Source organism: Rhineura floridana, chromosome 6, assembly GCF_030035675.1.
Source record: "Rhineura floridana isolate rRhiFlo1 chromosome 6, rRhiFlo1.hap2, whole genome shotgun sequence".
NCBI classification, from domain to species: Eukaryota; Metazoa; Chordata; class Lepidosauria; order Squamata; family Rhineuridae; genus Rhineura; species Rhineura floridana.
Window position 1 is genome coordinate 77,911,756 of NC_084485.1, and position 259,155 is coordinate 78,170,910.

At 43.2% G+C, this 259,155-nt stretch overlaps 3 protein-coding genes and 1 pseudogene across 14 annotated transcripts; 3 read left to right on the plus strand and 1 right to left on the minus strand.

Moving 5' to 3' along the window:
* Positions 1-1,929: 1,929 nt before the first annotated feature.
* On the plus strand, positions 1,930-93,885 carry GPR61 (G protein-coupled receptor 61). 10 transcript variants are annotated; one of them, XM_061632575.1, is made up of 4 exons: positions 1,930-2,119; positions 4,269-4,310; positions 16,286-16,470; positions 92,008-93,885. In XM_061632575.1, exon 4 carries the CDS (start codon positions 92,407-92,409, stop codon positions 93,769-93,771), a length of 1,365 nt encoding a protein of 454 aa, XP_061488559.1. In that variant the 5' UTR covers positions 1,930-2,119; positions 4,269-4,310; positions 16,286-16,470; positions 92,008-92,406; the 3' UTR covers positions 93,772-93,885. The 10 variants fall into 10 exon arrangements, with proteins under 10 accessions (XP_061488559.1, XP_061488557.1, XP_061488553.1 ...); XM_061632573.1 differs by lacking the exon at positions 16,286-16,470 and adding an exon at positions 84,023-84,069; XM_061632574.1 differs by lacking the exons at positions 1,930-2,119; positions 4,269-4,310; positions 16,286-16,470 and adding exons at positions 75,524-75,628; positions 81,058-81,107; positions 84,023-84,069.
* Positions 93,886-111,076: 17,191 nt separating this feature from the next.
* GNAI3 (G protein subunit alpha i3) lies at positions 111,077-146,410 on the plus strand. Its single transcript, XM_061632579.1, has 9 exons — positions 111,077-111,343; positions 122,676-122,718; positions 122,937-123,078; positions 124,830-124,987; positions 129,312-129,440; positions 135,427-135,556; positions 136,075-136,228; positions 144,956-145,166; positions 145,273-146,410. The coding sequence occupies exons 1-8, from the start codon at positions 111,226-111,228 to the stop codon at positions 145,144-145,146; spliced, it is 1,065 nt and encodes a 354-aa protein (XP_061488563.1). The 5' UTR covers positions 111,077-111,225; the 3' UTR covers positions 145,147-145,166; positions 145,273-146,410.
* Positions 146,411-154,242: 7,832 nt separating this feature from the next.
* On the minus strand, positions 154,243-195,593 carry LOC133387558 (guanine nucleotide-binding protein G(t) subunit alpha-2-like; annotated as a pseudogene).
* Positions 195,594-201,211: 5,618 nt separating this feature from the next.
* Positions 201,212-256,786, plus strand: AMPD2 (adenosine monophosphate deaminase 2). Of its 3 annotated transcripts, none has more exons than XM_061632582.1 (18): positions 201,212-201,591; positions 226,123-226,253; positions 229,636-229,766; positions 230,850-230,918; positions 232,472-232,583; positions 239,669-239,855; positions 241,057-241,198; positions 242,889-242,978; positions 243,616-243,745; positions 244,467-244,661; positions 245,203-245,334; positions 246,161-246,324; positions 248,643-248,769; positions 249,188-249,351; positions 249,992-250,112; positions 250,867-251,040; positions 252,510-252,620; positions 253,452-256,786. In XM_061632582.1, the coding sequence occupies exons 1-18, from the start codon at positions 201,582-201,584 to the stop codon at positions 253,665-253,667; spliced, it is 2,406 nt and encodes an 801-aa protein (XP_061488566.1). In that variant the 5' UTR covers positions 201,212-201,581; the 3' UTR covers positions 253,668-256,786. The 3 variants fall into 3 exon arrangements, with proteins under 3 accessions (XP_061488566.1, XP_061488564.1, XP_061488565.1); XM_061632580.1 differs by lacking the exon at positions 201,212-201,591 and adding an exon at positions 203,804-204,079; XM_061632581.1 differs by lacking the exons at positions 201,212-201,591; positions 230,850-230,918.
* Positions 256,787-259,155: the final 2,369 nt, after the last annotated feature.

Sequence of the window (259,155 nt, forward strand, 5' to 3'; positions counted from 1 at the left end):
CAACTCTTACCAGGTCTGCTCCATACTCTCCTTAAATGGTTTTTCCTGGCTGGAATGTGACCATGAACTATGATAATGCCTCTTGCTTGCCTGCAGGGCCGGCTCCAGGAATGCCGGGGCCCTTGGGCATCAGCTTGCCCTGGGCCCCGGCCTGTGTGTGTGCACACACGTGCGCATGCACACACGCAGGCCCCCCACACCCCCACCTATCTGTCTGCTGTCTTTTACCATTGCCCTTAACGAAGATGATGGCCGCGGTTTCCCTAAGGGGATGATGCCTCTGCCATCATCTTTGTTGATGGCACACATGCGTGCTACGTGTGCACATCTCTGCCATCAACTAAGATGGTGGCAGGGGCTTCAGTACTTTAGGGAAACCGCGGCCGCCATCTTCGTTAAGGGCAATGGTAAAAGACAGCAAACAGGTAGGTGGGGGTGTGGGCCCGCGGATCGCGGAAGGGGAGTGGAGGGGCGGCTGAGGGCCCCCCTGTAGCTCCAGGGGCCATCGGGCCAGTGCCCCACCTGGCCGCCCTTTAGAACCAGCCCTGCTTGCCTGGACTGAGAATAGAAATAAGTGCATGATTTTAACGTAGCTGGAATTAGGAACCAACAGGGCCAACTTTAGGGTTGGGTGAGCTGGGCGGTTGTCTGGGAAGCCGAACTGAGGGGGCTTTAATCTGAGCTGGGTATGTTTTTTTAATGTACTGTCTGCAGTGAGCTAGGGTGGCAAAAAGCAAAAACAGTATCCTTGATTTCACTTGGCCCATTGGAAACCACTATATCTACAAATGCCAGATGCATTACTATTGGTAGGCATAGTAAGTTGGGGTTCCAACCTCTCTTTCACTATTTCAGCAGGCCTCTCATTGAGCTCTCACCATCTTCTATATTAATGGAAACTGGATCATCTACATTGTCCTTGTTGAGCACCCTCACATTCACACTATCATTGCATGAAGAACCCACTGCTTCAGAAGGCAAAATGAACTGTTTCATATTACCTGCATCTTTCTGCAACTGACTCTGTTGCTGTGCTTTGTGTTTCTGTTCTGAGCCCCAGATAGCTTTTTAGAAGACATTTTCACAAATACCCCAGTCAAAACGCTTGTCAAGACACCACGGCAGGTTGTAACAGCCTCACTTGTGCTACAAAACTGGTTGGCATACAAGGCAGTTGCTACTGTTGTGCGCCTCCCCCAATCTCAGAGCGGTGAGATTTTGGGGGTCCCTGCGCCCATCCAGGGTTTGGTTTCCTTTGTGGAAGAAGGTCAGCTGAGACTGCGGTGTCTTTATGAAATATGGTTTGTTTATTTACACACATTCCAACCTGAGCTCAAGAATGGAGGGGTTCAACGCATCAGCAGTAATATCTAGCTTTTCCATCTGGGTTGCAGGAGGCACCTCAAAAGCCATGGTGCAGAGAGCCTGCCTCTCCCTGCCTGCCTGCTACCCCAGCCATTCTCTAGACACACTAAAAACTACAAGCACACTTCTGCTAGCTTCCAGCAGCGGGAGAGAGGCTCTCCTCTAGAGTTTTAATGACAAAAGGGGTCTTCCTAGCCCATTCTCCATTGCTAGGCCCATTATCTTACCTGGCCAATCTATTTGGTTAACAAAAGACTCATTTGACCAGCAGAGACTTCCTCATTCCAAGGCACAGGATTCCAAATCAGAGGCTGGAAAGGTGACCCACAAGAATCATCCATTCCAACCCCCCATGCTCATAACACTATGTTTGGTTACATGGTTACTGCAGCTCTGTATTTTGGGGCAATGGTAGTTTTCAAACTTAAAAACAAAGTACTGTAGTAAGGGAAGAGACTGAACAAGAAGCTACAGCCTGAGAGACTGTACTACATGGGGAAACTGTCCCTTTAAGATTAGTTATACCATTCCAACAGAGGGCCTACTTCTTGTAGCTGATGAGGACGTGTTGGGCTCAGGGGCTAGAGTTTGCAGCAGGAGCCATTTTGTGTGTGTGTTGAACATAATAAAGAATATAGGCCTACAACTCCACGAAAGTCATCCTTTGAGAACCACCCATGCAACGTGACAGAAACTTCATTGGGATCCTAGAACAGGAGCAGCAGTGTATGGAAAGTCAAGCAGCGAATAAGAGGTAACTTGCTCTGGATCCTTTTCATAGACATTGCTGAGGAAAAGCCTGGCAGTAGCAGGGCCTGTTACCTTGCTATGTTTTGCAATCCTGCACAAGCCAAACAACTTGGTAACACTGCAAACCTGCAGGGCTGCCTGGGTTCGGGGTGGGGAACTGGGGCAAGTTGCCCTAGGCTTCCACAAAGCAACCCCCCCCTCAGTTCCTGTGTGTGCCATTGATCCCTGCCCTGACCCTGCCACAGTACTCACCAGAATTCTTGGTATTTTGTTTAAAGGTTTCATAAAAAGAAATGGTATTAGAGTGTAAGATTATGCTGAATCTCAACATGTAATTGTGACAAAATACGTCCTCTCCCCAGCCATTATGAAGTAAATATTTTACATAGGTATATATGAAACAGAATGGATTAAGCTGGCTGTAAAATGTGTCCATGGAGGGCTGGAAGGGAGGGGCCTGATTACTAGCTAGGCCTGTAGTCCAGCTGTAAGGGAGTCTAAGCCAAGCACAGAAAGGTAAAATCTTTTTTTATGTCTGGACAGCAATAGAAATAAGGCAGACTCATGACTGGCCAAGGCCACGTAGCCCTGGTTACAGTTTGTTGTAAGATGAGAAGGGACAAGAAAGGCTTTAAAGAGGGATTCTGTGGCAGAGCAGGTTGTCTGTTCTTGTCACAGAAGGAACTCCAAGCCTGCTGGGGAAAGAGTTCAAGTAGTGAATGCCATCTAAGATTTCAAGGCAAGATGCCCCTGGAGAGTAATCTTCTGTGACAGTTAGCACAGGGAAAGGCAAAGGAATGGTGTGAGGCCAGGCCTTAAGGGAGGAATCCTTCCTGTGCGAGTAGTGGAGAAGGTCAACAGCAGGCCACAAATACAAGACATGCGAGACAGCCCCAGGAAGCAGAAAAAAGCTCTTCCAGAAGTGGGTTGGAATTTGGAGGAGGTACTCAGAAGAAGCACAGCCTGATCCCTATTTCCTTATCCTCATGTAAAAAAAACACACACATCCCTCATTCTGCTTGATTCCAGGGCAAGAAGAATTGCCCTGCAGGCAAGAATTCTCACGTGTAGTCCGTGCATGCAATAATTCTCACATGTGGCCTCTAGCTTTGTACACACGTGCATGGGGCCTTGTAGGGGGCAGCAACAGGGCCCCAACATCATACCTGCACCGGGCCCCATAAACCCTGAAAAACTGAGCACAGATGTGCATGGGGGGGGAGTGGAGAAGAAAACCCAGGGCACTATTTATGCTAGAGATGGCTGTGGGCACCAGGATGTTCACAAATGTACATTTCATACTCAAAAGGTAGTAGCAAAAAGAACAGTTCATGCTCTTTCTAAGGGCCCTTCCATACCATCTTTTTGATTGGGCCTTCATATATTGGTGCTTATGATGGTATTGAGACAGTTGTACGCAATCCTGCTTTCAATATTGTTTGCATGTGCAAATGTTTTGGGGCGCCATGCTGCTTTGGTTCCAATCAGTGCATGTCCCATAACTTCCTGCTGAAATCCTGTAATTTTTTATACTACAAATGTTCCAGTTTATTTTTTGTCCTGCTTTTGTTGCACTATAGTGCAGGAGTGCTCCTCCAGGTATCAATAATGCAATAACAACTAGTGAAGCATCACAGAACAACTAATAAAGCAGAATGATGTGTGGGTGGTCCAGTATAAATCCACCTCTAACACACTTTTTGTGTCAATGACACAATGCTACACTCACGCATTGCTGCCATCAACCAATATGGCGGCAGAGGCTTCAGCCTCTTAAGGAAACCTCGGCCGCCATCTTGATTGATGGCAAACTTGTGCGTGCTGCAAAAAACAACTGAAAGGTAGGTGAAGCGGGGGGATAGCGGGGGGATGGCAGGTGGCATGGAAGCTCCTGTCTTGCGGTCCGCGGATGCTTAAGTTCCGCGGATTGCAGAAGGGGAGCGGAGGGGCCCAGGGCAGGCTGGTACCCAAGGGCCCTGGCATGCCTGGCGCCGGCCCTGCTCAGTGATGATCTACAGCCTAAATGCTACTTAACAGAGGGAACCACATTGGCCACCCCTGGACTATAGACCGCACAGCTGTCTTTTTCATGCTCAAGGATTTCAACGTGGAGAAAGCCTCTTAAGGGTCTTGCTTTCATTCTATCGTGCTAGGTGACCCTCTTGCTTTTCTTGCAGCAGTGGAGTTCACACAAGGTATATTTTACTTCCTACAGGGAAAACAGGCCAACTCTATTGTCTGCTCTCAGGGCTGGGCCTAGCTCATCACCACTTACCTGCTTTACCTCTGATATTGCCTCTGGGGTTCACAAATGAGGAATTCCTGTTATGCCATAATTCTGCACTTAATTGAGTGGTGCTTTTCTTTTACCACTGAATATTTAAGATGCTTTGTGTTCCTTTTTAAATAGTCACTGTCTGTAACACTTTTTTTTAACGGCCTCCAGTCCCATCTTAAGCAAGGATTCTGTTGCACCCCTCCTGTGTGGAGTTGGTTGCCATGGTAGTGCTGCATCGTTACTAGGTTGCTGTCATTTGCTTCAAGATCCTGCTGGGTAAAACAGTGTTGATAAAAAGGTACTGGCTCATTTGATTTTTATAAAAGGAAGGGCTTGTGTAGCCTTCCTCTTTTAGTAAAGAAGTGAAGATGTAGAAGTGGGGAGGGTTTAGACAAAATGAAGAAGGCCTAAAAGAGATAACATGTGGGAAAGCAGATGAGATTCTCTATCAAATTGCTTTTAGAAGGCATTTAGTGTTAATGGCTGCTTGCTGCCTGGCTGAGAGAGCGGGAAAATACCACAGCCTCAAGTTCTCTCTCTCTCTCTCTCTCTCTCTCTTTCTCTCTCACACACACACACTCACACACATGCTCACACACACACGCACGCACACACATCTATATTGTGAGCTTTAGAATTTTAAAATGACAATAATGCTGGGAAAAACAGAAGGGAGTAGGAAAAGAGGAAGGCCAAACAAGAGATGGATTGATTCCATAAAGGAAGCTACAGACCTGAACATACAAGATCTGAGCAGGGTGGTTCATGACAGATGCTCTTGGAGGTCGCTGATTCATAGGGTCGCCATAGGTCGTGGTCGACTTGAAGGCACATAACAACAACAAAACTGCTAGAGTTTCCATTCAGAGAATGGTAAGGATTGGTAACTAGGTGTTTTAAGAGCCACCACTCGCAATTCTGCTGCTGCTGCTGCTGCGGGTGGATGTGATGAAATGCAAGCCCACAGATCTCCTTTTCTGAACTATTTTCTGTATACATAGCAGGTGCCTACATTTTCTATGTCTACGTACAAACATTTTCATGTGGCTAACAGCCACAACCCTGGCCACTGGACTTAGTCGTATCTGGGTGGAATGAAGCATTTTCTGTTGCAGTTGTTATCTAGCTTCCTGACTGGTGTATCATCTAAGCCTTCTCTGTAACAGTCCTCTTTCCAGTCTTTGGCAGCCGTGTGATGCATCCATAAGTCTGCATGAGGAAGGTAAAGTCCACTGGACTTACTTGTATGTGGGGGCCAGGAACACAGGCCTACTCATTCATTCATTGGCGATCACTCGTGGCCGAGTAAGATTGTCTTCCAGGGTAAGGTCTTTAACAGTGGGTCCGTAAGTGACTGTGGAGGCTAATTCTGGATCCACACAGCCTCCCACAGTGAGGACATAGGTTTCCAGATGGAAGATGGTCACGATGAGGATTTGCTTGACGTGCCTTCTGCTTAGCTCATTTGTCCCTTTCTCCCTGTACGCATGCTTCTTCAAAGTCCATAGCACCTTTGATAATGGCCGACCTCCAATTGGGACGCTCATGGGCCAAAGCTTCCCAGTTCTCGATGCTCATGTTACATTTTTTTAGTTTAGCTTTAAGAACATCTTTAAACCTCTTTTGCTGTCCACCGATATTCCGTTTTCCATCCTTAAGTTGGGAATAAAGTAGCTGCTTTGGAAGACGGTGATCAGGCATTCGAACAACATGGCCGGTCCAGCAAAGTTGATGTTAAAGGATCATTGTTTCAACACTGGTAGTCTTTGCTTCTTCCAATACGCTAACATTAGTCCGCCTATCTTCCCAAGTAATTTGCAGAATTTTCCAGAGGCAGCATTGGTGGTATCTTTCAAGAAGTTGGGAATGGCGTTTATAGATGGTCCATGTTTCACAGGCATACAGTAAGGTCGGTAGTACAATGGCTTTGTAAATAAGCATTTTGGTCTCCCTGCGAATATCCCGATCCTCGAACACTCTACGTTTTATTTAGGAGAATGCGGCACTCGCAGAGCTCAGACAATGCTGAATTTCAGCGTTGATGTCAGCTTTTACAGAGAGATGGCTGCGAAGATAAGAAAAGTGATCAACATTTTCCAGCGTTGCACCATTAAGCTGGATTGATGGTGCTACAGAGGGATTGGTTCATACCTGCTGATGAAGCACTTTGGTTTTTTTGATGTTAAGCAAGAAGCCAAGCTTTTCATATGCTTCTGCAAAGACATTTAGGATAGTTTGAAGATCTTCCTCTGAATGTGTGGAGACATTTACAGTATCAAAGGCCTTAGTCAGATCAATAAACGCCATATACAGAGGTCGGTTTTGCTCCCTGCATTTTTCTTGAAGCTGTCGTGCAGTGAAGATCATGTCCACTGTCCCCCTGGAAGGGTGGAAACCATTTTGGGATTCAGGGAGGATGTCTTCTGAGATAGGTAGGAGGCGATTTGTGAGGATCCTTGCAAGGATTTTATCTGCGGTAGCTAGAAGGGAGATGCCTCAGTAGTTCCCACAATCTGTTGTATCACCCTTCTTGAAAAGAGTGATAATTATGGCATCCCTAAAGTCTTCCGGGATCTCCTCCCTCATCCAGATTTTTTCAATGAGCTTATGAAGTTGTTGTGTAAGTTTAGGCCCACCGTCTTTAAAGACTTCAGCAGGAATCCCATCAGGTCCGCTATCTTTGTTGTTCTTCATTTGATTGATGGCTTTACTGACTTCATCCAAATTAGGGGATACTGCAAGCTCATCTCTAATTTGTTGTTGTGGAATTTGCAAGAAGATCTCACCAGCCACATAAGAGTTACGATTAAGGAGGTTGTTGTAATGCTCTTTCCAACGCAGTGCAATAGATTCTTTATCCTTTAGAAGTTTGGTACCATAATTTGTTGGCCCGTAGATGGCCTTTGTGGCATTAAGAAAGCCCCGTGCATCATGAGCATCTGCAAAATGCTGGATTTCTTGAGCTTTCTTTATCCACCAGGTGTTCTTAAGTTCTCTAGTTCTTCTTTGGACCTCAGCCTTTGCACTGGCATAGATGTTTTTCTTAGCAGCACAGTTAATGTATTTTTGCCATATCTGGAAGGCTTTCCTTTTCTTGTCAATGATATGTTCAATCTCACTATCATTCTCATCAAACCAGTCCTGATGTTTCTTAGTTTGGTATCCGATAGTTTGTTCACATGCTGCAATAATGGAAGTCTTCAGTTTAATCCAGTGTTCCTTGACGTTTCCAGGGAGTTCCGTAGGTAGATGTTTCTTGAGAGTTGTTTGAAAGCAAGCTCGCTTAATAGGATCTTGAAGGACGTGGATGTTCATTTTACGCCTTGGTTTTCTTCCTTAGAGCCTACGTTGAGGAACAATATTAATGGCCATAGTGGATCAAATTAATTGCTGATCTGTCCAGCACTCGTCATGGCCCTAGTGAGGAGTACATCATGACGATCTCTGGCATGGATAATTATGTAGTCCAGGGGATGCCAGTGTTTCGACCGAGGGTGCTTCCATGATGTTTTAAATTTCTCTTTCTGGCGAAAGAGTGTGTTTGTAATAACAAGATTATGCTCTGCACATTTAGTCAGAAGTAGAATTCCATTCAGGTTGATATTGCCAACTCCTTCTTTCCCAAACATTTCTGGCCATACATCAAAATCATGCCCAACTCTTGCATTGAAATCACCCAGGAGGATAATTTTCTTGGAGTGCTGCTATGTCAATCTTAAAACGTCTCAACTCCCTCAAAATGATGGCAGTCCTGCATTCAGGATGTTCACTATCTGTATTGTCCAGCAATGTCCGTATATTCCATGTTCCAAAATTCAATTGTCTTTTGCGACTGCTAAGTGGTGACCCCACTGGATGCGGTGAGAGATGAGGCAGACTATGTTTAGGGCACATTTTCTAGCCCCCTCCCCATATGGGGTGAGCAGAGTGGATCCTGTATAGGACTGCTCAGTCGTGGATATAGCTGCTGAACTACTCAACTGCCTCGGTCCTTGAGTCAGGATGACTGAGTCTGTATCCACCGCCCATGTGCTGGTCCATGACTAGGGGCTTCCGGATTTCATAGTCCTGCCCCCGTCGCCATTCGCTAATCGCCATGGGGCTTTTGTTTTGTTTCAGTTGGAAGACGCCAGTGCGTGAATTTGTTTTATGTGGGGAGATCGGTGCACGACGATCAACACACAATCTTGACAGAAAAAGGCTTTGATCCAATGGCATGGATACCATGATGATTGGAAGTCTTTTATCTGCTGCAGCCTTTATCCACCTTCACAGCCGTTGTAACACATACATTGTTTGAGAGTCTAAGATTCCTTCTACAAAAACATACCTCCCCTTCGCATCTATAACTTTTCTACTGGGCATAAAGTCCAGTGATTCACGAATAAGCAATGCTACCCCTCTTGCTTTACCAGATCCCTTAGCCAAGAATTTATATTTCCATTGTTTATTGTTTAGAAACCCATCTGTTAATTTAGCTTTGTGAGTCTCCTGTAACATTAATACTTTTGGTTGTATGTCCCTTATCATTTTTTGCAACCTAGTACACTTAATCGAGGTCCCCAGCCATTTTATGTTCAGTGAAGTCACTCTCAACAAATTATTTGTGTTCATTTGTTCCATTCCTCCTCCTGTTCTATTATTCCTTTCAAATTCTATATACCTTACTGTTCTTCTCTTCCCCCCCCTTTCCTTCCCCAATTCCCCTTACAAACCCAATACTAAGTATACCTATTACCTAAAACTTCGCCTTACCCCTTAACCGGAGGTGTGGCTACATTTGCGGTTACGTAACTGCGTTGAACTGCCTGTTTAATTCCTTAACAAAGAAATGAAGTATTATTTACTCCAGAGGCACTACTTATTAACTTACAACTAAATTTCAAATACCTTGAACTGAAAAGAAAGAGTTAAAACTAAAAAAGGACAATCTGATCTATTAATGCATAGATCAGCCATGCAAAACAGGAGACTCTCCCAGCCTCTCTCTATAAAGTTATTTATAAAACTCAAGGGCCTTCCTTTCCTCTTTTACTGCCCCCTTTTTTTCTTTTTTCCCCTTTATTTTTTTCTTTTCTTTTTGTGCTTTCCTATTAACTCTTGGAACATCATGTTTTCACACTTTACTAATTACATGCTTGATGGATGTACTTCTATATTGCTGGTTCTTCCTTAACGCTTCCTGGTAGGCAGATCTCTGAGGTTGCATTGTGCAGTGGAGTTATTGTTGCAAAAAGGAGCTCCTCCCCATTGTCTGTCCTGCCGTTCTCTATGTGGTTTCTTCCTCCTTACCACTTCCCATTCATCTTCTTCACCAGCTCTCTCTACTCTCTCATTAACTTCTTCTTCCCCTGTTTCCGATCTTTCTGGCAGGTCCAGGTGTAGGATTTTTAGAAGTTTGGTGACTTCTGTTGCTGTTGTAGCTGTATATGTGGTCCCCTTGTATGGGACAATCAACTTAAATGGGAAGCCCCAATAGTATTTTAAACCAGCTTTTTGCAGCACCAATGTATACGGCCTCAATTTCCTCTGTCTCTGCAGAGTTTCTGGTGCTAAATCCTGTAGTGCCAGTATCACTGTATCTTTAAACTTTAGTTCACCTAGGTCTCTCAGACGACAAAGCAGCTCTTCCTTTCTGGAGTATTTAGAAAAACAAACTATTATGTCCTTATTTCCTTTTAGCACCCAATGCTCTATGTGCTCTTTCCAAATCTTCCTTCAGTTGGAAGTCTGGGAGCAGAGAGGTCAGCCATTTTACTAAGAACCTCTTTATGTCTCCTTGTTCCACCTCTTCCAGATAACGAAAATGCAGATTGGGGCTTCTATTTCTGTTCTCCAGTTCTTCCAGCTTGAGTCTTGCTTCTAACTGTGCTTTTTTAAGTGTCTCAACTTTGACCTCCTCCTCTGCCATTTTTTCTTCAATCGCTGTTGTTTTGTTTTCTACCATATCTAATCTGGTTCGCATCTCTCCCAGCTTATTTTCTAGTATTTCCGTCCAGCTAGTCATTAATTCCTGTTTAAAGGAGCGGAGCTGACTAGCAAGTTATCCTGTAACTATTTCAGCTATTGTGTTTGTGGTCTCTGTCTCTCCCTCGGTTTGCAGGCTTGCAGAGATCTTTTGTAATGCAAACACCATAATTGTTTCCCCTGAGGGCATTCTATTTGCTGTAAGTGTCAAAGCTACTTTCCTTCCTGTCTTGAAAATAAAGTTTAAGACCCACCTCGTTCCTTTTTCTGTCTTTCTTAGGCATAGATTTTAAAAGAGGCCGAGGAGCTCCCACTCTACCCCCTAACATATACATTGTTCTCCTTCTCCTGTTCTGCCATTGAGGACATTCTCGGATCATTCTTTTCTGGTTCCTCTCCCTTGATCTTACCGCCATGGGTGACCCTGCCAGGAGTACATGACTCCCAACAGCATCGCTCATAGGATTCATTGGCACACGCAAGCCCACTCACCACTACAAGGTGACGATCCAGCGAGGGGACAGGCCCACTACACAGCAAGGATCCTTGGGCCGTCACCTCTCCACCAGCCTTTTTTGCAGATTCAAGTTTCTCTTCCTCCCTCCTCCCCAGAAACCAAAAAATAAAATAAAAAATGCTCCCCTGGTGCATTCACTATAGCTGCCCAATTTTCCTGCTTTTAAAAGTTTGATAGAAATATGTGTTGGCTATAGGTACATTCTTAAACCACAATGTTTTTTGCCTATTATTGAATTAATTAAAAAGCAGCCAGGCATTTTTTAAACTTTTACAAATGTTTTGTAAGGTTTTGTTTTGAAATGAACTTATGGGAAGCATCAGAATGGCATGAGGGTATTTTCCATTAACGTTGTGGAATGTGAAAAATCCATGCTGACTAAAGTATTCAGTGACTATTTGAGACTTTGGTGAATCTTTTGAAAAACATTCTGCATTAGCATTTGCAGAGGAGAGGCTGGGGGGGCAGAGGGCATTCGTTCCAGCTCTATATTCCAACCACTGCAGCCACCTCCTGTTGGCTGTAGCTTCAAATTGTCCCCCAAGTCCTTGCTAATGTTTCCTTTCCTCTGCACTTCCACATTCTTTCACCACTCATTTGCACTCCTTACTTGCTTTATCTTGCCTTTAGTTGGCTGCATATTCTGTTGGCTGAGAGACCTGATAACCACTGTTTCAGATCCCTAAAATTATGTTCAGCCAAACCTTCCTTCTCAAATGCTCAGTACTTTCACAAGCAGAAGCCCAATCCATCAAACTCCCCTCTCTACTTCCAGTAATAGTTCTCCTGGTCACTACAATAACTTGCAGGGACTAGGAATATTTAGGAGATATAATAATCAGTGCTAACGACCCTGGGACAAGAGGAACAGGCAGCTTCTTCTACTTCAGGAATAATTGTCTCTCAATTTTATTGACTGGGTGGCAGTTTTAGCAGTGAAAAACAATAGCTACAGGAAACCAGAATGACCTTCCACAGCAGCCCTGCAGCAGCCCAAGAATAAACAGGAAGTGCTAATGAGAAGGTTTGCATGGTACTGTGCCTGCTCCTAGATTCTTGATAATTTGTATTATGTATAGTTTGAAGGCAACCTACTGATCACTCTCAACTGGGTCTTAACGCTTACTGGAGTTTATATAGGTAGTGGAAATCTAGTCAGAAGCGATTACCTCTGCATTTAAAAACATAGTTGGTAGTTATGAAAATCTGCAAATTCCAAGATTGAGCAATCTGGATACCAAGATGGTTCCATGTATGGCATTGGGAGAATATGCATAACAATTAGGTCAAAGTTTAATAAATCAGTTGGTTAGATTGAAAAATGTTTTTTCCCAAAAAAGTACCCTGATTAATTGGCAACAGATTTAAATTGTTTTAAAAAAGTTCCTATCAAAACTGCAGGTGGCAGATATCATAAAAGGCACACTTTTTACTTACATGGGAAGGGATGCCTCTTTTAAGATCGTAGAATCATAGAATAGTAGAGTTGGAAGGGGCCTATAAGGCCATCGAGTCCAACCCCCTGCTCAATGCAGGAATCCAAATCAAAGCATTCCTGACAGGTGGTTGTCCAGCTGCCTCTTGAATGCCTCCAGTGTTGGAGAGCCCACTAGGAAATTGGTTCCATTGTCGTATGGCTCTAACAGTTAGGAAGTTTTTCCTGATGTCCAGTCAAAACCTGGTTTCGTGTAACTTGAGCCCATTATTCCGTGTCCTGTACTCTGGGACGATCAAGGAGAGATCCCGTCCCTCCTCTATGTGACAACCTTTCATGTACTTGAAGAGTGCTATCATATCTCCCCTCAGTCTTCTCTTCTCCAGGCTAAACATGCCCAGTTCTTTTAGTCTCTCCTCATAGGGCTTTGTTTCCAGTCCCCTGATCATCTTTGTTGCCCTTCTCTGAACCCGTTCCAGTTTGTCTGCATCCTTCTTGAAGTGCGGAGACCAGAACTGGATGCAGTATTCAAGATGAGGCCTAACCAGTGCTGAATAGAGGGGAACAAGTACTTCACGCGATTTGGAAACTATACTTCTGTTAATGCAGCCTAATATAGAAGTATCCTTTTTTGCAGCCACATCACACTGTTGGCTCATATTCAGCTTGTGATCAGCAACAATTCCAAGATCCTTCTCACATAACTGTGCATTTGGTTTCTTTTTCGTAAGTGTGGAACTTTGCATTTATCCCTGTTGAATTTCATTCTGTTGTTTTCAGCCCGATGCTCCAGCCTATCAAGGTCCCTTGGAATTTTGTTTCTGTCTTCCACGGTATTAGCTATGCCCCCCAACTTTGTATCATCTGCAGATTTGATAAGCGTGCTTTGTACCTCCTCATCCAAGTCGTTAATAAAAATGTTGAAGAGCCCTGGGCCCAGGACCGAGCCCTGTGGTACCCCACTCATTACTTCCACCCAGTTTGAGAATGAACCATTGATAAGCACTCTTTGAGTATGATTCTGGAGCCAACTGTGGATTCATCTGATAGTTGCTTCATCCAGCCCACATTTAGCTAGCTTGCTAATCAGAATATCATGGGCACTTTGTCAAAAGCTTTGCTGAAGTTGAGATACCGTATATTCCGGCGTATAAGACGACTGGGCGTATAAGACGACCCCCCCAACTTTTGACCCTGATCCCCGTTTAAAAAGCCAGCATCCCTCTCCCCTTTCTTCCCTGCGTGGCCAGCGCCCCCTCGCCCCATAGCCCGCACCGACCTGTGGGCAGGGATGCGCTGCGCCCCGGCGCGGCCTTTGCCCACCAAGAAGTGGACGTCGCTGAGCACCTCGTTGTTGAAGAGGAAGGCGAAGCACTCCTTCACCGTCGGCTTCGTCGCCTGCCAGTTGTAGGCCGGCTCCCGTGGCGCCAGCGGGCCGGAGGCAGAGGCGGCGGCGGAGGGCGCCGAGGAGGAGGCCGCAGGGGCAGCTGTCGGCAGCGGGTTCCTGCCTCTGCCGCCTCCCGCTGCTGCTGCCGCCGCCCGGTGGTTGTGCGTCAGTGGAGGCGCTGGCGCGGCCTTTGGCGACGAGAGCAGCGAAAGCGGCCCGCCGTTGGCCGCCCGAGGAGGAGCAGCCGCCGCCACCGCGGCCCCGTCGCTCGCCTGAGCAGCCGCGGGCGGAGGAGCAGCGGTGGGAGGCGGCGCAGGCGAGGCCGCCACGGAAGAGAAGGACGCGGGGAGGCTGCTGCTGCTGCTGCTCCCCACCCCGGCCGCCATTTTGCGACGGAGGAGGAGGCGGAGGAGGCCACGCAGGGCGCTGCCTTCGCCGCAGTGGAGGAGGCGGAGATGGCGGGGATGGAGGAGCAATGGGGATTCCCCTCAGGGGAGGGGACGCCAGGCCAGGCTGCGAGCAGGAGAAATACCGTATATTCTGGCGTATAAGACGACTGGGCATATAAGACGACCCCCAACTTTTGAGAAGATTTTCCTGGGTTAAAAAGTCATCTTATATGCCGGAATATACGGTATATTATGTCCACAGCATTCCCACAGTCTACAAGGGAGGTTACCCGATCAAAAAATGAGATGAGATTAGTTTGGCAGGATTTGTTCTTCATAAAACCATGCTGGCTGCTAGTAATCACTGCATTGCTTTCAAGGTGCTTACAGATTGACTGCTTTATAATCTGCTCCAGAGTTTTTCCAGGGGTTGATGTTAGGCTGACTGGTCTGTAGTTCCCTGGTTCCTCCTTTTTGCCCTTTTTGAAGATAGGGACAACATTAGCTCTCCTCCAGTCATCCGGCACTTCACCAGTCCTCCATGATCTCGCAAAGATAATAGACAGCGGTTCTGAGAGTTCTTCAGCCAGTTCCTTCAATAATCTAGGATGCAGTTTATCGGGCCCTGGAGATTTGAACTCGTTCAAAGTGATTAGGTATTCCTTGACCATTTGTCTATCAATCTCAAGTTCCAATCCTGCCCCTTCATGTTTCCCGGGAGGGTCATAGACCCTTTTTTGGGAGAAGACTGAGCCAAAGTAGGAATTGAGCACTTCTGCCTTTTCTTTGTCATCTGTTGTCACAGCCTTTCCCAACCAGTGTGCCTCCAGATGTTGTTGGACTACAACTCCCATCAGCCTCAGCCAGCATTGCCAATGACTGAGGCTGATGGGAGTTGTGGTCCAACAACATCTGGAGGCACACCGGTTGGGAAAGGCTGTGTTATCATTTTGCCATCCCCATTGAGTAGCTGTGCCACCATTTCTTTTCTCTGTCTTTTACAATGGACATACCTGAAGAAAGCCTTTTTGTTGCTTTTAGCATCCCTCATTCTCAGCTTTAGCCTTCCTGACACCATCCCTGCAATTCCGTGATACCTGCCTGTACTCTTCCTTTGTGGCCTGGCCTTCTTTCCACTTCCTGTATGTGCCCTTTTTTGTTTTCAGGTCATCTCTAAGGTTTTTGTGAAGCCACATTGACTTCTTCTGTTGTTTCCCCTCTTTTTTCCTTATTGGAATTGCTTGCCATTGCGCTTTTAGAATTTCCTTTTTTAGAAACTCCCACCCATCTTGGACTCCTTTTGTCATTAGGGTGGCTTGCCATGGAACCGTACTTACAATTGTTCTAAGTTTATTAAAATCAGCTTTCCTGAAGTCCAGGGTGCGCATATGGCTACTCTCAGCTTTCGCTTCTGTTAAAATCAAGAATTCAAGTATGGTGTGGTCCCTTTCCCCCAGAGTTCCCATAACTGCCACTTCATCCACCAAATCATCTCTATTGGTTGGAATCAAGTCCAGGATAGCTGATCCTCTGGAAGTATACTTCTTGCTTCATAAATATTTTCATTAATATGCACATTCAATAGATAACCAGCTTATCCACTAAAACTCAGTTAATCAGTTAAGATGTTTTTAAAATCAAGTTGCAGCTCTAATAATAATGTGTTTACAGTGCTGCTGCACTCTTCCCAAAATAGCATGGCTCTTGGTCAGCTACACTGAAAACAACAATAGGTGCCCAGTGCTGTCAGTATCAAACTTCTCCAAGGTTTGCTAGGCCTGTTCTGGAAAACAGCAACAACAACCTGAGAATAGCCTCAGCCAAATACTTCAGAGAAACAGGACTCTCACAGAGTGGTTTAACAGCCCCTCTTTGCTTCCTTCAGGAACTGAGCATGCCCAGTCTCACTTTATCCTCTCTAGGGAGTTCAGTCTGTGCTGATGGTTACTGGCTTCCCACACCACTGATAGAACCAGAACAGGCTGTGCACTCCTCCACACAGTCAGCTTCTTACATTCAGCATGGGGTGCTCCATGTGAAAATGCATCTCTGTGTTTTTCAGGAGCACTATTTGTGCTATCACACCCAGCCATTGATGCAAACAGCTGCCATGCAGGTATTCCCAGGAGTTGCACAATGCCAGAAATTGAGTATAAATAAGGTCTGATTTTGCTGTATCTCTCTTTTCCTGCTCCAGCCACATCCTCACAAGGCTATAATAAATCCCTCCAACGACATCAGAAGAGAATGACTTTGGCTAAGGCCTGGCCATCCATATCCACATTGATGTCAGAGAGAAAAAGAATTATTAATGTACTAGTTCGAACTCGCAATGCAATCCCATCTGCAAATAACCCATCTGCAAATAACAGGGAGGACCATGTAGGTAAGAACTTTGAATTGGGCGACATACCTTGGCTCACATGCATGCAATATCCAGGCTGGCATACTCACAAATGCATAGTGTTCTAATATCTAGATTTTAGATATTGCAGAAAACTAATTATATGCATGTACACCTCTATCTGTGGAAGTCAATGAAGGGTCAGCATTTTAGATGCGGGGGTGGAAGTTCTTACGGCAATGTGATCCAGCTAGATATCACCAAGCTGTGACATAATGAATTTAAGGGAATAATCACTGCTGATTACAGGCTTGTAATTAAATGGAGTGTCCAACTTGGGTGTTGATAATTCCCATTATGTAAAAAAGACTCTCTCCTGCTTGCCTTGGTTCCCTCTTCAGCCTCTGCTGTCAGGCGGAGTTGCTTTCCAGCACCAGGAGTGTTATTTTCCGCCCTGGGTTCCTACTGGGAGGAAGGGCAGGATATAAACTAATAATAATAATAATAGTAATAATAATTTTTCAGCAGAGAAGGTCAGGATTTACTTTCCAGTATAAGGACCAGGCACCAATAACCACAACAGATCAAACAGTGAAGTAGCATACAAGCCATTTACAAGCCGTCATTGGAGGGACAGGACACAGCTGACTGGAAATGGGCCCTTTGTTTCCAGCACCTCTGGGGTCACATACTCTGCAGTTAAGGCCTGTTCATATGATTGAAAAGGAAATGGGCTACCTTCAGTTCGATTCCGACTTATGGGTGACCCTATGAATACGGTTTTCATGGTAAGCAGTATTCAGAGGTGGTTTACCATTGCCTTCCTCTGAGGCTGAAAGGCAGTGACTGTGTGGGGATTCGAACCCTGGTCTCCCAGGTCGTAGTCCAACACCTTAACCACTACACCACACTGGCTCTCGTTCATATGATTAATGGGAGAATAATCCTTGGATTTCCTTCATTTGTTTTTTTATTCAGGATAAATTATCCCCCCACAAAAGCAGAAAATGCTCTCCCAGACAACCTTCAGACAACCAAAAAACTAAAACCTCTCATTTTCAAATAAAAATTGGGAGGTGCCAGGAAGCCTTGGCAAGGGCCTCAGAGGTGCCATGTTGGGGGATTCCAGGCACAGAGAAACAAAATGACCTGTGAACCACTCAAAATAGTTAGCAAGGGAACTAACCTGCTGAAACACAGTGGGTTTCCTCATTCATGTAGAGAGGGCTATTGTCTCAGGATTGTTGTCTTCACTGTATAAATTAGCATTTATCTATACAGGGACACACGAAACGGTCTTATGCCAGGTCAGACTATTTGTCCATCTGGGCCAGTATTGTCTGCTCTGACTGGCAGTGACTGTCTTGGGCCTCAGGCAAAGATTCCCATCACCAGCTATCTTATCCTTTAACTCAGTGGTTCTCAACCTTTTTTGCTCCATTTCCCCCTTTCACCATTGTTCAGAATATAATTCCCCCCTTCCCAAGATAGTCATAGTGTGTTGACGTTTCGCGAGTGACGGTGGTGTTTCTCGTGAGAGAAAAATTTCTTAGTTTATATTGTAACAGAATTTCTTGGAGCACTTTCTGGTCTTTAAATAATAATTTAATTTTGCAATTGAAAATAATGCTGCATGTTCAAGAATCGATTTTAATCTGTGAATTCAATAAACTTTATTGAATGTTGCAGATTAAATTAAAAACAAACTACAATTTTACAGATTGTACATAATCTACAGGACATCACACTTTGCTGAATAGTGGTCCCAATTCCCCCCCTGGAACCCTAAAATTCCCCCCCAGGGGGGAATTCCCCCCTTGTTGAGAACCCATGCTTTAACTGGAGAAGCCAGAGATCAAACTTGGGACCTTCTGCGTGCAAAGCATATGCTCTGTCACTGACCTATGGTCCCTTCCCCCTCCCCAGGCTGTTTATGTATTTTATAAAAGTGACTGGGAAATGCAAAGAGCTGCTTAGCAAAAGGAAATGGTTACAACTATTAACAGAAATATCTTCCATTATATAATAATAATAAAGATAATGTGTTAGTATTATGACCAGCAGCATTGCCTCTTCACCTTAATTGACTCCTGTGGGCACTGACAAACAGGCAAAGAGCTCTTACTACTACTCCCTAGTAGCTGATAGCCAAACTAGATGTTTTTTTAAAGTGTTAATAGCAGGTGTTTGTGTGTGTGTAACAATTTGGATTAGGACCACAGATAGGACTGGGGGAATAAAGGCTTAACCCCATTCCCCACATATTGTTTCCCCAATTTTACACCCTGGTGTAGACATACACTGAAGCTGCTATTTGCCCTGCCGAGCAAAACATACAGATATTTAACAGCTTGGGGGAACTTTAATTGGTAAAGTAACTAAGTGTGGGTGGGTGTAATGGGTAAGCCTCCATCCATACTATGGCTCCAATCCAAACGGAGGCCCTTGCAGCTACTATTGATACTGCTAAAAAATAGGTTTTTTTAATGGTGAGAAATCCTGTTCATAGATCTCATTTGAACCAGAGTTTTCTCCTGATTGTACAGTGTGGTTATACTGAGTCTTAGAGAGTGGCCAAGGTGCAGAATAAAAGGAGGGCTCTGACAAAGCCTAACTGCTGTTCACCTGGGTAGAGGGAGGCACACAATTTGTGTCCACAGAAAATGGCTAAACAAGGAATTCTAAGGTGAGGGGACCACCACTTCTTAAGTTCTGTTGTCTTGCTCCAGTCACAGCACAAGGTGTGTGGTAGGTGCAGCTTTCCCCTTCTTTCCTCCCCCCCCCCAAAAAAAATCCGTCCCATTGACATTTTTCCATTCCCTTCACTGGTGCTATCTCTATGTTTGCAGAGCCAGTGTACTGGCAAAACTCTTCTCCACCCCAGAATTCATCCTAAGACCCTTCAGCCAGCCTTTGGTCAGCTTTAGGATTGTGGCCTAAATTGCATAAGAGACTCTTTAGCTATCCTTATCATAGAGCCAGCAAATGAATTAGCTAGGAGTGTGTGTTATTAGCGTTTTTAAAATTTCATTTAAGGCTGCATCTTTATCTCCCCCTTTCTCCCTCTCCCCTCTAAGGAATTAGGCTTATGAGGAAGGTCCCATTTATGTGAATCGGACCTCCACCCTATACCTTTTGATTATCTTAAAAGGTACCTTGATAATTTAAACAGCATTTTTTTAGAAAATAATTTCTGATGCAAGTGCTTGAGAACAGGGCAATGATCAGCCCAGTTTGCAAAGACTTGTTCAATGGTGGCATCCAAACTCCAACATTTAAGAACTGAATGAAACTCAGCAATCCTACCCCCCTTAATTCTTGCCTGACTATGAATGGCATCCTCCAGATGTTTTGCACTACAACTCCCATCATCACTCACTATTGGCTATGCTGGCTGGAGCTAATGGGAGTTGCCATCCCAAACAGCTTGGCGAAGGCTGGTGCATGGTATCTTGTTTAACACGGACATGTTGCAGAGAGTAGAAAAAGGACTCCTTTAGATTAGCCTGCTTCTATGCCAGCTGTTATTGTAAGTATACCCTGAGGTGAAAAGTCTGAGGTAAGGAAAGAGTCTTGCCTTATCCTGGGGTTTCTTTCCTAACTTTCAGCTTGATCTCTAAATCTCTGCTTAATTCCAGAGGTGGAAGTGAACTAAAAGACCATTCTGCCATAGGGAAAGTAAAATGCCAGGGTAAACCAGCCTCGAGGGAAAATCTGCTGCCTTTTCATGCTCAGCAGGGCTTTGTTGCTCTTCAGTCTATTGACCTCAAAGTTATCTCCTTCCACTTCCCTTTCCAAGAACTGTGACTCCTCACGGTCAGGGGTGAGAGGAGGGAAGAGAGCAGCTTTCCTCCTTTCCCTCTGGGCTGCTCTGTGCAATCACAGCTGCTGGGAAATCCATGTGGAAAGAGATTATGCAGTCCTTCCCACAGTGGGGAGGCACCCACAGAGCTGTGAGGAAAGCTGTCAGGAGAGCGCAAAGAGGCAGCTGAGGGGTGGGGGTGGGGAAGCACAGCAGCAAGTGATTACAAGAGGGAGGACTCCGTTCATGGCAGACGCCTGCAGCTGCGGAGCTGCCAACCAGTAATTACAAACCACCACTCAGTTCAGGGAGCAGTGGAAAGAGAATATACTGTGGCTAAATAGGGGGAGAAGCACTGGAGGAGGAAGGCGTTCAGTTTCCAGGGATAAGGCTGAGGGGATGGCTAAGAATGGGGAGGGGAACAGGCTGACAATTCCTACTGTCTTTGTTTCACAGAGATGCAAGCTGAAGAGAGTGGCAATTATAGCAGAGACAGATAGCAAGGAAAGGGAGTATTTTGAGGCAATATGGCTTGCTGCGTGTTATGCCCAGGCAGGCTATGGCTGCTGTTCTGGCAGAGAATGCAGCTATCCAGGTTCTTCTTATTTATTTACTGTTGTATGGGATGAGGGCAGGGGAGTTGTACATCATGAGGTAAATTATTGTAAACTCAAGAAACGCTGTCCATATGACTGGTCAGTGGAGGGAGGAGGAAAGCATGGAATGGCAGCAGCAGGGGCAAAGTCTGTAGTGGCACAGATGTCTCCCCTGGCAGCAATTGATCTGGCAGGGACAAGTATGCCATGCCTCCCCCAAATAATGTCCCATATTTGAGTCCATTTTATCCTGTTGAACCCAATGGGAGCCACTGAAACACAAACCCACCACATCTATGCATTTATTTTGGAGAGAGAAAAAGGCAAACCTAAGAATCACTTCTAGGTTGTTTTCCTAAAGTGTCTTCTACCAGAGATAAATATGTACTGTATAGTTTTGATATATTTTCAAGGACACAAAAAGGCATCTTCTTCCAAAATAGTATGAGGTTATCAGCCAATATGCTGCTTGCTCATTGTGGTTAAAAACTGTATGCTATCACTTTTCTTTTCCCCATCCTTGCTCTTCTTTATAAGGTGGCATTCCAGTTACACTTTCTTTCATACCTTTCTGATGCTCTTGCCAACCACCTTTTGTTGGATTCATTTCACTTTTCCCAGCCTGACTGTATAGCCAGGAGCAGCAGTAGTCCTAGAGAAGGCATCTAGGCTGCATACACATCATACATTGAAAGCACATTCCCCACCACCACCACACGAATCTTGGAAACAGTAGTTTAAGGGTGCTGAGAACTGTAGTTCTGTGAGGGGTAAACTACAGTTTCCAGGATTCTTTGGGGGAGTGCTTTAAGTATATGGTATGTATGCAGCCTTTGTTACCTAGCATTTCCTCATTTGCCCTTTCCTGGCTGCAGAGGTGCATATATAATATGATCTCTATATGGGGCAGATCACCCTGTTTCAAAGCTGCAAAGGTGAACATAAGCTATAATATCCTGCTGTTACTAAACTTCACGGGCTTCATCGCATATATTCAGGACAGAGAGCAAAGCCCACCCCTACGCTGGAGTAGCTGGGAGCAACTGCCTCCTCTTCCGACATGGTCCCCTCAGTGGCTATTGCAGGTGGTCACTATGAGATCAAGTATAAGTTAAGATCAGTTTTATGAAATGTTGATATCTGAATTTGCTTGTTTTGTTCTCCCTTGTCTATTCCTTTTTGCTTTTGTATCGTTTTATATTATATTGTGAAGATATAGGCAGGGACTATCTTGTTTGTTAATCTCTGTATAATGCATAAAACGTTTTAGGCACTTTATATGAGGATGAGGATAACTTAATAATCAATAATAAATCCCAATTCCACTCTTCTTCCCATCGTGTGTACCAAATTATTGTTTATTATTATTTATTAAACATTTAGACTGCCCTTTATCCCACTGGCATACAAATGGCAAGATACAACAACAATAGAGCAAATTAAAACAAAATTTCAAAAGCAAAAAGCAGAACATCCCATCATTAAATAGTTCAGCAATGGATACCTAAGATTACCCACCTATCCCCAAAGCCTGTATGAACAGATATGAAATTCTGCTGGAGCCTGTGGAATTGCCTTGGCATGGAAGTCAAATCAGATTCCAGGAAAGATCTGATTGTGCATTCAGTGTAAAGATTTGCTAGTTGGGCTTTGCTGTCTTATTGTAACACTTTCTCTGTCTCCCCCTTGTTAACTTGCTAATTGAATTTACAGCTGGCAAAAAAGGAGAGGAGGAAGAAGATGCCAGTGGAGAGTACTTTAAAGCAGCAGTACCTTTCCTCTACTCATGGACAACTGTAGTGTAATTGTTTACTGTTTTGCTTTTCAAATATAATTTTTACACCCAAATGGGCACTCAGTGCTTCTTTACAAACACTACACACAACAAGCCACAGCCATGCACAAGCCACAGTGTAGCCACAAATGGTAATATTTATACACTGGGATATTTCCGGTTGACCTCCTTCTTGCTGGGTAGCCCAATTTCAAAGTAGTCATCAAGGTCAATTATGTTAACAAATTCTTCCAAACTCCACAGGAAGTGAACTGGACTGTGAAAGACCAACCCAAATTGTGTTTGCATTTTTACAGATTTGTAGTGTCTCAGAGAGGAGGTCAGGTCTCCCACTCCCCTGGTGCATTCACTATAGCTTCCCATTTTCCTGTTTATTAAAGTCTGATAGAAATATCTGTGGCTATAAGTACGTTCATAAACTGGAAAGGTTTTTGCCTCTAAGTGAATATACACAATAACATAGGCATAATTCTTATACAGATTTAATAGAATCAAAGCTACAATGCTTTCCATTTTAGCCACAGCTCTCCACTTCCTCACTCAAACTTCTTTTAATTTACCCCCAAATGTTTGTAATTATACAACCATAAGAGTGGCTGTATACTATAGTCAGCATGGATTTTTTGCATTCCACAATATTAAATTGAAAATACCCCCCTTGCCATTCTGATGCTTCCTATACGTTCATTTCAAAACAAAACCTTACAAAACTTATACTCCTGGACTCAGAAACGCTTGCTTAACAACCCTATATGTTTTCATGGCAATACACAAAACAGTCAGAGAGAATTGAGAGTTCTAAGTCTAAAAAGAGAGAGAAAAAACCCCAGATCCCTTTTGGACGTTTTTGTGTCAGAGTTCTCATAATTTGTTGAAATTAATTAAAAATCAGCCGTGTCCACTGAGTATGTGTAATCCTGTTACTGACCTTTCCCCATACTGTGACCTTCATCTTCTGCAGTTTAAACGTTTAAAAAATGCCTGGCTGATTTTTAATTAATTTAAGAATTTTTACATAGAACTCAATGATAATGTTGGGCATGCTCAGTAAGAACCAACTGTCAGTGTTCTAAAAGCCAGACTCACAGCTGCTTGGTTTGGCTAATCGGGGCCACACCCATGCCAGATTTTTATTTCACTTTAGACCAGCTTTTCCCAACCAGTGTGCCTCCAGATGTTGTTGGACCACAACTCCCATCAGCCTCAGCCAGTATTGTAGAGTGGCCGTTAATTCGGCCATATAGGCGGCCTAGAAATAAAATTATTATTATTATTATTATTATTATTATTATTATTATTATTATTATTATTATTGCCAATAGTCAGGAAAGATGGGAATTTTGGTCCAACAACATCTGGAGGCACACTGGTTGGGAAAGGCTGCTTTAGACAGTGATGGTCTCCCCCAAAGAATCCTGGGAAGTGTAGTGTGTGTAGGGTGCTGAAAGGAGACTCCTATTCCCCTGACAGAGCTCCAGTGGCCAGAATGGTTTAACAGCCATTCTGATTGAAGCTCTGTGAGGGGAACAGGGCATCTCCTAGCAACTCTCAGCACCCTTTACTAACTACACTTCCCAGGATTCTTTGGGGGAAGCCATGACTGTCTAAAGTGAAATAAAGGTCTGGTGTGGATATGGCCAGGGACAGCTTTGGTTTAAATTTGGGTAGGAGGCTACATGTGCCTGCTGTAGAATAAAAAGGTGGGGGAAACACTGAAAAGCAATGATACTGTTCACAATGTTTTCCTTTTGGAAAGGAAAGGGGCTTCCCCTCTGTCCAGTGCCCACCCACCCAATTCCCTCCCCTCCCTGCTCCTCCCCTAGGTCAGTTTCACCTATCTTAAACATGATTGCACAGAAATAAATCCCATTGAACTCTCAAAAAGTATGCAAATGATCAAACCCAGCCTCCCTTCTCTTCCCTCCTATCCCCTCCCTCTTGCCCTTTCCCTCCCCCTTCCTTTGCCCCTCCCTCCCCCTCTCCCCCCCCATGGTCAGTTTTACCTTTTGTTATGGATTTGGAGTTGAGATTTGGAATCCTGTGCCTGGGGGTGAGAAACTCCTCTGCTGGTCAGATGAGTTTCTTTTGTTAATCTAATAGAGTGGCCAGGTGGGTTAATGGGTCTATCAGGTGCCCATCAACTGGTGAATGGGCCAGGGAGACCCTTTTGTCATTGAAACTTTTCAGGAGAGCCTCCCCCCCTCCTGGGGCCGGAGGAGAGGTTTGTGTTTTAAGTTGTGTCTGAGAAAGGCTGGGGACTGGAGGCAGGCAGAGAGACTGGCTCTCTGCACCATGGCTTTGGGGTATCTCCTGTAACCATGATGGAACTGCTGATGCCTTGAACCCCTCCATCCTAAGCTCAGGTTGGAATGTGTGTAAATAAACAAACCATATTTCATAAAGACACCACAGTCTCTGCTGACCTTCTTTCCAAGGAAACCAAACCCTGGGCGAGCGCAGGAAATCTCACTGCTTGGAGATTGGGGTGGTGCACAACACTATCTTAAGCATGATTGCATGGGAGTAAATACAGTAGGGCCCCGCTTACCGGCGCTCCACTAATGCGGTGGCTTTCCTCCCCTCTTTAAAAGCTGGTTTTGCTGCTTTTGCGGCATTTTTGTGCAACGCGCCCCATTAAAGTCAATGGGGTTCCGCCTTACAGCGATTTCCGCTTTATGGCGGGGGTCTGGAACGGAACCCGCCGTATAAGCGGGGCCCTACTGTACTATTGAACTCAATAAGCATGCAAATGATCAAACCTGCCCTCCCCTCCCTTTGCCTCTCCCCCTCCAGTCCCCATTCTTCCCCCTCCTTCTGCTCCCCTCTCCCCTCCCTTTCTCCTTCTCTTTCCCTTCCCCTTCCTCCTCCTCCTCCCCCATGGTCAGTTTTACTTATCCTAACCATGATTGCATGAGTAAATCCCATTGAACTCAATAAGCATGCAAATAATCAGACTTGCCTTCCCTCCTGTCTCCTCTCTTTTCCTCCTCTCCTCCCCTCTTCCTTCTCCCCTGCCCACTCCCCCCCCCGGTCAGTTTTACCTATCGTAAGCATGATTGAATGGGAGTAAATCCCACTGAACTCAATAAACATGCAAACAATCAAACCTTCCCTTTCTCCCCTCCCCCTCCTGCCTGGTCCCATCCCCCTCCTCCCCTCTGCCCTTCCTCCCCTCCCTCCTCCCCATCCCCTGTGGTCAGTTTCACCTATCCTAAGCATGATTGCAGGGGATTAAATTCCACTGAACTCAATAAGCATGCAAATGATCAATCCATTCTAAGCAAACTTACACAGGATCCCATTTCTTACCTCCCGGATTAAAAAGCAGAGAAATTCACAAATAGGCAAAAAACGTTGTGGTTTAAGAATGTACCTATAGCCCACAGATATTTCTATCACACTTTAAAAAGCAGGGAAATTGGGCAGCTGTAGTGAATGCACCAGGGGAGCAAGAGACCTGACCACCTCTCTGAGATATTGGACTGCCCTACAAATTTTTCAAAATGCAAACACAATTTGGGTTGGTTTTTCACAGTCCAATCCACTTCCTGTGTAGCTTGGAAGAATTTGGTAACATGTGCCTCTGAGCATATGGTGAGTGGTGGCAACACCTGTAATCTGCCCAAATAATAGAAAGAAGTCATGTGCTGTGCTGATCTTGTTTTTACAGGGAAGCAACATTATTAAGACAGTTGATATGGTTCAAATGGTTCAAATGGTCACTTCAAATATGTCTGATTTACTTTGCAATTTTAATGAAGTTTCCTATAGTAAATCATTTTCTTTTGCTTCTGTTTCTGTGAATATGTGAAGTACAGCAACACTTTGCAGCGTTTACACTAAAAAAACTCCAAACATAATTGTGGAATAATGGCACTGACTATTCTGCAGAATAGTCTCCAGTAGACATCAGGAATGTCTCAGTTTGCACAAGATAAAACAGCGGGAGGTGAAATATATTCTAGCAAAATTCTAGGTGTGCTCTATGTTTTTAATTGACCGTGCCCACCTTGCCTTAAATGAAGTAGCTTAAACATGGAAATGGAAATGGACTGCCTTCAAGTCAATCCTGTCCTATAGCAGGCTGAAAACATGCATCTTGGGCAGGCCAAGTTTGTTTTTTCCAATAGCTGAGGCATTGCTTTAGTAGCAACATATCATAATCCGTCTGATTTTACATCAAACTGCAGTTTCTGATTCAACTGTTAATGCACCCAGAATAGAAATAGAACATAACCTCCAATTTGAAACACAAAAGGCTGTCTTCACCATCATATGACATTGACCAATAAAAGGTTTGAAATTAATAAAAATAGAATTGAAACAGGTTTCTAGAATGAATAATGAAGGAAGTTTTCTAGGTTAGATTCTCTGTAGAAACAGTTGTAACATAGGAATGAGGCAATGTAAGAACACCAACAAACATGAAAAAAATGGAAATGGCCTTCAAGTGGATTCTGACTTATGGCAACCCTATGAATAGGGATTTCATGGTAAGCGGTATTCAGAGGGGGTTACCATTGCCTCCTTCTGATGCTTGTCCTCCCCAGCTGTCGTGTCCAGGTTCAGGCTCAGGAACCAGACCAGTTGATGAAAGCAAATCAGTTTTTATTAAAGTAATATCCAGACAAAGACTACGCCGTCTCATGAACTTTAACTACTAAACATAACCTGCGACATAGAAGAGAGTTGACAGAACAAGAAACCACTACTCCCCCTGTCCCTTAAGAAGGGGGCAAACGGGCGTGAATTCTCTCACTCCGCCTCAAAGTGCCCTCATCCACACCCCGCCTCTCCCCCTTCTTTTGCCGCCTCTTTTGCTGTCTCCTTGTACATGGTGAAGGGGGTGCCACCACCCCCTCCCCTTCTGAGAAATCTGACTCAGGTATGGGGGAAAGCGGGGGGGCAATGCTTAAACCATCTGGCTGTTTCTCCTTGCTTTTTCCTGGATCAGGAGGGGGTTGGATTTCTCCTTGCCCTCCCTCCTTCTCCAACTCCTCCAAGCTCGGAGGGGGAGGAGGCGTGGGAAGCTCACGGTAAGAATCTGTGTCTGTTGGACATTCAAGGTCCTCGCTCCCAGACAGTTCTATCTCTGAGATTCCCTCCCTCTCTTCTGCTTCTCCTTCACACGACTCTGTCCAAATGACCCCCTCCCTCCTCATCGTCTGAAATTTCAGGGCCCCAATCCTGCATCCTGACACCAGCTGGCTAGGATCTGCTCAGCTGGCTAGGACCTGCTCAGCTTGCCAGAGCTGGACAAACCAACTGCCAGCTGGGGGGCAACTGGACTCCTTCGGACTATGCAGCTTGCCCATGGCTGCACAGGTGACAGGGCACGTAACCCCCGAGCCACTCACTGTGGGGGTTGATCTTTAGCTGGCCCTTGACACCCAGGAGACATGAGTGCGGATTTGAACTCACAGACTCTGGACTTGCAGCCAGGTTCTCCTCCCCACTGTGCTATACAAAATGTACAAAAATGTAATTCTCCATCTTTGGAGGTGGCAGGTGTTGCCACCTCTCACCATATGTTCAGAGGTACATGTTACCAAATTCTTCCTAGCTACACAGGAAGTGGAGCGGACTGTGAAAGACCAACCGAAATTGTGTTTGCATTTTGACAAATTTGTAGGGCAGTCCAATATCTCAGAGGGGAGGTCAGGTCTCTTGCTCCCCTGGTGCATTCACTATAGCTGCCCAATTTCCCTGCTTTTAAAGTTTGATAGAAATATCTGTTGGCTATAGGTTTTTTGCCTATTAGTGAATTATGCCTATAATCAAGATCATTGGCGATCACTCGTGGCCGAGTAAGAAATAAGGTCTTTAACAGTGGGTCCGTAAGTGCCTGTGGAGGCCAATTCTGGATCCACATAGCCTCCCACAGTGAGGACCTAGGTTTCCAGATGGAAGATGGTCGCAATGAGGATTGTTTGACATGCCTTCCGCTTAGCTCGTTTGTCCCGTCCGCCCTGTATTCATGCTTCTTTAAAGTCCACAGCACCTTTGATTATAGCCGACCTCCATTTGGGACGTTCATGGGCCAAGACTACCCAGTTGTCGATGTTCATGTTACATTTTTTTAGATTTGCTTTAAGAACATCTTTAAACCTCTTTTGCTGTCCACCAATGTTCCGTTTTCCATCCTTAAGTTGGGAGTAAAGAAGCTGCTTTGGAAGATGGTGATTAGGCATTCGAACAACATGGCTGGTCCAGCGAAGTTGATGTTGAAGGATCATTGTTTCAACACTGGTAGTCTTTGCTTCTTCCAAAATGCTAACATTAGTCCTTCTGTCTTCCCCAGTACAGTAGGGCCCTGCTTATATGGTGGGTTAGGGACCAGGCCCCCGACGTAAACCGGAAATTGCCGTAAAGCGGAACCCATTGACTATAATGGGCTGCGTCGCACGAAAATGACGCGAAAATGTCGCAAAATGCCGTAAAATTGCAAAATCGTCTTTAAAACTGAGGATTTCCCCTAATTGAGAGCTGCCGCATCAGTGGAACGCCGCAAAACGGAATGCCGGTAAGCGGAGCCCTACTGTAATTTGCAGAATTTTCTGGAGGCATTGTTGGTGGAATATTTCAAGAAGTTGGGAGAAGCGTTTCACAGGCATTAATGTCGGTAGTAAAATGGCTTTGTAAATAAGCATTTTGGTCTCCCTGCGAATATCCCGATCCTTGAACACTCTGTGCTTCATTTGGGAGAATGTGGCACTCACAGAGCTCAGAAGATGTTGAATTTCTGCATCGATGTCAGCTTTTACAGAGAGATGGCTGCCGAGATAGGGGAAGTGATCAACATTCTTCAACATCATACCATTAAGCTGGATTGATGGTGCTACAGAGGGACTAGTTCGCACCTGTTGATGAAGTACTTTAGTTTTTTTTAATATTAAGTGAGAGGCCAAGCTTTCTATATGCTTTTGCGAAGACATTTAGGATAGTTTGAAGATCTTTCTCTGAATGTGCAGAGACTACATTATCATTGGCATATTGATGTTCTATGACAGAGGTTGACATTACCTTACTTTTTGCTTTCAGCCTACTGAGATTAAAAAGCTTTCCATCTGTTCGATTCACACCAGTAGGAAGTTTTCCCTCAATAAGGTGTAGAATCATAGCAATGAAGATAGCAAATAAGGTAGGAGCAATGACGCATCCCGGTTTTACGCCATATCCAACTCTGAATGGATCGCTCTGAAAGCCATTGTTGTCCAAAATGGTTGGTTGTCATGTTGTCATGAAGGAGTCGCAAAATATTCACAAATTTATCAGGGCATCCAGTTTTCAGAAGGATGGTCCAGAGTGCAATTCGATTCACAGTGTCAAAGGCCTTAGTCAGATCAATAAATGCCATATGTAAAGGTTGATTCTGCTCCCGGCAGTTTTCTTGAAGCTGTTGTGCAGTGAAGATGGTGTCCACTGTCCCCCTGGGAGGGCGGAAACCATTTTGAGATTCGGGGAGGACATCCTCTGAGATCAGCAGGAAGTGATTTGCGAGGATCCTTGCAAGGATTTTATCTGCGGTAGCAAGAAGAAAGATATCTCTATAGTTCCCGCAACCTGTTCTATCACCCTTCTTAAAAAGGGTGATAATTATGGCATCCCTAAAGTCTTCCGGGATCTCCTCCCTCATCCATATTTTTTCAATGAGCTTATGAAGTTGTTGTGTAAGTTCAGGCCCACCTTCTTTAAAGACTTCAGCAGGAATCCCATCAGGTCCACTAGCTTTGTTGTTCTTCATTTGATTGATGGCTTTACTGACTTCATCCAAATTAGGGGATACTGCAAGCTCTTCTCTAATTTGTTGTTGTGGAGTTTGCGAGAAGATCTCATCAGCCAAGATAGAGTTACGATTAAGGAGGTCGTGGTAATGCTCTTTCCAGCGCAGTGCTATAGACTCTTTATCCTTAAGAAGTTTGGTACCATCCATTGAACGTAAGGGATTTGTACCATAATTTGTTGGGCCATAGTTGGCCTTTGTGGCATTAAAAAAGCCCCGTGCATCGTGAGCATCTGCAAAGTGCTGGATTTCTTGAGCTTTCTTTATCCACCAGGTGTTCTTAAGTTCTCTAGTTCTTCTTTGGACCTCAGCCTTTGCACTGGCATGGATGTTTTTCTTAGCAGCACAGTTAATGTCTTTCTGCCATATTTGGAAGGCTTTCATTCTCATCAAACCAGTCCTGATGTTTCTTAGTTTGGTATCCAATAGTTTGTTCACATGCTGCAATAATGGATGTCTTCAGTTTAATCCAGTGTTCTCGACATTTTCAGGGAGTTCCATAGGTAGATGTTTCTTGAGAGTTGTTTGAAAGCAGGCTCGTTTAATAGGATCTTAAAGGGCATGGATGTTCATTTTACGCCTTGGTTTTCTTCCTTAGAGCCTATGTTGAGGAACAATATTAATGGCCATAGTGGATCGAATTAATCTGTGATCTGTCCAGCAGTCATCGACACTTGTCATGGCCCTAGTGAGGAGTACATCATGACGATCTTTGGCACGGACAATTATGTAATCTAGGGGATGCCAGTGTTTCGACCAAGGGTGCTTCCATGATATTTTAAATTTATTTTTCTGACGAAAGAGTGTGTTTGTAATAACAAGATTATGCTCTGCACATTTAGTCAGAAGTAGTACGCCATTCAGGTTGCTATTGCCAACTCCTTCTTTCCCAATGGTTTGTGGCCATAAATCGAAATCACGCCCAACTCTTGCATTGAAATCACCCAGGAGGATAATTTTATCCTCCTTAGGTATCTCTGATAAGATGGTGTCCAGCTGGTTATAAAAATTTTCCTTGATGTCTTCATCAGCATCTAATGTTGGTGCATAAGCACTTAGAATAGTTGCCGGCTGGTTTTTGGCAAGTTTTAACCAGAGAGTTGAGAGTCGTTCATTAATGCCAATAGGAACTTCTGACAAGAGGTTCACAAGATTATTTTTAATAGCAAAGCCTACTCCATGTATTTGTCGTTATTGTTCAGGTAGTCCTTTCCAGAAGAAGGTATAGCCTCCTTTTTCTTCCTTCAATTGTCATTCTCCTGCTGTTCGAGTTTCTTGGAGTGCTGCAATGTCATTATAAAAACGTCTCAACTCCCTTGCCATGATTGCAGTCCTGCATTCAGGACGTTCACTATCTGTATTGTCCAGCAATGTCCGTATATTCCATGTTCCAGAATTCAATTGCCTTTTGCGACTGCTGAGTGGTGACCCCACTGGACACGGTAATCCAGTCAGGAAGAGAGATTTTAATTGTCTGTTTGTTTTGTCTGTTGTGTGTATGAATGAGATTGTGAGGACGTGTTTGTGTATATTTATGTGTATTTTTATGCGTTGTTGTGTGAATGTGTTTGTTTGTATTTAAATATTTTTAAAATGTGCCTTGGAGAGCATGCTTTGTATTTAACGGGGGGGCTTCCGGGGGCCCCAATTAGCATAGTGACGGGTAATGGGAGGTATGGCGTTAGGAGGAGAACATGCCAGGTAAGGGGAACTCGCCCCAGACAAGTTGTGTCTGTGCCTTGTTCCGGTTCTCCTCAAGACCACAGAACTGCTGGTTGTTTTATCAGCCAGCCCTTAGATCTCCAGGTGCTGCTTTTGAATGCCAGGTTGGTATATAATAAAACCTCCCTTGTCCATGATTTAATTGTGGATGAGGGTGCCGACCTGGCGTGTATAACCGAGACCTGGGTGGGTGAGCAGGGAGGAGTTGCCCTCTCTCAGCTTTGCCCACCTGGGTATACGGTGCAGCACTATGGCAGATCTGAGGGCCGGGGAGGCGGGGTCGCTGTGGTCTATAGGAGTATTTTCTCTCTCACCAGGCATCCTGTCCAGATGACGACTGGTCTAGAGTGCCTGCACCTTGTACTAGGCCAAGGAGACAGACTGGGAATCTTGTTGGTGTACTGCCCACCTTGCTGCCCAACAGCTTCCCTAGCTGAGCTGACAGAGATAGTCTCGGAGGTGTTGTTGAGGTCCCCCAAACTTGTGGTGTTGGGGGATATCAACGTTCATGCCGAGACTGTCTTATCTGGAGCGGCTCAGGACTTCATGGCCTCCATGACAACCATGGGGCTGTCTCAATTTGTTACTGGCCCAACGCATGTGTCGGGTCACACTCTTGATTTGATCTTCGCCACTGGTCATGGAGATGGTGATCTGGAGGTGGGGTATTTTTCATCTACTCCATTGTCATGGACAGATCACCGCCTGCTGAGTTTTAGACTTATGACTACTCTTTCCCTCTGCAAGGGTGGGGGGACCTATTAAGTTCGTCCACTCCCGGAGGCTTATGGATCCTATGGGTTTTCAGAGGGTTCTGGGAGTTTTTCCAGCTGATAGTACTGGGGCTCCTGTCGAGGCCTTGGTCGAACTGTGGAATACAGAGATGGCCCAGGCTATCGACACGATCGCTCCCGCGCGCCCTCTTCGATGCAGAGCTCATACAGCTCCGTGGTATACCCCGGAGCTGAGAGTGATGAAGCAAGAGAGAAGGAGGCTGGAGTGCAGATGGAGACAAACTCCAGACGGATGCAATTATGCTTTGGTAAGTGCCTCTACTAAGTCGTACATAAAAGCGGTAAGGGCGGCGAAGAAGTCCTACTTCGCTGCCTCTATCAAGACATCTCTCTGCCGCCCAGCAGAGCTTTTTAGGGTTGTACGAGGACTCTTACATTCTGGTCCTCAAGATACCATTGAAACATCTGAAGCTCGCTGTAACGACATTGCAGGGCACTTCCAAAATAAAATCGCATGCATCCGTAGGGACCTAGACTCTGATGTTACGACAGATGAATCCATTGAAGTGTCCAGAACACGGTCTTGTCTTTCATTATTGGATGAGTTTCAGTTGGTGCTGCTTGAGGAAGTGGACAAGGTGCTTGGAATGGTGCGGGCGACCACGTCTGCTCTAGATCCTTGTCCATCTTGGCTGGTCAAGGCTAGCAGGACTGGTAGCACCAGCTGGGCCAAGGAAGTGATAAATGCCTCCTTGAGTGAGGGAGTAGTCCCTAGTAGCCTCAAGGAGGCAGTAGTGAGACCTCTTTTGAAGAAACCTTCCTTAGACCCAGATAACTTGAACAATTATAGACCGGTGGCAAATATCCCCTTTTTGGGCAAGGTTCTGGAGCGGGTGGTTGCCAATCAGCTCCAGGTGCTCTTGGATGAGACCGATTATCTGGATCCGTTTCAATCCGGTTTTAGGCCTGGTTTTGGCACTGAAACAGCCTTGGTCGCCCTGTACGATGACCTCTGTCGGGAGAGGGACAGAGGGAGTGTGACTCTGTTGATTCTCCTTGATATCTCAGCGGCGTTTGATAACATCGACCATGGTATCCTTCTGGGGAGACTCGCGGAGTTGGGAGTTGGAGGCACTGCTTGGCAGTGGTTCCGCTCCTACTTGGCGGATCGTCGCCAGAAGGTAGTACTTGGGGAACATTGCTCGACACCTTGGACTCTCCATTGTGGAGTCCCTCAGGGGTCGATTTTGTCCCCCATGCTTTTTAACATCTACATGCAGCCTCTGGGTGCCGTCATCAGGAGTTTTGGAGTGCGTTGCCACCAGTACGCTGATGACACGCAGCTCTATTTCTCCTTTTCATCTTCTACAGGTGAGTCTGTGGATGTGCTGAATCATTGCCTGACCGCGATAATGGACTGGATGAGAGCTAATAAACTGAGACTCAATCCAGTCAAGACTGAGACACTGTTGGTGAGTGCCTCCCCTGCCCAGATGGTGGATGTTCACCCTGTTCTAGATGGGGTCACACTCCCCTTGAAGGAACAGGTTCGTAGTCTGGGAGTTCTTTTCGATCCTTCCTTGTCTCTTGAGGCGCAAGTGGCCTCGGTGGCAAGGAATGCGTTCTACCACCTTCAGTTGGTAGCCCAGCTACGCCCCTATCTGGACAGGGATGACCTCGCCTCAGTTGTTCATGCTCTGGTAACTTCTAGGCTGGATTACTGTAATGCGCTCTACGTAGGGCTGCCCTTGAAGACAGTTCGGAAGCTTCAGCTAGTGCAAAACGCAGCAGCCAGACTGCTGACGAGGACCAGCCGGTCAGCACATATAACACCTGTTCTGGCCCGTTTGCACTGGCTACCTATTTGTTTCCGAGCCAGATTCAAGGTGCTGGTTTTGACCTATAAAGCCTTACACGGCGTGGGACCGCAATATCTTGTGGAACGCCTCTCCCGCTATGAACCTACCCGGTCACTTCGCTCAGCATCTAAGGCCCTCCTCCGGGTACCAACCCATCGAGAAGCCCGGAGGACAGTTACTCGATCTAGGGCCTTTTCTGTAGTGGCCCCCGAACTGTGGAACAGCCTCCCCGAAGAAGTACGCCTGGCGCCTACGCTTCTATCTTTTTGGCGCCAGGTTAAGACCTGGCTATGCTCCCAGGCATTTTAAGCGTTTATGTTATAATTTAAATTTTTTATTTTTTCTTTTTTTCTTTAGTTGCTGCTTGTGTTTATTGTTTGTTGTCTGATTTTATTGTTGATATTTTGTATTTTAACCTTTTTGTACACTGCCCAGAGAGCCACTCGCTATGGGCGGTCTATAAATGAAACAAATAAATAAATAAAATAAATAAATGAGGCAGACTATATTTAGGGCACCTTTTCTAGCCCCCTCCTCATACAGGGGTGAGCAGAGTGGATCCTGAATAGGACTGCTCAGTCGTGGATATAGCTGCCGAACTACTCAACTGCCTTGGTCCTTGAGCCAGGATGACCGAGTCTGTATCCACCACCCATGTGCCGGTCCACGGCTTCCAGATTTCACAGTGCTGCCCCCGTTGCCATTTGCCAATCACCATGGGGTTTTTGTTTTGTTTTGTTTTGGTTGGAAGGCACCTGTGCGTGAATTTGTTTTATGTGGGGAGATCGGTGCACGATGATCAACACACAATCTTGACAGAAAAAGGCTTTGATCCAATGGCATGGATACCACGACGATTGGAAGTCTTTTATCTATTGCAGCCTTTATCCACCTTCACAGCCATTGTAACGTACACATTGTTGTCCTCCGCCTGTTCTGCTGTTGAGGACTTTCTTGGATCGTTCTTTGTCTGGTTCCTCTCCCCTGACCTTACCACCATGGGTGACCCTGCTGGGAGTACATGACTCCCGATGGCATCGCTCACAGGGTTCATTGGAACACGTAAGCCCACTCACCACTACACTGTGACACTTCTTTTTGTGTATCCAGAAAAGCTAATGATTCCTTAAGCACATTTTATCCATATCAAAATTTTGAGTTTAGATTATAGGGCAATCCTGGGAATGGAGCAGTCCTTGGAACAAGTAAACTGAAAGCCATCCAATTCTGAGATTGCTAAAGGAACTGAGTTGCGTATACTGACCTCTGCTGGCTATATGGCCGAAAGAAATACAGATTTGGCGCTCAGCACCAGGCAGATAGTTCAAGGAGAGACCTTCATGTTGGGAGCTGGAACTGTGCTTTACTTGCTGTTTGATTTGTGCATGAAAAGGACTTTGAAGATAATTGCCTAGAGATGTCTGACGCTCTTGACTTCTGCCATAATACAGTCTCCCCTGCCAGTGAAGTGGGGGAATAGCTGTGTGCTTGTAACAATAATAATCACACATCATGATAGCTGTGAAGTGAAGATGCTACCTAGAACAGGATTTCTCATTCCACAGTAGACACAAACTGAGCATGCCAATTTGTGAGCTTCGTATTCTCTGCTAGTTCACTTGCCTCTTCAGATGTTGGTTCTAGACAGGATGATAAAGAAAATGGGGTGTGTGTAGGAGAGATGGATTCGATACATGGGGACATATCCTCTCTTTAAAAATGGAAGATTCTAGGAATTATGCACAAAGGGTTTTATGGAAGGCCACATAGTTTTGTCTTGAAGATCAAGCGTACAGCACTGGTCACTCCCCATGTGCCATTCAGACCACGGAGATTCTGTAGCAATAAAGCAATTTAGCCAATGAATAGTTTTAGCTCTTCCCTCTTGTAGCTTTCACCAGTCATGAACTTGCTCAGTTGCCTTGTATCATAATCCAGGCAGTAGCCTTGCTTGTCAGTGCACATCCCTTACGCAGGCTCTGAGAGCCAGTCAATGCATTCAGCAGAACTAAGTGGTAAAGCTTTTGCTGGACTATATCACGTCAAGCTGCACTTCACTTCAAACTACTCTCCTATCATTAGCAATAGATCACTTCTGGCAGTACAATAATTAAAAGGTCCAGCTCCACACCCACATTACTAGCTGGCAGCTTCTGCAAGTACTTTGCAGTTGCTATAGCAAAGCCACAGGCTCTTAGCAACAGAAGGATGTGCCTTGATGTGCTGTTTGGATATGTCTTCTTGTTGGGTCCTGTGGAGTGTAGATCTAGGTTTATGTTCCTTTGCCATATATCCATATCATATTTCATTTTAAACTCCTGGGATTTTCTGACTTGGCTGACCCAAGACTGACCTAAAGAAGCCAGAAGTTTCTAGTTTCATTTTCTGCAAGGTTGAAAGCATGCTGGAAGTTGAAGGCTGCTGCCTATTACAAAGTTTGCTTTATGTTAGAGCTTGTAGTTTCTGATGACTTCCATGCATAGAGCTATTCTAGCTAAAGTTAGAGAAACTACTGGTTCAGACACTGAGGCATTTCCTAGAAAGCCATGAATTTAGAGGCTGCTGTTGGTAGTATTGGGAAAGCGTCATGTGAACTTTTGAACAGTGTTTTCATTTAGAGATGTTAACAGAAGACTCTCCAGTGGAAGTTTAATAGGTAACAATGATTGGTCAATACAAGATTTATATGCTTTTTACTCAGGAACCTGCTATTCAACCCAAACGATGTGCTAATCTATGTGCTCTGAGGTCCAAACTACATGAGATGATGATCAGATCTTCTGTTTTAAATATTTTTTTAAAAAAATAACCTCAGGCCTTCATTAACCAGGAAGAAAAGAGTGGTAGCCGCTTTAGCATCAGGGGTAATGAGCTAGCATCAAGCTGCTGCCTGCAGCAGCCACAGGAAAAACAGCTACTGGAGCTAGTACAGAACAAGGAATTCAGAGATCTGTATGGAGAGTTATCAGAGCTGTGCACTGGAGTGTTCCCCGAACTGTTTCTAGGCTGTGGAGACTTCCCCTGGCCTGGGAGGGCTATAAAGCTTTTGAAGTGAGCCTGGGACTTTTGCCTAGGGAGCAACAGTATGTGATTCCTAGTTCTGGCTCCACTGCTGCTTCCAAGCAGCACTGACACACACTGTGAAAGTGCTCCATCTGGTAAACAGGGCCAAGATGTTGCTGATCCTAGGGAATGGGTCTTCCTGTCACTCACCTAAGCAACTGGAAAAAATATCCATTATCTTTATCCCCAGGATCAAATCTCAGGTCCAGGGTCTGAATGCAGTTCTCCAGGCATTTGGACGCCGCCCTCAGTACTCTCCCCAGGCCACACCCCTCACTGGCCCTCCTCTGAGCCCTATTTCAGTGGTTTTGTCTGGCTGGAATGTGTCCTTAAACAGTGATAACACCTCCTGATTGTCTGGTATGTGCAGAAGCCACTGACTTATGCATGGGAGAAATGTATCCCACTGTACAAAGTTTAGAGCTATATCCATTGGCTTGCTTACGTTTGCCTCTGTCTATGCCCACCACTAGTATTTGGCCCCTGGAAGGTTGCCTAAGAGGAAATTTGGCCCGCAGGTGAAAAAGGCTCTTCACCCTTACTTTAGATTTTACTGCTCCTGCTCTTTAAAGGTTTCATGGCAGATACTAGAAATTAGAAGTTTTTCTCTGATTTCCATCTCTAAATACCTGGATCTTGGGAAGTACATGTCCATGCTAATCATTTAATTTGCACAATTTACTCTGCACAATTTATCCTGAGTGCAGAATTTCTGTCTCCTGTAGTATAATTTTTGCATTTTGCATGATTTGCATCTACTGGGCAGGCTTTAGTCTGGCCTGTATAGGTTACAAATGTCACTCTATGTCCCAAAATCCAAAAATCTCCATATTGCTACAGTCAGGAGTCCAACTCATGGGAAAGAACTGCAGACAAATGTTCAAAACGTACATTCCCAGAGAGACTGCCAGTTGGAGATGCCTGAGAAGGATGACTTTTTGATTTTTTCCCCTTTGCCCCTCGCTCTTTGGCTTTAACTCTCTATCTCTTGGTTTTCCTAGATGTTGGTGGCAAATTATTATACTAATTGATTCTTGTGCTTTGAGGAGCAAAAGTGGTATTATTCCTGCCCTAGAAAAAGAGGGAGAACATTCCTGTCCAGTAGGCAGAAGATAGGTTCTGACCCACAAAGCAGAACATCACTGAACTACAAGGCTATGGCTGATATCTGATGGATTTAAGTGGTCTTGAAAAAAAATCCTTGCACTTTAACTTGGGATTAAAAACATACACACATAAATTATACATACCAGTGGCATTTTCAAATGAAAAACCAAACTAGATTTTACCATAAATCTATATGAGTGGACTCCTCTCCCAGGCCTCTGCACTGCATTGGGGGATGTGGAGCTCCCCATCAGGGTTGAGGGATGTGGGCTGTAGCTCACTGGCCAGATGAGGACCTCAGCAGCCTGATGGCCCTGGAGCAAATGATGATCTCCTTTTGCTGCTCCTTCTGTTGCTCCTTTATGGGGCCATCTCGGTGATGATGTAATAGGATGTGCCTGTGATAGAATACATGCTCATGCCCCTCTGGCCATCCTGAAGACATGGACTCCATGGGGCGGGCTTTTGAGTAGACTTGTAAGACTGTACTGTTAATCTTACTGTTTGGTATCCAACTAAAAGTACAATCCTAAGCATGGCTATTCAGAAATAAGCGCTTGAATTCAGTGCAGCTTACACCCAAATTCGTGGGGTTAGGACTGCAGCCTGACCTGTCATATTTACACTAATCTTAAATCCATTGATTTCAATAGGGGAACTAAGAGTATGACTTAGATACCAGCAGTGATTTTTGTCTGGGTCCTGCTGCTTTACATTCATTTTAGATGCTGTCTAGACTCTAAATTTAAAGCTGCCCCAGATTTAAGCACTGCTTAAATTAGCGTTAATGTTGTCTTTATTATTTTGTCCTTTGTTGTAAAGCCACCTTGGCAGAAAGATACTGTATATAAATTTAAAAACATATTTTGTGAGGTACTAATTTTTTTATAAGCCACCCTTTCTCCCAGTAGAGTTACACTATTAGCCTCAGGGTGCCAAAATACAATGGACCAAATCCAAATCCATTCTTTCATTTGAACCAATCAAAATGTCAGAAAACAGGGAGCAAGCTTCTGAGCTCCATAGAACTCCTCACTAGAGGGCAGGGAAAGAAAAATGGAAATACTTTTGATAGATGGAAATACTCTTAAAATGGATTCTAGGAGCTGTTGTGTAGACTTAATTAGATTAACCTCTGGTAGAAGCCAAACAGATCTAGCCAAGGGCTACTGGGACAATGAGAAAGAGGTGGCTGAAGCCCCATTTTCATAAGGCTGTGCAGACACACTTACATGTGTGTGCTGACTTCATTGCTTTACCACCTGTTTTTTGAATCCAGGTACACATGATGTTTACCATGCCCTGCCCCTTTCTGCTCCAAACTGTCAGATTTTTGAGATCAAGATGCATTTTCCCTTTGCGCCAGCTTCCCACTGACTTGAAAACAGTTTGATCTATCAACCTGTTGTGATTCCAAGGTGTGTCCAATGGAAACACTTTGCATTGGATGGTCCTGAAAGCTCTGACATGAGGCTGGGTGTATTTCATCAAACAATAATGTTGGGTATAGCCCGGTGCAGATTCGTTTCAAACCACACCCAGATGAAACGATATTGCTGATTTTTAAGCAACTAGTGTGCACGTAGCCTAAGGTTATGGGTTGGGGGTGAGGGCCGATAGGGAATTTCCGAGGCTAGGAGCCTGGCCTTGGGAAGAGGCCCCTTTGGCCGCTGCCAGGGAGGTGTTTAGCTGAGCCTGAGAGCCAGAATGGCCCCAGGGCTTATGTATGCTGTCTGAGGAGTGACAGCAGCATGCAGCAGAGAACATCTGGCACAGGAAGGGGGCGAGCAACACTCCCACTAGCGCTGCCTATCCAGCTTCCCTGGCTCAGCTGAGTGTTAATCAAAAACCAGCTGCTCCTGTAAACTACAGCCCTGGCAAGCAGCAAGGCAGCTTGTAACACTGACTGGTGCTGGCCAGGCTGCTGAGGATCATCCAGTAGTTGTGGATCAAAGGAATTGATGCACAGAGAAAAGAGAGAGAAAATGACAGGGAAGGTGGAGCTCCCTGACCCATTCCTGCCTGGGCCTTCTGTCATTTCACTGAGAAAAGAAGACAAAAAGGAGCATCTTAAAGGGTAGCCAGATTGGCCTGCTGCAGAAGAAACATGCTCTTTGGAGCAGGAATGCTCATGCCTTAACAAATCCGTTAGTCTTCAAAGTGCCACAGGCCTCAGGCGATACTGAATCGGAGGGTGGTCCCACCCATTGGCTTTCCATTGCTCTTTCCATTTCTGCAAAGCTTGGACAAAGAGCATAAGAGCAGAAGGAGCATAAAAAGGTGCCTTACACTGAGTCAGATCATTAGTCCATTTAGCTCAGTACTGTCTACACTGACTGGCAGCGGCTCTCCAAGGTTTCAGACAAGGATTTGCTCGTGCTCTTAACTACAAAACTACACAGTCTCAGACTCTTCCTCACTCTCTTTTAATTTGTATGTTTAAAATCTCTACCCCCATTGCAAATAAACCAGTCCTTTCCCTATGTATTCTCATATAGGTTTGTGAGGCACCAGATGGTGCCTAGACTAGTAATACTCAGTTTCGGTGGTTGGCCCTGTAGTCTGGTGCTTACTTCCTTGTGCTGCTGCCAACAATATGGCTGCACAGCAGTCCATCACAGGGTGGGCACAGATGGCCACTCCAATGCCTGTGTGCCAGCTTCTTAGCAACCCTCCCCCCCCAAAAAAAACACCAGATGGCTTGTTCAGGGGTAAATGTCCTCTGTGACCTAGTGAGATATTAGAGGCTCATCATACAAAAGGGTTCCCTTGCCAGGCTCAAGGGAAGTGCAGATCAACTTAACCCAAAGCCTGGCTGTAGATCCCATGCACATCTCCTGATTCTGGAAGGATGTCCATCCAAGGACAGCTGCCAGCACTGGCTTGAATAATTATATTTGGAGCCACAAGCGTTAGCCAGCCAAGCACAGTCGCTTGAATTCTATGTTTGGTTATAGCTGATACTGAACAGCTTTGCCACTTTTTTGTTTATACATGTCTGCCCCTTTTCCTTGCCACATGACTAAAAATATACGGGGACTGACTCCATTCTCCTGTCCAAATTTCATCTGAAAAAGCAAGCAATACAGCATTTCAGTGTTTCTATCTTGATAAAGCCCAATAAATGATTTGTAAATCATTTCCAGTTATGTGAATGCAGGCTGAGAGGATCACAGCTACCAGTTATAATGTCAGAATGCTAATGTATAGACGGTGTGTCTTAGACCATTCCACACACCTGCATGTCCACATTTCCTGCTGTCTTGATTTCAAGGATGAGGAACCTATGGCCCTCCAGAGGTTGTTGGACTCCAGCTCCCATCAGCCCCGGCCAGCATGGCAAATGGCCAGGGATGATAGTCCGGCAACATCAGTGGGTGGAGGTACAGGTTCCGCATCCCTGCTTTATTCAATGCATTAGACAGCCTTAGGACCCATTACCTACTTCTGGCAGTGAGAATAATTGCCAGTTACTTGAAGCTAAAAGAGCCTTTGAGAATTTTACAATGATTTTGCAGTAAGGGATATTGCCCTTATGGAAAAACTCCAAATAACCAGATCATAATATAAGTATGGCTGACAAAGATCAGACTAATTTTTAGGGAAATGGTTTGTATGGCTCAAATGCACAGAGAAATTACCAGCAACATCCACCAAAATGCTGTTTTTCAGGTCTTTTTGAGATATTCTGGGTTGTACCCAATGTAAAGCTAAACTGAAGACAATTTGTGATATACTTGGCCAGAACGTTATGACGCAAGAGAATGCATAAGCAGGTTGCTGATAACTTTGTTGCACAATAGATTGTGCCATCTCTTGGATTGGATTCCTGTGTTGTACAACATTAAAACTCACCCATCTGGTGGCGCAAGAGCCCTTGCACTAGGGGACAGAGAATGTTGGATATAGCCTTCAGAATGCACATAGCCCCCATAACTCAGAGGTGTGTGTTAATGTATCCAAGGTTTATTCTCCCTAGTTTCTCTGACTGCAGATCATATAATCCAAGTACTTTTGTCTTCTCCTTCAGGGTATATGCCCTCTCCATATCATACATCTCCTGCAGGGTATTTATTTGTTTATTTACTCATTCATGCATTCTTTCAATTTATGTCCTTTTTTTTTAGCTAAAGAACATAAGGTCACACCAATGGCCCATCTACTCTAGCATACTGTTCTCACAATGCACAGCCAGATGCCTATGGGAAGCCCACAAGCAAGATCTGCATGCAAGCAGGTACCTAGGGGCAGCAGCCTGGGATGAAGGATAGGCTATGTGCCGTTCATAGCTCTGTCCTACAACAGAGATGAACGGATGGGGAGTCTAGAAGGAAAGACAGTGTGGTAATGTGGTTAGAGTGTTGGACTATGACTTAGGAGACCAGGATTTACATTCCCACTTGGCCGTGAAGTTCACTGGGTGACCTTGGGGCAGTCACAGCCTCTCAGCCTAACCTACCTCACAGGGTTGTTGTGAGGATAAAATGGAGAGGGGGAGAAACATGTACACCACCTTGAGTTCCTTGGAGGAAAGGCAAGATATAAATGCAAAAAGAAAAATAACCCAGGAGGTGTAACCACAGTGCCCTAGCATCTGCTGCCTGTGGCATTTGCTTCACTCTGCCTAATGATAGAGTCAGTGTTGTCCCCTCAATATTCTGTCTTCAGTTTATTGAAATCTAGTTTTGGGAACATCACCCCAACTAAATCACAATAGAGCTTGCATTATTCTTCTTATAATGCTGGCAAAGCTTTACACTTATAAGATCACAGTGTGCTATCAGGATCCACCTCGATGCCAATGGAAACAATGTTTGTTGCTGAGGAGGAGGGACTGCCATACATTCCTTATTCTTTTCCATGAGGATGGAACAGCAGGGGGTTATGCTGTAACTGGCCATGAAATACTTCCTCGCCTGTAGATAAATTCTGGTAGCATGCTGCTGGGTGATGAAACTGCAGCAATGCTGCCCTCTTGTGGCTAAGAGAAACAGGTGCAAAGCCAGAAACAGTGCCCAATCCCTGCAAAAGCCAGAAGTGCCCATGTTCTTGTGTTTCCTCAACACCCCAGTCTCAGGTAAAATTGGATGGTCATCTGTCTCATGGACAAGAAATGATCATTGCTCATCTGAAGGTGCAGGGAAAGCTTATCAAATTTGCAGATGATACAAAATTGGGAGGGACAGTTAATACCATGGAAGACAGAAACAAAATTCAAAGGGATCTTATTACGGTGGAGCATTGGGCTGAAAACAACAGAATGAAATTTAACAGGGATAAGTTTAAAGTTCTACACTTAGGAAAAAGAAACCAAATGCACAATTATAAGATGGGAAATACTGGGCTCAGCAATACTACATGCGAGAAGGATCTTGGAATTGTTGATCACAAGCTGAATATGATCCAACAGTGTGATGTGGCTGCAGAAAAAGCAAATGCTATTTTAGGCTACATTAAGTTTCCAAATTGTGTAAAGCACTAGTTGCCCTCTGTTTGGCACTGGTTAGGCCTCATCTTGAGTACTGCATCCAGTTCTGGGTACCACACTTTAAGAGGGATGCAGACAAACTGAAACAGGTTCAGAGGAGGGCAACAAGGATGATCAGGGGACCGGAAACAAAGCTCTGTGAGGACAGACTGAAAGGACTGGGCATTTTTGGCCTTGAGAAGAGAAGACTGAGGGGGAGGTATGATAACACTCTTCAAGTACTTGAAAGGTTGTCAGGATCTCTTCTCAATCATTCCAGAAGGCAGGACACAGAATAATGGGCTCAAGTTGCAGGAAGCCAGACTTGGACTGAATATCAAGAAAAGCTTCTTAACTGTTAGAGCAGTACAACAATGGAACCAATGACCTAGGGAGGGTGGGCTCTCCAACATGGGAGGCATTCAAGAGGCAGCTGGACAGTCACCCGTCAGGTATGTTTTAATTTGGATTCCTGCATTGAGCATGGCCTTAGAGGCCCCTTCCAACTCTACTATTGTATGATTCTATGAATGTTCCTTGTATTGTCTGTCAGTGATACAAAGGATTCCTTATAGGGACAGCCCATAACTCAACAGTTGAGCACCTGCTGTGCATGCAAATGCCCTAGGTCAATCCCCAGCATCTTTTGTTAATATTGGGTAGCAGGGCTGGGAGAGACCCCAACCTGAACCCCTGAGAGCCACCAGCACTAGATGGGCCACTAGTCTCTGAACCAATAGAAAGCTAATTTATATGTTCTTGGTGGAGGAATGGAGGCAGAATCAAAAACACTTTATGAAAAAAAATAGTGGTCAGCTGGAAGGAGAGGTAACCTTTTTCCTACTTCAAGTTCTTGATTCTGCATTCCCATAAGGGATGCAGGAACAGTTTCTTTTTCACTTTTAAAGTAGCTCTTTGTTACTGCAGCAGCAGTTTTTTCTCTTTGTCTACTCTACCTGTCAGTGATTAGATGGAAGAAGTGGATTTGCCTAGGTGCTTGTAGGCACCTGTACACAGAGGTAGCTGGGATCAGTCTCAAGCCGCTCCGGTGATCTACTCCTCCATGTCTCTTGAGAGGAGAGGAATGATGACAGAGAAGTGGAGATCTGTCTCTTGCCCTTCAGACTCCACTGCTTTGCAGAGTTTCTTGCGGCGTACCTCTGCTTCAAGCGATAGCCATGTCACCACCCAAGGTACCAGGGCTCATTTTGGAAGTATGGATGGGATGTTCCATTGCTCTTCAACTATCTTGCCCTCGGAGGTACACCACACACTGCTCCTTGGCTGAGAAGAAAAGTTTGTTCCTGAGTGGGGAGGAGGTAACATCCCAAGGGAAAAACACCCTTTCCATGTTTGCCTTGGTGGTGGGCACCATCTTGGATTTCCCACTTGAGGTGGTTTCAATTTCTCAGCTTCCCTCTACTAGGTGGAGGGAGGGTGAGCAGGATTCCTGTGCTTGACTTACTGGGGAAAAAACACATCAAGCACTGCCATTTGAGGCTCTTCTTCAACAGTCACATTAGTCTGGTTCAACAAAACAGTGATACAGGAGGCAGAGGCCTCTCTAGCCAAACACTGGGCATGTGCTCATAAAATAGAGGTGTGCCAAGCACTCCAAGCTCATTCCTCCTCACAATCTTCTGACTGCTCTTCCTCCTCCTCTTCCTGAGTCCAGCTGGATAGGGGGAGGGGGAAGAACAAACGCAGGAGTTCTCTTGTTCATAAGTCTAATCACAAAGACAAATGCAAGAGATGCACTTCTAGCTCCATGGTCCTCTCTAGTAACCTCTGTCTCTGCCTGGACTCTCGGAAGAAGGGCAAATCACTGTCATCCTACTCCTGCAGCTTGGGGAAAGAGGAAGGGGACATCTCAGAGGAACTCTCTCCCACTCCCCCCCCTGCCTAAAGGCTGTATTCTCCAGACTTGTACACTATTCTAGTCTCCAAGGCCATGGCATGCTTGCAGCTCAAGCCACCCAAAGAATCTGTCACCCAAGAGGAAACTGAGGAGGGAGAACAGGAATCCTCAGACATTTTCCCCAGATCGGGAACAACACATTATGGTCCCACTTCCAAAAGTTTTCAAGGATATTGTCAAGGAGTGGGAACACCCAGCCAAGTCCAAAGCCCCTCACTCACTATCCAAAAAGCTTTTTGGCTTATCTGATGCTGTAATGGATAGTTTCAAGGTCCCAGCTATTGATGAGCCAGTATCTGCAAAAAATGACATTCCTATGGAGGGAGGGGCATAGTGATGCGGCCTCAAGACATGCACATGAAGCTTCAGCTATGTCAATGAGGGCCTCTGCAGCCAATTCCTCCCTAGCAATTAAATGGACCAGGGCTCTTATAGCACAATCCCCCCCCGAGGCAAAGCACATCAGGGAGGGGCTTAACAAGATGGCCAAAACAGTGGAACTCCTGGCACATTTGTCAATGGATAGCCTTCAGTACTAAGCATGTTCTCCAGGCTGCTTAGTAGTAGTAAGACTTAATATATGGCTCAAGCAATGGGAAGTGGATCACCATTCCAAAACTAGTCTTTCTGTTCTCCCCTACACTGAAGGGCAACTCTTCCACAAGTCTCTTTATCGCCACCTAGTTGAAACCAAGGATAAAAAGAAAGCTCTACCTTCTGCACCCAAGAAAGATGATAGTAAGTCACACAAGAAGGCCTTTTGTCCAAGTGGATATCTGACTACCTACAGAACCATGCGCCAGTTTCATGGCTCATGGAACTCTTCATGGAACTCATTGTGACAACAAAATTGCTCCAATTCTGCTTCAGCAAACAGCGCCAATCCAAACCCAATATCAAGCAGCCTCAGGCATGACACCAGAAGTTTCTAGGTAGGAAGCAGGCTCTAGCTATTCACTGGCACCTGGATGACCTCTACATCAGAGAGGTGGATCCTGAATAGCACCAAGATGGACTACTCCCTAGAGTTGGACACCATACTTTGGGACAAGTGGCGGACAGTGCCTCCATCATGCAACCCAGAATAACTTCAGATGATGTTAAATGCCCTCTCTCATCTCATCAAAATAGGCACCATAGAAGAAGTGCCAGATCACAAGCAATCTCCTGAGGTATTTCAGTCTTCTTCATGGTGCCCAAGTACAATGGTGACTTTTGCATCATATTGGATTTAAGATTTCTGAATTGTTTCACCCTTACCAAGTAATTCAAGATAGACCCCCAGGTCCATTGCCAAAGCCATACAACCAGGGAACTTCCTAGCATCGATAGACCTCACAGAGCCATACTATTGTAACATTATTGTTTCCTCTGCTTACCCACAGTCAGAAGCAGTACCATTATAGGCTATGCCCTTTAGCCCAATGCTGACCTACCTGGTTTTCACCAAACTCATGTGGCACACCTACATACCTAGGGGGCTACATGTCTGCCTTCACTTGTATGATCTTTGGGTGCACTCCTCCCCCACACTGGGGGCCCAACAGGACTTGGAGAGCACCATTCACTGCCTTGAAAGACATGGCTTCATCATGAACAAAACCAAGAACCAATTCCCAGCCAGTGACTCCAGCACCTGGGAGTGATGATAGACTTGGCCCACAGCAAGATACTCCTCTCCCAAGAACAAGTGGTCAAACTCCAGTCCTAACTGCAATTCTGTCTGAATGATGTCTAAGCCCGCATGCTGGATCTTGACAGGCTATAGGGCTCCATTATAGTGGCCATCAACGCTGTTCCCTGACATGCTTCCATGCCTGGGTGCTTCAGTAACTCCTCTATCAGCTCAGTGCATGAACTGCCCTATAACAATTTCCAAGGAAGTGGCAGGCTGCAATGATGGCATCACCGATCTCACCTGATGAAAAGGCTATCTCTGAGTGCCCTCTGTCACAGTTGCCACTACAGATGCCAGGGTGACCTGCCAAACCCACTTCTCCCAAGGGATGTGGTAGGGACCAGAGCTCCACCAATCCATTGAGTGGCTGGAACTCAGGTCCATCCAGTTGGCACATAAAGAGTTCCTCCCTCTCATGAAGTTCACTGGGTGACCTTGGGCCAGTCACTACCTCTCAGCCTCAGAGAGGCAATGATAAACTCCCTCTGAATACCACTTACCATGAAAACCCTGTTCATGGGGTCGCCATAAGTCGGAATCAACTTGAAGGCAGTCCAATTCCATTCATTCCCTCTCATATGACCCACGTGCTAGTCCGCACAGACAATGTCACAGCCCAGCTTGGTTGAGCAGGTAGCAGGTTCACCAGAGCAAATGGGCCCTACACAGAGAGATATTCCACCCAATCTCATGGAGGTTGGGGCCCCTGTGCACCGTTCTGTTTGCTTTGTTAGCAAATGTGCAGCTGAACCAGTTCATGTCCCAATACTGGGATCCCAAAATCCAGGAGGTAGATGCGCTCTCAGCCTTCTGGGCACAAGGTCTCCTGTATGCCTTCCCACCCCTTCCCTTTCTGACCGGGCTCTTTCAGAGGATATGGGCTGTATGATCCCAAGTAGTGGTAATGGCCCACGCTGGCCCAGACAGCCATGGTTCTCAGACCTGGTGGACTTCAGCTCCATCCCCCATTCTTGCAGGACCTCCTTGCACAGGGCCACATTTTCCACCCAGACTAGCTCTCCAGCATCACACATTCACACTATTCTAGCCATGTGCAGAGCTTCCACACAAAGGAATCACCAACTCATTTGGAAGGCCTTCAAAAGTTGGCACAAGTGCAAGCACTTGCTAAACAGACAATGCCACATGAACATCACCCTCAAATTCCTACAGGACAGCCTAGATCAGGTCTTCATGCCCAACCCTTTTCTGGTAGTGTGCTACTACAGGTGGGGGTCCATTCAGTATCGGGACATCCAGAGATCAAGTGTTTCCTCAGGGATCTGGGACTCTGCCCTCCTCTCTCCCCTGATGCATCACAGATTCCCCTCCTAGGACCCTACCCTGGACCTAAGGGCACTCTCAGCCACACCCTTTGAACCAGCACAGACTGTTCCTATAAAAGAGCTTAACCTTCAAGTCAGTCTTCCTGGGAACAGGAAGCTAGGAGGGTGTGGAGTTGGGGCCCCTGTCCATCAAGGAGGATCTCTGCACATTCCACCCCAACAAGGTGGCCCTTTGCCTGGATCCCAGCTTCATTCCCAAATTTAGCTCTTCCACAGGGATCAAGACATTGCTCTACCCAGTAAGCCTGTGCTCCATATTCGGCCAAGGTCCAAGGCGAATTGGCCCTTGGCTGAGTCAGGTTGAGATAGCTCCAGATCGCTATGAGTTGGGTATGGCAATCCAGAGTGATCTGGGACTATCAGGGCAGGGCATAGAGCAGGTGTCGGAGAGTGGCGAAACTGGGAATGGAGAGACTGAGTGAGCCTTTATGTGTGTTTGAATCTTTACTAAAGATTATACCTTCCCTGCAAATTAGTCAGACAGAGACTTTAAACTGTAAAATAAGAAATAACTACTTTATTCTGGAAATACATACTTAGGAAAGAGTTCTACATCTAGCTAACTAGCTAAGTTGGAGAAGCAGTCACTAAGCCTAGTGTTTGCCCTCATGCTTGGAGGAGAGGGAGAGACAAAGAGAATATGTCTGCTCTCCCTCTCAAGAGAAAGAAGAAGGAAGGAGGGAAGGAGATGTGGTCAACATCCTATGCATATCAATCTAGCAACAGGTGATAAGCAGGAGGATTTATGCATGGTGCTGGTCACTGCTGATTTGTGGGTAGCTTCCCTATTATTTATTTATTTATTTCATTAAACTTATAGACCGCTGTGACGCCCTTCCCTGGCTCTCCCTGTCAGGTTCCTACCTGCTCGTGGTTACTGCCTGTCTCTAGGCACCACCAGGGACTCCACCAGTCCGGACTGTCCTTTTTTATGGTTTCTCTCTCCGCTCTAGCATAGATCTCAACAGATCCCCCTGCTGGGCAGCACCACCAGTCACGTCCTATAACCAGTATTCCTAGAGACTCTGCCTGAGTCTCCCTCAATTAGGTTACCTCTGTGACTGCGTGCTTAAGCTGTCCCAATCCCTTTGATTTACTCAGACTGCTTATAATTCTGGTTTGCTCTGAATACTTGTGGTGTTATATTCTTCCCTTCACCCGCTGCCACCATTTGTCACTCTTCAGCCTTGGTTATTTACCTCACCCTCCCTTCTGGTCTGTGAAACCCCAGCCAAGGATCAGGCCTTTGGTAAACCAAATTAAGTATTTATTAAATAACACAGAGAACAAGATTTCTTCATAAGGCACATAAGCATATGGTTTTATCTAATACTAATCCGAACTCCACCCCCCTCCTTCTCCACGCTCTCCTGACACAACTCTCTCAAACCCACCAACGTCCACCTCGCATCCACACCACATCCACCCAGATTTACCTGACATTCTTCCTTTTATACTGTCAGCCATTTTAAACATTCAGCCAATCATCCAGCATTCTACTGCCCATTCACTCCCCCTTCCTCTTTCATTCTACTTACCATGTATCTCCTATACAACCAGCACTTACCCTATTTACACTAATATAGGAACATCACATTTCCCCCCCCCTTAAAACAACGGCAGAGTATTATTCCTGTTCCAGGATTTATACGTCGCGTTAACAATATAAACAAGTCTCTATGGGGAAAATGTCTTTCTTTGTTCCTCCGTCTGGTCACGTCACTGCAGTCCCAGCCACTTGCCTGGAAAGTCCATCGGCCAGTACATTGTCCTTGCCTTTTATGAACTGGAAGTCCACTTGATAGTCCTGTAGGACCCAGGACCACCTCTGCAGCATAGTGTTATGGTTTTTCATAGTCTGCAACCATAACAAGGCCTGATGATCCGTAGTTACCGTGAATTTTCGTCCCCACACGTATGGGCGCAACTTATTCAGTCCCCACACGACCGCTAGGCACTCCTTTTGGACCGACGAATAGTTTTTCTCCCTCGGCGTCAGCTTGCAACTCAGATACACCACTGGATGTCTGGTGCCTTCTCTCTCCTGCAGCAAGACTCCCAGCGCGAGGTCCGACGCATCTGTAGCCACGATGAATGGTTTCTCATAGTCTGGTGCTATTAATATGGGTCCTTGGCACAAGGCTTGCTTCAGCAGATCAAAAGCCTTCTGACATTCATCCGTCCATACCACACGCTCAGAACACTTCTTCTTTGTTAATTCATGCAAGGGGGTTGCTATTTCCCCAAAATTTCTCACAAACTTCCTATAAAAACCAGCCACACCTAGAAATGCCCTTACTTGTTTTTTGGTTAAGGGGATAGGCCACGCTTGTATTGCCTCCACCTTGTTCCATAAGGGGGTGATTTTCCCACTCCCCACCTTATGTCCTAAATAGGTTACTTCCTTTAGCCCAAACTGGCATTTCTTAGCTTTTATTGTGAGGCCTGCTTTTCTTAAGGCCTCTAATACTGTTGTCAGGTCTTGGACATGCTCAGGCACCGATTTGCTAAAAATGGCCACGTCATCGATATAGGCCACTGCAAAATCTGACATGCCTCGCAACACAGTATTGATTAGCTTCTGAAATGAACTTGGTGAATTCCTTAGTCCCATGGGTAAGGTCACAAACTCATATAACCCATCTGGTGTACTGAAGGCAGTTTTGGCTCTGGATTGCTCGTCTAGTTCCATTTGCCAAAATCCTTTACAGAGATCTAGTGTAGAGATAATGGTTGCTGCCCCCAATAACTCTAACATTGCGTCTACCCTGGGCATAGGATACGCATCTGGGACCGTGATTTTATTGATTAGCCGATAATCAATGCAAAACCTTGTCGTTCCATCTTTTTTCGGAACCAGGACAATACTTGAGGCCCAGGGACTGATGGATTCCCTGATCACTCCTAATTCCAGCATATCTTCCACCTCTTTTTTGATCTCACTCAAAACTTTCCCATTCACACGGTACGGCATATATCTGATTGGGGCATGATCTCCAGTATTAATGGAATGTTTGGCTATACTGGTTCGGCCAGGTTTATTGCTGAAGAGATTCCCATAGTTTTTCAAAACTCTCAGAATCTCTTCCTTTACTTCCTCCTCCACCTCCTCTGACCATTCCACTTGATCTACCCCTCCTTTGTCTTTGCTTTCCTGTACCAAATCTGGAAGTTCAGGCCCACTTCCCTCAGGGAATAAGGTAACCTGCAACACCTTTGCATCCCTGGTATGGTAAGGCTTTAACATATTTACATGAACCACTTTGCTTTTGTTTAATTGGTCTGTGGTGGTTACATACGTCACTGTGTCAAGCCTTTCTCTGATGGTATATGGTCCTTCCCAGTTAGCCTGTAATTTGTCATGTTTCCTGGGTATGAACGCCATAACCATATCTCCCACATCATACACACGTTCCCTGGCTGTTCTGTCATACCAGCTTCTGCTGTGCTTGACCCAAATTCTTTTTCACCACCTCCATCATTGATGTTAATTTATTGCAGAATTCCAATACAAAATCTACTACAGATGTTTTGTACTCTCCCAGGGTTCCTTCCCATGAATTTTTTAATAGTTCCAAAGGTCCCCTCACTTTTCTAGTGAACATGAGTTCAAAGGGTGAGAAGCCTGTTGACTCTTGAGGGACTTCTCTGTATGCAAATAAGAAGCATCCCAAACGTTCATCCCAGTCTTGTGGGTGATCTTGTACATAGCTTCTTATCATGCCCTTCAAAACGCCATTGAATCTCTCTGTTAGCCCATTAGTGGCGGGATGGTAAGTAGTGGTCTTTAGATGTTTTAGACCACAACATTTCCACATACATTGCATCACTTCTCCCATGAATACACTGCCTTGATCCGTCAGCACTTCATGAGGGAAACCCAGCCTCATAAAGATGTTTAATAAAGCCTCTGCCACTACAGGGGCTTCTACAGATCTTAGTGCTTCTGCGTCTGGGTACCTGGTGGCAAAATCCACCACCACCACTAGATATTTCTTGCCATGCCTTGTGGGTCTGGAAAAAGGGCCCACCAAATCTATTCCCACTCTATAAAAGGGTTGTCCAATTATAGGAAGCGGCTTTAAGGGCGCCTTAGTCCTTACTCCACTTTTTCCCACCTTTTGGCATATACCACAAGATAGACAATGTTGTTTTACATCTTTGGAGATGTTTGGCCAATAATAGTGTGGAGCCAATCTCCTCTTGGTCTTTTTTATTCCCAGATGTCCTGCACATGGGACATCGTGGGCTACCTCTAGCAATCTGGTTCTGTATTTGCTAGGTACTATTAATTGCTTCACTGGTTCACATTCATCCTTTCTCTCAGCGGGCATCCACAGTCTATATAAAATCCCATTCTCACACACAACTTGATCCCTCAGTTTGTCAGTGAAAGGAATCTGTTGGGTCAGGGCTTGCTCCTTTATTGGATTCAAACTGGTATCCTTATTCAGTTCTTCTCTGAAATGCTCTGTCTCTTTCCCAGAGACCACTTGATACAGTTTGTCTCCTTCAGCAGGCCTGCTAGTGGTTGGTATGGCGACCTGAGGCTCGCTAACAGTTTCCACCCTGTTTGCTTCAGCCCCCCTTAACATGGCTTCTTTTTCTCTGCCAAGTTGGTGTCTGGTCACCACATATATTTTCCCTTGGGCTCCCATAACATCTCTTCCCAGTATTACTGGTTCTTGTTGTTGGGCATTAATGCCTACTTTATATCTGCCCTCTCGGCCTCTCCACGCCATTTTCACCAGGGCCACAGGCAAGCTTTCTGGTTGACCCCTCACTCCTTGGATATTCACCGTTTCCTGAGGTAATATTTCTTCAGATTTTATTAAATCTGGCCTCAGTAACGTCTGAGCGGCACCAGTGTCAAGCAGTGCCCAATAATTTGCCCCTTGTACACTCACTTCCTCTCTCAGACTTGAATCAAGGTCTGTTACTTCTGTCCAGTTTATCTGGCAAAACTGAACCTTTTTCGCTGTTTCTAAAGCCTTGGGCTCTGTTTTCACTGCCCTTGTCTGAGCAGGATTACTACTGGGGTTGGCAACCTCACATTGAAAACGTAGGTGCCCCGGTCTACCACATTTGTAGCATAATTTCTCCTCACTTTTAGGGTACACAGATCCACTCTGGGGTGTCCTGTGCCCTTCAGATTTTACTGGAGGACTCACTCTCTGTGGTACCACATCCCTTCTGCCAGCATTATATGGTCTGGGTTTAAAATCTCTTGATGTTTTCCCCACCCAGCCAGTTCTATTGGAGGCGAAGTGATCCGCCATCTCTGCGGCCTCCTGCACCGATGTAGGGGAACGGTCTTTGACCAGGAGCCTTATTTCTGGTGGTAACTGATGGTATAATTGATCCAGTATCATGAGGCTTTTCACCTCTTCCACTGACTGAGCTTTGGCACTACTCATCCACTTTCCAAATATATCCATCAATTTTGCTCCCAGTTCCACAAAAGACCTCCCTGCTTGGATCTGACAGTTTCTGAAAAGCTTTCTAAAATAGTCAGGTCCCAGTCTGAATCTTTTGTAGACTGCCTCTTTAAACTCAGCATAGGTGACGGGCTTGTCTGAGGGGAAATATTGGTATACCTCTGCCAATTCCCCTTTGATCAGGTTTGATAAATACTGCATGTATTTATCTTCAGGTAGCCCCCACAACTGAGCTGCCTTTTCAAAGGTTGTGAGATAAATTTGAGGATCTTGACCAGGCTCATAGACTGCAAAGTCCTTTGGAGTAATTTTTATTTTTGCTCCATCTCTGTCTTTCCTTGTCTCATCAGAATGAAACTTCTTTCTTTCAAATTTTAACTTTTCTGCCTGTAATTCCGCATCCACTCTCATTCTCTCAAATTCCAACTCCCTCTGTTTTTCCTTCTCTGCACCTTCCATCCTCAATCTCTCAGCTTCCAACTCCCTCTGTTTATCTTTTTCCTCAGCCTCAAAGACCCGCTGCTTGTTTTTCCCATCAGGTTCCATCCTCAGTCTCTCAGCTTCCAACTCCCTCTGCTTGTCTTTTTCCTCAGCCTCCCATCTTAACTTCTCTCTCAAGTACTCTATATAAGCGGGATTGCTTAAATATCCTTCTGGGATCTCTTCCCTGACAGGTTGTTTTTGCTGGGCAGTTGCAAATCCTATAAGTGCTACCCTCAATTCATCTACCCCTTTACCCTCGTGAGGTAAATTGAATGTTATGCACTTCTCCACCAGCTCCTCTCTTTTCATTTTTATGTATTCAGCCATGGTGTTTGAGTTCACTCACTCTTTGCCACACACTCTTTGCCAGTCACTCTCACAAATAATCTTGTTTTGCTATTTCTGTTTGCCACACCACTGTTAGGGATTCTCTAGTATTTGTATCTCACTGCTACAGCCAACACCTGTGACGTAGTCTCCTTTGTCACCACGTGTCTTTGGGACTCTCTTTGGTTCGTATCCCACCGCTACTGCCACCACCTGTGACGCCCTTCCCTGGCTCTCCCTGTCAGGTTCCTACCTGCTCGTGGTTACTGCCTGTCTCTAGGCACCACCAGGGACTCCACCAGTCCAGACTGTCCTTTTTTATGGTTTCCCTCTCCACTCTAGCATAGATCTCAACAGATCCCCCTGCTAGGCAGCACCACCAGTCACGTCCTATAACCAGTATTCCTAGAGACTCTGCCTGAGTCTCCCTCAATTAGGTTACCTCTGTGACTGCGTGCTTAAGCTGTCCCAATCCCTTTGATTTACTCAGACTGCTTATAATTCTGGTTTGCTCTGAATACTTGTGGTGTTATATTCTTCCCTTCACCCGCTGCCACCATTTGTCACTCTTCAGCCTTGGTTATTTACCTCACCCTCCCTTCTGGTCTGTGAAACCCCAGCCAAGGATCAGGCCTTTGGTAAACCAAATTAAGTATTTATTAAATAACACAGAGAACAAGATTTCTTCATAAGGCACATAAGCATATGGTTTTATCTAATACTAATCCGAACTCCACCCCCCTCCTTCTCCATGCTCTCCTGACAAACAACTCTCTCAAACCCACCAACGTCCACCTCACATCCACACCACATCCACCCAGATTTACCTGACATTCTTCCTTTTATACTGTCAGCCATTTTAAACATTCAGCCAATCATCCAGCATTCTACTGCCCATTCACTCCCCCTTCCTCTTTCATTCTACTTACCATGTATCTCCTATACAACCAGCACTTACCCTATTTACACTAATATAGGAACATCACAACCGCCCCATAGCCAAAGCTCTCTGGGCGGTTCACAAGACAAGAAACATCAAAAATACAATAAACGTGTAGCAATATAAAAACACATTAAAAGTTTAAAATGTTAAAAAAATTAAAATTTATTTATTTATATTTATTTATTTAATTTAATTTATATACCGCCCTAAGCCCGAAGGCTCTCTGGGCGGTGTACATAAAAGATAAAACAAGCGCAGTGTAAAAATACAATAAATACAATAAATCAAAAACCAAAAACAAACAAACAAAAAAGAACCAAACAACGTCCAAAATGCAAAATAATAGTGAAATACAGTCTTCATAAGGCACATCATAATATAATATAAAATAATATCAGCGCATACTAAACATGTTGAAAAGCCTGGGTGAAGAGAAGAGTTTTAACCTGGCGCCGGAAAGATAGTAACGATGGCGCCAGGCGTATCTCCTCTGGGAGATCGTTCCACAGTTCGGGGGCCACCACAGAAAAAGCCCTTTTCCGCGTTGCCACCCTCCGAGCTTCCCTATGAGTAGGAACTCGGAGGAGGGTCTTTGATGATGAGCGTAGTGTACGGGCAGGTTCATAACGAGGGAGGCGTTCCAACAGGTATTGTGGTCCTGTGCCGTATAGGGCTTTGTAGGTCAAGACCAGCACTTTGAACCGGGCCCGGAAACAGATAGGCAGCCAGTGCAGGCGGGCCAGAATCGGTGTTATATGGTCGAACCGTCTGGTCCCCATTAGCAGGCTGGCCGCTGCATTCTGTACAAGCTGCAATTTCCGAACTGTCTTCATAGGCAGCCCCACGTAGAGCGCATTGCAGTAATCTAATTTTGAGGTTACCAGCACATGAACTACTGAAGTGAGGTTCTCTCTGTCTAGATAGGGGCGTAGCTGGGCCACCAGCCGAAGTTGGTAAAAAGCACCCCGTGCCACCGAGGCTATCTGAGCCTCGAGTGACAGGGATGGATCTAAAAGAACTCCCAAGCTACGAACCTGTTCCTTCAGGGGGAGTGCAACCCCATCCAGAACAGGTCGAACATCCCCCATCCTGTCAGGAGAACCACCCACCAGCAGCATCTCAGTCTTGTCTGGATTAAGCCTCAGTTTGTTAGCTCTCATGCAGTCCATTGTCGCAGCTAGACATCGGTTCAGCACGTCGACAGACTCACCTGAAGAAGATGAAAAGGAGAAGTAGAGCTGCGTGTCATCAGCGTACTGATGGCAACGCACTCCAAAACTCCTGATGACCAGACCCAGCAGCTTCATATAGATATTAAAAAGCATGGGGGACAGAACTGACCCCTGCGGGACTCCATACTGGAGATCCCAGGGTGCCGAGCAATGCTCCCCAAGCACTACCCTCTGGAGACGACCCACCAGGTAGGAGCAGAACCATTGCCACACAGTACTGCCCACTCAGTGAGTCGTCCCAGAAGGATACCATGGTCGATGGTATCAAAAGCTGCTGAGAGATCAAGGAGAATCAGCAGGGTCACACTCCCCCTGTCTGTCTCCCGACAAAGGTCATCATACAGGGCAACCAAGGCTGTCTCCGTGCCAAAACCAGGTCTAAAACCCGACTGAAATGGATCCAGATAATTGGTGTCATCCAAGAGTGTCTGGAGCTGGTTGGCAACCACTCGTTCCAGGACTTTGCCCAGGAATGGCACGTTAGCTACCGGCCTATAGTTGTTAAGATTTTCCGGGTCCAGGGATGTTTTCTTCAGAAGTTGTTTGCAGAGAAGTTGTTTGCGAAGCAGCAACTGGCATGCTCAGGATGGAATTGTCCTGCTTACCAGCTGGTATGCAAGACAATTCCATCCTGCACTGGTTGCACTCACCTGCTCTCAGTCGGGAGGCCAGGAGAGAAAGAGATATAGAGTCATGTTTTTAATTTTTAAAAACCCTTAGCCCGGCCCCCTGAATAACTTTGGGGATGGATCTGGGGTGGAGAGGTTGGTCCCATCTTCGGGACAGAGTGGATTGGTCCTCCTTGGGGCCCACAGACTGGGGCCACGAGGTGGATAGGGAGGGTTGTGCACAGCCTTATTACTCAGCTTCTGCCCTAACTCAGTGCATGGCAGTGAAAAGAGAGAGCACAAGGTAGACGTCAAGTGCATTTGCAGACTGGATGCCTAGACCAGACCAAATCCTTCAGGAAGACAGAATCACTGTTTGTTTCTTTCAAGCCAGGAGTGCAAGGCCTAAGAGTAGTGAGATCCACCATCAGTCCATGGGTCTGAGAATGCATGGTGGGGGCCTACCAAACCAAGGCCAGATCCCTACCACAGGGAATCACCACCCACTCAGTCAGAGGGGCAGCAACCACAGCAACGCTCCACAAGGATGCTCCGCTGGAAGAAATTTGCAAGACCATCACCTGGGTATACCCCTCCACCTTCATCAGACTCTATAAGGTGGACAAATTTGCCTCTGCTGATGCTGCTTTCAGCAGGAGGGTTCTACAGAGAGTACAATAGGGCCCCGCTTTTTGGTGGCCTGCTTTTCGGCATTCCACCAATACAGCGGTTTTCAGTTAGAGTAAGGCCCCACTCATACAGTGCTTGTTCTGCTTTTACAGTGTTTTTTTGGGCATCGGGCACCATTTTATTGATGGAGTTCTGCTTTTAGGCAGGTTTCGCTTTTAGGTAGAAGTCTGGAACGTAACCCGTTGTATGAGTGGGGCCCTACTGTAGTGGCCTAGGTCTTTTTCCCACCCGGGGATGGAAAGGGTCACTGCTTCGGTACATCCTATTCCTGTATGCTCCAATCCTCCACCGACCAAGAATGGAAAGTTGGCCTTACTGTGAAGTGTTCTCCTTCTGATCAGTGGAGCATGGAGCTTACAGCCCCACCCTGCAAAGGTAACTAGGCTAGTGGGTGGATAGAGGCCCCCTCTCCAGGGCCCTTAGGTTTGTGTTTGTGTGTGACACAGACAAGGCCGGCTCTCTTTCCTATGAATGCACAGGGTCAAGGGTTCTTTCTCACTTCATCTGTATCTACGCAGAGTCCTTATATTTTGAACGTTAGTTCACCTAAGCTCACAAGTTTCCAACAGCAGTCGTCAAAAAGTAGGCAGATATAGTTAGAGACCCCACCCAAGGATCCTTGGGTCTTGGGAGGTACCAGAAATTTTCTAATTGGGAGTCAGACTTCTGACAGCAGAATAGTCTTATAATATATGCTATTTATTCATATCTTGTACACTACAACTATTAAAATGTATTTTATTCTAAGTGGCTTTAGCCATCATAGCGGAAATAGAAAATAAGAATACAAATCAGCAAGAGGTTGCTGTGTAACATCTAAGTATAAGATCTTGAAGGTACAACTTCCTTAATTAGGTTACAATAGATGAAAGGACTGAGTTAACTCAAAGTCTTGTTACAGAGCCAAAGTTACAAAGTACATGGAAATACATCTCACCCATTGGATGACATAGATGGCATGTCACTCCTGCATTCTTTGACCCACCTCCAGCTAGAGATGGATACTGAGCCGAGGGGGGCTTGGATTTTTATACACTTTCTTATCAGGGTGGGGTGTTTTCCCATGGCTTTATCAGTTGCCTTCTCTCCATGCTGCTTCTCTGTGCCATCTGCCAGAGACAGCAAATGTGACTAGCTAAATCTTTTGCCAACAACTAATTAATTTAACCAGGTGTGCCTCTCTGGTGGTTCTGATTGCTATGTCTCAGACTCACCCCAAAATGGAACACCTTAAATGGTGTTAAATGGTATTCTGGCAGCTGTTTCAACCAATATCAGAAGTTATCAGATGCTTACAAATATAATGAAGTATTGGCTGCCTTCCCAGATACCTTATCTCCCTGCTCTCTGTTACTAAACTCTCATACTCTCATAGAGACTCACTAGCCCCCCCAGATAAACCCTTTTTTAAAGACCTTTTTTTGCTTTTTTGCAATATGCATACTAGAAATAAGCAAACTACGTAGCAATACCAGCAATAATAAGTACATTTTCAATCCATATGGGATCAAGCCCATTACATGTGGTAATCTGGATAGTACAGAGAGGGTCTCCCAGGTTCTTTGCTTTTACATGTTAAGTGGCTGGCTGCTCACTGGCTCAGCTTTATTTCATGATAGGGCCAACTTTCCAATCCCTGTGACTACTTTGATCCTCTTAAGCCATGTGGGAGTGACTGATGGAAAGATGGCTGGCACAGATGGCACCCACATGGCCTCAGAGCTAACAGCGTTTAAAGGTCCCCTGAATGTGAGAATGGACATTCAAGGGTGAGCTCAGAGAGGATTCTTTGCATGCAGAAGGTCGCTGACATCTCCAGGGCCCGAGGAAACTCTTATCTGAAACTCTGGAAAGCCACTGCTGATCTGGGTAGAAAACCGTAAGGTAGATAGAGCAGTGCTCTGATTTGAGTCAAAGCAGCTGCCTGTCTTCTTAATCCCACGTCTATGGGGAAAGCTTCTGGGCAGTGGGTCTTCAGGATAAATTTTAGGGCTTGCCCTTGCAAAAGGAAAACAAAACTATATTTGTCAATTTCTATATTTCTTTCTGTTGTGCATCCATATACAGATGGCCCTCTGAACTTGCCCCAGGCCACCCGTTCCACACCGGGCTTGCTTTGCACCCCAAGTGTTTCTGCCTGGCTGGAATGTGTCCTTGAACTCTGATATTGCCTTTTGCTTGCCTGGATGGAGGACAGACGGGTGTTTGAGTGTGCAGAAACTTGCCTACTGTACAAAAGTAAATTTCACATTTATTGCTTTGCCCACTTTTGCCTCTGGCCTTGCCCACCACTTGCATGTGGCCCTAGGAGAACTGCCCAGAAGTGAATGTGACTAATAAGAGATAAGGGGCATACTGCCAAGTGGTGTTATTAATGTCCAGAACCATAGTTTTTGCCATATTCAGCAGTTGCCTTGGAAACAACATGTATTAAGTGCTGTACAAAGCCTCTCTAGGTGAAAAGATCTCCCCACAACAGAGAAGAATGCAACAGGTGACACCTGGTGCGAGAGGAAGCCCCAGGAATTCCCACTGACAGTGCAATCCTAACCATGTCTACTCAGAAGTAAATACTATTGAATTCAGTGGGGCTTACTCCTTGATAAATGGAATTAGGATTGCAGCCTAAAATGGTGAACCTGTATCTGGGCATCACTTCAGGCTTCAGGTGGGTTTTTGCATGACTGAATGCTCCTTCACAGAGAGAGAGAGAGAGAGAGAGAGAGAGAGAGAGAGAGAGAGAGAACTAGGATAAAGCTAGGTGGGACCTCTTCTGCCTGGCATCTAGTTTTCTATGTGGATTTTTGTTTTGTTTTGTAAGGAGGAGTATTCGATCATGGGCCCTCACCTGCAGTTTAAAGTGGTGCAGCCTAAACACAAGTTTGCCACTTCAGTGAGAAATAGGCCCTAGACTGTCACTCATCCTGAAGTGGGTTGTTGATGATGCTATTAAGTTGCTGGTAGAACAAATTCTTCTCTTAGACTGGGGCCAAGTACTGGAGCATATGTACCCATAAAGTCAATAAAGTCCCCTGTGATAAATATTTCCAGTGACAGGAGAACATTCAACTCAGGCCACTGTGGAATTTTAAACTGCAGAATCCATACAATGTCCATGGTGTTCTTGTATTCTTCCCCCCCGCCGCCAAGACAAATTAGAATGCACTGCAACTCCCAGGGATGCCTCATCTCAGCCATGCAATGCGTCCTTTGAAAGCAGTTTATACCAGTATCAAACTTCTCCACCTTGTTGTCAATGATGAGTTTGCATACCTTTGCCTGCATAGTCTACCATCTGTACTACACACAGTGAATACCAGCTACACAATACCAGTTTTAACCCAGTTTCACTTCTAATAGCTTCCTTTGAACCAGTGTTGTGGCTATGTTGTATTGAAACTTATAATTCTGTGTTATGGATCCCTATCACCCTTTCCCAGTAAATGAGTCTCCAGAGTTTCTGGGTAGCAAGTTCTGACATTTAAATAAGTTCACACTGGTTTTTTTCTCCCTCTTTAGTGTAGACATGCTCTTATGGAGCATTACCTGGATGTTTGAAACCTGTTGGGGTCAATATGGTTCCTTGTGTACCTAGATGATTCCTTCCTTCCCTCTCCCTCTGAGTGGTGCCTTCCCAATTTTCTTTCCTCCCACTTTGGCCAGACTCTCACTCGACATGCTCCAAAGAACTGAGTTAAAGGACTTTCTTCCAACTCCAGACCAACCCACACGCTGGGTCAAATCACAGATAAAAAGGATGAGGCAGTGGGCAAAACTCACCAGAGCACAATATTTCAGCTCTGGAATATTTAGTTATTTAAAGAATCTTTGGGCTTATCCGCATGGGAGCACTTTGTAGCAAACACACTGCTTTTACCATTGTAATAGATTTGCAAGGTCCACACTTCGGGCTCAATGGTAGCTTGAAATCCATTGTTTTCCATGCACACAAGTAAGCGTTCCTCTGGAAAGAATTACTGTCACTGTTTCCTTGTGGCCCCACCCTCTAATTTTACATTTTTATTCTCTCCAGTTGCTCAGTTACTGGGAACATGCAGATATTTTTGACCTGCGCAGTATTTCCACTCCCTCTTGCCCCCACCGCTTCCTGAAGTTTGGTGGTTGAAGAGAAGTGGAGTCATCTGTCCCCCCTTGCTTTTTCTGAGTTAATTTTTCCCTGCTGTAAAAAATCAATATCATATTGATATTTTAAATAAAATATCAATATCAGTATTTTGAGAAAATATTAATGTCAATATTTTCTTGAAATATCAATATTAATATTGATAGCTTTGAGGTGACTTTTTTTAAAAAAAAAACACTTTAGATTTTTTAAGAAACAAATCGGAAACCAAGTATGAAGAGATGTCCTTCCCCCCACCCCGCAACTAATCTTTCTTACAAACAGTGGTAAGCCTACTGAAGACCTTCCTCTTTCAACAAGCCTTTTAAGTAGAGACCTTATCCCAGTCTGCATCTGTGTTGGAATTACTTTTTAAGATGTTTTTAAAGCTTTTTTTAAAAGAAGTTTTTAAAGATATTTAGTTTTAATGTGTTTTTAAATATGCTTTGTTTTAATGTGTTTTAGAGTGCTTGTTTGCCACCCTGGACTCCTCCTAGGAGGAAGGGGAGGATAGAAATTTCATAAATAAATAAATAAATCCAGTGTAGAGTAATGTACCAGCCTTCCAACAGGATTTACTCAGAACATTAAGATATCTCATTGGCACTGATGGTTGGGGAGCAACTTTATAACCATGCTGGACAGCTGATGTTGATATTTCTAATGGTGTCCTGCATGCATAAATTGGTTATTTGAATTTTTGGCATTTTCCATCATTTGTACATGTTAATTGTAGTCCAGATCATCACAATAGTCCAATTATGTTCTGTCACTATTTAGTTTAGTATTATTCTTGTTGCCTCTCCACAAAGATAGAGAATATGAGAAAGAATGATAAAATCCAGGGCCAGTTCTAAAGGGTGGCCAGGTTGAGCACTGGCCCGACGGCCCCTGGAGCTACAGGGGGCCCCTCAGCCACCCCTCCACTCCCCTTCCGTGATCCGTGGTCCCCCCACGTCTCCCCACTTACCTGTCTGCTGTCTGTTACTGTTGCCCTTAACAAAGATGGCGGCCGCGGTTTCCCTAAGGTACTGAAGCCCCTGCCACCATCTTAGCTGATGGCAGAGATGTGTGCTCATAGCACGTATACGTGCCATCAACAAAGATGGCAGTGGAGGCTTCATCCCCTTAGGGAAACCGTGTCCGCCATTTTGGTTAATGGCAATAGTATAAGACAGGTAGGTGGGAGTGGGCTGCGTGCGAACGCGCATGCGCACGTGCACACACGCCAGGGCCCAGGGCAAGCTGATGCCCAAGGGCCCCGGCATTCCTGGAGCCAGCCCTGATAAAATCCAATGGCAATTCCCATCGCTAGTTACAAGAGTGAAGGAAGCTTACTTGGGGAGGAAGGGAGGAAAGAAGGGAGGGCTGCAGCAAATGGTGAACAGGGCAGTCGGAAGTTGCTGGATAAACAATTGGCAACAAAATGGAATTCATGGGAGAGTCAGTGGGCGGAGAAAGGGGAGTAGCTGAAAGTGACAATTCACCTGCCCACTAAAAACCATAGAAGCAAACTGTCTTCAAAGATGTGTGGAGCGGAGTGGAGCCATATTGTTCTAAACTTTTCATATTATCAGGGGATTGGGTTAGTACGGATTTACAGGGGAAACTGATAACGTCTTTGCCAGTAACATCATGTGAACCATGTGAATTAAAAGGAGATGTGAGTAGCATCAAACACACAGTAAACCACCGTGTAGATGAGCCCTATATTCTTCAGCCAAAGAAGGTTCCCAGAGTGGCTTGCAGATTCTTATTCTTAATAATAACAACAACAACAATAATACCTGTCCCTGCCCTGAGACTGACAATCTAAAGAGACACAACACAAAAGGAAAATGGATTGGTAGGGAGAATGAAATAAGCACACTTCTTACTGTTGCAAGTTCTTCTAATGGCTAGTTGGGATGTAAAAGTTCAAGGACAGGAGGCACCAAAAGTTGCTGGTCTCTCAGCTGTGCCAATGGAGTGGTCCTGCATCCCTCCTCTGCTGTACCCTGTGACAATGGCTGCTGCCAGGTGACAGCTGATGGAAGGAGAAGCCTGGCTTCTCCGCAGAGTGGACGGTGGCCCTGTACCCCTTTTCTTCCCTCTATTACAGCCTGAGATAATGGCTACTGCTAGGTGATATGCAAAGCAACGAAAAAAATCTCTGAGCATATACAGAGGGCTAGTATAAGGCTGATGGGTTAGAAAGTGTGAATTCTGGGTGGAAGTGAGCCTCAATATCTCTTTTGAAAAATTAAAGTCTATGGGCTCTATTCCCAATTTCCTTGGCTCCTGATCCCTGAATATGCAAACATAACAATATTTGTTGCAAAATAATCTGTGCAATATAAATGCAACATTTGTCTCAAAGTGTCTAAAAATACACAGTGTATTAAATACCCAAAATGCTGGCATATGTTTTCTTTTTATCTCTCGTAGGTTTTTAACAAACCAAAAGGCCTGGCTAATGTAATCCAACACCTCTGGTATTTCTTGGTAGAGGGACCCTACGCAAAAGAGAAAGGACTCCTGTATTTTTAATAATTGCACAGCAGAGGGGATTTGGGCAGGTGCAAGTTTGTCCTGCAGGGTTGGGGGAAACTGTACTCTTTGAAATTCCTTCTCCTACATAGCACATAGCTACGAAAGGTACAAGAGCCCCATCTCTCCCTTTCTCTATGGTAGTGATAGCCAACATACAGACCTCCAGATGTTGTTGGTCTACTGCTCCCATCATCCCTGACCACTGGCTTTACTGATTGCAGCTGACGGACATTGTAGCCCGACAACATCTGGAGGGCTCCATGCTGGCAGCCCCTGCCTTATGGTGACCCTAGTGATGTGGAGCAGTGCCATGCAAGACAACTGAGCTGCATTGGCTATAGCCCAGTGGCGGCTAGCGGCTCCTTGTCAGTGGGGCAGTGGAATCTGCTCTGAGTTTTAGTCTAAACTTTCAAGGAGCTGTCCAAGGTATGACATACCTTGGGCAGCTCCTTGAAAGTTCATACTAAACCAGGAGCAGGTTCCATTGCCCCACTGACATGGAGCCACCAGCCACCACTGGGCTATAGGAATTATTTACTTATTTATTAGCTATATTTGCATGGTTGCCCAATAACATGTATTATCTGGGCAGCTGACACAAAAATTTAAAATACTAAAAGAAAGAAAATCCTAATATATACTCTTGTACAGCACCCCAATCTCCGAGCAGTGAGAGATCTCCAGGGGTCCCTGCACTTGCCCAGGGTTTGGTTTCCTTGGAAAGAAGGTCAGCGGAGACTGTGGTGTGTTTATGAAATATAGTTTCTTTATTTACACACATTCCAACCTGAGCTTAAGATGGAGGGGTTCAAAGCATCAGCAGTCCAATAGATCTGCATTTTCCATCAGGCGTACAGGAGGCATCCTAAAGCCATGGTGCAGGGACCCAGCCTCTCATGTATCTCCAGCTCCCAGACTCAACTAACAACACAAGCCTCTCTTTTGGCCCCAGGAGTGGGGGGGGGGAGGCTGTCCTGAAGAGTTTCAGTAACAATAGGATCTCCCTGGCCCATTCATCAGTTAATGTGCACTTGACAGACCCATTAATCCACCTGGCCGCTCTTATTAGACCAGTGGAGCAGGTTTCTCACTTCCAGGTGCAGGGTTCCAAATCATACTAGAAGGGGACTCATAGAAATCATCTATCTCAACCCCCAAACCCATAACGATACATATAATACAAATAATAAATAGCAGCATAAAAATTAGTTCGTACTGGCAGAAGAAGTGAAACCATTAACAAAGTAGATGTGTAATAAAACCACATCACAAATGGGGAAGCCCAGATTATAAAAAATACATTGGGTGGTATTTAATGCTAGCCCTACTCAGAGTAGGCCTACTGAAGTTAAAAACGACTAACTTACGTTCATTAATTTCAGTGGGTCTGCTCTGCATCAGACTTAGTTAAATACAATCCATTGTTTAAAAGGCCTAGATAAATAAAAAGCTCATCACCTGACACTGGGAAGACCATAAAGATGTCAGCAAGAGAACATCTCTGGGGAGACTGTTCCAGAACTGGAGAACCACTACTGAGAAGGCCCTCTATAAGTGCATAAGAGTAGCACTGCTGGGTCAAGCTAAAGGCCTGTCTACTCCAACATCCTGTGCTCACAGTGGCTAGCCAGATACCTATGGGAAGTCCACAAGTAGGACCTGAGCACAACAGCACTCTCTCCACTTGTGATTCCCAGCAACTGATATTCAGAGGCATATTAGCTCCAATAATGGAGGTAGAACATACCCCACCTCACTTCATCTGGTTGAGACACTCAGAGCAGTGTATCCAACAAGAATATTGTAGTAGCCTGTAGAGCAGGGGTGGGGAACCTGGAGGTGGGAGTGGGGAATGGGCAAATGCAGCCCTCCAGGCTTCCCTCTCTTGCCCTCAGTCTCCCAGTGACTGCTCCCTCCGGTCAAGGGCACATCCCTCACCAGCCCAGCTCTACACTTTCCTCAGTTGCTTTTTGCCTGGCTGAAATGTGCCCTTGAACTGTGATAATGCCCCGTGCTTGCCTGACTGGAGGATGGAGAGATGCGGGTGGGGAGCTGCGTAGAGACTTCTCACTTTTGTGTGGCTGGAATAGAGGTTACTGTAGCAAGTAAAGAGTTACATTTGTGACTCCACCCATTGCTGACATGTGGCCCCTGGAAGGTTGATGATGAGGGAATGCAGCAGCCAGGCTGAAAAAAGGTTTCCCATCGCTGCTGTAATGGGAGGCATGGACTGGCAGGAGCATGCCCCAAACACTAATTCAGAAGGTGAAGCACTGTACAAACTTAATGAGTGGAATTTTGTCTGGCTGATGCATATGCTTCCCTAAGGGGAGAGCAATGCTATAAAAGAAAACATGAGACATAGGCCTGGTTTGCACATAACACTAAGACATAGTTTGTTTAAGCCACAGGTCTGGTTGATACATCATGCTAAGCCAAACCTTTGCTTAGCACAAATGTGCAAGCATGCAAGCTCCTGGCAAGGAGATTGCCACTGCTTTGGCCCTTCCAATCCCAGTGAGCTAAATTATAGTTTGGCTTAATGGGTCACCAGAACAAGTCATAAACCATAGGACAAAATTTGGTTAAAGCTTGTGGTTAGTCTGGAGAGAGCTAAACCATGAGCCCAGGCTCAGACAACATGCAAAGCCAATCCAATCCATGGTTTAGCTCAGCGCAGCAGTAGAATGACCATGAAGGAGCATAGCAGGTGCAATCTCTTCTCCTAGAGCCCAAACATTAGCACTGACATGGTTTGGCTTAGCATGATGTAAACAAGGTCACAGTCTGTTTAACAGATCACGAGTTAATCATGAGTTATCCCACCAACAATCAAACAAACTATGGTTTATTCTCCAAAATTTGGTTTGTTTTCCAGCTGCTCTTGTCTCCTGCCCTTATAGCATGGTGAGGGGTGGCCAAACAAACCATGTTTATGTCGGAGAGTCACGATGCTGGGGACGGAAAGTTCTGAGTGAGCGTATGTGTGTGCTTTTGAATCCTTACTAAAGATTCTACCTTCCTGTAAATTAGTCAGACAGAGACTTTAAGCTTTAAAATAAGAAATAACTACTTTCTTCTTGAAGTACATACTTGATAGGAAATAGTCCTATATCTAGCTAACTAGCTAAGTTGGAGACGCAAACACTGAGCCCAGTGTTTGCCCTCATGCTTGGAGGAGAGGGAGAGACAAAGGAATATGTCTGCTCCCCTCTCAAGAGAAAGAAGAAATAAGGAGGAAGGAAGGAACTGTGATCAACATTCTTTGCATATCAGTCTAGCAGGAAGAAAGAGACAGCAGGAGATCAAAGGACAGGTATAGCCTAGCAACCAGAAGGTCTCCTCTAGCTACCCTTTTTAACCCCAGGCAGCCTCAACCCACAAGTTGGAGTTGAACCACATATTCCAACAGTTTAAGGAACGGTGTTGGATTAACTTTCCAAACCATCATTAAAACAAACCAAGGTTCATAAGCCAACAACAACAAACAAATCATGGCTTCAGATCATGGTTTGTTGGCTGTAAACAAATCATAGTTAAGTTGCTGGACAAGCCCTCTCCTCCCATCATGCGCACCCTGCATCCTCGTCAGATTTGCTTCAGAGGGTTAAGGGAAACCTCAGAACAGATTTAGGGAATGCTCATGGACAGTGAAAAAAGTGGATGAGAGAAAAATCAACTCTTTTGAAATGTGTTCGAGGAGAGCTTTGCGCACACCATGGACTGTGAAAAAGACAAATAATTGGGTGTTAGAACAAATTAAACCAAAACTATCACTAGAAGCTGAACTGATGAAACTGAGGTTATCATACTTTGGACACATAATGAGAAGACATGATTCACTAGAAAAGTCAATAATACTAGGAAAAACAGAAGGGAGTAGAAAAAAAGGAAGGCCAAACAAGAGATGGATTGATTCGATAAAGGAAGCCACAGACCCGAACTTACAAGATCTGAACAGGGTGGTTCATGACAGATGCTCTTGGAGGTCGCTGATTCATAGGGTTGCCATAAGTCGTAATCGACTTGAAGGCACGTAACAACAACAGGCGAAGGGGGGAAGGTTCCATTGCACAAGTGTAAATCTTTGCACTGACTGAATGAATTAGCCGCATTGTTTAATGTTTTTATGTGTGTAATTGTTTTCACTGTTTTCATATATGTAAACTTATTATTTTAATTCTATTGTAAATCTGTTGTAAAGGTTATTTTCAACTGGCAGATAAATAGGATGCACAAACACACACAGAGACGTGTAGAGGAAAGAATGGGGCCAAATGGCAATTAAACGCAAAAAGTACAGCCTGTAACAATTCAATATATACCTTAAGCCTTAAGATAAGCAGTGTGACTATTCACAGCAGTAGTAATTGGTGATAATAACGTAATCATCCCAGCTTTGCTATGTTAATTAATTAACACCTGGCATGGAACAAGAAGCCATTGTCTCAGGTCAAATCTAAACAGAATCAAACATCATGATTAGTTCTAATTTGTTTCACTCAAGAGTCTCCCTCTGGAGACTTCCCAGGAGGATCCCTCCGCCTGTGCTGCCTCTGAGACGGGCTCCCGTCTTGGATGAAACTTATCCAGTTTTAAATTCAGTCAGAAGGGTTTTTTCTGACTGGGGATGATTTCTTCCGGATAAGGAAGAAGCGTGAGATCTGCCACATAGTTTTGTTTCGATTGTTGGAGCCTGGAATTCGTCAGAATTGTCTGTCTTCCAGCAGTTCAGACAGAGCGAGGATTTTATGCTAGCTCAGCTGGATAAGTGACCCGTTTTTATTTTAACGGACTAGCAGGCAAACCTCCTGTCTACATTTATCATTTTCTTATCTATATAGCTAAAGAGATTTGTCAAAGTAACAGCAATTAAGATAACCTAGATGAGGTAAGACTTTCCTTCTTTATTTACGGAACTAAGGGGGAAGAAAATATAAATAGCTTATCTTTTTTTTATTGCAAAAAGCTGACATGGAAAATTGCGTTTTAAAGATTACAACGGATGAGAGCTTTCTGATTGGGAGAGATAAGAAATCTTTTTGATTTACAAGACTTGTGTAATATATATAAGGGACTATTTTTTCTGATCTACTTTTTTTGTTGTTGTTGTTGACGAATCTGCTCATTCTCTGCTACTAGTTATTTGAACGCTGTGAACTAAAAGCTGTTTTTGCACTTCTGGACATTTAAGAGATAAGGACTGTCTAGCGTGTGACGTTGGTTGGAAAGATTAACTCCTTTGTAACTGGATAAAGAAATAAACTGCTCTTTGCTTGGGACATTGAAAATTGAAGGAGTTTTGTTCTTTTGGTTTTAAGAATGGCAATTAAGAAGATCATGGATGTACAAGAAGGGACTTTATTTCTAGACATGCTTCAGAAAATAATCGATGGGATTAACTCAATAAAACAAGAACTGAGAAATAATAGACAAGCGTGGAGAACTGAATTTCATGAAATGAGACAGGAGCTGAAAGAAACTCAGGATTCTATGAGAAAGGAGAATAAAGATAGATCTGGAAAACAAAAAAAGGATGAAAGAGAAATTAAAGGCAAGGTTCAATCTATGGAGATTGGCTTAAATATGGACATGAAAAAAGATTTGGATTTCCTGGTTGTGACGAATCCTGGAGATAAATATTACAGTTTGGAATACAGCGCTGTCTCTGAAGGAATTGAAGAGATTGGAGACAAAGATATTATCGGTTCAAAAAAATTCCTGGACTGGAAGGATTTGATGGAACTTGAAATGGAGAAAGTTAATAGAATTAATCCCTGTTTTGTGTCAATGGAAAAACCTTCAAGAAATGTACTAGTGTATCATGTGGAAAAGAGGAGCAGAGATGCGGCTTTGAAACAATACTTCAGTGTTACGTTTGGATTTGATGGTAAGAAAATATCTGTGATGGAGGAAATTCCTATCAGACTTTTATTATATGACTATGACAGCAAGATTTTTGGGTGCGTAAAGATGGAAGATGGACCCAATATGGATAATGACAGAAGAGCGATTTGAAACTACTGGACTCAGTAGATTTGATGAGTTGGATTAATTGACATGTTTATTTAGAAAAAAAATTGATTGACATATATCTCAAGGATTGGAAACTTCTCTTTGACTTTTTGTGGAAGATTAAAATGGTATGTTGTTAATGAGATTTGAAACCAACTAAGATAACTGCTGGAGGAAGGTGATTTTATAATCTATTAAGAGATAGGTCTGTTATATATTATAGATTTATAGTTGAATTATAGTGTTTTGAAATTACTGGATTTAGTAGATTTGATGAGCTGGATTAATTGGCATGTTTATTTAGAAAAAAAATTGATTGATATATATCTCAAGGATTGGAAACTTCTTTGACTTTTTGTGGAATATTAAAATGATATGATGTTAATGAGATTTGAAACCAACTAAGATAACCGCTGGAGGAAGGTGATTTTATAATCTATTAAGAGATAGGTTTGTTATATATTATAGATTTATAGCTGAACTATGACAAATCGGAAGTCAATATTTTTATATATATGTATTTTTTTTGTATTGTATTAGTTATTGATTTGTGTTGTTTTCTTTTTGTATTATTTTGGTTTTGAAAATTAGAATAAAAATTAATTGGAAAAAAAAAAAGAGTCTCCCTCTGAAGTTTCTTTGTTGGCAAATTGCAGCTTTCAGGTCAGCAGTAGAATGTCCTCCTGTGAGACTGAAATGTTCTCCCGCTAGTTTCTGAATGTTGCCATTTCTGACATCAGACTTGTATTCGTTTATCCTTTTGCATAGAGACTGGACTGTTTGTCCTATGTAGAAAGTAGAAGGTCCTTGCTGCAGCAGGTGATAGCATAGATCATGTTGGATGATGGGCAGGTGAATGAGCCACTGACGTTGCAGGTAATGTTGTTAGGACCTATAATAATGTTGCCTGAGTTGATACGGGGACAGAGTTGGCATCTGGGAAAGCACAAGGTGAGAGCTCCCTCTGCAGCAAAGCTGGCCTGGGCAAGCAAGCAAATCAAGAAAATGCAGTGCCGTTACCATGGTGGTGGACTTGAACCCAGCAGCCTAATGGCTTGCAGTCAGGTGTGACTTATGCATGGCCACTCATTTCCCCCTGTGTCCTTTTTGATGGATAGGTTGGATTCCTTGAGTCTGCAGTTACTGCTGGCCCCAGTCCAGAGAAAGTTCGCTATGCTTACATTTGAAATCAAAAGGACAACAGTTGCAATTAATTTATGCCCCGTTAAGGGAACTTAGGTATAACTAACTTCCTTTCACTGTGTTGGAAGCAGATTAAAGGAGGGATAGGTTGTCTGGCCAGTGAGTGAGTCTGCATTTAACCCAAGTAATACTACACTCATCTACTTAGATGTCACATCAAACCAGTTGTTGCCAACTAAAGCGAAAGCCCACTGGGAGAACATTATTTACATCAGGGTTGAGGAACCTTTTTCAGTCTGATAGTCGCATTCCATTCTGAGCAATGGTGCCCATATGTCAATAGTAGGCAGGGCCAGAGGCAGAAGTGGCGATGCAATGAATGTAAATTTTACCTTTGTATAGTAAGTTAGTTTCTACACATACACACTCCTTTCTGTCTTCCATACAGGCAATCAAGAGTCATTATTAGAGTTCAAGGACACACTGAAGCCAGGCAAAAACACAAAAGGAGGGTGTGAAAAAGGCTGGTGAGGGGTTTGGCCTGGGGGGTAGATATTGTGGCTGGGGAGAGTGTATAGCCTGAGGAGAGTCTCAAGGGCCAGATAGAGAGACCTGGAGGGCCACATTTGGCCCCTGCGCTGGAGGCTCCCCATCCCTGGTTTTTTTGAACCTTCATGGTCACCATGAACAAAGCTAAATGGAATAAGGTGAAAGCAGGCTGAATTTATCTCACCTGATCCACAGCTTGCTGCACTTGTACAAAAGCATAGGGTTGGACTTATCAGACGTTGCTTGCTGATATACAAGTGACTTGCAAATCTGCACAACATCTGAACCTGAACACACTAGTGCACAACCAAGCAACAGGATGTGAACGGCAACTGACTCCCCAGAGGTCTGCACGAGCAGCAATGCCATTGCTATTTGGCAGTTTTTGTAGGTCTCCGTTTTTAAAAGAATGCTCTGGGTGGATGTCTGTGAGCACAGCCTTTCCACATGTGCCTAAGAAGAGTTTGTTGTGCTGTGTGTGTTTGTGTTGCTTAATTTAGTTTAAAGCAGCACCACAGCAGCAGAGTAACAGCAGATGTTGAAATGCGTGTGCGCCAGCGTGTGCGTGCATTTCCCTAAGAAAGCAGGCTTTTACCCTGCATCAGCATCACTGAGACGTGAGGCTTAGTAAAATAAGAAAAGCTACTTTATTTATAGAAATACATAGTAGATAGAAAAGCAAACCTAGTTCTAACTAACTAAGTGGGAGGCATAACGCCCAGGTGTAGGGGTTAGCCTCATGGCTTGGAGAGAGCAGAGACAAAGGGATGTCTCCTCTCTCCCGGACAGTTGGAGGGCAAAGGAGTGGAAAGGGTGGAAGGAGGAGGAGCAGGTAAGCTTCCCATAACACATCACAGTCTAGCAACAGAAGGAAGTCGGTCAGAGCATCACAGGTAAAGGTAAACAAGCCTATCCGTCTGGAGGACCCTAGCTCTATCTCCCTTCTGTAGCATAAACAAAAGAACAAAACAGGAGTTGCTCTTGCCCCACTTCCAACAGAGTTGCCCCCAAATAACCCAACAGTTTTTGACAGATTGATTCTGAGTAGTACATTCACACATTGTTCTCTTTTAAATGTGCTGTTTCATTATGACAGAGTAATGGAGAGCCAGCATGGAGTGTGCAATTGGCTTTCTTAGATGAATTCAGAGTGTTCCAGTAGGGGGGGATGGGGAGGTACCTTGGAACACTTCACATGTACCTACAACACGCTACCCAGTTTCTCACCAGATGGGACCTCTCACACAGGAGCCTGTGAGTGGGCCAAAGGATGCTGTCAGCAGGGCAGCCAACATTGCCCCAAACAGGAGCACAGCAAGTTAACACATAGGTGCAAACCTGGCCTAACTCCAAAGTGGCACATCTGCAGTGATTAAGAAAGCAACACATGGTTAGCTGTATCTGAATGAACACTGACTCCACAAGAACATATGTGCCCCCAAAGGAGTATCCTTGAATCAGGGAGGACCATTCCCCCCCAACCCCATCAGAGGCTTCCCTGTGTCTCCCTCTTTTATTCTCATTAATATCCATGCTATAACTAGCTCCCTGTCCCCTACTACAATTCTGGAAACACAGTTCATCTCAGGTCCCTCCGTTCTAATCTAGTTTGGAAGGATTTATTTTTGGGTCCTTGTAACCTAGCAATAAGGACACGTGACCACTAGTGGCTGCAGCATGAATATGCATTGCCTTCTCCAGGCAGAGATCCTCAGTCAACTAAGGCTCTGTTGGCAGCCACAAAGGATGCAAGGCACTCAGCCTCTCTCCTATGGTGTATCAGCAGCTGCTAAATGTCTAACCATGTGGGTAGGTTATGGCGGAAAGGAGGCTCACAGCACAGCAGTCTCTGGCTGGCCATGGCTGTGGGAAACTGGCAGCAACCCCTGGCTTGTACTATTTCTGTCTTCCTGAAATTAAAGGAGATGATGCAGGAGAAAAGAAGGGACAGATATAAATAAATAGCATGTCTCCCTAAATAGCAGCATCTGTCCCTTGGGGAGGGGCTACAGCTCAGTGGTATACGAGACATGCTTTTCATGCTGAAGGTTTTATTGCTTGCTGATGCCTTTGTGATCCAAAGTGCACAGTATAAATAGGGTTGTTCATAGTCCACAATTTTGCATTCATACCACACAAGTGCAGAATTTAGTCATGGATACAGAATTTACTTTCCAGAGAATCTCAGTTTTCATTTAAGAAAGCTGAGGGGCGAAATGTTTCTAGTCCCTATGGCAGATATGGTAAGATAGATTTTCAAGTATGTGGGTTTTGCCCAGGGAAATCTTGGAAGATGGCAGTAAATCAAGCAGGAGTTTGGTCAGAGGATGAAACTCCCATAGTGAACTATGCACATTCCTATAGTTCACAACTCTGCCAGTTGTTTAATGTAATTGGGGCCTTGGACACTCGTGCATGTAAGGTTTGCTTGTAATCATATAAATGGGTTTTATAGTCTTAAAAATGCATAAATGAGGTTTTCACCAATGAGCCTTATATTGCTTTGGTTCAGATTTGATTTATTGTATTTTATGGTACCATCGCTCTAGAAATCTTTTGGCTGTAAAGGGGTATATAAGTATCTTAAGGTAGGGATCGGGAAGCTGTGGCCTTCCAGAGGTTGTTGGACTCCAACTCCCATGAGCCTCAGCCAGCATGGCCAACGATGAGGGATGATGAGAGTTGTAGTCTAACCTCTGAAAAGCCACAGATTCTCCCCCCCCTCCCCACCTCCTTGCCTGGTGGCTTGCCTCCTTCCGTATGAGCCTGTCTGGGCACTCCATACAGAAACTGAGATGTTGTTGATTGTGCCTTGAGTTAAGTGGCAGAGGGAGGACATAAGCTGAGGATGATGGGAGTTGTAGTCTAAAATATCTGGAGGTCACCAGATTGGGGAAGGCTGATCTAGACAGTGGAATGCTCTCCTCAGAAAACCCACTATGATTTCTTGCTACCTTTTTGGTGAGCAGCTAAAATACTGCTTTTATAGAAAGATTTTTTCTTGAATGGATTTTATTTGCCACTCTTGGAATTTTATGTTGGCTGCTTTAAAATGTTCTTGTGGCTTTTAAATATATATAGTTATTTGTTTTTTTAGGTTGATTGATTGCTTTGATTTATTGTATCATAAACTGCTTTGAGGGCCTCTGACAGAAAAATAGAAATGTATTAATAACATATATAAATAAAATTACATTCCTCTCTAGCTTCAGCTATGTCAGGCTATTTAGAGCAGACATTCCCCAAACTGGTGCCCTCCAGATGTTTTGGCTATAATGCCATCAGCTCCAGCTGACATGGCTGTGCTAGCTAGGGATGATGGGAATTTAGAGGGCACTGGGTTGACAAAGGTTGTAGTAACAGAGATCACAACCATAACTGAACCTTTTCAAGAGAAGGCTTTCTTTAGAACTCTACTATCCTGCTACTCTCTCTGGTGATGCCATTCTCTGAAGCTCCAGATATAAGAATCAAATTCTTAAGGGAAAGAAAGAACAGAGCACTTTTGAGGCCCCAGGTTAAAACACATACCATGCAGTGTTCTTCAAAAGCTTGCCTGGTTCATTTTTAAACAAATAGGGTTCATTGTTCCCATGATTTTTCTAATCTAATGAAAAGGACTGCCTTCAAATCGATTCCGACTTACGGGCGACCCTATGGATACAGTTTTCATGGTAAGTGGTGTTCAGAGGCGATTTACCATTGCCTTCCTGTGAGGCTGAGGGGCAGTGACTGGCTCAAGGTCACCCAGTGAGCTTCATGGCTGTGTGGGGATTCAAACCCTGGTCTCCCAGGTCGTAGTCCAACACCTTAACCACTACACCACGCTGGCTGTCATAGCTGAAAATATTTTTTTTGTTATCCATCCTAAATGTGTTACATCTGCTTGTCCTCCTTTAACCTAAAAAACCCAGACCAACATACTAGGGTTTCCTGTTACTGAGAATTGAACATCAAGGGTTCATAGGTGTGTTCTGCAATACTATGCACTGCTGCAGTTTGGGGGAGGGAGGAATGGATATAAGGCAGTGCTGTTTAGAAAGGGAAGGGTTAAAGTGATAGACTTAATTCCCAGAAAGGAAGGACAAACCACAGAGAAGTAAATGGCTAGAACATAATATAGAAAATGGTTTGAGAAATCTTAAATCAGCCAGAATAGCGGTGTGACAGGCCATCAGCACATTGGGAAATTGCATTGCTATTCCACTGTTGTAATTTCTAAATCCTATTTTCTAGGAAGAAAATTATTTCTCTTGTGAAAAAAAATCACCAGAAACTGAAATACGAGAGAGGAATGCTTTCTTCGCAGCATCATACAGATGCTGCATAAAAAGCGAGTGAAGTATTATCTGTTCCACCATAACTGTCCAGAGTAGAAGCCATCTGTAACCGTTTTGTGCTCTATGACCTGGACTTTTTAAAAAAAGCAAAACCTTGTACAGCATTAAAGATGTGCAGGCCTTCCACAGCTAAATTGGACAGATGCTTTGCGCTGTCTCTTTTTTCAGACATAGTTCAATCACACCTTATTAACACCTTATTACAATAAATCTTGTAGCAGTAATGGGACTTACAAGATAGATACTATCCAATCTAGGAAACATATTTTGCTATTAATTTTGATTTAAAAAAAATAAATCTAAAGTAGTAGTACTGCACAGCTAAATGCTGATTTAACATTTGCTCTAAAATGGAAGCTTTTGTATCCATGAGTTGATGGGTATTTTTGGTACCTCAAACCAATGTGTTCATTCATTATTATCACCAAAGGGTCTATTCATTAAATTCTATCTTCTGATTTCCCTTGGAACTCAAAAAACAGTGTTTCACAACATCCCACGTGACAAACACAAAAAAGCAAAAACAAAAAAAAGTGCAGTCTGGGGAAAGTATGGCATTTCCTCAGATACAAAAGCATGCTCTTTTGAGTTTTTAGACAATGCCATATCCTAAGAACAAAAGTGCAACCTTGAAGGAAAAAATGAGAGGAAAAGGTGCATGTATTACCCACTATTGTGAGGATTGTGTGGAAAGGCCGAAGTCATTCCCAGCTAAGGCGAATCCACTCAAAGACAAGCCTTGCCTTAATCTGAGAGTTTTAGGTTGCAACCCTACATACACTTTCTAGGAAGTAAGCCCCATTGTAGGGCTTACTTCTGAGTAAACATGCATAGGCTTGTGCTGCACATTTCTCAAACAAGTAGTTCTGAGGATCAAGCCTTCCTGCAAGTCACACCTTTTGCTTTGAACTTTAGGCCTAGTTACGGTTACAAGTCTACGGTAAGGCAGAACTACTTTTCAAAGGCTGAAAGGTACATTAGTGATGGGAAACCTGTGCCCCTCCAGCAGTTGTTGGACTACAACTCCCATCATCCCTGACCATTGGCCATGCTGGTTGAGGCTGATGGGAGCTGGAGTTCAATAACATCTGGAGGGCCAAAGCTTCCCCATCCAGGACTTACATTATATTTTTCAGGTGGAGCTCTTGCAGTAAAAAAAAAGGCTAACTCCTGATAACCCTGGTGGATTAAACTTTGTTCTCTGTTCCTGCTGCTTCTAGATCCATGTACTGAGTCCTATATTAACTGTATTTTGCAGTTTGTTAGTTTGGAGGGCCTTTGTTGGATGACCTGGCTATAAGTCCCTTCTTAGCTGGTATAGCACAGTGGGGAGGAGAGCCTGGCTGGGAGTCCAGAGTCTGTGAGTTCAAAGCCCCGCTCCTGTCTCCTGGGTGTCAAGGGCCAGCTAAAGATCACCCCACAGTGAGTGGCTCAGGGGTTACGTGCCCTGCCACCTGTGCAGCTGTGGGCAAGCTGCATAGTCCGAAGGAGTCCAGTTGCCCCCCAGCTGGCAGTTGCAGACAAGGAAGGGGCTGGCTTGTGCAGCTGTGGCAAGCTGAGCAGGCCCTAGCCAGCTGGGGAGGACTAGCCTCAGAGGGAGGGAACAGTAAACCTCCTCTGAATACCACCATAAAAACCCTATTCATAGGGTAGACATAAGTCGGGATCGACTTGAAGGCAGTCCATTTCCATTTTCAATTCCATGGAAGGACATTTCCATTCTGTATTATAAGATGCTTTCTGTCCTTGTGATATTTTCAATATCATATTATTGTAGAACACCTCAGAATACTTTCAAACTGCAAAGTGGTATTGGTATGCCCATCTCTTCAGTAGGGCAAAAATGTGATTCAGTTGCACATAGCTTGTTGCACATTGGAAGCACTGCAGTCTTGGCCAACATGTAATAGACTCTAAAGAGAAAGGTTAGCATTTGTGGTCAGAAGAGAAGCCATCATACAATGTCTTTGTTTGGTGTTAGGAAATGATAGCCAGAAATGCAGCCATACAGAGGAAGTAAACTACTGACCTGACAGTTGGAGACATCAATTGCTTTTCAGCAATGCATTGCTTGAGTGCAGTGGCCAATAACTGTAGAGATGTGCTCATGTGAGTTGCTGACAGGAAACGACAGCTGAAACCAGGAACCCATTAGCTCAGATGTGACTTCATATGGCTCCACTCCCAGAGATGCTCCATCTGCTCTGTGTAGAGGAAGCAGGACATGTTTGAAATTGGCCTTTGCTCGCAGTTATGAGCAATGGTCAAGAGTCTGGAGCAGTCCTCATGTTTTCAAAGCTCCAGTTGAGATGTTGGTATGTGTGTGCCAATCTTGGCTTTAGAAGTAAATTTATAGCTCTCATAGTTTGCAAAGGGAAAAGCCAACACCCACAGCTCAGGGTGCCCGTCTCATCAAAGGGAGATCTTATATGTATAGAAATTTCCATCCTCCCTTCCTAATGCCAAGGCATTGCTCAGGGCAGCTTACAACACTTTAGAACAACAGAATCTTCTAATAAGACAATGCATTAAATAAAGTACAACAAAACCAACAATGTCAGAGATCTTTTTAAATAACACAAGTTTTATATAAAACATCATGTACTTAGCAAGACAAAATCCTTCTAATTTTTTTTAATGTCTTGAACAACCAGTGAAAGACAGCCAGAGAAGGAATGTTTTAGCATTTCTGAAGTGTGAACTTCATATCCCTACTTACCCCTTTGGAATAGCAGCCATGTGCACATGGGAAACATGGAATATTGAAATGGAAATAAGGAGGCTTCTAGGACCCAGAAGCTGACACACTCTCCAAGCTTCTGGCTGCCTCTCACCCTTCACTGCAGTGGATCTGTGCATCAGCTACAGTGGAGGAGAATCAGCAGAGAGGTACCAGTATGCTAGAAACCTGCACGGGGAAGGTATGAACTGATGTCTGGATTAGAGAGAAGGGAATGGCCAATTGTGGGCAGGGAGTAGCAGGCAGACTTCCAGGGTCGGCTATTGCCAGTGCTTTCCAGTCGTCCAAGTGTCTGGTGTGTGCTTATTGATGAGAAAAAGCCACAGAGCCAGTCCATTCTCCCAAAGAAGCTGAGACTGATATGGAGATGAGCACCAGGGAATCTAAATATGGGAATTCTCATATATATATATATAAATATATGAGGGAGAAATGAGAGTGAGCTGTGTAGGGACTAGGGAGGATCCTTTTTGCATCTGAAGCTGGGAGCTAATTTACTAGCAGCAGGACAGAGAAATGAACAGGACCAGCCTAGATTCCCCTCTGCTTGCAAGATCCTTGCTCTTCTCCCTCCTGCTCTTCTCCCTGCCAGCACAAGCAGAGGCCTACTGGTAGGAAGGTGGGACTCAAAGCATTGTACAGGTGAGTAGCACAAGGTAAGGATTCAGCAGCAGGAGGGAGTGGACAGTAGCTGTGACATCCCAGTCAGGATGGGAACTGTCCATTTAAATTTCAAGTGGAAAGGAGCGGTTGAAGAAATTAAAAGTCCAGCACTTGGGAGCTCTGTCTTGCCAAGCTGAAGGCAGTACAGTGGAAAGGAAACCCATGTGGGCAGAAACTGGGAAGGAGGGTGTTGGTCTATGTGTGTGAGTGGGTGTCTCTTATAGGCAGAACAGATCCTGTTGTACAGCTAAAGAGCTGCACCTATCTGTATAATTGCTTATGAATCAGGAGGGTTGCCAGTAAGAATTTCAGAAATTTGGGGCTTTTAGTTCCTGAAATGAGACGCACCCATATGGAAGTATGAAGCATGGGAATGAGGGAAATCCATGATGTGCAATGATGAGATAAATAACACTTTTTTTTCTTAAAGCAACATCCTCTCAATGAAAGGTCAACTAGCATTGCTAGGGAGAAGGCAGATTGTCCATGGTTAGACATAAATACGTAATGGGACAGAGACTCATATTTCCATGGTCTGGCCAGGGCAGCAGGGGATATCACAGAGCTGGGCAACAGCTTGCATTCCTGTTTGTTCTGTAGAAAGAAGCTGCTGCCAAGGACGAGAGTTGAGGATCAAGAGACTAGGGGGGGAAAGGACCAGTGGTGCAGTTAGGTAATTTTAGACTCTGGGTTTAATGGTCTTACAGAGGTCCCCTCTTTAAATGGTAATGAGTAGCACTTCACTTACTTTGAAATTTGGGAAGCCATCTCAGCTGTGTTTGGGGCAGGACTTCCTGCTCATCCTGCCAGGTGGGGCCCTGGACTTCTGTCCCAAAGCCCTTCTCTGAACGAACAAGTAGTTGCCATACCAGGTTTGGCCAAGAATCTGTTTAATAATGTCATATCCCAAAAGTGACCATTGTTACTGTGGAGTGCTTCAGAGGACCACTGAACTAGGAGAGCAGGCAGGATGTTACCCACTAGACATGTCATTGATTCAGCCATTGTGCCAATATGGGGATAACAGAGCAATGCTGATTGCTCACATGATTTGGGACCAAGTCAAAACTACTATCAGCAGATGGGTGCTTTTTTATTTTTCTCCCAGCTCTATGTTTCAAGCAAATCTGTTGAACTGGTGTGCAGGGGAAAGTTTTTCCTTGATTGTAACACAGTCTTCCTTGAAGCTCCCCAACTCTGTACAACCCAAAAGAGCAAAACCTGCACTCTTTGGGGTCTTGAATATGGATTTGGGTTCGATTGAAATGTGCAGAGAGAAAAAACTCCTGGACTCAAATGGATAAGATAATCCATGTAGTAAAACTGAAAGTAACTGCTTCTTGAACCAGATATACTTGTGTAATGTTTGTGGCAGATCCATTCCTTGATTTTTAGAATGCCCTCGTCTTAGCACAGAGTAGTCCATCCCAGGACTTATACTAGACTGGCAGGGCAAAGTGAATTCTGGAAGGAAGAACTGTTAGGGCACTTCTAGATGACCCGCACTCATCATGATTTATTTGCAAAGAGGCAAACAAAGCAAGACTCACTCCACACTTAATAATCCAGTCTTTGGGGAAATGGCTTTGACCTCCCAATACCTATAATTGCACAACCTCAATTTATTGGTATGTGATTGAATCCTGGCCCAAAATAGCAACTGTCTGGAAGTGCCCTTAGTCTGCATGTGTCCTTATGTGAGGTAGAAGCTGTATCTTCTCAACTTAGTCTGAATCCAGTTTCTTTTTCCTAATGTATATACGTGACATTTTATTATAGAATCAATGGAGACTGTGCACTTGTTTTTTTTCTACATAGTCCACACATCATCTAGATCTATTGCATAAAAACGCTTCTTGAGAAACTGGTTTCATTCTGAAATAAAAAGCTCATTGCAGATTAATTCTGCATTATCCCACAGTGTGTCCATTTGAAAACAGATGTAGACGGCCCCAGGAATAGGGGTTGTTTCCAAACCTGCCCAATGATGTGGGTGGAGGTATACCAAGATGACTGCGGCAGGCAAAGGGAAGAAAAGGCATGGATAATCTAATCAAGGGGACGGTTTTCAAACGTGCATCAAGTAACCACACCCAGTTTTCTGGACAGCAGAATCTAGAATCAATCTTGACTGAAAGCAGCATGTTGAGAATGAGTACGAATGATTGAGAAAAGCTATATTTTCTGCTACAAACAGATAAGCATGTACACAGCCTAAAAGTACCAGATCTCTGAATGCAACAATTAGTTCCCACATCGGGTCTTCTATAGGTTTATTTATTTATTTGTTGCCTGCTTACAGTGATCAGCCCCACCGTATTACTCTACTAGGAGACTAAAACAATGGAGATTTGTGCTCTACAGGATACTTTCCAACTGTAGATGTTTTAACAGCGTTGTATTGTCATAGGGGTCTGATCCATAACTTGAATATGTTGACCTATTGCCACTGATTTCAATGGGGTTACATTGACTAAAAGCAACATAATTAATCATAAGTAGTTTGTGGGTCAGTCTGCATGTGTATCCATTGCTATCATGAACCTTATTTGTACTTAAAACTGAGGCATATAGTCAAGTTTCACTCATCTACCCAATAAGAACATTTAGCTTTCTTTTTCTGCTTCTGTCTAACAACTTCATTAGTGGTTAATTTCTGAAAATTATACTTTTTGGAAGTAAATTTTATGGCACATTAAAATTAAGATGTGTACTATTTAACATGTACAAACGTGTGATCTAGATGGTAGGTTAGATCTGAAATAAAAAACATGGGTGGAAAACATGGAGTTCCATGTTATTGTATTAGAACAGGCCTTTTCACTGGTGGTCCCCCATCTGTGGAATGCTCTCTCACGGGACAAACGCCTCATGCCTTCTTTATCCATCTTTAGGTGCCAGGCAAAGACCTTCATTTTCACTCAAGCTTTTGGCCCTTGAGGTTAGTTTCTTTCATTTGAGTTTTTAAGTTTTTATATTGTATATTTTAAAATCTGTTGTACATTGTATGTTTTTAAATCTGTTGGGTATGAGGTGACCAACAAATGGATTATTGTTGTTGTTGTTGTTGTTGTTGTTATTATTATTATTATTGGTGTGATTATATGTGGAATAATAAAAAATAAATAAAGCATTAAAAGATACCATCTGCTCACTACTGTGCTATGTAGAGCTGCTCTTTCATTTCATGCAAATACTAACAGTAGGCAGTTGAGAGCAAGAGTTACAGGGAAGAGAGTGGACCAGCTGGCAGGTAGGCTCTCTGCTCCCTGAGAGGGCTGACTCCTGTGTCTACACCAGAAGGACAATACTGAAGATGGAGCTTATGACAGATTCAGATGAAGTCAGTCCTCGTGAGCATATCGATGTGGTTAAGCCACTACGGTTTATGAAGACACCACAGGGGACACTGTAACCCCTTTTTGTGCATATATTAATATATGCCACAGATGTGTGGGTCAGCACATTCTGGACACTTCACATTGCAAAAGTTGTTCAGGTTAATGTGGTGAGACATAACAGAGGATGACTCTACCAAAACACAGATGCAAGGAAGACTAAAAAAAATCATGGAAAATGTTGGATGCACACAATGGGAGCATTTTGTGTAAGCTGTCCTCACAACACAGATAGAAACCTGAGGACGTAGCTAACCCTCCTTTGCCTAGATCCCTAACAGGGACATCGCCTTGGGACTACAGACACAAACACCTAACACCAAACTCCACTCAACAACTAGAGGCACCAGGACAGAGCACTGCACACAGGTGAGCAGGGAAACAGAGGCGGGGGGACACAGACACAAGTTGTAATAAAGCATCCACTGCTGCAACTGTCTCCAGTCTCTCTCTCTTCCCCCCCCACCTCCACCTCAGTTTGCCATATGTGAATACTCCCTCTTGACTGAATTCTCTACCTCTAATCCCCCAGTTGCTGATTACTGCTTGTTGCTTGTTCACTCTATGCCTCCCCTTGCTCTCCACAGGCTATTCTCCAACAGGTGTAGTCACTGGGACCATGGAACTGCCTCATTCCATGCAGACTGTGAAGGAGGCCCACCCCACTCCAACCACACCAGCCAGTCGACTCGCAACTGGCAGACTCCTATGCCCTGGCAAGCTCCATGACAGTCAGCCAGCCAACAGTGATACTATCTGTAGTACAGACACCGAGCTGTGCGGGACACCATGCCTGCTTCTCTTCTGTCATGCAAGTGCCAAGGCACGGGAGCCCTGCTGGAGCAACTGTCTGTCAATGCTAGACATCTGCCTTTGCCTTTTGGGATCCCCTCGCTATCCTGGGCACTGTGCAATAAACACCATTAGAAATGCTTCTCTAATGTTTTACAGATTTGCTGATGTTCTTTGCTTAAATTTAAAATGTAAGATTTTAAGATTTCAGAGATTTAAAATTTTCTGAAGTTTAATTTAATTTTAAAATTTGTAAATTATACGTTTTTACTGTTATAAGCTGCTTTGAGACCTAGATGGTAAAAAGCAGAGTATAAATGTTTAAAATAAAATAAAATACATTGCTGCATGTGTTTTCCCAGTGCTTGCTAGGGGCTGGTGGACGGATAGGGATCCAGCAATGGTAAAACAGCAGGGGGTGGGGAGCAAATCCTAGGCAGCCTCCAATCACACACACATTTACCCTACATACCTTTGTGAACCAGAGAATAGGGGTGAAGGGGTCTTGCAGACAGTACACTTCTCCCTGTTGAGAGGACGCTGGCAGCGTGCTGATATGGAGGAGGAGGAGGAGGCAGCCTGAGAAGGAGCAACATGGCCAATCCAGGGTGGGGGCAAATGGAGAGGTAGGGCAGCTAGCCACTAACAAGATAGAAGGGGCCACATATGACTGGCAGCCAGACGACCAGTCAGATAGGGCAGCCAGGATCTGGAGCACCCAGACCAATGGGAGTGGTGTGTCACTGTGGGGCCCTCCTCACCAAGGGGATGTTCCACCCACCACTCATCTGAACTTCACAGGAAGCCTATGTCACACCCACCAACTCGGAAGAATGGCCTAAGCAAGGAAATACAGCCACAGAAGCTAACAGAAGACAATAAAACTGTTATGTTAAACAAGGAATTTACAACCAGTGTGGAGAAAGAGGAGTGGGGAATGGATGGCAGGATGGTCAGGGAACAAGCGATATTTACATTGACAGGAGCAGCAGGGTAGAAAAGGCCAATGGGCCCTCAAAGCTAGCATAGCTAGGATGGCTACCTGTGCTGTTTCCATCACCCACAGCTGGTTGCCTACCCACTGGACCCTCCCAGAGCAAGGCAACAGACTCTTCAGCTTTTGCTGGATGGGTGCCCTGGTTCAGGGTGTGCTGAATGCGTATCAGCTAATGATTCAAACATCCCAACATATGACTGTCTATGTTACAAAGGTACTGCTGCACCTCCTCTTGCTGGCCAAGAGCATTCTACAAGAGGTTCCTCATCAGACCTGCCATGATCGCCTGCTGGCCAGTTATTGGCTGCCATTGCCCCCAGACCACCCAGCGTGATAGAGGGCGGCCTATATAAGCAAGAAAACAGGAGACCATTGGGGAAATCACACTTCATCTCTTCCCTGTTGCCCACCTTATAACCATGTCATGCAATGGAGGGCAGGAGATGTCAAACATGACAGAGCGAGGCAAGCCAGCTGTCCATGACTAGCCCTTCTGTCCTGTCATTGGCAGGAATGCAACCAGCCCCTGCTTTCAGAAAGCACTTCATGCTTCTCTCCCAGGCCCTATGAGCAGGAAAATGCTGTTCCCTCCAATCCTTGTTCCCCCAGGAGCAGGAGGAGAGGTGGAAAGGTGCCTTCTCCTGTGTATGTTGAGGTGCACCGGGAAGCAGCATTGCAAGGGGCTGCCTGTGGCCTCTGCCATGCACCCCTTTGTCTGGGGAAGCATACCAGGAAGAATATGCTTCAAAGGGGGCATGTGAGATTAAAACCAGGTACCATCAGAGTCACTGTGCTTCTGTTTTAGCAAAGCACACAGTGGGGTTCCATTGGCTTCCCTTGCTGCTTCTACTTAATTGAGGGTAACAAAGCATCAAAGTAACAAGCAAGTTAGGTAGCTGTGTGAGTTCAACAGCAGGAGAAGGATGCTTGGGCAGGCTACACTCTTCTCACTTTTTGACCTAACAAATCCCAAGCTCCAAAGTAAATTAACTCATTAAAAACAACAGGCAAGCAGGTATAAAGCCAGCAGGGGTGTGTAGGGTATTCAGTGCATTGTAAAGAATATATATACAAATATCTGCGTTTTGTGGGTGTGCTTTAGGTACAAAGATCTCCTGATTCTCAGGGAACAAGTGCATTTCTTGGAGGTTAAGGTAGATGACCCAGAGAAGCCAAGAGTGTCAAATTGGTTAAAAAGGTAATCAGGAATGTGATAGTGGCATCACTCTTCCAGGGTGATAGCCAGTTCCCCTACTATTATGGAAAATGAGGGTCTTGAGAAGAAGGGCATTGCAGAGGAAGAGGGAAATAATCCCTCCATTGTTTAATATTGCTGCAGTTGTCAATAACGGAAGGACTGAATTTTCAAGACTGTAGCTTATTTAGTTTATACAAATGATTGGCAAGCTTCTTTTTCTGAAACACCCCCCACCCCCGCATGAGTTATCTTGGAGATGATGTATTGGGCACCCCTGTATGGATGGATGGTGCTAGGGTCTATATGTATAAAAAGGAAAGGCTTTTCTACCTGCAATTTCAGTGGCTAAGGAGGCATGGTATATATTTCTTCATATTTTGACCCATATGCCCATGCTAAATTATGGGGTAATCTGGATTTGCAAATAGACAGGTAGTCCTTTAGTGGATGAAGAGGGCTAATAGTGGGATTTATACATTATATGAGTTAATAGGATTGGATGGAGATTTTTGTCATTTTCAGTTTTGTGATTTAGATACCACTTACCTGCTAGTGCTGAATGGCAATATCTTCAGCTACAGCAACTTTTGGTGTCTATTTATGGACTGTCAGCTTTGAGTGCCTCAGCATCTCCTAGAATGCTGGAGGAAATAATTGGATCTTTGCAGAAAGCTAAACCATAATAGATGTTTATAAATGTTATTGGAATGATGTAAATTGGATCTTGCCTAACTTGTTTGTTACCTTGATGCTTTGTCATTGAGGCAGAAACATAATCAGCTGGGGCTCTCTTCTTGCTTGTAGAGTGGGCTTTCTTGCTAGTTCAGGATCTAAACAGACAAATGGAATAAGGAGTCCTTGATCTGATCCAGTGGAGTTCTTCTTATGTCCTTGTGGTTGCCTTTGTGTTTTTCATTTTGGGAGCATGGCAACATGATAGACATGGCACCTGCTTGGCCTGCACAGATTGGCTTTCCCTATGTAGCATGCAGCTGTCATTGCCTGCACAGTCCTTAATTGGTGTGCTATGGTGGTGTTTCCTGGAATGCTGGGGGTATGTGTCTATCATTTCCCCATCATTTTTGTATTTTCCAATGGTGGGCTATGGAAATTATTTTAGTTAGGTGTTCTTAAAAGCATCATACTTTAAAAGTAATTAACCCACCCTGAGTCTTGATGTGTATCTTGGTGTGTATCCTTCCATATCTGTTCAGGGCATAGATGGGGAATCTGTGGCCTCCAGATGTTTCTGAACTTCAACTACCATCATCCTCAGACAGCATGGCCAATTGTCAGGAATTATAGGAGTTGTAGTCCAGCAACCTCTGGTGGCCCACTGATTTCCCATCCCTAGTTTACAGGAAGGATGCTGCCAAGTAACTATCATATAGGACACAGCAATTATCCCATTCCTATTCTCTTTGGAGGCTTTTAAAGTATGACTGCAGGGTCATCCCAAGCAACCAAATTTATTGCCATTTAGCCTTGTTTTGAAATTAATAATGCTTAAATGGGAGTGTGAGAGCCAGTGTGGTGTAGTGGTTAAGGCGTTGGACTATGACCTGGGAGACCAGGGTTCGAATCCCCACATAGCCATGAAGCTCACTGGGTGACCTTGGGCCAGTCACTGCCTCTCAGCCTCATGAAAACCTACTCATAGGGTCGCCATAAGTTGGAATCGACTTGAAGGCAGTACATTTACATTTTAAATGAGAGTGTGAGGACTCCTAACTTACTTCTTGTGGGTCTCAAGTGCTTTCAGAGCTCCAGTGTGTCTTTTATGTTCAAAGCCACCTGATGAGCCTCTCCCTCTTTCAAGGTTAGGGCTCTTCTCATCAGTAGGCACACCCTTAGGTTTGTGTATTTATACTCCTGCCAATGGAATCTGCTGTCCCAGACTTTACAGACTTCCTTTGTCCCTTATCTATTCCTTCCCTCCTTCGTAAGGCTTGTCATCCCCTTTTATTCAGCTGTAATTCCTCCTCTCTTAATTCACCGCAGATTATGTTCTTTTCCCTTATTCTTGCTTCAGCCAGTGTCTTACTCTTGTCTCTTGTTTCTTTCCCCGGTTTTTGCCTGTTTTACTACTTGGCTCTCTGCTTATAAGTCCTCCTCTGTTTCATGCTCACTCACACATTCGTCCCTTTTTGTCCTTCATTCCATTCCAGTCTACCCACTTTCACTCTCTCATCTTGACTCTCTCCTTCACACCAGGCTCCCGTCTTACCTTTACCCACACTCTCTCCTTGCCTTCTGTCTCATGGGCTTCCATTCAGACTCGCTCTGTCTGCTGCAGCCTCATTCACTCCTGTTTCCTTTCCCATGTATCACTTTGTCAGCTCCTGTTTCCACTTTTCTTTCATGGCAGCTGGGACCCACACCTGATGCATCTCTTGCCCTACCTTTATTCAGTTGGGCTGAGCAGTGCTGTATCCTCAGGGTGCTCTCCCTCTAACGTCACTTTCAGTTTGACTGGCTCACCTTCTGGTTGGATTGCCAACACCTCAGCACACCAGAGAGGATGCTTCCCTGACTTCTTTTCACAGGGAGGAATATATATGCCACATCAGTAATGCAAATGCAGAACTTACATTGGCCAGAGTAGGCAGTCAATTTAAAATTTGTTCTGGTCTGTTTCCATTCCACATTAACTGTGTTCACACATGCACACAAATAGAGAGTGTCAGACTCAGAGGAGCTTAAAGTGGTGTGTGAAAACATTCTTTGGCTCCTTTTCTGTGTGAAATTGTAGTTCAGGGTAACAGACAAAACCAAGACCAGACGACATGTGCTGGGGCCCAGCTTGTTTTTACACTGCTGCTTTCAGCCTCATGAGGCAAGTGAACACCAAGGAGGATCCATCTGTCTCAGCATAAGAGACAGACTGAAAGTCAGGCCTGGAAAACTTGGTACCAGTCCTGGCACAGCCTTTGGCAGGTTGCTACACTTCCCACTCTAGTGATCTACACCGGTATTATTCTGAGGATGACTGTGGGCTCGTCCAAAAGATAAGACAATGCATGCCCCAGTAGCATTTTATCATGAATGCAACACCCCCGCCATGATCCCCTTAATATCGCAGTATTCAGTCTACCTGTTATAGAAGGGTTGGAGTTCTGCTGCAGGGGAACAGTCGTATCTGTATTTGCAACCACTTTTTTATGTCTACAAACAAAACACTATAGATATTCCTGTTTACCCAGGCTTTTGGTTGTTAATTGGCATCAAATTGTGTTATGATTTCTGGCCTCTTATGTGGTTCTCTACTTGTAGTGTGGGGTAGGATTTGTCCTTTTTATAATTATTGTTGGATGAGCACTTTTTGCTTTATTGTATTTTCCTTATGTGCTTGGTTTTAAATGATTGCTGTTTTGTATATTATGGATTTGCAAGTAGCTTTGAGACATTTTCTTGTGGAAAGGGGTGGATCAACATTAAAGGAAAGAAAGAAGGAAGGGGTGTGTTTCAGTGAAGGAGAGATGGTTCAGCAGCCATAGGAGGGGAAGGCTGCTCTGGTCTATAGACACTGAAAATGCTCCCATGCTAGAGCTGTAAAGCAAGCGAATGCTTATTCAGTAAAATATGTTTAAAAATGGCATGTGTAAGCTATCATAATTTGCATCACAGGCATCATAGGCCAGTGGTTCTCAGCCCAACCCTCACCCCATATGGACCACTTGAAAACTGGTGGTTGGCAAATTACTTAATAACTTCTTTCTCTTCAGTGCCAGCCTCATCATCAGAACCAGCGCTATAATATGAAAATCACAGTGTGCATACCTGTGTGTGGCAGTAGGCCAAGCAGCAGAGAAGGGCCCCTTTAACTGTTAAATTTTTAGGGGGAAATTAGTGTATTGCACCAGCACCGTATAATGAAATTCACAGGCTGCAGGTTAAAGCCTTGTTAGCCTACTTGATAAATCCAGCTCTGGTCAAAACGGCCTCTATCTCCATTGTCAGGAAAAAAATGAATCAAGTGCAGGGTCAATATTTTTTTACTGTCCCTCTACATTTCTGTGAATCATCTGAATGGAGTTAGCAATTTGAGAACCACTACAATAAGCACCTTTGGCACTTGCATAACCACTCTCAGTAGTTGTAGCAAAACTATAGCATGGGAAATTTATATTTTCCCAGCAATGGCAAACTGCAGTTTGAGTGATATTCCTGCAGTAGAAGCACAACCTACAAAGGGAGGCACCCGGATCCCATGTAACCAATGAAACTGCATGTTTATTGCTCAAAGAAATTGTGTTGGGAAAATCATCCCATGACCTGGCCTGAGGTTGCCTTCCATCTCAGAACTAGGCCACATGGAGCTAACTGCAGAGACTGTAAGTGCTATTTCAGTGCTCTTAGCCTATGCAGTGCATACCTGCAGAATTATTTAATCCATACTGGTCTCTTAAGCTTCCTTGTACTGTACCCTAAAATGTGGGTGCAAAATGCATTTGGCTGACATAGTGATTAACCTGTAAATCTGTTTCTTTGTAGGTGCTAACATTTGCATGGGAAAAACCACATCGAGAGACACAGTAAAGCTTTACAAAATGAGCAAGAGAGATACTCTTCTCCATAGCCAGAATCGATTCCATGGTCCTTCTGCATCACCATGCTGTTACATCCAATGAAGTACAATCAAAATGAGGTGAAAAACATGCTTGATTAAGTGCAATCCATAGGTACAATGGCTTACAGAACTGAATAGCAATGGAAGGTATAAGAGCCTTTGAAATGCCCCATTGTCCTGTTTGTTTCTGAATGCTGGGAAGAATGTGATTTCAGGGCTGGGGGTTGCTCATTCACCACTGCCACTGTTGATTCTCTCTGATCACTCCCTGGGGACCCAGAATAGGATGGGTGATGGACTTGTGAAGGGAGGTGCTAGTCTCCATGGAGCCTTCTCTCCCTACCCATTGGGTGCGGAATTCCGTCAGGATCAGAAGGCTGCTGCAGACCACCCAGAGCTCTATGCTTCTCAATTCCAGCGTTGACACCAAGACCAGGGATGTGGCCTCTGAGTCTGTGGGCCTCTTCTTCATGCTCTTGATTGACCTGACAGCCATTGTAGGCAATGTAGCCATTATGATGGTCATTATCAAGACACCTGCACTGAGGAAGTTTGTCTTTGTGTTCCACCTCTGTCTGGTGGATCTCCTGGCTGCAGTCACCTTAATGCCTCTTGCTATGCTGTCCAGTTCAGCCTTCTTTGATGGCACAGCCTTTGGGGATGCCATATGCCGCATCTACCTGTTCCTGAGTGTTTGCTTCATCACCATGTGCATCCTATCAATCTCAGCCATTAATGTAGAGCGCTACTACTATGTGGTGCACCCTATGCGCTATGAGGTGAAAATGACTGTAGGCCTGGTGGTCTGTGTCCTGGTTGGCATCTGGGTCAAGGCAGTAGTCATGTCCATCATCCCCATCCTGGGGTGGCTTTCCCAAGATCACGTCAGTAGCTCCACAGCCTATGGTGGACGGAGCTGCACTTTGCAGTGGAGTCGGAGTGCCTACTGCAAATTTTTTGTGGTTTTCTTTGCTCTTTTCTACTTCCTTCTGCCTGTCCTCATTATTTTGGTTGTTTACTGCAATATGTTCAAAGTGGCCAGAGTAGCTGCCATGCACCATGGTCCACTCCCCACTTGGATGGACACCCCACGGCAGCGGTCAGAATCCCTTAGCAGTAGATCCACTATGGTGACTAGCTCAGGAGCCCCTCGGACTACCCCTCAGAGGACGTTTGGGGGTGGAAAGGCTGTCATCATCCTTCTAGCAGTGGGAGGGCAATTCCTTTTCTGTTGGCTGCCATATTTCTCCTTTCATCTCTACTCCATGCTTAGCTCCCATTTCCCCGGCCGGCAGACAGAAAATGTGGTTACTTGGATTGGCTATTTTTCTTTCACGTCCAATCCTTTTTTCTACGGGTGCCTCAACCGACAGATCCGAGGAGAGCTAAGCAAGCACCTCACCTGTTTCTTCAAGCAGCCACCCGAGGAAGACCTCAGGTTACCAAGCAGGGAAGGCTCCATTGAGGAAAACTTCTTGCAGTTCCTGCAAGGGACGGGTTGCAATGCTGAGGCCAGGAACACTTGTACCTATCCTAGCCCTAAAAGGGACCAGCCAACCATTGATTTCCGGATCCCAGGGCAAATTGCAGAAGAGACCTCAGAGTTCCTGGACCAGCACATGAACAGTGACATCACTGTCTCTGACAGCTACATCAGGGCAGCACATTCACCCAAGCCTGAGCTGTAGCTGTTTTTGCACTTGACAATCTGATTTTATTGTATGTGAAATAATGCAGAACATAGCAGCTGATGAAGGCGGGGGGGAGAGTATTTAATAAATGTAAAAGCATGGTAATTGGGACCTTATCTCTCCAACTCACTTGTCAATCCAAGAAACAGCTCCTGCTAGTATCTGAACCATTTCATTCAATTTTGACCAGTGTGGGATGATAATTGCTCTCCCTCCCCCACCCACCCCACCTCATCTCATTCTTAAGGTTTGGAGTTAAAAACAGCCTCATGTTTTAAAACTTTCTGTAGTTTTCATCTATCCATGGGTGGGGGACCTCTAGGTGTTGCTGGACTACAACCCCCAGAATCCCTGACTGTTGTCGATGCTGGTTGGGGCTAATGGGAGTTAGAATCCAACAACATCTGGAAGGTCATAGGTTTCCCATCCACATCCCTTGCCAATTTACAAAAGTGTATTGATAGTTCCCCAGAACTTTTTTCTGTGGGAAGTTAATCCTGTTGAAGAACAAGGGGTCTGACAAGGGGTGATCCCTCCTTGCATCTACCTCGTGCTAAGCTGGTGACCCTTGACTTATATGACTGACATTGCTCATTGTTGTTTGGGCCTTGCATGAGTGAGGCACCCAAAGGTCCAGGAACAAGAGGCAGTAGATAGAGCAATGGACCTTTATGATGTAGGGAGATTTTAAAGATTGATGTTTGTGTCATTCCAGTAGGAAAGTTTCACTCTGAAGGATTGCATTTCCTTTCTGTTGCTGAAGTCAATGAAGCATGGGGAGCTTTCCCTATTGTAGAAAGTGAACAAGATACTGGTAATCACAAAGTCAGTGGCAGGAACCTGGTTTTGCCACACTTGAACTGGGTCCTCAGTTGAAGCTGCTTTATTTCAATCAATAAAAGCCATTGACTTCTGTAGGGGACAGTAAAACACAACTTGTTAGGGAGTTTGCTGGTTTGAAAATGTAAGGGTCCTTGCAAGGATGTCTGTGTTTGAGAAGCAATTGGTCTTTTTGCATGGAGCACACAGAGACCCACTGCCTTCCCTCTCCAGCACTCTGTTCCACTAGACTTCCAGTGTGTTTGTGCAGGCAAAAAAAGCATGCCATGATGGAAAACAAATGTGATCAACTGGGCTTTCATATACATCAGCCTTCCCCAAGCTTGGGGTCCTTAGATGCTGTTGGACTACGACTCCCATCATCCCTGACCGCTGGCTCTCCTGGCTGGGGATGATGTGGGTTATAGTCCAACATCGCTTGGGGAAGGCTGGTATATGTGATGATGGTCCAGTACATGTCATGCTCAGTCAGGATCAATCACCTGATGTCTAATTGCTGCATATGCCTCTTGCTCCCACACAGTCAATGGAGGCTGGTCCGTTAGAGCAAATGGGGTGCTCATCTAGGCACTTAGCTAGCCCCTTCTTACTTACATCCAGTTCAGAGAGTAAGCCTGGCTGTCAGCCTCCTCCTCCTCAGTCTCAGTGAGGAGGAGGGTGGGGCAAAACTAGAATTAGTTGGCTCTGCCTGTTATTGCCCTTTGGCTCTACCTACTGTTGGCCTCTCTGCCTTCTGCCCCACCAGTCCCAATGGGCACCAGCCACCACTGCACACAGTCTACTCAACAATTTATTAAAAGTTGAGCCTCGGATATCTCCAGACTGCAAGGTGAACAGAGTTTCTCATTTTAAGCACCCCCCAACTCCCTACCCAGTTCTGTGAATCCAATCCTCTCCCATCTTCCACAGCTGCTGTATGATGCCTCCCAATTACGATTGGATGGCTTCCCTTAGGATGCTTCCTAGATGCAGAGTTTTGTGGGTGACTGGTGTGCTCACTGATGCTCTGCTGTCCGTAGAGGAACTAGTCCAGCCTTTGCCAGCCTGGTTCCCTCCAGGTGGTTTTGGACTACAGCTCCATCAGGCCCAGCCAGCACAGTTATTGTGGCTAGGCCTGATCATAGGGGTTGTAGTCCAAAACATCAGAAGAGGGTCAGGTTGGCAAAGGCTGGACTAGCAATTGGTACAGCAGCCACAGTTCCAAACTTTTGGCAGTTGCAACACACAAACACACACACACAATCCTTGCTAGTTAGTGTCTCCTTCCTACAGGCACTATATTTCCCATGGCTCTTCCACCAATGGAAATGATCCTTCAAGCAACACCCTTAGGATGAGGGGATCAAAGTAGGCGTGACATGGATAGACTTGTTTAGAGCTGGCATTGGTGGAAATTCAGCATCATCCCATCTTAGATTTAAATTTGAAAACACCTTGGAAACATAGGCCTTTCCTCCATGTCACTGCTCAAATTAAGCAACAGCTTAAAACTGCTTTCATCTCACTGCCTCTTAAAAGTAACTTGTTACTCATTCTGGCCTCCCTGTTGAAGGAACCTTAGTGAAAAGAAGAATGTGTTTTTGTTGGCGCCCTGGAGCTGTAGACTTATTTTGTTTAATCCAGTATTAAGGGCATCTAGTCCAGTTCCATGGCTTCTGACCACAGAGCAACAACAGTTTTCTATAATATGAGCCTCTAAAGAGCACATTCTAAGGTGGAAAAGATGAGCCTTCCCATCTCAGCCACCTAAACACACAGATACACAAACACATCCTGCAAATCTGCTGCTAACCCCTTAAACAAGTAGAACTACTGGCATCTCAGGGAGAGTGAAATGGGGATGACAACCACACCAAAAATTTGCAATGCCTTCAGGCATTCCCTGCCAATCCCTGTAGCACTTCAGAATGCAATGTCAGGCCCTGTGATGATGATCAGCAGGAGTATTTGGGTGGCTTAACCATCTCTGCATGGATGTGATTGTACTGTGAGATACAGCATCTTGCTTTCTGGTAAAGGATCTGGTGTTGTTTCTTTTTCAGAATCTGCAGTCTCAACTTGCAATTTTTATATGTATATGTATTCAATCCATAGAGTTGTTGCATAGAAAACATATGGGTAGTGTTTACTAAAGGCTCTGGAAACAAATAGGGGCTGGATAGGACAAGATTCAGAGGGACTCTGCATGTAATCCAGCTCCTTGTTGTGGCCTCCTTTTCTAATTTTTTCCTTCCATATGCACATCTGTGCCTCCCATGTGCATTCTCCTTTCATGTCCTCTCCCACAACTCTTTCTCCTCAATAGTTCAGAGGCTGGAGGTGAGGGTAGAGATGCAAATACTGCAATTTCAAAATGGTGTATGTTATGTAAAATTGTGGCAATCTGTCCAATTTTCAGATTTTTACACAGCAAAATGGGGGTGGGAGAGGTTTACTTGCAAAATTAAGGTCTATTTCTGTGCAGAATTCTCAACCTTTTAGTTAAGGTGAAGCCTTCCCATCATTGACCCTTTTCCTGCCAGACTTCATGGGACCTATTTTGGGTCATGACCTCTCTGCACCATGCTGATGGAAATCTTGCACTGAACATGCTCTGCCTCTGGCCTGCACAAACAGTGCCATCTATGATCACACTTTTTGATGGGTTGACTTCGCAAGAGGAGGGAGTTTTTATGTAGGACAGTCAAAACCTTGAGCAACAAATAAAACTATTATTTATTATGAAATTTGCTCCCTGCCTGTGTGTGAGTAATGGGCTCTGGGCTTCTGAAACGAGAGCAAAAGGCTCCAACCAGGAAAGTGGTTGTCCTGATAACAGCATCCAGAGCTGATGCTGCTTCCCCAACAGTGTGATGGGGAGTGTAGGTTAGTTTATTTTTTATCAGCAGCCTGCAGAGTTTATTTCCGAGGAAATTATTTTCTCTCTCTATTGCCCTTTCTCTCTGCAGTATTTTTCAAGCTGTTGAAAAGTGTGTGTGTGTGGGGGGGGCATTCAGAGGATGTAGGTTAGGCTGAGATGTGCTTCTCCTCTGTTTTTGCAACAGACTGAGAATGCTTCCTGGGGCAAGCCTCTTCTCCACTTTTTTTTTCATGTTTCGAATGTAAAGCCCTTTGAGGTTACACAGTCAGGTGGGGTTAACAGAGCTACAGTTCCAGAGTGGTTTAACAGTCACTTCCTCTTCCCAGAGGACTCTAAATATCAGCTCTATGAGGGAAATAAGGGTCTCTTAACAACTCACAGCACCCTTCACAAACACATCCCGGGATTCTTTGAGGGAAGCCATGCCTGTTTAAAGTGAAATAATAGTGGAATCAATGTATGGTGTGAATGTGGTCTAAGTCTCACTGACTTCAATAGGACTTACTCCCAGGTAAGTACGTATAGGATTGCAGCTTTAATGCTGTAGGTTGAGGGGATTTCCCCCTTATTCTGGCACCTAATAAATCAGTTTTGTCAGAGAGCAAGAATTATGCTTTGCTTGCTAGTCTGAGCCTGTGGTAGGGTTGAGGAACCTCAGGCTGAATGTGGCTGTTTCGGCCTCCCTGTCTGGCCCATGGGACTTTCCCTAAGCTATCCCCCCCCTCCATAGGTCTCACTGTCCCTGCTTTGTGTCCTCCTTTGCCTGTCTAGAATGTCTCCTTGAACAGTGAAAATGCCTCTTGCTTGCCTGGAAGTAGAGAGGTACGTGTTATGGGTGGATGGAAACACGTCTGACTTTTGTGTGGATGGAATGTAGCCTACTGTACAAAGTGCAGAGTTACATCCATTGCTCCAGTTGCTTTTGCCTCTGGCCTGCCCACCACTGGCCTGTGACTCCCAGAAGGTCCCCTATGACAGAATGCGGCCCTTGGGCTGAAAAAGGCTCCCCACCCACCCATAGTTTATTATACAATTATATCCCAGGGCAGCTCACAAGAAGAATTTACAATAAAGTGCGGTTACATAATTCAAATAGTGCAAAAGACACAACTAAAACAAAAGCAATTCCCAAAGTCACCACACTGTCAGATGCAATTCAGAATAGGGTTTTCATGGTAAGCAATATAGCTCAAATCTAAGACATTCACTTCATTTAAAATGCCTGAGGGAATTTTAAAAAATGACTTAACCTGGCACTTAAAAGATAACAAATAGGTGTCAGATGAATTTCCCTAGGGACACAGTTCTACTACCAGGACATGACCCATACAAAAAGGTATTGAGAAGAAAAAAAAGACAGTCCATGGCTTTTCATCATATGGGGAAACTGTGGCTTCAAGGAGCCCTGATGAGATGCATCTACTCTACAATAGAAAGGCTGGGAAGGGGAAAAAAATCCATGGATGTCAGGGAGGCAGCCTCAGGGGAGCAACCTTTTGAAATAGTAGTCACAGCTCTTTGATAGACTGCGAGTACAATCATACCTGCATCCCCGCCCTGGTTGATCTCTCTCTCTCTCTCTCTCTCTCTCTCTCTCTCTCTCTCTCTGTGTGTGTGTGTGTGTGTGTGTAGGATGGTGCATGGGTGGGCAGACTTCAGGCTTGTGGGATCTATTTTGTTTTTTATTAGACCCCCTGAGGGCTACCAGCCACAGCCAGCAGCAAAATAGTGGCTCAGGCAGCCAGACGCACAGACTCTAAAAATTAAGTAACAGGATGCCTCTTCTCAGGAATTTTGTAATCAGTATGAGAACCAACCTCACAAGTCCTTTTCACACAAAAAAATCCACTCCTGCTCCCACCCACCCCCCAGCATTCTTTTTCAGCAACCTAATTTAAGGCTGGGGTGAGAGGAAAGCTTTTTAGTTGTTGCTGTTGTCAGATGGGAGTCAGATCACCTTCCCAATCTACTGCAAATCATCCAGAGATCTACCAGTAAATTTCAATCTATCTTGGCATTTTGGGATGGCGTGCCTTGGATAAGCTAGAAGGACCTGATCTCCCAAAGGGTCTGATCAAAATCTGGTGCTTTCTGAATTTGGTTCCTTGTTCTGTTGGTGTGCAGGGTGAAAGAAAAAGCTGACACATTTTAAAAGTGGCATATTTTGCCTGCAAAGGAAGAATTGGGAGCGCACTTAGAGTGTGCTCCTGATTCTTCTTCCTTTAGCAAACAATATTGTAAAGAAGGGTTACTATTTAAATGATTATTGTGAAGGAGGAAACCCATCAAACAAAAGAAGAGAAGTATGCAGCCTCTGCTTGATTATTGTCCTCATTCTCTAACTTCCTTTATGCTGCTCTATCATAAATAGAGTTGAAAAAAACTCAATTTCATTTCTCTTGGCTTCTCATTTTTCCAACCTTAAATTTGGTTTCTCTACATTTCTGCATCAATTTGTGAACTTTTCTTTTTAAAAATCCTCATGAAAATTATCCAGCATTTTAGGACAAAATTCTCCTAATAAAATACATTTCTCCTAATAAAATACATTTAGACTAATGTACACATTTTTGCAAGGAATTTCTCATTATATAATGGATTTTGGTATGTTATTTTCACTCATATTCTTTTTTTGAACTTTTCCCTAACATATGCATTTTTGTAAACATTGGTTGGTTGGAGAACTACGCTGCAAAACTCAGATAAGTGCAAATTTTGAAGGATGGCTGTGTTTTGGTTCTCATATTTCAGAAAGTGCAAATTTGATAAATTCAGCTTGAAATGCAAACTGGATTGAATTTCTCCGCCATCTCTAGCATACAAACAAACAAATTTCTCGTTGCCACCTCATTCATTTGCTGGGATAAGGAGGGCCATTCAATTACACTGACGCTCAGGCAGATGATGCCATTGCTCCTCTAAAAAAAACAAAAATCGCAGAGCTACACTCCCCTGCATTCCTCCTCCACCACACCACTGCTGCTATGTAACATTTCCCCTTTCCCTTCACTCTGTGCATTCCATACAGCTGCATCACAGTATTTTTCATTCAGGCACTTTTGAAAACAGCCTCATATGCAGAAGCCACAACATAAGAAAACATGGAAGTCTGCAAAGAATACGCAAGTGAAAATGGTGTTCTGCAGTGCATGCTTTATGAATCACTAAAATAAGGAATCAAGGACTCTTTCAGACTGATCTCATCTGTAGCTCCATTCAAAGTCTTTACTGTCAGTTAGCAGGGACTCTAAGCAAAGGGCTATGTTTCAGCAATTGAGCCAGAAATACGCCCACGCACCTGAGCCCTGTCTTTTTTTCAGATTCAAAACCCAGAATGTCCAAGAGGGGAGAGTTATTCTAGTAGTGAAAGCCTGCCCTTCTAAATGCATCAATACAAGAGGAAGATTTATATCACGACAGGTGTAGAAGAGGCAACAGGTTGCATTGTTTCAAGGGCTTTTCTGGAATTCATAACATCACTGCAGGAGTGGGAAACTTTTTGTAGCTTGAGGGCCACATTCCCTCATGGGCAACCTTTTGAGGGCCAAATGCCCATGATGAGTGGGGCCAGAGTGAGCCTGGCCAATGGTCAAAGTAGATGGAGCAACTGGGACTCTTACTTTTGTACAGTAGGCTACATGCCAGCCATGCAATAATAGCACAGCTTTCTACACCCCTACACACACCCCGCTCCATCCTCCACCCAGGCAAACAAGAGGCCGCTCAAGAACGTATCCCAGCTAGGCAATAGCACTCAAGGAGGGCCTTGAGCAGGGCTGGTGAGGGTTGTGGCTAGGGGAGTGTCTTGAGGGTCAGACAGAGCGGTTCCTCTCCCTGCATTACGGCAGCAAATACGTCTGTGTGTCTCTCCTGGAGCCCTGAACAATGGGCTGTAAATCTGGGCACAAGTCTTATCACCTTTCTTTAATATACCTGCCAGGTTAAAAAAAATGACATTCTCCCCATCTTTCCCATATTATTGCACAGAATGTTAGCTAATAGTTATAATTCCCAAATGCGATGTACTTGTCTTCCACATTTCATTCTGAGAATGGGTTGAATCCAGTGTAGTGCTAAGTCAGGTTCTCGTCAGTGCAAGGTTTACTGCTAGTGCAATAGGAATCCCCCCTCCCCCTGCGTGCCCCCTCAGTCTGTTCTGGGTTTTCCCCCAACCCTCCAGAGCAGATTTGGGAAGGGCCCAGGGGACATATGGAGGAGGAGAGGGGGATGTCCCATTGTGCTAGCAGTAATCCTTGCACTGATGGGATGAGTTAGTTGAATACTGCCACATATTTATAATACATGTTTGTTATAATATTTTACAGTAGATAAAGTTAGCTAAAAGAGGGTTATTATAGGGCTATGACTCCCAGTTCCACTTGCCACTCTGCTAAAGGTGCTTGTCAAGAAATGTCAAGGGGACTTCCGGGAAGGGTGACTTAGCCTGTGCCTGCTTTTGAGACGGGCTCCTGCCTCAAAAGAAGCTTATTCAGATATATCAGTCAGTTTTTTCTCTTTTTTTTGACTGATTAAACTTCTCCCGGGTAGGGAGAAACGAAGAGATTAACCTCAAAGCCTATTTTTGTTGGGACGACCAGATCTCATTAATTTATGGGACGAGGTCCAGCCGACGAAGGTGGGACGGATTTTTAACAGCAAGCTCTATCTGATAAAGCGAACGTTCACCTTATCTTCTAAGAGAGAACGCACTAACAGGCAAGCACCCTTCTTTCTATATTTTTCTTTTACTTGACTTAAATTGTTGCTGTTTAAAAGAGATTTGCCAGATTGATCAGTTTTTGACATCTCACTGGGGAGCCATAACTTCTCTCTGCTACGCACTAATTAATAGCTTATCTCTGTTTTTGTTGCAAAAAGCTGTCCTGGATTTGCATTCTAAAGATATACACAGAAGAGGGATTTCTATTCCAGATTTTTATTTTGAAAAATATTATACTGTTTTGAGACTACTCTCTTTTTGGTCTATTTTATTTTGACGAATCTGTTTCTTGACGATTGCCATTAATTGTTTCGATCCTGGGAACTGCATTTTGTTTACTTAACTATTGGAGAGATAAGGCTGTCTGCTCTGTTTATACTGTGATGTCACCAAGTTTGGAGTATTAACCCAATTGTTGCTGAAATAAGAAGTGGTTTTCCTATATTTTTCTTTTAAAATGGCAATTAAGAAAGTGGCTGAAAATCTGGAAATAACTATGTTTCAGAAAATAATGGATGAGATTGAGATAATGAAAATTGAATTGAGTAAAATGAAGCAGGAGATTAAAGATATAAGGGTCCCTGTGAGAGAGGTGACCCTGGAAGGGGTCCCTGTGAGAGAGGAGACCCCGGAGATTGGAACAGGGGTCCCTGTGAGAGAGGTGACCCTGGAGACTGGAATAGGGGTCCCTGTGAGAGAGGAGATCCCGGAGATTGGAACCAACGTGGAACAGGAACAAGATTTGGAGTCTATGGACTTTAGAAATAAAATCTATTGTTTGGAACTCAATGTTATCTCTGAAGAAATGAATGAAGATTCTAGAGATAAAGTTATCAATGGCATGGATAATCTTCTGGACTGGAATGATGTGATGGAGCCCAATATAGAGAAAATCTATGGAATTAACTGCAGCCATGTGACAATGGAAAAACTTTTAAGAGATGACCCAGTGTATTTTGAAAAAAAGAACAGAGATATGATTTTACAGCAGTATTTCAGCAACCTATTCAGAATGGATGGCAAGAAAATATTTGGGATAGAGGTAATCCCCATCAGACTCTTACTATATGACTATGGCTTTGACAGCAAGATTATTATGGAATACTGATAATGGAAGATTGGATATTGAAATTACTGGACTTAACAAGACTACTGAAGATGGAAGATGGAAAATGGAACTAATAGAGATAATAGAACAATGGCTACTGAAATTATTGAACCTAACAGATTCTGATGTGATGGATTAATTGAAATGTTTATTTTGACTATGGTTATGACAATAAGATTATCATAATTAGTAATGAGATGGATTAATCGATATGCTTATCTGGAAAAAAAAATTGATAGATATATTTCTTAAAGAATTGAAACCTCTCTTTGACTTTTTGTGGAAAGAATAAAGTAATGTTTATGAGATTTGATGATTAAGTAAGATAACTACTGGAGGAAAGTGATTTTATAATATGACTTAAGAGACAGGATTGTTATATATTATAGACTTATAACTGATTTGATCTTTGACAAATGGGAAGTCAATATTTTACTCTTTATTTTTTATTTTTGTTTTTTTTTTTCTTTTTTTCTTTTTGTTTAACTATTTTTGATTTTGTTTTTTGTCTTTGAATGTTTTATGATTTTGTCTTGTATGTTTTATGAAAATCTGAATAAAAATTATTGAAAAAAAAAAAAAAAGAAATGTCAAGGGAAACACCAGCATAGTCCAGTGGCTGGAGACCTCCAGTCAAGGCTTACCTCTGTTACAGACTCAGTATATAGCCTTGGCCAAGACGTTCCAAATATAAAACTGGAATACCAGTCATGTATCTTACAATTTTTTAAAGAGGGAAAGTGTTTCGCAAGGTACAATTTATTTATTTGTTTATTTATTACATTTATATACCGCCCCATAGCCGAAGCTCTCTGGGCAGTTTAAAGCAATTAAAAACAATAAAAACAAATATACACATTTTAAATACAAAAAACAATTTAAAAACGCATGCTAATATGACTGGTGCCGAAAAGATAACAGTGTTGGCGCCAGGCACACCTCATCAGGGACATCATTCCATAATTTGGGGGCCACCACTGAGAAGGCCCTCTCCCTTGTTGCCAGACTCCCAGCTTCCCTCGGAGTAGGCACCCAGGGGAGGGCCTTAGATGTTGAGCGTAGTGTACTGGTGGGTCCATGTCAGAAGAGGCGTTCCATCAGGTATTGTGGTCCCAAGCTGTGTAAGGCTTTATAGGTTAAAACCAGCACCTTGAATTGAGCTTGGAAACATACAGGCAGCCAATGCAAGTGCGCCAGGATCGGTTTTATGTGTTCGAACCGTTTGGTCCCTGTTACCAATCTGGCCACTGCATTTTGCACAAGCTGCAGCTTCCAAACCGTCTTCAAAGGCAGCCCCACGTAGAGTGCATTGCAATAATCTAGCTTGGAGGTTACTAGAACATGGACAACTGAAGCCAGGTTATCCCTGTCCAGATAGGGGCGAAGCTGGGCCACCAACTGAAGTTGGTAGAAGGCATTCTGTGCCACCGAGGCTACTTGAGTCTCAAGTGACAAAGATGGTTCTAGGAGAACCCCCAAGCTACGAACCTCCTCGTTCAGGGGGAGTACAATTCCATCCAGGACAGGTTGGACATCCACCATCCAGTCAGAAGAACCACCCACTAGCAGCATCTCAGTCTTGTCTGGATTGAGCCTCAGTTTATTAGCCCTCATCCAGTCCATTGTCGCAGCCAGGCACTGGTTCAGCACATTGTCAGCCTCACCTGAAGAAGATGAAAAGGAGAAATAGAGCTGCGTGTCATCAGCATACTGATGGCAACGCACTCCAAAGCTCCGGATGACTGCACCCAACGGTTTCATGTAGATGTTGAACAGCATGGGGGACAGAACTGATCCCTGTGGAACCCCATACTGGAGAGTCCAGGGTGCTGAGCAATGTTCCCCAAGCACCACCTTCTGGAGCCGACCCACCAAGTAGGAGCAGAACCACTGCCATGCAGTCCCTCCCACTCCCAACTCAGCCAGTCTTCCCAGAAGGATATCATGGTTGATAGTATTGAAAGCCGCTGAGAGATCAAGGAGAATCAACAGAGTCACACTCTCCCTGTCTCTCTCCCAACAGAGGTCATCATACAGAGTGACCAAGGCTGTTTCTGTGCCAAAACCAGGCCTGAAACCCGACTGAAATGGATCCAGATAATCGGTCTCATCCAAGAGTGTCTGGAGCTGGCCTGCCACCACTTGTTCAAGGACCTTGCCCAGGAATGGAACACTCGCTACCGGCCTATAGTTATTAAGATTTTCTGGGTCCAGGGAGGGTCTCTTCAGGAGTGGTCTCACTACCGCCTCTATTTAAATTAGTAGTAGTCATTACTGATTTGTTTTTTTACCCTTACCGAATTAAATCCCAACCTGTAGTTTCAATAAATAGTCAGCAGATGGCAACATAAAAAATAAGGAAGCAAGCATTTATTCTTGCTATGGTATTTTCAGACAACTGGGTTGATTTAGTTAACTTCTTTCTCTGTGTGCCATTCCCAAAAGGCTTTTTTGTTGTCTTTCTATGGAATGATAAACCTCCACACCTACCTATAAAGCCGGATGAAAAAAATCACAATTTGCAGTTGGTTTTTAATGTCTCCCAGTGTCAGAAGGCTAAGCTAACTGATGCTAGATTCATGCCTGTAAGCAGAGTTTTCTAAATTAACCAGAGACTATCTGGCTAATTATATCACAAAACTATCACACACAATTGACTCTACTTGGGGTGCTCCCTAGCCTGATAGTGTTATAATCTGTACAATCAGAGAACTGCTATCAACAAGATGACGATGGGGGAAGGGGGTTGTATTCCTTCCTGATTTTACCATAAGGAACTCAAACAGCCTAACATTCAGCTGCAAAACGGAGCAAATGCCGTTAGCTTCCTTGCAGGCACAAGTGAGAGAGGTCAGCAGGGTGTACTAATTAAATTAAAATTCTGTGTATCCAACTTTCTCTGTCCACTAGTACAAGAGCTTTTGCACTAGTGGATGATTGAGTTTTAATGTTACACAACAGACAAATCCATTGCACAATCTATTGTTTAACAAAGTTACCAGCAAACAGTTATGCATTCTCTTGTGCAACAACTTTCTGCTAGCATAAAACATTTCAGCAACAGAACGAGTATGCCACTGACTTTAATTTGGTGCTACAATGAATACAACCCTATGAGCCCAGGCAATTCCAATTCTGCACTAAGAAAAGCTGTATTCTGTGACCTGCATAAATAATATAGTGCCTATTTGCATTCCCCCCTCATGTTATATGTGTGTAACATATTCTGCAGTGCACACAGAAAGCACATGAAACATAAGAAGAATTCCAGAGTTTGGCAATACTGTAGCTCAGTGTTAGTCAGCAGGGGGTGGGGTGGGAGCTGCGCTGCTCACCTGACCTCCATCTGGCTGAGCCGCTGCAGCATACTGGGACAGAGAAGGAATGATGTTTGGGGAACTGAGTAGGGTTGCCAGGTTCAATCCCTGAGACTGATCCTGTATCTTTAGGAGAAGAGATAGTCAGCCAACTGCAGGTGTTCTTGCTACACTGCAATGAGAAAAACCACAAGGTGGAATTCTCCCTTCCCCCTGCACAACTTTTAAAGATACAAAAGACCTCTTGGTTGCCAGGCCCAGCCTCCAAGAGGTCTTTTGTATCTTTAAAAGTTGTGCAGGGAGGAGGGAGAATTCCACCTTGTGGTTTTTCCCATTACAGGGTTGCAAGAACACCTGCACTTGGCTGACTTTCTTTTCTCCTAAAGATACAGGATCAGTCTCAGGGATTGAACCTGGCAACCCTAGAACTGAGAGATGTAGCCACTCTGCCAAAAAAATAAATAAAAATTAATGATTCACCAGATAGCCACACCTCTTCACTTAGGGAATTTTTACAATTGTCTACCATTAAACTAAAATATAGGCTCTGGTTCACAGAAAAATCTTCTAGGCTGCCCAGAATTCAGCTCAGAGGTGCTGCACTTTTGCAACAGTACTTCTCAGGTTTCACAAGGGATGCATTTGGCCATCGGTTAGTTCAAATACATATGCTGAACCACTTCTTGTTTCAGACATCAGAAATACTAGGTAAAGGACACTAGAGGGCAATAAAACAACATGTATAGCTAGCAACTTCCCTATTCGAATAATAGATTGTGAAACAATAGTGATAGCCTTTGTGGAGACTACTCTGGACACTTATCTTTTCCAAGTTTTGTTTGTTTTAGAACCTGACGTTTCCATGGGTGTGTTTTATATATTAGAGTTCTAGGAGCATTAAACAATCATACACAAAAGCTAAGATGTAATTGCCCCAAGTCTTGAGGGGGCTGATAATTTGTTGCACCAATTTTAATGCAATTTTCTTTTGCAATACTTGTTTGCTGTGGTTCTCAAAATGGGAAGTATGCCTCCCAAAAGAGGAACAATAGGTGGCTACCTGGGCAGGCACAGGCTTCTTTGTTCAGACTTAGCTTGGGCTTTGCATGATTCAACCAGAAGAGAGAATGCCTCTGCCTAAAACAGAAACTAACCATGCATGGATATAAATCCTCATACCATGCCATGTAAAGTGGGAGTTGGGGTATGGTTTAAAGGGCCAAGCTGTCTGCAGATGGGAGATAATAAATCTTTGCTTCAGCTTGTTCCTCCAGGTGCTGTTCTGCCTGCTAGGCTCCAATGTCAGAAATGAGCCCAGCTTAAGAGAAAAACACCTTTCTGAGGAGAAGCTGTGTGTGTGAGCAGGGAAAGGGCGTTCAACTCCCCTTTGTACTTTAAAACCCAGTTCAATCCCTATCCCCCTCATTTTAGATTTGAATAAGAAATATCCAGTTTAAACACACAGGTCTACCAGTGTTAGTTTAGATCTAAATAGCTTCAACACGACCAGTTTTATTTATTTAGAATACTCACATTCCACTTGATAACTCCAAGAGGCTCCCAAAACGGCTTATGAAATTCACATTCAAGTCTGGTATCAGGAACAGGCATAAAGCCTATTTGTTTCACACTGGTAAGGAATCAGTGTTTTAGTGTGGCAGCACCTACACTCTGGAACTCCCTGTCCATTGATATTAGGCAGGCACCTTCATTGCACTGTTTTTGTTTTGGCAAGCCTAGCCAGATATGTAAAGGTAACATGTATTTTAGTATGTAATTTTCTTTTACAATGTACATTTTTAACTGCTGGTTTTATGTATGATAGGGTATGGATATTTTTAATGTATAATTTATGTAAACCACTTAGATATTTTTGCAACTAAGCTATGCATGCTAGGGTTGCCAGGTTCAGGGCCTGAGACTGATTCTGTATCTTTAGGAGAAGGGAAAGTCAGCCAAGTGCAGGTGTTCTTGCTATACTGTAATGAGAAAAACCACAAGGTGGAATTCTCCCTCCCCCCCCTGCAAATCTTTTAAAGATACAGAAGACCTCTTGGTTGCCAGGCCAGCCTCCAAGAGGTCTTCTGTATCTTTAAAAGTTGTGCAGGGGGAAGGGAGAATTCCACCTTGTGGTTTTTCCCATTACAGGATTGCAAGAACACCTGCACTTGGCTGACTTTCTCTTCTCCTAAAGATACAGGATCAGTCTCAGGCCCTGAACCTGGCAACCCTAATGCATGTGTGTTTTTTGCAACATCCTCATAATTATATCAGCATCAAAATGCCTGTCTATATCCTTCCCTCCTCTCCCCCCCCCATGTAATTTGGATTTTCCCTTTCTGGGAAAAATCTGATACGTTAAAAAAAAACACAACTTGTTGCTCATGACCCATTTGCAATATCTGGATGCCCCTTTTGAAACATTAAACTTCCATTCTGGAGTTAACATAGGTATGCCTCAGTCTGCATAGGATCGGTCTGGCCTTACAGTACTGAGCCAATTGAGCCAAGTCCTGTTTTTCTGGGGCTTTTGCTTCCCTTATTTGTTTGTTTGTTTTCATTTATGAATTGCTTCTTTCCCATAAAATATCTTGAAGCACTTTCACAGTAAAAACTTCAACAATAAAACCAATAAAAAGCAATTTAATATGTAAAAACCCTTAAAGTGACATTTTAATATCTCAGAGAAAAAACATGCATTGGGAACCTATACAGCCTGAATCATGCTCTCCTTTCCTCTCTGATTAGTCCTCCTGCTATTAGAAGGGGGGGGATGGCTGCTGTTAGTTCTTGTTTTATCTTACACAATCCACTTTCTTCCACTCCCTCAAAGACTGCTACACTAATGTGAGAGTTTATCCAAAACTTGCATTCATGTTTTATAAGTGCAGGAACTGAGCCCCAGCAATTCTGCTGTCTTCATCTTGATATCCTGTATGTACTGTACTGTACCAGTGCAGTACCCGTGGGTACCATGGCAACTCCCAGTTACCCTCCGTAGTGCCTGCCAAGGCCCCCTTTCCTTCCCCCCCCTTTTTAAATAGAGAGGAATTTGGCTTGGTTGGGGAGCTCCCTATGTTTTTGAGGGGGGGGTTCTTTTTTGTTTGTGTTATATGTGTTTTGGGATGTCCGCAGTTTGTGTAGGTGCTTTGTGTGTTTGGGGTAGTGGTTTCTGAGCATCACCAGTTTTTCTTCTATAAAACTAGTATTTTATGGTGCCTAAGGCTGTTTCTCAGATTTCCAAATTCCCACCCCCCTGACCCAGTCCAAAAGGTTTGTGGATTCCTAGTATATAGTACTGTAGCGCAGATGTATCTGCTATATCATATGAGTATAGTCATTTACTTATTTTGAATAAATAAATCATATGAATGCATTAATGAAGATTGAGCAACAGCTCCTAATGCATTCATTACAGAGTTATTGCAAGCCGCTATCAGCTGTATCTGAACTGAAACACACCTGAACTGTGAAAACACAGATTGGCTGTAACGACAACCACCCCATCTGCAATATTAACAGTGATTAACATTAACACAGGACTTTCGTAAATCACCCTGCTTCAGCTCTTCCTGACCATCTGAAATACAAGGATTCAGACTCAGCCCCCCCCTTTTCTGACAATGTGGGGACAACAGCTCTGAACTAGATTTGCATTTGCAGTACAATTTTTTTTTTAATTCAAGAAATGGAAAACTTCACACTTTTCATGCACAATAATACTTGAGTTTGGAAATGCATGAATTTTGTCTTTGCTTTCAGTTGTTGGGGTGGAAGTAGGGCCCCTTGCTGACAAACCACTTCAATGAAAAATGACTAGATGTCACCATTATTTCCTGAGAACACTACCATTTCCCCCCTAAACGAACACACATACACCTACAACTTTGTTCAGACAAAAGTATTGTCTAAGGCTGCAGTCCTATAGTTCAAGGACGGGAAACCTGTAATCCTCCAGATGTTGATGGACTCCATCAGCCACAGCCAGCGTGGTCAATGGTCAGAGATGACAGAAACTGTAGCCTAGCCAACATCTGTTCTGGAAGGCCACTGGTTCCCATCCCTGCTATACCTATGTAGGTGGAAGTAGATTTCATTGGACTCAGTGGGACTTCAGTAGACACTGGCATGACACTGAGTAGACAAAGGCACTGTACAAACCTTTGGGTTATACCCAATGTTAGCTCTTCTACTCAGAGGAGACCTATTGAAATTAATGGACATGACTACATTGGGTCCATTAATTTTAGTGGCTCTACTCTTAGCATAACTTAGTTGTATACAACCTTTTATGATTATGGAAACCGATTTGCAGGTGCTACAATTCTCAGCACACAGTTCGAGATGTGGAACCATGCGGACATAGAAATCGATTGATCGATCGATCGATCGTTCAGTCAGGCCCGCCTCCCTCAGAGGGAGACAGAGACGTGTCCATCGACTACATTTCCCAAGGTGCATTTCAATTTTCGTCGGTTGCGAATTGAGAGGAGGAAGTTGGATAGGTTTCCGGTGCCTCTCTCTCTCTGAGCTTGTTCTCTTCCCGAGTCTGTCGCTGTTGAGGAGAGCGAGAGGTTCCGCCCGCCTCTCTCGTCCTGCCGCCGCGATGGGCTGTACGTTGAGCGCCGAGGATAAGGCGGCCGCTGAGCGGAGCCGCATGATAGACCGCAACCTGCGCGAAGACGGCGAAAAAGCTGCCAAAGAGGTGAAACTGCTTCTACTCGGTAAGAAGGAGGAGGAGGAGGAGGAGGAGGAGGTGGAGGAGGGTGCGGCCGGGGCCGGGGCCGGGGCCGGGGCCTGGCCCTGGCCCTGGCCCTGGCCCTGGCCTTGGCCTGCTTCGCTCCTCCGACTATTCCGAGGTGGAGTGGGAGGAATGAGGCATTGGGTATCGCAACGTGCAGCTAGGCACAAATACCCACCCAGTGCGGAGAGGCTGAAGTTACTGATCTCTGTTCTTCTCCGTCTCCACCGGCTCAGAGGTTTCTGTCAGGCGCGCTCCCCGTTGGTGGCCTGGGCTGGACCTCCCATGGCTCCCGGGCACGTCCCACAGCTTACACACAAGAGGAAGCGAATCTGTGCGGCCCAAGAGTGTTCTCTTTATCAAGCTGCTGCTTTCTGACCCAAAGGCATTGTTTGAAAAGTGTCCTAGTAGTAGAGTCCTGGAGGCTTTAGGCCAGAAGTCAGTCCTGGCTAAACTTCAGGGGTGAAGATCTGAGATTTTTCCCAATTAAAAATAAGAGCAAAAGCGCCACGACCAGATTATAATATTAAGGAACTTTGAAGAGATTGTTTGAATAGTTGTAGGGTTGCCCCTGCTCGCCTTGCAGGACACCTTAAGGAAGAAGATAATTGTTGTTCTGTGTGATGCAGCGAACCCAGTTGGCACAAGAGATTGCTAAGAGTATCCCGGTTAAAGGATTTCAGGTCCGGTAGAGATTCAGACGTCTTAAAAGGTTTAAGACCAGCAGTCTTATCTTTTTTTTTTTTAGTTACTGTCCAGTGTCTTAGTAAGTGCTCTTACACATTTATGCTTTAAAGATCCTTTTCATGCCCTCCCGCTAGGTTTTCCATTTGCAGAGGTGTATATCCTAAAAAAATAAAAATAAAAATTGACAGTTCTTTAGAACTTTGGTGTGGGCTGTCTGATGCCACTGCCCGCCTGCTCCTTTTGCTGCTGCTGTAGAAGCTAGGAGGAAGGAGATAGTGATGGTGGGGGAGTCTTTTACCCAACACCTGTATAGCCTCTGGCACCTTGAACAGCAAAGGGCAGGGTGCATGTTTGCCATTACACTGTACAAGAAATGTAACAGCCTGTATATTAACTTTCTCCTGGGGATTTGTGCTTTATAGCAGATAACTATTGACATGAGAAACAGGAATAGCCTCAAGCTATTTCTCTTGTATAGGGGTAGCCGTGGAATGGTTTCTCACTAGGAGAGAACATGCTAGTGATATCTGGCAAGTGTACTTTTTTCTGAGCTTATTTTTTTCTTGCAGCGCATCTGAAGTATTGTTAGATAAAAGGTGGCAGAAGGTGATTTTATCACCTTTTCATTTGTCACTTGGTTTTAAGTTACTGAGACCAGATGACATTCACTTCAGTTCTTCCTTTCTTTAAATAAGTGCATTTATTTATTTACTCTTGTACAAGTAACAGATGACCATCTTGGTTCTTAACTTAAAATACAAAATCTTTGATTTAAAATAACCCTAAAATATTAGTCAGCAAGTATGATGAACAATAAATAAAAAATAAAATATGCGTTTTATTACCAGAAGCAGCCTCCTTACTAGGTTTTCAAAAAAATTGTGATAAAGTTCTTCATTAATGCCTTCTAAAGAAACATAACACTTATAGAATCATATAGCGGATAGTTTTATTAAGCAGTGAGTGGAGAAAAACAAATCAGAAAGCAGAGGATAAGAATAAACTTTGTTTTTCATAATGGCAAGAATATAAACCTGTTGGGGGTGTTCCCTTGGAGTATGTGTTTAACTTAGAAACTCACATGAAGTCTGGGACAAATAGCCCATGATGATGGCAATATAGTACAATCCTAAGTAACCCATGAAGAGTTTCAAAAGAATATCCAAACTGGTTCGCTAGGCAACTGTTTTATTTATTTCTACATTTTATTGTGTATTTTGTTTTTGTTTAACATATCTTTATATGTTTACGGTTCTGTGTTTGACAAAGTTGCTTCAATGCTAAATCATTTATTCAGTTGCAAAGTCATGCATGACATAAAACCCCCACCCTAGATTAAAGAGAGGTGGAAGAGGTATGTCCTCATTTGCATGGTTTAATGCAAAAATCCAGCTCCAGGAGAGATGGCTGCAGCTTTGTTCCTCCCTAGTTGTTCTTCTGCTCTGCTGCCCTGAGTTGTGGTTTGGTGTCACATGTCATCTGTATCCCAGACTTGTGGTTTACTCTCTCAGACAAACCATGAGCTCTAAACCATAGGGCAAACCTTGGTTTGCTTCTCATGGTTGCCTGGAGAAACCTGAATCACAAGCCCATGTTCAGATGACACGCCAAGCCAAACCATAGTTTAGTTCAGCAGCAAAATGACCAGGGAGGAGCAAAGCAACTATGATCTCCTCTCTGGGAGCCCACGCATTTGCTTATTCATGCTATGGCTCATTCAAATCATTCATACTGGTTTAGCTTAGAGTTGCACGTGAATCAGGCCATTGTGATCCAAGACCACTGTAGAAGTCAATTGCAGTGGCAATGAAAAAGGCAAATTCTGCATTAGGAAATGTTTTTTAAAAGCTGTTACAGCCAGTTAGAATGCTCTGTGTTGTTCTAGCTCAGCCAGTTTCAAAAAGACTATTTTAGAACTGGCAAAGGCTAGAAAAGGACAATTTAAGTGATCACAGATATGAAACCTTTTTCCTATGAAGAAAGGTTTAAGGAAAAAGATAACTAAACGTGGGCACAGTGAAATGATTCTAAAATGGATGGGAAATGTGTGACCCTCCAGATGTTGTTGGATTCCAACTCCCTTCAGCCCCAGGCAGCATGGCCAATGGTCGGGGAAGATGGGAGTTGTGGTCCAATAACATATGGAGGACCACAAATTCTTCCTCATCCTTGCACTTGAACTTGGGCTCATTCAAAAAATTAGAAAAACTAATTCACACAGTGGCTGTGTTTGTATGTAACGCTAAGCCATTAATTTAATGGTTTACTAAATTATCCTGTGCATGAGCTGCATGCTCATGAACAGAGACAAGTCACTCCCTATTTGCTCCTCCCTTTTATTTGCTCCTCCCTTATATATATCTATAAATAAACTGAAACACTGTGAATGCTCCAACGTCTGACCTTGTATTTTCAAACCCCTTCTTGGGACAAACACTAAATGCCGTTCTTTTGGAGTGACAATTTTAGTCTCGTGGTTTAAGGAAATAATTTTTGTTCCTTCTCTTTCCACATTTATTTTTTTCTTTCCTTTTTGACAGCATGGAATTCGGCACCACATCTTCCCAAAGTTTAATGATGCCAATATTCACACCAAATTTACTCCTTTATGCTTGTTAGCCTTAACATTGCTGTGCTATGCATTTCTACTCAGAAGTGAGTCCCACTGAGTTCAGTGTGGCTTACTACTACATACATTTGTATAGGATTGCAAGCTAAGGAATGTAAAGTTCACAAATTGGTCTTAGGATCCGAAACATTTTTATGCCTCAGAAGTTGTATAGAGCTCAGTTTCTGAGGCTGTTTACTGTGCAAGTAAACAGTTTTAAAAATTGCTGAAGGAAAGATGTGACTTTCTTGCAATGCACTCATATGAAAAGTTGACTGTTTGGTATGTTCTTAGTTTTAAGGAGCTACTCTTTGCTGGCTATTTATTCCTGGGTACATTGATTAGGTGTCAGTCTAAAAATGGTTTATGGTTTGTAGCTATTTCTGGAAGCCAGTACCAGTAAAATCAGTGTCAGAATCCACAGCTGTACAATACCTTTATTAGGACCAACCACAATGTCGCAAACTAAGGACAAGCTTTCGAGTTCTCCAGAACCCTTCATCAGTATCTTAACTAATAAAGAGTTTGGGAGAGAGTTCTTTGTCAGAAGATTGCCACAGTTTTGTGACCTTTTGGCTGATTCTAAGATAAAGGTACTGCACAACTGTGGATTTTTTATTTATGTACCAATGTACGAGCTTTGCTTTTTATGCTCCTTTTATGAAGAATAGTAAAATTAGTGAAGCTTCATCTCTGAGTAATTGGATAGGAGAAAATGTTGACCCTGTGCTCATCAGTTATGAAAAAGGTAAATTCCATGTTGGGGATCATTTCAAAATGGATTGAAAATAAAATGCTAGTAATTTATGGAGTGACCACACTTGGAATACTGTGTTCAGTTTTGGTTGCCACATATCAAAAAGGATAACTGTAGTACTGGAAAAGGTACAGACAACAGCAACCAAAATTATCAGGGGGCTGGAACAGCTCCCTTCTGAGGAAAGGTTACCGCATTAGGGGCTTTTTAGATTTTTTGAAAGTGTGTAAGTAGGCAGGATGCATGGTGTGGAGAAAGTGGAAAGGGAGATGCTTTCTCCCTCTTGTAATATTAGAACAGACAAAATGTAATACTACTTCACATCAAATAATTAAACTGAGATTTTCTACCATGGGATGTGCTGGCCACCAGCTTTTAATTTTAGAGGACATGTAATTTTAGCATACTGTTTTAACATTTGTTTTTAGTTAAGTATAATCGTTTTTAAACGGTTGATTTCATTTATAATAAGAGCGTTTATGTAACTTGTTTTTAATGGTTGCGTTTATGGGTAATTTTAATGAATATTTTAGATTGTCTTTTGTAAACTGTCTAGAGATCTTTAGTTTGAGTAAGTGGTATATAAATTTTGATAAATAAATAAACTTGGATAGTTTTAAAGAAGTTTTAGACAAATTCATGGAGCATAAACCTATGAAAGGCTACTAGCCATGATGGCTATAAGATGCCTCTAGGATCATAGGCTTCATGCCTTTAAATACCAGTTGCTGTTGCTCTTGGGTCTTCTTGTAGGCTTCTCACAGGCATCTTATTGACCGTGGTCGGAAACAGGATGCAGGATTAGATAGGCCTTTGTTCTGATCCAACAGGCCATGCTGGCTGTTCTTATGGATGTTTTGGGAAAGAGAAAACTTAATAGGCTGTCAATCCTATACATATTTACTCAGAAGTAAGTCCCAATGAATTCAGTGTGCCTAGACTTACCCCTGTGTAAGTATGGATAGAATTGTAGCATTAACGGTGTGATGCTGGCATTTGTAATTCCTAGAGTGCTTCTTTTGGTAACTAAAAATAACAAGTGTTCTGTATAGGGAATCTTAATGGTATTAGTGTTTGAACGTATAGCAAAGCTTACAGTGGAGGAATGATGAGTAAGGTAATTATTATCTTTAACTGACTCTTTTTGGCCAGTGAAAGTCTGTGAACTGTTAAAGTTTTGAAGCTTGATGAAGCTAAGTTGTATATATATATATTTGCTTGCATTTTGGTACAGAAAGTTCATAGGCCTCCTTTACAGTTGTGTCTCCTGAATATCCATCGCCATATACTTTGTTTCAAGATCCATTGTCACTCATTAATTTCCCCTGATTTTAAAGTCTAGTGTGTGAGAGCTATGGTTATTGCTAATGTATTCTGAATTGGAAATGTGTACAAATATCTTAATTTGCCAGTTTTTATTTTAATCTTTCACACATACCTACAAAATGTACTAGCTTGATAGTATACGTATACTTGGTTGCCTGAAAGGAAAAAAAATCCAGCTTTTGTAAAGCTTCCTGCTTGATTGCCTGATGGAAATTTTTATTCACCTCAGGCAATCATGCTATTTACAAGCCAGCATTTCATCAGTTTATTTATTTATTATTTGATTTATATCCTTCCCTTCCTCCCAGCAGGAGCCCAGGGCAGCATGTTGACCATGTTTGCTGGAGACCTGATACTAAATGGAAGTTTTTCTATGTTCTTCTTCTTTAAGACTTCTCCAGAAGGCTTCTAAGAATCTGCAAACTACACAATAGAGGTTACCAATATAGCCTAGGTGTAAGAGAGTGTCTTTAAGGCTAAGCATTAAGGATGAAAAAACATAATCCATTTTGCATGTCACCATTTGTTACATCTGGGAAATAACAGAACTGCATGCAACAAATATATTGCTTTAGTTGCTGTTTTTAAGAGTTCAATTAACATAAAATGGCATGTGTTTACATAATTCTTAAAGAAATAGTATGACGTGCTCTTCAGAGTTGGTCATATAGGTCTGATTCACACCATGGTTAAATCACTAAACCATGTTTTATTAAACCATGGATTAATATTATGTTTGAAACCTGTCCAACAGCTTAATTATGGTTTGCTTACTGCCAACAAATCATGATTTGAAGCCATGACTTGTTCGTGTGTTCTATCTTTGGCTTGGCATTACGTGCTAACTGAACACCCTTCCTGTGGTTTGTTTGACCACCCGACCCCAGATGCCTATCAAGGGCATGAGGCAAGAGCAATTGGAAAACAAAACAAACTATGAAGAAACAGGTCATCATTTGCTTGCTTGACTGTGAGACAACTTATGTTTGACCCATGGCTTGTCAAACAAATCATGGTCTAAACAAACCATGATTTAATGTTATGTGTGAACCAGGCTTTTGTTAATTTCATACATTGCTAGTAATAGTAATTATCTCTTTTTCTCTATCATAACAATGTCCAGACACTTTCACTCCCAATCATGTAGGTTAGATTGAAAAAAGCCCTCTTGCACCATCATCACCCGGATTTGTTACGACAAATAATGTTGTAACACACACACATACACACCTGAAAAATGATATTGTCTTGTTTAGCAAGGATTTTTCATTATGTTGTTGTTAGCTGTGCTTATTACTTGATACCTGCTATACTGTGTGGTGGTAGTTTTGAAATAGAGCTCCTCAGAAGTAGTAGTAAAGTGTGTCCTTAGTGAGATTTGCTTTTTTGTGGTGATGGTTGTTCTGGAAGCAGTTACGTAAACTGTGGAATGTGTTATCATAGTTTCCCTTTCTTCCTCTCTGTTCATACAAAGGTCACATTTCTCCACAAACAAAGCTCTAGTCTTTCTAACAATAAGCGCTGTTAAGCAAGTACGAAATTCAGTTTCAAACCTGTGTGAAGAAATGATTTGGCATTTTACCACTAGTCAACAACCAACTTCAAAGCTCCTGAAATACATAATACTTTATTTAGTTGAGTAGGTGGCATTATAGACACATTTTCAGCCCTTTGACATTTGATCCTTAGTAACAGGCCAGGTTTCTGAGGGCAAGGATGCAGACAATCTATAAGATTGAGGGAATGCTGCTGTTGCCCCTCCTCTATCCTCTTCCCCACATCGCTCATATCTCTACTCCTTCTATTGTTCGATTATTGTTTTGCCTCTAAAAAACACTTTTGTGTAGGATCACTGCTTTTAATTAACGTATAGTTTTATGTGATTTTCCTATTGCAGCAAGCGGCTAAATGTACAGAAGTCGTGTTGATTTATCTACTCAGGTGATGTGTATTACTTGCCCGGTTCAGTTTAACTTTGAAAGATCCTGCAGTCCACAAACCAGTGGAATTACAGTATTTTAAGAATAAATGTACATAAATCTTAGAATTCTGTTTGAATTTGGAGGTAGCTTCACACATTATAAAATGAATGAATATACAGTGTGTAGCCCTGTAACATGTGAGGAAGAGATGGCCTTTTTTGACTTCATTCACACACTGTGGGGAGCTAGGGGGGCATTTGTACCTGAATTTTTTTTTGCCTTGTCATAATCATAGCTTCCTGCAGTCTACACAAATGGTCAAAAAAGCATGCATCTTTGCACATTGTGGGTACACAAAATAAATCCAAACTGTACCTGCTAATTTTGTGCTGTGGCTGTGAGTCGTAATATTATCTTTCACTGAAACTAAGCTTTCTTCAGAGAATGGGAATCTAGCTAGCTAAGGTCTCTGTGTAAAGCGGCAACATGAATCTCACCCAATTACTATTTCCATTAGCTAAAGTTTCTTCCTCTTTAGAACAAATTAGCTGTTAGTAATTTTATTCCTTCTGTTTTTGAGTTGGAACCTAAGGAACAATGCCAAAACTACTCATGTTGAGGCCACCTTGTGTAATAAAACTCCAGCTGCTGTATCTTCTCTGCAAAGCGGCATCAGGAGGAATGATAACAGTGAAGAAGCAGCTGTTGAGGGAGGAAGTACTTAAACTTTCTCCTTCCTGCTGGCTTTCCCTTGCAAGGCCCCCTTCTCCTGACATTCTAGGTTCCCTCTTTCTATGGCTAGGTCCCTGATTCATGTTTGCAAAATGTTAGGCACTCCTTCTTTTGGCTGCTCCTTCTCTATTGCAGTCACCCCCTCACGACTGTTTTGCAGGAAAGCGGTGATTGTTGGGGCCTCTTCCCACATAGTTGCTGCATAATAAATATTTCAGACTTAAGAGAATTGGAACAGAGCTGGGGGAAATCCCAGGTTCCTAGAAATTTGAGAACTATTACATATCCCTTGCACATAAAAATATAATTCTGGGTCATTAATGTCTTGAAGCTAATGCCTAAGTGAAATATTTTTGAGCTCTCCTTTATCAGGGTTTTAAAGTCTAGAACAATATGTACTGGGCATTTTCAATAAATAATGCTGCAAATTCATCTCCCTGTAAAATATCCAGTTGATTTAATCTTATGATAAAGAAAAGATCTAAACAAAGCACTTAGTTTTGTTCAGTTTGGGTTCTAGTGCACCTTTGGGATCCAAGGCCACCCAGTTTAAGTAGAATATGTTTGCTTGCTTTGACAATTGAAGGGTGTTTTTCCTAAGAATAGAATGTGAACCGTGGTACTGAATCTATCCAAGTTGTAGTTTTCTGTTTGCTTCATACTTCATAATGTCAGTATTTCATGATGGTTTGGATGGGTTGGATCATGAAATCTTTGATAATTCCTTATCATCCCCTTTTGACTTCATCTGGCAGCATAGTACCAGTGAAAAGTAAATCTTGTTCTTCTAGTAACAGAACTTAAAGCATCTTGGTATGTGGTCTGCCACCTGAAAGGCAGTTAATATTTTAAACAGTATATTATTCCCACGTGCTTAGGAGTGGCTCAGAGGCATAGCAGTTGAGACTGGCTCTAAGAAGCAAAAGTTGCTGCTGATGAAATACATGTAAGCTCTTTTTTCCCATCCCAAGACTGTCTTTTATTTGGTTTGTGCAATATACTTTAGAGGCAACTTCGTGTCTTATGGGAAACGTAACTGCTATGGTTATTATTTCCAAGAGGTTTTCAAGCAGGTAAACAAGTAGCAACATTTGAGTTTTTATAAACACATAGAAAACTGTCTTATACTGAGTTAGACCATTAATTCATCCAGCTCAGTATTATCTACAATGACTGGCAGCATCTCTTGAGTGTTTTAGACAGGGTCTCTTCCAGCCCTACCTGGAGATTCCAGGGGTTGAACCTGGGACCTTCTGCATGCAAAGCAGATGCACTATCATTTAGTTATTGCCCTTCTCCAAGAATTAGGGAAGGAATTTGGGGCTTTCCATAGGTTTCTGGTTGGCCACTGTGAGAACAGGATGCCGGACTAAATGGGCCTCATCCAACAGGCTCTTCTTAGGTTAATTCCTGTTTCATGGTTCAGTACAAGGTATGCAAAAATTTGGTAACTAATTTTGAAATTTAAAATCTTGACAATCCTACTTTCATTTTTTTAAAAAGTATATGGACTGTGGATTCTTAAGGCTAAGTGAGCCGGAATGGGGCATTTCCTTTCAGAAAATTTGATTTATATCTCCTTTCAGTCCTAAAGCCTACCACATTCTTGCTGTACCCATGCCCATCTTGGCTTGTATTAATGGGGTGGGTTCACTGGTTGGGTCATGGTGATTATAAATGGTTCTCTGCATGACAGGGTGGTCTAGCTGCATTTATAGAGGCAGTTCGTACCTGCACCAGAAGAACACTGTGTGGTACCTGGGGATTGTGCCTGTCTGGTCACCATTGTATCCTTTTTTGGGTAAGTTGCTCGAGCAGGTGGTGGCCAGGCAACTCCAGACACTCTTGGATGACATTGGCTTTCTAGATCTATTTCAGCATAGTTTCAGGCTAGAATTTGATGTAGCAACGGAGTTGATCATTCTGATGGATGAGTTATGTTGGAAGAGAGAGTGTGGGAATGTGACCTGTGGATTTTTCTGGACCTCTTGATGGTCTTCCATACCGTTGACTAATGGCATCTCTTTCTGGACCATGTGTCTGCAGTGGAATGGAAGGCAATATGTTCACTGGTTCCATTGGTGTCTTGATAGTTGGTTCCTGTAGGTGGTGCTGGTTGACTGTTGCTCTGCTCCATGGCAGTTATGCTGTGTTTTGTAGGGCTTGATTTTATCCTCCATTCTATTTAAAATCTGCATGAAATTGTTTAGTGGTGATACCCAGAGTTTGGAGTGAGGTGCAATTGGTATGCATTTTTAACATGCTTGGAAATTATTTTTGAACTGAGATCTGTGTTGGGATATTTGGGAAGTGTGAAAATCATGGGATAACTAAGTTATTATCTGCACATTAATTTGGAAGGTGTGCATCATGTCAGTTGGTATTGGAATTTGCAAACACTGATTTCCTCAAGCATCAGTATTATTTTTTGTAGTATCCCATTTACAGAAATCCCTTCCCAGGAAGATTTGTCTGACACAATCTTTATTTACTTTTTGACTTTTATTTTATTTGCCCAGACACTTCCTTTTAGTTCTGTGTTAATGTCATGCTTGATTTTTAACAACTTGCTGCATTTGTTGTTGGTTGTGTTTTGTATTTGCAAGCCGCTCTAAGAGCTGAAGAGTGGCTAATAAATGTTTTAAATAAATAGATTTTAACCTGGTATTAAAGCTGCAGATTCAGGAGTAGCTGAGTGAATGTCTGGCATCCTTTTTATAGAAAGGATAGAATCCAGTTAGGCAATAACTCTTTGTAGGTAGCTTAGGGCCACTTCATGCAATGTGAATTTCCTTTTTGGATATCCATGTAGGAAACTGCATATACTTGGGTATATGCTGTTGCATGATTTGTTCATACAACTATCTTGTCCTGCGTACACTCAACAGGAAAGTGTGTGCCTAAGTGTTTTATACACTTACTTGGTTTGTATGTGTCTGACTTTCTTTGCTAGATCAATAGTGTTACTGCAGAGAGTGAGAAACTCTGATAAGTGGGTGATCCAATATGTAAGTATCCCAGCTATATTTATAAAGAATGCAGATGAGTAGTTTATAAATCCTGACTTCCAATCAAGCTTCAACTGCCAAATATTTCTTGCAGTTGTTCCTAACTATTCCCAAGCATAGGAATTAAAATTGTATGTAGTGTACCAGTGCATGGGTGCTTCTGGAGCAGATGGTTGGCATTGAAAAATATTTTAATTTTCAGCTCGCTCAATAAGATTATGCTTTTTCAATTTCCACATCAAATTAACACCAGTTTGATTATTTTTATTTTGTAGGTGCTGGAGAATCTGGTAAAAGTACCATTGTGAAGCAGATGAAGTAAGTGAAACAGCATGGATTTCTAATTAATATACAATATATTTGCATGGCAGGCACAGTGCCTGCACATGAAGGATCTTTACAGGGTTTGAAAGAGCTCTGTTCTTCCCTACTGACAGTTAGGCTCAGCTATGTGGCTCAGCAACATAGTTCGCTGAATGGGGAATTTACGCACTCTGGGCCAGACAGTATCTGGTTAATATTTCTTTCTTTTTCAGAATCATACATGAGGATGGCTATTCAGAGGAAGAATGCAAACAGTATAAAGTGGTTGTCTATAGCAATACTATCCAATCTATCATTGCAATAATAAGAGCAATGGGAAGACTAAAGATAGACTTTGGTGAAGTTGCCAGAGCTGTAAGTATATTATATTGATTTAATATTGCTACTGATTTAGTAATAGTAGTGGTAACAACATTTTGAAGTCCTTGCCTATGAAACTGGTAGTGGGAATACACATAAACACAAGTTGGTAGTGGTATATATTTGTTCATAAAATGTGAGGAGTTGGTAAACTCTGCTTTAGGCATTTTGCTAAATGTTGCAAGTAGATGTGAAGGACCTCCTATTTCCATATGAACCTGACAATGCATTCAGATCTTTGAGGCCTTTCACTGGTCTCCTCTGCTATCAGAGGTTAGAAAAGAAGGCCTTTTCACATTTGGAAATGCTGTCGCAAAGGAAGTTCACCTCATGCTTAATTTTGTCATTTCAGCACCAAGTGTTGACTTTTTTATTTCTGTAGGCTTTTAATTAACTTTTTAATTCATTATGCTCTGGTTCTAAATCTCTGCTAAAATATTAGCTTGTTTAATCCCTGTTGTTTTATTGGTAATATTCTCTTCAGTTGTTTTTAAATTATTAGTAATCTTATGTAAACTGCCCTGGCCATGTTAACATTAAAGGGTGGGGCACAAATCCCTTAAATAAATAAATGCCGTAAACTTCTGAGAATGTTCTTTTGTGGTATCTTAAATAACTCAAGCCGTGCCTCTACATGTTTGTCAGTTTTGTAGCTTCTGTCACAGTGCTTCTTTAATTAATGTATCAGGCTTTTTGTATAATTTCAGTGGGAAAATACCTTGCTGAAACTATAGCCACCTTCATTTTTCCCTTTTCAGTTCAAACTGGTGATTTAAAGGCAGAAATGGGAGTGCACTTAGAGTGCACTTCCAATTCTTCATTTTAGCTGCAGCTTGAAGTTTCCCATGTGTGATACGATACCAGACATGGGAAATATGGGTATGGTTTGCCTGAAACAGTCTGGCAGGTCAACCTCTGCAGCTTGTGGGGGCTAATTAGTTCCGTGGGCTGGAGGTCCTCCACACCGCTCTAAAACTTTAATTATCCACGACTTTAAATACCACCATATTATGCAAAAAACGCCAACTTCATTTCCTTAATTGGGAGCTATATTTCTTGTAAATGCAAATATCTGATTTCCTGAAATTCCATTTTATCCAACTTTATTAAGCCAGTACTAAACTACCAGTTCTGCAGCTTTTATTATCTGTGTTAAATGTTTTTTCTTCAGTATCAGTTTTTATTATTCTTATCACAATGAGTTTCATAGTTGAGCAGTAACATGAATGAACTTGGCCACAACCTCTTATGCCATAGGATGACAGCCAGTTGTGTCCATCTGCTAGTAGAACAGGCTTCCACTTGCATAACAGGGCTTCCTCTACTCCCTGTAGCCTCCTGCAAGCCTCCCAAAACTGCTCCATAGGGTTGAGGTATGGGAATGGGAAATCCCGTTGGATGAGCAGGTCTGTTTGTGCAACATTGGAAGTATCCCATAATAAGCTTGTTGCTATTTAAGGTATCATAAACTTTTTTTCGAGCCATCATGTCAGACTGCAGCTCACCTTCATTTTGGATGGTTCTGATCAGCATAACTCGGTTGTGCATCAAATAATGGATTCTGCAATTAGCTGGTTGTTTTGATGGAACCTTTCAGAGAAGGATAAAGTCTACTTATGGTGGATAGTAGGTAATCGACCACCATACCATTGCAAACTTTCATAGCAGAGCACTTCTTCCAATGTAGGTAGTTAAGCAGTGTGTTATGATACTGCACATAACAGTATTTAACTTGCCTTCTGCAGGATGATGCCCGCCAGTTGTTTGTACTAGCTGGAAGTGCAGAAGAGGGAGTCATGACTCCTGAACTAGCAGGAGTGATTAAACGGTTATGGAGAGATCCTGGGGTTCAAGCATGTTTCAGCAGATCAAGAGAATATCAGCTTAATGATTCTGCATCCTAGTAAGAAGACTTTTATAGATTTTTAAGCACTTTCATGGATGAGCTCATGCTCTTAACTACTCACATAAGCATTGCATTTGACTTTTCAGAACTGTTGTTTATTTTGCAGAATTTATTGTGGCAAGAGTGATGAGTGCTTCTAAAGAATTGCTGTGGTATTTCTCAAAAGGCTGTGGGGAAACTCTCAATGTGAGGATATTAAAATGCATTTCAGGAAAATTCCTGAAGCTTGGTAAACTGGACAGTGAACTGTTAATGAAGGCTTGGCTTTGAAGATTCCATGGATTATGCTTAATTGATCAAAGTGAGCATTGTGGGTCAAATGAAAGACCTGAGTGGTCTGTCCCAACACTTTTGCTGTCATTGGTTTTCAGGACACTTGGCAACCTGCTTTTAATGGCATTTTTAGATCTTCCTCTTTTTTTAAAAGTGGCACTAATCCTTTTCCTTTTAACAAAAGTGCCATCTCCTAATTGTTTATCTTGTCTTGGCTGAACTTGGAGAAGAGCTGTAGATTGGTGGTAGAGCATCTGATTTGCATGCAGAAGGTCTCAGGTTCAATCATCCAGGTAGGGCTGGGAAAAACATCTGCCCTGGCATTTCTTAAAACTCAGTTATTGTCCTATTTCACAGGAGTGACATCAGTTCCTTGTATACTATATGAACCTATTATTTTATCCCTGAACTCTTGTTAATATTATCCGAATTTTGGTCTTTGCAGCACTTCTATGCTTCTGGAGACTTTTTTTTTGCATTATTTAGTTTGAAGTCACGATTAAAAAATCATTTACACTTATAACAGCAATATGAAACTAGTGAGTATAAGAAGGAACATGTTTCATTCTAGAATGTATTTTCTTGGCATTGCTGTGCAGCTGCTTCTTGCCACAGAGCAAACCACTTAATAGTTGTATCACAACTGCTGTGTTGGACTGTGTAATTGATCCAGACTCTGTTTTTGGAGGCAAAACTGAAGAAGTCTTCTTTTGTAGAACAATATTTTTTGTTTGATAAGTGATCTTACCAAGATTTTCTTACATCTTCAGAACCTGTAGACCATCTACCTTGAAATGGATAAAACTTCTTGTTACCATTTGAGTGCACCAATGTATGTAGCATATCATAGAATATTTATTTATTTGTCACGTTTATACCCCACATTTCTTTCACCATGGAACCCAAGATGGCATACATATGGTTTCCAGGCAGTCTCCCATCCAGGCACTGCCCAGACCCAGACCTGCTTAGCAAGGTGGTGGCCTCCTGTGCATTCAGACTATAGCCTGGAATAGGGGCAAATAAATCCACTATTTCCTTGCTGGTTGATAATTTGCTGAATCAACTCTTTGCAGCACCAGATGAAGTAGAGCTAAGTCAGTTTTACTCTCTCAAAGGTTGCTGCTGAAACCTGACTCTGCTGTATGCAGGTGACTAACTTGCTTGGAGGGGAAGCACAGCATCTGTTTAAATAATTTACTTGTTCTTGTTCTCCAATAGAGCTGTTAACTGTTCTCAAGACGTGAAGTAGCTCTTGCATTTTTCCACTAGCATTTTGCATTACAGCCAGTTGCTTGGAGTTGTCATTTAATTCACTTGCATTTTGATTTTAGTTTCAGGTTGCTTTTCCATTGCCTAATCTAAGAGCAGGACAGCATGCTCTTCCTTCTAATGTGGGCATAAAGGCAAAGTATAAATAAATGAAATAATATGAGTTGCAGTAAAATTCTAGTACTTTTTCACGTAGCTATAGTTTGTCTGACATGGCAGGTTGACAGGATCTTCCTTTCCCAACAGAAGTATGTTTATTACAAGAAGCTGAGACAGTGAACTTTGCCCTTCGCAGATAGAATTAGCTAACATCAAAGCCCTAATTGGGAATATGCCTCAGCAAAGGCATAGTATCTCAGACAGCAGTTATACTCTTTGAGTTAGTTTAGAGTTGTCTTACTGCTTTGTGGAACTTCATAGAAGCAAATGGGGCTGAGTTCATTTAAAAAAAAGGTCTAGCTTAAAAGCATATTTCTTAAACTGCAGTGCTGAAGTAGGCTGAAATTCTTTCTGAAGTAGGAAAACCTAGTCTGGAGCCAGAGTACTATACAGTGGCTAATATATTAGATCTGGATATGAGAAACCCATTTTCAAACCTTGCTTAGCTAATAAAGGTCATGGTACCCTTAGGGCAAGTCACTAGGTCTTATCCTAATTACTTTACGGGGATATTGTAAGGCTAAATACTTCTCTTTCTTAGCATTATAAGCTATCCTATCTCCATGCAATAATAATGAGATTGTGGAGTTAAGGGAACATGAATGATCAAACTTACTATTATGAACTACCCTCCTTTCCTTCATGTTGTTTGTGTATTTCATTTATGCATTCCTTCCCATGAAACATCTGAACACGAATTAATAATGAAAACATCAAGAATAAAACATATATACAGTAAATACAATTTCTAAGCCAATCAGAGAGACAGGGATAAAAATCTCAATTTAAAAACTTTGTTGGAAGGGAAGTTCTTCAGTAGGCACACACAAAAATAAATAAAGATGGTATATAATATGACTTGATCTGCTGTAGCACAACAGAGGAAAGATTCTTTCACTAGATAGCAAAGAAATCCTCATACTGAAATGCCCAGGTCATGGGGGGACAGACTATGGGCATCCTTCCAGGGGCCACATGCCAATGGTGGGCAGGGTCACAATTAAATGTGGGTGGGGGCAGAGATAAAAGTAGGTGGAGCAACAGATGTGGCTCTTACCTTTGTGTATATTCTAGCCAGGTGGAAGCCACAGGTTTCTGCATGCATGCGCACACCTATATCTAGTCAAGCAAGATTCATTATCATAGTTCAAGAACACGTGCCAGGTAGGCAAAAAACTTGGAGAAGGTGCAGAGTTGGGCTGGCAGGAAATCCTGGGAAGAGTCCCAAGGGCTGGAAAGAGAGCTGAGGGCTGCATTTAGCGTTCGGGCTGGAGGTTCCCCATCCCTGGTCTAGGTGCTCATGCTACACTCTAGATGTTGGGCTGGATCTGAAGGCCTCTTTCCTCTGTTAGTGGACGGCTTCTGTTCAAAGGAGGAGTCATTTGGTTTCAAGCCATTGTGATTTTCATGACTGGGTTCTTTAGATATCTTTAGAACTAAGTAGAGACATAGATCTTGGTTTCTTTACACAGTGAGGAATAGCAGCCTTTCCTAATATTAATACCTAATTATATAGCACAGACTTCCCTATCCTGGTGCCCTCTGGGTGTTTTGGACTACAGCTCCCATTAGCCCCACCCTGCACACTTGTAGCTGAAAACATCTGGAGGGCACCTTGTTGGGGAAGGTTGACAAAGTATCTGAAGTTTTCAAAGTGCTTCCTATAATTGCTCCTTACAACAGCCCTTTTAATGTAGGCCTGTTAGTGGATTGGGGATATATGTGAGGCTGAGGGATAGAAGCCTGCTTATAGGTATCCAGCAAGTTTGTGGCTGAGCTGAGATTTTAATTGGGAACTGTGTCTCATCACTCATTTTCTTAACTACTGCATTGCACCCAACTCCTTCCTACTGATCTCCAGGAAGTTTCTCTCACCTCAGCAACTTGGGCAGTGATACATACCTCAGGCTGTGGATGGTGTTTGCAAACCTACCAATCTCTATCGCATATTCTTCAATTTGTGTGTCTTGTCTTTCTTCCCTTTGTCCACTGATATAGAGGTAACTATCTATACTTTCTGCATTGCATTTCTTACATGTATATCTTACACTTATTTCTTAATATTTTATATATAGCACCATTTATGTACAAGGTGCTTTATTGAGTAACGTAAGGAAAAAAGACATGACCCTGCGTTGAGGAGTTTACATTTTGTTATAATTATATTAGGGGTTATTTTGGCTCAAGCTGTTGTATTTACTGACTGTGGTAAAAATTGAGAATTATAGCATGAGCATTGCTAACTGATGTTAGCATTCAGCCCCTATTTTAAAGCTACATAATTAAGGCAGCTCTTAATGTAGGTCTACCATAAAGACTACAAAACTTATTCATTGGTTCCAGTTTAACCTGAGGCTGCAAACTAGGTGATTTGTGAACATGGAATCCTTTTCACAGTTACATCCAGTGTAGCCAGTGCTCAAGTTCCAGTACTCAACAATTATATGACAGACATGACACCAGGGAAGAAGAAAACCTGGCAGAAGAATTTTAGATTTTTATCTAGATGAGAAATAGGCAGTCTGAAGATAATGCCTGGAGCCTCACACAAAAAAAGTCTTTTATCCACTCCCTTGAACTAAGAATGTATCTCTCTTTTTCTCTCTCTCTTCTTTAGCTACCTTAATGACTTGGACAGAATTTCTCAGCAGAGCTACATTCCAACTCAGCAAGATGTTCTACGGACCAGAGTGAAAACAACAGGCATTGTAGAAACACACTTCACCTTCAAGGACTTGTACTTCAAGTGAGTAATGTTGTGGGCCGTAGGTGTTACTTATGTACACTGTCACACCACCATTCTTTGGGTTATGGTGCAAAAACTACTTCTGCACATGTTGTGCAAGCTTAATTTGATTCTGGCTTCACGCACTACAATGTAATGTATCTCTCATTAAATTTGTGGAGATTCTTGGTATCAGTTCACTTTTTTATGTTCACTGTTTTGTTCTTTTCAGCTGCTTTTATGTTGGGATCACAGACACAGGTACTGAATCCTTGCTTTACAGGAGCATATATACTAAAAGGATACTGATTACTGTTTTATATTCTCTGATAAAAGTCCCATGATACAGATGTTCCAATTTACCATGCATTTATTTTTCTGTGTTGCAGTTGGAGCTGAAATTAATGTGACTCTCTGAAATGTGCATGGCTTTTTCAGCAAAACTGTAGAGATAGTACTAACCAGTCAGTAGAACAGAACATTGGCAGGGAAGCATGTGCAGGTGTTGAAATGTTTGCCATTAATAGTGCTTGATGTAGGACAGGGGCTGTGTATTTCCCATTAGAATACGTACATAATAATGAGATTTGCTTACCACCACTTCTTGATAGCCCATTGTCATATTCTCATTAAATGTAGCCTTTGAAACCACTTGGCCCTGCTGTGACTGTAACTTCTGTCGCACCCACATCTTTGTGAAATCTGATGTCACATAGAATTAGTTTGATTGGCAAGAGCTCGCATCCCTTCTGGTGTGGCATGCCATTCTACTTTGAGGTCGGGTGGGAGCCATGCTACAAAGCTCATGGAACTCAGAGAAGTGTTAGACACTCTGTCTGAGGTATGAAGAAGGAAAGTGTAAGGAGCTCTGCTCTGTGACCATGTGTCCAATTCAATATAATTAACCTGAGCTAGACCATATCCCTGTAGATACGAATTTCTCACTGTTGCCCCTTATCCTTCATGCCAGCCATAAGAATGCATGGAAATTCAGTATTCCTCCTCTTGCCACCATGCTATTAGATAAATGGTCATTTCTGATCATGTGCTCCACTATAGACTAGTTTTAGTGCTTTAATTTCAGCTTCCTTGATATAGAAGGTCATTGTCTTTTTTAATAATATTTTAATAAAGAATTTTATATATGGCAAAGTGAGTTACTACTTTGCTTGGGATTATGTTGACAAGACTCACTTGCATATGGCTTTTAATTGCATCCAGTTGATTGTGATAATGTTTACAAATACTTTTGAGTATATTTTATAGGGGTGTAGCAAAATCTAAAAATAAGGAGGGGTCGATGTGTTAAGTTTAGTTCTGGACATGAAATCACAATCAAATAAATTACAGAATGACCTTTGAAAGGTTATCATGGCTGAGTTTGTGTTCCATATATGTAAAATGGGAACAATGATCCTCATGTATATAGAGGATGGATGAGAAAAAGTCTGTAAAACATGTACTCTGTACTAGAAAGTGAAATGATTAGTGTATCAAATCAGCTTTTCTGCAGCCTGGTCCAGTGAATTAAGCATTGGACTTGGGCAGTGCAACTCCTTCTCCCCTCCCCCTCTTTTAACCATAAAGTCACTGAGTCTATGGTTGTCTTGTTTCCTCATATGTAAAACTAAAATGTATTAGTTGTTACCACAGTTCTCTTAATTAAAGCAAAGAAGCTAAGGCTTGCCAAATGTTTCTTGTTTTTAGAAGTTCTGTTTAAATTACTACAACAAATACTACATTTTTGGAGCTGCTTGGCTTCTCACCCTTCGAGTATATGTACTGGTTGACAAAAATTGCTTTGGTATGCAGTATCCAAGATTTGATGTGATGGTTATTAACTAGTCTACAAGAAAGCTGTAGATTGCAGTGCAGCTTGATAGCATGTTCTGACTGTTAAACTACCAGGCAAAGAAGGCTGTGTGTGTGTTTTTAAGACTTCTTCTAAAGCAGCATAGTTATTTTCTCTTGTGCTCTTTTTTGACTTGTCAGACTTAACTAAGTTGTGAGGCTGCCTTGTTTGCCCTATGAATGTAGGTCAGGGTAGCCAACTGGTGCTTTTGGACTATCATCCTTGATCACTGGCCATACTAGCTGGGCTTCCACAACATCTGGAGGCTACCATGTTGGCTACCCTGATGTAGGTAGACAGTAAAAGCTGAATCACTTTAAGAGCAAAAAAAAAAATTAAATAGAACTCCTATATCCATCTCTGCAGTGGGACTGTGGTCTGTACTAAGTAGCCTCATGCATAAACTGATATGAGGGGGGGAAGACCGATTCATTTTACGTCCTTCTGTACTTGTAAACAACTCAGTCATATTAGATGCAGAGTTTCAATGACGGAAAGGGAGAATGGATCCACCATGACATTTCCAAATGTGTAAATGAGTATACCTTATATTTTGCCATCAGATCTGTGGAATGTACCTGTGTATTCAGGAATAGGAACTTGAAAAGCATGAAGCCAGATAGCCCACAATGGCTTGTTGGCATGGCAGAGTAGAGTAGGATTCCTACAGCGCCATGTGGGCACTACAGCACGTCTCCTGTGTTAGTAGGCTCCTCAGTTAAGGGAAACAGTCTTAATGGAATGGAGTGTCTGTTTGGCTTGTTGTGCCATTCAGCTAAGCCACTTCTCAAATTATTCCTTTTATGGCATAAAATAAGACCATATGCTATCTCCATGCTTCGTCTGTGGTTTGGTACATAACCCTTCAAAGGAAATTTAAATTGAAACACTAGGAACACCTTGCTCTACAGTGTTCCTGCTTGTAAATGTTTACTGCGGGTTAGTTTTCTCGCAGCAAACCACTTTGTAGGCACAATATCCATGTCCTGTTGCAGAATGGTTATCATTTGATCATATTTGCATAATCAAAAATTGCTGTTCAGCAGGAGCCAAACAAAATGCTGTTCCCAGGCAGCAGAGGATGGTAAACAGTGAGTGCTAGTGTAACATTCAAATTCTGTATTGAGCAAACTATCCTTCTGTGTCATATGTCAAGAGAGATGTTGTTATGTTTCTCTGTGGCATTCTCCCTTTTCTGTGCCACTTTTCACTCCAGTAGGAAATCATGTGCTGAATATGGAACTTGCACTTACAATATCACTACAGCCTACTGCTGGAGTATGAATTCACATTGCAAAAGTGGGTTTTGAAATTTTTTTTGTTCCCTTTCAGGTGTTACTGCAGTTAGAGGTAGCATAATTGAATACTTCAAAATAAATAACTTCTTTCCCTTACAGAAGAAAATTCCCTCATCCCCGTACACTTACCTTGAATATTTCTTAATAAGCAGGCTTTATTTCCCTAAGGCTTGGCAAGAAGCAATTGTCGTGCCTATATATAAAAAGGGAGACAGAGAGGACCCATCCAACTACAGACCAATCAGCTTACTTTCCGTAATAGGCAAGCTATATACATCCTATCTTAAAACAAAACTTACCAGCTGGATGGAAGAAGAAAGCATATTAGGTGATGAACAGGCTCGTTTTAGGAAAGGTAGATCTCTTTTGGATCACTGCCTTCTCCTAAATCACCTTGCAGAGAAATACACGGCACATAGCGGCAACGGTCTATATGTGGCTTTTGTAGATCTGAAGTAAGCGTTTCACTCCATTCCTAGAGAAATACTTTGGAGCAAACTAGCACGATCTACTATAGATAAAAGGCTACTTTTTCTAATTTATAATCTTCATCAAAACACCTCCTTACGAGTCCGCTGCGGGAGGGAGGGAGGTCTAACGAATCTAATCCTTGTCAATAAGGGGGTAAGTCAGGGATGTACGTTAGCTCCGCTCCTGTTTAATCTATTTTTGAATGATCTTAAACCACATTGTATATCTCAAGATCATCATATGCCAAAAATAGCGAATAATTTGTGCCCTCTCCTCCTATATGCTGACGATGCTGCCCTACTTTCTCTTTCGAAGATTGGACTAAAAAGACTAATACGAGCCTTCATGACCTATTGTACTCAGAATCATCTAACTATAAATTACCATAAAACTAAAATTTTAGTTTTTTCAAGACGCCGTCATACAGGTACTTGGATAGTTAATGGTCAGCGCATCTCCCTAGTGTCACAATTTAAATACCTAGGTATTACTTTTCACTCATCTCTCAATTGGACCACCCATATAAAAGTTGCTGTTATGCTTGCACGCAATAATGTTAAAAAAATTCTCCTTTTTTTCTATTACAAAGGAGGGAGATATTTACCAGCAATAATACAGTTATTCCAATCAAAAATTATACCTCAACTACTGTTCGGAACGCAACTTTGGATTCAGGCTTTCAGTCCCACAATTGAATCGGTCCTTTCCTCCTTTTTGCGTCAGACTTTAGGTCTCCCAAGATGTGTTCCGGCGGCTGCCCTCAGACTTGAAGCTGGTTTGCCTTCCATTGAATGCCAAGCATGGCAGCTTGCTTTAAACTTCTGGGCTAGAGTATCGTATGATACACCTCCGGGTTATCTAACCCATATATGGAGAGACACTCATACCTCAAGCTGGAACAATAATATTAAGAATAAACTTAATATGATAGGCTTATCTTCTGAATATCTTTCGTCTCAAACCTTACTCTCGGCAAAACTTGCCATTCGGACTCGGCTTAAAGATATTAATTTCCAATCCGCCATCACAGAAGCTGCAAAAACCTGTTCACCCATATACTTTCAACTGGAATTTGAACCCTTTAAGCATGCTTTGTACCTGGACTTTCTAGAGGTTCCAAATCTCCGCTCAGCTTTCACTAGGGCCAGATTTAATTCCCTTCATTCGGCAATACTTCTGGGAAGATATAAGGGAATCCCTTATGACCAACGCTTGTGTCCATGTGGGAAAGATATTGAATCACTTGCTCATGTTATTTTAAACTGTCCCATGTATGTTTGCATACGTTCTAAATTTTTATTGAACATACTTCAAGGTATACCCCTGATGACCTCTGATAACAAAATACGCTTTCTTGTTTCAGGAATTAACAAACGAATTACATTGAGAGTTGCCAATTTTATATACGCAGCTCAACGTATACGCTCTAAGTTTTTTTAGGACAACTATCTGTATATTTTTATATTTCATGTATATCTGAAAGATAATACCGATGTTTTACCCTACTCTTTTGTATCCTTTGTTTTTAGCTGGACGGGTCTATGACCGTAAAAAAATAAATAAATAATAATAAGCAGGCTGTTGCTATTGTGATCCTGTTATTTCATGTGAGTCTTTCCTGGATTGTATGCCCCTTAATTGTTACCAGGAGATGCTCATCTCGTTCTTGCAGCACAATTAATGAAATACTATGCACAGTAGCCTTCTTTGGAAAATACCTGATGCTATGTATATTGTTTGAAAATATTTAAGCAAAGAGTGTTTTTCCTGAGCTGTTTGCTATTGAAATCTTAAGATTACTAAATTATACCATCTGTTGTCAGTAATTTATAAACCTCTGCAATACATGTTTCTGCTAAAGCAGATTGATAATCCTGCCCCCTCCTACCCCTGTCAAAATGATATTTGCTTATTATCACAGCTTCACTCACATTCATTAACTTGAAGTGGTAAAGAAACAATGCTGACAGTTTCACACGGTCAAGTTGTGAGGAGATTCCATAATTATCAGAACTGAAAGTACTGTTGCCTTCTCAAGCTTTTACTTTTAGAGCATTAGTTTAGGTGGAAGAGGAAGGTAGTGTATTCTGGAAGCTCTGCATTCATACAAGCACGCTAGTTCTAGAGGTATCTGACATGGTAGTCTCAGTTACTCATGTGGCTCTTGATGATTAATTACAACTTTGATAATTGGAAACTTCCTTATGATAGTTCATTGTAGGAAGGATTAGCATGATGCAATTCTGCGGTAAAACCATGCGATAATGACAGAGGCTCACTCAGCTTATTAAAAAATCCTATGGTATGCTTTTGACAGCACTGAACAGGCAGATTTCACCTTCATTTTGATGTAACATAATCATAAAGTCCCTTCTCTTTCTGCCAGGATGTTTGATGTTGGTGGTCAGCGTTCAGAACGTAAGAAATGGATTCACTGCTTTGAAGGAGTAACAGCAATTATATTCTGTGTAGCGCTCAGTGATTATGACCTTGTCCTTGCTGAGGACGAAGAAATGGTATGTTGCCATAGAGTTAAATGTTAGTTGCACGGTGCATTATGTAAACTGTGGTGGAAATTAACTTAAACTTTATGTAGTTTAAGATAATTTAATTCAAATTACTTATGCTTTGAAAATTACTGAGACACAGGAGCAAACATTTCTTGTATGTATCTTTAAACTTCCTGCAGTGAGTGCTGGCAACAGTACTTCTGAAGTTGGCTGGCTATGGAAAATAAAATCCCTCCCCCATACACACAATTGAATCTGAAAATTAAGGTAGTACTTAGCAGTGAAGGAAATAAAGAATCTGAAACATTATGAAATTGTGATAACTGAAAAGTTTCTGTTTTTCCAAAAGTTTTTTGCAAAAATTTTGGAAATCTGATACTTGTCCAAATAATTATTAATGCTTTCTTATCTGAGCATCAACTTTGACAATTCATATTATTTACACTAGTAGCTTTGGTTTAATTAGTAATTATACAAAGTTGCTGTGGTATTGCCTTTTCAATGGGATTCTTTCCCTTCCCCAGAATCGTATGCATGAGAGTATGAAACTCTTCGACAGCATTTGTAACAACAAATGGTTCACAGATACATCAATCATCCTTTTCCTGAACAAGAAAGATCTGTTTGAGGAAAAGATAAGGAGGAGTCCACTAACAATTTGCTACCCAGAATACCCAGGTAAGGGTATGGGGAAAATAGGACAAAAACAGCAGATGTCTTGCCTTTTTTTAATATTTGTTTGTGCTGTCTGTATATGTACATAATCTTCTTCGTTGTCCCATCACCTATGCAGCCTTTTACATATATAGATGCTTATTTGATAGTATTCTAGTTAGGTGAAAATAGGTGTGTTTGATTAACATTGGCTTGGCTCCGTTTACTACTTGTCTTGTTGTCTTGAATAAGTCATGTTGTTTGTTAAAGTCTGAGGTTGTATTTTCTGGTAGAAGCAGACATCTGTACATATCCCCACAAATTGAGTCCATTCATTTATTATATGTAATATGAAACTCAACTGGTAGAGTTTAGAGCTCATAAAATATATCTTAAGGCGGTGGTTTCTCTCAGCACTAAGATTTTTATAACCCTAGTTCTGAAACTGATGCAGAGTATGTTCTAACACCAACTATGCAGTATGGTCTTCACTGTGATCTGTGTTACCCATACATTTGGAATTTGGGTACATGCAGTACAATCTTCCCTCACTGCCTGGCTGTGCCCTGTTCTACAAAATTTCCTCCTATGAATAAGCAAGTGATGATAGTCCCAACAGCTACTAATTATTCGTATGAGACTGTTAGCTATTTTCCTCATTCATGAGTCCACAGAATGTGGCTTGACTTTGTAGTCAACCATTATGCTTCTGCTATTCCACCATAAAGTTCAGCCCCATGGTATCAAAAAGTCTTCAAGAGATCCCTGAAAGTCAAAAGTGAGGATGCCTGTTTTTGTTATGTGCATGAACCCAGCCCAGGAGCTTACCTATGGTTTATTAACTATGGTTAAAGATCAGTCAAGCAAGGTTTGTATTTGGTTTATAAACCTTAGCAAATGTTAACCATAGCTTAGTGTTACATGAGAACCTGGACCTGCTCCTTAACTATGGTTAAAGAGCTATCATCACCCAAAAGCTAGGGAACCGCAAGCGAAGAGTGGGAAAAAAATCAAACTTCTTTTCAAGGCTCGACTGCTCTCACTGGTGATTTTAACTATTCTTTGTTGTAATAAACCAAGGTTTAAGTCAAGGGTAGCTGTCATGGTGCCCTCCACATATTTTGGACTACAACTCGCATCAGCCCAGCCTGCATAGTCAAAGGCCAGGGATCATGGGAGTTGTAGTCCACAACATCTGGAGGGCAATGTGTTTGCTACCCATGGATCATCTGGCAGATGCCTCAGTTTTAAGAAAGGTTTATTAATGTTAACCATGATTTAGCATTATGTGCAAACCAGGACAATAGCTGAATAAAAGCATTCAACACAAAATACTTGCATTTTGTCAAATGCTTTATAACACCTTATAAAATGCGTTAAACGCAAGATAAAAGCCAACAACTAAAATTCAGCAAAATTCAAACATGTAGCAAATACTCTGAATAAATATCTGGCATATTAATTCAACCCCTGCCAAAATATTGAGCAAAGAGGTATCTTCATTTGCTGTTGAAAGATGAACAGTGTCAGTGCCAGACACATCTTGGAAGAGAGGTCATTCCAGAGATAAGATGCCACCATTGAGAAGGCTGTATGCCTCCCAGCACCCCACATGCTTCACCTGGTGGCGGACCTATAAGCAGTATTAGTATTGACTAAAACATAGGGAGGACAATATAGGAGAGGTGTTCCTTCATATATTGGGGTTTCAAGTTCTGTAAGTCTTTGTATGTCAATATCAGCACTTTGAACTCGGCTTGGAAATGTCCAGGCAACCAGTGCAGATCCCTCAGGACATGTGTTATGAGGGTTGAGTAGCTGTACCAATTTGCCTCTTGGAAAGCCATCACCACTTCCAAACCAAAAACCCACCAAGCAAAGGATGCTAAGCTCCCAAGTTGCTCGAGAAAACATATGTATGCTGCCCTGGGCTCCTGCTGGGAGGAAGGGCAGGATATAAATCAAATAATAAATAAATAAATAAAAATGTTTTATTAATGAAAGCACTCCAATTTGTAGTTATTCTTACTAAGTTAAGAGTCTAATAACTTGTAATCAGAGGCAACTAAAAAAGTCTGTGTTGGAATTGTTAATATGAAAGCTTTTTAAAAAATGTTTTAAGATGTTCTGTTGTAATATATTTTACAAATATGGAATGATCTCTCTGACAAGGTGCGCCAGGCACCAACACTGTTATATTTTTGGCACCAGGTCAAGACTTCCCTCTTCTCCCAGGCATTTTAGCATGTGTTTTAATTGGTTTTTAAATACGTGTTTTTAAATTTGTATATTTGTTCTTAATGTTTTAATTGTTGTAAACCGCCCAGAGAGCTTCGGCTATGGGGCGGCATACAAATGTAATAAATAAATAAATATATTTTAAAGTCTGTTTTTATGACGTCTTAAAGTGTTTTTAGTGCTTTTGTTTGCCGCCCTGGGCTCCTGCTGGGAGGAAGGGCAGGATGTAAATCAAATAATTAATTAATTAAATAAAAAGCAAATTAACAAAAATATAATTTAGCTATAATCATGAAATGTACTGCATTAGAATGACATGAAAATACCTTATTTAAAAACACTATATTAACCAGTACCCATGGATGTTCAATACAAATATCTACTATACATTGTGTGCTTTTTTTAAGGGTTTAAATATGTTTTTAGTTGCCTCTGAAGAATGGTTATACTTGAAACTTGTTAGGTGTAGCAACTAAATGGGAGACCTTTCATGAATAAAACTTATTGTTACTTCAGCCATGTTGGGGTTAGTTTATTTGGTTTTGAGCACCAAAGACACAGGGTGGCTCTTGGACTCCACCTGCTAATACTTGGCGAAGAGCACCCAGTGGCTGGAACTGTATTTGCACTAAACAAACAAAAGTAAAGGAAATTTTACCCTGAAGATTATCGGCTGCTGGTAAACATTTCTACTCATTGAAGATTTAGGCTGCAGTCCTTCTGGATGAACATACATAGGATTGTGCACTCTAATATCTCTTTTTCTTAAGTGTTTTGTAAAAATTCCACCACCCAACCAGACATAGAGTTGTATCTAATTTAGGCATTGAACTAGTGGAACAACTTCCACTCATGCAATCGAACTTTCTCTCCTCCTCTTCCGCCTCCCCCCAAACTGCTCTGGGGGTTCTCCAACCCTCTAGAGCAGCCAAGATTTTTTTCAGATCCTTTTTGTGTTATTACTTGTTTGCCATCATCATCACCATCATCATCATAGGGTCACGCAGGAGAAGGAGAGGGAGTAGTAGTTCCATTGCACAAGCGGAAGTCATTCTGCTCACACAATGATTTTTTTGAATTCAACACTTAAATCATTACCTCATTCAGCACATATAAGACTTGACAAATTATTAGGGGTGCAGTACCAAAGAGATAGCATGTTAGCCTTCTCCCTGTCCCTGTCAGCTTTCTGTCTGCCTGCACCACCTACCCATCCTAGTGCCAAATGTGCACTCTGTCTCACACCTGTATGCAGTAGGGCAGCCTTTGCCAGCCTGGTGCCCTCTGAATGTTGGGCCGATGGGAGTTGTAGTCCACACCATCTTCAAAGGTGTGTTTGTGAAATGAGTGAGTGTGTGTGCTGCAAATAGCTCCTTTTTCTGAGTCCCCCCCTCCTACCTCTGTTGCCTACTTTTGCTGCTGCTTAAGCTATGCAAGCTTCCTCTTTTGCCTCTGTTGCAACAGCAGCTCATTCCTACACTGTGTTCAATGTGACAAAGCCCATAAAAGAAATTTATTTTATTTTATATTTATTTATTTATTAAATTTATTAGTCGCCCATCTGGCTGGCTGTCCAGCCACTCTGGGCAACGTACAAAATAAAAACATACAAATACATTAAAACATTAAAAATCTCAACAATAATAATAAAACCTAACCCACCCCAAAAGCCTGCCTGAAGAGCCAGGTCTTCAAGGCCCGGCGGAAGCTTATCATAGAGGGAGCATGGCGGAGATCATTTGGGAGGGAATTCCACAAAGTGGGGGCCACAGTTGAAAAAGCCCTCTCCCTAGTTCTCACCAGTCTAGCTGTTTTAACTGGTGGGATAGAGAGAAGGCCTTTTGAGGCTGATCTTGTTGAGCGGCATCCCTGATGATGTTGGAGGCGCTCCTTCAGATAGACTAGGCCGAAACCGTATAGGGTTTTAAAGGTCAGAACCATCACCTTGAATTGGGCCCGGAAAACAACCGGTAACCAGTGCAACTCCTTCAGCACTGGAGTGATGTGATCTCGCCGGCGGCTGCCTTTAATCAGGCGAGCCACCGCATTCTGTACCAGTTGCAGCTTCTGGACCGTTTTCAAGGATAACCCCCCGTAGAGCGCATTACAGTAGTCTAGGCGAGAGGAGACCAGGGCATGTACCACAGATGGGAGGAGATGGTTGGGAAGGTAGGGGCGCATCCTCCGTATCAGATGGAGTTGATACAGTACCGCCTGGCTCACAGCCGAGACCTGAGCCTCCATGGACAGCTGGGAGTCAACAATGACCCCCAGGCTGCGGACCTGGTCTTTCAGGGGCAATTGTACCCCATTGAGCACCAGGTCAACATCCCCCAACCTTTCCTTGTCTCCCACAAACAGTACCTTGCTTTTGTCAGGGTTCAGCTTCAGCTTATTCCTTCCCATCCAGCCACTCACCAACTCCAGGCACTTGGATAGGGTTTCTACAGCCAACCTCGGTGAAGATTTGAATGAGAGATAGAGCTGCGTGTCATCCGCATACTGGTGACACTGCAGCCCAAATCTTCTGATGATAGCCCCCAGTGGCTTTATATAGATGTTGAACAGCATCGGGGAGAGGATGGAGCCCTGTGGCACCCCACAAGTGAGAGGCCAAGGATCCAAAACCTCATCCCCCAATGCCACTCTCTGGTACCTACCAGAGAGGAGGGAACGGAACCACTGCAATACAGTGCCCCCTATGCCTAACTCCTCCAGGTGATCCAGAAGGATACTGTGGTCAACGGTATCAAAAGCCGCTGAGAGATCCAGGAGGACAAGGAAAGTGCATTCGCCCGTATCCAACGCCCTCATATCATCCACCAAGGCGACCAAGGCCGTTTCAGTCCCATGTCCAGGCCTGAAGCCTGATTGAAATGGATCCAGATTATCCGCTGCCTCCAAATGCACTTGCAACTGCTTCGCCACCACCCGCTCAACCGCCTTGCCCAGGAATGGCAGATTTGAGACTGGGCGAAAGTTGTTCAGATCTTGGGGATCCAAGGAGGGCTTCTTTAGAATTGGTTTTATTACTGCCTCCTTGAGAACTGATGGCATTACTCCCTCTTCCAGGGACATATTTACATCTTGATCCCCTTGCCCAGTCTGTCCTTGCAGCTCATAATGAGCCACGACGGGCAAGGGTCGAGTAAGCAAGTGGTTGGCTTTAAGGTTGAAAGCACCTTGTCCACTTCATCAGAAGGAAGAGGCTGGAACCGATCCCACACCACCGGAGCACCGCTGGCCGCCTCTGGCTTGCTCACTGTGTCCACAGCACACGGAATAGCACTCTTAATACGATCGATTTTCTCCATAAAGTGCTTTGCAAACTCATCACAGGAGGCCTTAGCATGTTCCATCGGTTCCAGGGCAACTGGACCGACCAGGCTCTGGACCACTTGGAACAGCCTCCTGGGACAGCACTCTGTGGACACAATAGAGGCAGCATAAAAATCCTTTTTTGGTGCCCTCATCGCCACATGGTAGGTTGCTGCAGCTGCTCTAACCCGTGTCCGATTGTGGTCAGAGCGAGATTTCAGCCACCGGCGCTCTAGCCGTCTCACCTCCCGCCTCAGAGTTTGCAACCGTGGAGTATACCACGGTGCCGTCTGAGCTCTATTCAGGGGGAGAGGGCGTTTTGGAGCCACCCGGTCTAATGCCCTGGTGATTGCAGCATTCCACCCCTCCACCAAGGTCTCAACCAAGTGCCCGTGTGCATGCTCCAAAGAATCCCCAAGCGCATTCAGGAATCCATCAGACATCTGGGGTGGACCATCCTAATGGGTCCTACACCCCCATGGAGGGTTTGTGGCACCAAGAAGTCCACCCTCACCAGGTAGTGATCTAACCCTGACAAGGGGGTGATGGATGTACCCCCAATTTTCAGATCACTCTCCTCCTCTCCTGAGACAAACACAAGGTCGAGTGCATGACCAGCTACATGGGTGGGCCCCGTTGGAAAAAGGTGCAGCTCCCAGGAAGCCATGGGTTTCCATGAAGTCCCGAGGCACCTGTGTGAGGATGGCCTCCGAATGTACATTAAAGTCTCCCAATACTAACAAGTTTGGGGACTGCGCACGCACATCCGAGACCACCTCCAGTACCTCGGCCAGGGAGTCTGTCGTGCAGCGGGGTGGATGGTACAAGAGCAGAATCCCTAGACTGCCCTTTGGGCCCAACCTCCAGTACATGCAGTCAACAACCTTGGTCTCACGGAGACGAGGCCTGGTGAGGCCTGGATTTAGGCACCCCATCAGCATAAGGATTGGGTTGTAAATCTCAGAAGACATAGTTATCTGATCTCTGCTTCTTGTTCACTAGGTTAAAAAATACTAGTTGTTGGGTGCACTTGGATGAAGCAGATTATTTGGATCCATTCCAATCGGGCTTCAGGACTGGACATGGAACTGAAACAGCCTTGGTCGCTCTGGTGGATGATATGAGGAGGGCGTTGGATAGGGGAGAATATACCTTCCTCGTCCTCCTGGACCTCTCAGCGGCTTTCGATACCGTTGACCACAGTATCTTGTTAAACCGCCTAGAGGGATTGGGAGTGGGAGGCATTGTTTTACGGTGGTTCCATTCCTATCTCTCAGGCAGATACCAACGGGTGGCATTGGGGGATGAGGTTTCAGACCCTTGGCCTCTTAATTGTGGAGTGCCACAGGGTTCTATCCTCTCCCCCATGCTTTTTAACATCTATGTGAAGCCGCTGGGAGCCATCATCAGGAGTTTTGGGCTGCAGTGCCATCAATATGCAGATGACACTCAGCTTTATCTCTCCTTTAAATCCTCACCAGAGTTGGCTGTGCAGACCATGTCCAAGTGCCTGGAGTCTGTGAGTGGATGGATGGGCGAGAACAGGCTGAAACTGAACCCCGATAAGACCGAGGTGTTGCTAGTGGGTGACAAAAGAAGGCTGGGAGACATCGACTTGGTACTTAATGGGGTGAAATTACCCCTGAAGGACCAGGTCTGCAGCCTGGGGGTCATTCTCGACTCCCAGCTGTCCATGGAGGCTCAGGTTTCGGCAGTGAGCCGGGCGGCTTGGTATCAATTACATCTGATACAGAGTCTGCGACCCTACCTTCCTGTACATCTGCTCCCACAGGTGATACATGCCCTGGTCTCCTCTCGTCTGGACTACTGTAATGCGCTCTATGTGGGGTTACCCTTGAAAACGGTTCGGAAACTGCAGCTGGTACAAAATGCGGCGGCACGCTTAATTAAGCATAGCCATCGCCGGGATCATATCACCCCAGTGTTAATAGACCTACACTGGCTACCAGTGGTTTACCGAGCCCAATTCAAGGTGTTGGTTTTGACCTGTAAAACCCTATACGGTTTCGGCCCAGTTTATCTGAAGGACCGCCTCCAGTATCACCAAGTAGGCCACCTCACAAGATCAGCCACACAGGACCTCCTCTCGGTCCCGCCAGTCAAAACAGCTAGGCTGGTGCGGACCAGGGAGAGGGCGTTCTCGGTTGTGGCCCCCACCCTCGGGAACTCTCTCCCTTATGATCTTCGTCATGCCTCCTCCCTGATGGGTTTCTGCCAAGCTTTAAAGACCTGGCTATTCAGGCAGGCCTACAAGAATTATGGGGTAGATTAGCTTTTTGATATATTATTGATGGTTGATGTTAGAGTAATTGATTATTGTGTTTTTATATTGTATATTGCATTTTATTGTATATTGTATTTTATTTTATATTGTGTAAGTCGCCTAGAGTGTCCGTCAATTCGGACAGATAGGCAACTAACAAAATTTATTATTATTATTATTATTATTTGGAGATTGTTGCCCCTGCCTTATTAGTGAGTACCCTTGAGGGTTATTTCACTGGAATGCCTCTTTGCATTTGACTACAGTCACAACAGAGTATATCTATTGATGCCTAAAGTAAAACCATAAAATTGGGATTTTGCACCAGAGAAAGAACAGAAACTTTACAGTGAGCAATGTGTCCAGAGAACTTAGATTTGTATGTGTCCATCAGAATGTATTCTTTGAAGAATAGTGGCCTCTCCCATGTCACATGGCAAACTTTCTGAAATTTGGCCCTTAGACCCTTTCTGGCTGTTGTTTTTTAATTTTATATTGAAGATTCCAATTTTCCCCTTATTGTAATCAATTTAGCATAGCATTACATCTTCCTATCTTATTTTGTTTCTCTGAAATGAATTAGTCACTTATTTTGTGCTTGCTGTATCTTCCTCCAAGGAGTTCAGAGCAGCATACGTGGCAATCCTAGGTGATCTTCCACCCAGGTACTAACCAGCTTCAAGCCTGCTCCACATCAGAGCTGTAGCTGTATCATGCATCTTCGGACTGTTTCCTAGGCCCAAAGGCATTTCTTTAGCCTAAAATGCTGGCAAGATATTTAATCATCACTGATACAAAATAGACAAAATGCTATTCCTAGAAACAGATATTTTCCTTTTCAGAGACCATATGGAATCAATTGCAAATCCTTACAGTGCTGTAGTTTTTTATAAGTTGTCATTCCCCCCCAGGTTCTAATACATATGAAGAGGCAGCTGCATACATTCAGTGCCAGTTTGAAGACCTGAACCGAAGAAAAGACACCAAGGAAATATACACTCATTTCACCTGTGCCACTGACACAAAGAATGTGCAATTTGTTTTTGATGCTGTTACAGATGTTATAATTAAAAACAACCTGAAGGAATGTGGACTCTACTAAAAAGAGAGTGACAGTGAAAAGTAAGTTATGAACTTGGTAATCTACTCTGAGCTTTAGCATTGCATAAACATCTGCTCAGCATTAACATGAACTTCAGCTAATGAAACAAAATTCTTTCGGTTTCAGGATGTGGCGTTTTGAGAACTGGACTGTTTGCTGCCTTGTGGGACAGCTGCAAGCATGAACAGGACCAGGGAATGAAAACAGCATGCAAAATCCTTGCATTCTTTAGCACAATCTTCTGTACTAGGGACCTTTTTATTGATAATGGGATGCGGATGTTAGATTCCAAAAATGGAACTACTGTTAAGTGTGATTTTTTTGATCATGCAGGCATCATATGGATTGCATAGTCTCAAATGTGTACAGCTGTTACGAAGTTGAGATCCCTGATCTTCAATATGTAGCTTTCTTTCTTTAATAAGCCACTGCTGCTGTTTTAAAGGTTTTTCCATCAAAACTATATCTTTACTAAATTTTATTTCCTTATTTGCAAACTTGTTTTAAAAACAAACAAACAAAAATACTTAACTATGCACATGATGTGACCAGATCATGCAGAAAGTATTCCTCTTAGCAGGAACCTTTTGTTTTTAAGACTTGGTATGGTCAGAACTTGATATTACTGCTACTACTTAAAAGGGCCTTAGGATTCTTATGGCTAAAGCTATGGCTTCTTCTAATGTATAATCTGTTACGAGTCTGCTACATACACTGTAAAGTGCTCCAATCCCCCCAGGTAGATTTCCTGTCGCAGGGTAACAAGTCTTGTTTGACTTAGAGTTGGAGGAGTGGGTTAGCCTGGGTTATGCTGAGTACCAAATCACTGAGTGTGCTACTGATGTAGCAGGTGGAATTCTTATATTAAATGCTTAATTAGCTTCTAGGTAAAAAGATGAATTGTAAAATTACAAACTGGAGGGGGAAGAGAGTGCTACAAAGCTACTTAATCAACCACTTAATTGTTTGTGTGTGTGTGTTTGGTCTTAAACCAGTGGGAAGTTTTGTAGATGGTGCAATTTGTTCTGCATTTCCCAGGGCCTTTATCATTGGAGATTTCAAAAATGTATCAAAAGGATGCTTTTACTTTGTAAATGTGGTGCCAAGTTCCTATTTGCCATTGTTTTTACTGTAGTGATGTTATTAACCAGAGTCTGTACATTTATTTGCTGAAACCATTACACTGACTCTTTTCTAATTTGTCATGTACAGTTTCAACCAGTTGTAGTCATTGGCAATATTAAAATGGTGAGTTAAAAATCTTGATGTTTCTAACTTTATTGGAGCCATTTCTAGAAATGTTCTAGGAAACTTTGTAAGTCTCTCAATTGCATTTCCAGCATCTGCAAATAAAGATTTTAGTTAAATTAGCTGATTGTTAGTGCTAAATCTTTATATAAATGGCTGGAACTTTTTTGTCTTGGTTTCTGAAGAATTCGGATGCCAGGTTTCCTTTGTATTGGCATACAAATAAGGCTGAGAATGGTGGCAAGTTGTTTGCCAGTTCTTAGTTAAATCACAGCAGCATGATAGTACAATCATTAAGTGTTGCATTGTGACTGCTTGTTACCAGTGATGATTGACAACCGGAGAGTGGTAAAATTCTTACTACATGGTAGGATATTACAGATAAACTGGCTTGCTGGGTTTCTTCAAGTGTTCACACTATGGTAAAATACTCCTGGAGAATTAGTGTTTAGCTTGCATCAACCCTATTAACTCTTTACAGAAGGGGAACTGAGGCTGTAACTTGCCCAAGGCCATTGAGTGAAGACTTATTTCATACATGCATGTTTAGTACCCAGTGTCTCAATAGATTAACTGCAAGGTTAATGTGTAAAATGCTTCAACTGAAAAGCATTGCTTGAGATGGCATGAGCCTCCTGAAACGGGTTGCTGTGTGATGTAATGTTCAGCCATTAATTATGGTTGTAAATCATCCTGTGCTCCCACTTCACTTCTCCCTGGTTCGGGCCTAACACTAATCCAGCCACTTTGTGATTTGTTTCCCCTCTCAGCTAAGGGAGAAACAAAGTGGAAGCACTTAGCATTATATTTGAAGGAGGCCACTGAGTAAGTGTATGAGCCACTGGCTCAGGTGAAATTTGAATCCAGGCCTCCCAGGCATGTTATTATCCACCTAAACATATTGGTTCTTATAATATTAGGCCTGGTGGATTGTTTCAATAAGTACTGGGTGTTTTCTAAAAACAAAAATGAAACGTATAGAGGACTATATTAAGTTACTTTTCAAAATAGATATCACTGAATCCACACTTGTAATGCACTTTTCTTTATTTTTGAATGTTCTACGTTTAGTTGAAGCCATATAAGCCATTCTCTGCAGTAAATGTTGATAAAGAGAATCTTGTCTACAATAACATAACGTATTTACAAATGGTCAAGAACAATACAACATTAAACAGAGTGAGAATCCTGACATAAGCATTTCTTCTTTTTTTTGTAATAATTTTTATTATTCAAATTTTTATAAAACAAACACAACAAAATCAAACAAAAACAATACAACAAAAATAAAAAGAAAAAAAAACTTGACTTCCGATTTGTTACAGATCAGCTATAGGTACATAATATATATCAAACTTGACCCCTAAAACATACAAAGTTCACTTTTTTCCATAGTCTATCTTGATTAATCGTCAAATCCCATTATCATCATTTCATTTTTTTCTTTCAACAAAAAGTCCAAAAGAGGCTTCCATTCCTTAAGAAATGTATCTATCATTTTTTCTCTGAGAAGGCATGTCAATTTGTCCATCTCGACTAAGTCCATTAATTTCAATAGCCATTCTTCCATTGTTGGTACTGATTCCATTTTCCACTTTTGTGCATATAATAATCTTGCTGCCGTAATCATATATAATATTATTCTTCCATATTTCTTTTCTTTTTGTTTACCCATAAAGCCCAATAAAAAAAATTCTGGCTTTGACTGAATATTTATCTTCAAAATTTTTTGCATCATCCTACCTATCTGTGCCCAAAATAATTTTGCCTGTTTACACGACCACCACATATGGTAAAAAGATCCTTCTTGTTGTTTACATTTCCAACATACATTAGAAACATTACTATACATTTTTGACAACTTTTCTGGTGTCATATACCAACGATACATCATTTTATAAAAAATTTCTTTAAGATTATAACATAATGTAAATTTCAAACCTTTTTTCCACATATTTTCCCATTGATCCATTTGTATATTATAACCAAATTTTTTTGCCCACTTGACCATACACTCTTTTACTTGTTCTTCTTCCATATCCATTTTCAATAAAAATTTATACATTTTTGCAATTATACATTCATCATTTGTACACAAATTTACTTCAAAATCAGATTTATTTATTTCAAACCCATACATTTTTTTATCCATTTTGTATCTTTCTAACAATTGTAAATAGGCAAACCATTGTGAACTATATCCTTCCTTTATTAATTGTTCTCTCTCTTTCATTATATATTCTCCATGCACATTTTCTAATAATTCTTGGTAAGTTAACCATTTCTCTTTTCCAGCCATTTCTCTTCTATAAAATGCTTCTTGACTTGAAACACATAGTGGTATTTTCAAAAAAAACCCTTGTTTTGTATTTATTCCATATTTTCAACAAAGGACGTCTTATAAAATGATTGTTAAAATCCACATTAACTTTTACTTTATCATACCATAGATATCCATGCCATCCCCACTTCAAGTTATGACCCTCCAAATCCAATAATCTTTTGTTCCTCAATACAATCCATTCGTTTATCCAGACTAAGCAACAAGCAGCAAAGTAGAGTCTCAAATTTGGTAATCCCAATCCTCCTCTTTCTTTGGCATCTTGTAGTAATTTAAATTTAATTCTTGGTTTTTTCCCCTGCCAAACAAATTTAGAAATATCTTTTTGCCATTGTTTAAAAGGTAAATCAGAGGATATGACAGGTATTGTTTGAAATAGAAACATCATTCTCGGCAATACATTCATTTTTATTACAGATATTCTGCCCATTAATGACAACTGTAATTTGTCCCATCTTAACAGATCTTTCTTAATCTCTGACCATAATTTTTCATAATTGTTATGAAACAACTTTGAATTTTTATTTGTCATAATAATACCTAAATATTTCACCTTTTCTTCTATTTTAAAATCTATCTTCTCCATCAACTCTTTTTGATTCCTTAAAGATAAGTTTTTCACCAACATCTTTGTTTTTTGGTTATTAATCTTAAATCCTGCTAATGATCCAAATTCTTCTAATTTATCCATCAATATTTTGATTCCTTCCAAGGGATTTTCTAGTACAATTATCAAGTCGTCAGCAAATGCTCTCAATTTATATTCCTCTTTTTTTATCTTTATTCCCGAAATCCTTTTGTCTTGCCTTATGTCTCTAAGCAGCACTTCTAGAACCAAAATAAATAAAAGAGGGGACAGTGGACATCCCTGTCTTGTGCCCTTTTGTATTTCACATGAGTCCGTTAAATCCCCATTGATAATTGTCTGTGCCTTCTGTGATGTATAAATCGATGTGATCCATTTTATAAAATTTTCTCCAAAGTCCATTTGCTCTAGAACCTTAAACATAAATTTCCAATTCAAGTTATCGAATGCTTTCTCAGCATCCAGAAAAATCAAGGCTGCTTGTATGTCATTTCGTTGTTCAAGATATTCCAACACATTCAAAACATTCCTGACGTTATCACGTAATTGTCTTTTAGGTAAAAATCCCACTTGATCTTCCTGAATAAATTGTTGCAGTATTATTTTCATTCTTTCGGCCAAAATCGTTGTAAAAATTTTATAATCATTATTCAGTAAAGATATTGGTCGATAATTTTTTGTTTTAGTTAAATCCTGCTCTTCTTTAGGTATTAATGTTATATTGGCATTTTTCCAACTATCCGGTATCTTCCCTTCTTGCAAAATAGAGTTCATTGTGTACTGTAAAGGTAATAGAAGTTCCTCCTCCAAGCATTTGTAATACATTGCTGATAGTCCATCCGGTCCTGGCGCCTTTCCTAATTTAATTTTACTTATAGCCTCAAATATTTCTCTTGACGTAATAGGACCATTAATAGCTTGTCTCTGAAAATCTGTAATTTTAGGCAAATTCTGTTTAGATATATATTCTTCTATTTTTTCAGAGGGAATTTCCTGACACTTGTACAAAGTTGAATAATATTGATGAAAAACCCTTTGGATTTTTACATTGTCTGTCAACATCTCATCTCCTTCTTGTATCTTTAAAATAAGATTTTTTTGTCGTTCTTTTCTTAATTTATATGCTAGCAATTTCCCCGGTTTATTTGCAAATTCAAAAGTCCTTTGTTTAGCAAAGTTTAATTTTCTTTCAATTTCTCTAACTGTCAACATTGACACTTGTTTCTGTAACATTTTAATTTGGTTTACAGTAGAAGCTTTAGTTGGATTCTTTTTCAATTCTTCCTCTTTTTGTTTTATTTCTTCCAAGATTAATTGCATTTTCTGTTGTTTCTTCTTTTTAATTCAGAATTACATTTAATAAAATATCCCCTCATAAATGCTTTACTTGTATCCCAAACAATGTTTTCACTTATCCCTTTATGTAAATTGTGTTCAAAAAACTCTTTTAATTTCTTCTTACATTCCTGCACTATTTTATCATTCTGTAATAAAGATTCATTTAATCTCCATCTAAATCCAAGATTTTTTTTTTTAAGTCAATATCACTGGATTGTGATCCGAAAAAGTTTTTGGTAATACATCCATCTTGGAAATATCTTTCACTAAACTTTTAGACATCCAAATCATATCAATCCTCGAAAATGTTTTATGCCTTTCTGAAAAGTAGGTAAATTCCTTTGCATTATTATTTATATGTCTCCAAGCATCCACCAATTCCAAATTTTCCATTAATTCAAAACAAATCTTCGGCAATTTGCCCTGTGTCTCTTTAATTATTTTTCTCAGAAAGTCTATCCATTTTTGGTGAAATTACCCCATTCCAATCACCCATGACACGCCAATGATCATATGCAAACTCTGATAATTTTTCCGTAAGTCCAGTATAAAACCTTGTTTTATCTTCATTGGGAGCATAAATGCTCACTATCAAAATTTTTGTACCCTGTATGGTAATTTCAACTCCCACAAATCTGCCACTATCATCCAATAATATCAATTTAGGGGACAATTGTGAATTAATATAGAGGACCACACCATTTTTTTTTTTTGATCCTGCCGAAATAAATTCTTCACCCAAATTTTTACAGATTAAATATTTGGAGTCTTTCTTCTTAATATGAGTTTCTTGTAAACAAATTATATCCAATTTTAATTTTTTCAAATAATGAAATACTTTCCTTCTCTTCTGCGCCGAATTAGCTCCGTTTATATTCCAAGTTAAATATTTGTAATCCATTTTTAAGCATGTATTTTAGAAAAGTCTGTACCTGTTGCTCCCTTTGATTCATCATTATCCTTTTCTTCTTCTACCTGTTTCTGTTGACTTTTTTTCCCAGGAATTGTATCCATGTCTTTGAGTTTATCTTCTTCCATATCTTTTGAAGCTTTTCTCAAGAAATCCCTTGCTTTTTGAACAGTATTTAATCGATACTTCTGTTGTCTGAATGTAAAAATCACTCCCTCTGGAACATCCCATCTAAATTGAATTTTACATTGTTTAAGTTTTTCTGTGAAGAAAGCATATTCTTTTCTCTTTCGTAAAAGTCTAATAGGAATTTCCTTCATCACCAGTATTTCTTTACCGTCAGTTTTGAAGCCATTGTTGAAATGATATTGCAATACAATATTTCTAGTCTTTTTTTTTAGAAAATTAACAAGTACATCTCTTGGGATTTTTTTTATTGTTGCATATCTGGAATTAATTCTGTAAACTGTATCTATTTCAAATTCCATCCGATCTTCATTCATTTCCAAGGATTTTGCTAAGACAGTAACAATTTTCTCTCTGATATCTTCACCTGTTTCCTCAGGAATTGCACGGAATCTCAAGCAATATTCTTTATCTCTAAGTTCCATAACAGCAGAATAATCCAGATTTTTCTCTAATTCCACATTTGCACTATCAATTCTATTCTCTAAGGTTTGCACCTTATCTTTAACATTTTTTACTTCCTGTGTTAATTGCCCAATATTATTTTTAATCTCACCCACTTCTGTTTTGATATGATCTTGTAAATCTTTATAGTCCTTTTTCATATTGTGAAATTCATCTTTAAATTGTTGTCTGTCCTGTTTCATCTCTTGTTTCATCTCTTGTTTCATCTCTTGTTTAAAGTCATTAAACCTCTCCATAATTTTCTGAAACATGTCTATTCCTTCCTGAGTATCAGTTGAAACTCTTCGCTCTAAAACTTTGGCTGTTTTCCTGGTTGTCATTTTTAAAAGGTAAAACTTTTTCTATTATTAACCAATGTTCCCAAACTTAGTGGCAAACTGTTTCTTACTTTTCCTCAACAACAAAAGAGTTAATATAATCAGGCTTGTTAGTATGATCTTAGCCAACACAGTTCTTATCTCCGGCACGTTCAAGAATGTAAAACAAATCCAGTTCTCAGCGTCTAGCAGTTAATAACATACACGAACAGCAGATTCATTGAAAAAAAAACATAATCCAAAATAGAAATGAATAAAAAATAGTCTCAGATATATTTCCTTCAAATAATCAAATTATCTTGTCCAATAGGTTGCCTCTTATTCGTTTTAATCTTTATAATTCCAAATTTAAGCCAGCTTTTTGTCATATATATAAAAAAGTAAAACAAATTCTTTGTATTGCTCCCTTCTTCCTTAACTTTATGCAGAACAAAAAAAAAGTGTGACTCACCCAAGTTTCTTAATTAGCTGATTCGTAAACAATCCTCTTTTACGGTAGTAATTTAAGTCCAAGATAAGATTTAGACAGATGGAGGCTAGCTCGTTAAAAACGTTTTTAAAGAGAAAAAAAAAAGTCTCGCTTACTTTCAGCACAGCATGTTGGAAATCCAAGCTCCGTCTTCCGTTGCCAGGTATGCCTTCTTATCTCAGGGGATTCCTGATCAAATCCAGCTATCTGCAACTCAACGAAGTTACGTGGATAATCTTCGGTTCTCCTTTTATCTTGGAGAACATTTGCGCCAGTCATAGATTACTCTTGACTGACTTTAAACTGAAAAAAGCTTTCTCTGAGATAGAGCTCCCTCAGAGACAGCCACCAGCCAGCACTCCTTCCGGGAAGTCCCTGACATAAGCATTTCCACTTTGTATGTGTTCATTTTATATTCCTATGTTATGGAGACATTTTCTGATCCTATGATATCCATGGCTTGCTTTTCCGCATTGCTGTGTCCTCTTTACATTAGGGACCAGTGAGACAGCTAGAGCAATAATCTCCACAGCAAGTGGTAAAACATTGGGCTGGGATCAGTACAGCTATAGTCTGTGGGCTGATTTGGTGTGGAGAAAGTCTGAATCAGTTTGGGTTCACCAGGTCTTTTAATATGAAAAAAGTTAGATACTAGGGGAAAAAAATTATCTTCTTAAGGCTGTGGGGATAAATTGCACCGGTTTCAAAGGACTGCAAATAGATCTGTGTGCTTACTTGGAATGTTTGAAAAATGTTACCTAACTTTCTGGGTATACTTACACATTGGTAATTGATCACATAATATAGAAATTGTTGGATTTGCACATTCAACCCATTAGGATTTTCATATTGAGAATCACAGTTCAGACCATTTATAGATAAGGAAATGAAACGTTCTATTGAAGAGTCCACAAAACATTGTCTCCCAGAGAAGAGTGATGCGTTTTTTAGATCTCATTTGTATATACACACGAAGGTCCAGTGTACTGCATGATTCATTGTTTGCCGACAAGATTGTGTTGGCTCTCTTTCAAGTTCTAGTCAGGGTTTACAGATTGCAGAGAATTTCAAAAGGAGGAAATCTACCAAAGAAAATGGCTCAAAGATGGGAGGCTCTTAGCTTTGTTCCTTCATGCCTTTTTGATGGCATATTCTTGGAGGTATATAGTTTGTATTGTGGGTGAGTTATAGAAAAGTGTGGACTCTTGAATGGCTTTTGTTTACTCCATTGGCTCTGCTCAGCAGAACAGTGAAGTTGCCTGAAGTTCTTTTTCCTAATTGGTGAAGAAGGCAAGAGAGTATTTTGAGAAAATAAATCAAATACACTATAACGTGGCATTTATATTCTACAACAACAAAAAATACTTTTACACAAATATATATAAACATGAGACACATTATAGTGTCGGGTAGTTAGTGGTTTTATTTAGACTGTAGTTACTATGCTATAAAGTGTTTGTGTGTGCAGTCTGATTCATTTGCATGGGAATTGGGAAACTTGCCTCAAAATTCAGGGTTAGCTCTTTTAATTCAAAAACACTTGAATGCTCTTGCAGTAAACTGTATAAAACAAGTCTAACATTCAAGCCAAAACTTGCAGCACATGGAGGTAAGCTTAGGATATTGCTAAAATCAGCGGTTTGTAGAAGCAATATTTGTGAGCTTGGGCTGCTGAAGTAAATGCAAATTGAAGGTTAAGTGTGGTTTAAAATTTTTAAGAGTAATTTTGTGAATTAAGCAAGTGCCCAAAGTATACTCATTCACCAATCTCTTCCATAGGAGGACTACTAGAGCAGGTTATGTTCCTTAGAATGGAAATTACCTTTAAAAAAAGCTGGAGTTTCAGAAGAGGCCACAGTCCTTGAGGTTCTCTTTAATGATGACATCCATGACTGCATCAAATACAAATTTGACGTTCTGTGTATCTGTGGCACAAGTCATGTGACTGTAAATTTCTTTCACCTCTTTTCTCATGTTCAGATCAAGGAACTGCATCTTAATGTAGTTGCCTGCATCTTCACAGGTATTGGGGCCTGTTCACATAAGGAAAACAAAGAGGTGAAAGGATGGAAATATTGCTGAAAGATACATTACTTATTAGATCCTGAGTTTCTCATTCATAGAAGGATCTTTGATCTAATGGATTTTCCTCCTGGGGGAAGGGAGGGAGAAGTGATGCCTGTTAGTTAGTTGTACCAACCCCACACTGAGGGTCCTCCAAAAGAGCAGATTTTCATGAATCCCAAAAGTAGCCTCTCTACTTCTACCAGTGGGAGCACCCCATGAGCATAGTTCCACTCTTGGGACCTTAGGGTCCAAGTCTATGAGTTTCTGTCATACCTTGGAGCATGATCCTTGATGACTGAGGATAGGAAATAGCATTCATAAGAAATATGATGTAAATAGAATTGGGTAGTTAAACTTTCATGTAGGGCTAGGGTTTTGAGAAGAAACTAGGGCTGCTTCATACATGACATTTTTTCCTGCAGTAGAGGAGGGAGTGGGTTGGAAATGAGACATGACATGTTCATAATGTGTAGTGTGTATTTCTGTGCCACTGTATTTGTAGGGAAAATGTCATACGTGAAGCAGTTCTTGGATTTGATTATTTTGGTCACTTAAGGAGGAAGAAATGTTTGACCAACTCACCATCATAATCTGGGAAACAAATGCTGAGGTGTACTTTCTTGATCTTTTCCTCAAAGAGGTCCTTCTTGTTCAGGATCAGAATAATGGAGGTGGCAGCAAAGAACTTGTGATTGCATATACTGTTGAACAGATGCAGAGATTCGTGCATGCGGTTCTACACAGAAGACCACACAGTGTAAGCATCTGTTCATGCTGTCTTTAGAATATGCTTCTAGACACCTTCTTTAACAAAATACTTGACCTTTACCCCAAATACTTCTCAATTACTTCCAAATTAGGCTTTTCCTACCTATTAAAAATATAGAAAGGAGTAACTTTAACTACACTTTGCCACTCTTAAGGATCTATGTTTCAGTTTTACCTTGACTTATTCATTCACAGGTGTACAGCTAAAATCACTCTGTTAATAAATGAGAGTATGCTGTATGTGGATGTTCTGCGTGCAAAGACATGCAGAGCAGAGAGTGCAGAAGCGGGTCTCTGCATGTGGGAGGACTTCCTGAGATAGTCAGTAAAAAGCTTGATTTTTTTTTTGAAGGCAGATCCCTTGCATCCATACAACCCCAAATCAGGGAAGTTTCCAGCTGCACATGCACCCTTTGAAAGGAACTTTTGTTTGAGGGCAGATCAAAAAGTACAAAACCTCCAGCTCAGCAGAAAAATCTTGATAGTAAAGACAGAGAAAAAATAAAGTACTTATTTGCATTTATAAGAATATTTTTTCACAAGAGGTGAACCAAACCAACTTACAAAATGATAATTGATTATATCATTTATTAAGTAAACTATGGTCCTTCAGACGCTGTTGGGCTCTCATCTCCTGGTCGGCATGGACAATGGTCAGGGATTATGGCAGTTGTCCAAGATCTGGAGGCTCAAAGGTTTCCCACCCTTGCAAGAAACATATGATATTCAGTCAGCAGAGATAGGGAGCTAGGAGGAAGATGTGAAGGCAGAAATACAATTTCTAGAGATGGAAAAGAGTGAAAGTTGAGGTTCACTTCCGAGGCAATGCATGACTTCAAATTCAAATCTGCCTTCCCTTGCAATAATGAAAAGACCAAGAAAACAACACTTTTAAAGAATGATCAATGGCATACGGAATATCCTTGATCTTCAAAATAAAACAATGGATATAAATGTGTTATATACAGTCATTAATACGCTTCCCCCAAAAAAACATTGAATAAGAAAAATAATTAAAATGAAGTATCCATTTTAAGCAAATAATTAGATGGATCCAAAGAGATGGTAAAAGTCATTTCACACAACAAAGCTTTCTTGGCTACTTTCACCCCCATCCTCATGACTAGAGCACCCTATGTCCTCCCCCCAAAAAAGCCACCCCTGAGGGTTTAGGGACCCTCTAGTGCAGCACATGATGAGGTGTATAGGAGGTTGTAGTGGGACAGGGAAAACAGGAGAATACAATGGTGTGTCTTGCAGACACACCTTTCCACCCATGGAAGGCATCTCTGGAGCAAATATATTTTTGTTTTAATACCAACATTCTAAGGGCAGAACCTAGGGTTACCCGAGCAGACTTAACCTTCCTCCTCTTTCCCCTGGGAGCTGCAGGGGGAGGAATAGAAGTCATGTTGCACGAGCAGAAGTCTTTTCTGTTCCTGCATGGACAGTTTTGGATGCAACCCTAAATGTAAAAGTTTTAAGAGCAAAATTAAAAGGCGATATTGTAAAATATTAATTTATGATGAAGTCAAATGAGAGGTGATTAAAAAAAGGAGGCTCGCATACTATGTGCACCATGACATTTTTTCTGCACAGGTCCCTACTCGTTCTTAATCTGAAACTGGAGCAAGCCTATACAGCAGCAATTTGGCTAAATGGTTGATGCATCTACCTACTGCTTCTCTTCGTTAGTGTAATTGTAATGGCTGTGGGTGATATCCGTCTAAGGCCTCAGTCGGCACAAGGATTTATGCTTGTATAGTGGAATGTCCCCTCTCTCCTCCCCACAACCGTGTGCACCCTGCATCCATCCTAAATCTCCAGAGGGTTGGGGGAACCCCTAGGACAGATTTAGGGGGACACAGAGGAGGAGGCAAGTTCTGTTGCGCTAGTGGAAATCCTTGGGCTGACAGGATGCACGATATTTTTTCCAAATGTCTTTTGGCTTTTGGTAACATACATACATAAAATACTAGTCTTGCAGTGGCTTCAATCTACTGTCTTACCAGCATCAGCCTACTACTGTTAGCCAAAGTTTTAACTCCTCTATTGGTGCTTCTCCCCAGGATATAAATAAGCCTTAGAAAGTGACACTTTGAAAGGTTTTGTGTCTCCTAATGACAAAGTGTGGGGAGAATGCTGTGACAGAATCTTCACCGCTCTCAATAGTCTCTCTTTTGTCTACATTTTGAATGGATTCCCTCATTTCAGTGAAGAGTTGATGCAGTCATGCTGTTAGTTTCCATTATGCTTGAAAAACAGATTTGCTTACATCAGGCTCTGAGGCAGTACAAAATTACCAGATGTTAAATCATCCGTAGCTTCCTTCTCTTGTTTTTATTGGTCTTGGAGAGATTGTAATCAGCTGTGAGGTTAAATAGCTGAAATGTGCATATTTTTGCACAACTACTGTGACTTTTGCATTTGGTAAGATTCCCAACAACCCAATTCTTTTGGTGAATTTCCCTTTGCTTTAGCAGGATTCAGAGGAATAACACTGAACAGTATGAGGCATACAGCAACAAGTGGGAAGTGTTCACCACCCACACTTCCCCTTTTGGAATCAACAGGGTGTTTCTGGTTCTCTGTGTGTGTGCATGCATGCGTGCATTAAAAAACCTTAACATATGCCCTTCCCACTCTGGTCTGGAGCTCTACCAGGGATAAAACCTTACTATTCCGGTGCTTTTAAAAGCCTGCCCTGCCCTATTGATTTTGATGTCACCACTGACGTAGATTGATGAGTTTTTCTCCAATCCTTATAGTGCACATGAAGGATTGGAATCAGCTGGTTCTAGGATGTTGCTCTTCTGTTCAAATTAATCCTTGCTGTCACTGCTTATAGTGACTCATTTATGTTTGGGCAGGGGTTAAGCCAATGTCAGACAAACGCTTTGCTTCCTGGGCTAGCATCAGAGCAGCACAGTGTGGCAAGCAAACTACAAGTGCCCTCAAGGCCCTTTAATTTTCCTCTCTGCTGTGTTGAAGAACGACTTTTGGCAGGCTCTTTAGGTAAGTAAGGGTAAGATCCTGACATTATTGTTCATTCTATAGGATGGTGGGCTGATGTGGGGGTTGTTCCTGTCTGGCTGTTGGATTTCAGAGCAGAGGCAGGCATATTTGGCATTAGAGCAATCATTGATGTCATAAGAGTTTGAGCTCTAAAACATACCACTTCATCATCTTCTACCAACACCATGTCATAAGCACTGAGAGCTCCACAGAAGATGATACAGGTCACCCCTTCAAAGCAGTGGATGCACTTTTTGTGCTCTGACCTCTGCCCACCTACGTCAAACATCCTGCAGAAAGAAGGCCATAATGATGGGATTTATTTTTAAAGGAAACCATTTGAAACAACACGCCAGAGAGGAAGAGTCATTCTTCAGCAGTGTAGTTTTAAATGAATATATGATTGGAACATAAAACAATTGAATATTTTACCATCTGTCAGGCCAGATACATAATGCAACGGTAGACAAAGGCATGAACTGTGAAATGTCAAACCTACACAAGTTGGCAAAATATTTATTTAGAAACTATATGTTACATTTTATCTTCAGTGAATGGGCTAAACAACCATTAAAATGGTAAATGTCAAACAAACCAAAAGACAAAAAGTAGCAAAACAGAATAAGCAGAATAGCTCTGACAGCAAAACTCCAGTCATGCCTAATAAAAGGAGGGAATAACTTCTACTGTAGCAGCAATAAAACAGTAAATATAAAATAATAGAAGTCACAGGCCTTTTTGAAAATCTAGATTTTGCGTGGCTCCTAGAGGCACTCAGTGTTGGGGCCAGCAGGCTTCCTTGAGCGGAGGGCATTCCATAAGGTAAGGAATAATACTAAGAAGTCTCTGCTACTATTGGCCATTGGGCACACTGAGCAGGATTTCGCATATTGGAATGGAGGCATGTACAGGAGGAGGCATTCCTTAAGATAGAATGGAATTAGGATAAACAATTTATTCATGTTGACATCTGGCACATGAAATGTGTTATAATTCAATAAAAAACAAGGAGAGCTATCTAAATGGGATTTTTCTCACCTGAAGTTGAGGTCTTTGGCAGAGAACTTTGTCTCTATGATTCCTGTGGTCTTAACTCGTGATCGCAATACATCCTGTTCATTGGGGAGGTAGTTAGGAGCTGTGATCCTATCCAGTTGGTTCAGGTAGCTGTAGAGGAAAATGAAAAAGGAATTTTAGAATGTCTATAGCACATCGTACGGCTTTATTATAATTTGTTTATCTTCAAAACAACTTGCTGAGATTTATTTATTTATTTATTTATTTTAAAATATTTATACCCTGCCCTATTTCCAAGGAACTCAGGGCGGCTTACAAATAAAAACCATAATCAATTAAAAACAAGTAATATACAGTTTAAAACAATTAAAATAGATTAAATCAGTAAAAGTTAAAAAATGACAATATTAGTTAAAAGCCCGTCTGAATAAAATAGTCTTCACCTGGGCACGAAAGGATGAAAGTGAGGCAGCCAGTCAAACCTCGCTAGGGAGGGAGTTCCACAATCTAGGGGAAGCCACTGAAAAGGCCCTATTCTGTGTTTTTACAAAGCAAGCTTGTGAGAAAGATGGAATAGTGAGCAGGGCCTCACCAGATGATCTCAAAGCTCGGACAGGGTCATAGAGGGAGACACGATCTAACAGATAGCCTGGACCTAAGCCGTATAGGGCTTTATAGGTTAAAACCAGCACTTTGAATTGTGCTCGGAAACAGATTGGAAGCCACTGGAGCTGGTACAACAGCGGGGTTGTATGTTCTCTGAGCCCAGCTCCAGTTAACATCCTGGCTGCAGCTCTTTGTACCAGTTTAAGTTTCCGAGCAGTCTTCAAGGGCAGCCCTACGTAGAGCGCATTACAGTAGTCCAATCGGGATGTGACTAAGCCCTGTGTCACCGTAGTCAAGTCTGACAGGTCAAGGAACGGGCGCAGTTGGCGTACCAATCTTAGTTGAGCAAAGGCACTCCTTGCCACAGCCGAGACCTGTGCCTCCAGGTTCAAGGCCGAGTCCAAGAGAACTCCCAAACTGCGAACCTGTGATTTCAGGGGGAGTGTAACCCCGTCCAGCACAAGTTGGATCCCTATTCCCTGATCCGCCCTTTGACTGACAAGGAGCACCTCTGTCTTGTCAGGATTTAATTTCAGCTTGTTCGCTCCCATCCAATCCATCACTGATACCAGGCAACGGTTCAGAACCTTGACGGCTTCCTTAGTTTCGTTAGATGGAAAAGAAAAGTAGAGTTGGGTGTCATCCGCATATTGGTGACATCGAACCCCAAAACTACGGATAACCTCTCCCAGCGGCTTCATATATATATTAAATAACAAGGGGGACAGAACAGAACCCTGGGGGACTCCATAGGTCAATGGCCAAGGGGTCGAACAGACATCCCCCATAATCACCTTCTGGGTTCGTCCCTCTAGGAAGGACCGGAGCCACCGTAAAACCATGCCTCCAAGTCCCATCCCAGCTAGGCGACCCAAAAGGATACCATGGTCGATGGTATCAAAAGCAGATGAGAGGTCCAGCAAAATTAACAGGGACACACTCCCCCTGTCCATTTCCCTGCATAGGTCATCCACCAAGGCGACCAAAGCCGTCTCAGTCCCATAGCCAGGCCTGAAACCAGATTGAAAGGGATCTAGATAATCCATGTCATCCAAAAATCTCTGGAGTTGGGTCGCCACCACCCGCTCTATTATCTTGCCCAAAAAAGGTATATTAGAAACTGGGCGATAATTACCTAATAATCAGGGGTCCAGGGAGGATTTTTTCAACAAGGGTCTTATTACTGCCTCCTTTAGGCAGGATGGTATTCTGCCCTGAAGTAAGGAAGCATTAATCACTTCCCTGACCCATTCTATTAGTCCTCCTCGGGCATTTTTTATCAGCCAGGAGGGACAAGGGTCTAATATGCAGGTGGTAGGATGCGCCTCTCCAAGGAGTTTGTCCACATCCTCGGATTGAACAAGCTGAAAAGAGTCCATTCTAATCGAGCAAGTAGAGGCCAAAGTTACATCCACAGAGACTGTATTAACGTTGGTGTCTAAGTCACTACTTGTTTTCCAGATGGGAAGCTGAGGTTGAGTGACTCTTGTCCAGTGCCACCTAGAGCCTTCATGGCTTAGCAAGGTTTTGAACCCAGCACTAGCAGGATCAGGTCACTGCATCATTTTGGCTGAGCATGGTTACGCGAAAGTAAGGGTTGCCAACCCATTGTCCAAGAAGGCCTTAAGCAGTGCCTCTCTAGGTAGCCCAGATTGTGAGTTTTCATTTTTTAAAAAGTAAGTCTAAAGCCCTCCTAGAAAGAAAGTTATGGAGCAAAATGTGCAGGTACCCTTCTAAGCAAGTTACATGAAATAAGCCAGCCTGGCTGCTCCTGCCTATCAGTGTTATTAGCCAATAAATGAAGTCAGAGCTGTGACTGATAAGTGAGTTGTTTGGACAACAGGCAATAGGAATCCCTGGGGTCCTAAAGAGCTGCTGTTTTGCTCTTTCTTTTAGTGCACTTTTCCTGCTTCTGTCTTTTTCCCCCCTCACCCTTGGAATCTCCATAGCATGCCCTGCCTTTTTCCCTAGCAACCCTGATGCATCTTTCTTGTGCTGGGTTCACGTGAAATCAGGTAGTGCCTACAAGTTACTTTCTGCAAATACTACTACACAATAAGTAAATGTTAAAGAATCCCCCTCCCCCCCAAAGGCAAATGTGAAACTAAGCTTAGCCATGTCTTTTGCTTTGCCAGGAGCTGAAGACCAGGGACTCACTAAAAATTTGCTGTATAGTTAACTTCCAGTACAATGCTATGCATGTCTCCTCTGAAGTAAGTGTGTTTAATGGGGCTTACTTCCAGGTAAGTGGGTACAGGATGGCAGCCTAGGCTTTGGTTTAGGGTTGGCAATGGAGAAAAACAGGATTCTGGTGCTGTTGTGCATAACAACTATATGGCAGGAAAGCCTTTTCTAGTATGGAAATAAAATTATGGAAAAGCTTCACCATAACTATTCTCTAATTCTGTGTTATGCCATGCCCTCCATGGCAGCCATTGTGCATTATGCCACGTCCCCATGGCAATCATTTTGTAACTGGTGCCCCCAGCACTCCAAACATTTGTAATGTGCCCTCTGGTCTAAACAGGTTGGCAACCCCTGCCCTAGAGATGTGGGCTTAAGAGGTCCAGAGCAGCTGTAAGAACCTTTTCCCTCCAGCTGTTGCTGACCTACAAGTACCATCGCCCCAGGCCATTGGCCATGCTTGCTGGAGCTGATGGGAGTTATAAATGAACATCTGGAGGGTTAAAGTTTCCCCGCAGGTGGTTGGAAGTGTTAGCTGCTGTGTATAAAGCAGACATACAGAAAAGCACATGGGAGCACTGGAAACTGAGCTCAAAATGTTTTGCTTGTACAAAAATGGAAAGTGATGGGGAAAAGAGGTCTCTAGCATGAGCAGTGGCTCTTTGCTAATGCAGTGACTTAGAAGGCATGCAGACATTTTGCCAGTGTCTCTGCTTCTTTGAGGTACTGAAAGAATTGTACAATTATTGTGGGTTACTAGTCTGTAGTTTCTTGTGCCATTGCATTTAGTTAATCTATTTACATTTACAGCTGTTTGCTTCTGCCTGAAAAGCTCTTTTCATCATGGATATGATAGGCCTCTGTTTCTTTCAAACTTTTACCAACTGTGTTAAGAAAACAAAGGGGCAACAGTCAATTGCATCACAAGGAAGTTGGCAGAAACTTTATTTACTGTGGGCATAGCTAGCCCTGTTGACTCCCAAGGTCCTAAACTGCTCTAAGAAGTTTGAGTGAACCATGTACAGAACAATGTAAGTAAACAGCTCATATCATGTTTGGTACAGCATAGCTTGTTGGGGATTAAAATATGTAGAAGGTCATTTGTTTGTATTTCAAAACCATTTACATAGTAAATACAATGACCTGATATAATCAGGATCTACCATCCCCGTGAGGCAGTTATTAATAACTGATGTTTCATTTTAGCCTTAGCTTATAAAATACACAGAATATTAACAGGATGTATATATCTTGTTCTCTTTCTCAACCTAATTATAAATACCTTCCACCCCCAAGGACACTTGTTAATTAAAACATGTTCTCTGATGTGAGTGTCCCATCTCTACCTGTTGAAGGCTAGTGATCTGGAGATGTCCCTTCATGAAGAATCCCCTGAATTTATATCCTGCTTTCTCTCTTGACCAGCATACTGAAAAATTAAGATTCTCAGCTTGTCTCTTTTAAAATGAGATCATTTGCCTTCTGCAGACATTCATGCTCCTGTGTTGTTCAGCAAGGGAGCATGGTCATGTCAAACAGCCCTGTCCCCTCCGCTTCATGCACAGAGCACAGACATTGCATAGGGTTCCAGATCAGGTAAAAACTTTGCACAGACAGCTGTACTTCTGAGGACTGCCTCACTATGGACAGTCATATTCTCTGTATGAGGGCAAGGGGCTAAGAGCAACTTTGTGTCAACTATGCTCAGTTTCTAACATGTGCCTGCCTTCCTAAGTGTTTGTGAAGGCACCAATTTAAAACTGAAATCAGATGAAACTATTAAGATCAAAACTAAAACATCACATATACTAAAAAATAAAATAAAAATATGCACCTTCAGGAGATGCTTTAAAGAGGTCACACTTTGATGTAGTTCTATGCCCTGCTGCAGTTAAACCAGTAATGAAACCAAAGCACATGCAACGGGAACAATGGCATATTCTTCCCTGTTTACCTCTGCCTCCACTTCCCTATCATTCGTTTTGTCATTTCCCCATGACAGGTTTTTTTTTCCTGTAAGATCACCTGGACAAGGAGCTGCCTTCTTGTACTCTACAGTACTATGCACAGTTTTGGTGCTATATAAAAAATAACAATGATGATGATGTGTCCTAGCAGGAGGGAGTTAATGCTTCAGGACCAGCCTCTGAGTTCTTCTTTGCATGCCTTGTGTGAACTCAGCATGTGGATTGAGTAACTGTTTGACAGTGGGGGACATGGAGTGTGTGAGAATCTACATTTCTACAAATCATGCTCTTGTTCTTTTTCACTTCAGGCAAAATGAGCATCTAAAACACATGGTGTGGAGAAAAGGGGATCCTTCTCTCTCATGCACATCTACCAGTTTCATGAGAGCAGTTACCCTCTAAGGTAATGCTACACTGCTGGGAAGGTATGAATAGTCCAGCCAAATGGGTGGGCCTGCTTGCCTGGGTCTTTCCCACTGCCTTTTCATTCCACTGTAGTGCCAGTGAGCTGCAACAGACTTAAATTATCAGCCCTTCCATGGTGAAGTATTCACACATGCTCCCCAATGCTGTGGAATCCCACTGCAAGGAAGCAGCTCGCATGCTGTTTAGCATCTGTGAGAAGGGGACCACGGCCTTGGAGATGATGGGTTGCATCCAGTGTTGCTGTTCCGCATGCGCAACAGACTTCCACTTGCCCAATGGAATTTTTCCCTCCTCTCCTCTCCCCCTGCATCCACCCTGACACACTCTCAAGATGTGCTCCAGAAGATTGGGGGACCTCCCAAAGCAGGCTTTGGAGAAAAGAGAGAAAGGAAAAATCCTGTTAACACGAGTGGAGCTCCATTCATGCAGCACTGCAGGCAACTCTGTAGTAAGGCACAAGGAAGGAAATGGTCTCCAGAGATTTATACTTCAAAAGATGCAGAAGCCTGACAGGACAAGTTCTTATTACAGATGTTTTGGATTACAACTGGGGCTGATGAGAGTTGTAGTAAAAAAAATCTGGAGGCCACCAGGTTGACTAAGGCTGAAGTGTATACAAATACATGTGTGCTCTCTCTCTCTCTCTCTCTCTCTCTCTCTCTCTCTCTCTCTCATATCTCACCCCCTTCAGCTGGCAATATTGCCTCTCCCCACCCCAATATGATGCTCTTCCATAGGGACCAACTTACTATGCAGCAGAGTCATTGAGCTGGTATTCAGCTGCTCACTCAAAGCAGGCCTGAACACCTGCATCTTTCCAGAGTTTTTTTATACACTCCACTTGTTCTGGAGGCATGGTTCCCTCTTCAATGGAGTCAGCCAAGTTGAAAAGCTGTCGCCCATCGTCCTGTAAAAAGACAGAGCTTGTAAGGAGACCATGTTTCCTTGGTGACGGGTACAGCTGAATGTCAGATTCAAGGGCTGAATCTTATCTGTGTTTGGAGCTTGGATCCCCATAATTGGTTTTTCCACACCCACCCAAATTGGGAAATTCACATTTTCCTGCTTTCTGACTTACAGAGAGAGGTCTTCACAGCTTGGAAAAGTTACTTTTTTGAACTACAACTCCCATCAGCCAGCATGGCCACTGATTGGACTGGTGGGACTTGTAGTTCAAAAAAGTAACTTTTCCAAGCTCTGGAGGTCTTTACAGGGCATGCATCAAACTAGAAGATAACAATGCATGAAAAAGGAAGTTTACCAGGGGCACTGAGGAAAGGGAAGGAAGTCATGGCCAATCTGCAGCAAATCACTTTGGGCTGGACACAAGAAAACATCTATGGTTGCGGAGAAGTTTCTCCACTAAGTTGTGGAATCTCTTCATGTGGAGTATGATGAGAAGATGAAGCAAGCATCTGTTCAATGGTTTAAACTGCAAAATATAGAGAATCCTGCCAGAGCAAAAAAGCTGGATTAGAATGGTTTTCCATGTTACTGCTCAAATGGATGCATATTTGTGTGCTGCCATCTCAGCACAATCTATGTGATGGTCTTCTCCAACACTCTATCTTTGCAAGAACATCTTGCATCTTGGGGGTGTCCCAACACACTTTTGCCAACACTGTGTTGTATCTTTTAAAATGCATACTTTGATTCCAACTGTCCATTGTGTCACATAGGAGTAAGAGAAATGTAATGGTAGGCACAACCTAAGTGCCACTTGAGGTCTTTCCTAGTACCAGAATCCTGAAATGTAGGAAGCTGCCTTACACAGAGACAGACCAGTGGTTCATCTAGCTACACTGACTGGCTGTGCCTCTCCAGCGTTTCAGACAGTGAGTCTTTCCCAACCCTTCCTGGGGATGCTGGGAGTTAAACCTGGAACATTCTGCATGCAAAGCACATACTTTACCACAGAGCTATAGCCCTTCTATGAATGAGCTCCTGTGATTCCATGGATAGGAAACAAATAATGCTCTTGAAAGGTTTTCCTTAACCACCAGGTGGCATCAGCTTGCAGTAGCATAAAACTCGACCTCCCCCCCCCCCTCTCTCTTTCTCTCTCTGACACATTATAAACTAGGGAAGTGCAGCACTGCACTGAGATCACAGCTGCACGACCCCTTACTGTTCTGGTGCTGGGATATTCCATCCTTCCTTTCCTATCTATTTTTTTCTTCAAAGCATCCCATAGAAATATAGATATATACTATAAGTGTGTGTGTACACACACACACACACACACACACACACACCTTGATCACAAATAAAGAAGCTTTTAATTGCAAGTCTCTCTTTATCTCAACAACTCAACTACAGTGTGCACAGCCTGATCAGCATACAACAATTCCCCTCTCCTTTCCCAAAGATCCTCCTTTGCTAAAGGAGAACATTCTGCTGTTGTCAGGTATGGTAGTACTGACCGCTCTGCTTGAATTGCCATAATCTATCCCCAAAGTGGACATAGCTCTGATGATGGCCAAGATAGATTGTAGTATGTTGTCAATATATGACTGCTTTAAACTCCATACATTCTTCTTCCGTGTAACCATCTTGATGGATAATCCTGGGTAAGAAGGAAAAAACAGTCTCTGAAGGTGAAATACCACTATGGATTTTCTTTTGTAGCTGTACCAATTTTATATAGGTACCTAATAAAGTGCATCTATTTGCTTTGGTGGAAGAAAGAAAAAAGGGCCATAGTCCAAGGTATTATGGAAGTGAGGGTAACATCTGCCCCAAACCTTATCACTGAAATGACCATGTCTAGGTTAGAAGGCAGATTTGTGCTCGTAAGTGCAGCAATTTTGTCATTTTCCAATAGAAGTAAACCGCCCCTATTAATCATGTGGCAAAAAATAAATACTGGCCATCCCACCACTGATAGACCTTTTATTTATTTTTCATATGTTACATGAATGTGAAGGCTGTAAGTCTAGATACAATCTAGTGCTAGTGTAGAGAAATTACTGTTTTGCCAGGTTGTCTCATATATAATTAGCTTGCTTCCCACTGAATGACTGCTGCTGCACTCTGAATTTATGACAAATCAAAATATCAGATTTGCAAGTCTCTTTTTATATTAGGGGGGTGTCGGGGGGAGGTGTTTTGCAGTTATATTTCACCATTGGTTACTGCTATAATGAAGGTTTCTCTTCTCTTCCAGTATGGTTTGTGCACTCTGCGGTTAAATCCAATTTATTTCCCCAAAAGATATATGCATCCCAGGAAGGATGATGGTAAAGGAAATGAAATAGAACTGCATTCATTTTTGTTGTTCATTGGTCATTTCGCTTCCATATACATTTCACAGGGCTTAGAAAATTGTCATCCTGGGAGCTATGCTGACAGGAATTTAGACCAAGAAGCTAGACTCCTAGCAGGGTCACCCAAGGTGGAATGGTCAAAGCTGAGACACCAGACTAAGATGCACCCAGACTCAGAGGAAGGCAGTGGTAAACCACCTCTGAATACGTTTTACCATGAAAATGCTGTGAATAGACTATCCAAAATGCAACACGAGATAGTGCTGGAAGATGAGACCCTCCAGGTCAGATGGCACTCAGCGAGCTACTGGGGAAGAACAATGGACAAGTAGAAGCAGCACTGTGACTAATGATGCAACTGGGTCAAAGCCATATAGAAGTCCGGAGGCTGATGCACACAGATGCAAAAGGAGGATCCAGAGTTGTACGATGTACACAATAGGAACAGGGAATGTGAGAAGCATGAACCAGAGAAAGTTAGAAATTGTCAAGTAAGAAATGGAATGCATAAGCATTACAATACTTGCCATGAGTGAATTAAAATGGACAGGAATGGAACATTTTCAGTCAGGCAACTACAAAATATTTTATGCAGGAAATGACAAATTAAGAAGAAATGGGGTTGCTCTGATAGTGAGAAATGATGTAGCAAACGCAATTAGGAGCTATAACACAAGGTCTGAGCGAGTGATATCAATGAGATTTAATGGGAAACCTATCAACATAACCATCATTCAAGTCTATGCTCCAACGGCAAACACAGAAGAAGAGGAATTGGAGAGATTTTATGCAGAAGTACAGGAAGAAATTGATCACACACCAAAACAGGATGTTCTGATAATCATGGGGAACTGGAATGCAAAAAGAGAGAGAAGAACTAGAAATTGTGAGAAAATGGGGCTTAGGAGATAGAAATGAAGCAGGAGAAAGACTTATTCAATTCTGTGAAGCCAATAATTTGTTTCTTGCAAACATATTTTTTGAGCAAACAAAAAGACGACTGTACACATGGACATCACCAAATGGTCAATATAGGAATCAAATTGATTATACAATTGGTAGCAGAAGATGGAGAAGTTCCATACTTTCTGTGAAAACAAGACTAAGACAGACTGCGGTACAGATCATGAACTGGTCATATAGAAGATCAGAGTAAAGCTAAAGAACAAAGCAATAATTCCAAAAGACAATTTAAATAACATCCCAGAAGAATATAAAGATCAAAAAAGGAACAGATTTGAGGCTTTAAACTTAGTTGATAGAAGAACTATTGATTGAAGTCAGAGACTTGTCAGGGAAGAATGCAGAAAGACAATACCTCTAATTAAAAAGAGAGAAGAACCTCAACAAGGTAGAGGCTGATGAAACTCTTAAAATGGTTAAAGATAGAAGGAAAACAAAAGCAAAAGGAGATAGAAACACGGTTAGAACCCTAAATGCAATAATACAGCAACTAGTACGTAGGGACAAAGAGAACGATTTCAATAGTTATTGTATAGAAATAGAACATCATAAAAAAGGTAGGACAAGAGCCCTATTTGAAAAGATTGGAGAAATTAAAGGGAAATTTAAACCAAGGGTAGGGATGTTGAATAATCAACAGGAGAACATACTGACTGCGAGATAATATAAAAGGAAGATGGAAGCAATACACTGAAGAATTATATAAAAGAGATGCAAGCATGACAGATACATTCACGGAGGAACCATATGATGAAGAACCAGAAATTTTAGAATGTGAGGTGGAAGCTGCTCTTAAAATACTTGGAAGAAACAAATCACCAGGAACAGATGGCATACCAATAGAGTTGCTACAAGTTACTGAAACAGAATCTGTCCAAATTTTGACAAAAATTTGTCAACAAATATGGGAAATGAAAAATGGCCCACAGACTGGAAACATTCAATATACATCCCAATTCCAAAGCAAGGGGATTCCAGAGAATGCAGTAATTATCAAACTATCATCTTAATATCCCATGCAACTAAAATAATGCTCAAGATTCTACTACAAATGCTCTTACCGTTTATGGAGTGAGAAATGCCAGATGTCCAAGCTGGTTTTAGAAAGGGAAGAGGTACCAGAGATCACATTGCAAACATACATTGGATAATGGAACAGACCAAGGAATTTCAGAAGAAAATCACCCTGTGCTTTATAGATTACAGCAAACCCTTTGATTGTGTAGATCATGAAAAACTATGGAATGCTTTAAAATAAATGGGGTGCCACAGCATCTGATTGTCCTGATGCGCAACCTATACCCTGACCAAGAGGCTACTGTAAGGTCAGAATATGGAGAAACCGATCGGTTCCCAGTCAGAAAGGGTGTGAGACAGGGGTGTATTTTATCACCCTATTTGTTTAATCTGTATGCAGAACATATCATACAGAAAGTGGATTTGGACCAAGATGAAGGAGGTGTGAAAATTTGAGGGAGAAATATCAATAATTTAAGATATGCAGATGATACCATACTACTAGCAGAAACCAGTAATGATCTGAAATGAATGTTGATGAAAGTTAAAGAAGAAAGCACAAAAGCAGGATTACAGCTGAACGTCAAGAAGACTAAAGTAATGCCAACAAAAGATTTATATAACTTCAAAGTTGCTAATGAAGACATTGAACTTATCAAGGATTATCAATACCTTGGCACAGTCATTAACCAAAATGAAGACAATAGTCAAGAAATTCAAAGAAGGTTAGGATTAGGGAGGGCAGCTATGAGAGAACTAGAAAAGGTCCTCAAATCCAAAGATGTGTCACTGAACACCAAACTCAGGATCATTCAGACCATGGTATTCCCGATCTCTATGTATAGATGTGGAAGTTGAACAGTGAAAAAAGAGGATAAGAGAAAAATCAATGCATTTGAAGTGTGGTGTTGGAGGAGAGCTTTGCGCATACTATGGACCACGAAAAAGACAAATAATTGGGTGTTAGAACAAATTAAACCAGAACTATCACTAGAAACTAAAATGATGAAACTGAGGTTATCATACTTTGGACACATCATGAGAAGACATGATTCACTAGAAAAGACAATAATGCTGGGAAAAAGAAAAGGTGAAGGTAAAGGTGTCCCCGCACTTGTAGTGCGAGTCGTTTCCGACTCTTAGGGTGACGTCTTGCGACGTTTACTAGGCAGACCATATGTATGGGGTGGGTTTGCCAGTTCCTTCCCTGGCCTTTCTTTACCCCCCAGCATATGCCGGGTACTCATTTTACCGACCATGGATGGATGGAAGGCTGAGTGGAGGAAGACCAAACAAGAGATGGTTTGATTCCATAAAGGAAGCAACAGATCTGAATAGGGTGGTTTACAACAGATCAGCCTTTCCCAACCAGTGTGCCTCCAGATGTTGTTGGACCACAATTCCCATCTTTCCTGACCATTGGCAATGCTGGCTGAGGCTGATGGGAGTTGTGGTCCAACAACATCTGGTGGCACACTGGTTGGGAAAGGCTGCAACAGATGCTGTTGGATGTCACTGATTCATTGGGTCTCCATAAGTTGTAATCGACTTGAAGGCACATAACACACACATATATTACAGGAGTTTTTTAAACCATGTGCAGGGAACTTAATCTAGATTGGTCAATGAATATGCTATAGCAGAGACCGGGAACATGTTGCCCTCTAGATGTTTTGGACTACAGCTCCAATTAATCCCAATCAGCATAGCCAATGATCAGGGATGATGAGGGTTGTAGTCCATCAACATCTAGAGGACATCCCCGTGCTATAGTATGATTCTATGATTCTTTGAAATGGTGTTTCCTCCTTATCCTGTTCAGGATCAGTTTATGAAGCAAGCTGTTGCTCCTTGTTGTCCTGGGTTGCTTTAACTAAGTGCTATTTTTATTTGTGTTTTAAGCCTTTCATCATCTGTTTACTTTATTTGCCTCAGCTCACTTCTGTTGCCAGCAACAGCTTCTGAATGTACTACCCTGGGCTGGTGTGGGATAGCACCAAGTACGGAAGTCTCCCCGATCTTCAAGACGGTACTCACTTCATCTGTTTGACAATTGTACTCTTGCCTGATTCGCCAGCACCTGGAGGAAGTAAAAGGAAATTGATTAATGCCAGAATATGGGAAGAAAATATAATCACTTTGCAAAAAGAGAGGGGGCATTTTGTCCTAGTGCTCAACTGTTTTATGTTTTCTTACTGAAATGTCTTTTCATTGCCAAACTCCCAGCTGGAAACAATTCAGACATTAGGTCACCAGGCTTGCTCATGTACTGTAAATAAATATGAGTGGCCTGCTCATAAGGGATGGTACAATATCAGAGGGGACTTTTGGTTTCCTGTTTATGGAAGAGGAGCAGTGAACATCACCTCCTCCTTTGATGCACATATGAATAGACTACTTCCACGGGCCGTTAGTTGCTTGAGCAAGTCAGCTGCCATGTCCTCTGAAGCAGCACCTAGGGTGGCCTATTGAATGATATTGCAGTAGTCCTACAGGAGCTTTGGGAACTGCGAATGTCATTATTAGACATGTTAAATTAGCAAACTTTATTTGTGTTTATATCTAACAAATGTTTTGAAAGGTGGAGGGTGCAATCTTGTGTACATAATTCAGATTTTTAATTGACAGTCATTTTAGAAGAGATGGATGAGTGGGAGGAGGAAAAGGAAAGAGGAAAGTGTATACAGTGGGAAATAGGATTGTAGTCTAGCCCAGGAGCTCCCAAACTGCAAGCCGTGGATCACCAATGGTCCATGAGCTTCATTCAGGGGTTCTGCGTCATGTCTGCATTAAATATTAATATTGGTTTTAATTGTATTATTATTGCTTTGATTTCTTATATTTTATTTCATAAGATTACAATCTGAATGTTTTGGAACGTGAATTGTAATACAGTAAAAGACAGTATAAGAAATAAAAGGAATAAAATATAATTTAAAATCATACAACATCTAGCACAGTGTATTACAATTGCTAATACAGGCAGAAAAATAATTAAGGAGTCCACCAAGACCAGTGGCAATTTTCAAGAGATCCAAGGGAAAAATAGTTGGGGAACCACTGGTCTAGCCAATTTGACAGTTCAAAGTTTGAGGCATGCCTTACAATCCACTATTACCCTCAACTTGGCAGTGCCTCTGTGTGTTGTTTTGTGTAGTAACTGGACAGTCCTGAGGTTCAAGTCAGTCTTGAAGTCCAGTCCCAGATATCTGTGAGGGCAAAGGCTTGCTTAGTAATGGGAGCAGGATAGTGTGCATGTAGTTATATTCCAAAATGGAGCCCTAGCATTAAAAGAGATTCCAGGGCTAAACACTGATGTGTTCCTTGTTCAAGTCTACAACTTTATAAGTGAAGTAAAGCCTGTTGCTGTTGGACCTGACTCCTTAACCCATTGTTTCTACATCAACCAATCACATGTGCCCGTCATAATTTTTCTCTGTACATAGTTTTTCTGAAGGGCTGCTTCATCTTTCAAGATATCTGAAAGGCCGTCTTACCCCCTTATATACCTAGTTGATCAGTGCACTCTGAAGGTGAGGACCTCCTGCAGATACCATCTCATCAGGAGTTCCGGTCCACACAACATAGGAAATAGACCTTTAGTGCAGTGGCACCTATCCTTTGGAATTTCCTCCTCCCTTTAAATATTAGACAGGCGCCATCTCTGTTATCTTTTTGGCACCTACCAAAGATCTTCCTCTTTCAACAAGCCTTTTAAGTAGAGAAATTAGCCCAGTCTACATCTGTTTTGGAATTGTTTTAAAGATGTTTTATTCTTAAAATATTTTCAAGATGTTTTGTTTTAGATATTTTAAGATTTTTTTAGTATTCTATCCTTTGTTTGCTGCCCTGGGCTCCTTCTGGGAGGGTGGGATAGAAAAGAAATAAATAAATGTTTGACCTAGTCTATACATGCAGGAGAATGATGTAGCCAGAATTTTGAGAAGGTAGATTATAGGTGTGGATTCAATGTTTTAATGCTCTCCTGTGCAGGGGTATATGTGCAGGGGTATATGTGCAGGGGTATAGTTGTCCAGGGACTCAGGGGTCTTAGCTCCCTTACTTTTTTAGGAGCAGGGTCCCAGCAGAGTCTCTATGTTTCCAACATCCTATGAGCCAATCAGCATGAAAGGGGAGTGTTAGCCACTGAGAAGAGTCTTCTAACATGCTTCCTTGTCCTTTCCTGCTGATTGGAGCCAATCAGAGTGAAAGGAGGTGAGCCAGCAACTGAGAAGACTTTTCTCAGAAGCTAACACATTCATCTTTCATGCTAATTGGCTCCTAGGAACATCTGTTATGGTGGGCAAAGGCATTAACAAGGATCTTATTCTCAACCCAGCAGCAAAAAAAAGGAGGGGAAGGGGAGGAAGCATGGCTGTGACCATCATAAAGGGACCTTGCATTTCTGAATTTGCTACTACTCTGCTACTCCTGTGTTAAAAACAACAGCCTCACAATTCGCTTCAAACTGCAAACAAGCACAGTAAGGAACAGGCTGCTTTTGAATCCCTGTAACTCATGTTCTAGTCTTTTTATTTGCAGGGGAAACCAAAATATGTGAACCCATTACAAAATAGCACCCACCACTTTGTAGACTAAACCAGTACAATCTATTCTACTACCTCATTCAAGAGTAAATGTAAATGTACTGCCTTCAAGTCGATTCCGACTTATGGCGACCCCATGAATAGGGTTTTCATGAGGCTGAGAGGCAGTGACTGGCCCAAGGTCACCCAGTGAGCTTCATGGCTATGTGGGGATTCAAGCCCTGGTTTCCCAGGTCGTAGTTCAGCACCTTAACTACACCACACCTTATATTTTAACAGTTAAATGTTACAAAACTGCACAACAGATGTGCTAAAACTAACATTCAGACCATTCAGAAAGACACAATTTTCTTAATATTTTGTTTTGTTTCATCCAATACGTAAAACGAAAGGAACACACTTTATGCCCTCTGGTCATGCATGGACATCTTTGGACAGACCTACTGGGATGAAAAGAGGATCTGATGATGTGGACTCTGTCTATTGGAAATCTGCTGGATTCTGATGAAAGTGTCTCTGAATGTGACTGTATACTTTTGGTCACAGGTGTAACTGACACCTTCCAAGTTTATTTTGGGGGTGGGTTTTTTGTGATTTTGGGGGAAGGGTAAAAAGAGAGAGAAAATATCCCATCTACGTGTGTCTTGTTGCAGCTACGATGGCTAGATGTTTTTAAAAGAAAAACACTCTTTTTGGATCTAAAGCTGGGCTACATTGTGTGTTTATCAGAGCATCTCTATAGATGCTGGAAATCTAGATGATGGTGATGATTTTAAAAGATTGCAGTGAAGTGTATAGATTTTTTGTTGTTATTGCTAGAACACCAAGCAATAGCATTATGTGACCATCCCAGGGGATGTGCAAACAGTTGGAAGAATTTGCTTTTTCTGTGTAACTATTGCTATATTTACAAGTAGAAAGCCTTTTGTAATACATCGTTATATAGGCCTCTTCCAGTTCTACTATTCTATGATTCTATGATAATTCTTTATATGCCTTTATTTCTTGCAAAAGAGTATGGATTGTGCCATTTGCTGGATGAAATGCAGGAAAGGTAATTAGAAAATGCTGTGAGAACTGTTATCAGTGCGTTAAAAATAAAGAGGCAAAGTAATAACTAAGGAAGTTACCATGGGAATGAAATCAGACGTAGGCCAAATCATTCTCCCCATGCTGTGTTTAGCAGGCAGCCGCACAGCCGCTTTCATATAATAGTTCCTTCTGTATCCAAACTCTGCTTTAATACTTGGATTTTCCATTTCTGAAGCTCCCCAGGTTTCCTCCCAATATTGTGCATCAACTGTTTAGGGGACAAACGTTCAGGCTGATATAGATTTGTACTATTGGTGCTAGCAGTGTACTTTCTTCCTCTTCTTTTTATAGAATAGCAAAGTGGTGGGTAGGAAGATCCTTTCTGACTCCACCTGGCTGTTCTTGGTTATACCTCACTAATCTGTCTCTTTCTACCCATTACCCCCCACCCCAAATACTGGAAGCTTCTATGTCTAATGCATTCGATAATATGATTGATTGATTCTCATGACACCTGTTGGGTTGTGCATGTGATATCACTAGGGACCAGCATCCCAGGGTGCCATTTCAGATTTCACAAGGTAAGGGGTAGCAGGGGTGGAATTCTATCTAACTCAAAGAGAAAGTAGGCCCCTAATATGATAGGAGGCCACAGTCAAATTGTGGCTCCTCACAGGCCATCATTCAGCTTTAAGCACCTAGGCCAAGAGCTGAGACAACCTGTTGTAGTCTATTTTAGTATAGACTACGTAGTGTGTGATATATATATATATATATATATTTTAAAGGAAAATCAACTGAAAGTGAAGTTTTTGTAAATATTTCTATTGTTTTCTGTTAACCTAACATAATCTGAAGGTTAAATACTAAGACCCAAAGTTAATAGCAACTAGGCAAACTGGGCCCGCCCTTTCAAATTACTAGGTAGGGCAGGCCTACCCTAAATACCACCTCTGGTGGGTGGGGAAGACCAATGACAGCAATGGATATAATAGAGGTCTAATTTCAAAAATGCTGCATAGTAAGTAAACATACGGGTGCCCCTGAAGAATAATCATATGTGGCTTGGAATTGGGATGTGTCTGTGTGTCATATGCCTGCTGCTCCTACCCAACTGGCACCACTACTTTTATATTTTATTTACATTAGAGGTTCAGTAATGCATTGCTGTACCAATTAGGGATGAGAGTGCTCTGTTCTCCCCTGTTGCAATCTGCAAACCAGAGTATGGGTATCCTCTTTTCAGTGGGAGGCTGGCATATTAGGGCAAATGGGGCACTGCCCCACTAACCTGCCCCCAGCCAGCCCCCACCTTGCCTGCTTTATCACCCCCAGTCAGGGGGGTGGATCTGCCTCTGATTGGCTCTGGCTCCACACTGCCTTTCCAGTCCTGTTTGACACCCTCCTTGTGCTTTTGCCTGGATGGAATGTGTCCCTGAATTGTGACAATACCTCTTGCTTGCCAGGATCCAGGTAGAAGGGTGAGTGTATGTAGAGCAACCTCTGACTTTACATAGCTGAAATCTATGCTATTGTACAAAGGTAAGAACCAGATTTGTTACTCTGCCCACTTTTACCTTTGGTTTCACCCACCACTGAAGGTTGTTCATAAAGGAATGTGGTCCTAGGTCTGAGAAATGTTCTCCGCCCCTGAAAAAGAGAGAGCCTAAAGAATACACATTTCTAAGCCAGCACACCTAAAATGCAAAGATCTCGTGATCTGGGGTAAAATGTGAATCGGCCCCAGTCAAGTTTATATATGAATTTGTTTTGCAGTTGTGAGACCACTGTAATTAAGCAAACTTTAAAATAGAATTGGGACCATATTGTTACCTTTTTAAAATGACCCACACTAGTTCCAGGTTGTCTCAATTTAGGGCTGTTGGCCTTCACTAAAATTGGACCACCTGCAGGTTTAGATATGGTTAGATACAAAAACAGAGGGGACCATCTATAGCACAACCATAGGTATGTCGATGCAGAAATAAACTCCATCGAATTCAATAGGGTTTATTCCCAAGGTAAGTGGGTATAGGATTGTAGAATCCCAATGACCAGATAGAGAGGGCTGAAGGGCCACATGCAGCCCCTGGGCCTGAGGTTCCCCACTCCTGCTCTGTTTCTCATCAGTTTTCTTCTCTTGCCATTTAGTCTTCTTTGGCAGCCATGGTATGTTTCCTCATCTCATCACCCTAAACTGCTTATTCCAAAACAGGAAGCTGCTTAGAATTAGGGCTTAATCACCCTGATCCCAGCCTCCCTGCTGTCACCTGGATGAACCCACGTTGCACAGAGGCAGGCAACTACAGACTACCTGCACATGTGTTTGCCTGCACATGCACCATTATTTAATGTACACTACTTTAACTATTTGATCTACGCTGTTCTTTGTTTTTAGGAAAAGGGTTATTGCAAGAAGCCATTCTGTCTGAGCAAGGGCATCAGAAAATGTTTCTTTCCCATGCATGAGAAGGTTTCATGCAACCCACAGCTCTTAATAGTTGTGGTTTCCGATTCCTTAAATTTTGTCCTAAAAGGCAGGAGTGGCAACGTAATTTCCTGCTGTATGTAGGAGCCGGGAGACCCAGCATGGTGTAGTGGTTAAAGTGTTGGACTATGACCTGGGAGACCAGGGTTGGCATCCCCACACAGCCATGAAGTTGACTGGGTGACCTTGGGCCAGTCACTGCCTCTCAGCCTCAGAGGAAGGCAATGGTAAACCCCCTCTGAATACCTCTTACCATGAAAACCCTGTTCATAGGGTCGCCATAAGTCAGAATTGACTTGAAGGCAGTCCACTTTCCATGTAGGAGCCAGAAGTACTTTTAATTCTTTGACCATTTGATCTTTGAATTCCCAGCGGCTGGGTGGGTGAACAGGCTTTCTGGCCTTGGTATGACATCTGTGTTCATATATCCCCTAGGCTTTTATGCCTAGAGAACCTGTGCTTTTCGGACCTCTATTAAGAACATAAGAACATAAGAAGAGCCTGCTGGATCAGGCCAGTGGCCCATCTAGTCCAGCATCCTGTTCTCACAGTGGCCAACCAGGTGCCTGGGGGAAGCCCGCAAGCAGGACCCGAGTGCAAGAACACTCTCCCCTCCTGAGGCTTCCGGCAACTGGTTTTCAGAAGCATGCTGCCTCTGACTAGGGTGGCAGAGCACAGCCATCATGGCTAGTAGCCATTGATAGCCCTGTCCTCCATGAATTTGTCTAATCTTCTTTTAAAGCCGTCCAAGCTGGTGGCCATTACTGCATCTTGTGGGAGCAAATTCCATAGTTTAACTATGCGCTGAGTAAAGAAGTACTTCCTTTTGTCTGTCCTGAATCTTCCAACATTCAGCTTCTTTGAATGTCCACGAGTTCTAGTATTATGAGAGAGGGAGAAGAACTTTTGTCTATCCACTTTCTCAATGCCATGCATAATTTTATACACTTCTATCATGTCTCCTCTGACCCGCCTTTTCTCTAAACTAAAAAGCCCCAAATGCTGCAACCTTTCCTCGTAAGGGAGTCGCTCCATCCCCTTGATCATTCTGGTTGCCCTCTTCTGAACCTTTTCCAACTCTATAATATGCTTTTTGAGATGAGGCGACCAGAACTGTACACAGTATTCCAAATGCGGCCGCACCATAGATTTATACAACGGCATTATGATATCGGCTGTTTTATTTTCAATACCTTTCCTAATTATCGCTAGCATGGAATTTGCCTTTTTCACAGCTGCCGCACACTGGGTCGACATTTTCATCGTGCTGTCCACTACAACCCCGAGGTCTCTCTCCTGGTCGGTCACCGCCAGTTCAGACCCCATGAGCGTATATGTGAAATTCAGATTTTTTGCTCCAATATGCATAATTTTACACTTGTTTTTGCCATTTTTCCGCCCATTCACTCTGTTTGGAGAGGTCTTTTTGGAGCTCTTCGCAATCCCTTTTTGTTTTAACAACCCTGAACAATTTAGTGTCGTCAGCAAACTTGGCCACTTCACTGCTCACTCCTAATTCTAGGTCATTAATGAACAAGTTGAAAAGTACAGGTCCCAATACTGATCCTCGAGGGACTCCACTTTCTACAGCCCTCCATTGGGAGAACTGTCCGTTTATTCCTACTCTCTGCTTTCTGCTTCTTAACCAATTTCTTATCCACAAGAGGACCTCTCCTCTTATTCCATGACTGCTAAGCTTCCTCAGAAGCCTTTGGTGAGGTACCTTGTCAAACGCTTTTTGAAAGTCTAAGTACACTATGTCCACTGGATCACCTCTATCTATATGCTTGTTGACACTCTCAAAGAATTCTGATAGGTTACTGAGACAGGACTTTCCCTTGCAGAAGCCATGCTGGCTCTGCTTCAGCAAGGCTTGTTCTTCTATGTGCTTAGTTAATCTAGCTTTAATCATACTTTCTACCAGTTTTCCAGGGACAGAAGTTAAGCTAACTGGCCTGTAATTTCCGGGATCCCCTCTGGATCCCTTTTTGAAGATTGGCGTTACATTTGCCACTTTCCAGTCCTCAGGCACGGAGGAGGACCCAAGGGACGTTACATATTTTAGTTAGCAGATCAGCAATTTCACCTTTGAGTTCTTTGAGAACTCTCGGGTGGATGCCATCCGGGCCCAGTGATTTGTCAGTTTTTATATTGTCCATTAAGCTTAGAACTTCCTCTCTTGTTACCACTATTTGTCTCAGTTCCTCAGAATCCCTTCCTGCAAATGTTAGTTCAGGTTCAGGGATCTGCCCTATATCTTCCACTGTGAAGACAGATGCAAAGAATTCATTTAGCTTCTCTGCAATCTCCTTATCGTTCTTTAGTACACCTTTGACTCCCTTATCATCCAAGGGTCCAATTGTCTCCCTAGATGGTCTCCTGCTTTGAATGTATTTATAGAATTTTTTGTTGTTGGTTTTTATGTTCTTAGCAATGTGCTCCTCAAATTCTTTTTTAGCATCCCTTATTGTCTTCTTGCATTTCTTTTGCCAGAGTTTGTGTTCTTTTTTATTTTCTTCATTCGGACAAGACTTCCATTTTTTGAAGGAAGACTTTTTGCCTCTAAGAGCTTCCTTGACTTTGCTCGTTAACCATGCTGGCATCTTCTTGGCCCTGGCGGTACCTTTTCTGATCTGCGGTATGCACTCCAGTTGAGCTTCTAATATAGTGTTTTTAAACAACTTCCAAGCATTTTCGAGTGATGTGACCCTCTGGACTTTGTTTTTCAGCTTTCTTTTTACCAATCCCCTCATTTTTGTGAAGTTTCCTCTTTTGAAGTCAAATGTGACCGTGTTGGATTTTCTTGGCAATTGGCCAGTTACATGTATGTTTAATTTAATAGCACTGTGGTCACTGCTCCCAATCGGTTCAACAACACTTACATCTTGCACCAGGTCCCAGTCCCCACTGAGGATTAAGTCCAGGGTTGCCGTCCCTCTGGTCGGTTCCATGACCAACTGGTCTAGGGAATAGTCATTTAGAATATCTAGAAACTTTGCTTCTTTGTCATGACTGGAACACATATGCAGCCAGTCTATGTCCGGGTAGTTGAAGTCACCCATTACTACCACATTTCCTAGTTTGGATGCTTCCTCAATTTCATATCTCATCTCAAGGTCTCCCTGAGCATTTTGATCAGGGGGACGATAGATCGTTCCCAGTATTAAGTCCCTCCTGGGGCATGGTATCACCACCCACAACGATTCTGTGGAGGAGTCTGCCTCTTTTGGGGTTTCGAGCTTGCTGGATTCAATGCCTTCTTTCACGTATAGAGCGACTCCGCCACCAATACGTCCTTCCCTGTCCTTCCGATATAGTTTATATCCAGGGATAACTGTATCCCACTGGTTTTCTCCATTCCATCAGGTCTCCGTTATGCTCACTATATCAATGCTCTCCTCTAAGACCAAGCACTCCAGTTCTCCCATCTTGGTTCGCAGGCTCCTAGCATTAGCGTACAGGCACTTGTAAGCAGTGTCTCTCTTCAAGTGTCTTTGGCACTTGTGGTTAGGCCTGTGGTAATTTTGCTCTTCTGAATTTATATCCTGTGCCCCTGCTCTCACAATGCCTACTTCTAGGCCTACCCCTTTTAAAATTTCATCATTTCTTTGGTTTTTATCCCAGGGGGGAGGTTTATTCCGAACCGGACCTTTCTCAGCTCCTGTCGGTTTCCCCCCTCAGTCAGTTTAAAAGCTGCTCTGCCACCTTTTTAATTTTAAGTGCCAGCAGTCTGGTTCCATTCTGGTTCAAGTGGAGCCCGTCCCTTTTGTACAGGCCCGGCTTGTCCCAAAATGTTCCCCAGTGCCTAACAAATCCAAACCCACCCGACACCATCGTCTCATCCACGCATTGAGACTGCGAAGCTGGGCCTGTCTGGCTGGTCCTGCGCGTGGAACCGGTAGCGTTTCAGAGAAAGCCACCTTGGAGGTCCTGGCTTTCAGCATCCTACCTAGCAACCTAAATTTTGCTTCCAGGACCTCACGGCTGCATTTCCCCATGTCGTTGGTGCCAACGTGCACCACGACCACTGACTCCTTCCCAGCACTGTCTACCAAACTATCTAAACGACGGGCGATATCCGCAACCTTCGCACCAGGCAGGCAAAACACCTTGCGGTCTACACGCCCATCACACACCCCACTGTCTATGTTCCTAATGATCGAATCACCCACTACAAGGATCCCTCCACCCCCTGGAGATATATCCTCGGCACGAGAGGATAGCTGCTCATCCCCCAAGGAATGGGTCCCTTCTAAGGGATCATTTCTCTCTTCCTCAGCCGGTGAGCTTAAGTGAGCTTGCACAAGAACTTCCCTTGCCTTTGTCCAAGAATGAAATGTGCATTGCTGCTTATTTCTCTATCTGAGTTGCACCTACAGACATCTACTTCAGGACAGCAAAACGCTGACTGGTCATACAGTTGGCTGGAAGATGTTTTGCTGCTGTCTTTAATCATGAGTTTTCCTGTCTCAAACATCCTTTCTGCCACCTGTAAAATCTACATTGGCAATTTTCTTCCCACTAATTCACTTCCTAGTTTAGTTTATGGAAGAAGATGACAGCTGATGGCCCACATGTTCCCCATCCCTGACTTAAGGAAACGGCTCACACAGCTATGGGCCAGAGCTGGGAATCATTCAGGTAAGTTTATATGTGCTGCAATCAGGAGCTCAGGAAGGTGTACACTAATAAGAACACTTCACATCATAGATATACTTGGAAAGTTATTAGACATAAAATCCACGGATAAGAGCAGAAGAAGAGCCCTGCTGGGTTATACCAAAGGCCTAACTGTGAGTTCAGCACCTTCTTTTCCACCGTGGCCAACCAGATGCCTATGATAAGCCGACAGAAGGATGTGAGGTCAGTAGCATGGGTCTGCTGTGGCTCCTCAGCAATTAGTATTCATACTGCCTCTCATCCTGGAAGGAGTATGTCACCATCATGATGAGTAGCCAATCACACACTTCTCTTCCATGAACCTGTCCCCTTTTAAAGCCATGCAAATTGGTGGCCATAACTACATCTTGTGCTAGTCAATGCCACACTTTACATACAATGTGCAGAAACACTTTCTCCTGTTTCTCGGCTTTCAGCTCCGTTGGATGACCCCTGGTTCTTGTACTATGAAAGAGGGAGAAAAACCTTTTCCCTATCTGCTTTCTCCATATAATGCATAATTTTATGCTCCTCCTCCCCTTACTTGCCTCCCCTCCCCCTCCGCAAACCAAATTGTAGTTTTGGGGAAGTGGGGGCAGGGGAAACATCACAGAAGGTGTCTGGGAAAGGAAGCTGGAACATTCAGAATCGCATGGAATTACAGCTTTGAAAAACAAAATACTCTTGCTGCCCAATAAGTCTATCTGGAATGAAAAGTGAATCCATGTTGCCACTGGCCTGCTGCAGTGTTCCTTTAGTGACAAGTGCTTAAAGGCATAGACATACAGAGCACATAGGGGCAAAACCCCAATGCTGGACTGAACACCAGCCCCAAAACACAAAGAGTGCTTGGAATCAATCAATACACTTTCAACAAAAGGATTATACTAAGGAGTCCTAAATCAACATATATATATAAACAGACAGAATGCTTTCAATTTCTAGAGCTATTATTAAGTAAAGGCCTATTTCTGTAACATGAATTCTAAGTCCTACAAGAAAGCAAGACAGGACCAACATTAATTAATTTATTTATTTATAATATTTATACCCCGCCCTACTTCCGTAGAACTCAGGGCGGCTTACAATTAAGAACCATAAACAATTAAAACAGTAATCATACAGATTAAGACATTTAAAATGACTAAAAATCAAGGAAAAAAAAATATGTATCAATTTCAATTAAAAGCTCGTCTAAATAAAACAGTCTTCACCTGGGCATGAAAAGACAAAAGTGAAGGTGCCAATCGAACCTCACTGGGGAGGGAGTTCCACAATCTGGGGGCAACCAGCGAAAAAGCCCTATTCTGTGTTTTCGCAAGAAGAACTTGCGGAAAAGATGGAATAGTAAGTAAGGTCCCATCAGATGATCTTAGAGTCCGGATAGGTTCATAGAGGGAGACACGATCTAACAGATAACCTGGACCTAAGCCGTATAAGGCTTTATAGGTCAAAACCAGCACTTTGAATTGTGCCCGGAAACAAATTGGCAGCCAGTGGAGCTGGTATAACAGAGGAGTTGTATGTTCTCGGGGCCCAGCTCCAGTTAATATTCTGGCAGCAGCTCTTTGTACCAATTTAAGTTTCTGAGCAGTCTTCAAGGGCAGCCCTACGTAGAGCGCGTTACAGTAATCTAATTGGGATGTAACTAAGGTATGTGTCACCGTAGTCAAGTCTGGCACGTCAAGGAATGGGCGCAACTGGCGAACTAATCTCAGTTGAGCAAAAGCACTCCCGGCCACATCAGAGACCTGGGCCTCTAGGCTCAAAGCCGAGTCCAGGAGTACTCCCAGACTGCGAACCTGTGATTTCAGGGGGAGTGTTACCCCATCCAGCACAAGTTGAATCCCTATTCCCTGATCCGTCTTACGACTGATAAGGAGCACCTCTGTCTTGTCGGGATTTAGTTTCAGCTTGTTCTTCCCCATCCAGTCCATCACTGATACCAGGCATCGGTTTAGAACCTGGACAGCTTCCTTGGTATCATTAGGTGGAAAGGAGAAATAGAGCTGGGTGTCATCGGCATATTGGTGGCACCGAACCCCAAAACTCCGGATAACCTCTCCCAGCGGTTTCATATAGATATTAAATAACATGGGGGACAGAACTGAACCCTGGGGGACCCCATAGGTCAAAGGCCAAGGGGTCAAGCAGGCATCCCCCATAACCACCCTCTGGGTGCGTCCCTCTAGGAAGGATCGAAGCCATTGTAACACCGTGCCTCCAAGTCCCATCCCAGATAGGCGACCCAGCAGGAGACCATGGTCGATGGTATCGAAAGCAGCTGAGAGATCCAGTAAAACTAACAGGGACACACTCCCCCTGTCCAGTTCCCTGCGGAGGTCATCTACCAAGGCGACCAAAGCCGTCTCAGTTCCATGGCCGGGCCTGAAGCCAGATTGAAATGGATCAAGATAGTCCGTCTCATCCAAAAAACACTGGAGCTGGGCGGCTACCACTCATTCTATTATCTTGCCCAAGAAAGGAATGTTGGAAACTGGGCGATAGTTACTTAATAATGAGGGGTCGAGGGAGGATTTTTTCAACAATGGTCTAATCACTGCCTCCTTTAAACTAGGAGGCATTCTGCCTTGTTGTAAAGAGGCATTAATCACTTCCCTGGCCCACTCAACCAATCCCCTTCTGGCATTTGTTATAAGCCAAGAAGGGCAGGGATCCAACATACAGGTGGTCGGGCGCACTGCTCCAAGGATTTTGTCCACATCCTCGGGTTGAACAAGCTGAAAGGAATCCATTTTAATTAAGCAAGCAGAGGCCAAAGTTACATCCACCGAGACTGTATCAAGTTTGGCGTCCAAGTCAGAATGAATCCGAGCAATTTTATCTGCGAAGTATCGCGCAAATTCGTGACAGCGGGTTGCTGAGTGGTCAGCATCGAGTTCATGGGGGTCAGAACTTAAGAGACCCCTGACCACTCGAAACAATTCCGCCGGATGAAATCCAGCAGATGCAATGGAGGCAGAGAAGAAAGATTTCTTCTGAGCCCGCACTGCCACGGAATAAGTCTTTAAATAGACTCTAGCCCGTGTTCGATCAGATTCACTCCAAGTTTTCCGCCAACGTCGCTCTAGTCTCCGTCTTTCGCGTTTCATCGCCAACAAGTCTTCAGTAAACCAAGGAGAAGGCTTGGTTCCAATTCGCGAAAGGGGACGCTTAGGAGTGATTGTGTCCACCGCCCTGGTCATTTCCTCATTCCAAAGGTCAACCAAAGCTTCGACAGAATCACCTGCCGAGGTGACAGGAAAATCCCCAAGAGCTGTCAGAAAATCATTTGGATCCATCAGTCTCCTGGGGCGGACCATTCTAATTGGTCCCCCACCCCTGCAGAGGTTCTGAGTCGCAGTGAGTTTAATGTCTTTTCTTGAGCGTTACAGAACCAAGGACCTGAACGGACCTGACTGTTCACTCAAACAAAGCATGAATACATACTGCTATCTCATTACAGCCTCAACTCTTGAGCCTCACAACTGTCCTTATGTGCTGGTGGTGAAAACAAAGTTAAAACAGCTTAAATGGCAAGTTCAGGGCGTATTATTTTGGCAGAGCCAATTGTGGATTCTTAATGTCCTTTGGATTGGATGTTTATATATCCTCCTGTGAGAGAATGGGGAAGTAGCCCAGGTTTCATTCCTCTTCTTTTGCAAATGGTCTTGAGAAAGCGAATAGATTAAAATTTATCACCTCTTTTTTTGAAGGGAAATTCTGATCCTAAAATGATAACTGTTGATGTGTGCGGTGATTGCGTTGTAAGCGCAGTTACATTGGAGTTTAAGATGGTCAAGAAATCCAAGAACACGGAATAGTATTAAGAGTCCTTTACTCTGGACATTAAGGCATGTTAGCTTAAGAAGTTTCGTTTCCCCCCCACAGCAGGAACACACACAGAAAGCTGCTTCTTCTCCAAGAACAAACCCCCCACAGAGAAACTGTCTGTGCTGTTCCAGCCTGTTATCTCTCGTTGCTAGGCACCAGCAGGTGATGGCCTTGACAGCCTGCAAGGCTCTACAAAGACATAACAAACTCTTCCTTGCTCCAAACTTTCAGACTTGATGAAAATAACCAGAGGTAGCATCGCCTATGGGTCAACAAGTCCCCACCTTTTCATCAAGACTGCAAAATACAAGTACATTTCAGCAGTACAGTTCTACAATACAATACACATAGGCATCCAGTAATACATTTCAGTACATTGCAGCATACTTTTTCATTTCCAGTTTACAGTTCATCAAGCTCAAACTTTATTAATCAAACTTTGGTTGTACACAAGTCAGGTATAACGTTTCTGCATCCATCTCCACTGCTTTGTGCATACCTGGGCTGCTGACTATACCCACAGTAAATCTGTCAGGTGGCTTCCCAATGTTTGCCCTCTCAGAACGCCTCAAGGGAACTGGAGCTTCGGCTCCCACTGCACCCCCACCTGAACTTGTTCCTGGCATGTCTTGCTCAGGATATGTCATGTCGTCAGCCTTTCTTTTCTTTGTTTTACGTTTGCCCCAAATCAGTTCATTTAATGCATACTTCAGTGGAATATCTGTCCCTTCCACTTTCACCCCTTGTGTAGGTGTAGGTGTTGATGTTGGAGTTTCATCTGAACCATTGAAAATAACTGTTTGCTTTTGATCCCAAGGCTTGTCTGAGACTTTAATGCTTCTGCTCAGAACAACCTGCTGTGTTTGTGGAACCCACACTCTATAATATGCATTCTGGAAACCCAGCACAAACCCTTCCTGTGCTCTGGGTGCCAGTTTGCCACGTCTTTTTCCCTGTGGAATGTGAACCCAACATCTGGCTCCGAACCTTTCAATGTGCTGCACCCTCGGCTTTCTCCCAGTGAGTTTCTCGTAGGGTGACATCCCAAGCGCACTATGTAACACCCTGTTGTGTATATAATTCGCATACAGAATACATTCTCCCCAAAAAGAGTGTGTGAGACTAGAATCCTCCAACATGGCTCTCAAAGCCTCCTGAAGCACCCTGTTTTTTCTCTCCACAATTCCGTTGCTGAACGGGCTAAATGGAGCTGTGAAATGTTGTTCTATACCTTCACTTTCAAGGTATGCATGTAATGTTTTGCTTGTAAATTCACCCCCTTGGTCTGATCGTATCGCTCTCACTGTGACATTATGTTGTGTTTGGATTCTCCTAATGAACAGTCTTAGCTTCTGCTCTGCTTCATCTTTCCGCTTGAGCAAATAAACATGAGTGTATCTCGAAAAGTCATCTACCACCACCATAAAGTATCTCGCACCCCCTCGTGAACTCTGAATTGGCCCTGATAAATCAACATGAATTAGCTGGTAGGGAGCGGTTGTCGAGCTTTCCGCCTCCCGGTTTATAGGTGCAATGGTATCTTTAGCTTTATGACAGGCATCACAATCCATTATCTGACCACAATCTGTCAGTTTCATGTTTTCACTCAAACTCGGGGTTTTCTTAATTGTTTCGTAATTTGCATGCCCCAGCCTCCTGTGCCAATCATGCACACAGCCTTGATGTGTCTGTGCTTCAGCATTTAACACAGCACACCCTGCTTGAGTGCTCTTTATTACGTACTGTAAATCCTTCAGGCTCCCTTGCATGCACACTTCACCCCCTCTTTTCACATAACATTTGTCCTTTTCAAACTTCACTTTGAACCCAATGTTCACCAGTTTTCGGACAGACAAGATATTATTATACAATTCAGGGACATACAATACATCAGAAATTATGCCAATCTTATCTAATCTCACCGTTCCTCGCGCCTTGGCAATTCTTCTCGATCCATCTGCCAGTAAAACAGAGTTCTGTACTTCTTTTGATGTATGGAATAAACTCAAGTCTTTAACGAGTGGATGGGACACTCCACTATCCAAAATCCAGTCTATTGCAACTCGAGGCTTTTCTGCGCTGACAAAGTCCACACTGCTCTGCTTCCAGCCTCCTTCCCTGGCGTTTCGCTTGACTGCACAGTCTCTTTGAATGTGCCCACGCGCTCCGCAAAAATAACAAGTTTTCAGCCGTTGCTGCTCCTGGTAGTTTGCCTGCTTGCTTCTGACAGCTTCCTTCGGCTTGGCTCTCTTCGCCTCTTGTCTCCGCTGCCACTCCTGGGTCAACTTTTCCTCAATAAATCCAACATCCAGACCACCATCTGGCATCGCTTCCATAGCCATGATGAAATTATTCCAACTCCCATCGAGTGAAGCCAGAATAATATACGTTTTCTGCAGAATGCTGTGTTCGACGCCTCTGTCTTCCAGCTCAGCAAATAGGCGCCTGAATTCCGTAAGATGCTCAGACATGTCGCTTTCTCTGGTGAAGCGCATCTGGTACAGCTTCCTTGCCAAACACAATTTAGATCCCGCGGTCTGTTGCACATGAAGAGCCTGCAACACTTCCCAAATTCGTCTGGCTGAGGGTTCATCTCTCATGTGCAATAGTTGAGAATCAGATAGAGCCAAAGTAATAAATGCCTGCGCCTTCTCATCTCTGCGCTTCCAGGCCGCTGTAGGTGGTGCTGGTGGGATCCCTTCAATAACATCAAATAAACCCTCTTTTATCAGGAAGGCTCTCATTCTCAGCTTCCAGCTGGCGTAATTCTTTTCATTAAGTCTCTCCATTGGCATGCCTCCAGACATGTTTACAGCCATTTTCGCTCACCTCTATCTGGCACAATAAATCACACTGCTCTCTGGAACTCAGTCTGCAGCTCAGACCACTTCTCTTACTTCCCTGTAACGTGCGCTGGATCTGGGCCCATAACCCTGTTGATGTGTGCGGTGATTGCGTTGTAAGCACAGTTACATTGGAGATTAAGGTGGTCAAGAAATCCAAGAACCCGGAATAGTATTAAGAGTCCTTTACTCTGGACATTAAGGCATGTTAGCTTAAGAAGTTTTGTTTCCCCCCCACAGCAGGAACACACACAGAAAGCTGCTTCTTCTCCAAGAACAAACCCCCCACAGAGAAACTGTCTGTGCTGTTCCAGCCTGTTATCTCTGGTTGCTAGGCACCAGCAGGTGATGGCCTTGACGGCCTGCAAGGCTCTACAAAGACATAACAAACTCTTCCTTGCTCCAAACTTTCAGACTTGATGAAAATAACCAGAGGTAGCATCGCCTATGGGTCAACAATAACATGGGCTATTGTGTCTCCTCTAGCCATCATTTCTTCATGGAAACATTTAATCTCTTCTGACAACCGTGGTACCCAGGACTGCTTTGCTGGAGAGGGTGTTTGTGACCTCTTGTTGCAACCAATGAGCTTGGGTTCTTGCTAATCGTCTGACTTAGGAAGTCATAAAGCTAATGAGAAACCATCTGGTGAGACTTTGGAAAATGTATTTTCTATTTTAAAAGATATTTTACAATTATGTTTATTTTTGTGTGCCAAAATTCTTTGGTGTGGCTCATTCTTCTTCTCTTCCATTTTTGAATGTCTTTGGCTATTTACAGTGCTCTGTTGCCTGGCAGCAATGCCAACCATAGTTTTTTGTTGTCTAGCCCTGGGACAAAGTTGCACTGAAAAATGGCATACAAGAGGGTGGCTGCCTTTGTTCCATGTGCTTCCTGGTTAAATCAGAATCTTTTTTTAAATTATTATTACCAATGCTCTATTGAGATTAATTACTTTCCCATCCTGTCTGCTATTGATACAGAATGGTTATAATCTCCCTTCAGAATTCTTCATTAGGAAATGTGCAGTTGTAAAGATAACTACCTTGTATTGCTCATTAGTGGTGGGATCCACCTGCAGCGCCTCCCTTCCCTGCAAAAGCCAAAGGTGCCTCACTTAAGCAGGAGTAGCTTGTTACAGCATACCTACCTAGCAGTAGCAGCTTGACTGTCTTTGCCTCTTTGTCTGCATCTTCTTGTAGCTTCTTTTCTAGTTCCTTGGATCTCTTGGCAAGTTCCTTATCCTCTGCACTTGCTCCACTCCCCATCTCACCTCCTTCTTTTTCTTCCTCCTCCTCCTCCTCCTCCTCCTCCTCCTCCGGTTCCTGTAGCTCCTGTAGCTCTTCTGTTTGTTCCAGCCCTTCAGATTGGTTGACTCACCCTTTTTCGGGTGGAGAGAATGAGAGAGACCAAAATAAAGTATCTTATGCTGAATCCCCCAGTGTGATGAGAAAGGTGCTCTGCAAAGCTGTCTGCTGCAAAACTGCTGGTCCAAGACTGCTAAGGAAGTAGGATTGAAGTCCTTCACCTTGCTCTGTTTACCTCCCCCCTTAAGTCTTCACGGGTAACCCAATTTTGTTATGATGGATTGAGGACTTTTTATCTCACCGTGTGACCTGGGAAATCCAATTATGAAAGCCCAGGATGGCAAAGGTTAATGACTGGCAAAGATGAACATTCAACCCAAGCTGGGGAGTCATGTGGAATGGAGAAGATGGTTATGTAGCATGAGAATGTTGTATAGCAACTTCCCTATGAGGAAAGGTTACAACATTTGGGGATGTTTAATTAAGAAAAATAGGTGAGTAGGGGGGACATAAGAGCTATATAAAAATATGCATAGGGTGGAAAAAAATGGATAGAAAATGGCAATTGTTCTCCCTCTCTCTCATAATACTAGAACCTGGGGCCTTCCAATGAAAACTCAGGAGAGACCAAAGGAAGTACTACTTTATCCAGGGACATTATTAAGCTATAGAATTTGCCCCCACAAGATGTAGGGATGGCCACTAACTTGGATAGCTTTTAAAAGGGATTAGACAAATTCATGAAGAATAAGTCTATCAACGGCTGCTAGTCATCATAGCCATATACTGCTTCCAGCATCAGAGGTGTACGCCTCTGAATACCAGCTGCTGAGAAGCACAAATAAAAGGGAGCTGTTGCCATGTTCTGCTTGTGAACAAAAACGTCTTCACTCCTTATCTCTAGTGCTTGCAGACGCTTTGCTCCAATGCTTTTAGGTGGGTGTGTCAATCATTCCCTTCTCTATGCCCACTCCCTCCTCCTCCCTTCTTTCATTTCATTTCCTGTGGGCTGAAGAGAAACTTCTGCTTCTCTCTGCTGTTCTGCAAACTTTTTTTAAGTTGCTGCAAACAGTGCCTTTATTTTATTTTCTCTCTTAACTTGTGCACAAAAGCATAACACTGCTCAAACAAAGATTTGTATTTCATCTGTGTTTAACCAGTGAAACTACAAATGATCACACTTCTGGGTTGTTGTTTTTAAAATGAAACTTACTGGTAGAACAAACTAAGCATGCTTGGTTGCCAGGTAAACAGAGTGAGTGGAATGTTACACTAGAGGGCGTGGTCTTTAGGAAACTGCGTGACTGATGCTTCCCCTCAAGTGTGACTAGAAAACACCATGTTTGCAGCTGGCATTGATCCCTTACTGTAGACGGTGCAAACAGAAAACAGAGGTAAAAACAGCAGCTTTAGCACAAAGTTATGTTCCCATGTGGATAAGCCCTAAGAATAAGCACTAGTTTAGAATCAAATGTACAAGCTAGTCTCATTTTGGCAGCTGCAACCCAGTAAACTTAATAACCAACAGGTGTTGCCTAGGGACTCTGTAGATGTCATCATTGAAATGCATATGCAATTAAATGCAGCTATTTCTGTTCCCTTCCTATTCTTCTCCCCCACACAGAGCCACGAAGAGGACAGAAGTCTGTCGCTAGTATTCTCTCGCTCACCAAGAAAGGGTGGCAGGGCTTCCTCCTTCCAGCTGGATGGGCATGGCAGGAGGACCATACATATGCAACAGCGGCAGGGAAGATTAGCAGTGGAGGCTTTTCATGTGGGCTTGACTTTGCCATCATCAGAGCTTACGAAAATATGAGATTTTTTCCAACAGCACAAAGACCAAAATAGATGCACTGTTCATTATATTAGGGGAAGATGACGCCTTCTGAGGTTTGTTTCTTTGTTGCCTGTGACAGGTAGCACAGAGGAAAGGAAGCTAACCTCTCTCTTAGTCCTAGAAGCAAGCACTGGCCTTGGACACAGTGTGAGGTGTAACTCTAGTGCACCATTGTGTTCCTGGTCATAACAGCTGGCTCAGTTGGCTGGGATAGAATAAGAAAAACACATTCCTTTCCTTTCCTTTCCTTGCAGCGCTAGTCTTTCCGAGGAAGAAAATGATTCACTAAGGTAGGTAGCAATTGAGTTTAATCCATAAGTACTGGCAAGCAGAATTGCACACACTAATCATGCTTCTCTCTGTCGTTCTACTTAAGCTCTTCAGAGCGGTGGCTTTGCTCACAAAATCCTCCCTTTCCCCCTCCTGCTGGCAGCAAACTCCTACATCGTGGGCGGCTTGCAGCTCGAGAAGGATCAGGAGACCTCTGCTCTCCCTTACTGTGTCAGGGTGATGTCTGCTGAAGGAGGCTGCCTTAATGCTCTCAGCAGCTTCTGATAATAACCTCGCTGCCAGCTGTTCTCTCCTGCCACTTTCCCCACAGCCCTCTCCCCCCCCCCGCCAGTTAATTCCTCTGATCATGAGGCTGAGCCTGGCAACCAAGAGGTCTTCTGTATCTTTAAAAGTTGTGCAGGGGGAAGGGAGAATTCCACCTTGTGGTTTTTCCCATTACAGGGCTGCAAGAACACCTGCACTTGGCTGACTTTCTCTTCTCCTAAAGATACAGGATCAGTCTCAGGCCCTGAGCCTGGCAACCCTAAGTTGTAGTCAAGCAACATCTAGAGGTTCCCCATGCCTGCCCTAAATGCAATTTGGTACCATTTCTACAACAGAAAAACCCTATTTCTATTAAAAGAAACCTGAAATTCTACATGGAGAAAACAAAAAATCTGCAACAATATCCAGCAGCTGAGGACAATATACAAATACACCCACAGAATTAATGCAATGTGTTTTTCCCCCATTCTATGAACAGTTGCAAACTAAAAGATGCACATAACCAGTCACCAGTTGCTATAACTGCTGTAGAAAAATGCATTGCCTGGATTTACATTATGGATGGGTAAGAGTAAATTATTATTGCTGCTGCTGCTGCTAATCCAACTGCCCTTCATCCCAAAGCTCACCCTGACCCCGTTTTAGTGGCCTTGCTCCTGTGACATTGAGCAACCTGATACACAAATTCATTAAATGAAACTTTTCCTAGCAGGGAGTTAAGTGGTGGGGAAAGTTTAATTAGCTCAAGTTCTATGTGTTGTGCTGCTGTTAAACATAAGAGTATGACCAGTAGAAAGAAAGCAACTGTAGTGGGGAGACACTAGAAGTTAATAGTTAATTCAGGAGACAATCATAACATTATAGGGAGAAAATACTAAGTGTTTCAATATGTTTAACTTGTGATTAAGATATTTGAAGCTGGTTCACCTGGAATGGACTGCTCTTGGTTTTGGTTTTGGTTTTTTTCAGGATAGAACACAATGTAACTTTGTACCATTTCAGGTTTTGCAGTCACATCAATACCACTTTACAACATTGATTTCAACTCTGCCAAGGATTCTCATTAGCTGTGAAGACTTCTCATTTGAGCAGTACTGAGATCCCAATCTAGTTGAGGCTGAGTTTAGTGATTTTGGAACCTATTTGCATTTCATCTAGCTGTGGAAATCATTTTTGGACTTCATAAGTACTATTCAGAATATTCTTTATGTTCATTGCGTATACACTAATACCTCAGTTAACCAATCCTCCAGGAGCAAAGCTCCTTTTAAGGAAGGTTTTTTAAAGGTGAAACTGACTAGCTTTGCTTTGCTTTGCATTGCTATGGATAAACTTTCCAGCCTTGCTTTAAGGTGAAACTGACTAACCTGTGTCTTTGCTATCAATAAATTTACCAGCTTAGGCCTTTGCTATAAGGTGAAACTGACAAATCTGTGTGTTTACTTTGCATTAAAGAGATCTCTTGCTTTCTCCCAGAGCTGGGGAGGGAAGGATCCAATATGATTCAGAAGAGGAGGGTGCTGGGTAGGCATCCTTTAAAACTGCCTCCACCTTCTATGAGCAGGTGATCATAAACCTTCTGAAATACCCAGCACCTAGCAATCAGAATATCCTCCCTCTGACTAGTGAGGTTCCATTTATGGGTATCACAGCAAATAGCCAATGACAGAGATATCTCCTATCAATTTGAACTAAGATCTCCCTGACAAACATTTCAAGGATAATCTGAGTCTTCTCACTAGGGTGGCCTGTTCTGCATTGCCAAAAAAGATGTGCATCATCAAAAGAGACCAATCTGGATATGGTAATGTAAATGTATAGATGTACATTTAGAAATAATTACTATAATTTAAATAAAAATACAAGACATCTCACCATGGTTGTGAAGACACCAGATGACTTGTGTGCCTGTTCGGTCTGCTGACCAGGTACTGCCAACTGTTGATGGCCAACTTTAAGGCTCCTGCTTTCCATTTTTTATTATTCCTCATCTTAAACCAAACTTGGACTGAGCAGCCCTCAGATACAGGACACCTCCAAATAGGGGACTGTACTGTATAAAGGAGGACACATGTCCTTCTCCATTGGTACTGCTCTTTAGTTAGCTTTTATTTTATTTTTACTATATCTAAAGATCACCTTTCAGCCATTACTGTTCCCAAGGCAGCTTACAATTAAAAGATTTGTTGTTCTTGTTTTACCCCAATATTTAGGAGGCTTCACATCCCCGCAGCTCTATTCTGATGCTTCATCTGTGCGTGTGTGTTTAGCTGTTTTATCCTAGCCTATTTCTGACTCCACCCCTGCCCTGTGGGATCCTCACAGAAATCAAGGAAGGCTAAGATAGACCTATAAATTAAGAAGGGAAATTTTAGTGTCAGGATTAGAAACTTGTTCTAGGCAATTGCTGTAATCCTGGGACTGAGCATGGGATATTTTTAGAACGCCATCTCTGAGCAAAGGGAATTACACACACACATTCTTCTTGTGTCCCTTTTCAAGACCTAGTGACAGGCTAACTCTACAGCAAACCAAGAGAGCAAGTAATAATAACTGAACGGTTACTGGAATATGCAGGAGTTATAATTACACTGTAGAATAATCAGTAGCTAGGAGTAGAGTATGTGCTACATACAAAAGAAAAAGCTGAGGACTGAGCCATCGCTAGACCACACAACAGGTCTAGAGTGGAACAGACTATGCTGTACCTCTCTCCCTTCACAGCCAAGCTGTTCTGTACCCTTCACCTGGCAACATTTACCCAGCCTCTAATCCATTGTTTTTGCATCTGTAGGCAAGAATGGGTTTTGCAAAACTAGGTCATCCCCATTTTTCCAGTAGAGGAAGGAACATGACCTGTCTAAGGTCACAAACAGCTATGTCCCTGATCATTCACACTGTCTTTCCATCAGATTGTTCGTCCATATCCTTTTCTTAGATTTTTAGCCAGTAGTGGCAAATTCAGAAGTGCAGCCGCAGCCATATCCTCCCCCCCCCTTTTTTGCTACTGGGTTGAGAATAAGATCCTTGCTAATGCCTTCTCCCACAGCAAAGGAAGTCCCTAGGAGCCAATAAGCATGAAAGGGGAGAGTGCTAGCTACTGAAAAGAGCCTTCTCAGTGGCTGACTCCCCTCCTTTCACTCTGATTGGCTCCAGTCAACAGGAAAGGACAAGGAAGCATATTAGAAGACTCTTCTTAGTGGCTAACACACTTCCCTTTCACGCTGATTGGCCAGTAAGATGCTGGAGACATTAGGGACCCTGCTCCCAAAAGAGTAAGGGGTCTAAGACACCCCCAAGACCCTGGATGACTACACCCCTGCTTTTAGCCCATCCTATCCCTCAGGTCCAGAGGTCATACTGCCTTGTTGAGCTCCACAGCAACTCTGTGAAGTTTATTACTGTTCCCAGATACAGAAATAGAGGTTGGCAGATACAGATATGTGCAAGACAAACTGGTGGGTCTACAGTTGAAGCAGAATCTGAAATCAGATCTTGTCTTCCAGGTCTTTGTACTGGGATTATGCTCCTTTGAAACATTCAGTACTGATATAGTTGTCCTATGAATGCTTGTTAAAAAGCAGCAGCTACAGCTCTTAGATGTGCAGAATGATACAGACTAATGTGAAGAAAATTTGTCTGGGCTACCAGGAATCCTGGTCCAAGTGAAGGGCCTGTAGATAAGGCTACCACAACCACTGGATGCTATAGTTTCCTCTGCATACCTTACATTTAAAGCACTCTTGTACAACTTTATCAGCCATGGCTTCCCTAAAGAATCCCGGGAACTGTAGTTTGTTAAGGGTGCTGAGAACTGTAGCTCTGCGAGGGGTCTCCTAACAACTCTCAGCACCCCCAAGAAATGACAGTTCCCAGGTTTCTTTGGGGGAAGCCATGACTGTTAAAGTGGTGTAAGAGTGCTTTAAATGTATGGGAATTTATCTAATGCTAGTCCTACTCAGAGTAGACCAACTGAAATGAATGGATATGACTAACTCAGGTCTATTAATTTCAATGTGTCTACTCTGAATAGGACAACCACTGGATACAACCTATCTCATGCAGCAGCTTAAAGGTCTTTCAGTTCCATCAAACTGTGCCCCAACCACAGGACTCTTCAGGACTCCCACTTGCTCACGTTTCTGACCAATGAAAACACAGTATTCTGTCACTGTGCAAAAGTATGGAGGGAAAACACACTGCAGACATAACCAAGTTGCTGTTTCCTCTCTTCTTCTCCCCCATCCCTGCAAACACACAACCCCCCCCCCCACTGGCTGGGTTTTTCTTTGCAGACTCTCCAAAGAAATAATAATAAAAATAACACTAACTCCCATCTAACTCTAGTTGTTTTGGGCTAGTTTAATGTAACAGTTAGTGGCCCCAGATAGGGATGTACATTGTATTACTGTTGTTCATTCTGATCCAGTAAAGGAGTACTGCGCACTACTGAAGCATCACAATATGCCTTTTGATACAGATGGGGATTCATCTGTTTTGGACTATTAAGTCCCATAAGGCTGGGGCTGATAGGAGTTATAGTCCAAAACAACTGGAGGGCACCAGGTTGGGGAAGCCTGGATTAATGTGACTCAAACCTTGTACTTTTTCAAACATAGTGACCCTAATGCTCTGGCTCATGTGATCCCACTTCTTCACCTCTACCAGGCAGCAGATCGTATCTTTGGTTAAACCTAAATTTCCCTTGGAAAGAATCAAAACAACTTATTCCTTTGTTAGGGAGGCCTACTGGACCTAGTTTTAACCAGTACCAAGTCATGAGACATGTGAAGTCTAATAAACTATTTTAGGTTAGGGTTGCCAGGTTCAGGGCCTGAGACTGATCTTGTATCTTTAGGAGAAGAGAAAGTCAGCCAAGTGCAGGGGTTCTTGCAACACAGTAATGGGAAAAACAACAAGGTGGAAATCTCCCTTCCCCCTGCACAACCTTTGAAGATACTGAAGACCTCTTGGAGGCCAGGCCTTGCGACAATGAGGGTAGAACATAACATGTTGTTTGTGCATTTCTAAACCTCTGACCCCTGGAGGTGAACTAAATGGGGAATGATGATGTCCAGGGCATTCCAACACTTTAATGGAAGTGCCTTTCTAATACAGACTACTGCTCTAGATAGATCACTGAACTATCCTAACATATAGGATTACCATCTTTTAATAGTGATGATTTTGTGCTTTTGAATGCAGCCTGACCCTCAGACATTTACTAGGTAAGGATTTTTCCTGGCATAGAAATAAAAGATGGAAAAAGTGTCAGTTGATACATTTCTGCTGGTCAGGCTGCTCTTAAAAGCACAGGAGTGGAGGCGCGTAAAGACAATTCCTACTAGCACAGCCTGTGTTCCTAAATTCCCAGGATCATGATTAGTAAATGTGTACATTATAGGGCTATCTTTATCTCTCTACTAATGCAACACTCCAGTTAACCATATCTTCCTTAGAAGGTGCTTCAAGGAAATACCCTCTAGCCCCGACTGGTGGTTAATCTTATGTAAGAGAACCAAGGAATTGCTAGGGAATCTGCTGTGCTCAAAAACAATGATGAGTTTGAACTAATCATTTTTCATGAAAGAGTGGGGTGTATAAAAGTGAAAGATGCAGAAGCAGAAAAAGGACTAATTTATTATATATTAATGGCAGCTGCAGTCATACTTGCACAGAACTGGAAAAAGGCAAAAAGCCCCAGCAATGAAAGACTGGGAGATCAAATACTGGAAGCTGATTAAACTGCAAAGCTAATTAAATTTACCAAACTGGCAAAGGATTAAAGAGCAAAGGAGAATCAAGATGGGAAAAGGTGAACAGACCCTGCTCTAGAGGAATTATTTTGATGATTTTAAAAATTATTATAATATAGTTACAGGAAATCTTGACTGGACAAAATTAATGAATTTTAAGAACAAAGATTATATTAATGAATGTAAAATGTGATGTATTTAAAGACAATTAATAGAATTGTCTTACCTTGGGTTATGAAATTGAGAATGTGAGAATGGGTGGTATCTAACTAACTTGTTCCATCAGTGTAAGGATTTTCCCTTGCGCAATGGACCTTCCCCCATCTCCTCTCCTCGCACCCTCCCCAAATCTGCTCTGGAGTGTTGGGAAAAAACCTAGAACTGATTTAGGAGAATTGGTCTGTTTATAAAATGTTTGCAGCTATGTTGGTCCATTAGGGAAATTTTTAAATAAATCAAACTAGCAATAGGACACAATAACTTTATTAAGAGCACCCAAAAGATTACAAAATAGGCTGCAAGTGTTGTAGGACATTTTTTGCGGTCGAGACTTAAAAAGGGGGGGGCAGAGTGGGAAAGGGCCAATTTCAGAAATGTAGAAAATGTTGTTTTAGGATTAAAATAGAAACCTTTATTTCATGACTCATGAGATGGTGATATATGTGTGGGAGGAGGTCCATGTTACAAGTTTTTCCTGGGCCTCAAAAAATTACGTCTACAGGAAAAGTGGTGGGAGGGACATCATGGTGGGGTGGAGTCAGAGTAAGAAATGGGCAGAACCAGAGCCAAAAGTGGGAGGAGTTTGCAGCATTGCATAGCTCTTTCTCTCTCTATGCCACCCCATCCCTTCTCTACCTGTCTCTCTCAAGCTCATGTGCACAAACACAAGCAATTCCCAGACAGGTGCTCTGGAGAGCAAGAGGGAACCACAGAGAGCTGGATGATGCTGAGGGTCACAGGAAATGAGCCTGAGGGCTGCATGCCTATTAGGATAAAGATATTAAACTCCAAATGCTCTTTTGTATCACTTTTGATAATATCCACTTTGGTATGCATAGTTTTAGGCAAGATGATAGAACAATTCATCCTCATTGTGAGTGCCTGAACCAGATGTGGAGAACAATGGGCACTCAGTTATGAGGCCAAAGATTACTAGGATACAAAAAAATACAAACAGCACATTTAAAGATATCATGGTTTTCCCTATAAGAGAAGGAAAATGTCCACATGAGGAAACATACAAGTTTTATGAAAGCTAAAAGTGCAAAACATTTTTAATTATACCAGACGCTGATGTATTTATTTCATTTTAATACCAAAGCCATACAGTATCTGTGATTTTACCACTTGGTCACCCTGCCTTTATTAGAATCTTTATTGTCCTAAAAATAATTTAATAAAGATGCACTATTGTCTCTTGATACATGGGACTTGCGTCTAAGTATGATTACAATTACAGCTGGATTCTGCCTTTTTCTGGTACATGCAATCTGAATGTCTGTCATTCTGTACATCGGGTGAAAGGAATGTATTCCCTGTGATGTATTAAATGGGACATGTTCTGGATTCATTCAGAATGAAAGGGAGCTATGTGTATTCATGATGAGTGATGTATCTATGACTGAAAGGGAGGGCACCACCACCAATGCATATGACATAAGGCAGGGAAATGAAATGTGGACAGTATAGAATGTGATTATTAAAGCGTTTAACGGTGGCCATTCACTTAACAGTTGCAGATGATATCACAGAATCTCTGGCATTGGCGAGTTAATGAATATATGTATTTTTTTTTGGGGGGAAACAAACTTTATCCCGTTTCGAGCCACAGATTATAGCATTTAACCTCCTGCCGAGCTTTATCAGCGTTTTCACGTTGCCACTTCCCTTCTAAGTTCCTTTATTCATGAATGCCACCTTCGGACAGTTCCAATCTTTCCTCTTGCTTCAAGTTTCGAGCTGTCTCAAGTCGTACGGCTAAATTCTAGTTAACACTGCCGCGAGATGGCGCTCCTCTTTGAGGAAGATGAAACTCCTTGTTCAAAGACCGCCCACTACGAGCACCCAGGGCGGGAGGAGGGGCTTCGAACACCCTACCTGTGCGCCACGATTTGATTTTGCAATGCAGGCATCTTGGAGAGGCTGCTTCTCTCCAGTGACAGCTCTTTCCTCCTCTTAGCGTCCAGAATTTGAGTCCCCTCAAGTCCTCCGACAGGCTGGGGCACAAACTCTTGGCATATCTCGTCCAGGCTATGGGCCAGCTTTCGGAAAGAAACTAAGAAGTTGTTCTGGGGTGGGACTCTGGGCCAGGAAGTGCTTGTGAAACGGCCCCTGTCCGGAGGGGTTGCCCCTGCCCCGCGTCCTTTCTAGCTGTGAGGCGCAATTGCGGCTCGCTCTTCAGTACCTGACGGACTCCTCAGCATGGCTTCAGGTAGGAAAGCGCGTTCGCTGTTTGGGGCTTTTCGCGGCTGCCAACTCATTCCTCTTCTGTCAACATCTCGGTCCCCTAACCCACGCTTTAATTCCTGAGCTGCCGACCCGAGGAACTTTCTCTCGTTTAGTGAGTTCCTCCCTCCTCTAGACCAGCTTGCATCCCTCAAAACTTTTATGGGCACGCCTCCCCACCCCGAAAGCGGGATGGGGTTGTGAAGACTGCACCAGCGGTGGCGTTCGTCGTTCCCCATCGCGTCTCTAGCGGCAGAACGCGGGGCGATCTCCGGTTACCCGACGCACGCACATTGTGAGATCTGTAACGTGGAGCCGATTAAAGAGGCGAGAGAATGTGGCTGGAAAGTGTGTGTGTGTTTATGAAGCGGATGTAGCGAGCTGAAGTCTTCCGTAGTAGCTTTCCCTTCCTCCGCTCAAGGCGGGGTGGAAGTGGAAATTAAGACGTTGCGAAGCGGGGTCATTTGGGAGAGTTGGGCTAGGGGACAACCGATGTCTAGGCCGTTTGGTGTTCGCGATTCCACTTTGCGGGGAATAATAATGAACCAGGAATTCTTTACAAGGGGCTGCTGCAGTAGGCGCAGGAGCAGCCCTTTCGTCAACGGCGCCATTTCCCCTCCGCCGCAGACTTCCCCGCCCCCTCCGCTGCCCTCTTGCGTTGAGCCGGGTTAGCTTCTCCACTCCAAAATGCAAGATTTCCTCTCCAGCCAAACCCTTCCCTCCGCTCCTTGAGCTGCTGAACCAACCCTTAACTATTTGCGCAACTGGCTTATTCGTATGCAAACTCGTCCCCCAGGGAGACCAGCTTGGATTTGCGGGGCGCACGTCATTTGCCAGGATCGGATTCGAGCCAGAGAGCGCCGCCAATGCCGCGCCTCGGCCGCAGGCCCCGCCTCCCTTGCTGAGCCGACGACGGCGTTGGAGCCCGGCGCTGAGCATCTCTACAGGAGCTGCCCAGCCAGGCCAAAGTGGGAGGAGCTAAGCGGTTCAAAATCTGGGCCATTGTGTCGCGTTGGCCTTTTTGGCCGCGAAAGCCCTTGCGCCTGGGGCAGAGCGATCGGCCAAATACAAACAGCCCCCTTCCCCCACCATCGATCTATTCCTTCGGCCTTGTTTGCTTGGGCCGATGGCAAAATCGAGGCTCTTCTTGAGGCAGGAAGCTTCCGGTAGAAGCGAACTCTCGGAAAAGGGGCTGCCTGGCTTTTGTGGCCGCTCTGGAGGTGGGAGGAAAGAAACAAGAGTCTTTAAAGCTCAACCGACAAGCTAGCTAAATTGAGGCTCTTGCATGTTAAATCCGTTGAATGTCATAATAAATAATAATAATAATAAATTTAATTTCTTCGTCGCCTATCTGGCCAATGGCCACTCTAGGCGACTTACAAATTTGTTAAAATACAATTAATAAAATACAGTAATACAATATAAAAAACAACACATCTGCAGCAACAATATTAAAACTGGGCAGGAGGCATTTCAGTTATAACAATCCTGCTGGAAGGAGGGGCGGGGTATAAATAAAAAAAAATCCGGTCGCTGCCGTTGTGAAGCTGCCGAAGAAGCAATTAAGCAATTCCCGTTGTCACTGAAGCCCCGAAAGTATGGCTCAAGCGCTCTAGTCCTTGGGAAAAGCAAGTGAGGGTGGGGGCTAGAAGCCCGTTTTTACCACGGGGCTGACATGGTCATGTTTTCATCAGAAGACCATAGAGGCTCATCTAGTCTAGCATCCTGTTCTCATAGCGGCCAACCAGATGCATATTCAAGATCATATTAATTTGGGATTGGTAAACACGCTTGTTTCAACACTCTGAATAAACAATGAGATGGCTAACGCCCCGCTTTTTTTCTCTGCAATGAATACTTACAGGTGGGAGGGTGCTAGTGTAGCTGGGGACTAGGAGAGGTAGTTACTCTGAATTAATTGCACGTGGAGTGTGATCGTGTGTGCGCGCGCGGCCTTCACAGTGGAGGGAGTGCAGTACTCCCTCCTTTAGGCAGCATGGGGGGGGGAGAGAAGGACTGCGGTCTGGGTCCCCATGAACCAGCCGATCTATGTATCCCGATCCTGTCCGCCATGCCTGTTTACGCGGAAGCAAATCTCACCGATTCGAATTAGACTAACTCCCAAGTAAGGGTGCACAGGGTCGCGGATCTTGCCTTTTCATGCAGCGCATTAACTGGCGTATCGGATTTGGGGGAACACAGGATGAGCCTAGCGCGGGATCGGATCTCGATCTTCGCCGGGGACGACTCTTGGCTCACCCCCAGTGTGGGAGGACCGCTTTCTCCATCAATCGGCGGCAAGAGGCGAGGCCCAGCCCAGTCCCCGCCTCTTTCTTGAGCACGGTGGCAGCAGCGCCGCTTCTGAGACTTCTGCGGAGCATCGGAAGGGAGCAAAATGTTATCTGGCTATGTGCCCCCCAAGAGCGGTTCCCCACTGAGAAAGCGGGCCAGTCTTCAGGCTCCCACTTCAGGAGGTGAGCATGGATGGGGTACACTCTCCTTACCCACTAGACACTATACTAGTACCCGCCGGATGGAAATTAACACTGATCGCCCCCCCATTCCTTCTCCTCCCTCCCCCGTTTTCCGGTGATGTGTTTTCTTTCGTCTTGAAAAAGATAGTTGATCCCTTGATAGGCTGCTTAGTAGACGCGGTAAAGACGCTTAACAGTACAATCCTGGTGCTTTTTTTTTACTCGGAAGTAAGTCCCGTTGTGTTCAGTGGGGCTTATTCCCAGGTAAGCGTGCATAGGATTGGGTGAGGACCCAAGAACGGGAAAGGGATGAAAGAAACGTTCGTTTTGAGGCATATCATGGCAATTCGATTGAAGAGCTCTAGTGTTTGTGGCACCCCGTTTGCTTGTAGGGAGCCCTGTTCCAGTGGATGGTAGCTGTTGAATTGGGAAGGAGGAACCTCCCTGGCGTTAGGATGGTGGATTTAAACCTAGGCTCTGGATGAGGGTAATGTATTTTGCACATTTTGGGGGGGGGTGTTCGGGAATGTTGTCCACAAACACTTGGAAGGACAAAGTAATAAATGGGACTCAATCCAATTACATTCGAGATTTTTCTTGCAACTGATACTCCAGCTGAGGGGAAGGTACGTAGATATCTGAAAGACCATCTCCTTCCCTACAGACCCTCTCAGATGTTCAGATCAGTAGAGGGGGCCCCTTTGGTAGTTCTGCCACCCTTGGAAGCTTGGGTGGTAGTGGCAGCCTGAGAGGGCATTCTCTGTGGTGGCCCCTAAATTGTGGGACTCCCTCTACACCAAGGTGCATCTGGCAACTTTGCTGTACAGTTTTAGGTGAATGCTGTAGAAGTCCCTGGCCTTTGACACCTGAGACATGCATTTTTAGGACCCACCCTATTTTGTGATTTTAAGGTTGTTTTTAATGCTGCATTTTAAAATTGGTGTAACCTGCACTGGGACCCTTGGGTGAAGGGCGAGTAATAAATGTTAATCATAACCATCCATCCCCTTCCTACCAGAAGTGCTAGCTGAGGGAAGGATATTTAGATTGCCCACAAAAACTTAATAAGAACTGCATATTAATACAACAAATACCTCCAAAAGAGATCTCCCTCTTCTTCCCCTGCCCCGAAAAATCACATTTCCTAATTTCTTAGATTTAGGGCTTAATTTTAATCACTGCTTGCCAGAAATTGGGGGTGGTGGTATTTTGACTGCAAGGCACTGCTCTGAAATAGGTGGTAATAAATATTGAATTGCATCTGAGAATGTGCAGAGTGTGTTTCATTCCTAGTGAGCAATCCCAGACAGCTGGAACACATTAAAGTCAGAGAGTATAACTTGGTGTGTGTGAGCCCTGGATCCCCTTTTCTGAGAAATTCAGCGCTGACTATACTTTTCCTGCTTCATTGGCTTTTGCCCTGTTGCTGAATTTGGAGTATGTGGGCTAGTATCTGTAGTGCTCTGTAGGTTATTTGTGATGATCAAATGGCAGTGACAAAAGTGATACCCTCGAGTTTTACTTTGGAAATTTTGTCTCTGATAATATATCTGTCTTCTGTAGGAAGCATGGAAGTCTTTGTGTATAAAATGCACATACTCCTTCATGTGTGAGCATATTTGCAGTGTGTGGGTATGTAGGAACTGCAACTGCATGATAGGGTACGTGGCATTTGCTCCCACTGAAGCAGGCTGCTGTTCCATATGGCCATCTTTCTTGTATCTGTATGAGTGCCTGGGTTCTCCTCATTTGGAGCTCTGAGTGCCCAGACAGCTGGTACTGAACAACACATATATTATGGCTGTCTAATCTGTACATATTGATGTTATAGACTCTGGTTAGATAAGTTTAATGTGCGTATGTGTGGAGGTATATATTTCTGAGAATGGGAGTCAGGATATTATGGTAAATGTCATGCAGTGAGGTGCCTGAATTGAATTATGCTGTGTAAAGTGTGGATGGAAGACATGTATATTTTTACACATTGTTTTCCTTTTTTTGGTAACGTTTTATTTCCTGAAATATCTACCTCTTGACTACTACATCTAGATTGTCCAGTGTTTATGGCAATGTGGAATTACTGCAAGTCATTTTACAGTATTTCCTTTCTTCAGACTGGAAACCCCGAATGGGATTTTGGCCTCTAAAATACTGCATTCCCAGCAGCCTGGATCTGAATCCTTCCTAAGTTGCATTCTGAAGACTCTGTTTACTGGCCCTTGACATCATTTGGAGAGGGCGTTTTTAACATAATAGGTAATAGTGCTGTTCTAGATTGTTCCTCTGAATCAGTTCTTCCTCCACTTGTTTCTCATCATGCAGCTTGGAGTGCCCAAGCAGAGGATGAAAGTAGGGAGGGTTACATGTGGGGGGAAAAGGCATAGCTCAGTGGTAGAGCATCTGCTTTGTGTGCAGAAGGTCCCAAGTTCAATCCCCAGCATCTCCAGGTAGGGCTGGGAAAGAAACCCTGCAGATCTGCCAGTCAGCATTGACAAGGTTAAGCTGGATGGACCAATGGTCTGTCTCAGTATAAGGCAGTGTCCTATGTTTCTGTGACAGGGAATGGGTTTGGCGTTGCCTTCTGTTTCCATTCCTGTAGTAAATGAACAGCGGCCAGTTCTGGTTCTATAGAATGTCTTGGTTTTAAGAAGACAGAACGGCCTAGAGAACTGCCCATCGTTTAGCTTTCTGTGTTGCAGCTGAGGTGACCTCTCCCAAGCACGAGCAGAAAGAAGGAGAGTTCCAGTATTCAGTATTGTAGCTTGTCTTTTCTGTATATGATTAATTAAATAATGAATATTTCTTGTTATAAGAAGTTTAATAAATGAAAAACTCCAAAGTATGCAGTAAACTAGAACACGAGGGAGTAAGGTTTAGTGTAAACCTTTCACTGGTGTGTGATGGTGGTCATAATAAAAATGTTGAATTCTCCCACATAGGAACATAAGAAAAGCACTGCTGGATCAGGCCAAAGGTCCATCCAGTCCAGCATTCAGTTCTCCCGGCAGTCAGTCCGATGCCTTTGGGAAGCCTGCGAGCAGGCCCTGAGCACAACTGCATTCTTACCACTGGCGATTTCCAGCAACTGATATTCAGTGGCATACTGCCTGCAACAGTGGAGGCAGAATATAGCTGTCATGGCTAGTAGCCACTGATACTTTCTTCTCCATGAATTTGTCTAGTCCTCCTTTAAAGCCTTCTGCAGTCTGAAGTGTATTGCTTCTGAATTCAACCATGTCATTCTGCATACTGCGTAGATGGTTTTTAATGTATTCCCAATACAGAATACTTCATTATATTGTATCAGCCTGTCTGACTGTAAATCAGATTTTGCCAGTACTCTTCAGAGTGTGAAATACTAAGAGCATCTTTTTTTGGAGTACCTTTGTTTCAAAGTGTGTGTGAGTGTGGGAATCTGCAGACTTAAGCATTTATGGAAGTAAGATCTGAAAGGAACAACATGTTTCTACCTCTGTTCTCTAGTACTTGTTCACAGATTGCTGGCTCATTATTACCATATTGCAATTAGAAGGAAAATACATCTGCACAGTTGAGACCACTGTAAGTCAGAATGAGGCTTGCCTGGCTGCTTAGGGTGTTTTTAAAACTGCTTGAAAAATGCCAGACATGCTTTCAGCTATTTCCCCAAATGTAACAGTATCCTTACAATTCCATTTTACTTCTGCAATACAGGAGGAACTAATGTCAGGGCTGTGTATAGTGCTATCTGTGTCTATAAAGTTGCAGTGCAAGCACAAGATCTTATAAAAGGTACAAAACCTGATTTGTTGATGATGGTAGTTTCCATTTCCATGAAGAAGCAGGTTTCTTGAGCCCGGGGAATCTGGGCTCCTCCAGATGTTGCTGGACAACAGTTCCCATCATCCCTGACAGTTGCCCATGCTGGCTGGAACTGGTAGGAGTTGAAGTCCAAAGACATCTGGAGGGCCACAGGATCTTCATTCCTGCTTTAACCCTTAGTGAAACTTCAGAAGATGGCTGGTGATGAGCAGGCTGAGCAGGATTTCCAGTGTTAAGGGGGTGGTGCTTTGGTATCCTCAACAGTTTTGCTTCATTTCCTCCTCTGTGGGTATAATTTCAAAACCCTAAAGGTTTGCTTATGTTCAGTTTTGATACACTTCATTGATCCCAGTTTTTGTCCCAAGTAACTGTCTTTGAAAACATCATTACTGGATTTAGCACACTGAGTAAAAATATGCCCATGTCCATATGTTCTGACTGCAGAATTTGAGTATCCAAGGTTAATTTAGTGTAGAATTTGAATTATTATTATTTTTACTCAGGTGCTCGCACAGCTCTTTGACATAATTGTGCAGTAGAGTCTGTGCAACAGAATTGCCCTGGCTGTCCCCATACTCAAGCTTTTTATCTGTCAGCGAAACTCAGTTGCATTCACTCTGGAGCACTTTGGGAATTGTCCTGTCCTTGACTTGTCCAGGATCGAACAGAAACGGGCATGGCAAAGGACTGCATTCAAATTTGCTGAGTCTTTCTAACCACTGAGTCAGCTTTCCTCTGCTCTGTTAAATGACCCACCTTTGTCCCCTAGAGCGGTGGAGCACTATGCATGTGCAGAACAGATGGGGTGGCTGTTGTAACAGTAAGGAAAAAAGGAGAAGAACAGCATGTGTGCTCCTGGGAGAAAGGATAACAATACTGCTTTTTGAGATGCACATTCTTTGAAGAGTATAGGGAATATTTGAGAAACAGGATGGAAGGGTTAAACTATCTATATATGTGAATGATATATATATATATCTTTACCAGCAAAATTAAGAGCTTGATAAGGATAAATAGCGGCTGGGAATTCTGTTTTAAGTTTGTTGAAAAGCAAGCTGCTCTGATCAAACCTCTTACTTAGTTTTCTTTGGGCAGCCAGAATATTTTCTGAGAATTTCATTTTTTTAAAAAAACCTTAAGAATAATAGTGACTAGTCCTCTTGGGAGAAAATCCTGAGAACATAATCATATTTACTCTGTGGTCCTCATGGGAGAAAATTCCTAGAACAGGATGATCATACTGTGTGACTTAAGAAACTTTTCTCAAAAACAAATATTACAGCCACGTAACAACCAGGGGGTGCTCCTTTAGTTACAGACAGATCTTGGCAATAATAAGCTGAGACAGCAGAGAAAAGGACTGAAGTGCAGGAGGTGAGAATTGTTCCAGTCTACAAATGGGAAATGGCTGTGAAGTTGGGACCTGGACTTAGCGAGTGCTAATAAGGACCAGGGAAGTAGGGTAATGGGGATATAAGAGAAGATGGCTTCTGCGTATTTGGGGCAGAAACAGAGTGATGAAGGCTTTGGGGGATCCAAGGTTGGGATTATGGATGGTAGTGCAACATTCAAAGGCAGGGAATGGGGGAGAATGTGTGTTTTCAAAGAGCATTCCATGACTGGTGGACGGGGTCTAGAAAGTGTAGGTTCCTCCTTTATTTATGTGTGTGAGAACATTTAAAAATATGTTATTGCTAAATCTTCCGTGAAAAGAATGACTAGGCTTCTTGTGTTGATTTTAGAAATCTTTCAGTGCAGTCCTATTGCATTGCAATGTTAATTCACATTCTGACTTTTTGTAAGTGAATTTCCTGAAGTGTCCTCCTCTTTTTCATATTTTTATTTATTTAAATAATTTCTAAAGCTGACTTTCCATAACCCAAAGCAACGCACAGTAAACACCCATTAGCTACTGGGCTAAGTTCAAGGTTCTAGTTTTGGTGTACAAAGCCCTTTACAGCTTGGGACCAGGATACCTGAAAGACTGTCTTATCCTTTATATAGCCAGTCGATCACTGCACTCTGCTGGTGAGGGCCTCCTGCAGATACCATCTTATCAGGAGGTCCATTCTGCACAACATAGGAAACGGACCTTTAGTGTGGCAGCACCTACCCTGTGGAATTTCCTCCCCTTAAATATTAGACAGGTGCCATCTCTGTTATCTTTTTGGCACATACTGAAGACCTTCCTTTTTAAAACAAGCCTTATCCCTGTCTGCGTCTGTGTTGGAATTGCTTTTTAAGATGTTTTTAAAGGTTTTAAAATGTTTTTAAAGATGTATTTTAATGTCTGTTTTTATAATGTTTTAGAGTGTTTTTGTTTGCCACCCTGGGCTCCTATTGGGAGGAGGGGTGGGACAGAAATGTAATAAAATAAATAAATATCAAAACATTAAAGCCATTAAAAGGCATTGGTGAAGAATGGCCGGCTGTATGGAAAATAACAGCAAACTAGCTATCAAAATGAAAAGCAAGGTTAACAAGATCTTGTCTTGAAACTGTTCCTAAAAGCCAGTAAGGAGAGGAAAGTGATTGTCCCACTGCTTTGGAGCAACTGATGTAACCCCATGTAACAGTATACAAAATGGGTCCTGATTGAAGGATCAAGGCCACATGGAGCATGTAGTTATTTATGGTCTTAACAGAGTTGAACCAGTACTTGGTGGTTGCGCTTGCGCTCTCTCTGTTTAGTTTTGTACCTGTTACAAAGTGTGTTTTCTCTCTTGTGTGACTAATTCAACTAAAAAAACCCCAACAACTCTAGATGAATAAAACTAAAAACAGTCATGGGTACAGAATAGTCTCTGGTATAAGCCAGATGCGGAAGAGCTATATAGAAGAAGAATTATCTCTGGGGTGTGGTGACAAAACCACTGAACCAGCCTTGCAAATAAGTCCACAAAATTTTGTTGTTATGTGCCTTCAAGTCGGTTATGACTTGTGGCGACCCAATGAATCAGCGACCCCCAATAGCATCTGTTATGAACCACCCAGTTCAGATCTTGTGAGTTCAGGTCTGTGGCTTCCTTTATGGAATCAATCCATCTCTTGTTTGGCCTTCCTCTTTTTCTACTCCCTTCTGTTTTTCCCAGCATTATTGTCTTTTCTAGTGAATCAGGTCTTCTCATTATGTGTCCAAAGTATGATAACCTCAGTTTCATCATTGTGGCTGAAGATCTTATTCCATGTTGCTGAATTCAGTTTCTGTTCCTCATGGTGTTTTATAGCATTCCAAAGACACATTTATTAGAAAGTGAGATAGCAGCTCGCAGTGGAAAAGCATATGGGCTTAGTCAAAATCAAAGCTGGGTAGGAATTGAAGACAGTGGGGGGGAAAGTAATGCCTTTCTCTTCTCTTCAGGAAACATTAACTGGGCAGGGCAGGGAGATGGGGAAGCTTCATAGATACAGTTGCTTATATGACAGACATTACAATGTTGTCAGTATACTACTCATGTTAAACCAAGCACCACAATTGTTATTATCAACAGTTATTTTGAGAGCATGCCTATGGCCGAGGATGCACACAGGACCAACGGTAAGGAAGTGGTGTCATGTACTCAGCCAACTGCATACAATAGGTGTTATCCAGGACAGGTGCTATTCCTTTACTGCAGTGATGTCTGCACTAGATTTGCCACCTTGTTCCAGTGGTGCTGTTGGAGTAGAGCTTTGGGAAGCAGTGCTCCAGGGCCCCACTTAGCAAATGGAGAAGGAGGACCCCAAACACAGGAGGGCTGGCGTACCACATTTTAAAGTAAGTGAAATAATGCACATTACTCTCTAAAGAGGGAGTTCTCTGTAAGATCATTGTGTCCAGAGGCTAATAGTCCCTAACTCCACCATTACCTGTTTCTGACATGGCTCCTGTACACAACAGGAACACATTTTTGCTCCAGAGAGGAGCTTGGAGCCACACTGCTCTTCCCTGGTCCTTTTTTCTGCTGCACCATCATAAATAAAGCCAAGGTTTGGTTTTGTGTGTCCTCTGAACTGGGACAAGTGATTAAGCTCTCTCCTCACTAACCTAGAGCTGTCACCAAGATGAGGCAGTTCTGTTAGGCAGTCATTAAAAGGCTAAAGATGCCTGCCTGTGAAAATGATGCAGCTTCAGTGTGCATCTATTGTTAACATTGTGATGGATTCGGTAGATGTGCATAGCACAGCACAATTTTCAAAGGGAGACAAAGACATAATTTCCCAGTGAAACATTAGATGCTGCTGCAGAACATACATCTCATGTCATTTTGGTTATTTGAGAAAAAATGTCTAGAACATAAGCTCTTAAGAAGGAGGCAAAGGATGCTGGGTCTTTTGATTAAAATGAAACTGGAAGTTTCTTTAGGCTACAATCATGGAGTTGAAAGGGGCCTTATAAACCATCTAGTCTAATCTCCTGCTTGATGCAGGAAATCCAAAGCAGCAGCATCCTCAACCGAAGGGGAAAAGGCACTAGTAAAAGGGGTTATTAGGAAGTAAACCCCATAGAAAACAAATGGGCCTTACTTTTGAGTAAACATGGGTAGGATTGCACTGTGTCCAATGCTTCCCCCCCCATAGGTATAAAATTATTTTCTTCACAACAGGGTACAACTTGCAGACTGAAGCCTGATCTTCTCTCCGGTGTTGAACCCCCCAAAGCCACTTGCTATTTTGTCTGTGAAAGACCAGCAAGCTCCAAGCTTGTTTATCCCCCAGCTTGTTCATACATAGGTAATGACAGCTATATGCGTATCTTAGAGCATTAGCTGGACTGGAGCAATCCTAGTGTGTTGTTTGATTCTTAGTCAAGACTCAGACCTTTGGGATATTTTATTTTATTTATTTATTTATTTAATTTAATTTATATACCGCCCTAAGCCCGAAGGCTCTCTGGGCGGTGTACATAAAAGGTAAAAGCAAGCACAATATATAAATACAATAAATACAATAACTCAAGAAACAAAAACACACAAACAATACGAAAACCAAACAACATCCAGAATACAACATAGTAATAAAATACTGTAAAAATACACTTTAAAATGCCTGGGAGTATAAAAAGGTTTTCACCTGGCGCCGAAAAGATAGCAGCGTCGGCGCCAGGCGCACCTCATCGGAGAGACCATTCCACAGTTCGGGAGCCACAACCGAAAAGGCCCTATTTCTAGTCACCATCCTCCGAGCTTCTTGATAGGATGGTACTCGGAGGAGGGCCTTAGATGTTGAGCGCAGTGTACGGGTAGTTTCATATTGGGAGAGGCGCTCCACCAGGTATTGCGGTCCCATGCCGTGTAAGGCTTTATAGGTCAAAACCAGCACTTCGAATTTAGCCTGGAAACAAATAGGAAGCCAGTGCAGACGGGCCAAAACAGGTGTTATATGAGCGGACCTTCTGGTCCGCATCAACAATCTGGCCGCTGCATTCTGGACTAACTGTAGTTTTCGAACTATCTTCAAGGGCAGCCCAACGTAGAGCGCATTGCAGTAGTCCAATCTAGAAGTTACCAGAGCATGAACGACTGATTTTGATTTTGATTTTGTTTGGATTTTTATTGTTGATATTTAGAGGCTTTTAGTTCACAGTGGCCTACAATATGCTTTAAGACTCTATCTCCAGACTGTCAAGAACAGACAAATGTGCTTAAAAGCGACCTCTTAACAGCAGGGCTTCAACATAATTTCCTTGGAGGCTCGCATCAAGTTGGCTGTGCTAAGATCATTCTTACTGCTGAATTCTTTGAAATTGCTCTGCCACCTTCTGGAATACATAATGGCACTGCCCTCTTATTATGAAATTTTGGAGAAAATGAGATCAGACATTATTTGATCCACTAGTCCAAAGACCCGAGGTTGAAGAACACTGCATTAGACAACTGTTGCTTTACTTTAAGGATGCCATTTTTATGCTTTCCGTAACTGAATAGTTAACTTTGTTACTTGCAGTCAAAATTGTGACGCAGGGATCTTAACAAGTACTTACTAAAAATTAATTGTTGTGATTATGTGCCTTCAAGTAGATTACGACTTATGGTGACCCTATGAATCGGTGACCTCCAATAGCATCGGTTATAAACCAACCTGTTCAGATCTTGTAAGTTCAGGTCTGTGGCTTCCTTTATGGAATCAAACCATCTCTTGTTTGGTCTTCCTCTTTTTCTACTCCCTTCTTTTTCCCCAGCGTTATTGTCTTTCCTAGTGAATCAAGTCTTATTATGTGTCCAAAGTATGATAACCTCAGTTTCATCATTTTAGCTTCTAGTGACAGTTCTGGTGTAATTAGTTGTAACACCCAATTATTTATCTTTTTTGTGGTCCATGGTATCCGCAAAGTTCTCCTCCAACACCACATTTCAAAGGAGTTGATTTTTCTCTTATCTACTTTTTTTACTGTCCAACTTTCACATCCATACATAGAGATCGGGTCTGAATGATCCTGACTTTTTAATGTTCAGTGATACATCTTTGCATTTGGGGACCTTTTCTAGTTCTTTCATAGCTGCCGTCCCCAGTCCTAGCCTTCTTCTGATTTCTTGACTATTGCCTCAGATTTGGTTAATGACTGTGCCATGGTATTGATAATCCTTGACAAGTTGAATGTCCTCATTGTCAACTTTAAAGTAACATAAATCTTCTGTTGTCATTACTTTAGTCTTCTTGACGTTCAGCTGTAGTCCTGCTTTTCCTCTTTAACGTTCATTACATTCGTTTCAATTCATTACTGGTTTCTGCTAGTAATATGGTATCGTCTGCATATCTTAAATTATTGATATTTCTCCCTCCAACTTTCACACCTCCTTCGTTTTGGTCCAATCCTGCTTTCTGTATAATATATTCTGCATATAGATTAAACAAATAGGATGATAAAATATATCCCTGTCTCACACCCTTTCCGATTGGGAACCAACTGGTTTCTCCATATTCTGACCTTACAGTAGCCTCTTGTCCAGAATGTAGGACAATCAGATGCTGTTGCACCCTCATTTCGTTTTAAGCATTCCATAATTTTTCATGATCTACACAACTCTCATGTTGGGAGTCTTTTAGTATGTTTTAGAATGCTAGAGAAGGTTCTGATGCTTCTTACTCTTCTTTGATAGCACTTTCACTCATTAGGGGCCAAGAGCTGCTTTGTTTTTCTTTACATATTCTACCTTAGATCTTGCTTAACTTTGAGATGCACATGCACTTCTTATCGTCTTGTGGCTTTGTTGTCAAATCAAGGCCAAGTAATATATATATTATTGATATAATTTTTTTTTGGTCATGCTTCCTAATGTTCCTAATGCTAGTGTTTAGGTGACAGTCTCCTCAAAAGCCTTGGTTGATGATCTGTATCTCTCCACCCCCAGTATGCATGTGAAGTAAAGATATACCCCTACAAAAAAACAATTCTGTTTATTTTTATTTAGAAAAAATTATAAAACTGCTTAATAATAAAAATTAAGTAGTGTATATAAAGTATACAAATAATACACCAATAAAAAGAGCATTTTTTCTTTTAAAAACATTATAAAAAAACCAAATTATAGGTTTGGGTAGGCTTGCTGAATTAAAAAAAAGTTTTAGGTGGGCATCTAAAAGAGTATAGCTAGGGGGCTTGCCTAATATGAATAGGTAAGGAGTTCCAAAACACAGGCGATGCCATGCTAAAAGATTGATTCCTCACAGATGTGGACAAAAGGAGGCTTACCTTAACTGGGTTGAAAAACCCAGTTATGAACAGTTCAGCTTGGAACTCTTCTACGGAGATTTTGGACTTGGCTGCTTTGGAGGTAGCACTCAACATTGTTTCCCTCGGGAGGTTTGCATGCAAGTACCCCAATGGGTTGGATCTGGTTCTCTAACAACAGGAACTAGTTCCATGGCCAGGTACTGTGGCCAGGCTGTGCAGAACCAGAGGCTGCAGGCTGTGCAAGCGATTGTGGTGCTGCTGCAGCCACCGCCTTCCTCAGAAACAGAGAGATTGCTAGGCAGGGTTCCAAAGCCTGCTGACCGTCTGCCTTCGAGGACTCAACTGAGGAATGAAATGCCCATCACTGTCACCCCTGAGGCCCTTCATCTCGGTGACAGCAGAGTCAGAGCACGGGCACTTGCATTACCTCCTGTGGGAACAGGAAGGGCAGCTGTTCCTCACAGGTTATTGATTGGTCTTAATTAACCAGAGGCTGCAGCTCTTGGAGACACAGCTCAGGGCCAGCCTCTGCCAAAAATTTCACCTCCATCCCTCACGGCTGAGCCGCATCCCTATATACAGCACAGCCTGCCTTTCCCTGCCCCACCTTGGAACTAACCCAATTCTAGCTTGGAGTTGTCTTAATGCACTTGGCAATGGTAGCAACGGAATAGGGTCAGGGTGAGACTGTGCAGTTTGGAAAGTAGTGATTCCTAATGATCAGCACTGGGGTCATCAGTGAGCCTGAGAGAGGTGATCTGGTACAGAAAGGAGAAGAGTTATTCTTGGGGGGCTGGTGCAGGAGGAATTTGGTAAGGGGTAGCACTCCCTGGATTCTGGCCCCAGTGGGGTTTAATGTTTGGGTAGGACTGAGAATCGCACTTTGGGAACTGGCTGCTGTGTGGAATATGTATGTATGCATATCAGGTATGCTAGTGACCTTCAGTGGGGGGAAAGTATGATTTTTTGCATGTGTGCTTACCCACATCCTTTGTGTGTGCAATGTGTGTACACGCATGACACACATACAGTCTTAAAGTCAGACCAGCTTTTGTCCAACACTCCACTTTTTCTTACAACACCAAGCAACCAGTATGTGGTGCTGTGTTCCTCTGGAAATCTGATTGTGTGGGCAGATCTCTGCTGTTGCCTCCTGTCTGAGCGAGTGAAAGAGAGGGGATGTCTGCAGCTGTGGCTGGCACTTTAGGGGTTAACTCCTCCTTACTTTGATGCCAACAGTCAGCTCTGCCTCTTGGCCACCGACTGGTGGCTTCTTGCCTCTCTGTGGCTCTGCCTGTCTCTTGGAAGAGTCTGTAATTATTTTTGTCTCCTCCCTCTCCCCCCACGTAGCTGTGGTTGGTACAGCCCAAGCCGGCTCTGGAGCTGGAATCCTGTGGGACTGCAGCTCGCAGAGAAGAGGCTGTGAAACACCGGCAACAGCAGCAGCAGGCGCCTATGTCTGATCAGTCCTCAGTAGCCTCCTTGTGGGCACTCTGCCACCCCAAGTGTACCCTGGAGGCATCTTGGTCCATGCTGGGGTAGAAGGTGATGGGATGCTCCTTGCATAGCCTGTCAGGGTCTTGGCTTCCAGGTGGAAAAAAGACTGACGCTTGGTGAGGCCCTTCACACTGCCAGATCTGTAAGTGTTGGGAAATATCTTTTCCTTTCTACCTTCTGGGGTTGGATGGTTTTGAGTTGCAGCTGCTCGGATTCATCAGGAATTCTCAGATGTATGAAGGATAAGTGAAGCCCGTCTGCTATATTTAATGGGTTGGAGTGGCAATGTTGTGTTTTATGGGGCATGCTATTTAAAGTCTTTGACGGGAGATGGGCATGTGAAACTTCCTGTAAGAGGGACTTTGCTCAGACCACCACAGAAGGTGAATCCCTGAAAGTTAGAGTGGCAGAATGGGCATGATATTTGTGTATTGAGGCTTGAGTTTTTACTGGGGAGTGGGAGGTGTGGTTTTGTGTGTGCGTCTGTTTGTGTATACCTGGCAGCTCTGAGAAAGTGGGCTAGCAGCTCCATTAGCTGACTGCTCATCACTTGAGGGGACCTGAGTCTGCCATCCTTGTGCAGATGCTGAAGTGTCTGTCTCGGGGAAGTGGGCACTCATGGCAGTTTCTTCTACAGCAGTTTTTCTCCCTTTCATGTTGTCAGTTGCATTGCAAAAGTTTTGATTCCCTGTGATGAGATGTTGTTGAGCTGATACCCACAAAAAATGGGGCATTTCTGTCACCTTGTTTCTATCCCCTCCACTCCATTTTAGGGGTTTTTTTGTGTGGTATGAGACTTCCAGTGAAAAAGGAGTTTATAAAAACAACAAATACTTCAATAATTGATTTGGTATAGATTCAGTAGTACCGTCATCAACAGTCTACATTTACTATGTAGAAGAATATGTAAAATAAAAATAAAAACAGTAACTATGGCATCTCTTAGTACTCTTTAAAAATATTTCTGTGATCATCTAGTGCTTCTGAGATGACACCTGTCTGGAGGTGGGTCCAATATTTTATTGAAAGGCATCCTGTAAAGACTGCCAATTTTTCACCCCAAAGAACTCTTCACATGTCAGTTTACAGAATGCTGCCTTTTCTCATGATGCCAAACAGGCATTCCAGTGATCCACAATGGACTACCAACAGAGTATAGCTTTCTAGTTTCTCAGAATAAGTCTTTCAGCCACTGCAAAACTAACCATAATTGCATTCCCAATGTTTGGGGGAAGCCCCAAGGACAGTTTGCATAAAAGAAAAAGAACATCTGGTCCTTGGAGTCAGACCTAACCACTTCTTGCCAAAAAGATGTCACAATAAAGCAACTCCATAACATAAATGTGAATGAAGCCTGGGCTATATTGCAGAATTGGCATGTATCTGAATTAGCCACATTTCTAATAGGATTTAGGAAAGCGTGGTATGAAAAGCTCTACAATGTGGGCATGTGTCTGACCCAGCATCCAAGAGCTACAGTCTGGGTGGAGGAGCTTCAGCATATGGCAAGAGCTTGCCTTCAGTGAAAGCCTGGTATCACCATGGAGCAAGACCATTGCATTTTCAGGAATAAGCATGATGTGGCTGGTGTGGGAAGCCATGTAGAGTCTTCATTTCTCTTAGTTACCTGAGTGTGGGAGAAGCAGGCTCCACTGCAGAGCCCACTAAACCTTTGCTGCTACATTGCAGTGGGATTGGTGCTGTCAAAGGTTTGCGCTTGGAACTGATGCTTTCCCCTTGGTTTCGGCAGGTGTTGGGAGACTGTCCAACCAAACCTGGACCTTGTGACTGTTGCACACCCTGAAGCTGGTGGCAGTGATGGTAGAAACTTTGATGAAATCTGTGTTGCCATCCATGGTGTTGCCCAGCCAGCATTTGGAGCTGCAGGAGCAGCTGTTCTTGGCTGGCGCCCTCATGAGTTGAAGGCGCATGTCGACTTTGATGGGGCTGCCAAGCCTTAGTCTTGCAATTGGTCTGGCGCTTCCCCAGCTTTGCTGGTTCTTTCTAATGAATAGTTTGTTTGCACTGTGCAGAGGGAGCCCATTAGGGAGACATGTGAGGATCATTAGCGAGGAACAGTGGAGCTTGTCTATTCAGACGGTGCCTGGATTGGGTGCCGGAGAGGAGCTGTGGGGGCCCAAGCAAATACTTCTTCCCTCCACATTACCCACTGTGATGGAGTGGACCGTCAGCCTCCTCGGCATCGAAGATGGTCAAAACCATTCTGAATCAGGTTTGGCAGTTGATGTCCAAGGTCAGGCAGCACATAATCAAGGGTTGAAACTTCTGCTGCATGGCGTGTGTACCTTAGTGACATGCTGAGGGCCAGTGAGCTCAGGATATACTCAAAGGGACAAAGGTGGTTGCTCCTGCATCACCTTAACCCTTGCTGGGTAATTGTAGCACTTGTGAAACCTATTCAGCATCCACTAGGAGAAATGGCCCCTCACCCAGGCGCAGTGATGTGTGGCTCAGAGGTTTCTGGGAACAGGCTGCTAATGCCAGTAGGGCCGAATTTCTTTTTCTGTGATGAGTTTCATGCTGAGGGAGGAAACACTGAACATCTGCATGCATGAATGTGTCTTGCCAGGTGCTGAATGCAGCTGTTTCTGGGGTGGAATCAGCATTTGTTTAAGTGCTCAGCACCGAGTTACATGGTAGCTGGCTGAAGCCCCAAGTTAAGAATTCTGGTTATTATAGATGCAATAGCTAAGAAAACTAGATGGGGAAATGTTAATGGACAGAATTCAACTAAATAGTTGTGTGAGTGGAATGATTTCCACTTGCACAACTGGACTTCCCCTCTTCCCCCCATGTGCACCCCACACCATCTCCAAATGTGCTCTGGAGGGTTGTAGGTACCCCCCAAACAGATTTCATGAGTGTGCCAGAGGAGGAGAGGGGGAGAACGTTCCATTGTGGAAGGAGACATCATTTTGCCGATGGAACATTCACTTTAGCACTATGTTAAATACAACCCAATAATTGTATCTTATTTCAGAAATGATGTTTCCAGATATATAATTCTAAAATGCTATATTAGGCCCTAGTGGGTATGGAAGAAAAATATGTCTTATTGACAACATGCATATAGGATTGCCAGATGACAACATGGAGATCCTTTCTGTCCTTGTAAGCGCTTAGATGGCAGAATAGGATCATCTGCAGCTGGTATGCCTCTTGGCCTGCTCTGCCACATTGGACTTTTTATCCACTATTACCCCTTTTCTGCTCTGCTACATTAATGTGGATGCAGGATCTGGTGGAGGAATGGCCTGAGAAGTGCAGTAGCTACTTGCTTTCCTGTTCCCTTGGAGCATTTAGAAACTGGCAGGAGGATCTCCAGATCGTGATCTGGCAGCCTACAGCTGGAAGGGCTATAGCTCAGTGACAGGGCACATACTTTGCATGCAGAAGGTCCCAGGTTCAATCTGTGGTATCTTCAGGTGTGGCTGGAAAAAGACTTCCTGTCTGAAACTATGAGAGCCAGAGTTTGTATAAGACCGTTTCTGTGCCAACTGATCTGAAGTTTTTCTCTGAAGTTGTAATCCTGCATCTTGTATTTATTTTTGAGCGATTTATAAGGGCAACTGTAGGTGACAAATTGCTCATCTTTCAAGCACCTCCAGGTCCACCAAATGTCTTCCATCCATCCTCATTTGTCAGCCCCTAACCTTGTCCTCCATCCTTTGCCTTGTCTGTCTGAAGCAGTTTCTAATATTTCATGGGTGGTAACTAACTTGGACATGCTATTGGAACTGAATACATTTTAGAATAAGATGTTCTGAGTCATGGCAAGAAAGGGTGAGAAGAGGAAAGCACTGCTTGCAGACCCTGGCCCAGCATCTATAGACAATAACTGGTTTGGATGGGAAGACAAGTGGAACTACTTCAGCAGTGATGTCAGTAATTATAGACAGGGCTTGTAGAAGTCAAGCGAGGGAATGCCACATTCTGTGATTTAGGATGGGCTGTGTAAGTGAGCCATGGATTTGCATGAATGCATGCACTTATGACATCATCTTCAAAGAATGGAATGTGATGTACAGTATGACAGAGAGGAAAAAAGAAGGAAGGGCATGAGGCATTTGAGTAGAATTTTTTTTTTACAGGGGCAATGGGGCTGGCCAGGCATTGTGGATTGATTAATTCTGACCTTTTTATTCCGTTCTTCCAAAAGCTCAGGGTAGCGTAAATGGATCTCTCCCTCCTCCCACCAGTTATCCTCACAACAACCCTGTGAGGTAGATTAATTTGAGGGATAATGACTGGCCCGGGGTCACACTGAACTTCACCATGGTTGAAATGGGATCTGAGCCTGGGTCTTCCCAGTTCTGGTTCAGCAGCTGCACTACACTAACTTATGGGGAAGAATGAGGACCTGTAGAGTGTACAAAATGCTTGGTCACTAGAAACATTGGATAGAAATCCATCTAGTTCCTGAGCATTGAGTTTTCCTGAGCATTGAGTTTACCAATCCTTTTGTGTGACTATGAATATTTGAAACTTTTAAAGGAAGTTCTAACAAAGCCTGTTATATATATGTTTTGTTTCCAACATAATCAACCACACAGGTATCTAGACTTCTTGGCTATTGACATCAGGCAACAGTGTCTAATTATGTAACTGCCAGTAGCTGTTGGTGATAGTTCAGTTCCGCAAGAGGTGTCATTTTTCTCTGTACTTTTGAACCTCCCTCCTCCCTCTGCCCCCCCAAGTCTATTGCTATTATTTATTGTTCTCTGTTCCATAGTAAAACTTCTTTCTTTGAGCTGCTTTGCCCATTGGCCCAGTGAAGATGCAGCCACGGTTCGGAGATCAGATCAGGGCTGAGCTGCAGACTTGCATCTCCCTCCTTGCCCTCCATCCCCTTCCTTGCCCTCTCTTGGTTGGACTTCACTACGGCATAGCATCTGCACCAGCACAAACTACAATGAGCTTTTAAATTGGGGTTTGAAGCTTGTTTGCAAACCACGGTTAGTGCCAGCGAAGACATTGATGCAAGCCAGGCAGGGGGAGGAATTTATATGGATTAGAAGATTGCTAGTGTGGCATCTACGAGTCATTAAGCTAAGGAAAAGATGAGGTTTTGTTTATTGACTATGTCTTTTTGGTGACTACCATCATGTGTGGAGGGGGACGTGGAAAAATGGTGACACGCGCTCTGGGATCTTAGGGTCTTTAGCCACCATGGACACCTGTGGAAGAGCAAAGAAAAGCCTCCTCTTGTGTCCTTGCATGAAGCAGCTTTGAGAGACCCTAAGAACCAGGTCTATGAGCAGCCTTGTAGCAAGTTGGAACTGAATCTGTTAATGGCTCTTTTCTGTGGCGTTAGAGCTACTTATCTTTCAGATGGCTTTCAGCTCTTAGGAAGGGGGAAGCCTTGCATATGGAAACCTCGGTGCAGGGGTTGAATGTGCTAGCAGACAGCTCTAGTCTCCTTGTTGCTCCTTGGAGTTTTCCTAAGCGTCAGTACAGCAGGCTGGAGAAAGCTTTAACTACAGCTCTGCCACCTTTCTTTCTGGTGGGCCTTTACCAACTATAGGACAGGCAGAAACTCAACAGGTAGGTTTCCTGTCATTGCATAGGTAGTAATTAGAAAATCTCACCTGTTGAATTTCTGTATGTTGAGTTGCAGTTGAAAGGCATTGGAGCCCTGCAAGACACAAACGTGCGTGCGCACACACATACAGACCCTGCAAAAGGGGGCAACTTTAATGCAGGCTTTCTGTTAGAAGCCTGTGGAGAGCAGGGACTGACAGATGGCTAAATCTTCATGGTTGCTTAGAAGAAAACTGAGTTAAGGCGGCTCTTGGGTGTGTGTGTTATGTTAAATAGATATGTGATGGAATATGTTCTATAACACATACTGAGCACACAGCAGTTGGGACTCTGGCCTGCTTTTAAAATGTCTGAAGAAACTACATTCTTTTGGGCCCCTTCCCTTGAGGAGTCTATATTGTTTACCTTGCTTTATTTTTAGGAATGTTGAGGTCAGGCATGTAAATTCTGGTGGCGGGAATTGGAGCTGAAGGGAACCAAGTAATTGCCTATGACTGTATTTTCACAACTTGCTTTCCCTCATGCTTTGCACAGATAGGCAGTTGGGTCACCCCCTAGATTCCTGTGTGGCTCCATGGTAGTTCTTGGCCCACAGCGAACACAAGTGCTGTGGTGCGGCTGTTTGTGTTTTATTGATTTCTCAAGCAACTCCCCCTGTGCTCTGCGTGGGGAACTAGGAGTGGCTGTGCTCTTGCAGCAGCAGGAGGAGGAAGGAAAGGTCTGGTCTGCAAGCAGCTGTTCTCATCAAAGCATTAAGGCCTGAAAGCTGAAAGCCAGTTACCCCTATAAAATGGACTTTGAGCAGCTTCTCCTGTGAGGATCAGCATAGAGTCTGGCTGATCCGTCCATGGTGTTTGCCTTCTGCCTCTGCAGGCGCAAACAGGAGAGAATGTGTGTTTGCCAGGTTCATTTTAACAGAACAAAGGATGTGTTATTCCCCTTAACAGTCTCTCCAGAAGCCAGCTTAAGGTACTCGTCTCCAAGCTGGAGAGTGGTTATTATTTCTACATTAGGCAGTGGTAGGGCAAACCTTCTAGCCCAGGAGATTAAACTTTTATTAAACTTTTACCAGGAAAGGGCTACTTCCTTTATTTTTTTGTGTGCTTCTCATACTCAGAGAGGACAGTAGGGTTTTGAAGGTGGTGAAATGAGAGAGACAGAGCGGCCTTATAATCTGTCAGATGCCTTTAGCCTGGTACTCTTATGGGCAATGTGTTCCCATGATCTTGGGCTGAAGTCTTTCTCCCAGCTCTCCTACCTGAGATCCTTTTAACTGAGCGTGGTAGGGAGGGGCCTTCACCTTCTACAGCAGAAATGGGGGCCTTGTGGCCACCAGATGTCATTGGAATCCAAGTCCCATCAGCCCCAGCCAGCACGGCCAGTGGTGCGAGATGATGGGAACTGTAGTCCAACAGCATCTGGAGGGCCACAGGTTCCTCATCCTTGTTGTACAAGAAAAGCGCGTGTTCCACAGCAGTGACCCCTCCTCATTATAGCTAGGATAGTTGGTTCCTGGCCCTACCAGAAATTCCCTGTTAAACCTGGTAGTAAGTCTTTTTATCTCAGCACTGGAATTTTCCATCTGTAACATGTTAGCTTTGTGATTGTCGCAAATGCTTGAAGAATTGCCTTGGGAAAGCGAATAAATGGTAATGCCAGATGATAATGGGTTGTTACCCATCTGAAGTGAGATTTGGCCCTCAGCTGAGTAGTTTTTCCTATTTGTTTGGTTGGTGGTGGTTGTTGTTTTGTGACTCAGTAACGTCTGAGACACAGTGGGGTCCAACTAAATAGCTTGCTGGTTTTTTATCTGGAGGCTAACTTCAGATCCTTGTTGGCCATGAACATTCAGTACTGTCCTTGGGCAAGTCTCACCTTCAGTCCTCCCTCTGTGCAATGGGAATAGGGGTGGATTACTTTACAGGGCTGTTGTGAGGATGAATAAGGTAATAACTGTGCATATTACACAATCTACCAAAATCAAGACATAACAGCATATTCAACAAATGAATGATCAGACATGAAAGAGCTATTTTGGAACACTTCTCATCGTACCAATAGAATGGTGGCTTCTGGACCCAGCCTTTGTTTCTGGTAACAGAGCAGCTGTAATGGAGGAGGATGGATCTTAAGAAAATTCTTGGGTATTTGCAAGACAACAGATCCGGAGCTTATGATACAAACTGACAGCTGGTAATTTGATTGAGCGAGGTTGAGTGACTTTATGAGATGGACCTTGGGGGTAGCTGCACAAATTACTGTAGCTGCACAAAGTACTGATGCTTGTGGTAGGAAGCCATTTCCTTTTATTCTGTTTTCTGTGGACTCTTGCTGTAACTGGTAAATTTAGCCCAGGTATTGATGAACCTGTGCAATTGTAACAGAGGCCAGGAAACAGAATAAAACCCAGTGTATTTCACAGAGGGGTTCCCATTTGTTATGAATAGCTACCAGTCATTAGACATCTAAGGGAGTGCAGTTAATAACCCCCCCATTGGTAGGGGTGGGTTATGAGTGGCAATCAAGGTCGCTCTGTTCTTTCTGTTATTTGCATTCTGTTGTTTCTTTTTGTTGCATCTGGTGACTAATCCACAGAAGCTTAATGGCATAAAGGCTGTATCAGCCTTTAAGGTGCCACAAGACTTGTTTCTGTTTCTATTATAAATTTTTAGTACTATCTTTGGTCTGTTGATACCCTGGGCCAGTCTGAGTTCAAGCAGCTCCATATTTGCCAGTGCATATAGATGGGAAAGGCTTTTGGAAAGGATTTCCAGAAAAAATTCCCTTGCAATCGGATTTCCCTTTCAAGGATGGTGAAGTTCAGGGACGATAGTGTTTGATTAGATTAGATTTAATATTTGTACCCTGCTTTTCTATAACAAATAACTGAAAGTAGCTTACAGTAAAGAACAAAAATACAATACAAAACAATATAAAATGCTGAATACAATATAAAATATATACCTCCCCTATAAAATATAAAGTGCAATATGTACTTGTCATTTCTGTGTGCACCACTGATTACTCTAACACCTTAGCTTGAATACTTGGCATTCCTGAGCTGCTCTATGAAGCAAAAGGAGTGAGAGTGTAGAACTGGCATGTTAGACTGATGTATATTAAATTATCATCTTCTGTCAGCCACAGCCTACTTCCTTCAAAGGCATGATGTGGACTGAGAAGGGAGTGATGGTAAATTGAAGTGTTTTAGCCATTCTGAAGGGAAATGATTTAGGGCGGGGGAGAGGGGTGTCTGCTAGTCTGCAAAAACATTTTGCAAATGTTCCTAGGAAAGCAAGACTGTCCCACAGCAGATCTCATTGCTCATTCCAGCAGAATTACCAGGTAACGCAGCCTTTGCCGTCTGGGGCTGATGGATAACTGTAGTCCAAAACATCTGGAGGGCACCAGGTTTGGGAAAGTTGATACAGGCCATGTTTTATTAAACTTCTGCTCTTCCCTCATATTGTTGTGATCAAACTTGTGGCTTTCTCCTGCCTGCCCTGACGGCTATCTTGTATTTCCACAGAGATCCACGGAGGACCTCGGTCCCGCCAGTTGCAGGCTGCGCGCTCCCTCCCAGGGCCTCCTCACTGCCTGAAGCATTTTCCTGTTGATCTGCGCACCTCCATGGATGGCAAATACAAAGAGATTGCCGAGGTAGTCTTACTGCTTCCTCAATCTTGCTTTTGTATGTAATCGCCTTGGAACCACATCAGGGCACCACATCAGAGTTGGGCCCAATGGCCCCGACTCCCTCTTTTCCTTTGTGATTGCCTTTTTATAGCAAGTGTGGCTGGTTGTAACCTTGTTTCTGAGAAAATCTTCTTGAACTCTGACAGATGTATGCGATTCTCTTGCATTTGCCAAAGGGGAGGGGGAATAATCCACTCACCGTTTCACTGTTGGAGATAATGAGTTGGATCCAGTGGAGGTTGCTGTTGGCTTTTGTGAATGGAAAGTGGGGAGGGAGGTGATTTTGCAAGTTCCCCCTACAGTCTTCTGCACCCCTGGAAATTGTGCTCAAGAGGGTTGTAACAGTACAGGAGGTGGTATTAGGGGCTGTGGGGTTAAATCACTCCCATTTCTGTCTGCGGAAGCTTCTGCCAGTTTGATGCCTGGGTTGAAGCACAGTTTTGCTTCCCTGTGATCCCCTACAAATCCAACCCAATGTTTGTGAGGTAATTCTCTATCAGGCTTGTTTGTTTTGTTTAGAATTTTGTTGGGGTACATCATAGAGGGTCAAGTTGTTGCATTGTGTTTTGTGCCTCAGTTGCAGGTGGCACTAAGTGTTACTTAGAGTCCATTGCCCTATTAATTCCACAATCTCACAATTTTAATCATGGCGTAAAATCAAGATAGGCCAAGACTTCCTTATAGCCCACACTGGATGCTTTCTCCACTGAAGGGTGTGCCAGATTCTAAGGTAGGCAAGTTTTCTAGCACTGAGACTCTGCTGCTTCTAAGGTCTTGTGTACTTGATACAAACATGAATTAACCTAAATCTGGCCTAAAAGCCTGGAATAATCTGTCCCAGTTGTGTTAATTGTTTTCTGGAGTCACTAGAATCTCTGAATGATAAACTCTCCTGCTAGTGCCAAAATTGCAAGAGATCTGAGGAACAGGGAAAACGGAGAAACTCTCGTGTGTTCCTGTTGTTGAGAGATCCCGTTCCAAGCTTCACATTTCAGGCAATTGGAATAAATGTCATAACCTAAGTAATAGATGAGCAATCTCTTTCGGTAGTGTGAGCTGAGCCATTGTCAGGGAGAGCGATTACAGGAGTACTTTGGCCAGACTTAGTGTCTGGATGGGCTTTTGTCTGGTTTGGAGGGCTTGGGTGCACTTCCCAGTAGGAAAGACCCAGAGGGTCCAGGATTTCAACCTGGCAATTTGTGGATCATTGCCAAGTGGTCCCTACTTGCCTTGCCAGTAATGCCGCTGCCGCCATTTAAGCCTATACAACAGAGACATTTCTATTGTAATTACTGGCATGAAAATTTGGCTTTTTGCCTGTAGTTACTTTTTGGGAGTAAGTGCAATTTACCACAGACAAGGATTCCAGAATCGGGTCCTGAGTGAATTAATTGAAAATGTATTTTGTTCGACCGACTGGCAGGCTAAGTAATTGAATTGCTTGTCTGATTTATTGGGGGAAATCCTTGCAGAGCAAGCCTGAGTCAGCACTTCCCAGGTCGCATCTATGTGTTTCAAGACTCTTTAGTTGAAGCAGGGAAATGCATATAGCAAGATCTCATCCCTCTTGTGATCCAGGAGGGCTCTCTGCCCCCTCTTTTTAAACAAAGTAGTATATGTTTTATAAACATCATTCTTCACCTTATGCACCCCCTCACAAATTCACAGACAGCTTAAAAACACTGCCCATCATCATCAATTTGTTCCTAGTTCAAAATGAACCATGATGAATACCTGTTTACAGACCTTGCTCTAGAGTAGGAGTTTTAGAACTTGGTCTTGAACACACTTTTTTGGGAGCTGAGAGTCGCGTTAGGCTGGTGGAAAACCTGTTGAGCCATATGCTAGTACTGGGCAGGGCCAGATACACACACAATCACATACCCTTAATGCACATGCGATCTCTCTCTTTCTCTCTCATACACACACACATCATAGAAACAGAGGCATATATTTAATTCTTAGTAGCTCCATTCAAATTTCACCTTCCATTTCCTTCATAGACTTTTTAAAAAGCCGTGTAAAAAAGTAAATACATTCTCCAACACCCTTTATTTATCCTGAGTATCCAAAAGGCAAAAAGAACTCTGTAATCCCAGTAGTAAATCCAACCTACAGCTTAACTGTAAATCCTGCCATACACCTATTGAAGTCTGACGCTTCAACATGCAGTTGCATCCTGAAAATGGAATTCCTGCAGTTGCAAAATGCATGGAATACTTTTTGCGTATTTGTCAAGAACACATCTCTGTGATCTTGTTGCAGAGGAAGGAGCTGCAGTTGTACATACCGCACAACATCAAAGACTTTTCCCTTTCTGCTGTACAGCTGATGGTTAGGAGGGCACCTAGAGGGCTGGATGAAATCTGGCTGCGGGCCACATCCTGACCATGAGTGCCTAGCTCCAGGTCTAGAACATTAAAATGAGCATGTATTTTCAAGGCACCAAAGGTTCTCTCAGTCCACCTCTGCCACACTTAAAATGTTATGTCTGTCTTCACTCTTTCTGGTCCCATCATCAAGTTATTTGAAGACTGACAGAAGTGTCAAATTGGTCTTCAAAGAGGCAATTACTGGGGTTCACTTCACACATGATGCTCCACAACACCTGACATATGTAAGCATGTCATGTACAGCACAAAAAACCGCTGTGGGATGACAGAGGTTAGCCTCATCTCACAGACTTGAATATACCTTTCAAATGTTATGGGTTTTGTAGATTCATGGTACAGGTCTATAAAGTGCATCTCTTACAGCTGTAATGTGAGGCATAGTCCTAAGCAAAGAGGCAATGCGTTTGGGCACTGCTAGACAGGATGATAGTGATGTGGGAGTGTTTGAATGTACCTGGTTTTGCTTCCATCTGACCTTTATAGGAAGCAAGTGGGGCCTGTTTAATGGCTTAGCAACTGCAGTTTCCTGATGTTGACACATCGACGTGTCAGAAACATGCTGGGGAGGGCAGTGGTGGGTGGGGCCTTGAGATTATTAATCATTAATGTGTCTTTTGATGACCTGGGCAATGGGAAGCCAGCAGCAGTGAGAGTCATCTAATAGTCATCACTTGAGCATTTGCAAGTCACTGTAGTTGTGACCTCAGTGTAAATTCCTACCCTAAAAAAGAGGGTATCTTGGTATAGATCTCCTCTCCCTGTCCCACTCACAATACTTTCATTGAATCTGACACAGGATTCCCATTTCAACAGATGGATGTGGGGGTTTCTGTTAATGAACTCAACATGCTGGTGCCCATGCATCAGGGTCTGTTGTGTGGGAGGTTTGATTACTCCCACCTGACACATACACGTACACACACAACTGCACTGCTGTGCCGCTTTGCCCACAGGAGCTGTTCTGCCGTTCATTGGCTGAAAGTGAAATGCGCAGTGCCCCCTATGAATTCCCAGAAGACAGCCCTATTGAACAGCTGGAGGAGAGGCGCCAGCGGTTGGAGCGGCAAATCAGCCAAGATGTGAAGTAAGTTGCTGCGATGCGTCTTGGTTTTCTCCTGGCTCCTTTTGGTATTTCCAAGAGTAGGATGGAGCATTTCAGAGAATCTCAAGAGCAAAGACAACCGGTTGAATATAAGCAGTTGGAAACTGGGAAAGATGGCAAGAAACCAAATGCGGAGGAGGGGGGGTACCCTCCTTAGTTGCAATGAGAATGGATTGGTGCAGCTCAAGATCAGGAGTGATGGAGAAGATGTTGGAGGTTCAAAGAGTTGCACATGTGCCCTTAACTAGGATGCATGTGTGCCATGGGCATGGCTATGTGTATGTCTGTACATATATATAAGTGTGTGTGTGTGGCTGGCAGTTTTACTCAATGCTTGTCCTGCACACAGCTGGTCTTGGGTGTCCTGAGGCTTTTCACTGGTAGGATTGCTTTGCAGTTAGCTATCTTACCAGCAGGCAGAGAAGGCATCTTCCAGCTCTGTCTGCCGTAGCTGTCTGAACTCCTTTAGAAACTAAAACTGCAGAGGAGAAACAATGGGAAAAAGTTATGGCCCAGTACAGATCATGTGGCCAAACCATGGCTTGGCCATTGGAAATTTGCAGTATGGTCGTTCACTCCCTCTTCTCCATGCACACACTGATTCCCTTCTCCACCTACTGGTGTTTGTGGTAACCAGACTTTGCCGTGATGTCTGAGTTGATTGAATTATGGTTACCATGAGCCATAGTTTGCCTCCAAACCAGGACCCCACATCAAACTGTACTTTCTGGTTTTGGTGATGTTGGTTTGCCTGGTTATCCTAGCAAACTGGTTGCCACAGTTCGAGAGAATATTAAAACCACCAGCACTCTCCTGATGGCCAACCCATGGTTTGGTCATGATGCTTGTCTTGGGCCTTTTGTATTCATTCTCTTCTGGATCCCATTGCTGGTGAAAATTGCTGTAGACTGTCTGCCACTTCTGGTGTTGGTTTCTACATTAATGCTAGTGTTTTTCTTTCTCCCCCCCCCTTCTCTTCTTCCTTCCTCCACACTTCCTCGTCTGTCTCCGTCTCTCTGTTTGTCCCTGTCTTGGCCTTGGCCTCCACTTCCCATTTATCTTCAGACTAGAACCCGACATTTTACTCAGAGCCAAACAGGACTTCCTGAAAATTGACAGTGCTGCTGACTTACAGTGAGTGCCTGGCATTAATTCTCTCTGTCCTTGACTAAGGGGTGCGCGCGGGAGCACCCCACAGGATGCGTCCTTCTCCTGTCCCCACCTTAGTAGGCACAAAGTGAGTGACGCTCTTGCAAAGTTTTGCCCACCTGCATGTGGCACATCCCACTTGCAGTCAATTAATTAGCTGCAGGTACTGCTAAGAAAATCTAAACCCTATGTAGGCATTGGGAACGAATGGGTGAGGGCTTAAAGTGCGGGGGAAGACAGGGGAATGCACCCCCCACAACATTCTGTTGCATGCCAGCTCCAAATGAGACTCTCCTGTGTTCAGTGCAGAGGTCTAAAAGGGGATTCTGTGTAGAAAGCACTTAGAAACACCCCTTCAGACCTTCGCACAGTGTGGGAATGTCTGAAGTGGAGCCAGGAAGCACTGCGATGTTGGGTGCAGAGCTTGCATTTTGTGTCCTTGCCCTGTCAACTTTAAGCCCGTATGTTTTTGCTTTAAATGCCCAAGTAGGGCTCTAATCTTTTCTGCAGTGACTGGGAGTATTGGGAGGCATGCCAAACAGCCAGAAAAGCAGGCCTGGAACTATCCATCGGAGTGAATTTCCCCTGAGAAGGAAAGATTGGCATTTTAGAATGGAGACATTTCTGGAAAGGCAAGGCCAAAGTTAGCCGCCATTTTGGTGTACGTGTCAGTTTGGCAAACCCTTCTGAGATGAAGGCGCTGTTCGTATTGAGAAGTTGGGAAGCCCTAATTTCTTGGCTCATGGGAACTAGGCCAGACGGAAGTGCATTAGGTTTTTCTGTCTACCTGGGCCCACAGTGGCTCTTGACACAGTTGAGTGGGGTGTTCCTCACTTTCCACTGCTGGTCACCTTCCCTTGTTCTTTTGCTCTGAGCTCATTTCCCTCCTGTCTTTCCCCCCCCAATACTTTTCATGGCAGGCACTGTGGATAGAGCCAGCTTCTTGTCTCTGTGTTTTATATTTCTTCCCCCCCACACACACCTCTTGCATTGGCTGGCTGAGCAGTTTGGCTCCCTAGTGAGCCCACTAGCTCAGACAGACAGAACTTGTCAGGGATCACTTAGAGGCCAGCTTCTTCAGCAGGGCCAGAGCAAGTCCTTGCCCTGGGGATCCCTTCTTCTGGCTTTGTAATCTTTTCCTAGGTGATTGATTTATCCAGTGCAGAAAAGGGCAATCAGCGATCTGGTGAAAAAGTACAGAATCAAAAAGCCCTCTCCTGAGGATCAGGAACAATCTTTCAGCTAGGTATGCTCCTTGTGTTGATGCCCATGGGTCTGAAGATGCTCGTTGTCCACAACTGTTTCTCTTCCTCCCCTTCCCATAGTTTAGGGCTACTCTCCTTGGGGGGCAGAGTGGTGTCAACTGGAAGCCCCTGTGTTGAACGTGTTTGTGTGTGGTGCGTCCTGCTTTGATGTCTTGACGTGCCTGTTTCGAAAAGGGAACTCCTGTAGCAGGACAGGAAACTGGCAGGGCCGAATCTATCACTTATTGTTCCTCCCTCACCTCTCCCCCTTTTTCCCCCTCTCCCCAAAAACAGATTGTTTAAGGAGCAGAGTGAAGACCTGGTGGACCATCTCCCCAAAGAACGAGATGTGCTTCTAGAGAGAGAGTTCCAAAGGGTTGCCATCTCTGGAGAAGAGACGTGTGGGGTAAGACTGCTTGATTTCCTCTGTGTGTGTGTGCGTGTGCACACATACACAGACACACTCTCCTGTAAAGATTGTACAATGATGTGCTCTCAGTTTTTCGCTCTTAAATACTTGTAATTAACCTTTGCTCATTTGAAATTAACATTCCTGAGTATCTGACTGCAAGCCTCTATAGTATTAGAACACCCTGTGTTCGGAACACTTTTACTACGAGGGCTGTAAAATGAAGGATTTGGAACGCCATTGACCTTAGGCTGTAGATACAGCCACTAATCACCCCTGCTGACGAATTTTAGCTCAAGACGCAAACGACCCGTGATAGCACTCCAATAAATCTACTAATTATATTCTCTGGGAGTTAACTCAATTGTAAAGTTCCTGGGATTCTCCGGAAGTGAGAGCGAAACCTATTTTTTAATTTATTTTAACCTACGTATGTTAATGGCTTTAACAAAGAGATGCCATCAGGAGCTGAGAACAGGATGATACTTCGATAAGTAAACTTCAAGCTAAAATTACGAGCTATTTTCCACTCATACATGACTCATCGCATTCCTTATTACTCTCACAAAACGAGCAGGAAACAACTCCTTTACCACCAGTGTTACATGAATGGACTTCAGACCAACCCTTGTCAGTAAAAACATATGCTGATACTATAGCTGCTAAGAGCTTGGCTGAGGAGCTGTTAGACGCCGGCTTTAACTGTACTACAACTTCAGTCAACAATGGACCTCCCTCTGAGATGATCACTATTGATTCATATCACGAACCCCAGAGACAACTATCTTCCTCACCCGAGATGAGTTCAGAGGCACACCATTCAACGTCTGCCTCATTTTCTGCTCCTAAGACTCCTGATTTGGGCTGGCAACCCCTACTGTTCCAAGAACTGAGCTTAGTTAAAACGTATATTGCAGAAACTAACAACTTACTCACTACTCTGGTGGAAACACTGGAGTCTCACCTTCCTCAGAGCACTTTGGGACATGGGAATTTGGCAACCTTGCCACCTACCAGTGCCCAGCAAAAGGCGACTGTAGGAGGAGCTGGTAAAAACAAGAATATACTCTTGACGGAAAACTCCTTAGTCACTGGGAGGCAAAAGCAAACAAGAAAAGCCAAGAAACCAAAGAACATCAAAAATATCAAACCTATCTCTGATAGGAAAATGAATTTCAAGCCACTGTTTAAGTTCCTGGATACCCAGACGCTGGCTTATACCCTGAGAGAGCAATGCCAGAACAAATCAGACAACAACAGCTCACAAAAGAATGGCTCTTCTACAATACAAGGGGGCAAATTTTCCAGTTATCAATCTCTAAATAAGGTCTGTGAAGCAAGTCCTCCTCTACTGATGCCACAACCAGATACAAGGTTACCCTCTGTTAATATTCAACGTTGCCCCTGGAACCTTGTACTTCAACCTGGAAAACTGGCAGTGTCGTACAATTCAAGGGCCCCGGGTCACTGGCCCTCCTTTCCGAGTATCCCATTTCTGGATAATTGTTTCGCTCAACTGCTACATCCATTGTATTGTACGAACTATATTAAGTCCATGGTTAACGTAGCCACTAAACCTGTCCACTGGCGCTTGATTGTCACCTTCCACTCTCCTGCTATTGCCAGCCAGATTCATGGCATCAGGGAGAACCTTAAGACTAGGGGTCTAATAATACAGCGTTACTACATTAATTCCGCCTCTCCTTCTCCACTAGTGACCTACATTCTACAATCCCCTAGACTGTCCCTCTCAGAGACAGGGACGTCATTAACTTATGACCCTTCAAAGTCTTATTTACAGCTTAGTTCTCCAGTATCAAGTCGTTTCGCTGTTCTCCCCAGTCAGACCCCAACTTTGGCAACTCTAATGTACGAATTGGAGCCGGAGGGGCTTCAACTCGCGGAACTTTACTCTCAACTACCAGACACCGAGCGAGCGATGATTATCAACAAACTACACCAGTTAATTCAGCGTTTAGAGGATATGAAGCCTGACGTGAGTCCCTTGGAAAAAAACTCCTCTTCACTCTCTTCTGACTCTGACCTTCCCTTATCTAGGCCAACTCAAACGTTGACCAAACATCCAGTTCCTTTTAAGTCATCTGGTGCAATCTTTATGGATGATACAGGTTTTCTAAACCGAATTGATGAATTACATTGACATTCTCCTTCTACAATAACTCCTCCACACGGATTAGTAACATTATCCTGCATTTGTCGAAAAACATTGCTGACAAACCCTCCCTTATACCTTCTGTCATGGAACATAGCAGGATGGAATGCCAAGCAAAATAACTCAGAACTGACTAACTATCTGAATCAATATGACATAATTTTCCTCCAGGAGACTTGGTCTACCCATAATTTATTATTGGATGGCTTTGTCTCTATTGATCTACCAGCAGCTCCATCTTTGGCTAAATGCCAAGGCAGAGCTAAAGGAGATATGACAATATTAATCTCTACTGCACTGACTGCTCACTCTAGAAACATACATCCATGCAACAATCTTGCTATGGCTGTTATGTTGATGTTCCATACAGTATCCTTTCTCCTAATCAATGTTTATATGCCTCCAGCTGTGGCAAGGATATACACCGACCAATCATGGGACGATTTAGACAACTATATAACAGAGTTGGAGTCCTGGTTCCCCAAAGCTTTAATAATTATTATGGGAGACTTCAACGCCAGGATCGGTCCCAACAATGATAGTCTCCTTGCATCTAAACTGTGGTAGGGTGAGGATAACGAACATTACATTCCAGCCTTTGATAGGACCTCTAAGGACCTTAGGGTTAACTACCCGGGGATTTGCCTAACCTGACTAGTTGGTAGTCATAACTTTATTATCCTTAATGGCCTAAATCCTTTGGATATATGCGCTGAATACACCTACATCTCTAGTAGAGGAAGCAGTGTAATCGATTACGTGATAACCTCCCATCAGCTATTGAATTCAGTAGTTAATTTCTCTGTGGGTAAGAGACAAGATAGCGATCACCTCCCCTTATCTCTCTTAGTTCAACTAGAAGAGAAGAGTCGATTAGATGTGGAATACAATCTGGTAGCTAACTCAGCGTATTTCATACATAGGAGTTCTATCTGGTCACCACAAGTAGCTTCTAAGGTAGCAGCCTTTATCTCCTCCTCTTCTGCCTTGGCCATTCAAGAACATCTAGGGAACATTTCTAACCTTCCAATGGCCCTTAATGTATATGATTCCCTGATCGTGACTTTAAATTCCTTCCTAATTCCCAACTCCTCAGCCTCCAGAACAAACTTAAGAGCAGGCTTTCCCAGATGGTTTGATAATGAGTGTCTGTCTACTAAGAGACAACTAAGACAGATCTATTTACAATATCGGCAGCGTAATGCCAGTACCTTGCCTTCTGAGTACTATACCATTAAAAGGAAATACAAGTCCTTAATAGCCACCAAAAAGAGACAGGCACTACACGAGGGTTGGAAGTCCCTAATATATGCAGCCAAGACCAAAAATTCAAAAAGATTCTGGTCCCTTGTGAATGGAACTATGAGGTTTACTAATCATGCTCCATGTAATATTTCTTCCCCCACATGGGAACAATATTTCACAGATTTGCAGGAGGGTATTCGTTACATCCCCCCAAACTATCTCCTCACTTGTGACCCTGGAAATGTCCCAGTTTGGCCACCTGTTTCTCAGAGTGAAATAACAGACTTGATTGATGACTTAAAATCTGCCAAAGCCCCGGGTAGTGATAATCTACCCCCGGAGCTCTTGAAGTCTCATCAAGACTGGTGAACTCCCATACTAGCTAACCTATTTACTCTGATAAACAATACTGGCCATTTCCCTGAGGCCTGGCAGGAAGCTATAGTTGTTCCCATCTATAAAAAAGGTCCAAGAGGCGATCCCACTAGCTGCAGGCCAATTAGCCTCCTCTCAGTAATAGGGAAACTTTACGCTAGTTATCTGAAGAGGAAACTGTCAACCTGGATAGAGGAGGATAACATTCTGGGCTGGGAACAGGCAGGATTCAGGAGGGGTAGATCTGTCCTGGATCATTGCCTACTTTTAAATCATCTGGCAGAAAAATATAGGAACCGAACGGGGAGCGGCCTATACGTTGCCTTTGTTGATCTAAAGTCCGCCTTCGATTCTATTCCAAGGGACAAATTATGGGCTAAACTGGCAAAAACAACAGTTGACAAAAGATTGCTTCTCCTTATCCACAATCTGCATTCGAACACCTCATTGCGTGTCTGCTGCGGACGTGATGGGGGTCTGACCAACCCGATCCCCACAACAAAAGGAGTTAGGCAGGGCTGTGTCTTGGCTCCTCTACTTTTCAATCTCTTTTTGAATGATTTGGGAGCAAGATGTTTTCCCCCAAACTTTCATTCTCCTAAAGTAAGTGAACACAGATGCCCTATTCTGTTATATGCAGATGATGCGGCCCTCCTATCATTCTCCAAAGTTGGCCTCAAACGTTTGCTCCGAGTTTTTATGTTATATTGCACAGACAATCACCTTATCATTAATTTCTCCAAAACCAAAATTTTAGCTTTCATAAAACGACCCATAGTTTCTGAATGGACAATTAATGGCCAACGAATCGCTCAAGTTACGTCCTACAAATACCTTGGCATTATGTTTCATTCTTCTCTCTCTTGGGCGCCACATATTCGTGCGGCTATTCTGACAGCCCGGTCTACAGCGAAAAGTATTTTACGCTATTTTTACACCAAAGGGGGGCAATTTATACCTGCAGCCATCCAGGTCTTTAGAACCAAGATCATTCCTCAATTATTATATGGTGCCCCTCTCTGGATCCGTGCCTACAACTCTACTGTAGAATCAGTACTTTCAACCTTTTTACGCCAAATTTTTGGTGTCCCAAGCTGTGTCCCGAATGCTGCCCTTAGGTTAGAAGCTGGCCTAACCTCGATTGAATGTCAAGCCTGGTCTCTTGCCTTCAATTATTGGCTCAAATTATCCTACGATTGTCCATCTGGACATCTAGCATTCCTCTGGGAAGATTCCTATCTTTCCATATGGATGAAAACCATTCTTGCCAAACTCCCCAGGTTAGGTCTTTCCTTAGAATATCTATCTTCCCAAGACCCTGTAATGGTCAGACATACTATTCGAACTCGACTTAGGGACATAGATCTTCAAAGCTCAATCCTTGCAGCATCCAAAGTCTGCTCACCTTTGCATCATAACCTGAGCTTTGACCCCCTGAATCATGCCTTATACCTTGATTTTTTAACTGTACCTAAATATCAACAAGCATTTGTCAAGGCTAGATTCAACTGCTTAACATCAGCATTGTTGGAAGGGAGATATCAGGGAATAGGCTATGACCAACGCATTTGTCCCTGTAATGCGGATAGCATAGAAACGCTCTCATACGTTTTCTTTGCTTGCCCATTATATTCGCTTGAACGTCACAAATACATATTTCCAATCACTAAAAAGCTTCTCAATAAATCTCCCAAGTGTTTGTTATCTTGTCTCTTGACTGGCTCAAATAGGTTTCATACGATCTCAGTTGCTAAATTTGTTTATGCAGCCCAACTCAAACGTTCAAAATCTTTCCCCTGAAAGCCTATTATAGATTTTATTCTGTTGTCCTAATTTACTTAGATTTTAACATTTTATTCCATTCTATACTATTCTATTTCTGTATTTTATATTTTCTGTACGGGTCTCTGACTGCAATAAACATTCTGATTCTGATTGTACAACATGCTGTTTTCTGATGACAAAGATGCATTTGGAATAGCCCCCAGGGAGGAAATGATTGCAGTCTAGCCCTGAGTAGAAGGACCATACCTCAGTATGTTCTACATACTGTGCATGCTTTGTATGTAGATACAGTTCAACCTCTGGCATCTCCAGTTTAAAAGGATCAGGTAGCAGCTGATGTGAAAGGCCTCTTTCTGAGACCCTGGACAGCAGCTGTTGGTAACAGTAGGCAATACATCTAATAAACTAGATGGACAAATAGTCTGATCTGGCATCGGGAAAGCTGTGTTCCCTGCTTGCTTGCTTTACAAAGAAGATGTTAGAAAAAGTCTTAGAAATAGTTACAACTTTTATTTGTTTTACGTTATCACAGTAGCCTCTGAAATAATACTTAACGTTTGTATAGCGTTGTCAAGTATTTTTAAAGCTTTTTCTAGCTGTAATCCTTACAACAATCCTGTAAGATGAATCAATGTTATCACTCTCTCACTGAAGATGTGGAGGAGGCAGGAGCTGAGGAGAGTAGCTTGCCTAAGGACACCTGGTGGCTGGATTTGCCACGTTTAACCATAGCTTTGCATGATATGAATGAGCCTATGTGAGCACCCAGCTCGCAAGCTCCACCCTTTCCCCCCAACATACAGAAACTTTCATTTTTGTTTTTGATTAATCACATGTTGTTGTGTTGTAAAAACTGTGGCTAAAATTAAAACAAGCCATCTTCAAGCCATAGTCAATTTTAACCACAGTTTAGGGTTTGGGCTGCACGCTAAACCATGGTTGGTTGAACTCAGAAGTGGAAGTGAAAGCTGGGGCGGGGTGGTGCACAAGCCAAAGGCTCACTACCGCTTGTTCTCATCATGTGAAACTATGGCTTAGTGTAATGTCCAAACATGGCCAATGGCTGTTAGAAACCTCTGAAGTAATTTGGTTTAGCCAGCACTAAGAAGCAGTGGGACCTTTACTGCACTTTTATTTTATATACGATTACTGAAACTCTGCATGCGAACTGGGTCTTGATGAAGATCTCCCAAAGCAGGTAGAGCGACCAGCTACCTAACCGAGTCCCTGTATTTTTCCATGTTAAACATTGAATTTCTGCAAAATTCCTTCTGGCTATTGTCTTTATTTTGTGTCCTTATTGAATAAACTATCATTTTGTGGTTATTTGAAATTTGCACTTAATGATGTCTGCAATGAGGCAGACATATACTTATTTATATATTATATATTTTTAACTTATTTCTAGTGATTCACGCCATCTGCTTCTTAGCCTCTGAAGTCTGCCCATCATGGTGCCTTGATAGGTGCCATTCCCAGTTCAGCTAATTGTTTTTCTTTTCAGGTACCCTTCACAGACCTGCTGGATGCTGCCAAGAGTGTGGTGAAAGCATTGTTCATTCGGGAGAAGTATATGGGGCTTTCTCTGCAAAGCGTCTGCAAGACCACAGCCCGGTTCCTACAGGACCTTTCAGAAAAGCCCTTGGCCCCAAGGATGTATGAAGAGATTCCTGAGACTCCTGTGGCTGCAGGTGAGGTCTGAGTCTGGGCATGCATCTGAGAGATCATTCCCATCCAGCAAAGTCATTTCAGTGACTAAGTGGTCAATAAGAAAAGGATGTAGAATGAAGACGGTTTAGATTGATCCTTGGTTACTTACAAGGTAGCCACGGCGTAGGTGATGCTCTTGCACGTCCAGTAGGTAGGTTGGATGGAGTTAGAAGCCAATGGATGGTCCAGAGGCTGTCCTCTCCTCCCCACAACCAGTGACAGATGTGGGAGCAACTTGTGCATTATCTCCAGCTTAGAACTGGGTGGCTACAGGACCTAATAGGATATCTCTCTGTGTCTGCAAGGGCTCAGTTACAAAGAACTGTTAAAGTGAGCCCATGGAAAGATGATGGGGCTCTAGGGTGAGTGCAGGGCTGTGTCTTCTTCTTTACATTAAGGCAATCCAAATCCTGTGGTGAGAAAAGTTGAGTTCTGCAACCTGTACAAATTATTCCAGTCTAGTAAATTTGCATAATTTTTCCACGGCGCAAGTTTCATACTACTCTGCATAATTTTATTCTGATTTTGATAGTCTTGAGGAGGACAAGGGGTTCACACAGGGTACTGAAGTCCCAGCCCCTTCAAATCTTGTTCAGCAGCAGGTCATCCCTCTGGATTCTGAGAGTTCAGGAGGCTTTGCCCCCATGTTTTAAAGCTTACTTTCTGACCTAAGAACTAGAAACTTGGTCTTTCGAAAGAAAGAAAGAAAGAAAGAAAGAAAGAAAGAAGCAAAACCTTGCAACACATGAAGATTCTTAGGAAAACTGAACTTTACACCCAATACTACTTTCTACAAGATTTCTGTGCTCCCATGGAATCAGCCCTGGATGAGCGGTGAAGAGATGGCATGACTGGGACCCAATGAAACTATCTGATCCCATATTGACATGATCTATCATGTTCCATATCTAGTCAGCCATCACAGAGCTGACTTTCTTGTTTTGTGCTCCATGTGCTGGGTTTTCTTTCTCACCAACTCTTGCAGGAATGAATGAATGAATGAACAAATAACATATTTTTTTAAAAAACTGGATGAGGAAATGTGGCATTGTCTTCAAGGAGAGAGATGGTTCCTGAGAATAATTAGTTTTATTATTTGTATTTTTGTTTTCTCATTACCGAAGTAGCTCTAGTGATTAGGCAATGGTGTAGCTTCTCATATGCATATTTCCTGTGTTACAGATGCTCCAGTGCACCCACCATTTACGAACCAGCATCCTTATGAGAAGTGTGACCCTGAATCAATGCCTGGAGACCTTGGTTTTGGCCTCAAGATGGTCCATGGAGTAGTTCATGTGTACACCAAGCAGGACATCACTGACAAGTAAGGGGAAATGGTAGAGTGCATGGATACAAACACCTTGGTGTTGTAGCAGTGTTTCTAGGAAAGAGTATTCTTCAGTGACAGGATAAATTCAGAAGAGGACAGAGGTCGTTCAGGGCCATTTTGTGCACTTCCCACATTTAACTGAACAAGTTACTCTCTGTTTGCTCTGAAACTATCTCTGTACTCTTATGTGGCATCTTGTGGTACATCTTGTGGTACACTGGATATGTGATCTGTATGATGATGTTTTCTTCATGCAAACCATTATAAATGCACATGATGTCTGGCAATGAGCATTGCCAAAATCACTATAAACCATGTACTTTCTTCCCTATATCCATCTGCCCTTGGAAAGTAGGGAAAGGCTGTTATACTACAGGGGCTAGGGAAAGGGTGTGATTTGACAACTGCCTACACAGCTCTGAGAGCACAGAGAGGCACTGCTACATTTTTTCTACTTACATATTCAGAACACTATACAATAAAACCGAATGTAAAGAACATCATATTCTAGTGGAAAAGCTATTAGCTAGTTACAGAGACCTTTGGGTAAGCCCTTGCAAACAACCAAGATTTTACAAGGTGGAGGAAGGAACACTATAATATAACTGGACAGGACTTTCTGTGCAGAGAGGTCCAAGGGGTTGGCCTTGTAAAATAAATAAATACATGCAAAAAAGAAAAGCCCTGCTCCAAATCCTCATTGTAACTTTTTTTAAAGGGAGGAACCCAAAATGGGCCTTCCCTCTGTCGGTCTTAGCAGACAAGGAGAACTGTACAGACGTCCAGGGCTCAAGCCACTTAGGCATGGATGGTGAACCTGTGGCGCTCCAGGTCATGGTGGACTTCAGCTTCTATCATCCCTGACCACTGGCTATGCTAACTGGGACTGATGGGAGGTGGGGTCCAGCAACATATGGAGGGCCACAGGTTCACCATCTCTGCTTTAAAGGTAAAGATAACAAACATTTTGAATTGGGCCCTGAAGCTAGTTGGTAACCAGGGCAGATGAGCAAGAGCAATGGAATAGCTTTACATGAAATGAAGTTTATGAACCCAATATCTGGAGTTTTTGATAAAGTAGTGCAGTAGCAGGAAAAGAGGCATAGCTGGGTGAGGGGAAATAACACACACTAAAGAACAGGAGTTTTTCCCACAACCATCCCATGTGTTTTCAAATGTACAGTATCTCCATGGTAGTGAAGACTAGTTCCTTACTTTTTCTTTTAAAATGAAAGCTAAAGTTCTCAGGAATCTAACTTTCTACCCTACCAAATGTAGAAAGATGAGTTATCCTGATTAACAGAGTTGGTCTAATACAGAGTCCAACATTCTGACAATTAAAATTGGCAACAATGGTAATATCTTACCAAATCAATTCTGAATATCCAAATTCTATATTTGGAGCATCTTATTTTTCAATTGTCTCTTGAGCTACAGCCTTCTCTTGTAACTCCTCTTCCTCTAGTCCTAGCAAGTGATTTAGAGGCAATTTTTTTTTTCTCCTGTGCTATTGGCAGAACTGATCTTGGCTTTACGTCTCATTTTACACAGATAACTACACAAAATGCACATATAGGTAGTGTAGCCACTACCTGATTTCTTTATATGCTGTCCACAATGCCCTTGTGCTGACATCCTGAGTGTCCATTGTTTTGTTTTATCTCTTGCCTTTTTTTTTTAAAAGGACCACAGAACTAGACTTGCCTTACCCTGACCTGCAGGAGTTCATTGCTGACATGAATGTCTTAATGGCTCTGATAATCAATGGTCCCATGTAAGTGATGCCGCTTTTCTTTTTTCTTGATCTGTATATGCAGGGACAAGATTTATCAGGCTCCCTCTTCCAAATTACAGTTTTGTTAGATGAGGCTAGACTCGCATTCAAGCCGGGTGGATTATGATTCTGGTATCTATCATGTAGAACTCATTATCATAGCAAGATTTTGTGGTGAGCACTTGCACCAAAAATATGAGGAACAGTTCTTTTAGGTGCTGCTTGCTACAATAATCAGAACTACAAAGTTCATGTTCAGACCGAGAGTAGCACACCTCTGACTACTTGATGCTGAGCACTAAAAACAAGGATCGTCATGCCTTGCTTTTGAATTTATCTGGAACTGGACTGATCAATGTTGAGTTAGCTGGACTATTGACCAGACAGCATGGCAATATATTCTGATGTTATGGAATTCCTTGTAATTTCCCATCTTCTGTCTTTGGCATTTAGCATCTCGTCCATCCGAACCTCCTTAGAAACACAGTTTGTGACATGACCAGTGCTCCATGAGCTGTCTTCAAGGACAGATATGAAATTAGGCTTTCATGATTTCCAATGATGGCTACTATGCTGAGAAGGTCTGGTTTTAGAGCTGTGTGAAACTTAACCCTTTTCCTTTTTCATGCTTGTCCAGAAAATCCTTCTGCTACAGACGCTTGCAGTACTTGAGTTCAAAGTTCCAAATGCATGTCCTGCTCAATGAGATGAAAGAGCTGGCAGCCCAGAAGAGGGTTCCACATCGTGACTTCTACAATATCCGGAAGGTACTAGCATACTGTATTTCAGGAATACGTGCCTGAGATTATTACAGGTGATGTTTATACTACATATAACTGGAATCCAGGGAATATGAACAGCTACTGCAGAATGCTGAACCACTGTAGCCTGGCTGTTCAACCATCACAGCCCTAACAGTGCCTGGCCTCTACAGTGCCAGAGTAAGGAGTGGCAGGTCTGATGGAGATGTGGGGTTCTCTCCATTTGGTACATCTTAATACATAGGCACTCTCTTTCAGGCCTTGGTTTTATATATTGCTGTTTGCACCCCACTTGCATAGACGGGCTAATAATTGGTTCCCTGCCCATTTGAAGGTCACCAATCAACCAAGGTGGCAAGAAGTTCATTATTCTGGTGGTTGAATAATGGGCATTGATACAGCATGTTTTTTTAAATTTCATTGCAGTCCTTAAAACAAATGTGGGATACCTGTAGCCATCCAGATGTGTTGGATTCAGACTCCCATCAGCACCAGCCAGTGTTATCAGTGGCCAGGGATGATGGGAGGTGTTGTCCAGCAACAGGTTCCCCATACTTGCCTTAAAACGCTTGCTTTGTAAGGTGATATTATTTCCATGTTACAGGTAGGGGGTTGAGGCTGAGAGATTATGGCTTGCCCTAAAGCCAGCTTGTGAGTTCATGATTAAGGTAAGATCTGAACTCCATACTTTCTGGCTTGTATTCTTAACCACTGATCTCATGAGCAGGTGGACACGCACATCCATGCATCATCCTGCATGAACCAGAAGCATTTGTTGCGTTTCATCAAGCGGGCTATGAAAAAGCACCTGGAAGAAATCGTCCATGTAGAGAAGGGCAAGGAGCAAACTCTTAAGGAGGTCTTTGAGACCATGAACCTCACAGCATACGATCTCAGCGTAGACACTCTTGATGTCCATGCGGTATGTCAGATACCCATATCGGAGCATAGTAAGCCTTGCTTTGGGTTGGGGGCTACTGACTTTTGTTAGCGTTTTCCTTACTTGGGAATGAAGTGGCTGAATGGCAACTTTACTTTATGCTCAAAACATGTCAAGCTGGATATTAATTGTTCCCTATTATCCCACTGTAAATCTACCTTATATACTTGAATTATATTTCTAGACTTTTCTTCTATTTAGCTGTGACCATCTCTCTAGTATTTATGTCTTGGCCAACATCCACTGAAGCTTAGCCTCAGTTTGCCCAGCTATAGATGATGTGGTAGTGACATTTGTCCTAGAGGAGATCCACACTATGGAAGGGCTGATCAGCAGCTTCTGGACTTGGAGAGTGCTGCTTGTGGGGCAGGCTCTGTGCTGTTAGAAGATAGAAGTCTTGTGGAGGCCATTTTAGAGGGCTTATAGTCATTTGGAGGGGCTACATGGGGAAGAGGAAAGTCTCAGTCCTTGGACATTATGGCTACTTAAAAATGATGATCTTTGTTGGTGTCTTCTCTAATAGGATCGTAACACCTTCCATCGCTTTGACAAGTTCAATGCCAAGTACAATCCCATCGGCGAGTCTGTCCTGCGAGAGATTTTCATCAAGACAGACAACAAAGTCTCTGGAAAATACTTCGCCCATATCATCAAGGTGAAGGCTGCTTGGTGTCCTTAGTTGTGCAGCTGGGAGCTCCTGCTTACTGCCTGAGGGGTGTGCTAAATGTGTTAGGATAATTAATAGGGTCAAGAGAGCCAGGAGTAGGAAAAGGAAAGGGAACTGTGCAGGGCAGTTGAGCTTTATTTCTCAACTACTAGAAGCCCTTGTCTGGTTTCTGACCCTTTCCCAGATAATTCTTGCATGTTTTCAAACTTTTGCCCTCAGTCATGAGGGCTTGAGACTTCTATGTGATTTTAAAAAGAGCTCCCATTCTTAGGCTTCAAAATCTGTGTCTGGTGCCAGCTTCTGTACTTGAACAAGGAAAAGGAAGACAAGAAGCATATTCAAACTTGCCTGTGATTTATTCTCTTCATCGTGTGTTGGGCTTGCCAGTTCCCCTTCATCCCAGGACAAAAAATGCAGGCCTGACAAGATTCCAAGCTTACGGATCTTTTTCATTCTGTCCCCTTTCCAGTAGGTTAGAAATCATGATGCACCTGTCTAGGGATAGAAGGGTAAAGACAGCAGTCACTTTGGAAAGGGGCAGGGTCTGTCCAAAGGGACACAAGAAGCCAAAGCAAAGAACTCCAGGCAGAGAAGTTACTCTATTTTTGCACGGAAGGAAGGTGTAAGGCATACAGGGTTCCCTATTGGCTCCATAATGAGTTTCATCCTACAAGGTATTGACACCTGAGTGGGTGAGAGTGTTTCTGTAGCAAAGGAGGGTATGCCTGTGTGCATTTTGTGAGGATGCGTGTGGCCGCGCTTTCCTGTGGTGCCTTGCTGCTGAGGCTGACAAGCCCTTTCTATCTCTTGACAGGAGGTGATGTATGATCTGGAAGAGAGCAAGTATCAGAATGCAGAACTGCGGCTCTCCATCTACGGCCGAGCCCGTGACGAGTGGGACAAGTTGGCCAAGTGGGCTGTGACTCACAAGGTGCACTCCAACAACGTGCGCTGGCTGGTGCAGGTGCCTCGCCTCTTGTGAGTAGCACTTCCCTGCGTCATGCAGGAAGGCGAGCAGCTCTTTGGAAGGCCTAGCCCAAAAGGATTGCTGCTCTGTTGTGCTGGCGTGTACTGCCTGAGACAATCGTGGTATTTTCTTCTAATACTGAGGAGAAATGTTAACTACCTTTCCTGTTTAGAAAAGTATAGGAGTTACTTGGATTAGAAAGGGATTTGCAAAGACTAGCTGCTGTCATGTTAAATAGGCAGTCGCTACCCAGTTGTTAAGGCAAAAGGTGAAATGTAAAACCTAGCCAGTGGAAGACTTTGTTCCCAAAGCAGAATCTTGCTTTGCTTCTCAGGCCTTTCTTTCTGCACTTTCCCCTCACCTGCAGAATCTGAATAGGTGAGTGTGAGAGAACAGGCCTTGTTTGGTTTTGGCACCCAGGTTGTGCAATAGGCCCCTAAAGGCAACACATTGTGCTCCCTTCATTGTCGATTTCTGGAAGAACAGTGAAGACTGTGCTGCTTGAGTACGTATTCTTTTAGGTAAGGTCTCCAGGGTTGCAGTTTTATATGCACTTACCTGGGAGTAAAGCACATGGAATTTAGTAGGAGTGAAGTTTTTTTTATTTTTAAATAAAAATATTTATTCATTTCAAACCACGTAACAAACTACTGAATATCGCCAATCTTAACACCACCACTAAATAAGCAACAAGCCAGCCCCACACCACTGCTGGTCAGCTGGCAACAGCACATCTCTTGAATCAATCAATCAATAATACCTGCCATTTGACTTCTGCCATTTAGATGGCAGTTTCTGCCTTTGCTCTTTCAGCTTATCAGAGTTCACTTTTCTTCCTGCTCTCTCCTCCTCTCCTCTTCCTTCCTTGCTAAGTCAGGTTGCGCTCTCTTCAGCTCCTGGCTCCTCTTTTCTCTCTGGTCTGCACATCTTGTAGCCCCAAGCTAGGTCCTTCCTTAACTCTGGGGAGACATGCATAGGATCGGCCTGTAAATATGTCTTTCTGTATAGCTGCTTTTACTACTGCTTTTAAATTGCCTTTTTTGATGTGGCATTGGTGTATCTCCGCTCCCCTGCTCCATGTATTAGAAAAAATAAACAATACTGGCAAGCTGAATATTAATGCAGAAAAGAAGGGTATACATCATATAAATCTATTCACTTTTAAGGTACAAATGTTTTTTCTTCTGCATTTTATATGTCCTGTAAATATATTTATTCCTTAACCAGTGCCCTTTTAAACTACAAATAACTTTTCTTGTGCATTTTCGACAGACAGATAAACTGCATTAATGAGAAATTTAGAAGACTTTGTTTTGGTGGATCTGTGTTTTGGGCTTCCACTGTGCTTGAAATCCTAGCTTAGTGGGTGAGCACACTTACAGCTTAGCTGCTCGGCTACACTATCAACACAGCTTGCTAGCGCTTCAGATAGGGTTGCATGTTCTAAGCTGAACACCTGTTGCACTGGCTGGTGAAGCATGTACAACTCCTTCTGGTCTGAACAGACCAGCAGAGTGGGTGTGCCAGCTTTCTTTCATATCACAATGTGAAGAACAGAGGCCTGTCATGCATTTGAGGAGTGCATCATGCTGAGATTCCCAGAGAGACTAGAACAAGCTGGGATTTTCTAGAAGAAGGCAATAAATAGGAGGCAAGCCTGAAAACAACATGGCATCTAGGTTGGGGAGGGACTGTGGCTTAGTAAATGGCAGGGCTGGCACCAGACTGCAGCAGGCTCTTGGGCACCAGACGGCAGTGGACCCTCGAAGGTGGTGGCAATGGCAGCTACGTGGCAACACTACTGCTGTTATCGGGGGCTTAAATAGGTGTGCACATGCCTGCCATCCCCCAAGATGGAGGTGGGGTGGTGTTGATGCCCCCACTGCCATCTTGAATGATGGAAAGTATGCACACGCAGTGCGCTGATGCAACAATGTGGGAAGTGGTATGGCTAGGCTGTGGCGGCGGGGAGTGTTGCTCCGCGACCGAATGTTACAGTGGATCATGAAGCGGGAGCTACACCCATCCAGCTGCAGTGGCCCCTGTCAGCTGCAGGGGCCCTCAGCCAGTGCCCAACCTAGCTGTCTGCTGGTGCCTGGCCTGGTGAATGGTATGTATGCAGAAGTCCCAGGTTCAGTCCACAGCATCTCCAGTTAAAAGGATTAGATAGCAGGTGGTATAAAAGAGCTCTCCTTGAGACCCTGGAGTGCTGGTGCTGATCAGAGTATATTCAATACTGGGCTATTGCTGCAAGGAGCAATGTGATAGCTTGTGCTTTAGGCCTTCATAAATGACAGGTGTGTCCTCCATGTACCTCTGTTTCCAACAGTGATGTGTACAAGACAAAGAAGCAGCTGGCCAACTTCCAGGAGATGCTAGAGAACATTTTCTTACCCCTCTTCGAAGCTACAATCCATCCTGCCAGCCACCCAGCATTGCACCTCTTCTTGGAGCATGTAAGTGCTATCACCAGAAAAGCCCAACCCATCTTGGGAAGCTTGCTAAGGGGATGGCTGGCAGGGTCTCTAGATCTGGGGCAGGCTGAAGAGATAGCTATACCTAAGTGTTTTCATATGTGGGGCTTGGGTGCCCCTTATCATGAACACTCAATTGTGGGGACTTTTTCTTGCTGGAATATGTCTATACACCAGATCTTCAGGTGTTTGATCTTTAGTCCTATCATAGACATTTCAGTTCTGCTTAAGAAATTGACTTAGCTGGGCTTTGTTCCGGTGGGCATCTTTCCATAAGCTCCTGGAGTATTGTAAAGCTTTTTTCACCTCACATGAGGCTAGAGAATTCACCAGAGTCTTTGAAACTGAGTGGGACCGTCTCACCCTCTTCTTTCCTTTCCTTTGGCTTCTGGATGGGCAGGTGGATGGATTTGACAGTGTGGATGATGAATCCAAGCCAGAGCACCACATCTTCAACTTGGACAGCCCTTTGCCTGGGAACTGGGTGGAAGAGGACAACCCACCTTATTCCTACTACCTTTACTACACATATGCCAATATGGCGGTTCTGAATCACCTGCGCAGGTAGGTGGCCTTCTTCTTACCTTTCTTCCCTCCCCCTTCCCAACATTTTCTGCATTGATGGTGTTCTTGTCCCTTCAAAGTGGAGTGTGGAAACTGTTTCAGCCCAAGGGCCACATTCCTTTCTGGGAGCCACATGCTAGTGGTGGGCGGGGCCAGAGGCAAAAGTGGCTAGACCAATGAATGTGACTTTTAGCTTTGTACAGTAGGCTTCTTTCTACAAATACTTCTCTGTATTCTCCATTTCATCCATTCCAGCACCAAGGAGGGTGCAAAGGAGGATCAGTGAGGCATGTGACCTGAGGAAGGGGTGTGGCCTAGGGAGAGTGCCAAGGGCCAGATAGTGAGGACTGAAGGGCCACAATTGGACCCTGGGCCTGAGGTTACCCAATCCTGTTCCAATACTCTGCATGCGATTTTCTGAGCCCAGGCTCCTAAGGAGCCTGGTGGTTGTGCTGCACAGTGGTCTGTTAAAGAAGCTGATGCCCAAGGTCCTTGAAGTCTGTGGCTCCTGTGTGAGCTTCACAAGTTTGGTGTAGTCACTGGGCTCTTAGTTTCCATTCCTCTCTTTATGCTACCGGCTCATTGCCTGCTGCTCTTGCAGTGACACTGACCAGTGTACTTTGCTGCTCTTTCTCTCTAGGAAGAGAGGCTTCCACACCTTCGTGCTGCGCCCCCACTGTGGGGAGGCAGGACCAATCCATCACCTAGTATCGGGTTTCATGCTATCGGAGAACATATCGCATGGCCTTCTGCTCCGCAAGGTGAGGAAGTAAGACGTGTGAGTGGTGCTACACGCAAAAACTAGCGCATGTGCCTCCAGGTACGCTGGGAGAGACCTTAGCTCTGTGTCAGAGAGCATGCAGATGCTGTCAGGACCAACCCTTGGCATCTCCTTTTAAAGGGGTTTTCTGAAGGTAGGGATGGGAAAGATGTCTGCTTGAGACCCCTGAGAGCTGCTGCCAGTCAGAGCAAACAATGCTGGGCTAAATGAATGAATAATCTGGCCTGGTATAAGGCAACTTCCTACTTTTGTTTGTTTGTTTATTATTACATTTGCATCCCACCTTTCCTCCAAGCAGTTCAAGGTGGAGTACATGGTTGTCCTCCCCCTCCATTTTATCCTCACAACAACCCTGTGAGGTAGAGACAATGACTGGCCCAAGGTCACCCAGAAAGTTTCAGGGCTGAGCAGGGATTTGAACCCTGGTCTTTCAGGTCCTAGTCCAGCACTCTAACCACTACACCACACTGGCTCACATTCCCCATGTACATGAGCACCAACTCTGCCTGCTCTGGTCTGTCATTATAGGGAGGCACTGGGTGGTTCTGGCACAAGCACGCAGTGGGAACCTAGAGAGAAAGAGCGAGGGGGAAACATGAGCAGACAGCTGGGCTGTTGTCTTTAGGAAATTGCCTGCATGTTAGAGGCTCCTGAGCCTTCTGTTGTTACTTGGCAAGACTCAGCACTTGCAGGAGATGCTGCCCAGCTCTAAACCCTTCATTCTTGCTCCATAGGCGCCTGTGCTGCAGTACCTCTACTACTTGGCCCAGATTGGCATTGCCATGTCCCCACTCAGCAATAACAGCCTGTTCTTAAGCTACCATCGAAACCCTCTGCCAGAGTATCTCTCTCGGGGTCTCATGGTCTCCCTGTCCACCGATGATCCACTGCAGTTCCACTTCACTAAGGTGAGTGTGATGTAGCAGAGGCCAAGCGGGGCTGTGACCCAGAGGGAGAGGGCATGGAAGAGAGACCCTGTCTTCCATTCACTTGCCCCATGTAACTTCTGGCCACTGCCAAAAATGCTCACTGTTGCAAGTGAAAGGCATTTTGCCACGCCCTTCCTGTAGAGCTTGTATCCAGAGATGACAGCTTTTCTCACTGGTTCTTTCCACTTCTCCAGGTTTCCATTATGCTTGCTATAGCAATGCTCTCTTTTTGAAGCCAAGCATTCCAGCTCCCCTACCACCACCACTACCCTGGCCCCATCTTGGTTTGGAGGTTTATAATATCTCATCTGTTCTGTTTTTCCCTATGGTCCTTTGGGCTCTGACTGGCTATCTCATCCTGCTGTACGCTCATTACCCAGTTCTACCTTGTCCCCATTTGGATCATCAGAATCATTTCCACCTCATCCTGAACCATAAGCTCGGCAGCTCCCCTTGGCTCTTCCCTGCTCAGGGACTTTTATTCTGAGTTGCATCTTGGTTCAAGTGGAGTCTGTCCCTTTTGTAGAGCCTGGCTTCCTACCTAGCCACCCACATTTCTTTCCAGATATGTTCTTCCCCCTCAAAAAATAACAGCCAGTTTTTCATGGCCTGCCTGCATGGCAGAAACTGAATACAGTCGTAGAACTTGGCCCTGAGGACTGGAACTTCATCACCTTGTGGAAGAGCTCAGAAGTATCTTCAGCAACTTTTTTTTCCCTAGAGAAACCCCCCCCCCGTATTTTCCTCTCCATTTTGGTCATACTTTTGTGCTTGTACAAGCACACAGTGTGCTTTACACTCAGACATGGACCAGTTGAATGTTTCTCTCAACACCACAGTGTGGATGGTGACAGCATAAATGCTGCCACCTAGTGACTGTCTGCTGAGTTGTTTGGAGTAACGCCTGTCTCCTAGAGCAGTCACAGCAGGAACAGAGTAGATGGTGTTAAACGTAGAACTTGATTCAGCCTGGAGGGATAGTTGTGGAAGGGCAGGCAAGTAATGCAAGTGAGCCGTATTTACAGGAGGGTAGATATTGCTTCAGCTGTCTACATCCTTTCAGCTACATTGGCCACATGTTGTTCTCCTAATTTATCTAGTACAGAGAAATTGCTATAGGGTAGCCAGATATGTCTCATGGGCTTATCCATCTTATCACCCAATCCAATCTGCACCAGAATCCCTGAACCCAACCCAGTGGCATGTTTTACCTCTAGCTAATGCTCCATGTACATGGTCTTGTGGGGATGCTCCCTCGTTAGGTGGTAATGTGTATTGCTTTGCTTATTTTCAAAATGTGGTAAGCAAGCCCTGATGCATTTGGAGGACCCTCCTGCTTGTTCAGCTGAATAGGACCCTGGACACCTGCCTCAAAGTCCTGCCTTGATGGCACTAGTGTATGCAAGAGTCCATGATGCAGCCTGACTGACAAATATCTCTTATTACAGGAGCCCTTAATGGAAGAGTACAGCATTGCAACACAGGTTTGGAAGCTCAGCTCTTGTGACATGTGCGAACTTGCACGCAACAGTGTGCTCATGAGTGGCTTCTCCCACAAGGTAATACTGCATCTCCTGACCTCTCACAGATTACACATGCCAGCCCCTCCAATCTTATGTAGGTTCATGCACCTGGCCTGGTTTTAGAAAATGAAGATCTGTTTAAGGCCTCCTATCCAACCATATCTTTGCACACACATGAACATGTTCCAGCTGAAGATGTTTATATTTGTCACGTAACAAGTTAGGATCTGTGAAAGGGGGTGGCTGGGATTAGACTCAGTGTATCTTCTGAGCCCATTTCTTCCCACTCTCTGGCCTTTTGTGCAGCAAGGCCACTGTGAAAGGGTCCTTGGAAAGGGAAGAAATTGCGGTGGTAGGAAGAGTGTCACAAGGTGAATAGTCCCTAAGCCTCCACCAGTGTGATCCTTTCACCTATGAAGGAGCTGTCCTATTGTCAGTAAGGTCCTGGGGTGTGTGAATTGAGTTTGGATAATGCTCATCCTGGAGCACATGGCCGGAGCCCAAATTGTCCATTGCAATCCTTTTGATGTGAAAGCAGCCCCCCTCCTTGCCCAAAAGATCCTTCTTCCACCCCTGGACAGCTGAGAACAGCACACACTTTCTGAGCCTGTGGGATTTTTGCAGCGTGGTGTGCAGGATGCCAGCCATGCCATTTTCAAGGGTGCTCCATTCCATTCCCCCTCCTCCTGGCTAGTAGTTATTGATTTCCGTATCCTCCATGGTGGATGTGTGTGGGAAGAGTGTTGGTGTTGCTGCTGGACCTTTTCTGTTTTTTTTTTTAAGAGGGCTTCACACAGTTGAATGGCACAATGGAATAAGCTGTCATTTGTCCTAACCAGGGGTTGATTTCTTCCTTTTTCGCCCCAGGTAAAGAGCTACTGGCTCGGACCCAACTACCTGAAGGAGGGGCCTGAGGGTAACGACATCCGGCGCACCAATGTGCCAGACATCCGGGTGGCCTACCGCTACGAGACACTTTCCCAGGAGCTGACCCTCATCACACAGGCTGTGCAGACAGAGGAACTGGAGACTATCCAGGAGGAAGACCTTCTGACCATGAGCTCCAGCCTGGATGCTCGCTGAAGAATGGCTGGTTCACAATCTCCCATTCAGCCCCGTCTTGGCCTGGCAAGGTGGGGCTGTCCTACAAACACGAAGAGACCCTGGCCAACCCCATGGACCTTTTTAATTTGTGTTTTTATTTTTAAGTGTACTATTACTTTCTTTTTCTCCTGGAAAAACGTTAATGTTTTGTTTGCACTTGGTAACCTGCTGGGGCATTTGGCGGGGGGAGGGATGGTTAGAAATTTCCATTTGGTCTAGAAAGGTGAAAGAGCATCCTGCAGATGTTGGTGATCCTGTTTTTGAGCAGAGGCCAGGGAGCTGGGAATGAGCACGCAGCAGGGAGCTGCTGAGTAAATTTTGGAGGCCCTAGCACCTGACGACACTTGCAGAGAGGCAAAACAAAGCACCAGCAATGTAAGCGTGTGTCCCAGGTGTATTCGGGGTTCTCTGTGTGTGTGTGTTTGTGTGGCCCTGCCAGGGAATAAAGCAGAGTGGTGGTGTGTTCTACCTCCCATTTTTGTTTCCATGCTCTGTCCTCTATAAGGCCGTTGGTAGTTGCACTTTCTCATTGGCTGGTAAAACATCTGTTTTGGTTAAGTTGGCCTGCCTCTTCTTATTGGAATGGCATGTTGCAACAGCTCCTGCAATGCAACAGCCTCCAGCTTTTCAGTGTTAGGGTCTGGTGTAAAGTGTACCCACGAGACGAGTTCTTTCCCTTCAAAGCCCTGAAACTTTAGTCTCTTTAGCTCGGGGAAAGCATCAGCTCTTGAACTCCTGCCTTAGGAGGTGAATTACTGTGAATGCGTGACTGGGGAAGAGGGGACCTTCAAGTCTAGTCCAGCATAATAACAAGACGTCAGCGTGCCAGGTAACTGGCACTTTTAACTTTTGTGTATCCCCCTGTCCCTCTCTACAATTATGTAACAAAAGATTGGGTTAGGTATCTTTATAAAATGTAACAAGAGGAGGTTGAAGATGGTTCTGGCACTGGAAGACTATGGCTATTCCCTGGGGGAAAGCCTTGGAGCCAAAATACTTATCCATCATGGAGGGCGGTAATGACCTTTGCCCTTAGGGTCAAAATGGATGTGACACAGGAGATACACGATCAGCAATCCTGACTGTTCTTTTCTTTGTTTTTGAATTTTTTTTTAAAGTAGCTGCTTTTGATTGGATCAGTGGCATTGAGAGTGATATGTTACTCCATTTACCTGATCTAAACTGCCCCCCCAACCTCCTCTTAATCCAGGAGCTGGGGGAAAAACAGGTATCTGTATCATGCTTGCATTTTCTTTTTAATTTCTGCTGTGAGGCTAGTAGCAGTTTAGGGATTAGAGGTGCAAGTGAAGTGTGTGTTTTGTGTGCGCGGGCATATAGATATAGATTTATGCATGTATGTGTGCGTGCGTGCTTACACACATGCACACACCTGCTGCTGCTCAAGCTCTGGCTGCTCTCCCTGGAGCTGTTTTAAAGTAGTGTTGCTATTTTTTTAAGTTGAGAAGTTATTCCCACATCTGGTTTCGGCCACTATTCTAGTGCCTGATACGTGTGCCTGTGGGGTAGCTGCTCATAATCAACCCCATTTCTCAAAGAGAAGTTGCTTCTCAATTAGCTGGGCCTGGGAAGAGCTATTAGTTCCCAGTACACATTGCCGTGCTTGCATACCATGTAGGCAGCCTCCTTTTGCCCTCTTGCAGTGGGTTGAGGAGAACAGCTTCTTGCATAATGTGTATACATGTCAAGATCTTCTTTCTACATTTAGCAAGAGGAAAAGGCATAGAAATAGTTTGGCTTTCTCATCAGCAAAGTTACGGCTGTTCTGGGAACAGACTGAAGGCTCCTAGTGGGAGGCAGGTAATGAATCTCAGTGAGACAACAAGCGTAACTTCTGCCTTCTTCTGAAGCCATGTGACTCAAAATGGAAGCGCATAAGAAGACACAGAAGGACATGGATCCATGCCTTTCCCAGCACTACATCTTGAGTCCTGCACAGTGAAAGAGTTCGAAAGGGTACCTTCCACAGGTTCCTGACCACCAGGTGGTTCACCATCATACAGCTTCTGAAGCTTACCTGTAAGCAGCCCACTATACTTGACATATTGGGCCTCTGTTGCCTTCTTAGCAGTCTGTGGGCAACTAGTCACGGCAGGGAATTCCTTGTGAGTATAACTGCTTGGAGTAAGAAACCAGCTTCAGACAGTCCTCACTCCCTTTAGACTCTTAGGTAAAGCTTGCATGCTCACTGAAAAAGATGTATGAGTGGCAAGTCAGTTCCCCAGTGCTGCCTCCCACTTGCTGCCCAGGCACTTTTGACCTTGTAGTTGCGAGCAGTTGCGATTTGGTGGAAAATGCATTTGCTAAACATGAGATGAGCAGCAGCAACAGATAATGAAGAATTCTTCTAAGGCAGGCAGGGACCTTGTGGAGCCCTCCCTCTAGGCTGCTGTGGACCAAAATCTGAAACTCCATATTGTAGCCAGTGCCTTGCTTAGAGTAGTGCATGAAGTGTACAAAGACTGGGTCGTTTTCCCCTTGTAGGTTTACTTCTGAAATGGGCACTTGCTCTAAGTTGTGTCATTATTTGTGTGCGTAGGGGAGAGAGAGAGATCAATCTTAAAGGGTCAACATGTTTTATTTGTATGTCTGGCATCTCACCTCCATGGCTGGGAAGGGGGAATCTTTTTTTCTTCCCAATCTCTATGCTTTTTTGGGTGGGGGGTAACAAGAGAGACTGCAGTGGAGGTGTCTTGCCTTGTTTTAGCTTGCCTTGCTGACCAGAATTGCAAAGTTTTGGCTCAAAGCAGGGTTATTTGTGAAGATACGGAATATATCAACTTGATCCAGGGAGTAGAATGTAATGTGGTTTATGTCAAGAGGGTTCTCCCCTCCCTCCTCCCTTGCCACAACCTTGCTTTGCTGCTGCTTCGTACCTAGTGGGCACACACCATGTTAGTTTTTGCTTTGTTGTCAGCTGGAGGTGAAACCTGTATCCCCTGGCAATCATTGCATCCTCCTATCACACTCTCACTTTCTGTGTAGTTTGGATGAACTCTCTGCCTGTCGTTGCTGAAATGTGATGCTAGAAATCCTACCAAACATGAGCATGATCCATCATTAAATATTATTTAAGTAAATCTCTTTCTTTGTGTTTCTGATTGAAAGGCGTTCAGCCTTCTGATGGCTTATAGACCGGAAATTAGGCTTGTACTCAAATTGCTTCATTACAAGGATGGAGTGTTTTGGGGAGGGACATTCATCATCTAGGGGGCCAAAATCTATCAATGCCACAAATAGTAATGTTCATGCAGTCGTGACAATTGTACTCTTTTATGAACGCTGTTTTCTTAAAAACCCAATACCTGGACTTGCATTAATTTGACACGCATATTTAAATGATCTGTTAAAAACAAACATCCACCACCCTGATAACTCTTCAGCTTTATTCATACTCTATGCATCTTTCATGCATGTCATGTCTTGCAGAGAGGGAGGTTAAAATAAGGCAGGATCAGACATATGAACTCCTCTTTAAAGAGAAATATATGTTCCTGGATGATTTTTCCCAAGCAAACCACAATAGCCACCATTGTGCCCAACCGAAGAAGCACAAGGGTTTGATGTTACTATTTTAAATGCCACCATGGCTTGTCCCATCACATCCTGCTAGTCTAGTTAAACTAACAGCAATCAACAATTGCTGTTAGTTGACAACTGTCAATTGCAGGGTGGATGGTATTTTTTTTAAAAAAATTGGCAAATATATCAAACAAGCATAGAGGAAATATAGAAGTATAAAAGTAACAAAATGTATCAAATACACACCAGTGACTGGTGTCTTAATTTGGAATGCCAATCAGGCATGAAATAGTTTTTTCTTGTAAATGCAGACATTCCCAATATTAGGCCTGCCTCCACGATGTCATTGCCAAAGGACTACTTTCTCTAGACAGTAGGAGAATTTTGGGATTCTACTCTAGAGAGTAGGAGAATTTTGGAATATTCTTATATATCTTCACTGAACGCAATATTTCTGTGTGTTGAAAAGTGGGACTGTATCCCTCCCTATATGCAAAGGTGCTGGAATAGTATATTACTGAAAATATCCCCTTATAGCCTTGCGAGTCACAGAGCAAGCTGGTAAAATGAAAATTAGGAGTCCTGGTTAGTGGTGTTCTGTTTGTACCATGTCCTTCTAAGAAGAGTTTTTGAGAGCTTGGAACAGCAGTAAGTTTAGGTGTCCAACAAGCACGTAACTAGGATTGCCTGTCTGGAAAAATACCATGAGCTAGTGGATTTTGACCCTGGATAAGAAATGGAGAAGGCTTTTAAAAGTATAGCTAAGAGGCATTCTATGACGATCCCCCAAGTTGAATGGAATGTGGGCTAGGTACAAAATGAGACGTTTCTAGATAGCTGGACTTGCTTACCCTAATACACATGCTGATCTATGTGTTATGTATCCCACAGTGATATCACAGGTTTGCAGATTTTTTTTTTGCAGTACTTCAAAGAGTTTGGGGCCTACTTCAGTAGAGCAGATGGCTAGTGTATGAAACAATGCAGTGTTACCCCCTTATTCACATAAGTGCTCCTTTCACCTTTCACTGAGAATATGCATCAGCACGCTTTGTTATTTAAAAATGAAATAGTATAAGGCACATACCAATGACCCACCCATTCAAGAACATTTTAAAAACTCCAGTGCATGTGCACATGAAATAACACATGCCCCAGTATCTGGACATTGTCACTGTGTATTAATCTAGTCCACAAATTGCATGTATTTGGTGCTTTTATGGAAAAGTGCATTATTGGTTGGCTATGGCTATGCTGTGGGACTATTTTGACAGCAGGTCCTTCCCTCTGAAGCACTCAGTAGAGACCGGTGCCCCTTGGGACAGGAAGGGCAAAAAGTAAGAAGGCCAACTGTAGGGGGTGCCCAAGGAAATGGCTGTCTGAGCTAGAGCCAAATGATAGGCAGAGCCAACTAATTCTGGTTTTGTTCCAAGCCTTCCTGCTGACTTCTATAAGGGCAACACTGAGACTAAGGAGGAGAAGGCTGGCAGCCAGTGCCACCTACTAGACTGGTTGTAAGTCAGGCAGTGAGCAGGTAAGGACTGGTTCCAGAAAGAATGAGCTTGGTGAGGCAGTGCCCTTCTTGTCTAATGTCCTAGCCACCTCAAGCACTGCAGCAAATCTTAACATAAATTTTTAAAAGCAAGCCTTCTCTCTATCCCATATGTATGGTTACCAGCCTACTCAAGCAAGGCCATCTCCAGTGCTACCAGAGCAGTAAGGGCAAGGCTGCTCTTGCTGCTCCACAGAAATAATGGCCTGTACCACTAAGTAGAGAGAGATGTGTGAATTTTCCATTTTGGTTAACCAAGGAGACTTCATGGAAAAGCTGAAGAAAATTTAATTAGGAAAGAGAAAGGAGAGAACAAGAGTGGATGGTGGCAACACTTCCCATGCTGCACAAGTGGCATGAAGAATGTTTTCCTCC

Excerpts from the sequence above, each read along its gene's own strand:
- GPR61 (XM_061632575.1), top strand. The coding sequence starts at position 92,407 with ATGGAGCCTTCTCTCCCTACCCATTGGGTGCGGAATTCCGTCAGGATC.
- GNAI3 (XM_061632579.1), top strand. The coding sequence starts at position 111,226 with ATGGGCTGTACGTTGAGCGCCGAGGATAAGGCGGCCGCTGAGCGGAGC. Across the intron at positions 111,344-122,675 it reads GGTGAAACTGCTTCTACTCG|GTGCTGGAGAATCTGGTAAA; the intron begins GTAAGAAGGAGG and ends TTTATTTTGTAG. Across the intron at positions 124,988-129,311 it reads CTTAATGATTCTGCATCCTA|CTACCTTAATGACTTGGACA; the intron begins GTAAGAAGACTT and ends TCTCTTCTTTAG.
- AMPD2 (XM_061632580.1), top strand. The coding sequence starts at position 204,001 with ATGTTATCTGGCTATGTGCCCCCCAAGAGCGGTTCCCCACTGAGAAAG. Across the intron at positions 243,746-244,466 it reads ACTTCTACAATATCCGGAAG|GTGGACACGCACATCCATGC; the intron begins GTACTAGCATAC and ends TCTCATGAGCAG. Across the intron at positions 249,352-249,991 it reads GTTCTGAATCACCTGCGCAG|GAAGAGAGGCTTCCACACCT; the intron begins GTAGGTGGCCTT and ends CTTTCTCTCTAG.